We start from the raw sequence: 288,358 nt of genomic DNA, 5'->3' as shown, positions 1-288,358 counted from the left end.
CACAGAGGTCCCTCTCCTAGACAGAAAGGGCTTGAGCTGCCAGGTTCTGTCCAGCGCCCCTGAGTTGTATGCCTAAGCACTAGCTTGCGATGGCCCTGGGTGAGTCTGGTAGCCAACAGATCTGATATCCACTGTGCCACAACTGTGGGTACTGTGTTCTACCTCTGAGGACAGAAAGTGGTCTCCCCTTATGCCAGCAGAGCATTTGCTGAAATAGGGGGAGGGGGTTGATCTGCCATGGCCATCTGCCAATTCCAACATCTCTGGGAAATCTCCACTCTGTACAAGATTTTCCTGAACATCTTACATGATTAAAGGTTTAATTTTCTAATTAAAAATACTTTTCAAAAGAATAGAGAATTTTTATCTATTTGGACTTGAGGATTGTGCAGGGTAATACATATTGGTCTATTTGCATTCATCCAGTGCAGGCATCCAGTTAGATCAGCACAATTTATTGAAGATGCTTTTGCTTTCCCATTGTATGGATTGTCAAGAATCTAGTGTCTGTAGGGACATGGATTTATTTCTGGGACGTTGATTCTATTTCATTTATCATCCTGTCTGTGTGTATGCTAATAACATGTGGTTTTTGTTGCTATTACTCCATAGTATATTTTGAAATTAGGGAAGGTAATACTTCCATAATGTCTTTTATTATGCAGAATAGTTTTAGCTATCCTGGGTCTTTTACTTTTTCATATGAAATTGACAATAGCTATTTTAAGAATTGTGTTAATAATTTGAGGAGGATTTCATTGCATCAGTAGACGGCTTTTGGTAAGATGGTTGTTTTACTATGTCAAATCCTGAGGGCCATAAAGAAGGAAATACAAATAGCTTTAGTATTCGTGGAATATAGTCCACCAGTTATCACACCCATGATGGGTGGGCCTCAGTTGAGGCAGAGCTCTGAGGAATATGTGTCCTGAGGCCTTCATTGTATTATGGAGTTCTGCTCTGCTTCCTGATTTCACTTACCTCGTAATCTAAAGATGGTATGAATATGCTAAGGGGGCTTCTAGCCCCTTACTGGGCAGTAAATATGTCTGACATTCAAAATAATAGTGCTTGATCTCTTTTAGTCATTGCTGCTGGAACAGATTAATGAGTCAGTCACCACTTTAGGAAAGAACTTAGAGATGTAACTTACATAGAAAACGTGGAAAATTAAAATTGTTAATGGAGATAGTTTAAGATGTTTTTGTTACTGACTCTGATACAAAAATATCTCAGGGAATAATTTGAATTTTGGAAAGACAGATTTTTATTAATAAATCTAGGGACCTTTTATGGTCAGGGAACAAAAACAATGGCAGAAGTGGATAATTTGGACACATGCTCCACTATGTTCATGACAGTCTTATTTTTATAATAGCCAGAAGCTAGAAAAACAGAGATGTCCCTCAGCAGAAGAATGGATACAGAATATGTGGTACATATACACAATGGAGTACTATGCAATAATTAAAAACAATGACTTCATGAAATTCATATGCAAATGGATGAAATTAGAAAATATTATTCTGAGTGAGGTAATCCAGACACACACACACACACACACACACACACACACACACACACACACAAAACATATATGGTATATACTCACTAATGAGTGGATATTAGATTATCAGCCCAAAATATCCATGTTATAACCCACTGAGCATATAAAGAACGGAAGACCAGGGTGTGGACGCTTCAGTCCTGTATTGAAGGGGAACAGGATGATTATAAGAGGTGGAGGAAAAGGGAGACCGGAGAGGGTGAAAAAAGGGAGGAAATAAGGGTGGTAACATCAGGATCTGGATGAGATGTGATAGAGTTACAGAGGGTCTGGGAGGCAAAATAATAATAATAATAATGATAATAATAATAATAATAATAATAATAATAATAATAAACATAATAATAGTTGTAGCAGGGATATGAGAAACCGGAGGTAGCCACCTGAGGGTCCCAGACACCAGGATAACATTAGGTCCCCAGGTTCCAACAGAGATGTATTTTGCCAAATGTACAGAAATGCCAGATAGATTCTGTAGAGACCTCCTCCAGCAAATAAGCATAGTTCCTGGCCAAGGGATGGGGATACCCACACATCCCAAAATTTTGAATACAGAAATGTTCCTGTCCAATGTAAAAACAGGGACAATAAAATGGAACACAGACTGAACAAAGGGCCAACTGGGGACTGCCCCACATGGAGATTCATCATATCTGCAGACGTCAGGGAGTGCTTGCTGATAGGATGCAGGCCCTGAGGAAGTTTGGCTGGCAACTGACTGATGCAGATTTAGATGCTTGGAGCCAACCAGTAGTCTGAGCTCAGGAAACCTGATAGGGAGCTGGCAGGAAGACTGGAAGAATAGAGGGGCATTGCATTCCTATTAAAACAAGTAGGTTGGCCAGACCACCCAGTTTTCCTAGAGTTTAGGCTATCAACCAAGGAGTGTACCTGGAGAGATACACAGTTCCAGATACATATGCAGTAGAGGATGGCCTTGCCTGACCCTTGGTCCTGGGGATGCCTGATACCTCAGTGTACAGTGATGCTAGAGTGGTGGGGCAGAGAAGTGTGGGTGGTCAGGGTAGCACTCTCGTATAGGCAATGTGTAGAGGGAGGGTTGATGTAGGATAGGGGGCTGGTAGAGGGGTAACTGGGAAGTGGGTTATCATGGTATGGGGTTTTGGTGAAGGTAGTAACAGGGAAGTGAGATATCATTTGAGATATAAATGAATAGAATGAATAATTGAAAAAAAAGAGATTACAGAAAATTATTTAACACCCCCCCAAAGAAAGTAGAAAAAAAAGAATTGCTGATGAGTTTATATGTATTCTGAAAATTTAAAGTAGATGTGATTATTTTTATATTAAAGTTAAGATTTGTGATTGAGTTATCACTCTTACAAGATTATTTTTAAAGATAAATAATAATTTAATCTTTTCATTGTATCTGGAAATTGCTGCCTTCCAGTAAGAGAAAATGACTGAGAAAACTTCCTTACTTACACTTTGTTAATCTATAGCAAGTTGCTTAGTTATGAATGTACATAGGTTCTTGGGAATAATTTGTTTTCTCTATCTGTACTATGTAACATTTTTGCTTGTAAATGAATTGTTGAAAACATTGCTTTTTCATAGTCATTCACTAGAAGAAAGCTGAAATGAAATCACATTGTAACTTTATATTTCCTAAAAGAATTTTTTGAGATACATAACCCCTAGGAGAAAGAATAAAATTGTTGGCATGCTGGTAATTTCATCCATTAACTACATGTGTATTTGTATATATGGAAAGCAAGTATAAAAATATTTTGGAACTTTGTTCCTTAGACCCTCCAAGTATGTATGCATAGATATAAATGTATGTGTAAAGTTTGTGTTAGAATGTGTTAGAACTTTGTTTCATTCATCAAATCTGTATGTATGATTTATGTGCATGTAAAGCTTATCTGAGTGTGTATGAGGACTTGCTCCATCTACCAATTGTGTGTGTGTGTGTGTGTGTGTGCGTGTGTGTGTGTGTGTTGTCTGGAGCCTACTTGCTGGAGGTTTGCACCAATAATTCAATGCATGAACTTATGTATGTCTGTTTTTAGGCCTGTATGCATGTAGGTGGTATGTATGCATGAATGTATATATTTGTATGTATGAAGTTAGTGGAGTCCACATTTTTGTTCATTTACTTACTGTTTAAGTATTTGTATGTCTTTATATGAAATTTATCTCATTTATTGTCTTTCTCACTGGCCCCAGGGGATTTTAAGAGTTCAAAGTTTTTTTTTCCTGGCAACAGGCAGTGCCATCCTTAGTAAATAAAGCTTTGTTCCCCCAGAAAAGTTTCTTTAATTTCTCTAACCTCTGGCTAGTAGGCAGCAGCAACTCTCAATATCTGGACCAACTCTAATAAGCCACTCCAAATATTTATCCCCATCAGCTGCCTTCTTTGTTTCACCCATTCCACAGATGTCAAATCTGGGTATTGGCAGTAAATATTACTGATATCTGATCATGGGATAAGAGAAAATTTAGTATAATATAAGTATTCCACTTGCTTGGTTAGAGTTATACTACAATGTTATATATTATTTGTGGCTAATGTAAAGTGTATTTTCTCCTATCTTCTTTTTTGTGACATTTGTTGCTTTTATAAAGGAGGACTACTGATTCCTTGAGTTGATTTTTTATCCAGACATTTTTTTGAAGTTGTTTATCAACTGTAGAAATTATCTGGTAGAATTTTAAGGTCACTTATGTATACTATCACATAATCTGCAGATAGTGACACTTTGACTTCTTTTCAATTTTTATCCCCTTGATCTCCTTTTGTTTTCTTAGTTGCTCTAGTTAGAACAGAGAACACAAATACAATGTTGAAATATACAATTAATAACTGGGACCTCATGAAACTGAAAAGCATTTGTAAGGCTAATTTCTCCATTAATAGGAAAAATGTCAGACTGAAGAATGGGAAAAGTTCTTAATGAACCCTACATCTGACAGAGTCTAATATCCAAAATATATAAAATTCTCAAGAAGTTAAACACCAACAAAGCCTATAACCCAATTAAAAATTGGGTATGGTTCTAAACAGAATTCTTAACTGACAAATCTTGGATGGTCAAGAAGTACTTAAAGACAGGACCAAAGTCCTTAGGCATAAGGAAAATGAAAATCAAGGCTACTAGGAGATTCTGGTTTATACCAGTCAGTATGTTTAAGATCTAAACATCAAATGATATCTTATGATGGCAAAGATTTGGAGCAATAGAATAGCAAAATCCATCCTCAACAACAACAACAACAACAAAAAAAAATCTTCAGGAATCACTATCTCTGCCCTCAAGCTATATTAAAGGCTAAAAACTGCATGGTACTGGTACAGAGATAGGCATGTGGATCTATGGAATAGAATAGAAGATCCAGAAATGAACCCTCACATATATGGTCACCTGATTTTTGACGAAGGAGCTGTAAACATTCAATGGAAAAAGGACAGCCTATTCAACAAATGGTGCTGGTCCAACTGGCACTCAGCATGCAGAAGAATGAAAATAGACCCGTTCTTATCTCCTTGTACAAAGCTCAAGTGCAAGTGGATCAAAGATCTCCACATTAAACCAGGTACACTGAAACTATTAGTAGAGAAAATAGGGAAAATTTTAGAAAACATAAGGACAGGAGAAAATTTCCTGAACAGAACACCAATGACTCGTACGCTAAGGCCAAAGATTGACAAATGGGACTTAATGAGATTGCAAAGTTTCTGTAAGGCTAAAGACACTGTCAAGAAAACAAAGCAGCAACCAACAGATTGGGAAAAGATCTTTACCAACCCCACATCAGATAGAAACCTAAAATACAAGGTATACAAAGAACTCAAAAAGCCAGACACCAGAGAACCAAACAAACCTATTAAAAATGGGGTACAGAACTAAACAAAATGTTCTCAATTGAGAAATATCAAATGGCTGAAAAACATCTAAGGAAGTGCTTGACATCAGGGAAATGCAAATCAAAACAACCCCGAGATTCCACCTCACACCAGTCAGCTTGGCCAAAATCAAAAATTCAGATGACAGCAGATGCTAGCAAGGATTCAGAGAAAAAGGAACACTTCTCCACTGTTGGTGGGGTTGTAAACTGGTACAACCACTCTGGAAATCAGTCTGGCGATTCTGGTTGTCTTTCTTGGGCAGACTGTCTTATAGTCAAACAGGACTTTCAGTGAAGGGAAAGAGAGACAGTAACCCACCCACAAAAACTTCAACCCAAAATTTCTCCAGCTTACAGGGATAAATATAGAATAGAGATTTGGGGAATGGCTAGCTTATGGGATTCTTGCTCATGGGATGGGTTTAAATTTGGGGCAGTAGTTTGGCAATTCTCTCACTCTTTGCTCTATCTCTGTCCCTGTACATCTCTTAGAGAAAAGATACTTTGAATCTAATGGTTTGTAATACATCCCGCCTTTCACTATTCTTGAGTAACTATTCTTGAAGAATAGAGAATATAATTAAGGAATATGCTCCAAATTGAGAAAAACTGTCTGCAAAATTATTAGAGAAAGAAACCAATCTTGCTAGTCTAAACACTGCCTAGTATAGAAACTAGATCTTCATAAATCTGAAAGTAGGTTATCTCACACTTCATACAGCTGGATAGACACACTCTGCCACATGCATATTCTCAAGACAACCAATACTAGAAGTCACTTATGTAGTCAACACACTCCCTGTGTCATTAATGTTCACATTCCCATTAGATTTACCACCTGGTAGTCGGGAAGGGCACATCTGTATTCTTATTGTTTTATGCACAGCTAAAATCATAAATTCATATCTTTGGGGTTATGCAATTCTGACTGTGCCAGTTCAGGTTGAATTTATACTCCCATGTCTCAAAGTAACTGAGACATCTAGATGCAATATTCATTGGTAATTAACCTTCAAAGTTTCTCTTCCTAGGTCCTTGGAAAGAGAACACTAACCTGTAAAGCTGTCAAAGAACATTATCTTGAAAAATTATTTCTATGCATTATAGACAAATAATGAAATAAAATGTTATTATAAATAAATAAATATATTAGTAGTAGTAGTAGTAATGGATATTTTTACTTACATTTCAAATGTTATCCCCTTTCCTTGTTTCCCCTCTAGAATTCCCCTATTCTTCCCCCCCCACATCTGCCTCTATGAGAGGTTTCTTCACCCTAACCTCTCCCTCCCATTGCCCCATCCTCTCATTCCCCTATACTAGTGTATTGACCCTTTACAGGGCCAAGGGCCTTTTTTCTCCTTGATGCCTCATAAGGCCATTCTCTGCTAAATATAGTGCTGGAACCATGTGTTTCACCATGTGTACTACTTGGTTGGTGGTTTAGACTCTGGGAGCTCTGGAGGGTCTGGTTGGTTGATATTGTTGTATTTCCTGTGGGTTTGCAAACCCCTTCAGCTCTTTCAGTCCTTTTTTTCTAAATCCTCCATTGGGGACTCCATTCTTGGTTGAATGGATGGTTGAGAGCATCTGACTCTGTATTTCTCAGGCTCCATCAGAGCCTCCCAGAAGACAGCTGTATCAGGTACTTGGCAGCATGCACTTCTTGGCATCTAGAATATTGTCTGGGTTTGGTGACTATATATGGAATCAGTCCCTGGGTGCTGCGGTCTCTGGATAGCACTTCCTCCTGTCTCTGCTCCACACTTTGTCTCTATATTTCCTCCTGTGAATATTTTGTTCCCTCTTTTAAGGACTGAACCACCCACTCTTTGGTCTTTCAACTTCTTGAGCTTCATGTGGTCTGTTGATTGTATCTTGGGTATTGTGAGGTTTTGTGCTAATATCTACTTATTATTGAGTGCATACTTTGTTTGTTCTTTTGTGATTGGGTTATATCACATAGACAATATTTTCTCGTTCCATTCATTTGTCTAAGAATTTTTTGAAGTCAATGTTTTTAAGCACTGAGTAATATTCCATTGTGTAAATGTACCACAGTTTTTGTATCCAATCCTCTGTTGATGAACATCTGAGTTCTTTTCAGCTTCTGCCTATTTTAATAAGGCTACTGTGAACATAGTAGCACAAATGTCCTTGTTATATGTTGGAGCATCTTTTGGGTATATGCCTAAGAGTGGTACAGCTGAGTCCTCAGGTAGTACTATGTTCAATTTTCTATAAAAAGAAGGGGACTAATTCTACTTTTCTTTGTTAATGATAGATTTAAAATATTTTTGATTTTATTTTGAAAGTCATTTTTCCACTATTGAATTCTTGGACTACAATGAACCTTTACTATATAATTTTTGGTCACCAAGTTATATGCTGTCCCCTGGGACTGGGGGCAGAAAAGGGAGGGGCACACAGATGATCTGTTGTAAAACTTGGGATAAAACAAGGGGATTTTAATTGTGGGACATGAGGTATTGAGAATCTTGTATACCTGATTTCTTGGCCAGCCAGGTGGTTTGGTCAGGGGATTTTCAGGGAGTTGCTTCAAGAGTAAGTGACTGAAAAAAGGGAATCATAGTTTGTAGGCAAAGCTTCATGTGATCCTCTCAGAGTGAGGATAAATAGGAATGTTAGGATGAAGCATGTGGTATGCTACTAAATGACCAGGAGACTGGGAGATTTAAATTCACTAGCCTAAATGAATAAAGTATAAATATGTAACATAGAAGTCTACTACTTTGTAAATCAATTTAAAAAGGCAAAATAAGAATTTGAAGGCAGACTATACAATAGCATTCTTACATGTACTATAGCATAAAACAAAAATTTCCAGTGCCAAATGTTTGAAATATATTAGGAGTTGTTGCAACCCATACAACAATTCATGGGATGTGGTATTTCCCTTGATTTAGAAAATAGTTTATAGAATACTATTGTTGATGACATAACATACCTTGGTGGTATGATGTAGAAAAAAAGTTACATTGAAACTAGAAACTTCATCCCTACTGCCTAGCTTTTTTTGATTCATATAGTGACATACAGGCCTCCAAAGCATTAATGAATGGTCTCTAAGAAGTATACTACTAGACTGGCAATGAAGGTGCTCCCATTAGTATACTTACTCAGCAGTTTCTGTAGTGATAATCAGCTACACATTCTTTGACTTGGGGTCGGCTTCATAGGAAAGAATCTGTACCTAGTATTGTAAATATGGTAAAAGAAATAAAGCTGAGGAGCTCTTGGGACCTAGAAGGGAGCCTACTGTAAATTGGTGTAGCAAAAAAAAAAAAAAAACCTCCTTCTAAATAACTGTATTTATATAAAAGGCAAAGGCTATTCTCAAACTTTGTTCTCTTTTTAGTGAACAGAAATGAGTACAGAAACCCCTTGGCTGCACAGAACACTAAGAAAATAAATAATGGTGAGTGCTCAGTCCTAAAGAAGACATTTATATTTCTCTTAAGGAACATTCATCATTTTAGAAAAAAAAGTTAAGTGATAGAAGATAGAAGAATAAAACAGCTGCAAGAAGCAATCATATAATAAAACATGAAAGCATGTCAATTAAGACTGTTGTCACTAGGCTTAAGCAAGACAAGCCAGTAAAATATTCACAATGGAAGTGGGGCTCCTTGGACCTTATCATTTACTTCTGAACTACTGGCAACAAGCATAGTATCCACTTGTGTACTCAGTGGTAAGCAAGCCATTAGTCGCCAAAATCATGATTTCACAGATGGTAGGTTTTAAACTACGGACACAAAACAAAATAAATATTGCGTGAATATGGGATATTGGGAGGAAACTTATAAGGAAGAAGCATAGATGGCAGTGACAGGAGGTAGACAAGAGTAGCAGGGGAGAGAGTAATTAGAAAGCAATTCGTGCCTCTATGAACATGTCAGATAATGTTCCTTACCATTACATTTGGGAAAGTAGATTAATTTATGGTTAAAATTTGGTAAACACAACTGTATTTCTTGTCAATCTGTATTGAGAGCTATGTACCTTTATTAGAACCCATTATAGAATATCAAGATTTTGAGCAATGAAAAAGATGACTCGTGTTATCCTTTAGAACCTGGACTTAATACAGTGTATACTAGAAAAAAGTTTAAAGAAGTTTCTGTATTTCAAATTACAACTAATATATTGTTTAATGATAATGTTCCTGATGCAAGTTTATCCCTTATTAGTGTAATCTTATGAAGCACTAAAATGTATGTATACTTCTAATGCATTGGCAAATCAAATGAAAAGAATGGATCATTGCTAATAGTTTGTGGAGTTGGTTTTTTAATACTAATTGAATTATCATTACAAATTTATGTGACAGATAATATCACATTATCTGTTTTAGAGAAGTCTTGAGCTTCAGAAACTAAGCAATGTAGTTGAGGTCACAGATCTTGTAAGAAATAATTTTAAACTGAACAGGTTTTTTTTTTTTCCCCATAGCACTCAACTAACTCATTTTAACACTTAAAATTTCCTCTTTAATTGTTTAAGGTGTACAAATTAACTATGTATTCAAATTTATGAGAATGCAGATGAATTCATCTATTAAAATTTTTCCCCTCAGGAATTTTAACTGTCATTATTTATCTGAGTATTATGATACAAAAGAAGGATATAGACGATGAAAATATAGGTCTCAATTCACAATATTTAGTGTCCACCCAGAAGACCCTTGCATGTGAACCAAATGCTCAAGCCATTTGCCACCTAGATCAGTGGAGATCCAGGGATGCAGGCCTGGTGAGACTGCACCACTAATGGCCAGGGTGCAGAGAGGTCTGGTCCGAGTGCACGGAAGCACGGGCCCCCCAAGTTGGTTCAGGGGAGCAGGAACCCTAGAATAGGGATCTCTTATCTGCCCAGAAAGCCTTCCCATGCGGACCAAACGCTCAGGACATTTGCCACCAGGAACAACAACAGAGATCCAGGGACACAGGCCTGACAAGAGTTTGGTGCACTGTGAGAAGCCTGCGTACAGAGAGGGCTAGGCCTAGAGTGCTGTTAGTGTGACCCTGCAGTTTGTCCTGGGAAGAAGGAACTCTGGCATAGGGATTCGGTGTCCACCCAGAAGGCTCTTGCATGCACACAAAATGCTCAAGCCATTTGCCACATAAAACAGCTGAGATCCAGGTACACAGGCCAGATACATGGGGGAAATGGGAACCAATCACTAACAACAAGATGGCAAGACAAAAGTGAATGAACTTACACAATGGAAACCAAGACAACCTGGCAACATCAGTACCAAGCTCTTCCATCACTGCAAGTAGCAGAGTGCAAACACTCCAAAAAAGAAAAAAAAAAAAAAAAAAAAAAAAAAAGAAGAAGAAGACTCAGACCTGAAATCATACCTCAAGATGATGATGGATATCTTCGAGAAAAGCGTGAATAACGCACTTAAACAAGAACGAGAGAAAAACCATGAGGAAATGCAAGCTTTTGAAGAGGAAACACGAAAACATTCAAAGAAATCAAAGAACTAGAGGAAAACAGAACCAAAGAGATGAAGGAATTGAAGAAGTAATTTAAAACTGAAATGGAAACAATAACGAAAACACTAAAAGAGACAACCCTGGTAATAGAAAACCTAAAAAATAAATCATCGTCACAGATGCAAGCATCTCCAACAGTCTACAAGAGATGAAAGAGAGAATCTCATGGGTCAAAGACAACATTGAAAAAATAGACAAAACAGTCAGAGAAGATGCAAAAGCCAAAAAGCTCCTAACCCAAAATGTTCAGGATTTCCAGGATACAATTAGAAGACCAAACCTAAGGATAATAGCAGTAGAAAAGAGCGAAGAATATCAACTAAGAGGCACAGTAAATATCTTCAAAGAAACCTAGAAGAAAACATCCCTACCCTTAAGAATGAAATGACCATAAGCATAAAAGAAGCCTACAGAACCACAAATAGAGTGGACCAGAAAGGAAATTCTTCCAGACACATAATAAACAAAAAGCCAAGTGCCCAATGCAAAAAAAGAGCAATAAAAGCAGTGAGGGAAAAAGGTCATGTAACATATAAAGGCAGACCAACAAGAATAACACCAGGCTTCTCAACAGAGACTATGAAAGATAGAAGAGCCTGGACAGACATCATACAGACCCTAAGAGAACACAAGTGTCAGCCCAAGCTGCTATACCTAACAAAAGTCTCAATCACCATAGTTGGAGAGACTAAGATACTCCAAGACAAAACTAAATTCACACAACATCTGACCACAAATCCAGCACTACAACAAATTATAGATGGAAAACACAAAATAAGGAGGGAAACTATATCCTAGTAAAAATGAGAAAATAACTAAGAAAGAAAACCAAAATAAGGAAGACACACAAGCACAATTCTACCTCTAGATAGAATAGCAGGAACCAGCAACCACTATCCCTTTGTATCTGATAAAATAAATGAACTCAATTCCCCAATAAAAAGACATAGGATATCAGACTGTTTACATAAACAGAATCCAGTATTTTGCTACATATAGGAAACTCATCTCAGAGGCAAAGAAAGACACTATCTCAGAGTAAAAGTTTGGGAAAAAAAAAAAAAAAAAAAAAAAAAAAAAAAAAAAAAAAAAAAAAAAAAAAAAAAACTTCCAAGTAAACTTCCCAAGAAACAAGCTGGAGTAGCCACTCTAATATTGAATAAAGTAGATTTTCAACCAAACCTTATCAAAAGAGATAAGGAAGAACACTTTTACTCATTACAGGGAAAATTTATCAGGAGAACCTCTATGTCATTGCCAATTATGCTCCAAAAACAAGAAAACCCATATTCATAGAAGGAACCCTACTAAAGCTCAAAAAATACAATGTACCCCACAAAATAATAGTGGAAGACCCCAAACCCCACTCTCATCAGTGGACAGATCATGGGAACAGAAACTGAACAAGGACACAGTGAAAGTAGCAGAGGTTATAAACCAATTGGAATTAATAGACATCTAAAGAATATTTCATCCTAAAAGAATACACCTTCTTCTCAGCACCTCATGGCACCTTCCCCAAAATTGACCATATAATAAGTCAGAAATCAAGACTCAATAGATATAAGAAGATTGACATACTCCCATGCATCTTATCAGATCAACATGGACTCAGGCTGATCTTTAATACCAACAAAGACAGCAAAAAGCCTATATACACTTGGAAACTAAACAATGCTCTATTAAACTATAGCATGGACAAAGAAGAAATAAAGAAAGAAATTAAGAATTTTTTAGAATTTAATGAAAATGAAAACACAGCATACCCAAACCTATTGGATGAAAAGAAAGCAGTACTGAGAGGAAAACTCATAACTGAGTGCTTCCAAAAAGAAACTGCAGAGAGCATACACTAACAAATTGACAGCACATTTGAAAGCTCTAGAACAAAAGAAAGCAGATTCACCCAAGAGGAGTAGATGGCAAGAAATAATCAAACTCAGAGCAGAAATTTACCAAATAGAAACAAAAAGAACCATTAAAAGAATCAGCAAAACCAAGAGCTGGTTCTTTGAGAAAATTAGCAAGATTGATAAACCCTTAGCCAGACCAACTAGAGGGCAAAGAGAGTATCAAAATTAATAAAATCAGAAATGAAAGTTGAGACATAACAACTGAAACTGCTGAAATTCAAGAAAACATCAGATCATACTACAAAACATTTACTCAACAAAGCTAGAAAATCTGGAGGAAATGTATGAATTCCTAGACAGATACCAAATCCGAATTTATACTAGGACCAGGTAAACCATCTAAATATTCTCATAACACCTAAAGAAATAGAAGCAATCATCAAAAGCCTCCCAAGCCAAAAAAAAAAAAAAAAAAAAAAAAAAACAGGTTCAGATGGGTTCAGTGCAGAATTCTATCAGACATTTATTGATGACCTAATACCAATGCTCTCCAAACTATTACTCAAAATAAAGTCAGATGCAACACTATCTAACTCATTTTGAGGCCACAATAACCCTCGTTCTTAAACCACACAAAGACCCTACAAGGAAAGAGAATTTCAGAGCAATTTCACTTATGATTATTGAGGCAAAATTAATCAACAAAATTTTTGCAAACCAAATCCATGAACTCATCAAACTGATCATTAAACATGATCAAGTAGGCTTCATTTCTGGGATGAAGTGATGGTTTAATATATGGAAATCCATCAATGTAAAACACCATGAAAACAAACTAAAACACACACACACACACACACACACACACACATGGTCATTTCGCTAGATGCTGAGAGAGCATTTGATAAAATTCAACACCCCTTCATGTTAAAAATCTTGGAAAGAACAGAATTCCAAGGCCCATACCTTAACATAATAAAAGCAATATACAACAAACCAATAGCCAACATCAAACTTTATGGTTAGAAACTTGACACAATCCCACTAAAATCAGTGACTAGACAATGCTGCCCATTCTCTCCCTACCTAGTCAATATAGTACTGGAAGTCCTGGCTGGAGCAATTAGAGATCAAAAGGCAATCAAAGGGATACATGTTGAAAAGGAAGAAGTAAGCATATCACTGTTTTCAGAGGACAGGATTGTGTATGTAAGTGACCCAAACAATTCCACCAGAGATCTTCTACAGTTGATAAACAAGTTCAGCAAAGTGTCTGGATATAAAATTAACTCAGACAAATCAGTAGCTTTCCTATACTCAAAGGACAAACATGTGGAGAAAGAAATTAGGGAAAAAATACACTTCACAATAGTCACAAACAATATGAAATACCTTGGTCTGACTCTAACTAAGCAAGTGAAGGACATATATGTCTTTAAAACTTTGAAGAAGGAATTCGAGGAAGATCACAGAAGATGGAAAGATCTCCCATGCTCATGGATTGGAAGGATCAACATTGTAAAAATGGCCATATTATGAAAAGCAATCTACAGATTCAATGCAATCCCCAACAAAATTCCAACCCAATTCTTCATAGAGTTGGAAAGAGAAATGTGAAATTTTATCTGGAATAACAAGATACATAGAATAATGAAACCACCCTCAACAATAAGAAAACATCTACAGGAATCACCATCCCTGACCTCAAGCTATATTACAAAGCAATTGTGTGAAAAAAAAATAAAAACTTCATGGTACTGGTACAGAGATTGGCACATGGATCAATGGAATGGAATAGAATATCCAGAAATGAGCCCTCACATATATGGTCAATTGAGTTTTGACAAAGGAGCTGCAAACACTCAATGGAAAAAGGACAGCCTGTTCAACAAGTGCTGTTAGTCCTACTGGCACTCAGCATGCAGAAGAATGAAAATAGACCCTTCCTTATCTCCTTGTAGAAAGCTCAAGTACAAGTGGATCAAAGATCCCCACATTAAACCAGATACACTCAAACTATTAGAAGAAAAAGTAGGGAAAATTTTAGAACACATAGGCACAGGGGAAAATTTCCTGACCAGAACACCAATGGCTGGTACTATAAGTTCAAAGATGACAAATGGGACTTGATGAAATTGCAAAGTTTCTGTAAGGCTAAGGACACTATCATGAAAACAAAATGGCAGGCGGCAGATTTGGAAATAACCTTACCAACTCCATATCAGATAGAGGCCTAATATCCAAAGTATACAAAGAACTCAAGAAGTTAGACACCAGAGAATCAAACAGTCCTATTAAAAAATGGAGTACACGTCCTCCATCAAATCCATTCTCTTGCTGTTGAATCAGCCCCTGAGCTTGTAGCCCAGGCTGTTTTTAGACTTTAAGTATGGAGTCTCTAGAGTGTTCAGTATGGCTGTTCTTGTCCTCAGGTCAGGAAATAAGAGCACTGAAAAAAAATGGAGTACAGAGCTAATAAAAAATTCACAATTGAGGAATATGGAATGGCTGAGAAGCATCTAGGGAAATGCTCGACATCCTTAGTGATCAGGTAAATGCAAATCAAGACAACTCTGAGATTCCACCTCACACCAACCAGAATTGGTAAGATCAAAAACTCAGATGACAGCAGATGCTGGTGAGGATGTGGAGAAAGAGGAACACTTCTCCACTGTTGGTGGGGTTGTAAACTGGTACAACCACTCTGGAAATCAGTCTGGCAATTCCTCATATAATTGGACATAATACTACCTGAAGAATCAGTTATTCCACTTCTGTGCATATACCCCAGAGAAGCTCCAACAAACAACAAAGGCACATACACCACAATGTTCATAGCAGCTCTATTTATAATAGCAAGAAGCTGGAAAGAACCCAGGTGTACTTCAGTAGATGAATGGATACAAAAATTGTATTATATGTACACAATTGAGTACTACTCAGTTATCAGAATCAATGACTTTATGAATTTCCTAAGAAAATGGATGCATCTATAGGATATTATTCTGAGTGAGATAACCCAGTCACAAAAGAACAGATATAATATGCAGTCACTGATAATTGAATACTAACCCCAGAAAGCTCTGAACACCCCAGAAACAACTCACAGACTATATGAAGCTCTTATTGCACCCTCTCAGAGAGTGATACACATGGACCTCAAATCATTATTAATCCAAGAGCTAAGATAATAATCTTGCTGCAAGTTTTTGTATTCACAGATCATTATGCTTATTCTATACCAACAAAAAATCTGTTTCCATGTTAATTCTGTTATATGTGTACTTTGTGCTTATCATAACCAGTGGGATTTCAATGCATGCTATCAAACCTCTGAAAGAATTATGTACTGACAAAATTATTCATATAATGTTATGAAAAATGCCTTTAAAAATCTGTACTTTTTCCTCATTGAAACTAGTAAAATCTTAATGCACCCTTTCAAACCTTTACAAAAACCAAGTACTGACAGAAATGTATTTGTATACTTTTATGCAAAATTGCTTTAAATCTGTACATTTATCTTTGTTTTTTAAAATAAAGTTGTTCAATTAAAAAAAGTTTGATAACAAAAACATCTGTTATTGTATCCCTCTTTTTTAAAAATAAAGGAATAGTAAAAAATGTAAACACAACATAAAAAAAAGAAAGAATTCTATTTTCTTAAGTCACATGATTGGTCAAGATATATGAGCCAGAACACTTGTCTACAAATGTATTATGGTGGGGTTTATGGAGTACAGATTTCATTTGCCTTTTTAAAAGTATGACATCCTTAGCCATCAGGGAAATGCAAATCAAAACAACCCTGAGATTCCACCTCACACCAGTCAGATTGGCCAAGATCAAAAACTCAGAGGACAACAGATGCTGGCGAGATTGCGGAGAAAGAGGAACACTTCTCCACTGTTGGTGGGGTTGCAAACTAATACAACCACTCTGGAATTTAGTCTGGCGATACCTCAGAAATTTGGAAATAATACTACCTGAAGACCCAGCTATTCCACTTCTGGGCATATACCTCAGAGACACCTTAGTACACAACAAAGGTATATGCACCACAATGTTTCTAGCAGCTCTATTTATAATAGCCAGAAGCTGGAAAGAACCCAGATGTCCTTCAGAAGATGAATGGATACAAAAATTGTGGTACATTTACACAATGGAATACTACTCAGCCACCAGAAACAATGACTAAACCAAATTCTTAAGAAAATGGCTGCATCTAGAGAAGATCATTCTGAGTGAGATAACCCAGTCACAAAATAACAGACATAATATGCAGTCACTGATAATGGGGTGCTAACCCCAGAGGCTTGCACTGCCCCAGAAACAACTCACAGTCTGTTTGAAGTCCAAGAAATAAAGAAAACAAAACAAAACAAAACAAAAAGATTTCTGTACAACAAGAAAACTTTGACTATTTCCATGTTACATTTTGTTTTACATGTACTTTATGCTCATTGTAACTATTAAGTTTTCAATGCATACTATCAAACCTTTAAAAATATCAAGTACTGACTAAAAATATATTTATACAGTTTTATGTAAAAATTATTTTAAAATATGAAAAAAGTACTGACAAAAATGTATTGTATAATTTTATGCAAATAATGCTTTAAATCTGTACATTTATCTTTGTTTTGTAAAATAAAGTTGTTAAAAAAAGTATGATGCGTAATATCTTTGGAATAAGCTAAGATACAGCTTGTATAGCATGCTGCTCATGAATTAGAATACTGATGCTAGGAATCAAACTAACATTTTTAAAATCAAATATGTTTACTAATATCCAACAATTTGAAAAAAAAGAGTCCACAAAAGCTTACATCTGTTTGTTCTTGGCTCCATCCCAGCAAATGAGCACTTACTGCCATTGAGCATTTTTGTTTTCTTTGCAAATGTTGAACCTTTGGAAATTTTGAACATTTGCTGCCTTCATTTTTTTTTTTTTTTTTTTTTTTTTTGCAAAATAAAGGTTTGTAGTATGCAAAAGAAACATACAAACATTTGCACACATATCTCCCACAGTACAGATTGTAGAATTTTTGGCAAAAGATACAGGAAAGTCTAAACACATGTGGGGAGAGACAAGTAAGGGGCATAGAAAAGAAAACCTAATATTGAAAACTGAATGGAGAGAAGAAGAACAGGGACCATGGGATAAGTATGAGTGGAGGGAGAGATAAAATAAAGAGATAGGAAATGAGGAGGGGAAGGGAGGGGAGAGGAACAGAATGTGAGAGTGTGCTCTTGCTTCTGGGAATACTTCACAGTAAATATTAGGCTGAGAAAATATTTTTGAGAACAGTCAATCAGTACTATTAACCCAGCAGTGACATGGTGATATGAGGCAATATAGTCTCTGTTGATGATCTAAAGCAATCAATCTCAGTTTAAATAGTTAATGTGGAAAGATGCCCATAATCATATAAACCAAATCCTTTTGTAGGCTTCCACAATATACTGGCCTCAATTTCATATATATTATATGATATGTATAAATAAGTGTTATTTATTGTCCCAGAGATTTATTAATTAAGCAAGCCAAGATTTTCAGTTAGCAAGACTTCAGTGATATCTATGTATAGAATATGAATAATTGTACATCACTTTTACATTTTTTACTTAATTAAATCTCAGCTAGATATTCTCAGCAAAATGTAAATGAAGATATTGAATTTTCTTGGGAAATAGGGTTGAAAATAACCTTATACTGGCAGAGTTTTGCACCTGAAAACTACTGTTTTCTTGGCGTATTCTCAAATATTAAAAATGATTTTTATTGTTTGATAATTTAATATGATATATCCTAATAAAGCACAATATCTGTATAGGATATAAAATATAGTATTAATTTGTTAGGACATAAACATTTTAAATTAGTATATAACCTAAATACTAGCATAAAAAATTAACTATACTCTAAAAAATAAGAATGGTGTCACATAAAAGGGATAATATTCAAACAAGAGTGTTTTAGAAAGTAGGGGAATGCCTGTTGAAATGAAGGAGTAGGTGTCTGGGAGTGGAAGCATATTCGTAGAAGCAGGGGAAAGTGTATGGAAGAGGGTGGAAGGGGGATAACTTTTGAAATGTAAATGCATAAAATATCCAATTAAGAAAACTTAAAAAGGATGAACAAACACAGAAAATAAGAAGTTATGCCTCATTGTTATATTAATATTACACTATCAAACACATTCAAACATAAATGTAACTATTTTTTAATACTATAAGATAAATGTATATAGGACTGTGATAAAATTACATAGATCTTTATTCAGTTAACTTTTTCCTATTGTAATATTTCCAAATATTATAATCTACTTATTTTAATGTACTTTAAAATAATAATTTATTAATTTTATGTCACTTTCAAATACTACATTAGCATCTGTGGATACATTCACACATGTGAAGAAGGCATATATTATGTGTTCATACTATATTAAATTATTGTGATTGTGTTTCACAAAGTTTCATTATACTTGGATATGAATTTAATATTAAATTTATAATAATTAAATTTGAGTTTGGTGACCCAAATAGCAATGTCAAGAGAGTTACAATTGTTTCAGAAACACTAAAGAGCTTTAATCTTTTGTCTTTGCTGCTTCTAAACGAGTTCCCAATCCACATGAGCCAAAACAAAGATAACTATTAATAGTTACATGTATACATGCATATATAGAAAGTCATAATACCTGCGTAGTAATATGCCATTATGTAGTTTATATGACAATATAATGGGAAATAAATAGAAAGTTTTTAGAACACATTAGACCTGATAAAGCATTTCCTGTCATGTTATGTATTATTTATTATATAATCATAAATATATTTTGTACTATAATAGAGATATGTATAAGCCCATGTATGTATGTATGTATGTATGTATGTATGCATGCATGTATGTATGTATGTATGTATGTATATAATGTATAAATATATATATATATATGCACACACACACACACACACACACACACATATATATATATATATATATATATATATATATATATATATATATATATATAATAAGGAAAGCTCTATAAGAAAAGTTCAATATGCATAGTATTCACCCTTATTCATCAGACTGTTTCTTGAATTTGGATTTTTAGCCACAGCTCAAGGAAGTCAAACCTATTCAAAGCTGATCTACAAAGAACATTTGGAGAATATTTATATAGAAACATCACTTGAGAAAAGAGCAACTCTAAAATAAATATTACTGATGAATTAGTAACTACACAAAAGTGATGAAAGGTCTAGAGATTAATAAATCTTCAATCATATACTAATCTATGTACAAATTGTTGGAAATTAAAATGAATAAATATTCCCTTTCACCATATCTGTGCTATTATCTGTATGTATGGTTGTAGTTATTGTGACTGGTGTCAGATGAAATCTCAAAGAAAGTTTGGTTTAAATTTCTTTGACTCCCAGTAAGAGATGAGAACACCAACCCACCCACAAAATATTTGACTCAAAATTTGTTCTGTCTCCAAAAATAAAGGGACAAAGATGGGGCAGAGACTGTGGAAGTAGACAAACAATAACCAGCCTACCTTGAGACCTGACCCATGTGCAAGCACTAATTCCTGGTACTACTATTGCTTCTCTGTAATGTTTGAAGACAGAAGACTAAAATAACTGTCCTTTGTGAGGTTGCATTGAGCAGCTGACTGAAACATATACCCAAACATTGGGTACTGAAACAAATTACCTATGACTTAAGACATGAAGTAGGGTTAGATTTTGTCAAAGAATTTTCCTGTATTTAATGAGATGACCAGTGTCTTTTGACATTCAGTTTGTTTTTATGGTGAGTTACATTGAAACAATTGATGAATATGTTTAATGTTCCCTGCATCTCTGAGATGAAGCCTACTTGACCATATCGATGATCTTTTAGATATGTTGCTGGATTTGGTTGCAAGTAGTTTACTGAGTTGTTTACAGCTGTGTTCATAAGGGAAAATGATCTATACTTCTCTATATTTCTCGAAGTTTTATGTTCCATAGTAACTTTGGCCATATAAAAGATTTGGGTAACATTCTTTCTGATTCTATTCTGTAGAATGATTTGAAGAGGAATTTTTTAATTTGAAAATTTGGTAAAATTATTTACTGCAATAACAACCTTAGGAAATGTTTTTCATTGGGAGACTTTAATCATTACTTCTCTTTTCTTTGGAGTATATTGAAATTCTTTATTTGATCTTGATTTAACTTTTGTAAGTGCTATCTACCAAGAATATTGTTTATTTCTTTTAGATTTTCCAATATTGTGGAGTACAATTTTTTGATTCCTTGTATTTCCTCCTGTCTGTTGTTATGTTTCTTTTTGGCTTTCATTTTCTTCATTTGGCTTTTATTCTTTGCCCTTTAATTACTTTGGATAACAATTTGTCACTTTTATTGTCTTGCTAATAAAAACAATTATTTTTAATGGATATTTTGTATTAGTAATGCTGTTTATTTCTATCTTATTAATTTCAGACATGAGTTTGATAAAATTATTTGATTGCTGCTTTATAGTGGAGTGACTCTAATTTTGCTGTTGTGGTAGTGTAGGATTGTGCATATGTGCACATTTGGGGAGTGGAAGATTTTCTTTCAGGACCTTTGATATGACTGGATTTATATATATATTGCTTACATTTGATTTATCATGGAATATATTGTATTTTTTTCTATGTAATGTGATTGGATTTTTTCTGGGCATAATAATCTGTTCTGGCATCTGTGGTCTCTTAGAATCTGTTAAACATCTCTTAAAGCCTGTTCAATTAGGTATGTTTACTCATGTGATTCTTGGTACACTGAAACTAGCAAGTATGTACTTCCATGTATGTACCTTGTCTTTACATTGTGTGTGTTTCTCTTGTAACTTCTCATTTCAGTAAGCAATTTTATTGACTCCTTTGTGTATTTTTTTCTTTGGAGTTTTATATCCAATGTTTTAAGGTTTAATTGTAATATTGTGTGTGGCTGATGCATGTGTGTGTGTGTGTGTGTGTGTGTGTGTGTGTGTGTGTGTGTGTCTGTGTGGTTTAGGGATTTGACCCATGTGTATACATAGACAGGTAAGTAAAGGATACTAGGTGCTGTATCACTTTCCATTTTGTTGCCTGTATTAGATAAATTTCTTTTAAACACACACACACACACACACACACACACACACACAAAGGTGCAGGCTGTAGTCTGGCTAGCATAATAATTGCTGTCTTGACAGAAAAGCCAATCATCTGGAAGTTTTTCAGATTACGAAATTGGATGTCTCAGGTGTTCTCCTATTTATGTTGAATTCTCAAAAATAGTATGTTCTAAGACCAGCAATGTAATTTCTCTGCAGCAAGATGGAGGGATTGACAAGATAAAGCCATATCTTTAGCCCCAGTTTGAGATTGTAAAACTGATTTGAACAGATGATTTTTTCAACGTTATAATTAGAAGTGAATAATGGCAAAAGACTTATGAAATAAAATTCAAAGCAAAAAATAACCCTAACCAAATACTCAAAAAAAATTACACAAAGGTTAAATCTCCCAAAACTCATGAACTTAAATGCTATTGCATCTATTTCAGAATTTTTAAATAGAATATCATGTACTGTCTGCTCATTGTTAAAATAAAAAAAAAAATCTTTACACACCAAGAAAACTTTGACTATTTCCAGGTTGCATCTTGTTTTACATGTACTTTTTGCTCATTGTAACTGGTGGGATCTTGATCACACTATCAAACCTTTAAAAAAAAAAACAAGTACTGACAAAAATGTATTATATACTTTTATTCAAAAAAAAATAGAATATCAAATATTTAAATTTGAATTTGGTGTAGTTAAAACCTCACTGATCCTACATTTAACTCTAGAATTTAATACAAGTAATCTCTATTATAACATATGACCTTTTAGTTCTGTTAGAATTAGAATTGTATATTTTAAATCTATATTGAGCGTCTTTATTTCCCCACCACTTCATAATATAATGTATTTGGAACATAATGTTTCTTTGTTTTGGTTGACTTTTATTTTGTTTTCCTAAAAGTTTTTCTATATGTAACCAACACAGGTTTCAAATTATTGATATTTCATGGGATTTATATTATAAAAACGTCACAAAGGAGTGAAATTTCAAGCAGAAATTGAAGTTAAACAAGGCAATTGGACTTGTAAAACTCCTATTTGACTTGCACTGTTTTGGAAAGAGACTAGGTTACATATACCTAGGCAAAGAATGTAAGACAAAGAGAAGAGGTTACTCAAGTCAAGTGGAGATGTATTTGAGCATAGTAAATCAGCTTATATTTTCTTTGGAACTTCTACCATCTGGCATTATAAAAATAGATATATGGGGTTTAATCCTCTAGGCTGGTATTTTGTTAAGACATACAGAGCAAACAATGAAAGAATATCAACTTCATTTTATTGCTTTCACATTTAAAATGAATGGATAAGGAATTTGTCAAATATTCTTGAACTTATATGTATCTAATATTTTCCTAATTATTACACAAGTGTTATGCATGTTAGGTAAAATCCTGAATAGATTTAAGTCTCCTTTCCATTACATTATAGCTGGTGTTGTATGACATCAATATTACTCCTTACAAAAGATTTTTAACTTCATTGTTTCTTTAATACAGTATTTACCAACTTTCTTTGCCATTTCCATAATATTATAATTTTCCTCTTTCTATACTGTTGCTTTTGGAATGAGTCATTCTGTCTCTTTCACTCTCTCTCTCTCTCTCTCTCTCTCTCTCTCTCTCTCTCTCTCTCTCTCTCTCTCTCTCTCTCTTTCTCTCTCTCTCTGTCTATCTATTTATCTATGTATATGTTTATGTATATATGTTCTGCATATATAACATTATATATGTATATATATGATTTTATGTATATTGTGTGATCTAAATTTTGTCATCTTAATATGTCTATTGTGATGGTGATTCCAAAAACTTCAAATTACTTGGTTTTTGTTGTAGTAGTTGTTGTTACTGGTGCACATCCTTGGAATATATTCCTGACCAGTTCCTTACCTAAAACCAGTGATGTCAGCATCATCTCTGCTATCTGAATAATAAGTCAGATTTTTCCCTTTTAGCTTTTTAGCTGTATTGGTGATTCAGAGAGTATAATTATAATAGACATTTCATTATCATCGTCATGACAACAAAGTAGTTCCAAACATAATTTTTCCTTTGGTTAAATTGTGAAAACTCTCGAATTGTTTTATCAAGCTATGATTAAATATGTTTGGAACTACAGTATTTATCAGGGTGAGGCAAGAGGATCAGAGCTACTTTAAAACCATTCTAAGGCAACATATTGATACTCTGTTGAGGGTGGAAAAGGAAACAGAGAAAAATAAAAAAAAAAAACAATTATATTGTTGCTTCTCTAATAAAACATTGTTTTTTTTTTTTTTCTTGATAGAGAATATTACCATATTCATTAGCCATTATGTGATTGTGGTTTGCTTTCTTTCTTTAAAAACATAAACTTATTGTTTTTCCTTTGTTATTATTTCCTTAATCTTAGAGAAATTTAGGATATTCAATAAGACTGTGATATTAATGTTAGACCATTATGGTTAATGTTTCAGCTTTCAGTGGTTCTTGTTTGAAAGCCTAATCTATATATTTGAGTAATATATAGTTCATTGTATATTATGCTTTGAATTTTACAATATATTCTTTAAGATTGAGGATACCATGCAATTCCTTTAGGGTCTGGATTATGTCACTTAGGACAATATTATCTCATTTTATCTGCTTGTCTGAAAATTTAATTGCTTTTAATACATGAGTAGTATTCTATTGTGCAAATGAACCACATTTTCTTCCTCCATCCTTCAGTTGAGGGACATCTAGATTATTTTAACTTCCTGGCTATTGGGAACTGCCAGAATTAATTATTACCCAGGGGATTTAGGAAGGTATATGTGAGTGGGGAACAGTGGGGTGGGAGATTGTGATCAGAATGTAAAGTAAATGAATAAATAAATTAATGGTAAAATAACTATAAATATGCCAAATTGATGCTTAAAATATATTGTTCATAGACTAATTAGATATTACTTTAAAGGGGAAACTTGTATCAGGCTGTTAATGTCAGAAGAATGATGGACTATTTTCATTATATACATAGAGATATCTGATAAAAATTAATCATTGTGTGAAGATGGGACTGAACCATTTACAAGTATATGAAAAGCTATCTGGATATTTCAGGCATACTTATAAAGATACGCAACTCTTTTCTGTGATTTGGGAAAATAAAAAAGGTTGAAAGGTTATAAATATACTTTCAGATCTGTCAGTACACTATTACAGAGAGATTTGGAAGGCTCAAAGCAATATTTCACTCTCTACTGAAATCCACATAAAGGGCACATTCCCACGCTTCTGTTTCTTACATGATCAGTCTAGCAGTTGAGTGTAGCACAATCTTTTATGGTATATTACACTGTTTCTTAATGAAAAAAAAGGCTCAGAATTTTAAATTGTTCAGAAAGTGTCCAGGTATTTCAATAAAAATTCTCATGAACTTCTAAGATGTAAGTAGCATTCTTTCCTCAGCACACTGATACTATTATATAGAATATGTAAATAAATTTTCAAAATAGTAATATTTTTATTAATTGTACATATAGCCACCATCACTTCCTCTCATTTGTCTGCATCTTGGTTGGAAATATTGATTCATTTATTCAACAAACACGTTTTTAGCGACTATCATATTTTTTAGGTTTCAGCATCAATGTCAAGAAGACTTTGGCCTAATTGATCAGAACCCTTTTGGATGTGACAGATATTACACAGTTGTAAAATGTGTATAAAATGTATTATACAATATTGTGCTATCCTGATGGTGTGTGATGATTCGATATTTTGCATAATGAACTCAACATGGTAAACATTTTGTTTCTTTCTCTATTTAGTCTTGCCTTTTACTTTCACCTAAACATTCACATTACAATCAAAAGAGAAGGGCAGAAATAAATCCTGAGCAACTCAGACCCCACATGTATTCTTACCTTTATTGTGCCTAAACAATATAATTTTGTGTGTCTGTTTTGTCATACTTTGTCAGTGAATTTGACTTCTAACACACAGACATGATAGATAATTTCCTTGAGTTCACTGAAATTCACAGGGTGGTCATATTAATATAGCAGCTCCCGGATAAACTGAAGGCTGATGCTCGTCTAAGTGAAGAAGGAATTACTATTATTTCTCATGAACCTGAAAACTATGACAATGGAATAAACTATCCGTTATGTTATTTTTTTATTGAACAAATTTATTTTAAAAAACAAAGATAAATGTAGATTTTTTTTAGCATTTTTGAATAATGGTATACAAAGACATTTTTGTCAGTGCTTGGTTTTTTTTAAAGGTTTGATAGTGTGCATTAAGATCCTACTAGTTACAATGAGCATAAACTACATGTAAAACAAGATGTAACCCGGAATTAGGCAAAGTTTTCTTGGTGTGAAAGGATAAAGCATAATGATTTGTTATTTTCTTTTCTTTTTTTTTTTTTTTTTTTCTTTTCTTGAACTTCACACAGTCTGTGAGTTTTTTCTGGGGTGTTCAGAGTTTTCTGGGGTTAGTATCCAATTATCAGTGACTGCATATTATGTCTGTTCTTTTGTGACTCACTCACAATGATATTCTCTAGATGCATCCATTTTCTTAAAAATTTCATAAAGTCATTTTTTTTCTGATAGCATTGTGGAAATGTACCAAAAATTTTTGTATCCATTCATCTACTGAAGGACATCTGTGTTTATTCAAGCTTCTGGCTTCTATAAATAGAGCTGCTATGAACATTGTGGTGCATGTATCTTTGTTGTTTGTTGGAGCGTCTCTGGGGTATATGACTAGAAGTGGAATAACCGGGTCTTGAGGTACTACTATGTCCAATTTTCTGAGGAATAGTCAGACTGATTTCAAGAGTGGTTGTACCAGTTTACATCCCCAGCAAAAGGGGAGAAGTGTCCCTCTTTCTCCACATCCTCACCAGCATCTGCTGTCATCTGAGTTTTTGATCTTGGCCAATCTGACTGGTATGAGGTGGAATCTGAGTGTTGTTTTGATTTGCATTTCTCTGATGGCTAAGGATGTCCAGCACTTCCTTAGATGCTTCTTAGCCATTCAATATTCCTCAATTGAGAAGTGCTTGTTTAGCTCTGTACCCCATTTTTAATAGGGATGTTTGATTCTCTGGTATCTAGCTTCTTGAGTTCTTTGTATATCTTGGATGTTAGGCCTATATCTGAAGTGGGGTTGGTAAAGATCTTTTCTCACTCTGTAGGGTGCCTTTTGGTTTTCTTGAGAGTGTCCTTACCCTTACAGAAACTTTGCAATCAAATTAAGTCCCATTTGTCAATCATTGACCTTAGAGCATGAACCATTGTTGTTCGTTTCAGGAAATTTTCTCCTGTCCCTATGTGTTCTAAGGTTTTCCCTAATTAATCATCTAATAGTTTCAGTGAACCTGGTTTAATGTGGATATCTTTGATCCACTTACACTTCAGCTTTGTACAAGGAGATAAGAAAGGATCTATTTTCATTCTTCTGCATGCTGAGTGCCAATTGGAACAACACCAAAAAGGCTGTCCTTTTTCCATTGAATGTTTACTGCTTCTTTGTCAAAAATCAGGTGACCATATAAGTGAGGGCTCATTTCTGAATCTTCTATTCTATTCCATTTGTCCACTTGCCTATTTCTGTACCAGTACCATGCAGTTTTTTCCTCACATTTGCCTTGTAATGTAGCTTAAGGTCAGGGATGGTGATTTCCACAGATGTTTTCTTGTTTTGAGGATGGATTTCCTATTCTAGGTTTTTTGTTATTCCAGATGAAATTGAACATTGCTCTTTCCAACTCAATAAAGAATTGGGTTGGTATTTTGATGGGGATTGCATTGAATCTCTAGATTGCATTTGGTAAGATGGCAATTTTTAAAATGTTGATCTTTCCAATCCATGAGCATGGGAGATCTTTCCATTTTCCTCAATTACCTTCTTTAGAGGTTTGATTTTCTTGTCATACAGTTCCTTCACTTGCTTAGTTAGATGTCCTAATACCAATACTCTCCAAACTATTCCACAAAGTAAAATCAGATGAAACACTTCCTAACTCATATTTTGAGGCTACAATACCCCTCATTCTTAAACCACACAAATCCCCTACAAGGAAAGAGTACTTCAGACCAATCTCACTTATGAACATTGATGCAAAAATAGTCAACAAAATCCTTGCAAACCGAATCCAAGAACACATCAAAACGATCATTCACCATGATCAAGTAGGCTTCATTCCTGGGATGCAGGATGGCTTAATATATGAAAATCCATCAATGTAATCGACCATATAAACAAACTCAAAGAAAAAACCACATGGTTATGTCACTAGATGCTAAGAAAGCATTTGACTAAATCCAACACCCTTTCATGTTAAAAGTCTTGGAAAGAACAGGAATCCAAGTCCCATACCTAAACATAGTAAAAGCAATACACAGCAAACCAACAGCCAACATCAAACTTAACAGTGGGAAACTTGAAGCAATTGCACTAAAATCAGGGACTTGACAAGGCTGCCCACTCTCCCACTACCTATTCAAAATAGTACTGGAGATCCTGGTCAGAGCAATTAGACAGCAAAAGGAAATCAAAGGGATACAAATTGGAAAGGAAGAGGTAAAAACATCACTATTTGCAGATGACATGATAGTGTACTTAAGGGACCCTACAATTTCCATAAGAGAACTTCTACAGCTGATAAACATGTTAAACAAAGTGGCTGGATATAAAATTAACTCAAACAAATCAGTAGCCTTCCTGTACTCAAAAGACAATTGTGTGGAGAAAGAAATTAGGGAACAGACATCCTTCACAATAGTCACAGAAAATAAGAAATACCTTGGTGTGACTCTAAGGAATGCTAATTTTTGTCTTTTATTTCTCATGGATGCTAGTCCCTATTTTTCACTGGTTCTTAGAAAATCAAAAAGCAGCATGTAAATATACACAGTATTTTTTATTTCCAATATTTTCTTCTAATGGAAAACACAATCAGCAGATTAAAAAAACACATGGGATATTTTCATCAATACATTTTCTACAAGTCAGCACTTGATTGATCTATTACACACAGCTAGGCAAGTTAGAGTTATTTTATACTTTTTTTTTCATTTTAGATTGATATAATGAGTATCAGTTAAGAAGTAGTAAAATGGAGATGGGGCATTCTACAAAGAGGAAATATTCTAATTAAAATCTTTAAAGTAAATGACAAATATGCAACTGATGCATGATGATTTTGATCAAAAATGTAGAGATTAGGTATTATAGATTTGTTTGTTATTTTATGAATTACACTATGTATCTAAAGCAACTTAGAATAGCCACATATCATAGATAAAATAATATTGTATAACATTATTAAACTTATATCTTAAGAAGATGATTGTCCGTAATATGCAGAAATTATGGTTAGAAATGTATAGGTAGTAACAATTGCTTTGAAGTGATTTATTTATATTAAATATCTTTCCTCATCAGTTACATTGCCAATGAACTTAATTTTCATCTTGACTCTATAGATGTGGAAAGTGAAATAATGTATTTATTACACACAGGAAATAGGCAGTAAAACCAAGGTTTAAACTTAAGAGATACTGATTTCAGAAGTGATATCCTAAACCTAGTTTTAGTGATATATGATAATTACTTGCATTTGTGAAGGGTTATGGGGACTAATATGAGTATGTTTATTCATAAAATATCTGTAATTTTAAAATTACAATCTATAAAAACAAAAAGTATAGTAAATATGTTTACTTACACTTAGAATATGCAAATATATTTTGTTGAACTCAATCACTGATACAGAGAATATCACAAAGGAACCAGATTGTAGGCATAGACATATTTTTCTCTGGGATGTCTTATCTATAAGACAAGTGTCAGAAAAGTGATGCAATGTACAGTAACCCGATAAGCACTGTCAATCAGAGCCTGAAGGTATCCTGTGTTTATCTATTTTTGAACAATTACGGATCATGGTTACCTACCTCTGTGGCTTCAGAGTGATCTATCTTGAAAGCTCATGTCGAATAATATCAAGTTTCTAAATGAATAATATCTAGAGGTCTTATAAACTGGAGAGAGAAAAACAGAACAAAAAAGTCTTATAACTATTAGAACTGAGTAAAATGTAAAGAATTAGTAGTGAGATTGAAAAGAAAATTTTAAAAAATGTGTGCTAGATTAAAATTGCTGGGTGAAGGAATCTTATCAATGCATAACAACTAAGTTTAGAAATAAAAATTATAGGAACATAATAATGTGTAATGAACAGTGTTGAGTGTAAATGAGTCCTTGAAAGAAGGAGAGATATTGGGAGAATATAAGAATGATATGTTAGTTATCTTTGTAACAAATACCTGAGGAATCACCTTATAAAGAATAAAAGTTTGATTGTATTCCAGCTGTATTCCTTTGGTTCTGTGGCAATGCAATATTTATGGCAAGAGAATGTCAAATAAAAACTAAGGCAGGATGGATAAATATGAATACATGAAGATTTTATATATTATATATATAAACTTTATTTCAGGAAGGTTCTCCCTCCTTAGGGTCTCATGACTGTCCAATAATGCCATAAGCTTGGGACTTTGCCTTTAACAACATGGACCTCACTTAGGATTTAAACTACACTGTCAAATTAACCAATAAAACACTTGTAAAATGATTGTGCCTTAAAAAAATGTCAGAGCACAGATATCCTTAGGATAAAATGTTGTTTATTCCTCTTTAAACATTTTCAATAATAGCAGGATCAATAATTTTTACAACATCAACTATTACATCCTTAAAATTTGTTTTGTTTACATTTCCCCTTTTTTGTTTCAGTTTCTCAAGGATACTGTTAATTTTCTACATTGTTAATTTGCTATACTTCTGACTTGAAAAAAAATTCAGAAATGTTACTGTATTTAACACATGTAATATGGCCAAGTAAGCTGGAAATAAAAACTAAATCATTGTAATGATGACTTTATATCTTAATCACGTCACTCACTTGATGTTCCTTATTCTATCTCTATTCACATGTTTTTAAAGGTAGCATATTAGTTGTAGTTAAGTATTATTAATAACTGTGAAATTTCAATACATCAAAAGTCATAGAAAATACATGAACACTCCTAGATATAGGTTTGCATATAAAAATGGGAAAAGTAAACAAATATGTGAATAAAAGGAAATATCACATGTATTCAAATATATCACAAATACTGAATTAGAATGGAGTCATGTCCGAATGTCTATATTATAAATTAATAATACTATAAGTGAAAAAGCATTTAGTATCCCTTACCTTCTAAATATTATAGCTTAATGTACCATAACTTGGAAGCAACTAGGTGACTTAACATAGACTAGATAAAATTTCATCAACAGGCAACTCAAAAAGATACTCTGGCAAATTTAATTCTGCCAGGTGATATAAAAGCATAACTATTTAATTCAGCCTTCAGGTATTTCTTGTGTGTGTCTATCTGATTCTGTGATCATTGCAACAGTCAACTTACCATGTTTGAGAAAAAGAAAGAAAAAGTTCTAGTCATCATAGCAGTGTGATTCCCTATGTTCTCCTCCAATTATCCAACAAATTATCATGACTATCTGATGATTAAAATCATGTATTCTTATTTATGATGAGTATGACTATATACTTGTACAAGCCATACCCTAATATACTGCTCATCCTGTTTAATGCTAGCAACACAACAGTTAAACTATTAATCTTTACCAATTATTCTGCCTACCACCAATTATTTTGGTGATTTGGCTAGGGTGGGCCACATACACTCATGTATTTGAATATTTGGCCCACAAGAAGTTGTGCTACTAGGAGTTGTGGCCTTATAGTAAGTAGGAGGTGTGACCTTATTGGAGGAAGTGGGCCACTGTGGGTGTGGCCTTTGAGGTTTCATGTGTTTAGGCTCTGCCCAGAATGAAATGAGAACCTCCTCCTATCTGCTTTTGGATCAAGATATAGAAATCTTGGCTCTTTAGCACCATGTTTGTCTAGACACTACCATGCATCACACCATATAGCACTATGATTATAATGGACTGAATCCCTAAAAACTTAAGCCAGCTACAATTACCTGTTTTATGTATAAGACTTGCCTTTGTCATCATGTCTCTTCATAACAACAAAACCCTAAGACAGAAGTTGGTACCAGGAATAAGGGCTATGTTATCGTAGGCCTGACCATGTCTCTCTTTGGAAGAATATAGACTTCGGATTTTGGATTATGAAAGCAGTAGAATGCTTTAACTGGAGCTTCATGAGCCATAATGGTAGAAGCACTGAAGACAATGGTGCTGAGGGTGATTTTAACTATGTAGGCCTAGTTCAAGATACTTCAGAGGAGAAGAATTTTGTAAGTGATTGAGAGACTTTTATTGTGACAATTTATTAGAGAATTCAGTTGTTTTTTGCTCTCATCCAAGGAGTCTGTCTGAGGCTAAATAAAGATATTTAGATTAATTAATTGTCAAAGAAAATCTCAAGACAACCTAGTTGATACTTTTTTGTAATTTACTTTTAGGAGTGTTTTGATTTGTGTAGCAAACTTAAAAAGCAATAAAGACGTACCAGGAAATGGGAAGAAGCAAAATCCAGTGTTCAAAGATATTAAATCAAATTAAGGGAATGGTGATTTTGGGGTAAGATCTCACCTGATTAAGATTATTATTATTTATGTATTTGAAAAGGGTATAGTTATATCATATAATACCTTTTTTATTTCTTGGTTATTGTTTTTATTTGGATGTTTAATCTGGAAGACACTACAATCCACAAATGGAGTCATTGATTTATATATTAAAATTGGAAGACCAAGGGTCTTGATTCAGATCTTGCTATGGGTTATCACACCTTATTGACCCAAATTTGGAGTCACAGTGGCCAAGAAATAAACCTACACACCTATGGTCACTTGATCTTTGACCAAGGAGCTAAAATCATTCAGTGGAAAAAGGACAGCTTCTTCAACAAATAGTGTTGGTCCAACTGGCACTCAGTATGCAGAAGAATGAAAATAGACCCTTTCTTATCTCCTTGTACGAAGCTCAAGTGCAAGTGGATCAAAGACCTCCACATAAAACCAGGTATACTTAAACTATTAGAAGAGAAATTGGGGGAAGCACTTTTACTTCCAATTACGCATATTATGACATGGTGTATTTTAGACATTACATGGATGATTCAGCAAGAAACATCAGTATAAATAAGACTTACATCTTGTAAATATCCATTAACATGCTAATATACAAGTAAACCTTCACAAGACCCCAAGACCAGATGAAGAATTACAGTGAATTTAGAGCCAGTGAGAGAGGAGAAATCAGGTTTTGCTTCCATTGACATGCACATTAATGAGTTTTCCAGTCACAATTGGGGACTTCTAAACATATCTACAGAACAATAATTATAATTGTACTTAGCAGGACACACACACACACACACACACACACACACACACACACACACACACAGACCTATAATGTATTATATGTGTAATATGTAATTATTATTTAAAAAGATGTCATGAATTCAAAAGTATTTTCTTGAAACATGGGCAGAATTGGAATGGAGAGGAGGGAATAAAACTGATGTGAATACAATGTACCCATGCATGGAATTCTGAAAAACATTTTAAAAGTTCAGCAATCTCTCTCTCTCTCTCTCTCTCTCTCTCTCTCTCTCTCTCTCTCTTTCTCTCTTTCTCTCTCTCTCTCTCTACCCCCTCCCCCCCATGTGTATGTGTCTTTGTGTGTCTATGTTTCTGTCTCTGCCTCTGTCTCTGTCTCTCTGTCTCTTTGTCTCTGTCTCTCTGTCTCTTTGTCTCTGTCTCTCTGTCTCTTTGTCTCTGTCTCTCTGTATCTCTGTCTGTCTCTGTCTCTGTCTCTGTCTCTCTCTCTCTCTCTCTCTCTCTCTCTCTCTCTGCGTGTGTGTGCTTTTTGTCTACCATTTCATCAACTGATGAACATATGATGTTATGAAACCATTTATGATGCCAGTGGTGCTAGAACAGAAATAAATATGGAAATGGAGATATTTTATGAGGTGGTGTGTCGGGAGCCATAACAGACAAGCTAATAACTAGCTGGTGATCACCCTGTGATGGCCAGCCTCGGATTATTTTATAGTCTGCAACTGGTTCCCTTCATTCAGCAAGGCTGTAAGGGATTCAGTTTAGAAAATATCCCTCTATTATTATGCTTTACCCGTTATTATTAAGCATATATAACAGTCATTAAGTAATAGCACATCCTTTTTAGAGCAGATCTCTGCAGATATATGAAGATGTACTATCTTGTAGTGATGCTATATAGACAGACAACTTCTTAAGTTTTAATTAGGATCCTATAAGAATTCCTAAAATTATAACTGATTGCTAAGCTCTTTTATAGTGGGACTGCTATTGGGTCATTTCTGATAGCCAAAACTGCAATGGAAACTTTGTCAGTCTCCCAAGTCACACTAGTTAATTACTCTTAGATAGTAACCAGACTTTATCCTATTCAGAGCACATTCCAAGAGGTTGTAAAACAATTAACCAAAGGTCATAAAAAGGGAACTAATGATTTATTATAGGTGTTAGGAAGGAAGATAAAATATTGACTGGGTTTATCGATGCAAAACTTCACTAGTAAGTTAGTTGTAGTTTTAAACCTTTAGTGAACCTGTGGAACTGAGACAGGTGATGGATGTTTACCCAGATAATTACTCCTAATGGATATGTACCGAAACATTCTCTGCTGTAAACTTCTATCTCAGTTTATGATTTGATTTTTTTTTTTGTTGTGATGAACTTTGTAACAAGGGATCAGGTACTATGAAAGATGTATGAGTACTGAGGACAAAGAGAGGAATATCCCTCCCATCACCCCCATTTTCTGAAATTCCATTCCTATTCAGGATCTCTTTCCCTTTCCACACCACCTTGTCCTTTTTTCCCTTGGAAAAACTTGTTCTTTTAGAAACCTTTTTTCCTTTTCCCCATTTAGGATCTTTCTGCTTTCCCTTTAGATGACTTTCATAGGACACTTTCACTATGTGCAAACAGACTAAAAGCCCAGCAGTTTCAGCTGAGATAGTACAATTTCTATTCAGTTAATCTTTTGTTGTTTTAGGAAGAGGTGCTAAGTGCCAGAGACTGCAGTCTATGGCCTCAGAAGATCACAGAACGCAGGTCAGCTACAGTAGCATAGTAACTTAGATAGCAACCCTAAATATTTTGTAAGACCAAGTCTTACCCTCCACTGACTCAAGAAGAACCAACAAGAAAGAAGAATCCCAAAGCTGAGGCTGGATCCTGACCGTGGTGATCTCTCATGGGTATGTATCTATAAAAGTAAATAAAAAGCCATATGTTACTTCAATTTAATATAATTTAGAAGCACCTATACTGTTTTACATGTGTGTGTACAGTCTATACTTTCAGTAACATTTTAAATGGTTTACTTCTCTCTGATCTTTGGCCTACATTTAGTCTTTACCATAGATATAATGCTTCATAATTTATATTTGGTGGATGGTCAATAATAAGAACCTTTTCTATTTGTCACTTTATTTCACCCTTACCAAAATGTACACTCAGTTACTAAATGCCTATACATTTGCTGGATTACATGTTTCCTACTGAGTATCACTATTCAAATATTAACCCTTTATCAAGCATGTGCCATCTGTGATCACTTGTAGCAATAGAGAAGGAAACCAGTCAAGACAGTTTGCCAAGAGAAGCAACATCCTGTGGTGTAAAAGCAAGTATGAACTGAGAAAAGATAACTCTAAACCAAACATCTGATCTTTTTAAATCTAGAAAATATTAAATTTGACACTACTACTTCTGCTTTATATTTATTCTGTTTTTAAAGCTTATCAATATCTATTTTAATAATGGTTTTCTATTGACAACTGCCTCTGAACTACTCCATCCTTTGGTTTATCTCACCCCTCAGCTACTATAATTGCTTTATTTTTTAATAGTGCTAACATTAATTTATTTTAATTGAAACAGTCTAGAAGACTTTCCATACTAATCTATAGTGTTCTCTATTACAATTTTAATTTTACATTTACACTCACGATTTTATTTCCCTCCATGTCTGACTCCCTACTGTTCCACAACCCATACCTCCTCCCTGACCCCCTGTCTCCACAAGGATGTTCCCACCCAATCCTGCCTGCCAGACCTCTAAACTCCCTGGGGCCTACAGTCTCCGGAGGGTTGCGTGCATTTTCTCTGACTGAATCCAGACCCATTTTTAAACGTTTACATTTGTTTTTTCACATTGGATCCTAATATCAGCTGCCCCTCCTCAAAGAATCCTCTCATGCAGAACCTCCCTCTATTCCTCCTCTCCTTGTTCTTTGAAAAGGGAGAGCACCCCTTAATCTTCATCCCCCTGATTTCTGCTCCCTAACCCCCAGCCTATCAGTTTGCTGAAGGACTTGACACATCCTCTCTTATTGAGGTCAGACACCCCATTTCATTTAGGGGAACAGCACATCCACAGGAAAATAGGCAATAGATTCAGGATAGATTCAGGGAGAGCCCAACTCCTGTGGTTGAGGACCATGCTGCTCATTTTCTGTTTGTGCAGTTCCTAAATTCAGCGCTTTCTTGTTCTTTGGTTGGTAATTCAGTCCCTGGGGCCCCCAACGGTCCATATTTGTTGACCCTATTCGTCTTCCTGTGGAGGCCCTGTCCTCTTTGGTTCCTGTAATCAGTTTCCCAACTCTTTGGTAAGACTCCTGGAGCTTCATTTAATGTTTGACTCTGGATCTTTACATCTCTTTTTGCACTGGTATTAACTGATATAATGATGTCTTTAGATGTATCTTCTATGCCTGATATTTTTTTCTTTTATCTTTTATATTCTGATTGTGATCCTTAAGTCTGTAGTCTCTGTTTTTTCTTCTAGGTTTTCCATCTCCTGGATTGCTTCAGTTTGTCGTTTCTTTATTGCTTCTATTTCCCTTTTCAAATCTTATACAGACTTATTCATACCCTTCACCAATTTGTTTTTTTTTCTGTATTTGTTTATATTTATTTGTCTCCTCTTTAAATGTCTCTACATGTTTGAGTAAATTCTCCTGTATTACTTTTAGAAATTTATGTATGTCCTCCTTAATGGCCTCTATCATCTTTATAAAGACCAAGATCATTGTCTTATGCTTCAATTTTATGAGGATATCCAGGGTCTACTGTAGCAGGATAGCTGGGCTCCAGTGGTGCCATATTTTCCAGGTTCTTATTCACTATGTTTGTATACTTTCTTTAGGTATCTGGTTTTCCCTGGTGCTGGTTGGATAATCCTGATAGCAGCCTTACTTCTCAGAAAGGTATAAGAAGCTGAATCAGAAATTAGCAGCAAGAGTACCTGACTCTGCTGGCTGTGCCTAAAGCAGAATCCATTGGTAAGGTATTTGTGGGGCAGAGATCAATGGTAATCTGCTTTGGGGAACCTGAAGAATTCCATGTGTGAGCAGGACACTGCAAAGTGAGCCCAGAGCTATACAATGTAGTCCAGAGGACTGCAGGCAACTAACCCTTCCATTGTTCGCCTTATTAACATAATTTCTTTATAAATATTTTAGGAAATCCATGTAGATAAAATGAGCAAGAGAAATGGAATGACTTAGCCTGTAGAAATGCTAGCCTTTAAGTCTTATGGCAAGTTTGATATCTGAGATTTATTCAGCTTATCTTGTAGGCTAAAGAAACTTCTACCCCATCGAAGCTGCTCATCTTATTTGTCATCAGATGGCATTGGCATCTCCAACAATGCAGAGGAGTAAACTTCAATGTGATAAATAACTTTGGCAGAACTAATGACTAATGACTTATTACTGTAAAATGGAACTTTCTAGCAAGAATTTTAGGCATTACAAAGAAGATTTGTCATATTATATTTTGCATTTTTTATTTAAGGGCATAATGAATAACTTAGAGATTAATTATAAACTATCATATACTTTCATCTTAAACTGTGCTTATTTATTATGTATATTTGCCTATTTTGCACATGTGAAGGAAAAGATGACAGTAGTCAAATGATAATATTTTAAGTTTTCTATTTATTAGCTTCAAAATATATCTACTGTATAAACATATTATAAGTTAAGACTCAACCACACTGAGCAATATATCTTTATTAAGCAATTATAAAATAATTTTATATAGGTACAAATAAGTAAGCATGTTATAGTTTTGAATCCCATGAAATCAGTATAATAATCATTTAGTTCTAGTTACTCAAAATGCAACCAATAGATGACATGAAATTCAAGAAATTGAAAGACCAAATAATGGATGCTTCAGTCCTTCATAAAAAGGGGAACAAAATATTGACAGGAGAAAATACAGAGCAATGTTTGGAGCAGAGAATAAAAAGAGACCATCCAGAGACTGTCCAACCTGTGGATCCATCCCATATGGAGTCAACAAACCCAGACAATATTGTGGATGCCAAGAAGTGCATGCTGAAAGGTGCCTGATGTGGCTGTCCCCTGAGAGGCTCTGCCAGAGTCTGAGAAATACAGAGCTGGTTTCTATCAACCAATCATTGGACTAAGAATGGGGTCCCCAATAGCAAAGTTAGAAAAAGAACTGAAGGAGTTGAAGGGATTTGCAACCTCACAAGAAATATAACAATATCAACAACCAGACTGCCCCAGAGCTCCGAGAGACTAAACCACCAACCAGACAGCACACAAGGAAGGACACATGGCTCCAGCCACACATGTAGCATAGGATGGCCTTATGAGGCATCAAAGAGAGTAACGGTTTTTGGCCCTGGGATGGCTCAATACCCCAGTGTAGGAGAATGTCAGGGCAAAGAAGTAGAAGGGAGTTGATGGATGGGGGAGCAACTCTTATAGAGGAAGCGGGAAGGGGGATGAGATAGGGGAATTCCAGAAGGGAAATATGGAAACAGGATGATATGTGAAATGTAAGTAAAGAATATATCCAATAAAAATAAATAAATAAATAAATAAATTGCCATAATAAAGCAACATAACATAAGCAATATACAAACCATGTTCAAAAATGACATCTAAACATCAAAATGTACAGTGAAAAAGAAAATTTTCTGAAGTTAACAGAAACTAATTACTTATAATAAAACATAGTATCTATAATTTAATGTAGTATGTACACTTTGTTTAATTATTGGTGATACAATGTTATGGTGATTATAAAATTCTCTTTAATTTTCCCATAAAAGAGCAATCATTAGCCTCAGTAAACAGATCATAAGATAGTAGATTAAAAAATAAAAGATGATATTTTGTTTCTTACGTGCTTTATTAACCTAGTCTATTGGCCATCAAAAATACAGATTTTTTTATACATACACACAGATTTTTGGTTCTCTTTGTATAATGTGCCATTCTGGACACTAAGTCATGTCAGCATAATAGTTACTATTAGCCAAATAGTCTGAGTAGTTAACATTTGGTATATACACTCAACCAAAAGTTGAACGAAGTAAGTGAATCTGCAGATGATATTGTGAACTTTCAGTGATTCTTTCCAGCTAACAGTGTTTTCCTTGGTTATGCTCTAAGTTAGCACTTTTCTGGCAATTTAACTTGGTCAGTGTTTTTTATTTCAGGATATTCAAACTATCAGAGCTTGTATAACCTTCAAGTATGTAACAAAATTATAGTAATACACATGCTTATAAAAAGAAGTTTTATATGTATATGAACATATCTTCATAAAATTTCAGCAGCAAAATATTGCTTTTTTAAATTAGATACTCTGTATTTGAGATGGTATCCCGTTACACTGCCCCACTCCCATCCCCCCTCCTCCTCATTTGCCTTCACAAAGGTACACTACTTTCTGATCCCCCTCTCCATCCCATTGCCTTGTCATTCCCCTACATTAAGAAAACATGCCCTATCTGGAACAAAAGTCTCTTCTCACATTGATGACAGACACTGCTATCTTCAGTTACATAAGCAGTGGGAATAATAGGTCTCTCAAAGTTCGCACAAGGTTGCTGTTTTACTCAATGGGAGTATTTTATTAAAATTATTTACAAAACTTTTAATAACTTTCATGACAAGAAATTATTAACTATCTACCAACTTGTATTTTCTTCTGTTGATCAGAACTAGAATCAACAAAGTAGAAAGAAAAAGAACTATATAAAGAATCAACAAAACCAGGAGCTGGTTCTTTAAGAAAATCAAGATTGAAAAACCCTTAGCCATACTAACTAGAGGGCACAGAGAGAGTACCCAAATTAACAAAATTAGAAATGAAAGGGAAGACATAACAACAGAAACTGAGGAAATTCAAAAAAATCATAGATTCTACTAAAAAAGGCTATACTCAAAAAACAAAAACAAAAACAAAAAACAAAACAAAAAAAACTGAAAACAACAACTTGAAAATCTAGAGGAAATGGCATATTTTCTAAACAGATACCAGATAACAAAGTTAAATGAGGATAAGATAAACCATTTAAACACTTCCATATTCCCTAAAAAAAAATAGAAGCAGTCATCAAAAGCATCCAAACCAAAAAAAAAAAAAAAAAAAAAAAGTCAATGGCCAGATTGGTTTAGTGCAAAATTCTATCAGACCTTCATAGAAGACCTAATACTAATACTCTCCAAACTATTACATAAAATAGAAACAGAAGGAACACTACCCAATTCATTCTTTGAAGCCACAAGTATGTTCACACCTAAACCACAAAAAGACCCTACAAAAAAGCAAGAACTTCAGAGAAATTTCACACAAAAACATTGATGAAAAATACTCAATAAAATTCTTGCAAACTTAATCCAAGAACACATCAAAACAAACATATATTTTCCTAAGGAATATCCTTTAATTTCACCCACCAACATAATTTGACAGAGTGCAACTGATTTTGCCATTACTCCTATTTTAAGCTTGTCTTCCACTTTTAGCCATACAAACAGAATATTGTTCATTTTAAATTAATCTTTCCCCATTTGTCTATCATACTCAAGAATAAAACTGAATTCTCCTGTAAGGTACCATATGACCATATAACAAGCCAGATCTCTGATGACATAGCACATTTCATTCCTTTCTTGAGTAAACTGACACTCAATTCTCTGGTTGAGTTTAAGCTCTTGCTCTTTCTTGTGCCCTAAATTATCTGTATCATATTGGATAATTGTATTTACAAAAGATAAAGATAAACCATCCATGAAGTGTTCTACCTTTAAAAGAAAATAGTGAAGAATACTTTTTAATAAAACCAGAAGTAGTGGTGGTATTGGCTTGCTATCCTACAGTTGAAAACTTTGTTCCAGGATTGTTCTTGACTAAAATAACTACAGGGCAAAATTGAGAATAGACTGAGAAAAAGGAGGTCTAGTGACCAGCCCAACTTGGGATCCATCTCAAGGGGAGGCTCCAAGGCCTAACACTATTACCAATGCTATGGTGTGCTTAAAGACAGGAACCCAATATGGCTGTCCTCCAAGAAGCCAAAAAAGTAGCTGACTGAGACAGAGTCAGATACTTGACACACAACCAACAAACTAATGTTGAGCACTCCTGTGGCTGGAATAGTGTTAAGGCTGGAAAAATGAGGAAGAAAACCCCATAGGAAGACAAGCAGTCTCAAATAACCCAGACACCTGATTTATCAGACACTAAACCACCAACCAGGAAGCACCAGCTGGACTGAGGCCCCCTGACATATATACAGCAGAGGACTGCCTAGACTGGCCTCAGTGAAAGAATCCATTCCTTAACTTTGAGAGACTTGAAGCACCAGAGAGTGGAATGGGTGACCTTGCAAGGGGCATCTCTGAGGTATGGGATGAAGTGGGATAGTAAGGACATCTTGGAGACTGAAGGGAGGAGGAACTGGATGAGAAACTGTAGGTGGATAAATTTGGAGCAAGGAAATGCCTGAATTAAATAATAATAATAATAACAACAACAATAAAGATAATAATAATAATAATAATAATAGACTGGGGCACCTAGATAAAAACTAAATGTCTGAAAAATATTACAAGAGGTTGTTTGGCTTTCCATCTAAAGACTTAGAAAGTGCAATGGTACGATGTTTAACATGATGATACATGTAATTACATATTGTGTATGAATTCCATAAAAGTATAGACATATTCATAATAACAGAAAAAACATGATTCACCATATATTACTACACAGGAATGCCAGTGCCATATAATATGGGAATTGTAAGTTTACCTTTCAAGTGTTTTTATGTTTCATATATCAATTTGTATTTCATATTATGTTCTGAGATATGTTACCCTTATAATGGTGAAAAGTAGCAGAAATATTTTTAAAAGCAAAATTGTAGAATTATGTTGTATTATTCTTCTGTAACTAGATTGTAAGTGTACCAAATTTTCTAGGAGAATTTATCAATTTTTAATTTATTTAAAATTTATATCTCAATACATTTTAAACAAATTTGTAGAAGCTAGGAAAGGAAATGTTTTAAAGAAAGAATATTTTTTATCTTACCAGAGTAAGGAAAACTGAACAGCATTATATGAAAGGAAGAAGTGAATATTACACTTATTTCTACAGTACCTGTTCAATTATCTGTAAGCTTTTTGAATAGCATTGTGAAACAGAAAACATGACAATTTTATGGACACCTTATCTACTCCAACAAAACAAAATCACACATGAATATGAGGAATTGTTCTGAGTGATATCCTTTACCTCATTTTTCTTCTTTGGGAAACTTATAAACAGGCAATCTTTAGGCAATTTCATGGTTTAAACAGAGAAAAAAAAAACATATTTCTAGAGTGTTTGGGCCATTTAGTAGTTATTTTATCCAGTTACATCAATGGCTGAGAAGTACCTAAAGAATGTTCCACATCATTAGTTGTCCTGGAAATGCAAATCAAAACAATCCCTAGATTCCACCTCACACAAGTCAGAATGTCTAAGGTCAAATCTCAGGACAGCAGATGCTGGTGAGGATGTGGAGAAAGAGGAACACTCTTCCATTGTTGGTATGATTATAAGCTTGTATCTCTGGAAATCAGTCTGGTGGATCCTTAAAAAATTGTATATAATACTATCTGAGGCCCCAGCTATATTATTCCTGGGCATATTCCCAAAAGATGCTCCAACATATAATAAAGACATTGCTCCGCTATGTTCATTGCCACCTTGTTTGTCATAGCCAGAATCAGGAAAGAACCCAGATGCTGTAATTAACTTCCATCTATGTCAATTAAGCTGCTATGTCAGCTCCTTCTTGTAGCCTGAGAAAAGGGTATAGATATTTGTACATAGTATGTAAGATGTGTAAGAAGATGTCAACATGAAATAAACAAAATGATGAAGGATTTTGAGCAATAAGAAAACTTTGCTGAAATCAAATAGCCCTTATGTAGTGTGGGTGCTGTAAGGCTTCCAGAGGAATTAATGATGTTTGACACATAATGTTTTGCAATGGCTTTCATATACATACAGTTATCCATTCAGCTTACACAAAAATAATGCTCAAGTAAAACTCCTTTTGTCATAATATTTTAAAGTCTTCATAGAACAATAAAGAAAAATTCAACATAAAAAACTAAAAGCAAGTAATAGAACACATTTAAGAATACACTTCAAAGGGGAAAGAAAAACCTTTTTCATAGATTTAACCATTCACTATTATTTTATAATGCACTTCTTAAAAAGTATAGTCATGAGGGCTGGGTCTCTGTCATCAGGACTCGGGATATGCCCAGGAAAAGCCATGCTCAAAGATCAGCTACACAGCCTCTTTTCCACCTGGACCAGCAGAGATCCTGGGGCACAAGCTTGAGGAGGTCACACAAGGAGTTCTCTAGATGCTGAAAGAACTGTGCTCTCTGGAAAAGGGTCCTTTTTAGCCTAGAAAAAGACCCGGGTCTCCCCCAGTAGGACTAAGGACCTGTGGGCAGAGGGCTGAGCACCCGGAAGAGTCTCACAAGATCTCCCATACTTCAGCCCAGAAAGACAGAACTGAGTCACAGCTAGCAGAACTGACTGCTTGCACACAAAAAGCTGAACACTCAGAAGCAATTTTCTTCCTGAGCTAACAGGCACTCAGATTCATAAAAGAGACAGACACCATTCAGTGACAACAAGATAACCTATAATCATGGATAACACAATGGCTAGAGGAAAGCGAAAGAACTTAAGCAATGAAAACGAAGAGAACCTGGCAACATCAGAATCCAGCTCTCCCAAAACATCAGGTAGTGGAATGCCAAACACACCAGCAAAACAAGATCTAGACGTCAAATACTTCACAATGATGATGGAAATCATCGCAAAGCAAGTGAATAACTCCCTTAAACAATTACAGGAGAACCAAGAGTGCAGGAAAACACAACCAAACATATGATTGAATTGAAAACAGAAATAGAAAAAATAAAGAAAACACAAAAAGAGACAACCCTGGAGATGGAAAACCTAAAAATGAAATCATGAGTCACAGATGCAAGCATTTCTAATAGACTAGAAGAGATGGAAAAGAAGATTTCAGGGGCTGAAGACAACATTAAAAACATAGACAAAAGAGTCAGAGAAGATGCAAAAACCAAAAAGTTCCAAACCCCAGATGTCCAGGAGATCCAGGACACAATGAGAAGACGAACCTAAGGATAATAGGAGAGGGCAAAGAATATCAACTAAAAACACAGTAAATATCTTCAACAAGATCATAGACGAAAATGTCCTTACCCTTAAGAACAAGATGACCATGACCATAAAAGAAGCCTACAGAACACTAAATAGATTGGACCAGAAAAGAAATTTTTCCTGACACATAATATTCAAAACACAAAATGTTCAAAATAATGAATACTAAAAGCAGGAAGGGAAAAAGGATATGTAACATATAAAGGCAGACCAATCAGAATTACACCCGACTTCTTAACAGAGACTGTACTACTCAGCTATCAGAAACAATGGCTTAATGAAATTCTTAAGAAAATTGATGCATCTAGAGAATATCATCCTGAGTGAGGTAACCCAGTCACAAAAGAACAAACATAATATGCAGTCACTGATAGTGGGATACTAACCCAAGAAAGGTCTGAACACCCTAGAAACAGCTCACAGACCTTGTGAAGTTCAAGAAAAAAAAAAAAGAATATATTTTAATTAAAATAGAACTGTATCACATCCCCCTTTCCTTCCTACAGCCCCTCCCAGTTTCTCTCCTATCCCCTGAAATTAATAACCTCTTTTCCTATATTATTGTTACATATATACATATGTGTATGTATATGTACCCACAAATACTTAATTATAACCTTAAAAATGTATTCGTATACTTTTATGCAAAAATGCTTAAAAATTTATACATTTACCTTTGTTTTTTAAAATAATGTTTTTCAATAAAAAATAAAAAAAGAAACAGAGACTGTAAAACCTAGAAGATCCTGGACAGACATCATACAGTCTCTAAGAGAACACAAATGCCAGCCTAGGTTACTATATCCAGCAAAACTCTTCTGGGTTCTTAACCCTCTGTCCACAGGTCCTGAGTAAGACTGGAGGAGACCCGGTTCTTTTTCTTTGTGGGTTTTGTTTTTGTGGGCTCAGTTGTGGGAGCTCTTGTGAGGCTGTTCTGGGAGCTCAGTCCTCTGCCCACAGGGTTTTATATGTACTTTATGCTCATTGTAGCTAGTAAGTTTTCAATACATACTATAAAACCTTTAAAAAAATCAAGTGCTGACAAAAATATATTCATATATTTTAATGCAATTTTAAAAAATCTGTAAATTTATATTTGTTTTTGCGAAACAAATTTGTTTAATAAAAAGAACATATAATCATAATGGTTGAGAATCAAAAATTAAAAGTAAACTTAAATTTGTATTTTATTTGTTCTAACACTTATTTTTAAACTGAATTATTTAAAAGGCCATTTGATTAAACTACTTTAAGAATTGGTATAAGTTTCAATAACTTATGCATTGAAACAAGTTCAATGGAAAATAAAGCAGCATATACAGTATAAGATGATATATCTCTTTCTAACATTTAATTGTAATGATCATTCCTAAAAGTATATACATTTCTAGTATTATAAGACGAATACCAATTAGGAAGATAGCTATAAATAAAAAGTAGGTAATGTTACTTATATAATTAACAATAAAACCTTGAGCTTCCAGTCTGCACCTGAGCCTGGAGCAAACCAAGGTCTATGGCTCCCCACTTCAGGAACACTAAGAGAAAGCGTGACCACAGGAGCTCTGAAATACTGGGATCTCAGGTGAGGACACAGCTTCTGCCTCAACACCAGCATAACTGGGACTCACTGTGATCCAGAGACTCAGGAAAGCCTGTTCAGGAGGAGGCACAAGCTCCTTCCGGTCTGCAACTGTGTCGGAAGTAGACCCAGGACTCTGACTCCCCAGACACTCCACCAACACCCAGAGAAAGCATGACTCCCAAGAGCTGTGATATGCCAAGGACCACAGGAGCTCTGACACACCCAGTGTCACAGGATCTCATGATCTCAGGGCAGACACAGGGCTTTGTCTCCCTAATCATTGCCACAACATCATAAGGAAGCTTTACACTCAGAACCTCTGACAAACCCAGAACCACAGGATCACAGGAGTTACTACAGACCAGAATTTCAGGATCTCAGCATCTCAGAGGCAGATTGATGCACAGGAGCTCTGCCATACCCAGGATCTCAGGATCACAGGATTCTCAAATTTCAGTAGCACAGAGGCAGCTGTACTCCAAGGAACTCTGTCACAACCAGGCTCACAGGAAATCTAGCTCCAGTAAGAAACAGCAAGGCCAGTATGCAGTAGAGATAATGACATGAGAAGCAAGCACAAGAACATAAGCAATAGAAACCAATGCTACTTGGCAGCATGAGAACCTAATTCTCTCACCACAACAAGCTCAGATAACCCGACAAACCTGAAAAGTAGGACTCAGATTTAAAATAGACTTTCACCAAAAGTTACCAAAAACATACTCATCAAAGGGAAAAATTCAAGATAAATCCTCAGTTCTGATCATTTATGCTCCAAATGTAAGGGTAAACACATTTTAAAAAGAAACATTACTGAGGCTCAAAGCATACATTGAACTACATAAAATAATATTAGGAGGATTCAACACTCTATTCTCACAGTGCACAGACCATGAAAACAGAAGCCAAACAGAGACACATTGAAACTAAGAGAATTTATGAACCAAATGGATTGAACAGATATCTACAGAAGATTTTACTCTAAAACAAAATACCTTCTTCTTAGCATTACATTGTACCTTCTCCTAAACTGACCATATAATCGGACATAAAATGAGCTTTCACATATAAAAGAGACTGAAACAATCACATGAATCCTATCAAATCACCATGGACTAAGACTGTTCTTCACTAAGAAAAAAACAACAGGAAATCCATATAAACTCTCTACTAAATGATAACCTATTCAGGAAAGAAATTGAAATGGAGACATTTTAGAATTTAAGGAAAATGAAGGCACAATGATAACCTAGTCAGGAAAGAAATTGAAATGGAGACATTTTAGAATTTAAGGAAAATGAAGGCACAATGATAACCTAGTCAGGAAAGAAATTGAAATGGGGACATTTTAGAATTTAAGGAAAATGAAGGCACAATAGAGCCAAAAATTTGGAATAGGAAAAAGCATTGCTAAGAGGAAATCTCAAAGCTCTTAGTGTCTCCATAAATAAATTGGAGAGAAAAAACACTAGAAGCTTAACAACACATATGAAATCTCTAGAACAAAAAAGAACCAAATATAACCAAGAGGAGTAGACTGCAGGAAATAATCAAACTCAGGTCTAAAATCAACCAAGTAGAAACAAAGAGAACTATATAAAGAATCAACAAAACCAGGAGCTGGTTTTTTTGAGAAAATCAGCAGATTGATAGTTCCTTAAACAGTCTAACCAGAAGGCACAGAGACAGTATCCAAATTAACAAAATTAAAAAAGAAAATATAAGATATAACAACAGAAAACTTATACTCAACAAACCTGGAAAATATCAAATGGATGATTTTCTAGACAGGTACTTGGTACCAAAATTAAATCAGGACCATATAAATATTCTCAATAGTCTCATAACTCTGAAGTAAATCAAAGCAGTTATAAAAAGACCTCAAGCTAAAAAAATAATAACACAAAAACAAAAGAAACAAACGAACAAAAAAAAAAAAAAAAAAAAAAAAAAAAAAAAAAAAAAAAAAACAAGACCAGATGGCTATAGTGGAAAATTCTATCCGATCTTCAAAGAAGAGCTAAAACCACAATCCGTATCAATGTATTCTAGAAATCAACAATAGGAGAAATCCCTGAAAATACATCTTGAGAAGTAGAGATGACCTATAGATATTCCATTTAGATGTAAAAAATAGTTTCTTAGACACAGCAGAAAAATTTAAACCATGAGCATTAGATGCCTTTTTATTGTCTAATTTCTTCCTCTCTTTTATTTGCCTTCAGTATTTTAAAGCTTTGGTAATGTATGTGTATTTTACACTACTTTGATTATGCTCATTCCTATTTATTTGAGGTTATTATAAATAGTGCATAATATATGATCATCTATATGCCAAAATATTTTTATATTTTTCACCAATGTCATTACATTTATTTGTCACAAAATGTGAGGAAATACAAATTACCTTATTATAAAGAATAACCCAGTAAACTTAAAGGCTTCTCTGTGGTCACATATATGGTTAGTAATTGAGAACGTTTACAACACCAGGATCATGAGTTTTGTAGGTTTAGTTTTTGTTATATCTAATCCAGGGTAATTTCATTCTATATGCATATAAATTTCTTCTAGCTTTATATGTAGGGGAATAGTATTAAAAATAAACTGAGTGATGTGGTTTATTTCTATATGAAGATGAGGGCAGGCACAAGATAAGACACAGTCTGTGATGGGACAGTGAAAAAGTAAGGTGAGGACAGAGTTTTTGAAAGGTAGAGGAGTATGCCCAATTTTCTTTTTCTATTTTTTTTTACATTCTATTTTTTATAGAAAATCTTTATTTTAAAAAACAAAGATAAATGTACAACTTTTCAGCATTTTTGCATAAAAGTATACAAATACATTTTTAAGGTTGTTATCAAGTATTTGTGGGTACCTATACATACACATATGTACATATGTAACAATAATATGGGAAAAGATGCTATTAATTTGAGGGGATAGGAGAGAAACTAGAAGAGGCTGAAGGGAGGAAAGGGGGATGTGATATAGTTCTATTTTAATTAAAATATATTCTTTTTTTTCATGAAATTCACACAGGCTGTGAGTTGTTTCTGGGGTGTTCAGAGCTTTCTGGGGTTAATATCCCATTATCAGTGACTGCATATTATGTCTGTTCTTTTGTGACTGGGCTATCTCACTCAGGATGATATTCTCTAGATGCATCCATTTCTTAAGAATTTGGTTAAGCCATTGTTTCTGATAGCTGAGTAGTACTCCATTGTGTAAATGTACAACAATTTTTGTATCCATTCATCTACTGAAGGACATCTGGGTTCTTTCCAGCTTCTGGCTATTATAAATAGAGCTGCAATAAACTGAGGAACCGCCAAACTGATTTCCAGAGTGGTTGTATCAGTTTACAACTCCACCAACAGTGGAGGAATGTTGCTCTTTCTCTACATTCTTACCAGCATCTGCAGTCATCTGAGTTTTTGGTCTTAACCATACTGACTGGTGTGAGGTGGAATCCTTGTTTTGATTTGCATTTCCCTGATGACTAGGGATGTTGAGTACTTCCTTTGATGCTTCTCAGCCATTCGATATTCCTCAATTGAGAAATTTTTGTTTAGCTCTGTACCCCATTTTTAATAGGGTTGTTTGATTCTCTGGTGTCTAGCTTCTTGAGTTCTTTGTATACCTTGGATATTAGGCCTCTATCCGATGTGGGCTTGTTAAACATCTTTTCCCAATGCCGTTTTGTTTTCTTGACAGTGTCTTTAGCCTTATAGAAACTGCAATCTCATTAAGTCCCATTTCTAGATCTTTGACATTAAAGCACAAGTCATTGGTGTTCTGTTCAGGAAATTTTCCCCTGTGCCGATGTGCTTTAACGTTTTCCCCACTTTCTCTTCTAATAATTTCAGTGTACCTGGTTTAATGTGGAGATCTTTGATCCACTTACGCTTGAACTTTGTACAAGGAGATAAGATTTTCATTCTTCTGCATGCTGAGTGTCAGTTGAAACAACACCATGTGTTGAATAGGCTGTCCTTTTTCCATTGAATGTTTACAGCTTTTTTGCCAAAAATCAAGTGACCATATTGTGAGGGTTCATTTCTGGATCTTCTATACTGCTCCATTGATCAACGTGCCTATCTATGTACCAGTACCATGTGGTTTTTAACACCGTTGCCTTGTAATATAGCTTGAGGTCAGGGATGGTGATTCCTGCAGATGTTTTCTTGTTGTTGTGGATAAATTTTGATGTTCTAGGTTTTTTTTGTTATTCCAGATAAATTTGCAAATTGCTCTTTACAACTCTATGAAGAATTGAGTTGGAATTTTGATGGGTATTGCATTGATGAAAGCCTCAGTCCTTCTTAGGAAGAATATATAAATATATAGCACCCTCTCACAGTATGGTAAACCTGAACCTTAAATCATTAATAATCCAAGAGCTAAGAATATAACCTTGTTGAAATATTTTGTATTCATAGATTATTATGCTTAATCTATATTCAACAAAAAACTGACTGTTTCCATTTTACCTTCTGCCCTACATGTACTTCATGCTTATGGTAACTAGTGGGATTTCAATGCATGCTATCAAACCTCTAAAAGAATTACGTATTGACAAAAATATATTCATATAGTGTTATGCCATAATACCTTTAAAATCTGTACTTGTATCTCTCTTTTTTTAAAATAGCTTTGTGAGAGAAAAAAAAAATCAAGTACTGATGAAAATATATTCACGTCATTTATGCAAAAGTGTTTTTAAAATCTGTATCTTTATCTCTGTTTTTTATAATAAAGTTTTTGAATTTACCAAAAAAGAAACGTAGAGGAGATAGATGAAGAGAAAAAAAAAAGAGGATGAGGATGACCTGGGCCTCGGTGGCTTTAATTAGCCACAGGTAGCTATGAATATCTCATAAAGGACGGATTATTACAAGACAATCTATATTTTGGAGGTGAGCATTTTTTATTCATATCAATTGGCTCTGAGTTTATCGTATGGACATTTTCTAGAGTGAGAATTTAATGATATACATCTGTTTGATAAATTACACGTTTTGATTTTTTTTCAGGTTACTGGGAATAGTAGCAATAACCACAGGGTGTGGATACTAGGAATGCGAGCAGGGTTAGCAACATAGAGTCTCCTGCGTGCAGAGGTCACAAGAGTGATGCTGCTGCAGGGGACAGGTAATAGCAGGTATTAGCATGGCATGGTGTATGGAACCACTTACCCTTTCTAATATTTACTGCTACTGAAAACCTTCTTTAATTTTCATCTAGCTATTGCCTTCTATAGCATCACCAACTACTAATAGCTCATTTTCCTTAGTGCTTTGCCTATAAGTTTCTTCATAATTATTCTTTTATCATCCCTAATGAGTTAAAATTGACTTTCTTTTTAAGTTATCTATTTTATAGTAGTTATTCTTGATAATGGATACTATGAAAGTTCCTTTGACATAAATTTGAATATTTGACCTACTTGTTTTGTGGAGGAGAGTCCACAATGAGATAAACATATTAGTCGTCTTAGATAGTAAGTCTTTAATATGAACGATGATTCTTAAATAAATTTACATTCCATTAATTTATTTTCCACCAAAATGATTAATTATATTTTTGATCTTTAAATATTTATAATCCCTTCAACAATTATTTAAAAAAAATTAGTTTGGATAAGGTGGCACAGAAGTTCATTTACAGCCCTGGAAAGTCAGAGGCAAATCTAAGCAAAAATTTTCCATTTCAGGACAGCCTTGTCTACAGAGCACTTCCCTGGCTAGCCAGTGATACATAATGAGACACAGTTTGCAAACAAACAGACACATTAGAATAGGTAAATGTAAAAATAATGTAGTTTTTATGCCAGTGATACATATAACTAGGACTTGTTTAAGGAAAGAAAATCTTTTGGAAATGCAAATTGTCTATTCTTTTATTATTCATAAGTATGACTTGCCTTTTTCTGACTTTGTGCTACTCTGAACTATATTTTAGATCATGGGGTTTTGTACTTCAACAAAATATTCTCTAAACATCATTAGAATGCTGGAGGGAAACATCGAAGACACCAATTATAAAAGAAAACAGATCAGCATTGACACACACCTGAATCGATAGCCACAGCAAAGTCATTATAATAATTTGTCTAGTTTCATCACTTACCTCCTGTAGTTTGGAAATGTTATCTTCCTAGTTTTTCAAGTAAAAAACTTTAAAATTGTTTTATATTTCTCTATAATATCTTCTAAGTTATTTCCATACAAATTTTTCTTCAAAAACTGACCATGTTTAATAGGTATGAAAATTTTTTTTATTTATTCATATTATTTGTTTTACCAAAAGAAGTGTTAGTTGTTTCTGTTTGTTGGCTCACAGTTTAAATATATTTTTTATCATTGTCGGTAAATCACACCAGAAGGAGCTTGGGAAATTATCTGGTTACCTTGTAGCCATTGATAGGAAGCAGAAGAAAATAAAATTCACAAAGACTATGAAGGGAAGACTCTGTTATCTAGAACTATAAAGATCAAATGCAGAAGAGCATAAATCTAAAGGTTAGCTTCACAGAGGGTGGATCACATAAGGAGTAGATTCCTGAAAAGGAGTCATTAGGTTCTCCCTTATGTACAGTAATTATACAAGACTATAAATACCATAGCAACTGATGAATGTTGTCCAAAACACAAAATATTTAGAAAGAGAAGACACATCAGAAAATGAAGAAATTTTGTAATTTGGTAAACATTTGATTTTTGAGTATTTTTTCGCTATATAAAAATGTCATATAATGCTCTGCCTAGGTATGATTTTTTCAAATAATGCAACTGAATTTATATTTTACTATGCTGCATAGTCTTTATATTAGCTTGACACAAGCTGGACTTATATGGGAAGGACAATTCTCAGTTAAAATAAATGCTACCATCAGACTTGCCTGTAGGGATGTTTGTGGGCATTGCTTGAATGGTGTTTAAAGTGACTAGACCCATCTCACAGAGGATTACAGAGCTACTTCTTGGCAGGTAGTACTGATTTATATAAGAAAACAGGCAAGTAAGCAATGAGGAACACACCAGTAAGCAACATTTCTACATAGATTCTATATCAGTTCCTACCTCCATGTTGGTAGTCTGAATTTTACACTACTTTTCTTAGATGATGGATTACAAACAATAAGAAGAAATAAATTATTCTGTCCCCAAGTTGCTTTACTCATGATATTTTATCACAGAAATAGAAACCTTAAGGAAACATGAATTTATATTGTGTTGTAGAATGTTCCTATGACATATTTGACCATGTTCTATTGTGGCATTTAAATTTTTGGTTAGAAATGACATTGAATTATCGAAGTTAAGTGGAATTTCTTGTGGCAGCCTGGAAGTTAAGAATGTTGATGGGGGATGGGAGTTTCAGGATCAGGTATGGGGAAGGACAGGAAAAATGGCTATGAAAATAAATAAAAATCTACAGCCAACCAGCGAGGAGGTAGGGAGCATCTACAGGATGTGACAGAGACCTTGTATGGGGGAGGTACCCAAGAATCAATGGCTGTGAGTTTAGTTGTGACTCACATCATTGAGGATAAGGAAGGTAAACAGGAAACCTTCTGTAGCCAGACAGGAAACTTGGTGGAGCTGTAGAGACAGCAACTGTCTTAGTTAGGTTTTTACTGCTGTTAACAGACAACATAAGCAAGGCAACTTTTACAAGGAAAATATTTAATTGTGGTTGGTGTTCGAATCAGGGGTTCAGCCCATTATCATCAAAACATGATTATGGCAGTACTCAGGCAGGCCTGATGCAAGAGGAGCTGAAAATTCTATATCTTAATCTAAAAGCTATTAGCAGAATATTCTCTTTGAGTGTCTTAAAGCCCACACCTACAGTGACATGTTTACTCCAACATGCCACACCCACTCTAGCAGGAACACACATTCTAATAGTACTACTCCCTGGACTGAGCATGTATAAACCATTATATTCCATCTTCTGGCCCTCATAGGGTTGTGGAAACATATGATTCCATATCTGCCCAGAGCCACAGGAAGATCAGGCACATTGACTTCTGGACTGGTGGCCTGCCTGAAGAGAAAGGAGCCCCTAGGGGAGACACAGAAGCACTCTCCCCACTGAACCAATGGGGGAGCCCAAGCTCTCTCTCCACTGATTGTCTGAGGAGGACCTCTGAGATCTCTCTGGTAACAGGGATCCCAGTGAAGTCTGGGATCAGAGAGGTCTGGCCTCTATCAAGATGCACTATCTATGCTCCAAATTCAAGGGCAACTATATTCACAAAAGCAAACAAACAAACAAAACAAATCTACTAAAGCTCAAACCATATATTGCCCCCCCCCCCCCGCCACACACACAGTAATAGTGAGAAACTTCAACACCACAATTTCATCAAATGTACAGATCATGGAAACAGAAACTGAACAAAGTCAAAATGAAACTAACAGAAGTTATGAAGCAAATGGATTTGACAAACATCTATACAATATTTCATCCTAAAACCAAATAATATACCTGCTTCTCAGCATGTCACAGCACCTTCTCCAAAATTGGCCATATAGTTGGTCACAAAACAGGCCTCAACAGATACAAAAACGTGGAAATAATCCCATGAATCCTGTCAGATCATCATGGACTAAGCTCTTCAATAACAACAAGAATATCAAAAAGCCTACATATATATGGATGATTAACAATGCTCTACTCCATAATAGCTTGATCAAGGAAGAAATAAAGAACAAAATCAGATTTGTTTTGAAATGTAAAGAAAATGAGCACACAACACACCAAAACTTATGGGATGGATGCAATGAAAGCAGTGCTAAGATGAAAACTCATAGCTCTGATCACTGCCAAAAAGAAATTTGAAAGAGCATTCACTTACACCTTAAATCCCTCCTGAAAGCTATAGAACAGAGAGAATGAGATACACCCAAGAGGAGTAGACAGCAGGAAATAATAAATTCAGAGCTGTCTGAATAAATTAACCAAATGAAAACACAAAGAACAATGCAGAGAATCACCAAAAAAAAAAAAAAAAAAAAAAAAAAAAAAAACAAGAGCTGGTTATTTGAGAAAAATCAACAGGATCAATAAATCCTTAGACAGACTAACTGGAGGGCACAGAGAGACTATCCAAATTTACAAAACCAGAAAATAGAGAGAGAAAAATAAAAACTGAGAAAATTCAAGAATTCATCAACTCCTACTACAAAAGCTTGTACTCAACAAAGCTGGAAAATCTAGAGGAAATTGACGATTTTTTAGAAAGTTATCAGATACCAAACTTAAATCAGGATCAGATAAACTATCTAAACAGTCCCTTAAACCCCAAAGATAGAGAAGTGGTTCTCAAAAGTTCCCCAATCATAAAATGCCCAGGGCCTGATGGGTGTAGTGCAGAATTCCATCAGACCTTCATAGAAGACCTAATACCGATACTCTCCAAAGTATTACACAACATGGGAAGAGTGGGAATACTACCCAACTCATTCTTCGAAGCCAGAATTACCATCATCCCTAAACCCAAAAAGACCCTACAAATAGAGAATTTTGGACTAATTTCCCTCATGAATATTGGTGCAAAAATACCCAATAAAATTCTGGCGAAACATATCCAAGAGCACATCAAAACAATAATTCACCATGATCAAGTAAGCTTCATCCCAGGGATGCAAGGCTTGTTAAATATAAGGAAATCCAACAATACCATGCACTATATAAACAAACTCAAAAGAAAAACAAACAAACAAACACATAATCATCTCTCTACATGCTGAGAAAGCAGCTGACAAAATTCAATACCGCTTCATGTTAAAAGTACTGGAAAGGTCAGAAATTCAATGATCAAACTTAGCCATAGTAAAAGCAATATAAAACAAACCAGTAGTCAACATTAAACTAAATGTTTAGAAGCTTGAAGCAATCACACTAAAATCAGGAACTAGACAATTCTGCCCACTCTCTCCTTACCTATTTAATATAGCACTGGAAGTACTACCAAGAGCCATCAGAAAGCAAAAACAGGTAAAAGGAGTATAAATTGGATAGGAGGAATTCAAAATATCAATATTTGTAGATGATACGATAGTATACTTAAGTGAAATAAAAACTTCCACAATAGAGCTCCTAGAACTGATAAACAACTTCAACAAAGTGACTGGATATAGTCAAAAAAATAGTAGCCTTCCTCTACTCAAAGGACAAAAAGCTGAGAAAAAAAATAGAGAATCTATACCCTTCACAGTAGTCACAAAGTATATAAAATACCTTGGTGTGACACTAAAAGAGTAAGTGAAGGATCTGTATGACAAGCACTTCAACTCTCTGAAGAAAGAATTTGAAGAATACCTCAGAAGACGTAAAGAATCCCATGCTCATAGATTAGCATCATCAACATAGTAACAATGGCCATCTTGCCTAAGGCAATCTACAGATTCAATGCAATCCCCATCAAAATTCTAATTTAATTCTTCATAGAGTTATAAATAACGATTTACAAATTCATTTGGAATAATAAAAAACCCAGAATAGCAAAAACAATTCTCAACAGTATAAAAACTTCCACAGAATAAAAAAAAAGTATGATGTTTGTACAGAGAGAGGTGAGTAGATTAATGAAATAAAATTGAAGAGCCAGAAATGAATACACACACTTATGATCACTTGATCTTGACAAAGGACCTAAAAACATTCAATGGATAAAGGGCAACTTCTTCAACAAATGGTGCTGGTTCAGCTGGCAGTCAGCATGGAGAAGAATGCAAATTGATCCTTTCTTATCTCCTTGTACAAAGCTCGAGTCCAGGTAGATCAAAGACCAACACATAAAACCAGATACATAGAAATTATTAGAAGAGAAAGTGGTGAAGCACTTAAAACACATAAGCACAGGGGAACATTTCCTGAATGTAATACCAGTGGTTTATGCTCTAAGATCAAGTATCAATAAATGGGACCTCATGGAATTGCCAAGTTTCTGTAAGGTTAAGGAAAGATGACAAAATGGCAGCCAACAGATTGATAAAAAATCTTTACCATCATACATATAATAGAGGCCTAATATCTAATATATATATATATATATATATATATATATATATATAGAGAGAGAGAGAGAGAGAGAGAGAGAGAGAGAGAGAGAACACAAGAAGTTAGACTCCAGAGAATCAAATTATCCTATTAAAATAGGGTACTTATCTAAACAAAATTTCTTAAATGAGGAATACCTAATGTAAAGACATACTCACCATCCCTAGTCATCAGGGAAATGAAAATCAAAACAACCATGAGATTCCACCTCACGCCAGTCATAATGGCTAAGATCAAGATACAGATAAGGACCTCAGAAAAAGAGGAAGACTTCTCCATCATTGGTGGGAATGCAAGTTGGTACAACCACTTGGGAAATCAGTCTGAAGGTTCCTCAGAAAATTAAACATAGTACTCTTAGGCATATGCCCAAAAGATGCTCCAACATAAAAGAAGGACTCATGCTCTACTATGTTAATAGCAGCCTTATATCTAATACCCAGAAGCTGGAAAAAGCCCAGTTGCGTTTCAGCAGAAGATTGGATACAGAATTTTTTGTACATTACACAATGGAGTACTATTCAGCTAATAGAAACAGTGAATTCATGAAATTCCTAGGGAAAGTGATGGAACTAGAAGCTATCAACCTTAGTGTGGTATCCCAGACACAAAAGTACACACATTGTATGCAATCACTCATAAATGGATACAAACCCCCAAAGCTTGAAATACCCATGAAACGATTCACAGACCTTATGAAGCTCAAAACAATCAACGTTCAGAAGGTGGATGACTTAGTCCTTCTTAGAAGAGAAAACAAAATACTCATGGGAGGAATTACAGGGACATATAGAGGAGCAAGGATTAAGAAAAGATCACTCAGACGCTGCCTCACCTGGTGATCTCATCTCTCTGCAGCCACCAAACTCAAACACTATTGCTGATGCCAATAATTTCTGACTGGCAGGAGCCATATGTGGATGCTCCCCACAGAGGTGCTGCCAGAGTCATTCAGATTTAGTTAAGGATTCTCACAGCTAACAACTGGACTGAACACTGGGACCCTAATGAAAGAGATAGAGACAGGAGTGAAGGAGCTGCAAGAGTTTTTAACCCCATGGAAAGAACACCATTAACAACCAAACCAACCCTGTAGAACTCCCATGGACAAAACACCAACCATTGAGTACACATGGAGAGATCCATGGCTCCAGTTGCATATGTAGCAGAGCATAGCACTGTCTGGCATAAATGAGAGAAGCCTTTGGTCCAGTGAAGGTACATTTTCTCATTATAGGGGAATACCAAGGTGATGATGTGGAGAGGGTGGTTGGGATATGGAGCACCTTCATGGAAGTGAAGGGAGGGTAATGGGGGCATGGAATTGAGGGGAAAGGGGATAACATTTGAAATTTAAATACAGAGAATATCCAAAAAAAGGAAAAAAAAGAATGTGAGTCCTTATATATGAATAGACCACGAACTTCACATACAGGTTCAGATACCCCTTAGCTGTAACTTACCTGAATGCACCCATCCCTAAGGACTACCTTTTATGGCAATAGAAGGTAACACGAAGGTTTCTAAAGGAAGAATATGATGAAAATTTCTGCCTAGATATGATGCCTATTAACTACATCCATGGTCAATACAACAAAATGAACATATGTGTGTACTAAACACACAAACACACACACACATACACACAACAGAGGGGAGTAAGAAAGGAGAGGGAAGAAGTGAGAGGGAGAGAGCCAGGAAGGTTTGACAGTGGGAGCATGGAAGAAGGAAGGGAGAGAGAGACAGAGGCAGAGAGAAACAGAGACATAAAAAGAGACAGAGTCAGTGACAGACAGATACAGAGGCAGAGAGAAATGCTTGAAACTGAAAATATTTTGAAAGTTATGATTCTCTAGTTTTGGTAATATCACTACAGCTGTGGCCTGAAACCTTCAAGCAGGACTAGAAGAAAAGTAAGAGAAGATGAGGTAAATCTATAGCCCATTGTCAACTGTGAAAGAGTCTTGCTAACAATATCAAAGACAGTTGTGAAATGCCAGGATACTGTTACATGAGCAACTTCAATGAAGTTAATTTATTTGGAAAGGAGGTAAATTATGGGAGTTACCATAATTTGCCACTCAGAATTTTTAATACAGTTTGCATGGTAGAGTATTCTATAGTTGGATCTTGGTTTTTGCAAAGATTTCATGTTTCATCTAATTTGAAACCAATGGCATTACTTGTCTTTAATCCAATATTTAATTAGCAAGTTTAAGTTGGAATTACTAGAAATGATTTTTATTTTTTTATTTATGTCTTATTTCTGAATATTTAGCTTTCCATATGTTTGCTATAATTTGTTTTTATGTTTTGATACAAGCTGCAGTCAGGTAAATATCATCAAATATGTATTTTAAATTATACTTTTCACTGTTATACCTTCTTACTTTGCATTTTTCAATATTTATACATATGTGTTGATACAGTTAGCATAATATGTTTCATTAGTCTGTGTTGTTATAGAATATAATGCATTGCTCCATTTGCTTTTCCTCATTCCAAATATACTAGGCTCATCTATTGAATTTTTGTATATGTCCATGTCCATGTTTATGTGTGCATACGTATAGATGCCAGATTTTAATTTTTAGTATTTTCTTCCAACACTTTCTGTCTTAGTCTTTAAAACAAGATCAGGCATTGTACTTGGAACTCACTGGTTTAGCTAGGCTGGCTGGTAAGTAAGTCCCAGGGACCCTCCCATCCTCTTATATTTCAGCACTGGGATGATAGACCTGCTTCAACATGTTTGTTCATCATTTTAGTGGATGCTGAAAATGGTGGTTGATTCTTTATGTTTGTGTGTCAAGGACTTCACTCACTAAGACCTTTCCTTGCTCCTTCTAGTGCAGTTTCATTTGTTATGTTCCTTCCATGTTTATCTAACTAAAAGATTTGATTTCATTTTAATAATTAATATTTCCATATGAAATTTAATTCCATAAAATTATGAACCTTTTATTCCTTTATTATTATTGAAGAACATTTTCCCTTTTTTCTATCAACCTTCTTTATAACTGTTGCTGAAGTTTCTATTCAGTGCCCCATCTGTGTCTGTGAGCATTCTGCCAGTTGTTTTTCTTTCTTTGTGAATGCATAAATTTTCCTGTTTCTTTCCTTGACTCACATTTTTTTGTAATATGGACATTTTAAGTAAAAAATTATAGCCTTGACATTAATCTACAGAGTAACAGTTTGTTTTTATTGTCCCTTGTATGATTACTTGGTTACTTACAAAGGTTATTTTAGGAGTACTATTGTCTCTCTCTGCAGATAACTGTTGTTTCTTAGAAGCTGCAACCCAGTTTGTATTACTTTGGTTCAGGGATATTAATTTTAGTATAAGAAATTCTGTCAATAATTTCTTGCTCTTATCATTCAGTTACTGCAAGCAGATATTATTTAACAATAATTGCGAATGGTCTTTCATTTATTTTCAGTAATTGCTTGGGGCATAAACTCATATATAATGTAATCATATTATATATGATACCACTTTGCCAAGGCATTCCCTGGAACAAGTCTCCCTGGAAATTGAATTGACCCTAGAAGGGCATTTTACAGAATTCAATGTGGTTTATTATCTGTTATATAGTATAACCTATTACTTCATGGAAGTATCATTATTCTTCCTATGTACTTACTTCCATAGTTCTTATTTTATCAATGACCTTGCACATTTCTTTGCTCTTATAAACTTTCCATTATATAAAATGATTCAGAGACCTATTTTCTAAACATTTGTCTACTCATGCCGCTTGAAGTATTTATATTATAATTCTTGACTATAAAAAATTCAGAAAATGAAATGTTTGTAGACTATTTGTAATGTATTCTACTTCCTAAATTTTCTAATTTAATAATTTTTCTAGAATCCTCACAAAACAACCCAAACAACAAATAAAAGACTGACTTTGTTGTCTTTCAAAGACCAAATATTACAAGATAAAATATTCAGAGATAGGTAGAGGATGGGGCTTAGTGGTATGGTAACCAGAAAATAGAATAACATCTGAGATATAAATTAATGAAATGATTAATTTAAAAAATGCTGTGAAAAAGTTATATCAAATCTTACAATGTCATATTAAAAGCCAATATATATTGAAAAAAAGATAAAATATTGAATACACCTTCTAGATGCATTCTTTTGGGAGTTTGATAAATAAGTTTTCATATACAATACTAAATTTGGGATCAGGAATCTTTACTAAGGAATTTACCTATATTGTATATCTAGTTCTTGTTCCAGAAATGAATAATTCATTTTTTTCTGTGAAAAGGAGAATAATGGTACTCAGCTAGCAAAGATCACTAGTACAGATTATTTAATCGGTATTCATTTTCTCACAAATATTATATCTTTTTCATTTTGTCCAAAAGAGACACTCTGAGGTTTTTTTTTTTTTTTCTTTTTTTTAAAGTAACATAGGAGTAGTAAATAGACAATTGATATGAATTATGTGATATGGAAATTAATGGTGCAACTAAAATCTCTCATTGTCAATTCACCATTTTCCATTTTCAGGAAATAGATAGTGCACATATTTGGAAAATAATCCTCTTTTAGTTCTCATATATATCCATGTCCTCACACAACAATGAAACATAGTACCTGAGTGGTGAGCAGCTTCAATAATTTAACTCTCCCTGTCAGTACAGTATTTTCTAATCCTGGCAGATAATTTTATGTAACTATCGTTTATAATGTAAATGAGCCATTTGTAGTAAAATTTCATGAGAAATAGTGGAAATTGACTTTCAGCCCAAGAACAGAGCTGACCCAGTTTCAACACGACTGGAAACCTGCCCACAGTTTGCTGGGCACCCGGAAGAGCAACAGGACGTCTTCATTCATGAGACTAGGGCTGAGTTCATACTACCTCTCCACTGACTATCCTGGGAGAAACCACCTGGAATTCTCAGGGCACAGGTAGCAGTGCTGCCTAGGCACAGACACTTTCAGCTCAAGGACAGAGTTTGACCAGTTGCATCAGGATTGATCACTGTCATCAGAATTCACAGACTACCCAGAGAGCTGAATACCCAAGAACAAACTCATTCTGGAGACCATGGGACCACAGACCCAGTGGAGAGACAAACTCCAGTCAGAGACAAGATCACATAGCATCACCTATAACAAGATGACAAGAGGCATGTGCAAGAATCTAAGAAAGCAAAACAACCTGGCAATATCAGAACTCAGTTCTCCCACCACATCAAATAATCGATATCCCAACTCACCAGAAAAACAATATCTAGACTTAAAATCATACTTCATGATGATGATGGAGGTCTTCAAGAAGCACATGAAAAACTCCCTGAAAAAATAAAGGAGAACACAGGTAAACAATTACAGATGAAACACAAAAATCACATCAAGAGCTACTGTAAGACCTTAATGCACGCTATCAAACTTTTGGAAAAAAAATAAATAAACAAGCACTGACAAAAATGTATTAATATACATTTATGCAAAAATGCTTAAAATTTGTTCTTTTGTCTTTGTTTTTTAAAATAAAGTTGTTCAAAAAAAAAGAGTTACAGGGAAAAGAAAAGAAAAGAAAAGAAAAGAAAAAAAAAAAAAAAAAAAAAAAAAAAAAAACAGGAATTGGATAAAGCCATCCACGATCTAAAGATGGAAATAGAAACAAGAAAGAAATCACAAAAAGACACAACCCTGAAGATAGAAAACCTAGGAAAGAAACCAGGAGTCATAGAAGCAGGCATCACAAACAAAATACAAGAGATGAAAGAGAGGATATCAACGGCAGAAGATAACACAGAAAACATTGATACAACAGTCAGAGAAAATGTAAAAATCAAAAAGCTCCTAACTCAAAAAATCCAGGATATCCAGACACAATACGAAGACCAAACCTACGGATAATGGGTATAGAAGAGAGTGAAGACTCCCAACTAAAAGACTCTCAACTAAAAGGCCCAGTAAATATCTTCAAAAAATTATAGAAGAAAACTTCCACAACCTAAAGAAACAGATAACGATGAACATGCAAGAAGCCTATAGAACCCCAAATAGATTGAGCCAGAAAAGAAATTCTCCCTGACACATAATAGTCAAAACAACAAATTTTGAAAACAAAGAAGGAATACTAAAAGCAGTAAGGAAAAAAGAATAATAGATGGGTAATTCCACCACAAAGGAGGAAACTTCACCCCATGAAAAGTAAGAAAATATTCTTCTTGCAACAAACCTCAAAGTAGGAAAACACACAAACATAATTCTACCTCAAGAACAAAAATAATAGGAAACAACCATCACTCTTCCTTAATATCTTTTGACATCAATGGACTCAATTTTCCAATAAAATGACATAGACTATCAGACTGGATACATAAACAGGATCCGGTATTTTATGGCATATAGAGAAGTTGTCTCAGCAACAAAGACAGGCATTACCACAGACTAAAAGTTTAGAAAAAAAAATTTCCAAGCAAATAGTCCCAAGAAACAAGTTGGAGTAGACATCCTGATATCGAATAAAATAGGTTTTCAACCAAAACTCATCAAAAAAGTTAAGGAAGTACACTTTTTCACTCATCAAAGGAAAAATCTATCAGTATGCACTCTCAATCCTGAACACCTATTCTCCAAATACAAGTGCACCCACATTCATAAAAGAAACTCTACTAAAGCTCAAAGCATATATTATACCGTACGCACTAGTGGTTTGTCAGCACACCTGAGAGATCTAGAAGAAAAAGATGCTGATACACTAACAAGGCAGAAAATAATCAAACTCAAAGCTGGAATCATGCAAATAGAAACAATAAAACTATTCAAAGATTCAACAATTCCATAAACTGTTTCTTAGAGAAAATCAGTATGATTATTCTACCCTTAGCCAGAATAATTAAAGGTCACAGGGAGAATATCCAAATTAACAAAATCAGAAATGAAAGGGGAAAGATAAAAACAAAAACTGAGGAAATGCAAATACTGATCAGATTCTACTACAAAAGCCTATACTCAGCAACAATAAAAAATCTAAAGGAAATGGACAATTTTCTAGACAGATATCAGGTACCAAAGTTCAATTAGGATCCATCTAAATGGCTCCATGACCCCAAAAGTAATAGAAGCAGTCATCAATATTTTCTCAACCAAAAAATCTCAGAACCAGATGAGTTTACTGCAAAATTCTATCAAACCTTCATAAAAGAAGTAATACCAAAAACTCTCTAAACTATTCCACAAAATTGACACAGAGGGAATAGTACTGAACTCATTCTTTAAAGTTACAATTGTACTCATTCATAAACCACCCAAAGAAAGTGCCAAGGAAAGAGAACGTTAGACCAATTTCCCTCATGCACATTAACACAAAATTATTCTATAAAATTCATGCAAACTGAATACAAGAAAATGTCAATATGATCACTTACCATCATTAATTTGGCTTCATCCCAGTGATCTAAGGATGGTTCAATATACAAAAACGTTAAAGTAATCCACTATATAAACAAACTCAAAGGGGAAAAAAAAAAAAAAAAAAAAAAAAAAAAAAAAACATGATCATCACTTTAGATCCTGAGAAAACATTTGACAAAATTCAACACCCCTCCATGCTAAAAGACTTCAAAAGATCAGCCAATCAAGAATCATTCCTAAACATAATGAAAGCAATATACAGCAAACCAACAACCAAGAAAAAAAAACTAAATGGTGAGAAACTTGAAGCAATTCCACTAAAATAAGGGATTAGACAAGGCAATCCACTCTCTAACAATATATTAAAGACAGTACTAGAAGCAATAGCCAGAACAATCAGACAGCAAAAAAAAGTCAAAGAGATACAAAATTGACAAGAATAAGTCAAAATATCATCTTTTTCAGATGATATGATAGTAAACTTAAATGACCCACAAAAAGTACACAAGAGAAATTTTTCAACAGATAAACCACTTCAGTAAAGTAGCTGGATATAAAATTAATTCATGCAAACCAGTAGCCTTTGACTAATCAAAGGATAAGTAGGAAGAGAAAGAAGTTAGAAAATATATACACTCTTCACAATAGTCACAAAGAATATAAAATAATCTAGAGTAAACCTAACCAAACAAGTGAATGCTATTTATGCCAAGAACTTCATGTCTCTGAATAAGGAAATTGAAGAAGACCACAGAAGTTAAAAAGACCTCCCATGCTCATGGATTGGGAGGAAAAAATAGTAAAAATATCCTTCTTTCCTAAGGAAATCTACAGATTGAATGCAATCCTCATCAAAACTCCTACTCAATTCTTCATATAGTTAGGAAGAGCAATTTGCAAATTCATTTGGAATAATAAAAATCTTGAATAGCAGAAACTATTCTCAACAATAAAAAAAATATATATATTAAAAAAAAAAAACTTCTAGGGGAAGCACCATCCCTGTATTCCAGTTCTATTACCAATCAGTTGTGAGAAAAAACTTATGATATTGATACAGAGACAGGCAGGTAGATCAGTGAAATAAAATTGAAGAGTCAGAAATGAATACACACACCAATGGTCACTTGATTTTTGACAAAGGAGCTAAAAACATTCAATGGAAAAAGGACACCCTCTTCAACCAATGGTGCTGGTTCAACTGGCAGTCAACATGCAAATCAATCTTTTCTTATCTCCTTGTACAAAGCTCAAGTCCAATTGTATCAAAGACATCCACATAAAACCAGGGACACTAAAACTAATAGAAGAGATAATGGGAAACAACATAGAACACATAGGCACAGAAGAATATTTCTTGAACTGAACACCAATGGCTTATGCTCTATTATCAAGAATCAACAAACTCGCCCTCAAGAAACTGTAAAGTTTTGGTAAGGCAAAGGACTTTGTTCAAAGAATAAACCAGCAACCAACAGATTTGGAATAGATCTATACCAATCCTATATCTGATAGACATCTGGAATTCAATATATACAAAGTATTCAAGAAGTTAAACTCTAGAGAATCAAAAAATCTTATTAAAAATGGGGTGTAGCGCTAAACAAATAATTCTCAACTGAGGAATACCAAATTGCTTAAAAGCACCAAAAGAAATGCTCAACAACCCTATTCATCAGGGACATGCAAATCAAAACAACCCTGAGATTTCACCTCACACCCTTCAGAATGGCTAAGATCAAAAACTCAGTTGACAGCAGATGCTTGAGAAAATGTGGAGAAAGAGAAACTATTCCACTGTTGGTGGGGTTGTAAGCTGGTAAAACCACTCTGGAAATCAGTCTGGTGGTTCCTCAGAAAATTGGACATAGTTCTATCTGAATACCCAGTTATTCCACTTCTAGGCACATACCCCAAAAATGCTCCAACATATAATAAGGACAGATGCACCACCATGTTCTTAGTAGGTTTATTTATATTACCCAGAAGCTGGAAACTACCCAGATGATCTTCAACATAGGAATGGATACAGATACTGTGGTACATACACACAATAGAGTGTATCAGCCCTTAAAAAAAACAACTTCATAAAATTCCTAGGAAAATGGAAGTAACTTGAATTTATCATACTGATTGAGGTAACCCGGTCACAAAACAAACAAACAAACAAACAAAAAACAAAAACAAAAACAAAAAGCACTCATGGTATGCACTGTGATTGTTCTGCCTTTGTATGTTACCTGGTCTCTCCCCTTGAAGCATGTAATATTCTTTGTTATGTACAGTTTGTGTTTTGAGTATTTTTTTCTGGAAGGATTTCTTTTCTGTTTCAGTATAATTGGCATCCTAAAAGCTTCTTATATGCTTAGAGGCATCTCCTTCTTAAGGGGGAGAAAGTTTTCTTCTATGTTTTTGTTGAAAGTATTTTCTGGGCCTTGGAGGTGAGACTATTAACTTCTTCCATTCTTATTTTACTTACATTAGGTCTTTTCATGATATCCTAGATGTTCTGGGTGTTTTGTATAAGGAATTTTTAAGTTTACATTTTTTGACTCGTGTATCAGTTTCTTCTATTGTATCTTCTACACCTGAGATTCTTTCTTCCAATTTCTGTATTTTGATGATGATGCTCATATTATTGTTTCCTATTCTTTTTTCGAGCACTTACATCTCCCTGAGTTTATGTTTTCTTTATTTTTTCTATTTCCACATTCATGTCTTCTACAGTTTTTTATTTACTTTATATGTTTATTTGTACTGTCTTGCATAATTTAAGCAATTTCTTTATTACCTCTATAAAAGCCTCTACCAATTTTATTATATTTTCCTATATTTCTTCATGAGATTTATTCTTTTCTTAAAAACAAACTTCTATCATATTTATAAAATTGTATTTTAGGTCTTTTCTTTGGGTCTTAGAGTTGTGTTAGGATATTGAGGGTTTCTTGAATTATGGTAGCTCTCTTCTGGAGGTTTCAAATTTCTGTGAATTATGTTGATTGTATTTTTGAGAGACTTTAGTCCTCTGAATGAATTTGGATCTGGGTTTTTCCTATTGTAGTAGTTACTGGGATGGGAGTGAACCCATCTTGGTCATGATGTTGCAGGCCTTTGATGAGTAAGTAGTAAGTATCTTTGGGGTGCTTTTTGTTGTTGTTTTTTTTTCAAATCTATAGTTGAATATGGTTTAGAGTTTGCTGTTGGGAGGAAGGTGGGTAGAGAGTTGGCTGGAGAATGGTGGTCCAGAGAGGATACTAGTCTGTTAAGGGCAGTTGGCCTAACCCAACGGGCTTAGTGTGCAGGGCAAATGGGTAGAGAAAAAAAAAGTTACCTATATGTTTCTGTATCTACAGGTAAGATAAAGATGGGTAGAGTGGTATTAGGAGAATAAAGAGTACCCTGGACTCAATTTATCTATCTTAATTAAAATTTCATTTTATCATTATCCTATCCTTTCCTTTGTCCATTATTACCCATATCATGTCTTTTTGGACTAATGTCCTCTCAAATTCATGGAAACTTTAATTATTATTGTTACATATATAAATAAATATATAAGTACTGCCCATTAAGTGTTTTCAGTGTTATATGTATGTCTTTGGGGCTGAATATTCAGTATTTGATTAGCGGTTAGGGGGTTTCATCACTGAACAAGTCTATTTCTCATTTGCTTAGAGGTTAATCGACAAATAGGTCCTCAGGAAATTACAAAGCTTCTGGAAAGCTAAGGACACTGTCAAGAAGACAAAGTAGCCACCAACAGATTGAGAAAGGATCTTCACCAATCCTACATCTGATAGAGGGCTAATATCAATATATACAAAGAACTCAAGTAGTTAGACTCCAGAGGTTCAAATAATCCTATTTAAAAATGGGGTACGAAGCTAAACAAATAATTCTAAACTGAGGAATACCAAATGGTTGAGTAGTACCACAATGTTTATAGCAGCCTTATTTATAATGGCCAGAATCTGGAAAGAACCCAGATGTCTTTCAACAGAGGAATGGATACAGAAATTGTAGTACATTTATACAATGGAGTACTACTCAGCTATTAGAAACAATGACTTCATGAAATTCCTAGACAAATTGATGGAACTAGAAGCTGTCATCCTGAGTGAGGTAACCTAGTCACAAAAGAACACACATTGTATATACTCACTGACAAGCAGAAAATTATCACTAAATACTCTGAATACCCAAGAAACAATTGACAAACCTTAGGAAGCACAAAAAGATGTAAGTCCAGAATGTGGATATTTCAGTATTAAAAAAAAAAAAAAAAAAAAAAAAAAAAAAAAAAAAAAAAAAAAAAAAAAAAAACACTTGTGTGAGGACATACAAGGTCAAATAGAGGATTGAAGAAAAGATTAATCAGAGAATACCTCACCTTGGGATCTACAACATATGCAGTCACCAAACCCAAGCAGTATTGCTGATGCCAAGAAGTGCTTACTGGAAGGAACCAGATACAGATGCTTCCTCAGTGTCTCTGTCAGAGTCATACAGATACAGCTGAGGATGCTTGCAGCTAACCACCTGACTGAACATGGGGAGCCCAGTGAAGGTGCTAGAGAAAACCATGAAAGAGCTGAAAGGCTTTACAACCTCATGGGAAGAACAACATTACCAACAAACTAAACCCTCCACAACTCACATGGTCCAAACACCAACCATTTAGCACACATGGAGAGATCCATGGCTCCAGTTGCATATGCAGCAGAGGATAGCATTGTCTAGCTCCAATGGGCAAAGAGGCCTTTGGTCCAGTGAAGGCCAGTTTACCAGTGTAGGAGAATGCCAAGGCACTAAGGAAGACAGTGTGGTTGGGAGAGGGTACACCTTCATGTAAACAAGTGGAGGGAGAAAGGTTATGAGAGCTGGTGTGTGTGTGAAAGGGATAGCATCTGAAATGTTTATATGGAGGGTATCCAATATAATATAAAAAAGATGTTAATTGCCTGTAGATCTTTATATATGGTCACAACTCTAAACTTTTCCATATCCACACTGATTTGTGAACTCATGTTGTTATTTCTGACTTCTTATTTAGGTTACCATGCTGTTGAGGTTTTATGGGTGCACATTCTTGTCATATCTAAAGATACAATATGGCAACAGGCTTCATGATATATCCTAGTTTTTAATCCTAAAGTAAAAATTGTTTGAAAAAAGAATTTCTTCAAATAATTGCTACATATTTTTTGCATTTTATAAAACAAATATTCTTGAAATAAAAGTACTGGAGCACATGGAAGCTGCAGGAAAGAACCCAACAGAACCAACAGCACCTGTTTCTCTGCTTCTTCCAAAACTCTCTGATAAGTGTTAACACAAGTTTGCTTCAGTATTTGCTTCTCTACTATGTCTCTGTCCCGTTAAAATTCTATTATCTTGTAAAGGTGTGTCAATAGGTTTAAAGGCAACCTTAATTTCCATTATTATTTTATCTTGAGCTCTTTAAATAATTGCATCTGAAGTATCATATTAACAAAAAACTTCACAATAAGGGTTCTGGTTAGATGTGAATTTTGGAAAATACTACTGAACCGAAGATAATACAACATTACAAACATCAGTCAAATTTAGTTCTCATCTTAATCTGTTATTTTCTGATACAGAAAAAAACATAATGCTAATATAAATAAAATATGTACTACAGAAAATATAATATAAAATATTTTATAGTTTAGTAATAAGAATCTAGGCTGGTATATTTATTGTTAAATGTATTGAAATCCGTATGAACACACATATTAATTACTGTTGGTTCTTTAGTCATTTAACAAGAATAATTTTTTTTTTTTCATTATAGACTTCTGACAGGTTCCTGGCATATTGAAACATGAATAGATATATATTTTACTGGCCATTGCAATACTTTAGATCTGTTTTACCATATCAGAATCATGTTTTCTTTGTGAATTCCTGTTGATATTTTGTTATTCATTCACAAAACTTAAGTTATCACTAACTGGAGCATCAAAAGAGTTTATACACCATAAGGCTATTATTATAATTTGGTAATCATTTAGATTGAAAAGACATTCATATTTTTCTGTCTTACTTTCCAGATGTAGGTAGCTGCATAATCTTTTCATATGTGCTCTGTGCTTTAGAAGAAAGAAGGAAATGTAGATACTGAGGCATTTATCTCTAAGAAGTATGCCTAGATATCTCACATATCAGCATTCTTTGTATTTAATTGGCTTAAATTTAGTTTTCTAAGCAGTGCTTGCTCTAAATTAAGAAAATATTTCTTTAAATGAAAAAGACTGACACAACAAAGACATATTTACGAGGCATTTCTAAGGATAAAGAAATGGTTGTTTCATTAGAAATGAATCATTTCCACATTACCTGTGAAGGAACCTGAGAAAGGGAAGAAAATACTAAAAAAGGAATTGAACATCTATGTGGAAAATGACAACAGTGTTCCAATTAACATGTAATGAATCCCAGATTATTTTATCTAGGTTCATTTTATACAATTATCTACAAAATGAAAAAGCAAAATTTATTCTGATGGAAAATAATAAATTTCACATTCATAAGTTATTGACATTTTTGGATAACCTGCCATTCTTTTGCCCAGGAATTTTCTGATGACCTCAATACATTTAAACATGAGTAAAAGAGAAATGAAGAGAACAATGCTGAGTATTTATTTTGTGCATTCATTTGCTGAGTTGAGGCTTAATAATCCAATCTGTTCTCACTTTGCCCCTATGTATTCATATAATATATCAATAAGTGATGACTACTTTAAAATATACAACACTTCAAAGATAAGATATCCTAAAATACTAGAACCAACAGTTGCATGACATATCTTACTGCCACAAAAATATTTTCTTTTACTTGACTGTCTATTATTAGGATATTATACGATTTTGCTGGAGGACTTTAATAAAGCAATTCTGCACGGATATACCATCCACATTGAAAAGATACTAATGATGTATACATGTCAAGGTCTCCAAATGCTTGAGCTTGTAAAGTAGATAATGGTAAAGTTAGCTTCAAAGACTGCTTGGTATGACAGCATTTTGTTGTCTGTGCTAAAGAGCAGGGCATAGTCTTGCATGGTAGTGCATACCTCCAGTTTCAGAATTCTTGAGAGTGAATCAAGTGCATCTCAATTTCAAGGCCAGTTATGGCTCCCACCTTATAGATACATGTCTCTTTAAAAAGAAGTAACCTGTAAATGCCATATAAAATGGCACTGTTTTATGAATATTGTGCACTTGCAATTATTTTTTTCTCTAGACACCAGTGTGATATTAAATTTGTAGATCCTTTATTTTAAAAGTACATCAAGGATGCCTGTAAAAGGAAATTATCTATATTCTAGAAATTCAAAGAAATTCCCCAAAATGCTTCTGTATTAAGAAAATAGCTACCATGCTGGTTCATTATAAGTAAATTTTGTGCCTAAAAGAAAATCAAGTTGTGTGTTCCTCAAATAGCATAATTTTCAAAGAGCACTGTTAAATCTTTTGAATCCTGTGAGCTTCTTAGTCATGAAGAACCATGTCGCAGTCTGTGCCAGGTCTCCTTTTTTTTTTTTGCAGGAAGCATAATTTTCACAGCTTGCCTAGTCCAGATGCGACTTCCTCCTTCAAAATACCAACAATTTTGAGGCAATTTGTTACTTAGGCCACCTATTCACTTTGCTTTTACTAGGCTGTAACCGACTGGCATACTACATAGTCCCAGATCTAGATATTTACTCTGCAGATGCTGATCTGGGAATGAATAGTGAACTGTTAGGCTCACATATAGTACAACTCCGATCATTCTTTTTTCATTATTGCCGATAATGGTTCCTGGGATCTAATTATTGCAGTGATTTATTCTGTAAGAGGTATTGCTATCATGCATTCTAACCAGGGTTATTTGAACTTCATGGCAATAACTAAATCCAAAGGTTGTATTTCTCATTTAGTTATAACTGTTAGTCAAGATTCAATTGAACTGGGCGGGAGGTGAATACATAGCTCCAATTACTTGCTTTGTTCTAAGTTTCTTCATTTACCTCAATGACACCAAAGCTACTTCAAACTTTTAATAGTCTTTAGTGGCTGCTGTTGATTAGAAAGCTAATATGTCATACAGATAGAGGAGATAATAAACATTTCTTTATTTGCTCAGAAATCCAGTGAACTACTTCTGATACTGTCACCTTTGCTCTATGACTATCAACTCTGTAGCTCACACACTGGCACAATCTCTATGTTATGCATCCATGCTTAGCTGCTGGACCTTGTGGACTGTGTATTGTAAAGAGATGCCAGTAATTTGATTCAAAAACTACTTAGTTCTGAAATGTTTTTGCCTTGTTTCCTTGTATGAAATTAAAGGAAAAACATATATTACATTATTCTGATTATTCTCAGGTTTTATTTTACTCTTTAGTAAGCTATTTATAGTTTACCTAAGAGTTTTCCACTAATTATGATTATAGAACAATATTTTTTTTCAATCATTACTACACAGTTTATAACCAAGACATAATTTTGCCTTGGATATATGTATCAATTTCTTGACATAGTTTTCAGTAAAAATGAGATTATATTAAACAGGTGTTTGGGAGAAACTAACAATTCCAGCTTCAAACATTTAGTGTCCTCTATAAAGAATTGTGATGAATGCACAGATTTTGAAAAAAATTATTCCTCTCTTGTATGTTCAAATATCATATCCAGAAAGGTATGTTTTTCATAGAGATATGTACCTGAGAAGAAATAAAATTATGAAACACTTAAATATATACAAGAGATTGACTTGTTATTAAATATATTGTAATATTACTGATACATTATATTATACTAAAATTAATTTTGCAAATTGAGACTATTTTCAGTGCAAATATTTTGTGTATATTATTAGTTAAAAACTAAAAATGTTGAGATTTTAAAATATATTTATTACAGTTTTTACTGCCACATTAAATTTGGTACATTGGAATCTTAGGTTTTATTACTATTCATCCGGTTATAAGATGTCCCATGTGCTCCATTCCATTATTTAAACCACATATTTATTTGACTTTTTACTAATTAGAAATATGAGTCACAATGAAAACAATATTGAAAATAAAAAGCAATAGTATAATGTTCTTATAATATACTCATATTAAGATATAAATTAACAATATCTTTATTTCAAATGATATCTTTAAACTAATTGGATTCTGTAAATATTAGCTATGAAATATATGAATTATATTTTGTTTTGACTATCTTAATACAAAATGAAATAATATAGAAAAGTCATTCTACATTTATTTGCTTGAAATCTCATTAAGTCTCAAATTAGGGTTTATATTGGTCAATCTGAAGACAAAAAACTAACATATTCTCAATTGGTAAATACTCAGCTCAGCAATTTGAACATAAGACATCAAATTATCAAATAACCTGTAATCATACACATGTAAGAAGTATTCAGACAATAGTCCTTTTTCTACTATTAGAAAATTTTTATACTATTACATTGTATGTCTAACTCCATAAAATGCCCCTGTTTACACAGTCATGTGTGTAGATAAAAATGTCAGGAGACACATCTGTAATATTAAGCAAGTGTGAAGGTGAAAGGATGTTTTCAGCAGTCTAAGCTGTTTACCATCTTGATTGAGACAGTAATTTTTATACCACTGAATATGCTAGGGTACATAGCATATAATCTTCTGGAGAGTCTCCTGTATATATCTACCAGGCTTTTGCATACATTCTTAGATTCTGAGCTAAGATGCTCACACTTGTCTTTTCTCTACTCTTGTCACAAGTCCTTTCTCTACTCTGCCATCTTTCCAGGCCTATTTCTGACCATTTTAAAAATCTCAAATCAAGAATTTTTCCATCTAAATAAAAAGAGTACATAGAAGAGCTAGAAACATTTCTCAGAAAAAAAGAGGGAGAGGGAGGAAAAGATTATATGAAGCTGTGAGAATATGCTTCTACAAATTTCAATTTATTTATATTTTCCCTGATGTAAGGTAGTTTGGTATATAAGTAACAAAACCTATGTAGTAATGCTTAGTGGTACAGAAAAAATATTTGCTATTATACATAGTATTATATTTTCAAGTACAATAAGGGAATGGTAGATAACAGCATATTTTCTTATTTCACTACCTCATGGCATTTAAATAGGTGTTAAAATGAATGTGGAATTAAAGGACTGTAAATGGAATTCAGTATAGCATAGCTAAAAGATCTACTGTTATGTCAGGTCAGCATTCCATCATTTATTAGCTTTGGTCCTCCAGTGGGAGGCAAGTTGCAGATCTTCTAAACTAGTATCTCCAGGACAACCAAATTCTCTTAGAGTAGCTGTGGAGCCTTAATAACATTCTCCCAGTTTTCAGGCACCTAGAGCCTCTTACCATGTGGACCTTCACGCAGAATAATCATTATTAGCCAATCACATGTGGTACAATTATATTATTTTCTTGACCCATGTGTTAAAACAGGTTGAAAACTTGATGATGTCTAAGATTCATAGATTTTCCTGCCAAACATTTAGTTTCTATGGGACTTTAATAGTTATTATACCTAATAATACTTTTGCTACATATTGTACCTAGTAAATAGTAGCCTAATAGATATTATAAACTATTTATAGTTGCTAATAGTCAAAATCTATATCACACACACACATATATACACACACATATATATGCATACCTATCTTGTAGCAGAATTCCTGATCCTCTGATTCAAACAAACCCTCCCCCCTTTCTGGGATATTTCTTGGACATTACTTACATGGACTGTGTTAGGAATATTGTAGTAAGAATTAGATATTCAACAGTCAATTATTTTGTCTAGTTTTTGTTTGTTTAGTGTATATGAATTACACAAATGTAATGCATATAATCTGAATATTGCAAAAAAAAGATTTTTATTAATGGTGGTTTGAAGGTATTTCTTTTTGGTGTTAAGAATAGGATTTTGCATTTCTCAATGACTTAAGAATACTTAATACCTTTAATGATATCTCCTAGCAATTTTAATTTTTTTTCTTTTGAGGATTTACTTTTCAAGCTTATAGTTCTTTTTTTCAATTTAGAATTTAATATTATACATTAATTGATAATAACATGTTTTATAGATAAGTTAAAATATTCTTATGCTGTTATGTCTCTAAGGCACATAACTATCTATACATATTAACTTCAAGTTATTAACCTCATTAAACAAATTTAGTGCTAACAATGGCCCCATGACAGTAATGGTGTGAGATCTCAAGTTAAATGCATATTAAGTAAGCATAAACTTGTTGAATTGAAAATAGGTATTTTTTTACTCTATGTCAGTTGATTTTTTTAGATACTCTGCATTTACATGTGAGATATTACCTCTTTCCCATACCCTGCTCCCACCCTGCCCCCTATTTGCCTTCACAAAGATGCACTCCCTCCTAATCACCTTCTCCATCCTGTTGCCTTGACATTCCCCTACATTGGGAAAACATGCCCTACCTTACTAAAAGGCCTCTTCTCACATTGATTCCAGACACTGTTGTGTTCAGCTATATATGCAACTGGAGCCATATGTCTTTCCATGTATGCTCAATGGTTCATGTTTTATACCATGGGAGCTTTGGAGAGTTTGTTTGGTTGATAATGCTCTTCCCATGAGGTTGCAACCCTTTTCAGCTCCTTCAATCCTTTCTCTAGCACTTTCATTGGTGTCCCCATGTTCAGTCTTATGGTTAGCTGCAAGCATGTTTAGCTGTATCTGTATGAATCATGTAGAGCCCCTGAGGAGGCATCTATATCTGGTTCCTGCCAGTAAGTTCTTCGCATCAACAATACTGCTTGGATTTGGTGGCTGCTTTTGTGGTAGATCCCCAGTTAAAGCAGCCTCTGAATGATCTTTTGTTTAATCCCTATTTCTCTATTTGACCTTGTATTTCCTCCCATGAGTGTCTTGTTCTCCTTTATAAGAAGGACTTGGGCATCCCCAATTTAGCCTTCCTTCCTTTTGAGCTTCATAAGGTACATGAACTGTTTCTTGTGTATGCAGAGCTTTCTGAGGCTAGTATCATTGAGTACCATACCATGTGTGTTCTTTTTTGCCTGGGTTACTTCACCAGGATGATAGCTTCTAGTTCTAAATATTTGCCTAGAAATTTCTTTAAGTCATTGTATTTTTTCTTACAACTTTATTAAAATACAGGGATACATGTACAGATTATTAAAAGCATTTTAGCATAAAACTGTATGAATATATTTTGTCAGTACTTAATGTTTTTTAAAGGTTTGATAGTATGCATTGAAATCTTACTATTTACAATGATCATAAAGTATATGTAAAAACAAAACATAACATGGAAATAGTCAAAGTTTTCTTGGTGTGTAAAGATTAAACATAAAGATTTTTAAATAATAAAAATTGCCACAAGGTTATCTTCTCAGCTCTTTTGTTATTAATGATCTAAGTTTACCACACTCTGAGAGGGTGCTATACACTTCTGTTTTTTTTTTTTTTTTTTTCCCTAAGAAGAACTGGGGCTTCTACTTTGTCCTTTTTTTTGAACTTCATATTATCTGAGATGTTTCTTGGGTAGTCAGTGCTTTCTGGGGCTAGTATCGAATTATCAGTGACTGCATATTATATCTGTTCTTTTGCGATTGGGTTTCCTCACTCAGGATAATAGTCTCTAGATACATCCATTTTCCTAGGAATTTCATAAAGTTATTGTTTCTAATAGCCGAGTAGTACTCCATTGTGTAAATATACCATGATTTCTGTATCCATTCATCCACTGAAGGTCCCAGAGTCATAAGATGAGAGAGGCTCCCAGGACTTCATGGGGATAACCTTAGCCAAAATGCCCAGCATGGGTAGATAGAACATGAATATCCTACCTTGAGTAGATAGAAAGGGTACCACTGGAGGTATGGGTCACAGGCTCACCTTCAAATGTTTTGACCCAGAATTGTCACTGTCTTAAAGAAATGGAGGGACAAAAAAGGAAGCAGAGAATGAAGAAAAGGGTAACTTGTAACCAGCCGAACTTAGAATCCATCCCATGCGCAGACATTAGGCACTTACCTTATTGTTGATGCCACATTTTGCTTGCAGACAGGAGCCTAGCATGCCTGTCCTCTAAGAAGCTCTACAAGCTGCTCAGATTATCACCTTGATATTGAGTACTTCTAAGGAAGATAGGGGAAAGATTGAAGGAGCCTTTAGTTTTCTAAGGTGACACTTTTCAAATGTTAGCCTTAATTCCTGAGAAAATGAGTCATATTCAGAAAGTCATTTCCTGCACCTCTGTATTCTAGAGCACAACCTATGTTTTAGAGCAGGTTCAGTGTTTTGGGCTTCACATTGAGTTATTTGATCCATTTGGAATTGACTTTCATGGAGGTCATAGGCATAAGTCTAATTCCATTCATCTACATATTGATGGGTATGATCACATAAATAACAGCAGTGATCATAATCAAAATACCAGTTAACATGCCAGTGATGATAATAGAAGTTGCACTAAAGCAAACTTTCAGATAAAGAGCTATAGGCATGTAATTTATGTAATAATAAGACTTAAAAGAAAACTCAGGCATTTGAGAAGTGAAGAAAGAACACAGAAATTGTTAGAAAGGGGAGAAAAAAGAGTTAAATAGTGTAAATACATTTAATATATAAAATTCCTTAAAATATTTTGATTCCTAATTAAAAGTCTGTCAGAACTACTTTTTCAATATTTTATTTATTTATTTTTTGGTTATAATTTAATTACCTATTCTCCTTCCCTTTCTTCCCCCAAATCTTTTCATGTACCCTTCCCTACTCTTTTTCAAAATCATGTTCCCTCTTCTCTCCCTCTCCTTCGCATCACCCTCTGTGTTTCTAATGGTTATTGTAGTCATGTGCATGGATACACAAACATATTCCTAGACATAACCTGCTCATTACATATAGTAAAGTCTGAACGTGTGTTTCTAGGGCTGTCCATTTGTCATCTCTTTCTTTATTTACCTGTAGTCATTTGGGAAGTACTGAAACTATTATGGGTTCCTGCTAACCTTAGCTCAGTGGTCTCATCATTGCCCAGATCACATTTTAATAGTCATGGTGAAGAGACTTTATGGATGTACCTTCTGATACTACTAAGAACAGCATAACAGCAAATTTCCTGGTCTTCTGGCTCTTAAAAATCTTTCTGATTCCTTTTTAGTCATGTTAACTCAGTCTTATGTTGAGGACTGTTTTGTAGAGGTATCCTCTCAGACAAGAATCACAACTGTTAATTTTGATTACTTGTGTATTTCTACAGTGTTTTCTGTCTGGTATAAGAAGCTTCTTTGATGAGTATCAGGTGAAGATGACAATTATCTGTGGGTATAAAGTCAAGTGCTTAAATTTATAAATTGTTATTACGAGCTATGTTGAAGTAGTAAATTGAATTTATAGATTCTCCTCCAATAACCATGACTTCACTAGCACTGAGACAGGCTTTGATTATCAGCTAGTGTCTTTCTTTTCTTACACAAGTTTTAAAACCAATTAGAGATCTATCCATTACTTCTATGCACTGTGACATAGTTGTACACTTAGAATTATTATTCCATGCCCACTGATATAGATACTAGGCATCACATCTATTTAATAGTGTTTATTTCCTTCCTGTTTTGGAAAATTGCATGTCTTTAGTTCCAAATCTTCATATATAAGTATGTAGCTTGTAGCAAGTACAAAAATCAGGAAAGTAAAATGGGACCATTGCCAGAATAGGGACTTAGAGAGCAAATATAATGGTACAAGTGATCTGATCACTGAAGTGGAAAAGAGGAGGCACCTTATATAAGAAGTATAAAGCTAATACAGATGTTAAAAGTGGGGTTAAGGAAAATTACAAGATATAAGTAATAGGAGTGATGGAAAATAGCGATCTACATGAAAATGGTGTACATTAAATACGGAAGTCACTGTTCTAAGAATCAATTTTTATAACAGGCAAGCAACAGCACAGTTATTTTAACCATTTACAATATATTTGTTATGCATATAATGCTAGAAAAAAATTAATCAAGGATATGAGTCATTACTTTCTCCTAAGAGATTTTTCCCTTTATTTTTGTCTTCTGAGATGTTTTCTTCAGGCTTTTACATACAACATAACACTTCTTTTGAGTGAGTAGTTGTCAGGAGAGAACAGTTGATTTTGATCATAAGTAGGAAATCTTACGTTACTAACTTATCAAGCTTTCCATTATATCTAGATGTAAGTTTGAAAAATTCCTGGGTTTTATTTTGTTGTCACAACATATTTACTTGTATGAGAGTCTGGCTTTGCTTCTTAGCTTCATTCTCAATAAGGACTTTCACATTGAACGTGCTTTAACAACCTCTGTTCTCTTCATGCCTATTGGACATCCTACATTTGAGTTTATTTAATGACCCCTTTAAAAGTTTCTATACTGTGCAGATGACAACTACTGTGAAAGAAATGTTCCTTATTCTAGACAAAAGCTATAACATTACTAAAGCCCAAGGGAAATATAGACAATTTTGCTTGCATACTCAAAATACGATTGTTTAAATTAGTTTTTGTTTGTTGTTGTTCTGTTCTTTAAGTTTCAGAATTGGGGATTGAACCCAGATGCCCATGCATATTAACCCAGTGCCTTATCATTGACTATAAATCTAGCACATTGAAAGTAGAAAATTGAAGTGATTCTTTTTCTTCAATTTTATTTAATATTCTCTTTATTTCCATTTCAAAAGTTATACTGTTTTCTCTACACTTTCCTCCCTCATACCCCTCAACTTTGTTCCATGAAGGTGCTCACTCTCCCAATCACCCTCTCCACCCTAGTACCTTGGTTGGTTCATGATGTTGTTCTTCCCATGAGGTTGCAAACCTTTGAGCACCTTCAGTTCTTTCTCTAGCACTTTCATTGGGGTCCCCATGTTCATTCTGATCATTAGCTGCAAGCATCCTCATATGTATCAGTATGGCACTGGTAGAGCCTCTGAGGAGACATCCATATCTAGTTCCTGCCAGTAAATATTTCTTGGCATCAACAATAGTTTTGGATTTGGTGGATGCATATGGGGTGGTTCTCCAGATGAGGCAATCACTTCAAATTGTTTCTTCAATCCCAGCTCCTCTATTTGACCTTGTATTTCCTCCCCTGAGTATTTTGTTCTCCCTTATAAGGAGTACTGAGGCATCCACATTCTGTTCTTCCTTCTTTTTGACTTCATAAGTTCTATCAATGGTTTCTTAAGTATTCTGAATTTTTGGGCTAGTATCACCTTATAAGTGAGTACCTACCATGAGTAATCTTTTGTGACAGGGTTACACTACTCAGGATGATAGGTTCAAGTTCCATCCATTTGCCAAGGAATTTCATGAACTCGTTTGTAATAGCTGAGTAATATTCCATTGTGCATATGTACCACAATTCCTGTATCCATTCCTCTGTTGAAAGACATCTGGGTTTTATTCCAGCTTCTGCCTATTGTAAATAAGCCTTCTATGAAGATGGTTGAGCATGTGTCCTTGTTAGAGGTTGAAGCTACTTTTGGGTATATGTCCAGGGGTAGAATAGCTGAGTCCTAAGGTAGTACTATGTCTAATTTTCTGAAGAAATGCCAGACTGATTTCCAGAGTGGTTGTTCCAGTTTACATCCCCACCAAGCGTGGAGGAGTGTTTCTCTTTTTCCTCATCCATGCCAGCATCTGTTGTCACCTGAGTTTTTGATCTTAGTCATTCTGAGTTGTGTGAGGTAGAATCTTAGGGATGTTTTGATTTGCATTTTCCTAATGACTAGGTGTGTTGAGCATTTCTTTAGTTGCTTCTCAGCCAGTCAACATGTCTCAATTGAGAATTCTTTGTTTACCTAAGTACTCCATTTTTAATGGGATTATTTTATTTTCTAGAGTAATTTTCTGACTTCGTTGTATGTATTGGTTACTAGCCCTCTATCAGATATAGGATAGGTAAAGATTCTTAAAGATTAAAATATTTGGTGCGAAAATAAATCCATCCATGTTAAAATATATATATATATATATATATATATATATATATATATATATATATATATATATATATAGTGGCAGAACTGGCACTCAGGCTAACTGCTACCAGGAACAGCAGAAATCCAGGGAAACAGGCTTGGTGAGACTGTGCTGTGAGTAGCCGGGGAGCAGAGAAGTCTAGGTTGAGCACCCAGAAAGAACCCCTCCCGTTAATTTGTTCAGGGGAGCAGAAATGCTGCCATAGGGACTCAGTTTCCAGCCGGAGGACCCTTGTATGCAGAACAAATGCTCAGGTCATCTGCCAACGGGAACAGCAGTGATGCAGGGACACAGGCCAGGTACACCTGAGAGACAGGAACCAGTCACAGAAAAGACCATGTATAATCACAGAAATTTAGATGGCAAGTGGAAAGCAAAAGAACTTACCCCAGGGAAACCAAGACAACCTGGTTACACCAGAACCCAGCTCTCCCATCACAGCAAACATCAGAATGCGAAACACTCCAGAAAAAAAAGACTCAGACCCAAAATTATACATCGAGATGATAATCAAGATCCTTAAACAAGAATGGGAAAAAAGGCAAAAAGAAAAGAAGAAGAAGAAGAAGAAGAAGAAGAAGAAGAAGAAGAAGAAGAAGAAGAAGAAGAAGAAGAAGAAGAAGAAGAAGATGAAGAAGCTTTTAAAGAGGAAACGAGAAAAACACTCAAAAAAAAAAAAAAAAAAAAAAAAAAAAAAAAAAAAAAAAAAAAAAAAACAAAGAACTAGTTAAAAACAGACCCAAAGAGATGAAGAAATTGAAGAAGGAATTTAAAATGGAAATGAAACAATAAGGAAAACACTAAAACAGACAACCCTGGAGGCAGAAAACCTCAAAAAGGAGTCAGGAGTCACAGATGTAAACATCTCAAACAGACTACAAAAGATGAAAGAGAAAATCTCAGGGGCCAAAGACAAGATTGCAAACATAGACAAAACAGTCAGAGAAGATGAAAAAGCCAAGAATTTCCTAACTCAAAATGTCCAGCGGATCCAGGACACAATGAGAAGACCGAACCTAAGGATAATAGGAATAGAAGAGGGAGAAGAATATCAACTGAGAGGCACAGTAAATATCTTCAACAAAATCACAGAAGAAAACTTCCCTACCCTTAAGAATGAGATGACCATGAGCATAAAAGAAGCCTACTGAAATCCAAATAGATTGGACCAGAAAAAATAGCCCCCCCAACACATAATAGTCAAAATGCCAAGTGCCCAAAGCAAAGAAAGAATACTAAAACTAGTAAGGGAAAAAGGTCATGTAACATATAAAGACAGACCAATCAGAATCACAACTGACTTCTCAACAGAGGCTATGAAAGCTAGAATATCCTTGCAGACATGATGCAGACCCTAAAAGAACACAAGTGTCAGCCCAAGCTGCTATACTCAGCAAAATTCTTAATCACGATGGATGGAGAGACCAAGAAATTGCAAGACAAAACTAAATTTACACAATATCTGACCACAAACCAAGCAATACATATAATTACAGGTGGAAAACCCAATATGAGGAGGTAAACTACATACTAGTAAAAACAAGAAAATACCTAAGCATGAAAACCAAAAGAAGACAGCAAGGCACAATTCTAACTCTAAAAGCAAAAATAGCAGGAAACAGCAACCACTATTCCTTAATATCTGTTAATGAATGGACTCAATTCCCCAATAAAAAGACATAGGCTCTCAGACTGAATACATAAACAGAATCCAGCATTTTGCTGCATACAGGAAACTCATCACATAGACAAAGAAAGACACTATCTCAGAGTTAAAGTTTGGGAAAAAAAAAAAAAAAAAAAACTTCTAAGCAAATGGCTTCAAGAAGCAAGCTGGAGTGGCCATTCTAATAACGAATAAAGTAGATTTTCAACCAAAAGTTATCAAAAAATATAAGGAAGCACACTTTTTACTCATTACAGGGAAAATTTGTCAGGAAGAACTCTCAATCCTTAACATATATGCTCCAAATACAAGAGCACACATATAAAAGAAACTCTACTAAAGATGAAAAAACACATTGCAAGACACACAATAATAGTGGGAGACATAAACACCCCACTCTCATTGATGGGCAGATCACGGAAACAGAAATTGAACAAGGACACATTAAACTAGCAGAGGTATAAACTAATTGGAATTGATAGACATCTACAGAACATATTCTAAAACAAAAGAATACACCTTCTAATCTCAGCACCTCAAGGCACCTTCTACAAAACTTACTATATAATTTGTCACAAAACAAGCCTCAATAGATATAAGAAGACTGGAATACTCCCATGCATCCTTTCAGATCACCATGGTCTAAGGCTGGACTTTAATAACAATAAAGACAACAAAGAGCCCATATGCATGTGGAAAGTAAACAATGCTCTGTTAAATAATAGCAGGGTCAAAGAAGAAATAAAGAAAGAAATTAAGGATTTTATAGAATTTAATTAAAATGAAAACATGACATACCCAAACCTATGGGATGCAATGAAAGCAGTACTGAGAGAAAAACCCATAGCTCTGAGTGCTGGCAAAAAGAAACTAAAGAGAGCATACACTAGCAACTTGACAGCAAGTTGTAAGCTCTATAACAAAAGGAATCAGATACACCCAAAAGGGGTAGACAGCAAGAAATAATCAAACTCAGAGAAAAAATAGACTAAATAGAAACAAAAAGACCCATTAAAAGAATCAACAAAACCAAGAGTTGGTTCTTTGACAAAATTAACAAGATTGATAAACCCTTAGCCAGACTAACTAGAGGGCAAAGTGAGTATCCAAATTAATAAAATCAGAAATGAAAGTGGAGACATAATATCTGAAATTGAGGAAACTCAAGAAATCATAGGATAGAGGCTGAGCAACTGCGATTGGGAACAGAAAATTAGAACTTCTGTTTCCACCCGGAGGTGACTTCCAGACGCAGAGCGGAGCCTGGCCTACCTGCCAGGTGGAACGGCGGCTCATAGAGGCTGAGCAACTGGTGAGTGGGAGACCAAGACTGCAGGGGAGCAGAGAGATCTCTGCAGAGGGCACATGGAAAGTGCACACCATAACTTGCCCTGCCCCGCCTTGCCCGATCCAGCGATTTGGAACAGAAAATTAAAACTTCTGTTTCAACCCGGAGGCAACTTCCGGACGCAGAGCGAAGCCTGGCCCATCTGCCACCCGGAACGGAGGCTCATAGAGGCTGAGCAACTGGAGGGTGGGAGACCTGGGCTGCAGGGGAGCAGAAAGATCTCTGTGGAGTACACACGGAAAGTGCACTCCCTGCCTTGCCCTGCCCTACCGTGCCTGATCTAGCAAACAGAAACAGAACGTTGGAACTTTTGCTCACACCCGACGACTCTGAGGCATAAAACAGGGCTCGACCCATCTGACACCTCAACCAGTGGAGAACCAGGGATACAGACCAGATACAAGAGAAAGGCAAGAACATATCACTGAAAACAAAATGGCAAGAGGAAAGAGAAAGAGTATATCCCAAGGGAACCAAGACAATCTAAAACCTCCAGAGCCCAGCTCTCCCATAACAGCAAACATCGGAATTCCAAACACTCCAGAAAAAGAAGACACAGATCTGAAATCATGCCTCAAGACGCTGATAGAGTTACTTAAACAAGAAAGGGAGGAAAAGTAAAAAGATTCAGAAGCTTTTAAAGGAGAAATAATAAAAACACTCAAAGAACTCAAAGAACTAGAGGAAAACAGAACCAAAGAAATAAAGGAATGGAAGAGGGAAATTAAAACAGAGATTGACACAATAAAGAAAACACTAAAAGAGATAACCCTAGAGTCAGAACACCAAAAACGAGAAATCAGGAGTCACAGAAGCAAGCATTTCCAATAGATTACAAGAGATTGAAGAGAGAATCTCGGGGGAAGAAGACAACATTGCAAACATAGACAAAACAGCCAGAGAAGATGCAAAAAAAAAAAAAGCTCCTAATCCAAAATGTCCAGGAAATCCAAGACAAAATGAGAAGACCGAATCTAAGGATAATAGGATTAGAAGAGGGAGAAGAGTATCAACTAAGAGGCACAGTAAATATCTTCAACAAAATCATAGAAGAAAACTTTACTACCCTCAAGAATGAGATGACCATGAGCATAAAAGAAGCCTTCAGAACTCTAAATAGGTTGGACCAGAAAAGAAATACCTCCCGACACATAATAGTAAAAAGATCAAGCGCCCAAAGTAAAGAAAGAATACTAAAAGCAGTAAGGGAAAACGGTCAGGTAACATATAAAGGCAGACCAATCAGACTCACACCCGATTTCTCAACAGAGACTATGAAAGCTAGAAGAGTCTGGACAGACATCATGCACTCCTTAAGAGAGCATAAATGCCAGCCCAAGCTGCTATACCCAGCAAAACTATCAATCACCATCGATGGAGAGACGAAGACATTTCAAGACAAATCAAAACTCACACAATATCTGACCACAAACCCAGCACTACACCGAATTAGAGGTGGAAAACCCAATACAATGAGGGAAAATACAGCCTAGAAAGAACAAGAAATCTCCAAAACAAGAAAACTAAAAGAAGAAAAAAACACAGACACAACTCAACCCAAAAAAGCAATAATGGCAGGAAACAGAAAAAACTATTCCTTGATATCTATTAACATAAATGGTCTCAACTCCCCAATAAAGAGACATAGACTATCAGACTGGATACATAAACAAAATCCAGCCTTTTGCTGCTTACAGAAAAATCATCTTAGAGACAAAGACAGACACTATCTCAGAGTAAAAGGGTGGGAAAAAAACTTCCAAGAAAACAGCTCCAAGAAGCAAGCTGGAGTGGCTATTCTAATATCGAATAAAGTAAATTTCCAATCAAAAGTTATCAAAAAAGATAAGGAAGGACACTTTTTACTCATTACCGGGGAAATCTGTCAGGAGGAACTCTCAATCCTTAACATATATGCTCCAAATAAAAAATCACCCATATTCATAAAAGAAACCCTACTAAAGCTCAAAAAATACATTTCACCCCACACAATAATAGTGGGAGACTTTAATACCCCACTCTCACCAATGGACAGATCAGAAAAACAGAAACTGAACAAGGACACTGCAAAACTAGCAGAAACTTTGAACCAACTAGAATTAATGGATATATACAGAACATACTATCCAAAAGTAAAAGAATACACCTTCTTCTCACCAACCCATGGCGCCTTCTCGAAAATTGACCACATAATTGGACACAGAAAGAGCCTCCATCGATATAAGAAGATTAAAATACTCCCATGCATCCTCTCAGATCACCATGGTCTACGGCTGGTCTTTAACAACAACAAAGACAACAAAAAGCCCACATACACATGGAAACTAAACAATGCTCTGTTAAAGGATAGCAGGGTCAAAGAAGAAATATAGAAAGAAATTAAGGATTTTCTAGAATTCAACGAAAACGAAAACACAACATACTCAAACCTATGGGATGCAATGAAAGCAGTATTGAGAGGAAAACTCATAGCCCTAAGTGCTTCCAAAAAGAAACTGGAGAGAGCTCACATCAGCAACCTGACAGCACAGCTAAAAGCCCTAGAACAAAAGGAAGCAGATATACCCAAAAAGAGTAGACGGCAAGAAATAATCAAAATTAGGGCAGAAATAGACCGAATAGAAACAAAAAGAACCATTGAAAAAATCAACAAAACCAAGAGTTGGTTCTTTGAGAAAATCAACAAGATTGATAAACCCCTAGCCAGACTAACTAAAGGGCAAAGAGAGAGTATCCAAATTAACAAAATCAGAAAGGAAAGTGGGGACATAAGAACGGAAACTGAGGAAATTCAAGAAATCATCAGATCCTACTACAAAAACTTATACTTCACAAAATTGGAAAATCTGGAGGAAAAGAACGAATTCCTAGACAGATACAAGGTCCGAAAGTTAAACCAGGACCAAGTAAACCATCTAAATAACCCTATAACACCTAAAGAAATAGAAGAAGTCATCAAAAGCCTCCAAACCAAAAAAAGCCCAGGTCCAGACAGGTTCAGTGCAGAATTTTGTCATACTTTTATTGAGGATATAACACCAATACTCGCCAAACTATTACAAAAGATAGAATCAGATGGAATATTACCCAACTCATTTTTTGAGGCTACAATAACCCTCGTAACTAAACCACACAAAGACCCTACAAGGAAAGAGAACTTCAGACCAATCTCACTTATGAACATTGATGCAAAAATACTCAACAAAATCCTTGCAAACTGAATCCAAGAACACATCAAAACAATCATTCACCATGACCAAGTAGGCTTCATCCCTGGGATGCACGGATGGTTTAATATAAGGAAATCCATCAACGTAATCCACCATATAAACAAACTCAAGGACAAAAATCACATGATCATCTCACTAGACGCTGAGAAAGCATTTGACAAAATTCAACACCCCTTCATGTTAAAAGTCCTGGAAAGAACAGGAATCCAAGGTCCATACTTAAACATAATAAAAGCAATATATAGCAAACCAACAGCCAACATCAAACTTAATGGCGAGAAACTTGAAGCAATCCCACTAAAATCAGGGACTCGACAAGGCTGCCCACTCTCCCCCTACCTATTCAAGATAGTACTGGAAGTCCTGGCTGGAGCAATTAGACAGCAAAAGGAGATCAAGGGGATACAAATCGGAAAGGAAGAGATAAAAACATCACTCTTTGCCAATGACATGATAGTGTACTTAAGTGACCCCAAAAATTTTACCATAGAACTCCTACAGCTGATAAACAACTTCAGCATAGTGGCTGGATACAAAATTGACTCAAACAAATCAGTAGCCTACCTGTACTCAAAGGACAAACATGTGGAGAAAGAAATTAGGGAAAACGTACCCTTCACAATCGTTACAAAAACTATGAAATACTTTGGTGTGACTCTAACTAAGCAAGTGAAGGACCTGTATGACAAAAACTTCAAACCTCTAAAGAAAGAAATTTAGGAAAATCTCAGAAAATGGAAAGATCTCCCTTGCTCATGGATTGGAAAAATCAACATCTTAAAAATGGCCATCCTACCAAAAGCAATATACAGATTCAATGTAATCCCCATCAAAATTCCAACCCAGTTCTTCATGGAATTGGAAAGATCAATGTGCAATTTCATATGGAATAACAAAAGTCCTAGAATAGCGAAATCCATCCTCAACAACAAAAAAACATCTGCGGGAATCACTATCCCTGACCTCAAGCTATATTACAAGGCAATTGTGCTGAAAACTGCATGGTACTGGTACAGAAATAGGCTTGTGGATCAATGGAATAGAATAGAAGATCCAGAAATGAGCCCTCATGTATATGGTCACCTGATTTTTGACAAAGGAGCAGTAAACATTCAATGGAAAAAGGACAGCCTATTCAACAAATGGTCCTGGTCCAACTGGCACTCAGCATGCAAAAGAATGTAAATAAACCCGTTCTTATCTCCATGTACAAAGCTCAAGTGTAAGTGGATCAAAGACCTCCACATTAATCCAGATACACTGAAACTATTAGATGAGAAAGAAGGGAAAACCTTAGAACACATAGGTACAGTTGAAAATTTCCTGAACAAAAAACCAATGGCTCAAGCTCTAAGGTCAAAGATTAACAAATGGGACTTAATGAGATTGCAAAGTTTCTGTAAGGCTAAAGACATCCTCAAGAAAACAAAACGGCAACCAACAGAATGGGAAAAGATCTTTACCAACACCACATCAGATAGAGGCCTAATATCTAAGGTATACAAAGAACTCAAAAATCTAGACACCAGAGAATCAAATAACCCTATTAAAAATGGGGCACAGAGCTAAAGAAAACGTTCTCAGTTGAGGAATATCGAATGGCTGAGGAACATCCGAGGAAGTGCTTGACATCCTTAGCCATCAGGGAAATGCAAATCAAAACAACCCTGAGATTCCACCTCACACCAGTCAGATTGGCCAAGATCCAAAACTCAGATGACAGCAGATGCTGGCGAGGCTGCGGAGAAAGAGGAACACTTCTCCACTGTTGGTGGGGTTGCAAGCTCATACAACCACTCTGGAAATCACTCTGGCGATACCTCAGAAAATTGGATATAATACTACCTGAAGACCCAGCTATTCCACTTCTGGGCATATACCCCAGAGATATTTTAATACACAACAAAGATATATGCACCACAATGTTCATAGCAGCTCTATTTATAATAGCCAGAAGCTGGAAGGAACCCAGATGTCCTTCAGAAGATGAATGGATACAAAAATTGTGGTACATATACACAATGGAATACTACTCAGCCACCAGAAACAATGACTAAACCAAATTCTTAAGAAAATGGCTGCATCTAGAGAATATCATCCTGAGTGAGATAACCCAGCCACAAAAGAACAGACATAATATGCAGTCACTGATAGTGGGATGCTAACCCCAGAGGCTTGCATTCCTCCAGAAACAACTCACAGACTGTATGAAGTCCAAGAAATAAAGAAAACCAAAAAAAAAAAAATACATATATTTACAAAACAAGAAGACTTTGACTATTTCCATGTTGAGTTTTGTTTTGCATGTACTTTACACTTATTGTAACTATTAGGTTTTCAATGCATACTGTCAAGCCCTTTAAAAAAATCAAGTAATGACTAAAAAAATATATTCACATGGTTTTATGTAAAAATTATTTTAATGTCTGAAAAAACAGTACTGACAAAAATGTATAATTTTAAACAAAAAATATTTAAAATCTGTACATTTATCTTTGTTTTGTAAAATAAAGTCTTTTAAAAAAAAAGAAATCATAGGATCCTACTAAAAAGCCTATACTCAACAAAGCTGGAATATCTGGAGGAAATCAATCATCGCACTGACAAAATTGGATTTGTATACTTTTATGCAAAAATGAGTAAAATCTGTACATTTATTTCTGTTTCTTAAAATAATTTTGTTCATTAAAAATTTATTAATGTTAAAAATAAAAAAATACTTACCTCCAAATGTATACTAGGATATACCAAATACAAAGGAGACTAAAAGAAGTATTCTATTTGACCCTTTAGTGAAGTCACTATGTAATCCATACTTGGGTGATTTCTGATGCTAGTTAAAATATCAGTTCTGTATGTTACCTATAGTTGGTTTAGGAATTTATTTTTTTTATAAACATCACTGAGATGTATGATGTTGATGAACTTTCAGATAACCATTACAGATATATATGATATAGATAAAATATGTAGTCAATGAATTAATACTCTGAGACATTAATCAGATAAATTAAATTTACATTTTAAAATTCGAAAATTGGCATTTTGTCAATAATGACAAGGAACTTAATTGGAAAAAAGTATTTTTCATCAAATGCATGGTAGTTAGAATACATGGATAAGGTTTTGCTAGAATGTATATGAACTTGAACATGAACTTATAGAATCTGAAATAATTTCACATATCAACATTTATTTTTATTTTTTAATAAATTTTTAATATTTTCTCTTTATTAAATTTTAACTATTTTAAAAAACAAAGATAAATGTACAAATTTTAAGCATTTTTGCATAAAAGTATAAGAATACATAAATTTTTGTCAGTACTTGTTTTTTTGTTTTTTTTAAAGGTTTGATAGTGTGCATTAAGATCTTACTCATTACAATGATCATAAAGTACATGTAAAATAGGATGTAACCTGGAATTAGTCAAAGTTTTCTTGGTGAGTAAGTATTAATCATAATGGTTTTTCTTCTCTCTTTTTTTTTTATTTTCTTGAACTTCATATAGTCTGTGAGTTGTTTCGGGGGGGGACAGAGCTTTCTGGGGTTAGTATCCAATTATCAGTGACTGCATATTATGTCTATTGTATTATGACTGGGTTATCTCACTCAGGATGGTATTCTCTAGATGCATCTATTTTCTTAAGAATTTGTAAAGTCATTGTTTCTGGCAGGTGAGTAGTACTCCATTGTGTAAATGTACCACAATTTTTGTATCCATTCATCTACTGAAGTACATCTCGGTTCTTCCCAGCTTCTGGCTATTATAGAGCTGCTATGAACATTGTGGTGCATGTGTCTTCATTGTATGTTGGAGCTTCTCTGGGGTATATGCCCAGAAGTGGAATAACTGGGTCTTCAGATAGTATTATGTCCAATTTTCTGAGGAATCGCCAGAATTATTTCCAGAGTAGTTGTACCACTTTACAACCCACCAACAGTGGAGAAGTGTCCCTCTTTCTCCACATCCTTGCCAGCATCTGCTGTCATCTATCTGACTTTTTGATCTTGGCTAATCTGACTGGTGTGAGGTGGATTCTCAGGGTTGTGTTGATTTGCATTTCCTTGATGGCTAATGATGTCTAGCACTTCCTTAAATGCTTTTTAGCCATTTGATATTCTTCAATTGAGAACTTTTTGTTTAGCTCTGTACCTCATTGTTAATAGGGTTGTTTGATTCTCTGGTGTATATCTTCTTGAGTTCTTTGTGTAACTTGTATATTATGCCTTTATCTGATGTGGAGTTGGAAAAGATCTTTTCCCATTCTGTTTTCTTGACAGTGTCCTTAGCCTTACAGAAACTTTGCAATCTCATTAAGTCCTAAGTGTCAATCTTTGACCTTAGAGCATGAGCCATTGGTGTTCTGTTCACGAAATTTTCTCCTCTGCCTCTGTGTTCTAAGGTTTTCCCTACTTTCTCATCTAATAGTTTCAGTGTACCTGGTTTAATGTGGAGATCTTTTATCCACTTACACTTGAGCTTCATACAAGGAGATAATAAAGGGTCCATTATCATTCTTCTGCATGCTGATTGCCAGTTGGACCAGCACCATTTGTTGAATAGGCTGTCCTTTTTCCATTGAATGTTTAGAGCTCCTTTATCAAAATCAGGTGACCATATATGTGATGGCTCATTTCTGGATCTTTTATTCCATTCCATTGATCCACATGCCTATCTCTGTACCAATATGATGAAGTTTTTAGCACAATTGCCTTGTAATATAGCTTGAGGTCAGGGATAGTGATTCCCACAGATATTTTCTTGTTGTTGAGGATTGATTTTGCTATTCTAGGTCTTTTGTTATTCCAGATGAAATTGCACATTGCTCTTTCCAACTCTATGAAGAATTGGGTTGGAATATTGTTGCAGATTACATTGAATCTGTAGATTGCTTTTGGTAGGATGGCCATTTTTACAGTGTTGATCCTTCCAATCCATGAGCATGGGAGATCTTTCCATTTTCTGAGATTTTCCTCGATTTCCTTCTTTAGAAGTTTGAAGTTCTTTTCATACAGTTCTTCCACTTGCTTAGTTAGAGTCACACTAAGGTATTTCATACTTTTTGTGACTATTGTGAAGGTTTTCTTTTCCCTAATTTATTTCTCTGCATGTTTGTACTTTGAGTAGAGGAAGGCTACTGATTTGTGTGAGTTGATTTTGTATCCAGCCACTTTGCTGAACTTGTTTATCAGCTGTAGGATTTCTCTGGTGGAGTTTTTGGGGTCACTTAAGTACACTATCATTTAAATATGCAAAACAGTTCACTGAATAACAATTGAATGATTTAAATAAAAGGTATTTTAGTAAGATTAATGCTTTAGGAAATTTGTTTTGGCAGGAAAGCCTAAGATGAATTGGGAGCAAAAGAACTTGTGAGATTCTAAAAATCAGGCAGCAAGCTTCTGTTGTTAATTGGCCAAGTAAAAGATGATAAGTATTCAGTATCCACAGTAACAAATTAATACTTCGAAGATGTAAACAGCATACAAGAGAAAGCCCTCCTCAGGACCAGAGGAATATGGAGGATAGCAAGAGAGAGAGGGAGAGAGAGAGAGAGAGAGAGAGAGAGAGAGAGAGAGAGAGAGAGAGAGAGCAGGGAGACTCAGAAAAGTCTGGAAATTTTGGTACTGAAACCAAGGACAAATTAGAGAGACCATTGGCATATATATTAAAATTAGACTAAAGGCATAAGGTTCTACAATAAATGAAGAAAAAAAAATTTGGATTCAATTTATCAGAATTGGGAAAAGAAATAACCAAGAATTTTTCTGACAGGTTCTGCATAAATTTGTTAAAGCATGAGAAAGCAAATATAAACTCCTGCCTACCATAAATGATAAGATTGTTACAACTATATTTATATTACAGTGTGAAACAAATATTTTTCTAATGGAGAAAATAACAAAAATGCATCAGCATTTCATAGGTGGTCCTTATCAGCAAATTACATTGGAAGTTTGTCATCTTTCTAGTCAACAAAATCTGAATAGCCATTGCAATTCTCCTTTAAATTGTGTATCAAATATCATTATAGGTTTTCTTTATTTATTTATTTTAAGTATATGTTTACATTGTAACTTTCTTCAGACATGTCATGGTTTTGAGCCACCATGTGGGTGATGGTAATTGAACTCAGGATCTCGGAAGAAGTGTCAGTCCTCCTAATTGTGAGTTCATCTCTCCAGCCACCTATGTTTTCTTTGATAGAGCAGGACAATCTTTATGGAGGAGAAAATTGAGCAGGCACTGAAATTTCTGTTTTATGTAGTAGGTAATATAGAAGCTTTTCTAATAGCTATTCAGATGGAGATTTTTCCTAACAACAATGAATTGCATGAGTTTAGAATTTCTAAGAGCAACAACAGACTCTAAGGAAGCCAGTCATACTGACAACAACAGAGATTGAAAATGATTGATTTATGAGTAGAAGATCTTGTTTACTCTCAATTTTGAAATGAGAAAAAAAGGGAAAAAAGAGTACCATCCCAGATCATTGTAATTAAATAATCAAAAAAAGGACACCTGAGGAAGGCACAGTTATATTGCTTTGAATCACAATATAGCAGCAGTATATATTTCCCAGAATTTGTAAGTTATTTTATGTGATTTTTGGTTTTTCTGAAAGTTTGTGAATTTTATTTTCAGTCAACATACTTGAAAGGAAACTTTATACCAACCAACTTGAAGTCTCCAGATAACAGTAGGTATAATGTGGAACATATAATGTGGAAAATATGATAGCGAATAGGTTGGCTACCTTCAATTGACTTGAAAATTAAGACAAATGTTTCTCAAGAAGCTAATATTTTACATCACCATCAGGTCCTGGCCAAACATATGTAACTTTTACTTACTTTTGAAAAATAAAAGTTAATCATTATATTTTAGGCTCTAAAATTTAAAATTCCATGCTACAAATTGTTATAATTCTATTATTAAATAACACTTTTAATAATTGTTTGCATATTACTAAAATGGATCATAATAAAACTGAATTTTCAACTTCAGATAGCCAAATGTAAATCCGTAGTGACTTATATATAGATAAATTTAGCAGTATTTTAATTTTTGAGATTATAATAGAATTTCATAATTTCTCTCTTAACCTTCCCTCCTCTGAACTCTTTTGTATATTCCATTTTTACTTCCTTTAAATTCATGGTTTCTTTTTAAAAATCAATTGTTATTTGTATGTAAATGTATTGTTGTTTGAATAAAAATGACACCCCTATAGGCTTATAGGGAATGATACCATTAGACAGTGTGGCCTTATTAGAGGTGTAGTTTGTTGGAGAAAATTTGTCACTGGGAGTGGGAATTAAAGTTTTAGAAGCTCAAGCTAGGTGTAGTGGCTCACCATCTCTTCCTGAGTATTTGGATCCAGATGTAAAATTCTCAGTCTCCTCTTCAGCACCATGCCTTCATTCACATCACCATTATTCTGCCATGATGATAATGGACTAAATCTCTGAACTGTGTGCCAGCCCCAATAAATGTTTTCTTTTCTAGGAGTTGCTGTGTCTATGGTGACTATTCACAGCAATAAAACCCTAACTAAGGCATATATACAGATATATTCATAAATATACCAGTATACTCCTCTCATCATGTATTATTACTTATGTGTATGTTTTTAAAACTGACCATTTGGTATTGGATAAGGAATTAAGATGCTCTTATCTGGGGTAATATGTGTATTGTTGCTGTCTTTGTTCAGCTCATGTTTAGGCAGTCATACTGGGTATGGGTAGAGCTTAAGAGATATAGTGTCATAAAAATTTCCCCTAATCTTTGAATGTTACAATCTTTTTTCCTCCATTTCTATCAGTATTCCCTGAGTCTTATGTTCTGGAGGTATATTCTAGAAATATCCATTATGACTAAAACATGACTTCATTATTTATTGGAATTGTTTTTGTCTGTGGTAAAGAAAAGTTTTCTTGATAAGTGTGGAGAATACACTTATATATTGCTATAATTACAAACATTTAGTTTGTAGTTAGGAATTGCAATGGAAGACACTATGCATTTGAGACACAGGATCCAGAGGTCTGTGAGCTCAAACTTATTTAAAAGCTCCTGTTCTGATGACTAACATTCATAGTACAAGAAGGTGTCATGCAAATTTCCAAAGCATGGAAGTATTTAATAGTCCTACCCTGCTATGAACCACAACATTGACCACAACATTACAGCATAATATCTATTCAGTGTTGGAGTGTAATGACCACTAGCTCTCTAATTGGACTTAAGATCTACTCAGTGAGATAAATTATTTGTGATAACAGAAATCTAACCAACTACACAAGGCTAGTGACATCATAGATCTTTGAGGAGAAGGTTTGCTAAACCAAGAAAATTATATTGGGGATGAATTTTGCTGTTAATTGTGGTACTGTGACAGGAAAGGACTTTTCTGTTACTGAGAAGATGGCATTGTTGGCTTTTATGTTAGTTTTAGTAGATATAAATAGTCTTTGTCTAATTGACTTTAATATTTTGAATGACTTATTTATTAATAGATAAGATTAATTACAGAGAAATATTTCTATAAAATACATACTAAAAGACATTACTGAATTGACTCTTTGAAACATAGGCAGGGAAGAAATATTTAATGTTTTTCAAATAAATTGGATGTTAGAAAGACAATTACTGTATGTAAAAACAGATTTTGTTTGTAATTCATATGCAAAGTTGTGATTGCTACTCAAACTGTTTCACTGGCCTTTGCTCATTTAGGTTGGGTACACTTCACTTATCATATATGCATCTGAAGGATATATTTCTACTTCTGTCAACTCCTAAGGCTTGGTGGTTGGAGGCCATTTTTTGTATGATCTCAAGATACTAAACACTTTTTTCAATAGAAGAAATCTTGTGTCATATATGCCAATAGAGTATTTCCCACTATTCTTTAAAGGGAATCTTGAAAACTGTAGGGCATGAAATAAAAACAAAAAAATTTAAGTACCTAGTGTTACTATTAAAGCTTGTAGATAGAAAGGTACCCAACACCAAAAAGATGAATAAGGAAATGTTGGCTTATATTGGGCCTTCTAAAATATGGGAAAATAGCTACTAGACTTCTGCTGGAATTTCTCAAAACAGCTAATCTAAAATCCTAACAGTCTGAGGGCATCTAATCTTCCCTATCCAGTTATTCAAAGAAATGTATTGCTATTATGTGCTGCAGTATAATTCTACATATTAGACATAGCCTTTGGCAACATATCACTTTGTTTTATCCCTGACTTACCAACAGTATTGGGCACATTTGTTATTTTTTTTTTTGTTTGTCTTTTTTATTGGTTATTTTATTCATTTACATTTTAAATGTTACCCCCCCTTATCAGTTTCCCCTTCAAAAACCACCTATCCACTATTCCTTTCACATGTCTCTATGAGGGTGCTCCCCCACCTGCCCACCTCCTCTTGCTTTAGCACTTTCGCATTCTCCTAAGCTGGGTCATCAACCAAGGGCCTCACATATCCATCTGGAGCCATCAGTTCCCCCATGTGTACTCTTTGGTTGGTGCTTTGGTCCCTTGGGTTATTGGGGCATCTGGTTGGTTGATATTGTTGTTCTTCCTTTGGGATTGCAAAACCCTTCAGGTCCTACAGCCCTGCCTATAACTTATCCATTGGGGCCCCTGAACTCAGTCCAGTGTTTGGTTGTATGCATCTGCATCTGTACTGGTCAGGCTCTCTACGAGCCTCTCAGGGAAAAGCTATATTAGGTTCCTGTCAGTAAGTGCTTGGAATCAGCAATAGTGTCTTGGTTTGGTGTTTGTAGATGGTATAAATTCCTAGGTGTTGTAGATGGCATAAATCTCTGGATGTCTTTTCCTTCCGTCTCTGTTCCACTCTGTCCCTATATTTCCTTTTGACAGGAGGAATTCTGAATCAATATTTGTAATATGAGGGGGTAGCCCCATCCATCAACCTAGGGTTATGCCTATCCACTAGATATGGTCTCTACAGGTTCTATCTTCGCTGTGTTGTATATGTCAGCTAATGTCCTACCTTTTCTGCCCTGGAAAACTCTTGGGTCACTGGCATCTGTTACTTTCTAGTAACTACGCACAGTCCCCCCTGCCCCACTACTACACAATTCCTTTTACATTACTGATCATTTGTATTTCTTCCTCATTTACACCTGTACCTGAATCAGCCCCACTTTGGGGGGTGTGACTGACTTATCTCATGCAGGATGATATTTTCAATTTTCTTCCATTTGCCTGTGAATTTTGTGAAGACATTCTTTTTAATAGCTGAGTAGTATACTCCATTGTTTGAATGCACCACATTTTTTTTTATCTAGTCCTCTGTTGAGTGACATCTGGGTTCTTTCCATATTCTGTCTATTATAAATAAGGCTGTTATGAACATAATTAAACACATGATCGTGTTATATGTTGAAGCATCATTTGGGTATATGCTCAGGAGTGGTATTGCTGGGTCCTCAGATAGTACTATATCTAATTTTCTGAGGAACAACCAGACTTATTTTCAGAGTGGTTATACCAGCTTGTCATTCCACTAGCAATGGAAAAGTGTTCCTTTTTCTTCTCATCCTCACCAGCCTCTGCTCTGTTCTGAGATTTTGATGTTACCCATTCTAGCTGGTGTGAGGTGAAATCTCCAGGTGTGCTCTATGAAGATGACCATGGATGCTGTGCTTATTCTGCCTATAGATCTCTCCAAAGCATCTGGCAGTTAGTAAGTGTTCTAAAGTAATGAATAAATGAATTATCCTAAAAAGTCTACTTTTAGACAATTGATTTTTGCTTTTTTAAATCATCTTAGCAGAAATTAGATTTATCTAATTTATTTTAATATATATTAATAAATTAATACAATTTAATATATTTAAATTGTTGTTTAGGTTATATACTTTAATTATGAAATATATCAGTACTTTAATATACTGTGTCAAAACAATAGGGTAGATTATTTCACCTCTACAATTATAGATAATTATTTTTATGTGGTGGTTAGTCTTGTTAACCATCATGACTTGTCTGGAATTAATTAAAAGACAAGCCCTAAGTATACTTGTGAAAGATTTTCTTGACCTGGAAAGACAAATGCTAACTGTGAATGCAGCTTTCACAGGCAGACCAGAAGGAAGGAGGTAGAATAAGAAAGCATGGTGTCCTGTTTGTCTTCCATCTTTCTGACAAGTTTATCTACAATATTCCTGCATTTCCTGGTATCTCATGCCTTCTCTATCATCAAAACATACATTCTTTCCAGAGTATTTGAGCCTTCAGAACTAGATTAGGATAACTGATATGTTCTGACTCATAGGCTAAGTGACTACTGGAATTCTTCACTTATCTGAAGTAAGTAGCCATTGTTGGACGACTCAAAATATATTGTCTCAAACCAATCAACCCTTTGATGCCATATAGTAGTCCTGTGTCAAGGTAGAAAGCAAATAAGGATAATATTCAGAAGCTAAAGTGCCAACCAGTCTAATGTTTTCAACAGTGAGCTAAAAAAGGGAAGACTATTTTTATCAAGGTAAGCGGCAATAACCAACATTTGAAGTAGTAGTTGGATGTACAATAAAACACTGTGCTCTCATATAAACACACACACACAATTTGATGGGCACACATATCGCATGCTCACATGCTAAAACTAAAATTTTATGATTTAAGATTACTTTGGTATATATTTAACAAATGTATAATGCAAATAAATTCAAATTGTAATACATATCAATTTATTGAAGTTTTCCTTCAACCTTGGTGTTTTGTAAATTTCTCCATCCCATGTTAAATATTTTAGCCCTTATTTTTAACAAAATGCCCTTCCTTCTTGTATTCTTGAATTTTAAGTGAGAGTTTAAATAATAAATACATCAGAAATTTCCTGCAGTCTCTCATCTAAAATAGCTGAATCATGTGGTTGCCTGCCTCTTTTGTGTCTCTAATTTTTGCTTTTCTGTTTAACATATGGAGATGGAATTTTACTATCCTGTTATTTGAAAAAAGTAAAATTCAATATAATTAAATATTTTGGATGCACTTCATTAGAAACCATATATTCATACATATATTTAAGTTCTGTATACAATTTTATGATATGATCACGTTCACACATCAGAGAGTTTTTAAATATTTCTGCCTTTTCACATTTTCAGCTCTTTTGTAATATTTTTTCTGTATAATCAACAATATTCTATAGGTAGTTCTATTTTTATAGTCATTCACTTATTCCTTGCCATTTTTCTTAAAGATAGTGTATTGGAATGCATCTATAGGAAATCTGAGGTCCTGCAAATGAAATATTCAAGAAATTACAGTATTTTGAGCAGCCCCTAAGATGAAGATTCTGAAAGCTATTCTTTGGAACTTAATCTGGTCATAGGAGGTATTAGTATTTTTGGCTAGAAGAACTGTACACATTTGAAACAATGACTCATAAAATCTCAGAGAATTTGTAGTAGACTTTGTACTCTATAGGAGATATCACTTGAACTCTGCAGAAGTAAACATTTGTTAGATGATTACACTGACTGAATGATTATGTTTTGAAATTTGCATGATATTTTTTTCTTTTTTAAAATTTTATTGGATATTCTATGCATTTATATTTCAAATGTTACACCCTCCCCCCAACTCCCTTCCCTACTCCCTGTCAACTTGTTTCAATTAAGGTGCTCTCTCTCCCAAAACCCTCTCCACTCAATGCCTTGGCTGATGATGATGTTCATCTCACAAGGGTGCAAACCTTTCAGCTCTTTCAGTCCTTTCTCTAGCTTTTTCATTGGGGTCACCATGTTCAGTCTGATATTTAGCTGCAAGCATCCTCTTCTGTATCTGTGTGATTCTGGGAGATCCTCTGAGAAGACATCCATGTCTGGTTCCTGACAGTAAACACTTCTTGGCATCAGCAATAGTGCTTGGGTTGGTGGCTGCATATGGGATGGTTCTCTAAGTGAGGCAGTCTCTGTAGATCTTTTCTCCAGTCCCAGATTCTCTATTTGGCTTTCTATTTCCTCTCCTGTTTTGTTTTCTCTTCTAAGAAGGACTGAGACATCCACATTCTGGACTTCCTTCTTTTTGAGTTTCATAAGTTTTGTGTATGGTTTCTTGGGTATTCCCAGCTCTTTTTTTGGGGGGGTGGGGGGCATCTAATATCTGTTTATAAGTGAGTACATACCATGAGTTTTCTTTTGAGACTTGGTTACCTCACTCAGGATGATAGGTTCAAGTTCTATCCATTTTCCTAGGAATTTGATGAAGTCATTTTTTTTTCTGATAGCTGAGTAGTACTCCATTGTGTATTTGTACCACAATTTCTGAATCCATTCCTCTGTTGACAGACATCTGGGTTTTTCCTGCTTATGACTATTATAAATAAGGCAAATATGAACAGTGTTGAACATGTGTCCTTGTTAGATATTGGAGCTTCTTTTGGGTATATACACAGGAGTAGTATAGCTTTGTCCTCAGAACACCAATGACTTATACTCTAAGATCATGAATCAACAAATGGGATCTCATGAAACTGCAAAGCTTCTGTAAGGTCAAGGGCACTGTCAAAAGATAAAATGGCAATAAACAGATTTGAAAAAGATCTTTACCAATCCTACATCTGATAGAGGGCTTGTCTCCAATACATATACAAGGAACACAAAATTCTATACCCTAGAGACTCAAAGAATTCCATTAAAAATGGGGTACAGAGCTACACAGCGACTTTTCAATAGAGGAAGTTTGAATGGCTGAGAAACACCTAAAGAAATGATCAACATCCCTAGTCATCATGGAAATGCAAATCAAAACAACCCTAAGATTCCACCTCACACCAGTCTGAATGGCAAGGATCAAGAACTCAAGTGACAGCAGATGCTGATGAGGATGTGAAGAAAGAGGAACACTTCACTGTTGGTGTGATGACACACTTGAAATCCGTCTGGTGGTTCCTCAGAAAATCGGACATGATCTTTTTTGTTTAATTAAACAACTTAATTAAAAAAACAGAGATAAATATACAGATTTTAAAAACATTTTTGCATAAAACTATAAGAATATATGTTTTTGTCAGTACTTGATTTTTTAAAGGCTTGATAGTATTCATTGAAAACTTACAGAATACAATGAGAAAAGTACATATAAAACAAAATGTAAAATGGAAACAGTAAGTGGTTTTTTTTGGTATATAAAGATTAAATACAATGATTTTTAAACACCAAGGATTGTCACAACGATTCATTCTTAGCAATTGAATTATTAATGAGTTAACTTTTAGGTGTACCACACTCTGAGAGGGTACTATACACTTATTGTTTTTTTCTAAGAAGGACTGAGGATTCCATATTTTGGCCTTGCTTCTTTTATAGCTTCATATGGTCTGTGAGTTGTTTCTTGGGTATTCAGAGCTTTCTCGGGCTAGTATCCAATTATCAGTGACTGCATATTATGTCTGGTCTTTTGTGACTGTGTTACCTCAGATTGATAGTCTCAAGTTTTATCCATTTGCGTAGGAATTTCATAAAGTCATTGTTTTTAATAGCTGAGTAGTACGCCATTGTGTAAATGTACCACAATTTCTGTATCCATTCATCTACTGAAGGATGCATGTTCAAGGAAAAAATATAGAAAGAAATTAAGGATTTTTTTTTAGAATTTAATGAAAATGAAAGCAGTACTGAAATTGATAGGATGCAATGAAAGCAGTACTGAGAGGAAAACTCATAGCTCTGAATGCCTCCAAAAAGAAACTGGAGAGAGAATACACTAGCAGCTTGACAGCACAGCTGAAAGCTCTAGAACAAAAAGAAAGAGATACAACCAAAAGTAGTAGACATCAGAGAATAATCAAAAACAGAGCAGAAATCAACCAAGTATAAACCAAAAATACCATACAAAGAATTAACAAACCAGGAGCTGGTTCTTTGAGAAAATCAATAAGATCAATAAACCCTCACCCAGACTAACTGGAAGGCACAGAGAGTATATCCAAATTAACATAATCAGAAATGAAAGTGGAGACATAAACAGCAGAAACTGAGGAAATTCAATAAATCATTAGATCCTACTACAAAAGCCTATACTCAACAAAACTGGAAACTCTGGAGGAAATTGGCAAATTTCTAGACAGATACCAGATACCAAAGTTAAATCATGATGAGAAAAAAAAATCTAAACTGTCCCATAACACCTAAAGAAATAGAAGCAGTCATCAAAAGCCTCCCCCAAAAATAGCCAGGGAGAATTCTATCAGAGTTTCATAGAAGATGTAGCACCAATACTCTCCCAACTATTCAACAAAATAGAGACAAAGGGAATATTACCCAACTCATTCTTTGAAGATATAATTACTCTCATTCCTAAACCACCCAAAGATGCTACAAGGAAAGAGAATTTCAGATCAATCTTCCTCATGAACATTGATGCAAAAATACTCAATAAAAGTTTTTCAAACTGGATATAAGAACACATCAAAATGATCATTCACCATGATCAAGTAGGCTTAATCCCTGGGATGCAGGGATGGTTTAATATACGGAAGTCCATCAACGTAATTCACCATATAAACAAACTCAAAGAAATAAACCACATGATCATCTCAGTAGATGCTAAGAAGGCATTTGACAGAATTTAATTAATTTTTAAATTCCTAATTGGTGACATAAGAGTACTCAGCCTACTGTAGGTGGTGCCACCCCGGGTTAGGAGATGCTGTCTTGTACAAGAAAGGAATCTAAGTATGCAATGGCTAGCTAGCCAGAAAGCAGTACTGAAATAGCTTCTGCCTCTACTTTTGAGTTTTTGCCCCAACAACTCTTCATAATGAATTATTACCTAGAAGTGTAATAATTGATAAAAATTTTCATTTCCAAGTTCCTTTCAATTAGCTTCAGCACATCAACAGAGAAGAAAATTAACGTATGCTTGCTGTATATTTTGTAGACATTAAAAAAAAAGTTTAGTTATTTCAAAAATATTTGAAAGCTAAACACAAATGTTCTTTTATGCTGTGATTGCATTTATGTCAAAATGAAAATTGTGTACACATGAGAAGTAGAGGAAAGGAAAATTGGTGGACATCAACACACTGTTAAAATAGTTAGAGAGGGATTCTAGTTTAAAAATTCATTTGCTACTGTGATAGAATTGCTATATTTGTTATTATATTTTAAAATTTGTCTGCAACCACTTTTCTCTTAGCCAACTGCTGATTATAATAGGCTTTAATTAATATATTGTTTTAGTCCATTTATCCTTTGGTGTTTAATGCAAGCAGCATTCAAGGGCTGTTAAGTTTTGTGACTCTATAATGACAGAGCAGATTCTCAGAGCATAAGTGACCTCTGCATGGCAAGCAGATTTGCCTAGATTGTCTGCTGTTAAAGCATAAATAACACACACCATTTTCCATAAGTAATCTTATTTAGGTATCTAAAATATGCAAACAAGAATCATTTAAATTACAAACATCTGTTTTATATTTCATACACACAATGGAAACTTAATATACTACATGAGTTTGGCCAAATAAGTAGATGATTCAATAGAATGTTTTGCTTCTGTTATAAAATTCTGATTGAACTCAGCTTAGTGAAATTTAGTTCAATTGGACTTAATTTTAACCCTTTATTATATGACTTTGCAATTATTCTAAGTATAGACCATCAATAAACATTGTAATTTTCCAACAACAAGTATGTCAGACATTATAAATTACTTCATTAGCACGTTTTTTATTGAATGGGTTAGAGAGTAGCATCTGGTATGGTATAAGCAGAATAACTTCCTCAGAAAGATGGTGGCATAGGTGATAATTGGAAACCTTTCACCTTAAATGGCAAAGTTACTCGCAAATGCCATTACATTAAGGGTTCTGGATTGACAATGTAATTTTGTATTATTTGAATGCAGTGAATAATCCAAAACTCCTAATGAAGAAGGCATATCTCATAAAGACCTTGCATAGACAAGTAGGCCATAGGTGAGTGAAATTTGAAGCTTGAATGCTGTTTTCTTGGGAGGTTGAAGATATCCCTAGAGCCCCCACAGAAGGTACTGAGCCCCATGAGTCTCAGGGTTTAGTTCACTAAGGCCAATTTTCGAAGTCTCTTCTTTAGAATTGTAAGATACTCGTTCTGGATTTCTACAATCTACATTTTAGAGTTTTTCAGTACTCCAGACTTTTGTAGCTGGTGGCACTTGCTCTTATTAGTTATATGAATAAAATTGTTACTTTTCTCTTTCATAAGAAAGTCTTATTCTTTATGCACAGAGAGATGTGGTAGGGTTTGACTTCAGATCTGGAAGCTTATCTTTGACATCAAATTTCCTAAATAGCTACCAAATTCAAGTGATGGCACTCTGATAGGAATGAATCTCATTTAGGCACTCACCTGCTATCTGAATAAAAGTTAATCCTGCTCAGAGCAGACATACTGAATAGAGGGCATAGGTGGTTCTTTTTAGGCCTTAGAATAAACTTCTTTATCAAAGCAGCCTAGAGACATTTTCTACCCTCTGACCTCCCCCATTACTCTCTAAAAAAAATGAAATAAAAATTTTCCATAGCTGTAAACTTACATTACTTACTGACTCAGAGGCCAAAGCTTACTGCCACTCTAAGCAATTTTGTGAAAGAATCATTTCATATTGTATAGAAAACATTCTCCAATTTGTGTTTTAGTTGCAATATAAAAGAAAATGCAAAGAAAAAGCTTCCAGAACTTTCAGCAAATACTTTTCATAATTTTCATTTTATGACAAAAGTGCTCAGCATGTGGATTCAGGATAGAAATTAGAAAGCAGAAAATAAACTTGAGTTTATTTTTTAAGTATTTAGTTATTTCAGCAACTCTTACAGTTTACCTACAATATAGTGTTCACTAACTAGGGTACTTTAACTGCTCCTGAGTTAAAAAATAGTTACTTCCCCAATACTCTGTTATATAATATTGCAAAGGAAGTATGCCTATTTCATAATTTTAAAAAGAATTCATCAAGTTAAGTAGAAAAAGATTTAACTTTGACCACTATATGCCCAGTGAGTAGCAAATAAGAGAATCACTGAATTGCTGTACATGAAAAATGAGAGACAAAAGCTGGAGGATAAATGTGTGCAAAAGATTAAACAATTGATCTGGATGAAAAGTAAGAGTGCTGGACACTGAATAATCATGTGGTGTGATTCTTAAGGGCTACATGTGATTGTGATTTGAATATACAAGAGAAAAAAATCTGAGTTAAAAAATTGTTGTACTTTGAAATGATGCAGGTACTATAATATTCACTGTCTTTTTATTATTACTTCTTTTTCATTATTTTATTATTTATAATGGATATTTTCTTTACTTACATTTCAAATGTTATTTCCTTTCCTGGTTTCTTCTCTGGAATTCCCCTGTCCCATTGCCCATCCCACTAATCCCATGAGAGTGTCCTCCCACCCACCCATTCCTTCCCTTCTCCAACTCTGGCAATCCCTAACACTGGGGTATTAAGCCTTCACAGAGACAAAACCTCTTTTCTCCTTGATGCCTGATAAAACCTTCTTCTGTTACTTTTATGTTGCTGGAATCATGGACCTATCCATATGTATTCTTTGGTAGGTAGTTTCATCTCTGGGAGCTCTGGGAAGGTTTGTTTGATTGATATGGTTGTTCTTCCTATGGGATTGCAAGCCCCTTCAGCTCCTTCAGTATTTTTTCTAACTCATCCATTGGGGACCCCATTCTTAGTTCAATGGTTTGTTGGGAACATCCAACTCTATTTCTCAGGCATTGGGCAGAGCCTCTCAGGACACAGCTGTATCAGGAACCTGTCAGCAAGCACCTTTTCACATTTAAATTATTGTTTGGATGTGGTGGCCATCTCTGGAAGGCCCTTCCTTCAGTATCTGCTCCATATTTTTTCTCTGTATTTCCTTCTATGTATATTGTTCCCCCTTTTAAGAAGGATTAAATCACCCCTTCTTTGGTCTTCCAACATTTTTATCTTCATGTGGACTGTGAATTGTATCTTGGGAAATCCGAGGTTTTGGGCTAATATCTATTTATCAGTGATTGCATATCATGTGTGTTCTTTTGTGATTTGGTTACCCAACTCAAGATGATATTTTCTAGTTCCATCCATTTGCTGAAGGATTTCATAAAGGCCTTGTGTTTAATAGCTGAGTAGTACTGCATTGTGTAAATGTACCACAATTACTGTATAAATTTCTCTGTTGAAAGACAATTGGGTTCTTTCCAGCTTCTGGCTCTTACAAACAAAGTAGTTATAAACATAGTGGAGCATGTTGGAACATCTTTTGAGTATATGCCCAGGAGTGGAATAGCTGGATTCTCAGGTAGTACTATGTGCAGTTCTCTGAGAAACTACCAGACTGATTTTCAGAGTGGTTTTACCAGTTTACAACCCCACCAACATTAGAAGTGTGCTCCTCTTTCTCCACATCCTCTCAATCATCTCCCGTCACCTCAGTTTTTGAACTTAGCCCTTCTAAGAGGTGTGAGATAGACTCTCAGGGTTGTTTTGATTTGAATTCCTCAGATGACCAAGGATGTTGAACTTTTTTGTAGGTGTCTCTCTTCCATTCAATATTTCTCCATTGAGAATTCTTTATCAGCTCTGTCTCCATTTTTAATAGTGTCATTTCATTTTCTTGAGTTTAACTTCTTGAGTTCTTTGTATATATTGGATATTATCACTCTATCTGATGTTGGATTGGTAAAGTTCTTTTCCTAGTATATTTGCTGCCATTTTATCCTATTTACAATGTCCTTTACTTTAAAACCTTTGCCATTTCATGTGGTCCGATTTGCTAATTCTTGATTTTAAAGCATAAGGCATTGTTTTTTTCTTCAGAAAAAAATCCTCTGTGCCTATGTTTTCAAGGCTCTTCTCCACTTTTTCTTCTATTAGTTTCAGCTCATCTGGCTTTATGTCAAGGTCCTTGATCCACTTGAACTTGAGCTTTGTACAAAGTGATAAAAATTAATTGATTTGCATGCTTCTGCATGCTGACTTCCAGTTGAACCAGAATGATTTGTTGAAAACGATTTTTTTCCACTGGATGGTTTTAGCTCCTTTGTCAAAGATAAAGTGACCACAGGTGTACTGGTTCATTTCTAGGTCTTTAATTCTATTTCATTGATCTAACTGCATGTCTCTCTACAAATCTCATACAGTTTTTATCATGACTGGTCTGTAATACAGCTTAAGTTTGGGGATGGTGGTTCTCCTAAAAGTTCTTAATAATGTTGAGATTACCTTCCCCTATCACTTTTTTGTTTGTTTGTTTCTTTGATTGTCTGTGATTCCAAATAAATTTGCATTTTGTTCTTTCCAACTCCATGAAGAATTATGTTGGAATGTTGATGGGAATTGCACTGAATCTGTAGATTGCTTTTGGCAAGATGGCCATTTTTACTATATTAATCCTGACAATCCATGAGCATGGGAGGTCTTTCCATCTTATGAGATCATATTCAATTTATTTTTCTTCAGAGAAATGAAATTCTTGTCATGCATATTTTTCACTTATTTGGTTAGATTTACACCAATGTATTTTATATTATTCATGACTAATACGAAGGGTGTCAATTTCCTAATTTCTTTCTCAGCTTGTTTATCCTTTGAGTAGAGGAAGGCCACTGATTTGTTGCAGTTAATTTTATATTCAGCAACTTCTGGTGGTATTCTATATTTTCTTGCAGCTTTGATGGACTTGGTGTATTAACAGTGATGTAAGTTGCTGAGGCAAGACCCCTGGAATGCATGGGATTTCTCCAGGCAGTATAAAAAAGGAAATTACAAGTACTGGTAGCACACCTCCTCAACCAAAAAGAGCCCAGAATTCTATCAGACCTTCATAGAAGACTTAATACCAATACTGTCCAAACTATTCCACAAAAGTAGAAAGAGGCAATACTACACAACTCATTCTTCAAAGCCACAATTATACTTATCCCTAAACCACACAAATATCCTACAAGAAAGAGAACTTTAGAACAATTTTCCTAATGAACGTCGAGATAAAAATACTGAATAAAATTCTTGCAAACTGAGTCAAGAATCTGTCAAAGCAATCATTTTCCATGATTACGTGGGTTTTATCCTAGGTATGGAATTGTGGTTCAATATATTGAATTCCATCAATGTCATCCACTATATAAACAAATTCATAGAAAAAATCACATGATTATGTCTCTTGATGCTGAGAAAGCATTTGACAAAATTCAACACCTGTTTATGTTAAAAGTCTTGGAAAGATCAGGTATTCAAAGCAAATACTTAAACACAGTAAAAGCAGTATAAAGCAAGCCAGTAGAATGCATCAAAATAAATTATGAGAAAATTGAAGCAATCCTACCAAAATCAGGGACTAGACAAGGCTGTCCACTTGCTCCATATCTATTCACTGTAGTACTTGAGATACTAGCCAGAGCAATAAGACAATAAAAAGATGTACAAGGGATACAAATTGGAAAAGAAGTCAAAATATCATTATTTGCAGATAATATGAGAGTATACTTAAGTAACCCTGAAAATTCCACCAGGAAAATTTTACAGCTGGTATACACCTTCAGAATTGTAGCTGGATATAAGATTAGTTTAAGAAAATCAGTAGCTTTCCTCTACTCAAAGGAAAAACAGGCTGAGAAATTAATCAGAGAATTGAAATACTCCAAAATAGCCACACAGACTATAGAATAAATTGCTATAATTCTAACCAAGAAAGTGAAGGACTGTATGACAAGAACTTCAAATCTCTAAAAAAGGAAATTGAACAAGCACTAAGAATATAGAAAGATCTCCCATGCCCATGGATTGGAAGTATCAATATTATAAAAATGGCCATCTTTCCTAAGGCAGTCTCTGGATTCAATGGAAAACCCATCAAAATCTGAACTCAATTATACATAGAGTTAGAAAGAACAATTTGCAAATTCATTTGGTATAATGAAAACCCAGGAGAGCAAAAACCATTCTTAACTATAAAAAAATTCTGGGGGATTCACCATCCCTGACTTCAAGCAGAACAATTGTGATAAGAAACTGTCTGGTATTGGTACAGAGACAGCCAGGTAGACCAGTGGAATAAAATTGAAGCTCCAAAGGTTAAAGCCTGGTGAGAAGGAGATCTGAGCAGCCAGGGAGCAGAGAGATCTCTGCCGAATGCACACAGAAAGCACACCAATGCCCTGCTTGATCCAGGGACCAGGAACCCAGAGTTGGCACCTCTGTTCCCACCCGGCAGCTTTGGGGCACAGAACCTGGCTCAGATCATCTGCCACCTGGACCAGTGGAGATCCAGGGACACAGACCAGGTACAAGGGAAAGGCAAGAACATATCACTGACAACAAGATGGCAAGAGGAAAGCAAAAGAGCATATCCCAAGGAAACCAAGACAACCTGGCAACACCAGTACCCACTGCCATCACAGCAAAGATTGGAATGCCAAAAACTCCAGAAAAAGAAGACACAGACCTAAAATCATACCTCAAGACAATGATAGAGGTCCTTAAACAAAAACGGGAGGAAAAGCAAAAAATAATCAGAAGCTTTTAAAGAGGTAACAAGAAAAACACTCAAAGAACTCAAAGAACTAGAGGAAAACAGAACCAAAAAGATGAAGGAATGGAAGAAGGAATTTAAAACAGAAATTGACACAATAAAGAAAACACTAAAATAGATAACCCTAGATATAGAACACCTAATAAATCAGGAGTCACAGAAACAAGCATTTCAAATAGAACACAAGAGATGGAAGAGAGAATCTCAGGTACCAAAGACAACATTGTAAACAGACAAAACAGCCAGAGAAGATGCAATAACCAAAAAGCTCCTAACCCAAAATGTCCAGGAGATCTAGGACACAATGAGAAGAACAAACATAAGGATAATAGGAATAGAAGAGAAAGAAGAATATCAACTAAGAGGCACAGTAAATATTTTCAACAAAATTGTAGAAGAAAATTTCCCTACCCTTAAGAATGAGATGACCACGAGCATAAAAGAAGACTTCAGAACTCCAAATAGGTTGCACCAGAACAGAAATTCCTCCCGACATACAATAGTCAAAACACCAAGTTCCCAAAGCGAAGAAAGAATACTAAAAGCAGTAAGGGTAAAAGGTCATGTAACATATAAAGGCAGACTAATCGGAATCACACCTGATTTCTCAACAGAGACTTTGAAAGCTAGAAGAGCCTGGACAGACATCATGCAGACCCTAAGAGAGCACAAATACCAGCCCAAGCTGCTATACCCAGCAAAACTATCAATCACCATAGATGAAGAGATGAACATATTTCAAAAAAATATAAATTTACACAATATCTGACCACAAACGCAGCACTACAACGAATAATAGGTGGAAAACCCAACACAATGAGGGGAACTATATCCTAGTAAAAACAAGAAAACTTTTAAGCAAGAAAACCAAAAGAAGAAAGAGACACAGACACAACTCAACCTACAAAAGCAATAACAGCAGGAAACAGAAACCACTCTTCCTTGATATCTATTAACATAAATGGACTCAACTCCCCAATAAAGAGACATAGGCTATCTGACTGGATAAATAAACAAAATCCAGCCTTTTGCTGCATACAAGAAACTCATCTGAGAGAGAACAGCAGACACTATCTCAGAGTAAAAGGGGGGGGGGGGAACTTCCAAGCAAACCGCCCCATGAAGCAAGCTGGAGTGCCTATTCTAATATCGAATAAAGTAAATTTCCAACGAAAAGTTATCAAAAAAAGATAAGAAAGGACACTTTACTCATTACAGGGGAACTTTTTCAGGAGGAACTGTCAATCCTTAACATATATGCTCCAAATACAAAAGCACCTGCATTCATAAAAAAAAAAAAAAACCCTAATAAAGCTAAAAAATACATTTCACCCCACACAATAATTGTGGGGGACTTTAATACCCAACTCTCACCAATGAACAGATCATGGAAACAGAAACTTAACAGGGACACTGTAAAACTAGCAGAGACTTTGAACAAACTGGAATTAATAGATATCTACAGAACATATCATCCTAAAGTAAAAGAATACACCTTCTTTTCAGCACCCCATGGCACCATCTTGAAAATTGACCACATAATTGGACACAGAACGAGCCTCAATCAATATAAGAAGATTGAAATACTCCCATGCATCCTCTCAGATCACAATGGTCTACAGCTGATCTTTAACAACAACAAAGACAACAAAAAGCACACATACACATGGAAACTAAACAACACTCTGTTAAATGATATCAGGGTCAAAGAAGAAATAAAGAAAGAAATTAAGGATTTTCTAGAATTCAATGAAAATGAAAACACAACATACCCAAACCTATGGGATGCAATGAAAACAGCCCTAAGTGCTTCCAAAAAGAAACTGGAGAGAGCTTACATCAGAAACTTCACAGCACAGCTAAAACTGCTAGTACAAAAGGAAGCAGATATACCCAAGAAGAATAGACGGCAAGAAATATTCAAAATTAAGACAGAAATAGACCAAATAGAAACAAAAAGAACCATTGAAAAAAACAACAAAACCAAGAGTTGGTTCTTTGAGAAAATCAACAAGATTGATAAACCCCTATTCAGACTAACTAGAGGGCAAAGAGAGAATATACACAATAACAAAACCAGAAAGCAAAGTGGAGACATAACAACTCAAACTGAGGAAATTCAAGAAATCATCAGATCCTACTACAAAAGCCTATACTCCACAAAGTTGGAAAATCTGGAGGAAATGGATGAATTCCTAGACATATACAAAATCCTAAAGTTAAAGCAGAACTAGGTAAACCATCTAAATAATCCTATTACACCTGAAGAAATAGAAGAAGTCATCAAAAGCCTCCCAACCAAAAAAAGTCCAGGTCCAGAGGGGTTCAGTGCAGAATTTTATCAGACATTTATTGTGAATATAACACCAACACTCTCCAAACTATTCAACAAGATAGAGTTAGATGGAATACTACCTAACTCATTTTTTGAGACTACAATAACCCTCGTACCTAAACCACACAAAGACCCTACAAGGAAAGAGAACTTCAGACCAATCTCACTTATGAACATTGATGCAAAAATATTCAACAATATCCTTGCAAACCAAATCTAAGAACACATCAAAACGATCATTCATCATGACCAAGTAGGCTTCATCCCTGGGATGCAGGGATGGTTTAACATAAGGAAATCCATCAACGTAATCCACCATATAAACAAACTCAAAGACAAAAATCACATGGTCATCTCACTAGACGCTGAGAAAGCATTTGACAAAATTCAACACCCCTTCATGTTAAAAGTCCTGGAAAGAACAGGAATCTAAGGTCCATACCTAAACATAATAAAAGCAATTTACAACACACCAACAGCCAACATCATACTTAATGGTGGGAAACTTGAAACAATCCTACTAAAATCAGGGACTTAACCAGGCTGCCCACTCTCCCCCTACCTATTCAACATAGTACTGGAATCCTGGCTGGAGCAATTAGACAGCAAAAGGAAATCAAGTGGATATAAATCGGAAAGGAAGAAGTAAAAACATCACTCTTTGCAGATGACCTGATAGTGTACTTAAGGAAACCCACAAATTCCACCAGAGAACTCTTACCACTGATAAACAAGTTCAGCAAAGTGGCTGGAAACAAAATTAACACAAACAAATCAGTAGTCTTCCTATATTCAAAGGACAAACATGTGGAGAAAGAAATTAGTGAAAAGATTCCCTTCACAATAGGCCCAACAACTAGGAAATACCTTGGTGTGACTCTAACTAAGCAAGTGAAGAACCTTTATGACAAAAAATTCAAACCTCTAAAGAGGGAAATCGAGGAAGATCTCAGAAAATGGAAAGATCTCCCATGCTCATGGACTGGAAAAATCAACTTTTTAAAAATGGCCATCTTACCAAATGAAATCTACAGATTCAATGCAATCCCCATCAAAATTCCAACCCAGTTCTTCATTGAGTTGGAAAGATCAATGTGCAATTTCATCTGGAATAATAAAAGACCTAGAATAGCAAAATCCATTCTCAACAACAAGAAAACACATTCAGAAATCACTATCCCTGACCTCAAGCTATATTACAAGGCAATAGTGCTGAAAACTACATGGTGCTGGTACAGAAATAAGCACATGGATCAATGGAATAGATTAGAAGATCCAGAAATGAGCCCTCACTTATATGGTCACCTGATTTTTGACCAAGGAGTTGTAAACATTCAATGGAAAAAGGACAGCCTATTCAACAAATGGTGCTGGTCCAACTGGCACTCAGCATGCAGAAGAATGAAAATAGATCCTTTCTTATCTCCTTGTACAAAGCTCAAGTGTAAGTGGATCAAAGATCTCCACATTAAACCAGAATCACTGAAATTATTAGATGAGAAAATAGGGAAAACCTTAGAACACATAGGCACAGGAGAAAATTTCCTGAACAAAACACCAATGTCTCAAACTCTAAGGTCAAAGATTAACAAATGAAACTTAATGAGATTGCAAAGTTTCTGTAAGTCTAAGGACATTTTCAAGAATACAAAATGGCAGCCAACTGAATGGGAATGGATCTTTACCAACTCCACATCAGATAGAGGACTAATATCCAAGGTATACACAGAACTTAAAAAGCTAGACACCAGAAAATCAAACAACCCTATTAAAAATGGGTTATAGAGCTAAAAAAATTCTTCTCAATTGAGGAATATCGAATAGCTGAGAAACATCTAAGGAAATGCTCCATATCCTTAGCCATCAGGTAAAAACAAATCAAAACAACCATGTGATTCCACCTCACACCAGTCAGATTGGCCAAAATCCAAAACTCAGATGACAGCAGATGCTGGCGAGGTTTCAAGAAAGAGGAACACTTCTCCCCTGTTGTTGGGGTTGTAAACTGATACAACCACTTTGCAAATCAGTCTGGAGATTTACTGAAATTTGGACATAGTACTACCTGAAGATCCAGTTATTCCATTTCTGGGCATATATGCCAGAGACACTCCAATATACAACAAAGATACATGCACCACAATGTTCATAGCAGCTCTATTTATAATAGCCAGAAGCTAGAAAGAACCCTGATGTCCTTCAGTAGATGAATGGATACAAAAATTGTGGTACATTTACACAATGGAGTACTACTCATCCATCAGAAACAATGAGTTAACCAAATTCTTAAGAAAATGGTTGCATCTAGAGAATATCATCCTGAGTGAGATAACCCTGTCACAAAAGAACAGACATAATATGCAGTCACTGATAGTGGGATTCTAACGCCAGAGGCTCGGACTGCCCCAGAAACAACTCACAGACTGTGTGAATTTCAAGAAAAAAAGAAAACAAAACAGAGCAAAACGAAAACAAAAAACAAAAACAAAAAAAAAAAAAAAAAAAAACAAAATTAAAAAATAAACCTCATGCTCAATCCTTACACACCAAGAAAATGTTGACTAATTCCGGGTTAAACCCTGTTTTACATGTACTTTTTGCTCATTGTAACTAGTAAGACCTTAATGCAGATTATCAAACCTTAAAAAAAAAAAAAAAAAAAAAAAAAGCCAAGTATTGACACAATTGTATTTGTATACATTTATGCAAAAATGTTTAGAATTTTTTTCTTTTATGTTTGTTTTTTAAAATAATTTTAAAAATATAATAAAAAACAGAACATTTGGAATCCACAGAGTTATAGTGTGGTTTGTGAGTAGAGGTGAAATAAATACATGTTTAAAAGAAAAAAAAAATTGAAGCTCCAAAATGAACTCACATACCTTGGTCACTAGATCTTTGACAAAGGAGTTCAAAACTCTAAATGGTAAATGGACAGCCCCTTCAACAAATGGTGCTGGTTCAACTGGGAGTCAGCTTCCCGAAGAACGCAAATTGATTCCTTCCTATCTCCTTGTAGAAAACTCAAGTTCAGGTGGATCAAAGACCTCTGCAGAAAACCAGGTACACTCAAACTAACAGAACAGAAAGTGGGCAAGAGCAAAGAACACATTGGCACAGGGAAAATTTTCCTGAACAGAACACCAATGGCTTATGCTCTAAGATCAAGAATTGACAAATGGGACTTCAAGAAATTGTAAAGATTCTGTAAGGTGAAGAACATTGTCAATAGGACAAAAAGGCAACCAACAAATTAGGAAAAGATCTTTACCAATCCTACATCTGCTAGAGGGCTAGTATCCAATATATACAAGGGACTCAAGATGTTAAACTCTAGAGAATCAAATAATCCTGTTTAAAATGGGGTATAGAGGTAAAAAAAAAAAAAAAAAAAAAAAAAAAAAAAAAAAAAAAGACTTCTCAACAGAGGGATATCAAATGGCTGAGAAACACCTAAAGAAATGCTCAATATACCTATTCATCAGGGAAATGCAAATTAAAACAACTCTAAGATGATACCTCACACCAATCATAAGAGCTAAGATCAAAAACTCAGGTGACAGAAGATGCTGGCAAGGATGTGTAGAAAGAGGAACACTCCTCCACTCTTGGTGGGATTGTAAACTGGTGAAACCACTTTGGAAATCAGTCTGGCGGTTCCTCAGAAAACTGGACATACTGCTACCTGAGGATACAGCTATACCACACCTCGGCATATACCCAAGAGTAGTTCCAATATCTAACAAGGACACATGTTCAACAATGTTCATATGAGCCGTATACATAACAGCCAGGAGCTGGAAATAACCCAGATGTCTTTCAACAGAGGAATGGGTACAGGTATTGTGGTACATATACACAATGGAATACTACTCAGTTATTTAAAAAATGAGTTTATGAAATTCCTAGGCAAATGGATGGAACTTGAAGCTATCATCCTGAGTGAGGTAATCAGTCACAAAAGAAAACTCTGGTATGTAGTCACTTACAATCAGGTACTAGCATCCCCCCACTACTCCTCCCCCCAACAAAAGAGCTTGGGATACACAAGAGACAATCCTCAGAAGTTATGAAGCTCAAAAAGAAGAATGGCCGGAATTGGATGCCTCAGTCCTTCTTAGAAGGGAGAACAAACAGGGAAGGTAATACAAGTCTAAATAGAGAAACAGGGATTGAAGAAAAGATCTTCAGCAACTGCCTCACCTGGAGAACCACACCATATGCAACCACCAAATATAAGAACTATTGGTGATGCCAAGAAGTGTTTCCTGGCAGGAACCAGACATGCATGTCTCCTCAGAGGCTCTCCCAGAGTCATACTGATACAGATGAAGATGCTTGCAGCTAAACATCAGACTGACCATGGGAACCCTAATGAAAGAGCTAGAGAAAGGATTGAAATAGCTGAAAGCTTTGCACCCTCATGGGAAGAACAACATTATCATCAGTCAAGGCACTTGCTCCAACCCACAGGACAGTCAAGGGAAACCCAGGATTACCTAGGAGAGAATGGGGAATAGAGGCACAAAGAAGGATCAAGCTGACAATTTCTTTTTCTCATGCTAGTTTTATACAGGTAGTAGAAAAAAAATAAGGCATGGGAATGTAAGGTATGGCACTAAGGGAGCTTCCCATTTTAAGGATTTCTCACAATACCCTTTGTGAAGAATCACGTGAGGAGGGGGACAACCTAAGTAGAGGAGGGAATTTTCTGCCAAGCAGGATCCATTGTCTGAGTAATTGTTCTACTCGCCTATCTACCTGACCACAATGAGTTCACCTAATTTTTTGGGAAAGGAACTTTACGGTAGGAAACAGAAAACTAGGCTGAGATCTGTGTAAAATAGTGTTACTCAGGCTAAGGAAGTTTCTTAATTCTGTCAGGTGCCGGCAGCAGGCACTGAGGTGGAGAGGTTGACTGGTAGAGGGAGCACCTTCACAGAATCAAGATGAGGCAAGGACTGAGAGGATTTGGGGGGAGGGTATAACATTTGAAACGTAAAAACATAATATCCAATAAAATTGAAAAATAAAGGATATGACAAACAGTAATAGAGGCTGAGCTTGGCTTGCTTATAGAGCTATCTATGCAACATTTGTTGGTCTAGCATCTTTGTTGATCTTCACTTCATTGAGAGAGGCGCAACCAAGAACTTCTGGCATTTTTCCTGCTTCTTCCTGCTAATTCTTTCCAAGGTTGAGGTCTGGCTTTCTCTGGTAGGTAGTGTCACTGCTGTTGATTTGTATTTGTTATCCTGAATACATGTAACCGGACTGATAGTATACACATGACGTGTTTTGGGAGTGGAATGAGCTGCCACTGCTGACTGGGTAAGTGAAGCTCCAATTTCCTGACATTTCATTTTTTTTTCTCACAAATTTTTTTAAGAGAGATACATGTACAGATTTGTAAAAGCATTTTGTCATAAAATTACGAATGTATTTTTGTCAGTACTTGATTTTTTTTAAAGTTTGATAGTATGCATTGAAATCTTACTAGTTACCATAAGCATAAAGTACATGTAAAACAAATAGTAATATGGAAATAGTCAACATTTTCTTAGTGTGTATAGATTAAACATAATGATTTTTAAATACGAAGAATTGCTCCAAGGTTATCTTCTTATCTCTTGAGATATTAATTAGTTAAGTTCTAGGTGTACCCCACTCTTAGTGGGTGCTATACACTTGTTGTTGTTTCTTTTTTTTAAACAACTTTATTTTACAAAACAAAGATAAATGTACAGATTTTAAGCATTTTTTGCATAAAATTATACAATTCATCTTGTTGTTTCTAAAAGGACTGAGGCTTCTAATTTTTGGCCTGTTTTTGAGCTTCATATGGTCTGTGAGTTGTTTCTGGGGTATTCAGAGCTTTCTAGGTTTAGTATCCAATTATCAGTGACTGCATATTATGTCTGTTTTTTGTGACTGGGTTATCTCACTCAGGATGATATTCTCTAGATGCAGCCATTTTCTTAAGAATTTGGTTAAGTCATTGTTTCTGATAGCTGAGTAGTACTCCATTGTGTAAATGTACCAAAATTTTTGTATCCATTCATCTTCTGAAGGACATCTGGGTTCTTTTCAGCTTCTGGCTATTATAAATAGAGCTGTTATGAACATTGTGGTGCATATATCTTTGTTGTATATTAAAGTGTCTCTGGGGTATATGCCCAGAAGTGGAATAGCTGGGTCTTCAGGTAGTACTATATCCAATATTCTGAGGTATCGCCAGACTGATTTCCAGAGTGGTTGTATTAGTTTGCAACCCCACCAACAGTGGAGAAGTGTTTCTCTTTCTCCGCAGCCTCACCAGCATCTGCTGTCATCTGATTTTTGGATCTTGGCCAATCTGACTGGCGTGAGGTGGAATCTCAGGTTTGTTTTGATTTGCATTTCCCTGATGACTAAGGATGTCGAGAACTTCCTCAGATGTTTCATGGCCATTCAGTGTTCCTCAACTGAGAACGTTTTGTTTAGCTCTGTACCCTATTTTTTAATAGGGTTATTTGATTCTCTGGTGTCTAGCTTTTTGAGTTCCTTGTATACCTTGGATATTAGGCCTCTATCTGAAGTGGTGTTGGTAAAGATCTTTTCCCATTCTGTTGGTTGCCGTTTTGTTTTCTTGATGATGTCCTTAGCCTTACAGAAACTTTGCAATCTCATTAAGTCCCATTTGTTAATCTTTGACCTAAGAGCTTGAGCCATTGGTGATTTGCTCAGAAAATTTTCTCCTGTGCCTATGTGTTCTAAGGTTTTCCCTACTTTCTCATCTAATAGTTTCAGTGTATCTGGTTTAATGTGGAGATCTTTGATCCACTTACACTTGAGCTTTGTACAAGGTGATAAGAAAGGGTCTATTTTCATTCTTTTGCATGCTGAGTGCCAGTTGGACCAGCACCATTTGTTGAATAGGCTGTCCTTTTTCCATTGAATGTTTAGAGCTCCTTTGTCAAAAATTAGGTGACCATATACATGAGGCCTCTTCCTAGTCCAATCTAATTTGTTTTCTGTAAGCATCTTGCATGCTTATAGGCATCTCTTTTTAAGATTGGGGATATTTTCTTCTATAATTTTCTTAAAAATATTTTATGGTCCTTAGAGCTGGAAGTCTTCACCTTCTGTTCATATCATTCTTAAATTGTTTTTTTTATAGTGCCCAAGATATCCTAGATGTTTTGTGTCATGAATATGAAGATTTTTGGATTTTGTTTGACTTTTGTATCTTTTTTTTAATCCTATTTTTCTTATCTGAGATTTTCTTCCATCTCTTTTATTGTGTTTGTAATGCTTTCAACTATGATTTCTGCTCTCTTCCCTGGGTTTTTCACCTCCAGAATTCTCTCAGTTTATGTTTTCTTTATAGCCTCTATTTACATTTTCTTGTCTTTAACAGTTTTATTCATTTTATTCTCCCTCTTAATTGTATTTTCCTGACTTTCTTTAAGGTAATTATTTGCTTCCTTTTTAAATGCCTCTGTTTTGCTGTGTTTCACTATATTCCTTTAAGGGTTTATTAATTTCTTTTTAAAAGCCTGTGTCATCTTTGTAATACTGGATTTAAAGTGATTTTTTTAGTAATTTTTTTGTGTTAGGATATGCAGAGCTTGCTGAATTAGTATAGCTGTTCTCTGATGGTGTTATATTACCCTGGATCTTGTTAATTATATTCTTACCCTGGTCTTTATTCATCTGGTTGCTCCTGAATTTTTCTGGTGTTACTGTTCAATTGGAAAGCAGGTCAAACCTGTGTATTTATGGTGCAACAGAACTCCATTAGGCAGCCTTAGGCTGGACATTAGAAGCAGTATACATCTGTTGCAGTGTACATCTCAGAAAAGATTGTTGTGCCCAGGGCATGTGGAGGGCCTGTTTAGGGCAGAAGAAAGAGCCTAACATAGATGTTCATGTTATAACATGTCTGGTGAAGATGAGTAAATTTGTGGCTGGACAGTGGCAATCAGAAGGTGGGGAGAAACCATGTAGCTCAGGAAAGATTGGTGTATCAGGGGATTTGATGGTCAAGGGATTCAGAGGGGGATTCAAAATGGGATGTTGATGATGCTCTAGGCTTGGTCATCTCACTGTAAGTTGGCTATTTTGTCTTATTGTATTATAATTTTGTAGAAAACTTATAGAGTTATATCATAGTAAACATATTTTATTTATTTTGTAGATGTATTTTGATGCATTTTGATTTATATGTACAGCTATCTATGTCATACTCTTTTCCCCAAAAGCTTATAGATCTTTGTTGGCAAGATGCAAACTGCCAGAAGTCCTAGATAAGGTTTAAAAAAAACAGTATTAACTGAACAAAATGTGCCATGCCTCAAATGGGTTCACAGAGATTGTGACAGCCTCCATAAGACCTACACTATTTCTAGCCAGGGAGAATTTCAGCATGAAGATGGAGAAGTGGGCAATAAAGCTTACTCTTACCTGAAGTGCTAATAGCAACTGGAAGCTAAAAGGAAAGGGAAAGTCAGTTCCTTTTTTACTTTTTCTTTTCTTTTGTTTGTGTGTTTGTACATTATGATATTAGTATGTTTACTACATCCTGTAGCCAAGAATATTGCTTCAGAAATACAAATTGAACTCTATGAGTTTTGACAAGAGAGAAAGAAAGAGAGAGAGAGAGAGAGAGAGAGAGAGAGAGAGAGAGAGAGAGAGAAAGAGAGAGAGAGAGGCAGAATGAGAATGTTGGGTGGGTAGAGAGATGAAAGTAGACCTTTAAATAGTTTGTTATGATCAAGATATAGAGACTGAAATTCTCAAAAATTAATATAAATATTATTTTTGAAAATTAAAAAGCATTCAAAGAAATGATGTTTCACAAGTAGGCTAAGTGCCTGCCAGAACAAACTTGCCTATCATAATTCTAAAATTAGTACTATGCCTCCAACCTCCAAACACTCAAAAATAAATTTCAAGATGTTCATTTTACAATAAGACCTTACTAGACTGGTAAATCTGAATGTATAACCTATTTATATGAAAATATTCAGTAATTAAAATCAGACTGTGAAATAACCCTGCAATCTTATGTGAATCTGTGCTGCTATACAGACAAAGTAGACAAAAATATATGCTGTCAAGATGCTGTAGTCCCAATTAAAAATGCTATTTTGTATCAATTAGCTGTACAGATCGTAGAAAACATTTTATGTACTTATCTCTCTGTAGGTGTCATTTAGTTTTTAATTTTACTTGTTATCCTTTGACTTCATTATTTTTATAAAAACCATGAATCTAACATACAAAATATGTTCAAATGCTATCTTGTTTTGTAAAAAGTTCAATTCTTAGCTTTTAAATGACATTTATTACTTTGTATGTGTGTAGATGTGTGTGAAATTAGGTGAAAGCTTGTAGAGTCATTTGACTTCGGCCATGTGACCCAAACTAAAGTCATAGGCATTAATGGCAGGGGCTGTTACCCACTGATAAACCATCTATCCAGCATAAGAAGTCTATGTTAGAGGACCAATGTCTTACCACATAGCTACCTTACCTGACCAAATAAGATTATTTTAAATCCCTTGCTTGTGTTCCCTTTGGTAATGTCTGATGGTGACTTCTATTTGAATGCCATTGTTGTCAGGTGGAATTTTTCCCTGGTGTTGAGTTAACTTTGTGTCAAATTTATGGTGGTGATTTTTGTTATGTTTTTGGTTTTTTATACTTTTTATTGTTTTTTATTTTAAATTAAAATTTTATAAACTACATTTTGAACATATTTTTAGCAATTGTTAAACTCCTCCCACAACTTCCCCAAATACTTACCCATTCATGCATAGAACATTGAAAAGTTCAAACCAGAAAAAAAACATCTCAGCATTTAGAAGAGGTGCTAGACACAACATTCCAAAATTCCATGCATAACCATGAATCTATTTATCACTGACATTTGCTGGGAAAGAAACAATCAGTTTTCTCCATGTATCTACCACATTTCAGGTCAGTCTCCTACCAATTAGTACTTGTACAACATAAAAAGTACGCCATGTTTCATTTGAGTGCTTTGTGTTTTGGTAGTGGTGGTAATTTCTAAACATACACTTTATTATTTGGTGGTTATTTTTAAACATATACTATAATATATTATTATTTAAAAATTCATATGTTTGTTATATAATAATATTCAAAGTGCTTTTAAAGATGATATCACTTAATAATAAACACATTAATATCAAAAACATGGTAGATGTTAAAATCACAGGATAGTGCAGAGGTTGGGGACCATAGACCAAGGAACTGAGAATCCTGTTACAACAAAAAGTATAAAAACTTAAATCTTTTATTAAAGAATTTCTTGCAGATTCATACTCTAGTAGACAAATTTTCAACTTTTGACAATAAATTAATGTTATTTTGTTTCAGCATGCTTGTGGTAGCTGTTATAGTATGCTTTGTTTCATTTTTTTCCGTATTCTCTCCTCCCATTTTATCCTCCAGCAAGTTCTTCACAATAAGAGGTTAATTTAATAGTGGATTTTAAAAGCTTATTTCCAAATTAAGGGTGTCAGTCATTCTTGATCTATTTCCTCTATAATTGTTTCCCTCATAACATTTTTTCTATATTCTGGGTTTGTTGCTGTTTGTTTGTTTTCTGTTGTGATAAAAAAAATGCAGGGCTGAAAAACTGGGACCAGGAACAGAACTTTGGAACCTCTGTTTCCACCCGTCAGGGAATTCAGAGTGCAGAAGAGAGCCCGGCCCATCAGCCACGCGGACTGCCAGCTCCTAAGGTTGAGAGACTGGTGAGTGGGAGATCTGGGTGGCCGGGGAGCAGAGAGATCTCTGCGGAGTGCGCACGCGGGGTGCACCATCCAGCCTGCCAGATTCGGGGACCAGGAACAGAACTTTGGAATATATGTTCCTACCTGGCGACTCTGAGGCATAGAACAGGGCTCGGCCCATCTGCCACCTGGACCAGTGGAGATCCAGGGACACAGACCAGATACAAGGGAAAGGCGAAAACATATCACTGACAACAAAATGGCAAGAGGAAAGCAAAAAAGTATATCCCAAGGAAACCAAGACAACCTGGCAACACCAGAACCCAGCTCTCCGATAGTAGCAAACATCGGAATTCCAAACACTCCAGAAAAGGAAGACACAGACCTGAAATCATACCTCAAGACGCTGATAGAGATACTTAAACAAGAACAGGAGGAAAAGCAAAAAGATTCAGAAGTTTTAAAGAGGAAACAAGAAAAACACTCAAAGAACTCAAAGAACTAGAGGAAAACAAAAACAAAAAAATGAAGGAATGGAAGAGGAAAATTAAAATGGAAAATGACACAATAAAGAAAACACTAAAAGAGATAACCCTAGAGGCAGAACACCAAAAATAGAAATCAGGAGTCACAGAATCAAGCATTTCCAATAGATTACAAGAGATCGAAGAGAGAATCCCGGGGGCAAAAGAAGACATCGTAAACATTGAAAAAATAGCCAGAGAAGATGCAAAAACCAAAAGCTCCTAACCCAAAATGTCCAGGAAATCCAAGACACAATGAGAAGACCGAACCTAAGCATAATAGGAATAGAAGTGGGAGAAGAGTATCAATTAAGAGGCACAGTAAATATCTTCAACAAAATCATAGAAGAAAACTTCCCTACCCTCAAGAATGAGACGACCACGAGCATAAAAGAAGGCTTCAGAACTCCAAATAGGTTGCACCAGAAAAGAAATACCTCCCGACACATAATAGTCAAAACACCAAGTGCCCAAAGCAAAGAAAGAATACTAAAAGCAGTAAGGGAAAAAGGGCAGGTAACATATAAAGGAAGCCCAATCAGAATCACACCTGATTTCTCAACAGAGACTATAAAGCTAGAAGAGCCTGGACAGACATCATGCAGACCCCAAGAGAGCACAAGTGCCAGCCCAAACTGCTATACCCAGCAAAACTATCAATCACCATAGATGGAGAGATGAATATATTTCAAGACAAATCAAACTTTACACAATATCTGATCACAAACCCAGCACTACAACGAATTATAGGTGGAAAACCCAATACAATGAGGAAAAATACAGCCTAGTAAAAACAAGAAAATTCCTAAAGAAGAAAACCAAAAGAAGAAAAAGACACAGATACAACTCAACCCACAAAAGCAATATTACTAAGAAAGAGAAACAACTATTCCTTGATATCTATTAACATCAATGGACTCAACTCCCCAATAAAGAGACATAGGCTATCAGTCTGGATACATAAACAAAATCCAGCCTTTTCCTGCATACAGGAAACTCATCTCAGAGACAAAGACGGACAATATCTCAGAGTAAAAGGGTGGGAAAAAAACTTCCAAGCAAAGAGCCCAAGAAGCAAGCTGGAGTGACTATTCTAATATCGAATAAAGTAATTTTCCAACCAAAAGTTATCAAAAAAGATAAGGAAGGATACTTTTTATTCATTACCGGGGAAATCTGTCAGGAGGAACTCTCAATTCTTAAAATATATGCTCCAAATAAAAAAGCACCCACATTCATAAAAGAAACCCTACTAAAGCTCAAAAAATACTTTTCATCCCACACAATAATAGTGGCAGACTTTAATACCCCACTCTCACTAATGGACAGATCATGGAAACTGAAACTGAACAAGGACTCTGCAAAGCTAGCAGAGACTTTGAACCAACTAGAATTAATAGATATATACAGAACATATCATCCTAAAGTAAAAGAATACACCTTCTTCTCAGCACCCCATGGCACCTTCTCGAAAATTGACCACATAATTGGATACAGAATGAGCCTCAATCGATATAAGAAGATTGAAATACTCCCATGCATCCTCTCAGATCACCATGGTCTATGGTTGATCTTTAACAACAACAAAGAAAACAAAAAGCCTAAGTACACAGGGAAACTAAACAACACTCTGTTAAACAATAGCAAGGTTAAAGAATAAATAAAGAAAGAAATTAAGGACTTTCTAGAATTCAATGAAAACCAAAACACAGCATGCCCAAACCTATGGGATGCAATGAAAGCAGTACTGAGAGGAAAACTCATAGCCCTAAGTGCTTCCAAAAAGAAACTGGAGAGAGCTTACATCAGCAACTTCACAGCACAGTTAAAACTTCTGGAACAAAAGGAAGCAGATATATCCAAGAAGAGTAGACGGCAAGAAATAATCAAAATTAGGGCAGAAATAGACCAAATAGAAACAAAAAGAACCATTGAAAAAATCAACAAAACCAAGAGTTTGTTCTTTGAGAAAATCAACAAGATTGATAAACCCCTAGCCAGACTAACTAGAGGGCAAAGAGAATATACACATTAACAAAATCAGAAAGGAAAGTGGAGACATAACAACTGAAACTGAGGATATTCAAGAAATCATCAGATCCTACTACAAAAAATCATACTCCACAAAATTGGAAAATCTGGAGGAAATGGACGAATTCCTAGAAAGAACAAGATCCCAAAGTTAAACCAGGACCAAATAAACCATCTAAATAACCCTATAACACCTAAATAAATAGAAGTCATCAAAACCCTCCCAACCAAAAAAAAGCTCAGGTCCAGATGGGTTCAGTACAGAATTTTATCAGATATTTATTGCGGATATAAAACCAATACTCTCCAAACTATTCCAAAAGATAGAATCAGATGGAATACTATCCAACTCATTTTTTGAGGCTACAATAACCTTTGTACCTAAACTACATAAAGACCCTACAAGGAAAGAGAACTTCAGATCAATCTCACTTAAGAACAATGAAGCAAAAATACTCAACAAAATCCTTGCAAACCTAATCCAAGAACATGTCAAAGCGATCATTCATCATGACCAAGTAGGCTTCATCCCTGGGATGCAGAGATGATTTAATATAAGGAAATTTATCAACCTAATCCACCAAATAAACAAACTCAAAAAACAAAATCACATGGTCATCTCACTAGAGGCTGAGAAAGCATTTCACCAAACTCAATACCCCTTCATTTTCAAAGTCCTGGAAAGAACGGGAATCCAAGGTCCATACCTAAACATAATAAAAGCAATATAGAGCAAACCAACAGCCAACATCAAACTTAACAGTGGGAAACTTGAAGCAATCCCACTAAAAGCAGGAACTCGACAAGGCTGCCCAGTCTCCCCCTACCTATTCAACATAGTACTAGAAGTCCTGGCTGGAGCAATTAGATGGAAAAAGGAGATCAAATGAATACAAATCGGAAAGGAAGAGATAAAAACATCACTCTTTGCCAATGACATGATAGTATACTTAAGTGACCCCAAAAACTCCACCAGAGAATTCCTACAGCTGATAAACAAGTTCAGCAAAGTGGCTGGATACAAAATCAACTCAAACAAATCAGTAGCCTTCCTATACTCATAGGACAAACATGTGGAGAAAGAAATTAGGGAAAAGGTGCCCTTCACAATTGTCACAAAAACTATGAAATACCTTGGTGTGACTCTCACTAAGCAAGTGAAGGACCTGTATGACAAGAACTTCAAACCTCTAAAGAAGGAAATTTAGGAGGATCTCAGAAAATTGCAAGATCTCCCATGCTCATGGATTGGAAAGGTCAACATTTTAAAAATGGCCATCCTACCAAAAGCAATCTACAGATTCAATGCAATCCCCATCAAAATTCCAACACAGTTCTTCATGGAATTGGAAAGATCAATGTGCAATTTCATATGGAACAACAAAAGACCTAGACTAGATAAATCCATCCTCAACAACAAGAAAACATCTGTGGGAATAACTATCCCTGACCTCAAGCTATATTGCAAGGCAATTGTGCTGAAAACTGCATGGTACTGGTACAGAAATAGGCATGTGGATCAATGGAATAGAATAGAAGATCCAGAAATGGGCACTCACTTATATGGTCACCTGGTTTTTGACAAAGGAGCCGTAAACATTCAATGGAAAAAGGACAGCCTATTCCACAAATGGTGCTGGTCCAACTGGCACTCAGCATGCAAAGAATGAAAATAAACCCTTTCTTATCTCTTTGTACAATGCTCAAGTGTAAGTGGATCAAAGATCTCCACATTAACCCAGATACACTGAAACTATTAGATGAGATATAGGGAAAACTTTAGAACATATAGGCTCAGGAGAAAATTTTATGAACAAAACACCAATGGCTCAAGCTCTAAGGTCAAAGATTAACAAATGGAACTTAATGAGATTGCAAAGTTTCTGTAAGGCTAAGAACATTGTCAAGAAAACAAAAGGGTAGCCAATAGAATGGGAAAAAATATTTACCAACTCCAAATCAGATAGAGGCCTAATATCTAAGGTATACAAAGAACTCAAAAATCTAGACACCAGAGAATCAAATAACCCTATTAAAAATGGGGTACAGAGCTAAACAACAGGGAAATGCAAATCAAAACAACCTGAGATTCCACCTCACACCAGTCAGATGGGCCAAGATCCAAATCTCAGATGACAACAGATGCTGGTGAGGTTACGGAGAAAGAGGAACACTTCTCCACTGTTGGTGGGGTTGCAAACTAATACAACCACTCTGGAGATACCTCAGAAAATTGGACATAATACTACCTGAAGACCCAGCTATTCCACTTCTGGACATATACCCCCAGAGACACCTTAGTACACAACAAAGATATATGCACCACAATGTTCATAGCAGCTCTATTTATAATAGCCAGAAGCTGGAAAGAACCCAGATATCCTTCAGAAGATGAATGGATACAAAAAGTGTGGTACATTTACACAATGGAATACTACTCAGCCACCAGAAACAATGACTTGACCAAATTCTTAAGAAAATGGCTGCATCTAGAGAATATCATTCTGAGTGAGATAACTCAGTCACAAAAGAACAGACATAATATGCAGTCACTGATAATGGGATGCTAACCCCAGAGGCTCAGACTGCCCCAGAAAAAACTCACAGACTTTATGAAGTCCAAGAAATAAAGAAAACAAAACAAAACAAACAACAAATCTTTATACAACAAGATAACTTTGACTATTTCCATGTTACATTTTGTTATACATGTACTTTATGCTCATTGTAACTATTAAGTTTTCAATGCATACTATCAAACCTTTAAAAAATCAAGTACTGACTAACAAATATATTCATACAGTTTTATGTAAAAATTATTTTAAAATCTTAAAAAAAGTACTGACAAAAATGTATTGTATAATTTTTTGCAAAAATGCTTAAAATTTGTACATTTATCTTTATTTTGTAAAATAAAGTTGTTAAAAAAAACAAGACACAAAAGGCCACTTGCATTCCATTCTGAAGGTAATGTGGAGGAAAAATATACTCATCTCACAAATAAAAAAAAAATGGAGATGATGAACTGATGTCAGAATATACTAGACAATTTTCTGTTTTATTGTTATTAAAAGTAGATTTTCCTTTTTTAAACATGTCACCAGCTGAGTTTTTCTTCCTTAAGTCTTCTAGATTCCTCCCTCTTTTCCTTTCTACCATATTTAGCCTCTTTATTTTTTTTCTTCAGGAAATAGCAAGTCTCTAAGCGACAAAATGCCAAGGAGTACTTTATGCTTATGGTACTAGTAGATTTCAATGCACACTATCAAACTTCTAAAAGAATTAAGCACTGACAAAAATATATTCATATAATTTTATGCAAAAATGCCTTTAAGAATCTGTACATGTATCTCTCTCTTTGTAAAATAAAGTTGAAAGAGAGAAACAAAAACAAAAAACAAAAAACAACAAAACAAAAAAAAAAAAAAAAAAAAAAAAAAAAAAAAAAAAAAAAAAAAGGCCAAGACGACAATAGAAGATACAAAAAGATCCAACAACATCACTCATATCCAGGCTGGACAAGGCAATCCATTAGGGAAAAAAGAGTCCCAAGAGAAGGTAAAAGAGTCAGAAACATATCTGTTTCCATTGTTAGGAGTCCCACAAAAACAAAAGAAAGACAAATAAACTAACAATTAAAATATATATGTAGAGGTCTGGGGAAGACACAGGACTCAGGCTTGCAATGTCAGTCGCTATAAGACATGTGAGTCCTGTTTAGCTGATTTGGTGGGCCATGTTATCATGGTGTATTCCATACCCTATGAAATGTAGAACATTTCCTTCATCTCTTCCACTGGATTCTTTGATATCCAAGGAGCAGGACCCAGTGGAGAAATCTAATTTAGATACTTTCCAAACCATGTCTGTCTGGCTGTGGATTTCTGTACCTACTCCAATTTGCTGACAGAGGAGGCCTCTCTAATGCTGACTGGAAAAGGCACTGATCTTCAAGTGTATGATTGTAGCCAAATATCATTATAATCAACTCACTTCATTGTGCTTTATTTATTTTGCCAGTCAGGTTTTGTACTACCCTAGGTCACAGGAATATCATTAAGAATTATCTGATAGTCTCTACGCAAGTGTGGAAAGGATCTTTTGGGGTCTTTTAATAATAAAATCACCAGTGAAATTTGGTCAACAGAGAATGATTTTCTTTACCTAACAACTACCAATTGCTGATAGTTTCTAAGTAAAGGGTTGTGTTCTGTAGAAAACCTCTTCTACCTACTGCTAAATTTTGCAGACTTGATAGTGTGCATGCAAACACAATAACTCACCTGTGCCTACCTTCACTGTAACTGCATAACTAGCAATCTAAAATATTGTTGGTTTTTGCTTTTGTTTTCCTTCTCTTGATGGAGAAATTGGTGATTACGGCCAAGAAAACCCATTATCTCCTTTCAAAATATATTTAAATATCACAGTCATTAAAAAATAAAATAAAATGCTCAATAGTAGGGAGAAGGATCTAGTAGAGCCCTATAAAGACAGGACATTAAGTGGAGGGATGGACCTGCCATCCCACAACCAAAAATCCTGACCCAGAATTGTTCCTGTCAAAAATAATTGAAGGGCAGGGGAATGCATAAGAGGCTGGGAGAAAGGAAGTTTAGTGACAGGCGCAAATGAGAATCCATCTGATGTGGAGGCTCCAAGGCTTGACACTATTGCTGATGTCATGGTGTGCTTACGGACAGGAACCTAGCGTAGCTTCCCTCTGAGAGGCCCAGCCAGCAGCTGAAATAGTCTGTTGCAGATACTTACAGCCAACCAATGGATAGAAGCCAGGGACCACTGTTGTTGAATTTGAGAAATAGCTGGAAGAACATTTGGAGGAGTGTAACATCAATAGGAAGACTAGCAGTTTTAACTAACTTGAACCCCCAAGATCTCTTGAACACTGAGGTACCAGCCAGGCAGCATACAGTATGCTATATGAGGTCCTGGCACCTATACAACAAAGGACTGCCTGTCCTAACCTAATTAAGAGAAGATGCTTATAACTCTCAAGAGACTTGAGGCCTCAGAGAGTAGGGAGTTCTAGTTGGGAGGGATAGGATTGAAATATCTTCTTGGAGATGAAAGGGAAGGAGGAATGTTATGAGGAATGGTTTGAGAGCAGACCAGGAGGGTGATGTCTACTGTACTGTTGAAAAAAAAAGATTAAAGTATAAAAATAAATAAAATATATTATACCCAATTACTATAAAAACTAAGATGGTACAGAAGTCCTAGGTCATGCCACATAAATTGTTTCACAGATGTCATTCAGAAATTATGTGGCTAATTACATATAATTCTTTGGATTTTTTTGTGACTCTTTCCAATGTTAAATGAAAAAGCAACAACATATAGTGGCTACAAGCTTGAAATGAAGCTCCTTGGTTGTCTCATTATACCTTAGTATTTTGGCATTTTCTAATTATGCATATATTAATTAGTCAGAATATATCAAATGTAACTATAAAATATTATCTTTATAAAAACACACAAAGTAACTTAAATAAGAAATATGATTTTCAGGTAAAATGGAAGGGTTAGAATATTACAAATATTTTACATATTATATTCTGTTGTATCATTTCTGTGCAACCATTATTTATTTGCAGTTGGAAGAAAATGGTTGTCCAATCTCTAATTAATAGTCATGTCACTATAGATTAAATTCTAAAGGTAATCTCCATGTCTCTGACATAGCAATGGCTAATAATTTTGATTTGGATTGATTTATGAGTAACTTTTTAGGAAACACATCTAAGTGCTTGTCTTAGTTAGGGTTACTATATGCTGACGAAGGAAATTGTGGAGGAAAGTATTTATTCAGCAGCTTTTACTTCCATATTACATTCATCATTGTTGGAAATAAGGACTTAAACTGAAAGAGGGCAGCTCCTGGAAGCAGGAACAGAAGTAGAAGGAATGAAGGTGTGTTGCTTACTATCTTGCTCTGCATAACTTGTTCTACCATGCATTCTTATAGAACCCAGGACCATCAGCCAAGAGATGGAACTATACACAATTGGCAGACACTTGCATATAAGTTTCTAATTAAGAAAATATCTTACACCTAGATCATATAGATGTAACTTATTAATTGAGTTTCACTCCTGTCAGATAACCCATTTGTGTATCAATTTGACATAAAATAAGCCAGCAAAGTGTCTTTTGTATAGCATATGTATTCTGAAAACCCAACTTTTTTTTCACAATGACAGACTTTTGCAATATTATCCTAGAAGGATAACCTATCATTCTTTAATCTTAATGTTTCCTTGAAACTTTATTTAGTTTCAGTCAAGTTTTATTTGAAAATGTCTATACTTCCAGCCTTCCTCTTCATTTTAATTCTTTTGTAACTGAAAGTAAATTCTTCTCTTATACAATATATCTCAACCACATTGCCCCTCTTTTCACCATTCCAATCTCCCCCTCATCTCCCTTCTGTCACAGAATTACTCACCACCCCCTGGCAAGGCCATATCCAGTGGCAACAGGGAGAGTTGTGAAGCAAGTATAGCTGCTTTATACAGTTCTGCCAAAGCTGAGCCATTTGCTATGATCTTTGCCCTTCTATCTCTAACTTTTGGGTTTTGTCTCCATGTGTTGGATTCTTAAAGAATTTCTGCATTATGATTCATTTTATGTCTTTTTCTGAGAAAGTTATGTCTGAGTCTCCTTAAGAATATCTTAAAATTAACTTTATCTGATCAGTATGTTAGAGTGTTCTGTACATCCAAGGAAGTCATTAAGCACAGACAAGTACATAGTTAGGTGAGAACACTACTCCAGGAATCTTCTTGAGGTATCAGTCCCTGAGCAAGCTCAAGCAGTATAATTGGTGCTGGGTAAACAGAGAAAATTTGCAAACTATGACTGGCCAGGAGAATGGGTTACAGATTCGAGGTCTCTTTTAATTATAGGCTCAGAGCTTTATAAAATCATAGTGTAAAGATAGAGGATTCCATGCAGTAGACCTCTGGAAGTACAAAGAAATCAGTAAATAAGATAAATAGACTAAAGCAATCCTTCCTACTTTATAGCATAGATGGTGAAATGATTTAGTAAAGATGCTAGGTATTACAATTCATTATTTAGCCAAGACTAATTCAGATATTTTTGTTTGTCTGGAATGGCTTAAAACTATGAACACTGACAGACTAAATTCAGACTGGGATATGATAATTATGTTTGCTTTGAATGGGACATTTTTAGAATCTTTAAATGGGAGATGTAGTGCTAACAATAAGAATAAAATCTGTTCTGTCTATATTTTCTAATTGTAACTAAACTTGTAACCCTGAATATACAATGAAAAGTCAAGCACATAGTCTATACTAGTTGGTTGATAATTTGTCTTTCCTTTTTCTATAAAATTTGCGTAAATAAAGAAGCACCTGTTTGATAGACAGAGTCACAGGGACTGATTGCTAGTCAGACTGATTTGCTAAATTTCTCTGACCATCACTTGACTGACTACATACTCCTTGCTGAAATCTTTCCTCTTCTGCAGTTTTCCCTCTCAGCAATGATCTTAAGACCCTCAGCTGGACAGCATCCTCCCTCCCCTTCTAAAAGTCTCCTAGAAACCCTTTATTTCTTTTTCAGAAAAGAACATTTCTCAAAAAGAAGATTGACAAATAGGACAAAACACTATATAAGAACACTGAAAGTCTTTATATCAAGATTGGGCAATACAACCCAATAAGAGGAAAAGAATCTCAACAGTTATGCAAAAGAGTCAGAGATATACCTGTTCTACTTTATCTCCCTTTATACCAGTCTCTTATACCAAGTCTAATATTCCAGGGGTGTTAGGTAAGTGACAAAGTATCAAAGTATATCAGAGGAGGACCTGACACTTCTGTCCATACCTTTGTCACCTTTCTAGTTCTGGGATTACATGTGTGAATCTATTGGCATGGTTCCTTCAGATCTGAGAATCAGACCCATAGCTTCACAAATGGTAAACAACCACTCTCCCAACTAATCTTAATACTTAGTTGAAAATTAAGTGTCTTTCTCTCTGTTTGTCAAAATATAAGAAAGATATAGAACACAAAGTAGACTGGACCAGAAGAGAAATAATCTATTGCCCTGCTATGTCTTTTTTAGGGATACTCTTATGGTGATGAAAAAAATGACAAAACCATGTTGTAGAGGAAAGGGTTTATATGGCTTATACTTCTTTATCATATCTTCATTGAAGGAATCCAGGAATAGAACTCAAGCATGACTAGTTCCTGAAAACAAGAGGTTATGTTGAAGCCATAGAGGATTGATGCTTACTGGATTGCTCCCATGGCTTGTTTATATTGCTTTCTGATAGACCCAGGCACCATATATTATAAAATAGGTCTTCCCAAAACTCTCAATAGCCAATAAACACTTCTACAGGCTTGTATACAACTCAGTTTTATGACAGCATCTTCTCAGTTGAGATTGTTTCCTCTCTGAGGTAAGATTGTGACAAATTGTTATAAAATAGCCCATAAAACACATAATAATCTGTGGAGCTGACAGGCAGGGCTGGGGGCACAAACCGGTTTGAGATTAGATGAAGCCCCGAAAAATGCTTATAAAAAGTAGTCATGAAATAGTAGGTGCTTTCTGTGCCCAGATTGTAAACCCACTCTACCTGAACACTACCACAGTGGGATAGCAAAAAAAAAAAAAAAAAAAAAAAAAAAAAAAAAAAAAAAAAAAAACTCTAGCCATGTACCAAGTCCTGCCTCCGAAGACAACTTGATGTAGACTGTAGCCAGGTCAGCCACTTCTTAAGTCCCTCCCCTACACACACACACACACACACACACACACACTCACACACACACCTATGGCCAATCTTAGAGGCAAATGAATGGGACGCATGTAGTTGGATCCCGAGCTGTTTAAGAAGGACAGAACAAAGGAGAGAAGGAGCAAAAAATATAGCAAATAGCTTCAGATATCCTCGGTTTTGTCTCCTTTTGTCCTCAGTTACCACTCTGTCCTGGAGAAAAAGTGGTGAAGAGCCTTAAACTCTTGGCACAGAGGGGAAATTTTTTAAACAGAACTCCAATGGGTCATGTTCTAAGATGAAGAAATGATAAACTGGACCTCTTGAAAGTGAAAAAATTCAGTTAAGTAGAGTATATGGACAATAGGACAAATCAGGAACCTACAGACAGGAAAAAAATGTTTACTAACCCAAAATCCAATATAGGATTAATATCTAAAATATATAAAGAACTTGAGAAGCTAACCACCAGGAAAACACACACACACACACACACACACACACACACACACACACACACATCAATACACAACTCAATACAAAATGAAGTACAGAACTGAACCAAAAAATTATAATAAATGTTTAACTTCCTTAGTAATCAGAGAAATCCAAATCAAAACAACCCTGAGACTCTACCCTATACAAATCAAAAGAGCTAAGATCCAAACCTCAGGTAACAACACATGTTGGTAAGGATGTATAGAAAGATGAACATTCCTTCAATGCTGACAGAATTGCAAACTGGTAAAAAAAAAAAAAAAAAAAAAAAAAACACTCTGGGAATCAATTCGGAGGTTCCTCAGAAAATTGAAAATTGATCAACCTGAAGAGCCACTATACCACTCTTGGCAATATACCCAAATGATATCTCACCATACCACACCACAGGGACACATTTTCCACTGTGTTCATAGTGGCCTTATTTGTGATAACCAGAAGCTGGAAACAACCTAAATGTCCCAGGACAAAGGAATGGATGCAATGATTGTGATTTGTTTGCAAAATGGAAGACTACTCAACCATTAAAAACTAGGACATCCTGAGTTTTGCAGGCATGGATCAACTATAAAATATAATTCTGACTGTGGTAACTCAGAGACAAAAAGACATGCATGATATGTGCTCACTAATATGTGGATATTAACCAAAAGGGAAAAAGGGACAGAAAACCCAAGATACAGAACTCAAAAAATAAAATAAAAATAAAAAAATAAACAAGCTGAAAGGCCCAAGTGAGAAAGCCTCATTTCCAATTTGGAGGGAAAAGAAAGAAAATACAAAGGGTGGGGGGTGGCTTGGAGAGAAAGGGGATAAGGAAGAGGAGAGCATAATCTGGTACTGTGTGGAGAAAAAAGCTTAAGCCATGCGGGCCAGCAGAAAGAATGCAAACAGGCAACTCAATAAGTAGGAAGTTGGGAGGACCCTCAAGAATGTATCAGAGACCTGGGAGGTAAAAGACCTAGGATGTGAGACCCTCAGAACTCAAAGTGAGGGATCCTAAATGAAATGTCCTACTGTGGGGAGAGGGAATTTGTAGAGCCCATTTCCAGCAGAAAGTCAGAACATCAAGGAAGGATGGGGTTGCTCTCCCATAATCAAACTCTGACCCATAATGTTTTCTGTCTAAAAGAACTGCAGGGATGGAAATGGAGAAGAGCCTGAGGAAAAGAAGGTCCAGCTTTAGGCCTAAAGTGGAATCCAGGTCAAGGGGTGGCTCCAAGGCCTGACACCACTAATGAGGCTATAGAGTGCTCAGAAACAAGAACCTATTATGACTGTTCTCTGAAAGACCCACCAAGCAGCTGAAAGAGTGAGATGCAGATATTTGCATGCAACCAAGGAATAGAAGCTGCTGACCCCTGTGATTGAAGTAAGGGAAAGCTAATGTAAGCTCAGGAGGAGGGCAACTCTGTAAGAGAAACAGCAGTCTCAACCTGGATCCCTGAGATCTCTCAGCCACTGGATCACCACAAGGCAGCATATACCAGCTGATATGAGGCCACCAACACATATAGAGCAGAGGACTTTCTAGTAGGAGGTCAGTCAGAGAAGATGGACCTAACATTCAAGAGACTGGAGGCCCCAGATAGTTTAGAAGTGTAACAGGGTGGGTAGTGTGTAAACAGCCTAATGGAGACAGAGAGGTGAAGGCAGGGCAGTAGTGTATGATATGGAACAGTAGAAGGGTAGACTGAAAGGAGAACAAAATCTGGTGTGTAAAAAAAAATCTGAGTCACAAAATCCTGAAAATAAATATAAATGCATTCACATTAAAAACAACAAAAACAAACAACAACACTTGAATTTTTATTGAAGACTCTAAATGCCAGAAGGGTCTAAACAAATAATCCTGAGATCATAAAAGACTCTTACTACTCTAATAAGCAAAACTATTGATTGCAATAGATAGAAAAATTAGACCTTACATGATAAAGACAACAATTAAGAGATATTCAATCTATAAAACCAGCCCTAGAGAAGAAACTAGTAGAAAAACTTTAAACTGAAGAGGTGAAGCACATTAAAAAAAAGTCTAAAACAAATACTATCAGACCAGAAAATCAGAAAATGGGGAAAACCCTTTCAACCACAACAAAAATAATACCTAAACACTACTAATTATAAATACAAATTTTGAAGGTAAGTGTATGGTACTAGAAAATATTATCCTGTGTGAGGTAACCCAGACCCAAAGGCCATGCATGGTATTTCCCCACTGATAAGTGAATGTTAGATAAAAAGTTCAAAATACCCAGGATACAACTAACAGACCAGGAAGGTCTTAGGAAGAAGGAAGACCAGGGTGTGGATGTTTCATTCCCACTTAGATGGGGGAGCAAAATAATGATGGGAAGCAGAGGGATAAAGGGACATGGGTGGGAGAGAGAAAGGGGGGTGGAAAGAAGTACAGAGGGCAAGGAGAATTAATAGAAATATGCAGCAGTGTGCAGTGTACAATGTGGGTGTGCTACTAAAACGAACCAGATAACTGGGATATGAGAGGCTCTCAGTACCCAATGGGGACGATATTACCTGAAATTCCCAACAGTAGGGAGATAGAAACTGAAGAAACCACCAACTTCCATTGAGGGATGAGGCTATATACCAACTTTAAAATGTTTGACCCAGTATGGATCCTGTCTAAAGAGAATGCAGGGACAAAAATTGAGCAGAAACTGATGAAAAGGCCATCTAGAGACTGCCCCACCTTTGAACCAACCCCATGTGCATACACCAAACCCCTACACTATTGCTGATGCTAAAATGTGTTTGCATACAGAAAGCCTGGTATGGCTGTCCTTTCAGAGGTCTACCAGCACCTAACTGAGACGTATACTGGTACTTACAGGTAACCATTAGACTGAGCCCACAAACTCCTATGAAAGAGTTATGGAAATGACTAAAAGAGCTGAAGAGGATTGCAACCCCATAAGTAGAATTACAATATCAACTGGACACCTCATTGCTCCCAGGAATTAAACAACTGACCAGAGAGCATGCAGGTCCTTATCTTTGGCCTCTGTTCCTTTTGTAGCTGAGGACTGCCTCATCTGGCCTCAGTGAGAGGATAAGCACTTGGTTCTGTGGAGGGTTGATGCCTAAAAGAAGAGTGATGCTAGAGGGTTAAGATAAGAATGGGTGGGAGGGGAAGTATGTTCTTAGAAACAAACGGGAAGGCGGAAGGCATCAGGGCATCATGGAGCCAGAGACTGGGAAGGGGACAAGAAGAAGAGGAAGAAGAAACCTCTCAGTATCACTGATCTCAGTTCCCTCAATAAAAAAGACAAAGACTACTAGAATAGATATGAAAACATGTTCTATCTTTCTGCTCCAAGCACTCATTAAAAGAAAGGAAAAACATCACCTCAGGGTAAAAGGATTGAAAAAGCTATTCCAAGCAAATGAACATACTGACATTCTTTTTGTTTGTTTGTTTTTGTTTTCCTTCATTTAATTTCTTCAGTCCTATTATAGTATATTTATTTTTTAATCCTAGTTTATTTCATTATTATTATTTAGATGTACATGTTTCTCTAAAGAGATAGATAATTTCCTAAGAAGATATGCTTTTATTTTGCATTTAACTCTATAGAACAATTTTTGTAGAATAATTTGATACTGAATTTATATGCATGAACATGGTTTGTATTTCTACTTAGCCTTCTTGGTATATTGTGTACTATTTTAGAAGTGTGATATAAGTGACTTTTGTTTATTAATGGAATAATTCTTGGGAAGTTGCCACCTTCTGTAAATATTATAATATGTTCTTCAATTGTTTTCTAATTGTTTTTTGTAGTTGTTTTTGTTTTGTTTGTTTTTAACTGTAGTATAGTACATCAGTTGGGAAGGGTTTGTTTGGAAGTACGGATCTACAGTTCTTATTGGTGGAACAGACATTGTAGGATGAACAGAAGACAGCTGGTCTAATTGTATCTAGACTCAGAGAACAAAGAGTTGATTAGGGAATGCTGTCATGCTATAAAACCCCTGCCATCAACCATTTTCTACAGTGAGGTTGAAACTCTACATTTCAAAATACTTTCCATATATTGCAACCATCAGGGAATGAAATGTTCAGGTATATGAACCTATTAGGAAAGTTCATAGTCAAATCACAGCAAGTAGTTTAATGGAATATAGTTTGTTGCTTATGGCTATGGTCAGTAAAGGTAAACTACATTGGTATGAAGTATGGTTCTGTTAAGTTTACTTTTACACATTTTTTAAAATGTTATTTTTTCTAAATTTTCTTAGATATCAGATAGGAATGTTATGTTTTATAATTATGGAAGATACTTAGTATGACTAAAGTAGCCACATAGGCTGTTCCTGATCCATGGAAGAAAAATATAGCAATTAAATGTTACTGATTTTATATAGTTTGCCTTTTGTGAGTTGTATTCTTCATCATTTGATTTGTTTCTAATGTATAAACTAAGTCATCAGCAAATAGGGGAGTTTTGTTTTTCTTCTACTTCTGACACACAGATTTTTTTCATTTAAGTTTACTTCCTAAATTTTGTCAAACAAACCTATAAGTTAGTGATGGTAAGTCATTTTTCCTACATTATAGCCAATTTGTTTTTAAATACTACCTCATTAATGAAGACATTAGAGATTTATTTTTAATGAATTATATATTTAAGTTAAATACGTTCTCCTTAACTTATTTGGATGCTAGACAAGGGATCATTTATGGAAATTTAAACTTAGAAACGAAATGGATCAGTCCACTATGAAGATGCCTTATTTAGTATCTTTGTGAAATGCAGTGATCAGATTGAATTATTTTGAAACACCAATCTAGATAATATAGTATACATTTATTTCACTCAATTAAAGGTAATAAAAACAGGACAAACTCTTTAGCCTGTAAAAAGGGGATTAAGTTAGTGAAGGCCACAGAAGTTTTCCAGAATATTCCCCATTCAGCATGGCTATACTGTAGTATTAGAGTGTAAGAATACACTTGGAAATATTCAGTAATACTGCATTATGAATTAGTAATGTTCTCTGATGATCAAGCATTTCACCACACTTCTTTGTAAACTAACAACTCATAATAATGGCTCTGCCTGGAACTAAATGTCATGAATAGTGAAATTAAGATTGGGGAGTATAATTTTAAGGACTGTTTATACTAAGGAAATTGCTGCTGTGCTTCCTTAAAATTTTAATTATCCAATTAAATGCTGAAATTTAACAACTGTTTACCTTTAAGAAAATAACACAATTATGCTAGAGCAGTTATTTTACTAGACAATAACACTATAGGAGACTAGAAAATTCTCTCTTGTGATTCACAGGAAAAAGGATGAGAAACTACACTAAGGGGAATATGAAAGGAAATAAAATGTGCTAATGTGTTAGGGGCTTCTGAGGGGGTGAAAACATCATTAATTATCAATGGGGAATAGACTTGACTCTTTTCTTTCTAAATTACTTTTCAATTCCCATGCCAAATGTTGCATGTCAATATTTTAGCTGGTACCATTTTAAAATTCATCAAAGAACATTCATATGGCACAGACCCAGTTCATCTGGCATCTACAAAGTTCAAAGCTTTTGTATTATCATCTTTAGAAAACTGTCATGAATAAAGCAAGAACATTACCTTTTGAAAATTAGTCCTTTGTGAAAAACGCCCTTGGTTCAGCAATATTTGAAAAACTGTTCTTTGCTTACATAGCTTTAAAATCTCTCTCTCTCTCTCTCTCTCTCTCTCTCTCTCTCTCTCTCTCTCTCTGTGTGTGTGTGTGTGTGTGTGTGTGTGTATCTAACAATTGAAGACTATATTGTAATAAATATTTATTGTATAGAGAAACATTTATTTTATACCTACTATGTGTCATATATGTGGTGATTTTTTTCTCAGTTACTTCATTCAAAAATTAAAAGTAGGCCAAAAAAATGAAATTAGACAGAATTATCACAGTGTTGAACAATAGAGCATAAGAAAAATAAACCTTGAGTGTTATGAAAATATTGAAGAAGATTCTGTTATCCCTGTCTTCTCATGTCCAAAATAAAAGATAGGAAAATTTTAGAGAGGTAATGGTTTATTCATAAGATATTGAATAGAGATGTTGGATATTTAATCACTTACAGGGCTCTCTTTTTTAGTATATGCAATAATATAGGGGTCTGTAATTGTTAGGGACTTTAGCTAGGTGAATACTGACATGTCAAAATCATTAATATATGCTAAGTTCATTTCGGGTAGACTTTTGAAAAACATGTAGTTAGATCTGTACAAATGTAAGCACTTTTTTTTTTTCTCAGAGAATTATCAGCAAAATACAAAGGAAGGGTAATTGCATCGTTTTGAATAAGAAAGAAAGCAAGAAAACACAATGAGTTTAGGGCTACAAAGACATGTATAAGGGATTGAAGCAAGTCAAGAAAAAATAGAGATTTTTTTCTAAAATGAGAAGTTATAGTCGATTTAGGCCTTGGGAATATTTCTCAAATTCTAACACAGGTTAAATAAATCTTTTATGTCTACAAAAACAAAAGTTACGTGGAAAAGAAATGAAAAAAAAATATTTACTTTAGAAAATATTTTGTTTTGTTGCATTCCAGACACTATCTTTATCATGGGATAAAGCAATGTTTCTCTGATGGAGCTCACATTTTAGGAAGGAAACTTGTTCTTTTATTCTTGTTTTTATTCTCCATCATACAATCCATCCTGACCTCAGCCTTTCTTTCCTCCATTCCTCTCATCAGCCTTCAAAGCTAACATTGCCTCCAGATCATCCTCTGCCAGACAGACTGCTTCTCTGTTTCTCTTCAGAAAAAGAGCAGGCCATGGAACCTGCATATAGGTATATATGATGTTGTTGTATAGCTTGGTGTTTGGGGGACTCATATAAATTTGGATGGGGTGTCTTTGACTTTTTTTTTTCATTTCTGCTTTTGGGACTCCTACTGAATTGCCTAGCCCAGCTTTGATATTAGGGTTTGTGCTTAGGATTATTTCATCATGTTATGTAATGTTCATTTGATACCACTGTGGGGAATCTTATCAATAATCAACTGTTAAAAATAAAAAAATACTAATGATATGGATGGAAAAATATGTGATGTATATAGAAGAGCAAGGTCAAGGTCCTAAGGCAATAACAACACTAAAATCCAGAAAAACATTATGGCTAGTAGGCAGGATTTTATAAATAATGACAAAAATACAGAAAAGGGGTATGCTAAGATATGATACAATCTTATTTTAAATTTAAGAAAATTACCTACTATTAGAGACTTCAGAGAAAGGTTAGAATGCCACCAACTGTATACATTATACTATGAAATAATAACTTTGATGTTTGTATATAGATGATAGACTGTATAAAGGCAGTAGTAGCAGCAGAGAGGTAAGAAACATACTGTAGTAAGATAGTCAACACATATTCATTATGCTATTTTCTATAGTGTTTGTAGCGTTGGTGAAGTGGTACAAGAGTGGAGAATAGTGGTTAAATGTGCTTACTGTTTTTTTTCCAGGACTGGAGTTTAATTTTCAAGTCAGGTAGTATACACTCCTGTAACGTATCTCTAGAGGATTTTGATACTTCTATTTTAGTATCCTCATACACAAGTACACACACACATACACACACACACACACACACTAACACAAACACACATAAAATAGATAGATGGATAGATAGATAGATGGATGGATGGATGGATGGATGGATGGATAGATAGATAGATAGATAGATAGATAATTAAATGTTAAAAAAATTGATATACAAACATTCGATGTAGAGTACATGTTTAATGTAAATAAAACATGGTTGTTAGTGGATTAGATTATTATGTGACAGATCCATGTTTATGTATATGCAGTGGAGTTTTAATTCAGCAAAATGGCTGCTCTAGGAAGGGCTGACATTCAAAACACTTTCTAGGCCTGTGAGATCCAACTAGTATACAGAGACAGGCAAATCTCTGATTTCAAGTCCAGCCTGGTATAAACTTGGTAGATTTCAGGTGAAGAAAATGTTAAGCCCTGGCATGGGGGTAGTACATGCCTTTAATTCTAGCACTCAGGTGACAGTGACATGGAGATCTGAGTTTAAGGTATTTGAGTCAGTTGAGATTCAGTGAACAAATGCAGTTCTTGGGTCAATATGCTCAATATGCTCAGTGAGATAAAAGGCAGGGAATTGGAGTGTAATTTGTGGCAATTCGGTTCTTAGAGTTCAGAGGTAGTTTTTACAGGGACAGTTGTGCAGACAGAATAAGATAGACTCAGATAAAGGTAGAATGTTAGACGATGAGATAGAGCCAGACGATCAGATCAGATTACTAGACTTTGAGGCCAAGCAGAGCAATTCACTGAGAAACTGAGAGAAGAAGACTGAATCAGTCAGCATAGAGTTTGGAGCCAGACAGGCTGAGTTGAACCAGACCGGCAAAGTTTAGAAAAAAACTACAGAAAAAATTGAGCTTATTCAGCAATAAGCCTCTGAGACCACAATTGCATCAGGTGAATACAAGTTATATTTACTGTGAAAAGAGAAAAAATATATCTTGTTAGGTCTCATAGGTTAAGGCAACACATTTGTCTTCCCCAAGGATTTTAAAATCACAGAATAAAATATTCTGTCATTTAAATAGATTTTTGGAATTTTCTTTTTAATCTAAATGTTGTACAGTATATTTTGATAATCTTTTTTTCATCTGCCTCTAATACTGGCTATTATGGTGTAATTCCTTTGGTAATGTGGTATAAGAAACTATTCATAGACTACTTTTATAATCAATGTGCCATAATACAATAAGTATGGTGCATAGGGATTGATAGGAATCTAGGGAAGAGATTAATATGTAGAAAATATAACCAGGAAAAACAATAAAGATTTTGTGAGAGAGATTTCAGTTATAAATATGGTCTTCATTGAATGTCTGGATGAAAAAATAATAAAAATGTAAAGAAGAAAAGCGTTGTATGTAGTTGGATGGCTCATATAGTGAAATTCTTTCCTCCTTTGACTGATGACTGAACTCAATCTCCAGAATCTACTTAAAAATGGAAGGACAGTGCATAAAGTTTTTCTACTTCCAGATAGTTTGACATATAGTTTAAGCACAAACATATCACACACAAAAACACACTCACACATACATGTAAACATTATATAAACAGTTAATAAAAATTAGAGCAAAACTTAATTTCACAATGTATTCATTCATTTCTTTAATGCTCAATGTGTCCTCATATATATTTTATCTGTTTTTATTTGTTAGTTACTTTTAATTTTTATAGAAAATGTAACATACAGTAAAAACAATTCACATATTTTTATTTCTTTATTAATTTTACAAACCAATCTCAGACCTCTATCCATGTTCTCCTCCTAATAATTCCAACTCTTTTCCTCTATTACCCTCCTCCCTTCTTCTCAGAGAAGGGAAAGTCCCCATTGTGTACCAGCTTGCTCTGGGATATACAGTCTTACTGGAACTAATTACATTCTCTCCTCTTGAGGCCCCATCAAATGGGGGAAGGATATCTAATGGAAGGTAACACATTCATAAACAGCTTCTGTTCCACTTGTTAGGGGAATCACATGAAGATGTTACATCTGTTCCAGATGTGTAGGTCTAGCCTGTGCATGTTATTTGGTGGGTAGCATATCTGATAATACTTGTATTCTGATTAACAATAGAATTTTGAAATATAATCAACATTCAAATATTTTTACTTACTGTCCCAACAGACTAAATGTTACTTTTCAAATAGCAATTATAGGCACAAAAGGGTAATTGAAATGTTAGGTCGCTGTAGTGTATGATTCTAGTGAAATTAATTATTATACAGGTTAAGTTTTAGTCCAATAATAATCCGTTTTAAAATTCAATTATAATTTAAATGAAACTTTGAAATTGGCTTGGAAAATAATAAAGCCATGTCTCATTAAAGACACTTTCACTGCCAAAAGAATCCTAGAAAAATAATATTTCCATGATCACTATTCTCCACTGCAGTTTTTGTTCATTTATGTCCAGATCATATCAACAACTATTCTCTCTTCTTCTTCTTCTTCTTCTTCTTCTTCTTCTTCTTCTTCTTCTTCTTCTTCTTCTTCTTCTTCTTCTTCTTCTTCTTCTTCTTCTTCTCCTCTTCTTCATCCTCCTTCTCCTCCTCCCCTCTCTCTCCTCTTCTTCTTTCTTCCTTTTCTCCTCATCCCCCTCCTCTTCCTTCTTTTTCTTAATTTGGTGATCTTATACAGAATACAAATTCTGTGAATTCAGAGTTTTCCTCTACTGTGTTTTCTGATTATTCCAAAAGTGTAGAATAATGGCCAGGATATAAGCATGAAGGCTGTTCATGTATTTGTCTATTAAAGTCACTGGATTGAAGCAAAGAAGAAAGTAAGTTTATGAATTTTAATCCAGTAAAAACTGGTCACAGCAATGTATTCTGTTACCTGTGTTCATTCTAATCTTGCTTTGTCTATAGAAATGTGCTTTTCAAGCATGTGGCAAGGTCTAATAAACAATCTCAGTTTTCTTGAAACTAAGATTGTACTAAGGCACACACACACACACACACACACACACACACACACACACACACACACACATCTATATATAAAGTCTTTGAACCAAAAATTAAGGATAAACTTTAATGATCACTACTCTTGGTGAATAACATGTGTAACTTCTGGGGATACAAAATGTGTCTAAGCATATGACTCATACTTCTGCCCCTTTATTCATACATCCTTTCTACTCAACAGTTAAATCATAGAAAGCTACAACTGTCAATGTCTACCTTCTAGAGCATAATGATCTGAATTAACTGTTTCCTAATGGGCCTTCTAGTTATAAAAGCCCATGTTCCTTATTACTCTCTATATAATAATTGAACCCATGATGATGCATCCTACAGTGGCCTTAGTGATAAGTAATCTAACCAGTCAACTTAATCCAATCATGTACATGAAGTAAGACATATTGACCATTATAAATGACAATTATATTTTGCTTTAAATTGATTCCAGGAGATCGCTTAGCAAATATTTTGGTTTTAACAGATTAACATAATTTATATTGATATAAACTCTAATAAGTTCTCAAAATATTTTTTCTATATGCTTCTTGCTTTTAAAATGACCAAGAGTGGTTGTAGAGATGAATAATTGGTTAGAAGCACTGGATGCTCTTATAGAAAACCTTAGTTCAAATACCAGCATCATTATGGCAGCTTATAACTGCCTATAAACCATGTCTCAGTGAATATGACCTCATCTTCTGAATTTCACATGGACTAGGTACACAGATCCAAAATAGACATTCACTCGGGTAAAATATTTATTCAATAGATAGATAAATAGATAAATAGATAGATAGATAGATAGATAGATAGATAGATAGATAGATAGATAGATAGAGATAGATAGATAGATAGATAGATAGATAGATACATAGATGGATAGATAGAGATAGAATGAAAGTAAAGGGTAATTTATTATTTTAGTAGACTTGTGGAAGACACTTATCTTCCCTGAGTTATTTTCTTATTATTCCTTGGTACCTTAAGATCAGTTAACAATGAATATAGAATGTATTTGAGAAATATTTGGTTAATGGGCATTGACATTCATATTTCATCACACAAATGGAGAAAGCTGATAACAGTTTAGTCTACCATAAAAATAAAGAGCAGAAATAGCAATAGATTATAAAGATGCAAATGGAAAAAAAATAAAAAGTCTTGCCTTTGAATGACACAACACTATTAAATATAACATCACCATTTTCCCCAGTGTATCACTTTAGATTAAATATACCTAGACCCTTTTCAGTTTATGTTAGTACCCAAATTAGTCAATTAATATTTTAATAATACCAATATAATTTATCAAACTTTCATTTTTTACTCATTTCTCAGACTTATTTATTTCTTCAACACAGATGACACAGACATTTATCTGACCTACAATTCTCACAAGTTCCCCTAATGCTAATTAATTGCCAGGTTGCTCACATCAAATTTAGACTCATATAAGAATGCTATTAGTATTTGATTTTACACAGTACATAAGTACATTTTCTGAATGATAATTTTCTCTTAAGAAAAATCTTTCCATGACTTGGTTGAAAATTGGTATTTTGTTCAACTTCTTATGTGCACTGAGTAAGAATGTATTGGGCATTTCTTCTAGCATTTCATTATTCCTGGGTATTTCTTCACTGTTTCAATTAAATCTGTTTTTTCATGAATCTTCTCTTTTTTGAAATTATTTTTGCCTGACAATATCAATCATGATTGAGAAATACCAGGCTTTACATTTGATAGCTCCTTCTAGTATTTGTTTTATATCAATGATTTTGGCAATATTTTAAATATTACATTTTATTAGATAGTTTATGTGATTACACTTCAAATTTTATCCCCTTCCCAGTTCCCATTTTTGCAACCCCCTAACCCTGCTTCTATGAGGATGCTGTTCCGCTCAAACAGCCAGTCCATCTTAAACACCCTGGCATTTCTCTACAATGGAGAAACAGTACTTTTAATGAGCAGAGAAGTCTTATTCCATTGACACCAGACAATGGCATTCTCTGCTACATATGCTGCTAGAGCCATGGGTCACCCACGTGTAATCTTTGGTAGGTGATTTAGTATCTGGGGGATCTGGTTGGTTGATATTGTTGTTATTCCTATGAGGTTGCAAACCATTTAAGCTCCTGCAGTCTTTTCTCTGTATCAACAAGGCTCTAGCAGAGACTTTCAGGATTCCTGTAATCTGCATCAGGTTCCTGTCAGCAAGCATTACTGGGCATAAGCAATAGTGATTGGGTTTGGTGGCTTCATATGGGATTGAGCCTCTGAATGGCCTTTCCTCCAGTCTCTGCTTCATTATTGTCCCTGTATTTCTTCCCATGAGTATTTTGCTCCCCCTTCTAAAAAGAGCTGAAGCATCCACAATTTGGTCTTTCTTCTTCTCAAGCTTCGTATGGTCTCTGCATTATATCTTGGGTGTTTGGTGCTTTGGGGGCTAATATCCACTTATCAGTGAGTGCATACCATATGTGTTCTTTTGTGTCTAGGTTACATCACTCAAGATGATATTGACTAGTTCCATTCATTTGCCTAAGAACTTAATTAACTTATTGTCTTAATAGCTGAGTTGTATTCCATTGTGTAAATGTACCACATTTTTTTAATCCATTCATCTGTTGAAGGGCATCTGGCTAGTTTCCAGTTTCTACCTTTATAAATGAGACTGATATGAACCTAGTGGAGCACGTGTCCTTGTAATATGTTGGAGCAACATTTGGGTATATGCCTAGGAGTGGAATAGTTGGTTCCTCAGGTAGCACTATGCCCAGTCTTCTGAGGAACAGCCAGACTGATTTCCAAAGCCAATAAAAATGGAGAATGTTTCTTTCTTCTTATCCTTACCAGCATCTGCTGTCCCCTGAGGTTTTTGAACTCTGTTATTGTGACTGGTGTGAGGTGGAATCTCAGGGTTGTCTTGATTTGCATTTCCCTGATAACTAAGTTTGTTGAACATTTCTTTAGGTGTTTTGAGGCCATTCAATAATCTTCAGTTGAGAATTCTTCGTTTACTTCTGTATCCCATATAATGTGTTATTTGGTTTTGCTGCAGCATACCTTCTTGAGTTCTTTGTAGATATTAGATATTAGCCCTTTATCAGATGTAGGATTTGTAAAGACCTTTCCAAACATGGTGGTTCCCATTTTGTCCTATTGACAGTATTCTTTGCCTTACAGCAGCTGTGGAAATGAATGAGCTTCCATTTATAAATACTTTTTTAAATTGAAAAACTTTATTTTAAAAAACAAAGATAAATGTACAGATTTTAAGCATTTTTGCATAAAAGTATACAAATATATTGTTGTCAGAACTGGTTTTTTTTTTAAAGGTTTGATAGTGTGCATTAAGATCTTACTAGTTACAATGAGCATAAAGTACATGTAAAACAAGATGAAACATGGAATTAGTCAAAGTTTTCTTGGTTTGTAAAGATTGAGCATTTTGGTTTGTCATTTTCTTTTTTTCTTGAACTTAATATAGTCTGAAAGTTGTTTCTGAGATGTTCTGAGCTTTCTGGGCTTAGTATCCAATTACCAGTGACTGCCTAATATGTCTGTTCTTTTGTGATTGGGTTATCTCACTCATGATGATACTCTCTAGATGCATCTATTTTCTTAAGAATTTCTTAATTGGTTCTGATAGCTGAGTAGTACTCCATTGTTTAAATATACCACAATTTTTATATCCATTCATCTATTGAAGGATATCTGTGTTAATTCCAGCTCCTGGCTATTAAAAATAGGGCTGCTATGAACAGTGTGGTGTATGTATCTGTGTTGTATATTGTATGTGGTATATGCCAAGAAGTGGAATAACTGGGTCTTCAGAAAGTACTATGTCCAAATTTTTGAAGAATACACAGACTGATTTTCAGAATAGTTGTACCAGTTTACAACCCCACCAACAGTGGAGAAGTGTTCTTCTTTCTCCAAATCCTCACCAGCATCTGCTGTAATATGAATTTTGATTTTAGCCATTCTGACTGGTGTTAGTTGGAATCTCAGGGCTGTGTTGATTTGCATTTCTCTGATGGCTAATGATGTCCAGCACTTCTTTAGATGCTTCTCAGCCCTGATTTTAGTGGGATTGTATCTAGTTACCCAGTGTTAAGTTTTATGGTGGCTGTTGGTTTGCTGTATATTGCTATTATTATGTTTAGGTATGGGCTTTGGATTCCTATTCTTTCCAGGACTTTTAAAATGAAGGGGTGTTGAATTTTGTCAAATGCTTTCTCAGCATCTAGTGAGATGACCTGTGTTTTTTTTTTTTTTTTCTTTGAGTTTGTTTATATGGTGGATTACTTTGACTGATTTCTGTATATTAAACTATTTCTACATCCCAGGGATGAAGCCTACTTGATCATGGTGAATGATCGTTTTGATGTGTTCTTGGATTTTGTTTGCAAGGATTTTGTTGAGTATTTTTGCATCAGTGTTCATAAGTGAAATTGGTTTGAAGTTCTCTTTCCTTGTATGGTCTTTTTGTGGTTTAGGAACAAGTGTTATTGTGGCCTCAAAAATGAGTTCGGTATTGTTCCATCTGATTCTATTTTGTTCAATAGTTTGGAGAGTATTGGAATGAGGTTGTCAATAAATGGCTGATAAAATTCTGCACTGATCCCATTTGGAACTGGGTATTTTTGGTTGGGAGACTTTTGATGACTGCTTCTATTACTTTAGGTGTTATGGAGTTATTTAGATGGTTTACCTGGTCCTGGTTTAACTTTAGTATCTGCTGTCTATCTAGGAATTCATCCATCTCCTCAAGAATTTTCCAGCCTTCTTGAGTATAGGCATTTGTAGTAGAATCCGATGATTTCTTGAATTTCCTCAGTTTCATTTGTTATGTCTCCACTTTCATTTTTGATTTGGTTAACTTGGATACTCTCTCTTTGCCTTCCAGTTAGTCAGGCTAAGTTTTTATTAATCTTATTAATTTTCTCAAAGAACCATCTCTTGTCTTTTTGATTCTTTGAATGGTTCTTTTCATTTCTCTTTGGTCAATTTCTGCTCTGAGTTTGATTATTTTTCCCATCTACTCCAATTGGGTGTGTCTGCTGCCTTTTGGTCTAGAGTTTAAAACTGTGCTGTCAAGTTGCTAGGGTATGCTCTCTTCAGTTTCTTTTTTGAAGCACTCAGAGCTGTGAGTTTTCCTCTCAGTACTGCTTCCATTGCATCCTATAAATTTGGGTATTTTCTGTTTTTGTTTTCATTAAATTCTAAAAAATCCTTAATTTTTTTCTTTATTTCTTCTTTGACCATGCTATCATTGAGTAGAGCATAGTTTAGTTTCCATGTACATATGGGTTTTTGTTGTCTTTGTTGTTATTAAAGACCAACCTTAGACCATGGTGATCTGGTAGAATGCATGGGAGAATTTCAGTCATCTTATATCTCTTGAGGCTTGATTGTGACTGATTATATGGTCAATTTTGGAGAAGGTGCCATGAGGTACTGAGAAGAATGTGGATTCTTTTGTTTTAGGATAATATGTTCTGTAGATATCTATTAATTCCAATTGGTTCATAACCTCTGCTTGTTTTACTTTCTCCTTGTTCAGTTTCTGTTTCCATGATCTGTCCATTGGTGAGAGTGGGGTGTTGAGGACTCCCACCATTATTGTGTAGTGTACAATGTATTTTTTTTTAGCTTTAGTAGGGTTTCTTTTATAAATATGGGTTTTCTTGTATTTGGAACATATATGTTAAGGATTGAGAATTCCTCCTGACAAATTTTCACTGTAATGCATAAAAAGTGTCCTTCCTTATATTTTTTGATAACTTTTGATTGAAAATCTACTTTATTCGATATTAGAAAGGCCACTCCAGCTTGCTTCATTGGCCTGTTTGCTTGGAATCTTTTTTTTTTTCCCCAACTTTTACTCTGGGATAGTTTCTGTCTTTGTCTCTGTGATGAGTTTCTTGTATGCAGCAAAATTCTGGGTTTTGTTTATGTATCCAATCTGATAGCCTATATATTTAATTGGGAAATTTAGTCCATTTATGTTAACAGATATTACGGAATAGTGGTTGCTGTTTTTTGCTATTTTTGCTTTTGAAGTTAGAATTGTGCCTGTGTGCCTTTCTTCTTTTGGTTTTCTTGCTTAGGTATTTTCTTGTTTTTACTAAGATGTAGTTTCCCTCCTTGTATTGGCTTTTCCACAAATAATTTTTTTTGTAGTGCTGGGTTTGTGTTTAGATACTGTATAAATTTAGTTTTGTCTTTGAATATCTTGGTCTCTTCATCTATGGTGATTGATAGTTTTGCTGGGTATAGCAGCTTGTGTTGACACTTGTGTTCTCTTAGGGTCTGCATGATGTCTGTCCAGGCTCTTCTAGCTTTCATAGTCTCTGTTGAGAAATCGGGTGTGGTTCCGATTGGTCTGTCTTTATGTGTTGCATGACCTTTTTCCCTTTCTGCTTTTAGTATTCTTTCTTTGTTTTGGGCACTTGTCGTTTTGAATATTATGTGTCGGGAAGAATTTCTTTTCTGGTCCACTCTATTTCGAGTTCTGTAGGCTTCTTTCATGTTCATAGATATCTCATTCTTAAAGGTAGGGGAGTTTTCTTCTATGATTTTGTTGAAGATATTTCTTGTGCCTCTTAGTTGATATTCTTCGCCCTCTTCTATTCCTATTATCCTTAGGTTTGGTTTTCTCATTGTGTCCTGGATCTCCTGTACATTTTGGGTTATGAGCTTTTTAGTTTTTGCATCATCTCTGACTGTTCTGTCTATGTTTTCAATGTTGTCTTCAGACCCCGAGGTTCTCTTTTCCATCTCTTATAGTCTGTTGAAGATGCTTGGATTTGTGACACCTGATTTTTTTTTTTTTTTTTTTTTTTTAGCTTTTCCTCCTCCAGGGTTGTCTCTTTTAGTGTTTTCTTTATTGTTTTCATTTCCATTTTAAATCTCTTCTTCAATTCTTTTATCTCTTTGGTTCTGTTTTCCTCTAGTTCTTTGAGTTCTTTGAGTGTTTTTCTTGTTTTCTCTTTAAAAGCTTCCATTTCTTTATGCTTTTTATTCTGTTCTCTTTCAAGGATGTCTATCATCATTTTGAGGTAGATTATGGGTTTGAGTGCTCTTTTTCTGGAGTGTTTAGCATCCGCTGTTTGCTGTGATGGGAGAGCTGGGTTCTAGTGTTGCCAGGTTGTCTTGGTTTTCCTGTGGTATGTTCTTTCACTTTCCTCTTGCCATCTTGTTGTTTGTGATTATACATGGTCCTGTTGTCAGTGATTGGTTCCTGTCTCTCCCATGTATCTGCCCTGTGTCCCTGGATCTCTGCTGTTTCTGGTGGCAGATGGCCTGATCGCCTTTTCTGCATGCTTGGGCCATAGGGTGGATACAGATATCCTATGGCAGGGTCCCTGCTCCCTTGAAACAATGGGGGGTGCACACTTTCTGAGTGCTCTGCACAGACCTCTCTGCTCGCTGGCTACACAGAACACCATCTCACTAGGCCTGTGTCCCTGGATCTCTGCTGTGCCTGGAGGCAGATGGCCTGAGTGCCTGTTCTGCATGCACAGGTCGCTGGGTGGAAACAGAGATCCTAAGGCAGGGTTCCCGCTCCCCTGTACCAATGGGGGGTTGTCTCACTTCCGAGCGCTAGGCATAGACCTCTCTGCTCCCTGACTACTCTGAGTCTTGTCTCACCAGGCCTGTGTCCCTGGATCTACCATCTATTTTTTTCTTACAACTTTATTTTTTTAAAAAAACAGAGATACTTGTACAGATTTTTAAAGTATTTTGGCATAAAACTATATGAATACATTTTTGTGAGTACTTGATTTTTTTAAAGGTTTGATTGTATGCATTGAAATGTTACATTTTGTTTTACATGTACTTTATACTCATTTGTCAATTCTTAATCTTAGAGAATAAGCCATTAGTGTTACCCCCCTCATGATGATGTGTTCAAGGCTCTTCCTCTGTTGCTCTTCTATTTATTTCAGTGTATCTGTTTATATGTGTATGTTCTTGATCCACTTAGACTGGATCTCTGTATATAAGAATGACATTAGAATGGTTTGATTTCAATTCTTTTAAATTCTGACTACCAGTTGAACCAGAACCATTTGTTTAAAATGCTACCTAGTTTTAGTATGGGGTGGTTTTATCTCCTTTGTCATAGATTAAGTAACCATGGGTGTGTGGGTTCATTTCTGGGTTTTTATTTCTACCTGCTTGTCTCTGTACCAATACCATGCAGTTTTTATTAGGAATACTCTGTAATACAGGTTGAGGTCAGAAAAGGTGATACCACCAGAAGTTCTTTTATTGTTAAATATAGATTTTTTTCTATCTGTTTTTGTTGTTTGTTTGTTTGTTTTGTTATTTCAAATGAATGTGGAAATTTTTCTTTCTATCACTATAAAAATTGAGTTGGAATTTTGATGGAGATTGCATTAAGTCTGTAGATTGCATTCAGCAATATGGCTATTTTTACAATATTAATCCTGCCAATCCATAAGCATGTCAGTTCTTTCCATCTTCTGGATTCTTTTATTTCTTTTTTTCAGTGACTTGAATTTCTTGTCACACAGATATTTCACTTGCTTGGATAGGGTCACAGCAAGGTGTTTTATATTATTTCTGCACTATGTTTTTTTTTTTTTTTTTTTTTTTGACTAGGAGATTTTAATGACTGCTTCTATTTCTTGGGGGTAATGGGACAGTTTAAATGGTTTATCCCATTACACAATGAAAATACTGCATATTCTCACTCATAGGTGCACTCCAATAAGGCAATTTTATAACCAAAATGTAATATTTGTCAATAACAAGAGTGATATTTTCCCAGTGTTCAATTTTAATCATTTCCATGATACTTGTATCTATTAAGAACTGTAATATTTCAATACTCAAGTATATTGATATGTTGGTTTGGTCAAAATTATAGCATAATGCCAGGTTTATTTAGAATATCAGACTTCAATATTTTGTGGGTTTATAAATTGAACATATTATCATTCCATCAAATACATGTACTGAGAGTTTATTCCCAGCTGATAATGCCACTTTAGTTCTAAAAATTTTAGGAAGCTGAATTACTTTCAATAAGTACTTCATGATTGACAGGGGTATCTTTAGAGTCTATCTCTCATCACGAGATTTTCTTCATTCATTCAAATGCTTGCCCAGATTTTATTAGACATTTTAATGTTTCCTGTTTCATGATAGGATAAACTGAAAATATCATGAACAAAATAAATCATTTCTCATTTAAGTTGTTTTAGTCTTGTATTTTCTCAAAGCAATATGAAAGCTAAATATACCAGGGAAAAAACAGCTTCTGTTAGAAATGTACTGCCAGAAAGTGTTCTGTTAGCATGCCTGGGTCTTTTTTAAAATATAATTTTACAAAAAGTTATTTCTCAATAGGTAGTTCGTTATGACATTAGGTTTTCAGTTTGGTTTACGTTTACAATTAAGTAGACATTTTATTTATAATAATGTTCCTATGTCTTTGCTATTAGAGTACTTTTAACAGACCTTTTAACATTATTTCTTTGCTCATTCCACATGATGCAGAAATACTCATCATGTATTTTCCTTTTACTCATTAGAATACTTATAAAGGATGTTTTCACCAGAATAGGGTTTTTATAAAAAAAAAATTTCAGAAATTCACCTTCTGTATTTTATGTTTGAAATATTTTATTTTTTTTAACTGAGACAGCATAATCATATTGCTATGGTCACTAATGCCACAAGCGATCCACTTGAGGGAAAAATATGTATGAACAGTATGTCCTCTTGATTACTCATTTGAAATACATGTAAATTTCTTATCTTAAAAGAACATGGAGTTAAGAAACCCAGACGACTCAACAGTTTTGTTGTTGTTGTTTTATTCGAGTGTACTTATTTCCTTTCTATCTACATAGGATACATTTCCATCTTGTGTCTCCAAGACCATTTTCTCAGTCAGATCTGAACAGAATTAGAAATAGTATGGCAGTGTTTGCAGTGTTCATAACACAACATAGCACAATTTTGTTTTCCTTCTCTCAGAAAATCAAATCATTTACTTTTATACATGTTTTCAAAAATAAAATGAAAACTGACAGAAACAGTTATAGAAAAATGTCTTATGAATATTTACAAAGCTATAGAAATTTTGTTGTTGTACTTCTTTATTGGAAAATTCTGTAAATTATTTGTTCTCTATCCATTAGCTGGTTGAGAAACACACTGCATTTTGTGATATGGTTGGTAGATCCTCTCTATTTTTGTTGGTAAAAATAATGGACATTTAGCTTTTTATGCAAAATGTAACTATTATATCCTAAGAAGATTAAAGCATAATCAAAAAGTACGTGAGAAAGAAAAGGAAGAAAAATAAAAACCAAAAAAATAAGAAATGATGAATAAATACATAAATGAATAAGAGAAAGTCAGAAAGACAAAAAGACAAAGACAAAAAGAAAAAGACAAAGATCAAAATACAGCAAGACAGAAAGAGACCAAGGTAGAGAAAAAAAAAAAAAAAAAAAAAAAAAAAAAAAAAAAACCAATACAGAGGATGAAAGAGATGAAGACAGAAACAATGACATAGATTTTTAACATATGTGCTCCAAGACTACAAACAGAAATCTTCTCATCCAAAACAGCAATGCCCTTTTGTTCACAATCACCAGAAATTTAGGGACAGAAAAACTGTTTATGCATTATGACCCTTATCACCTGTGCTGCTGCTTTTCATCAGCTGACACTTTGCTGTTTGTCAGCCATTTATATGTATTTTCATAAAAGCACAACTATGCTCCATGCTTTCTAAATAATTACAATTTATTAGTATTTATGATCATTTAAAAATTATTAATCCATTAGATTACAGCACTGATATACAGAATGGCCAATTTAACTGAAAGAGTTGGGTATAAATTATTATCAAATTCAATATTAACAAAACTACTTTTCTTATTATCATTGCTATATCATTCATTTGTTTTTAATTTTATAGTTGGTAAAATTTACTGTTTTCTTTAATGAAAATCAGTTAGAAATTATAGTATTTATCAGAAAATTGAAGGTCATATTTGAAAGTACTCTGTGTAATGACCTTTAATGAAGCCAGTAACTACAGCATCAAAATTAGCCAAGGTAGAAGGGAAATTAAAGAATGAAATGTGCCAAGGTACATATTTGAGGGCTTCAGCAGTAGGCAATGCCAATCAATAAAATTTGGAAAACTAGAGACATCTCATGGAAATTTTTTTTCTCTGACCTACATTCTTCCTAATATGTTTTTATATTACTTATATGAGAAATATAGGAAGGGATATAGGGAATCCAGTTAACATCTTAAATATGCATTTGGGGTTACAATTTGAAAGGATGTTTAATGTTCAGTAGATACTATAATATTTGCTTAATATCATCTTAACTTTTGTTATATTTTATTTTCATGTGTTCAGTTTCCTATATACACATTATATTTAAATAAATATATTTCCACATTAGTTTTCATCCCTGCAACTCTTTCTCATGATTGGTGGGTAATAGTCCATAAAGGAGAATTTACTTTTGAAATTTTCCTAAACAAATAAATGGTATTTTTAAAGCCATTCACACAGTTTTTTCTTTTCCTCTAATCTTGAATACTGCCATAAAACCACATTATTAACATTTTGGTGAATTCTATTCATGCATTTAGAATTTGGGGGTAATCTGCTGTATATAAGGAACTAAACAGGCAGCAGAGATTCATCAGTGCATGGAATAAACAAAGTTGTTATCATCATGGATGTATAGTTCAGCAAATAATAAAACAAACAAATAATAAACAGGTGTATTCCTAAGTAAAGCAATTAGTATTTAATAGAAAGAACAAATATAGGTGATAAAGATGAGTGTAAAATTATGAATAAGTATGCTGAGAAGGTCTAAGATGTTGCATTATTGTGGTCTAATTGTCTAGAAGGAGCCAGTTCTATGAAAATCATAAAAAAACTGAACTCCAAGGCAAAGAAAATATAATGCAAATGAACAAGGTCAAGAAAGTAAACGAGATCATATGGAAATAATGAAAGATCAGTATTGCTGACACTTTGAGAGATAAATGAAAGATGAGTTACATGCAAATGAGTATATAACTAAGATATATATCATAACACAGGTGATCTTTATCTGACAAATGACTTCAAGCTATTGTCTTGTAGCCATCTTTTGATTCTCAAAGTTTCAAAATTCTATCTATTAATAGTGTATCTCTATAGAGACTGTAATTGTAACTTAGTATATGGTGTCCTCAGGTAAAGTTCCTGTAGTTTTGTACTTGATACAAAGCACCATGTGAAAAGGACTCTTGGTACATACCTGCAGTCACCATATGCATGAAGTAAGGCAGAAAACTTAGAAACTCAAGGTTATCCTTGGCTACACAGAGATTGAGATGGTCAAAGATATTGAACAAATGTCAGAAACACTAATAATTAAAAATAAAAGTATGATTGTAGGATAAAATTTAGAATAGGGTAGTGTTTAATAATGATATGATTAATTTAAATATAAATACATATAGGCATACATATACATACATATAGAAATATTTAGTAAATGAACTACAGTAGATCAAAATAGTAGGAGAAAAAAGGTAAAATTGATTTTAGTTTTTAATAATTCCACAATTTTGATTGGATAAATATGGAACTAGGACTCAGTAAGTGGTAATGTATTATCATATAAAACTCAGATATACTTTTGTCTGCATGTAGAAAAATGTAAAAAATTATGAGTAAATATATATATATATATGTTGAAAATATAAAAACAAAAACAAAAATACATAAAATTAGCCTTTGTTTTCAGTCTTGTTGACAAAATTGTCTCATTGTGTAAGAAAGTTAATTCAATGCTTTCTCTTCCTAAATAAGATATAATACAATATAACTACAAGCATTTCAGCTAGTTCAAATATAAATCTGTGGTTTAGGTATCAGGGTAACTGATAAAATATAGTTGAAAAAATTTCCTTCCGATTCAAATTTAAGAAATAATTTGAAAAGAATTAGCATTACTTCCTGATTTAAAAAAATGTCTTGTAGAAATTTATGTTAAAATCATCTGGGCTCAGATTATCTGAGAGAATATTAATTAATGATTCTGTTCCAGTAGTGGTTGTAGGTTTAACATAGAAAGAGAATGACAGAACAGTTTCACTTATCAACCTAGAAATAAAAATTCCCGTTAAGATATTTGCAACCATACAGAGCTAAACAAACAATTCTCAATTGTGGAATATCAAATGGCTGAGAAGCATCTAAGGAAATGCTTGACATCCCTAGTCATCAGGAAACTGCAAATCAAAACAATCCTGAGATTCCACCTCATACCAGTCAGAATGGCTAACATCAAAAATTCCGATGACAGCAGATGCTGGTGGTACACCCAGACCTTTAATCATTAACAATCCAAGAGCTAGTAATACAGCCTTGTTGCAATTTTTGGTATGAAAGATCATCATGTTTAAACTATACACACCAAGAATTTCTGACTGTTTCCATGTTACATTCTGTCCTACATGTACTTTATGGTTATGGTGTAAGATTTCAATGCATACTGTCAAACCTCTAAAAGAATTGCCAAAATGCTTTTATAAATCTGTACATATATCTCTCTTCTTTAAAGAAAGTTGTGAGAAAAAAATGCAACCCACTTTATTAACAGATTAAAACATTAAAAAACAAATTATTATCTCATTAGATGCAGAAAGACCTATGACAAAATCTAACAACCTTCAATGATAAAGCCTGTAAACACAATAAAGATAATTTTCATCATACAAATGGGCATCATTAACCCAAGTGAAGAAAAACTCAAAGCAATTCTTATAAATTCAAGAACAAGTCAAGGTTGTTCATACTTTTCATAAGTATTTAATACAGTACTTGAACTCTTGGGCAGAATAATAAGACTATTTAAAAATATGAAAGTTATACAAAAAAGAAGGGAAGACATCATAGTATCTTTATTTGCCAATGATACGTTAGTATATATAAGTGACCCTAAAAATTCCACAGGAAACCCCTATAGATGATAATTTTTTAGCATAGTAGTTTGATACAAAATTAAGTCACAAATATAAGTAGTCCTCCTAAATACAAGTGACAAATATACTAAAATATCAGGACAACAGTACCTTTGACAGTAACAGCAGAAAATAAGTGGGTGAATGAATAAATTTGTAAATAAAATGCTCAAGGATCAGTAAGTAGGATGACAATAATAAATTAACATTTTGCCATAAATAATTCATAGATTGATTACAATTCATTACAATCCCCCATAAAATTTTCAATACAGTTACACACAGATCCTGAAAGGGCAATATCCTGATTCATTTGGAAACACAAAAAATCGGGAATATCTTAAATAATTATGAATAATAAGAGGGCATCAGCAGGTAACATCAGTCCCAATCTTGAATTCTAATACAGAGCTGTATTAGTATAAACAACCTGCTATTGGTATACAAATAGACATGTTGACCAATGAAATTGAATTAAAAAACCAGATGTAAGTCTACATACCTATAAATACCAGAAGTTTTATCAAAAACAAAACACTCACACTGGAAAACATACTGTATTTCTAACTATTGGTTGCTTTGTTAAAGCTAGATGGCTTCATGAAAAAATAGATTGGTACATAAAATCAGGCACAAAACTCAACACCAAGTGGAACAAAGTCCTCAAAATAAAGCCAAATACACTGAACCTCAGAGAAAAGTGAAGTAGTCTTGAATATTTTGTCACAGGAATAGATTTTCTGAAGACTGTTAGCACAAGCACTAAGATCATCAATTCATAAATAGGACCTTATAAAACTGAAAAGCTTCTGTACTTTAAAAGCACCATTATTTGTAAAACTTATAAGGTTAAAAACAGGAAATATTTTATCAACTACATATCTCAAAGTGAGCTAAGATCTAAAATATAAAATAATTTAAAACAGTTTCAAAAAAAAAACAAGAAACACAATTAGAATATGGTATAAATAAGGAAGGCAATGTTCTGAAAAGAGGAAATACAAATTTGTCAGAAGTAACTCTTACCCAAAAGGACATGCATAGTATGTACTCCCTGATGAGTAGATAATACCAAAAAAGTTCAGAATACTCATGATACAACTCAGAGTCCATAGGAAGCTGAACAAGAAGAAAGGCACAACTGTAAATACCTGAAACTCACTTAGAAGGGAAACAAAGTAATCATGGGAGATAGAGGGAGGAAAGGAGGGAGGGAGGAACCTGGGTGGGAGAGAGAAGGAGAGAAAAAAGGGAAGAATGGGATTAGGTATTAGGAGAGACAGGTATGGGGAAAGTCATAAGGGAGGCCCAATGGGACAGGAGAATAAATGGAAATATGCAGCTGTAGGAAGTGGTTGGAAAGTGGGATGGGGAACATCAAGAATGTACTAGATACCTGATATATGAGAGACTCCCAAGAGTCAGTGGGGGTGACATTTGGTGAAATACCCAACATTGGGGAGATAGAACCAGCAGAAACTACCTCCAGTAGATAAACATGGTCCCCAGTTGAGGCAGGGGCTACCCACCCATCTTCCAAACTTTTGGCCAAAATTATTTCTATTTAAAGGATATGTAGGGACAAAATGGAGCAAACTGTAAGAAAGGCCACACAGTGATTAGCCCAAATTGAGACTCATTTCATATATGCACATAAAATCCTGACACTATTACTGAGGTCATATTGTGCTTACAGAGAGAAGCCTGGCATGGCTGGCCTCTGAGAGGTTCAAGAAGCAACTGACTGAGACAAATGCAGATACTTACAGACATCCATTGGACTGGGGTCAAGGACCAATATGGAAGAGTTAGAGGAAGGACTGAAGGAGCTAAAGTGGATTGCCACCGCATGAGAAGAACATCAATGTCAACTAACCCAGACCTCTAAAAACTCTCACAAACTAAGCCAAAAACCAAGGATCATACATGGGCTAGATTGTGGCCCTGGGCACATATATATCAAAAGTTTACCTTGTAAGGCTTCAGTGGGAGAGGATGCACTTAATCCTGTGGAAACATCTTACCCCATGAAAGAAACAGGCTGGAGGGAGCAAGGTGGGTGTGGGTAGATGACAGGTTGGTGAGCACCCTTTCAGACATAGGGGTAGAGGATTAGGGGAAGAGGTCAGAGATGGGAGACCAGGAATGTGGGCAACTTTGGAATCTAAATAAGTAAAATAATTTAATAAAAATTCTTTACAATATTTAATCATCAGAAAAATGAAAGTCAAACTGCTTTGAGTTTATTTCAGGAGAGCACTAAAAATTCTATCATCTATCTATGTATTTATTTGTTTATATTAATATATTTAATTATATGTTTATTTATTCTCCCATACACCACATCCTGACTGCATAATTTCCCCTTCCTGAATTTCTTCCAGTCCTCGTGTCCTTCTATATTCTCCCCCAAATACACTCCTTATGTTATGGAATCAGCAAGGTCAATAAAACGAATGTCAACTCATTGGCTGACAAGAATATGGAGTCATACGAATAGTCATTCATTGCTGGGTGATTGAAAATTTTTATAACCACTATGGAAATCAGCAATATCTCAGGAATCTTGAAATACATCTACTTCAAGATATATCTATATCACACTTGGGCATATGCCCAAAGAATACTTTATTATACCATAGAGACACTTTCTCTCCCATGTTTATTTCTGTTATATTTACAATAACCAGAAAATTGAAATAGCCTAGACACTAACCTATAGATGAATGGATGAAAAAATGTGCTGTATTTACAAAATAGACTATTACTGAGATACTAAAAATAATAAAATCAAAATTCAGAGGTAAACAGAGAGAAAATCATACTGAGTAATATAACACAGTCCCAAAAAAAAAGTACTCTTTTACATGTTGATTATTAGATTTTAAGTCATATTATATGGATTGTAGCTTGTGTGTCAATGACTTAAATACTTGACAGATATTTGGTAGAGAAGTAGAAAATATGGAGAGGGATGAGTATTCCTGGGATGGAGAAATTATGGGTGAATTATGGTGAAACTTATCAAGAAGGGGAATGGCAGAGTGGGGCAAAGGAGGAAATATAAGGAGAAACAGCTCAAGTTCAGGCCTCCTTGTAGAATCTTAAGAAATCTTACTATATTAGAAGCCTCCTAAATAAAATTGCCAAATTGTGGGGGTACAAAGTGCCAACGGTACATCACTTCTCTCCAGCTTCTAGTATTGTGAATGGGTTACATATACTTGAATATTTTAACAAAGGATAATTTGATCAACCCAGTTTACTTTGAAGGCTTGCTTTCCATAAGGGGATGGCAAGTTCCCATTGCTGAAACCAAAACTTACAGAACTCACTAAACACAAAGAATTTGACCTTGTGCCTACCTAAAAGTTTTACCCCTATGTTTTTACAGTGTTCATGGTACTGGAATGTACACTAACAGCTATCAAAGGAGATATGTAAATATGAACGTATCTATATTTATATGTTATATATATATATATAATGCATATAAAATTATAATAGATATAAAATATAGATCTAGATTATAATTGTAATATAAAACCTGATCTATAATTATAAATTGCCTTCTAAATGTATTATGGTAATAGCATCACCAAGCTTGTAGGAATAACCAACCCAAACCTGACTACAATTAAGGCACATTCCATGAGAAAAGACACACACTGATGGGTGACCAAGAATCTGAAACTTTATAGCCTAGAGACCTAGGGGACAATCAAATACTGCTGTACAGGTAAAAGCACAGAGAAATACAATGACACATGACAACATTCTGTTATATTAATAGATCAGTTCCTTGTTCAGTCATCATCAGAGAAGCTTCCTCGTGAAGTAGATGGAAACAATTGTACAGATCCATAGCTGCATAATGCTCAGAGAATAAAAACAAATATTTGAGCACTGATTCTTATATGGAATATTTCTATAATACTCTCTCATTTTAGAGTGCTGCAATTACATGACATGACTGAAGTTATAGAAGAATGTATCTCTGGGTTATATTTACAGAGTATTGGAAACCTTGATGATAGAGTAGGTAGCAGACAACAGGTGGGTGGAGAAGCCCCTGAGAGAATACATCTCAAATAACAAAAGGAAGCAGAGACACAACTAGGAATATGTGTGTATTTTGAGAACTCAAAACCTGTCTTCAGTAACACACTCTCAATAAAGTCATATCTCTTTTCTTAACAGCTCCAACAACTTGGAACAAAGAGTATAAACTTGTATGTATCTGGCAAAGAGCAGAATAACAGTCCTTTTCAAATCACCATACTATTCCATCTTGAAGAGTTATAAGCAATCAACAAGCCCAGATAGAATAATAGTCTTTCAACGGGGTAAAACTAAATTGTTCAAGATGGTGCTTGCTTGGCTCAAAACATAATCACTCATAATACTCTTTCTTCTTTGTTTCTAAACTCAACAGTACACCAACATTCATATATGTGACTTTATATTACTGTAACTATATAGTAATAGACCATTAGTTCATTTAAACTTACTATTTTAACCCCTGCACATGGGAGTTCTTGAGTTTTCACACTGCTGCATCATCTTAACAATTCACCCCAATACTGTAACACACATTCACACACACACACACACACACACACACACACACACACACACACACACAGACACACACAAACACATATGCACACATTCAACTTATTGATCACTTATATAGATATAATCATAATATGTTTTGGTAGATATTAGGGTGAAGAAAAGTGTTTTATAGAAAACCACTTGACCAGATCCTAACCAGTATAAGAAGAAATAGTTGATTACATCGAAAACTGAATTAAAATGTATAGGTATCCAATGAGGATAAAAAGAAACACTATTAGACAGAATTTCTGCAGTGTGTCTAGTGTAAAAACATTGCTCCTAATCATTCTTTGTTCTATCACTTTATCTCTAAAATTATTGAACCATCACAGGCTTATTGGTCCAAATGAGTGAATCATTGACTGAATAAACATGAATCATTCTTTGGAAATTGGTTTCATGATGCCATAAAATGCATTACACTTTATTCATATGACAGAAAATGGAACTTTTACCTTGGTACATATAATTTTACTAAGAGAAATTATCATGATAATAGTTTAGAACATGAATGCATGAATTATTTATAAATATATACATCTCTTGTAATGGAAGTTAGAATGCTTTCTTCTCCCTCCCTAACACTTACTCTAATCCTAGCCACTCACCCCTGACTCCTTGCAATGGGAATACCCTATACTGGGGAATTTAGCCTTCATGGGACCAAGAGCCTCTCCTCCTATTGATACAGAGATAGGCACGGTGATCAGTGGAATACAATAGAAGATCCACAATTGAGCCCTTCCATATATGGTTACCTGATTTTTGACAAAGGAGCTGTAAACATTCAATGGCAAAAGGACAGTCTCTTCAACAAATGGTTTTGGTATTACTGGCACTCAGCATGTAGAAGAATGAAAATAGACCCTTTTTTATCTCCTTGCACAAAACTCAAGTGCAAGTGGATCAAAGATCTCCACATTAAACCAGGTATACTGAAACTATTAGATGAGAAAGTAAAGAAAACCTTAAAACACCTAGGCACAGGACAAAATTTCCTGAACAGAACACCAATGGCTCGTGCTCTAAGGTCAAATATTGACAAAAGGGACTTAATGAGATTGCAAAGTTTTTGCAATGTAAGGACACTGTCAAGAAAACAAAATTGCAGCCAACAAATTGAGAAAAGATCTTTACCAATCCCACATCAGATAGAGGCCAAATATCCAAGGTATACAAAGAACTCAAGAAGCTAGACACCAGAGAATCAAACAACCCTATTAAAAATGGGGTACAGAGCTAAACAAAAAGTTCTCAATTGACTATTATCAAATGGCTGGGAAGCATCTAAGGAAGTGCTCAACATCATTAGCCATCAGGGAAATGCAAAGCAAAAGCACCCAGAGATTCCACCTCACACCAGTCAGATTGGCCAAGATCAAAATTTCAGACTATAGCAGATGCTGGCAAGGATGTGCAGAAAGAGGACCACTTCTCCACTTTCAGTCGGATTGTAAACTGGTACAACCACTCTGGAAATCAGTCTGGCGATTCCTCAGAAAATTGAACATAGTACTACCTGAAGACCTGATTATTCCACTTCTTGGCATATCCCCCAGAGAAACTGCAACACACAGCAAAGACACATGCACCACAATGTTCATAGCAGCTCTATTTATAATAGCCAGAAGCTGGAAAGAACCCAGATGTACTTCAGTAGATGAATGAATACCAAAACTATTGTACATTTATACAATGGAGTACTACTCAGCTATCAGAAACAATGACTTTATGAAATTCTTACGAAAATAGATGCATCTAGAGAATATCATCCTGAGTGAGATAACCTAGTCACCAAAGAACAGACATAATATGCAGTCACTGATAATTGGATACTAACCCCAGAAAGCTCTGAACACCCCAGAAACAACTCATAGACTATATGAAGTTCAAGAAAACAACAAAAAAAGAGAAATAAAAGAAAAAAAAAACATTATGCTTAATCCTTATACACCAAGAAAACTTTGACTAATTCCAGGTTACATCCTGTTTCACATGTACTTTATCCTCATTGTAACTAGTAAGATCTTAATGCACACTATCAAACCTTTTAAAACTCCAAGCACTGACAAAAATGCATTCATATACATTTATACAAAAATGCTTACAATCTGTACATTTATCTCTGTTTTTTAAACCAAAGTTGTTCAATAAAATAAAGATATACAGAAAAATACAGAAAAATGTAAGTGAAGAAAATAAATATTAATGTTAAAGTCCTGAAAATGCAAATAGTAACTATAAAAAATAAATAAATTGAGGAGAAACCTGGAGATAAAATACCTAGGAAAGCAAACAGAAACAACAGATTCAAACATCAGCTACAGCATACAGGAGATTGTGATTTCTTAAGGACCAGAGGAAAATTGAACTAATGATGTGTTACTGTGCTTAAAGTGATATTTTATAAATTTTTAGATAAAGTCATAAAACTTTTTATCATAACTTCTCTAAAATTCACCCCCTGTCTTCCTACTTTCTCCTATCTTAGTATCTAAACCATGAAGTCCACTTTGTTTTTCCCATATACTCCTGTGTTCTTGGGTCATCTATTAGAGCAGGGTTAAGGAACTTGACTCACACCCTTAAAGAGCACTGACACTTTATCCCCAAGAAGGTATAAAATCTAAAGATATCCTGGTGGGGGCAAATGGTGAGACACTTTCCACTATCTTCTAAATTTTCTTTCAGTGTCTTGATCTTAAGCAGTCCTTATGCAGGCAATCAGAATGTTTGAGAACATGATATTAAAATAAGGTGCTATAGAAAACTTGGGTTTTCACATGTCCTGTGCCAAAAGTAGATACTGTCTTCAATAAGTTCTTATGGTTGAATTTTGGTAGGCAATCAACACTACTGAAAATTTCCTGCATTGTTTGGAGTGTAGGTGGGGATAGTGATGGAGTGGTAGAGACAGTAAAAGATAAACAACGTAAGGATTTTTGTAATAACCACATGAAAATATATTACCTTTTAAGATTCATAAATATTTGTATATACTTATAAAATAATTTAATTGTAATTACATAACAGAAAATATATTTTCCCCAAAGAAGCTGTAAGTTGCTAAAGGAAAACTCAGTGACATGATCAGTTCACTATTTTTATTTATCAGTTCACATATATACTATATATTAGTTCTTTTCCTGGAAAAGTAGCTTTTATTCAACAAATGGTTTTTTTCATCTTGGAGAGATACTACTGATTAGGCTTACCTTTTCCATTTATTTACAAACTGTGGGTGGAAGTTTCAACTTACCTCTTCTGGCTGAAAACTCCTCTCCAGACCGACTGATCCAAACCAGCATCTCTTAGCTTCTCACTGTATTGATTTGCTTGGCCTCAAGTTAACTCAGGGGGTCTTTCTGTTCTAATCTTCTGACCCCTTCTCATTTTCTAGCTCCTTCTGTTTTCACCTGGAATCTGTCTCTGAAAATTTGGCTTGGTTAGTCTCCCTCCTTCCCTCCCTCCCTCCCCCAATGTCCCTCTCTCTCTCTCTCTCTCTCTCTCTCTCCCTCCCTCCCTCCCTCCCTCCCTCCCTCCCTCCCTCCCTCCCTCCCTCTCTCTCTCTCTCTCTCTCTCTCTCTCTCTCTCTCTCTCTCTCTCTCTGCACTGTTTTCTTAAGTTACTTCTCTTTCCTATATTGTTCTAATGAGAGTTGGGTATACCCTAGTTCTGACTTATAATATTAATCTTTCTTAATTTTATCACTTTGTTGGGACCTCAATTAGATGTCACTTTCAAACAAGGCTTCTTTCTTGTACAAACTAACTCTAACTCCTCTTAGATAAAAGGTGTATATTACAGACATAGGGATTAAAAGTGTGTGGCATGTCTGCATTCCAGCCAGATCACATAGACCTAGAAGAAGTCCTTTATATGTAGTCTCTTGACAGAAAAGTCATATTATTTAATTAAAATTTGTCTATATCTTCCCAAGTTACAGCCACTCCTTTTGTCAATATGGTGAGAGGGTTTTTTCTTTTTTTTTTTTTTTTTTTTTTTTAATGAAGCACATCCCCTAGTCTTGGAAAATGTCTTTAAATTTCCTAGCTTGCTAAAGCTAGTTTGTAATTTGTTTCTAATTACTAACAAAACCAAATCGTTGCTGTAACAGTGTTTTAAAATTTCATGTGTGAGTCCTTTTGTAATAATATTCAGTGATTAAAAATTGATGAGTAATGAGATGTATATAGTTACTTTAATGCAATATTCTCCATTGTTATCTCAATTGTCCATACTAAATTACAGTCTCACAAATTTGAGGAGGTGTAGCGCTACTAAATATTTGGTAAAACATTACATGTTTAAAATGTTTACTCTAGTACAAAACTTGGGATGAAGCTAATGGTTCAATTTACATATTTGATATGACTCATGTTATATAATCAGTTGTACATTTCAGTGAGTTCAATTATCATACTTTTTCATTTTTTACCATTCACTTCTGTATTTTTCCCATTCTGTCATCTTCAGTTTACTACTTTAACAGATATTGAAATTGAAGATGTATCGCAATCAGTTGCTTTTTACTACATTTTTTATGGTTTCTTTCTGATCAGATTTTGTTCTTGTTGAGACTTTCATATAGTATTATATCAATAGAAGATTTTCAGTACACCAAAGATATTGACATGAAACACAGTAGAAGAGATTTTAGGTTGTCAAAAAAGATTGCATTTATCTCCATCTCTATAATGAGAAACCAAAGCTCAGTGAAGTAAGACTTACTTAACATATAAAATGCTCTTTCACTAAGGGGTGGAAGAGCAAAACAACAGAAACATTTGTTAGTTTAGGAGACCTGGCAGAGATTCCTAAAATCACTGACCCTTGCTGGGAAGAGGATTAAGATGGAGTCTGCTCTGTAAGGGAAAGGGAAAATGGAAGGTTCCACCGAATTCCATCAGCTCAGTATCCAGAATCTGTTAATCTTAGCTACTAAAAAGTTCTACAGTCCTCACAAATTTATAATCCTGTTTAGAGAACCAGTGTGGAGTCTGCAGAAAATTTATGCATTATAGAAAGAACTCATTTTAATTCCCTGCCATTTGTCTCTCAGGATGCTAACTTTAGAGGGAATTTGGCATCTTAATATATCTCTCAAAAATATTTGTGTCCATCTATAAGAAAGAGATACTCTTAGAATGTGTTCTCCACAGATTTTGGGGACTAGAGTGATTGAAGTGAAACTTTGATGAATCAATCATATGTGACTACCACATTCAGAGTTCTTCAGTGGCTTGAATTACAAATGTGTTTACTTTCTACCTAGAGAGGAACGGAAGATGTGGCTTTCAATAACTGTGATATGTGAGTGCTTGTTTATTGAAAATACAAGTATAAAAATCCCATAAATAAAGATATACAACAAAGCTAAGACCAAAGTTGGACCACTGAACAGTCCAAAGATATAGGATACAATACTATTATGAATTATCATGATTTCACAGATGTAAGGCTTTCTGTGTATTACAATCTAAGTTTATAAAAATAAATTACATTATAATTAGAAATCACTGTCTATATAAAAGACATAAACAAAAAACATAACTTAATGAATAAAATATTAAATTATAATGCATATATATGACAAGGAGTGAGTTATCAGATTTTTTAAAAAACTGACAGGTATTCTTTAATTTAAAAATATTACACAGTTCAGGTCAAAAAATCATTTTTAGAAAGGTTAAGTCTAAATGTAGTTTATTAAAATAAGGTTATGACAAGTTCTTATAGCAGCAATGTTTGAGAGTTTATTTACAATAGCCTGTAAAGCACAGAATTGTCAAGCTTCTTAGCTTTTGTAAATTTAAAGAATGTAAAATGGTGTCTTATTGTGGATTACACTTTGCCTGCTCCATTTGTAGATCCTTAGTCTTAGAGCATAAGCCATTGGTGTACTGTTCATGGAGATTTCCCCTGTGCCTATGTGTTCGAGGTTCTTCCCCATTTTCTCATGTATTAATTTCAGCATTCCAGCTTTATGTGGAGAGCCTTGATACATTTTGACTTGAGCTTTGTACAGGATGACAAGAATGGGTTAATTTGTATTCTTCTACATGCTGACTGCCAGTTGGTCCAGCAACATCTGTTGAAAACGCAGTCTTATTTTCACTGGATGACTTTAACTCTTTTGTCAAAGATCATAGGTGTGTGGGTTCATTTCTGAGTGTTCAATTGATCTGCAATACAGCATGAGTTTGGGGACAATAATCATTTTGAATAGATTTTGCTGTCCTGGGATTTTTGCTATTCCAAATGAATTTGCAAATTTTTCTTTGCAACTCTATGAAGAATTGAGTTGGAATTTGTATGGGAATTACATTGAATCTGTAGATTGCTGATGGCAAGATGGCCATTTTACTATATGAATTCTGCCAATCCATGAGCATGGGAGATCTTTCTATCTTCTGAGATCTTCTTCCATTTATTTCTTCAGAGACATGAAGTTCTTGACATAAAGTTCTTTCTTATCCTTTGTTAGAGTCACAGCCAATGTATTTTATATTATTTGTGACTATTGTGAAGGGTGTGCAAACTGTACTATTGATCCTTTGAACAGAAGAAGGCTACTAATTTGTTTGAGTTAATTTTATAACCAACTACTTTGCTGAAGTTGTTTATCAGCTGTAGGAGTTCTCTTGTGGAATATTTGGTATCACATAATTATATTATCATGTCATCTTCATATAGTGATAATTTAACTTCTTGCTTTCAATTTGAATCTCTTGGACTCCTTTGGTGGCTTAATTGATTTGGCTAGGATTTCAAGTACTATATTAAATAGGGATGGATAAAGTAGGCAGCTATGGCTAGTTATTTTGGATTGCTTCAAGATCAAGAATTGATGAACATGAACAGGACCTCATAAAATTGTGAAGCTTCTGCAAAGCAAAGGGAATTGTCAATAAATCAAAAGAACAACCAACAGATTGGAAAAGAATCTTTACCAATTCTACATCTGATAGAGGGTTAATATTTAATATATACAAAGAACTCAAGAAGTTAGAGACCAGAGAAGCAAATAACCATATTTAAATGGAGGACAGAGCAAAGCAAAAGGAATTGTCAATAACTCAAAAGAACAACCAACAGATTGGAAAAGAATCTTTACCAATTCTACACCTGATAGAGGGTTAATATTTAATATATACAAAGAACTCAAGAAGTTAGAGACCAGAGAAGCAAATAACCATATTTAAATGGAGGACAGAGCATAACAAAGAATTCTCAACTAATGAATATTGAATGGCTGAGAAACACCTAAATAAATGTTCAACCTCCTTAGTCAGCAAAGAAATGCAAATCAGAACAACCCTGAGACTTCACTTCAAACCAATCAGAATGGGTAAGATCAAAAAATCAGGTGTCAGAAGATGCTGGCAAGGATTTGGAGAAAGTGGAACACCCCTTCATTGTTGATTAGGTTGGAAGCTGGTAGAACCACTCTGGAAATCAGTCTGGCAATTACTCAGAAAATTAGACATACCACTGTCTGAAGAACCAGCTATACCACTCCTGGGCATATTCCTAAAAGATGCTTCAACATGTAACAAGGACACATGCTTCACCATGTTTATAGCAGCCTTATTTATAATAGTCAGAAGCTAGAAAGGACCTAGATGTTTTTCAACAGACGAATCAATAAAGAAAATTTGGTATATTTACACAATGGAATACTACTGAACTATTAAATCAATGGCTCTATGAAATTCTTAGGCAAATGGATAAAACTAGAAAATATTATCCTAAGTGAGGAAACCCAGTAACAAAAGAATATATGGTATATACTTACTGGTAAGTGGATATTACCCTAAACATATACATTGCCTATGATAAAATCCACAAACCACATAAAGCTAAAGAATTTGGAAGACCAAAGAGTATATGTTTCAGTTCTTCCTAAAAGTGGGAAAAATATTCAAAAGATGAAACACAGGAAAAAACTATAGAGCAGAGACTGAAGAAAAAAACATCCAGAGACTTGCCCACCCAGGCATCCATAAGATATAGCGTCACCAAACCCTGACAATACTGTGGGTGCCAGGAAGTAGATGCTGAAAGGAGCCTGATACAACTGTCTTTTGAGAGGCTCTGACAGAGCCTGAGAAATACAGAATCTGGTCCTCTTAACAACCATTGGACTGAGAACGTGATCCCTAATGTAGAAGTTAGAAAAAAGTCTAAAGGAGATGTAGGGATTTTTAACCCTACAGGAAGAACCATATCAACCCAACAGATATCTGAGAGCACCTAGAGAATAATCTATTAATAAAATAGTACACATTGAAGGATCCATGGCTCCAGCTGAATATGTAGCAGAAAATGTATCTCATCAGGCATAAAGAAGAGGAGAGGCCCTTGTCCCTGTGAAGGCTCTATAACCCAGTTAAGGGGAATGCCAGGGCAGGGAGGTAGTTATGAGTGCGTGGGTGGGGAAAATGTTTCATAGAGAAAGGTGTATGGGAGATACATTAGGGGGATTCCAGAGGGTAAACCAGGAAAGAGGATAACATTTGAAATGTAAGTAAATATAATAATAATAATAATAATAATAATGATAATAATAATAATAATAATAATAATAGAATTAAAAGAGAATGCTAAAATGCATTTCACACAATTCAACTATATTAAAGTGTTCATATCTTTTTTATTTTCACCATAACTCTCTTTTAAAAAATCACTTATCTCTTTAAATTATGCTATTAGTTCCATATTGCATTATGGAAGTGCACTTTTACGTTTATCATGGTTTTATTTTTGGTAAGTGTAACTTTTTAATTCTAGCATTATTTAATCTAGCATATTTTTAAAATGCATACTCCTGCCTATGGTTTAAAAAACTTTCCTTTCCCATGGTATAAAAAGGAATTCTATGTATATCATTTAAAAATATTTGAAGTTTCACACTTAGGTATTTTATACATGTTAAATGGATTCTCTGTGCATTTTGAGGTGGAGTATGATTTGTAATTCTTGCATATGCATAACCAGTTGTTTCAACAAAATTTATTACAGTACATGTATTTTTGTCCTTTTTTGCTTATTTGAAATGTTTCTATTTTCATCTATCAAACTTTTGTATATTTGGAGATCTGTGTGTAATTTTGTCTTTTGTATATCATACATATTTATGGATGAGTTTCTTTCTTTTAAGTAAAAACCAGTACTTCTTTGGATAATTAGAATCTGTGGTGGTGGTTTGAATGAGAATGTACACCATAAGCTTATATATTTGAATGGTTGTGTTGCAGTTGGTAGAAATGTTTGAGGGATATTAGGTGTGGTCTTTAGGAAGTAATGTGTCTTCGGAATGGGTCTTGAGATTTCTAAATTCCGTGCCATTCCCAGTTACACAATGTTGTTTCTACCTAGTGCTTGTAGATTACATATACACTCTCAGCTACTGACACAGCACCATACCGACCACGGTTTGCCAAGCTCCCAACCACCATTTGCCAAGCTCCCAGCCATAATGATCATGAACTCACTCTTTGAAACTATAAGGCCCTAATAAATCATTTCTTCTATTTGTTGCCTTTGTCTTAGTATCTTATCACAGACTTTTAAAAAAGTAACTAAGATAATTTTCTTTTTGAAATTTATATTCTATAGGAAAAGTCTAGGTAAAGGAATACATTCAATATATAAAATATTGGGACAATTCTATGAAAAATACTATAGGAGTCAAGGAAGATGAAGAACACCAGAGAACATGGATCATAGATATAAGCAGGGATCACATGAGATCATCTGTATATCTATCACGACTGTTAGCTACATGCTTTTGTGTGACTCATACCAGTGGGAACAGGTGTCTCTCTGACTCTTTCCCCTGAACTTGGAACTTGTTTTCTTCTATTGGTTTGCCTAACTTCCCTTGATATAAAGGCTTTCACCCTGCCTTACTATATATTGTCTTGTTCTGTCTGCCTGTTGTGTCTTTGGGGCCTGCTCTTTTCTGAAGAAGAAGCAGAAGGGGAAATGAATCTGGGCTCGGGAAGGTGAGAGCAGTACGTGAAGGGAAAACTGTGGTTTGGATGTATTATATGAGAGAAGAGTTTATTTTCAATTAAAATTAAATATTAAACAAATATACATGACAAATGACAAAAGAGATAAAAAATAATAAATCAATGTATTAGAATAGGGAGTTCCTTTGACCTTGATAGTTATTCTTTTAGTAAGTTAGAGAACATAATGTTCAGTCTGATGACCACCATATGTTGGAGATGAAATGCTGAGTTGTATTGATTTCTAAGACAAGATCATTCTATACACATAAAACGAGGAGTCTATGAGAAGTCTCATGGGATATGAGAATAAGGAGGCCAGTATAGCCAAGAGGAGACATGCAGAAATGATCTATTGAGAAAAGCTACTGAAGAACAAACATTTTTATTTTCTAAAGCCTTATTTTCATGATCACATTTCTCCATCCTGTTCTACGGGAAATCTTTGAGAACACAATGTTCTTTTTTCTTTTTTTGTCTTTTAAAGAGCTGTATTTATTCTTTGTGAATATCATACATGAGTAGTTTTGTCTCATCCAAACTGAAATAAAAAGTGTTGGTTGGATGAGGCAAAACTATACCATCAGACCTTGTCATTACCACATCTCCATCAAAACTTCCTACAGAATTTTATTTAACTCACTAACTGAGGTTTTATGAACTCCTCCTCACAGTTTCAATCTGTTTATCAAAGAAAGCAATCACTCTATAAAATATTCAAAATGCATCCAGTTGCTCAAGAAGCCTACATAAATTTTGAAAAGCAGTCAATTTAATCTGAACATCAAAGGAGGTTAAATTTTGTGATTCCTTCTGGACTTATCTGTGACTGGAGAATACAGTATTCCTTTCACTCATTTACTCATTTACACCAGATTTATTTAGTTTTAATTTATAATGAATTACTTATATATTTTTGTTGTTATAAAATCTATAAAAATGTTATAAGAGATACTTAATTATCTTAGTGTTTTTCACTATGATCAATCTTTGTTTTTTCTGCCTTTGGAGATCAAGAAGCACAAATAACTGCATAGGTAATGCTTCAAGTATTTCTGGTTTCACTTAAAACCTTTCTATTAGTGTGACCTTGAATGAACATGAATTTTATAATTAATTTTTTATTGCATGCCTAACCTCTCCATTCTATACCATTATTTCTTAATGAAACACATTATTCATTAATGTTGACTCAAATCACAGGTTTTCTCTGTTAATGGCAAAATTTGTGCCATACTGAAAACATCTCTATAAAATACCTAAGGTGATTTGGCCTGGGAGAAGGAGAACAAAATAATTATAGTCTAAAAAATTAACTCACTTATATATCACTCCTTCAGTAACAATGCATGTAGATAATTGCTTTATTATATCTTGAGGTTGTTCAAATAAACTTGAAATTTAGGTAACAGAAAGTCGATGAGCACAAATTCTAATATTATATATTAGAATATGCTTTATGTTTATAAGTATATTGACAAGTAGACACTGATGACTTTATACTGATAAACTAAATTGATAAGAACTTACTAATATCTAGTCAGCATTTCTGTTAATAGGTATAAAGTACTGAGAAAACTAAGCTGGTGTTTGCTGGAAATGTTAGTATATTGTTCAAATGTCTATTTAAGGATTAAAAATTTTACATTTATACACAGTTTTATTTAAAGTATAATAAAAATAACGTCATTTTAATATGATCACTAAGTTGTAAACAATGTAATTATGTGACAATATCTCCAGAAAATATCTGAAGTAAATACTTAGCAGACCTACTATCCATTCATAATCATTAATATCAAATTATCTTCTTATCTCTTTTACAAAGATCAAGTCCAAGTAGATCAAAGACTTTCACATAAAACCAGATATTTTGAATCTATTAGAAAATAAATTGGGAAAGAGCTTCGAACACATGAGCACAGGTGAAAACTTCTTGAACAGGAACGCAAATATCTCAGGCTCCAAGATCAACTATTGACAAGTAGGATCACATAAAACTAAAAGGCTTCTGTAAGGCAAAGGACACTGTCAATAGGACAAAATGGCAAGCAACAAAGGATCATTACCAACTCTGCATCTAATGGAGTGTTAATATCCAACATATATATCAAGAAAGTAGACTCCAGAAAACTAAATTACCCAATAAAAAGGGTGTAAAAAGCTAGAAAGTAAATTCTCAGATAAGGAATTTCAAATGGCAAAGAAGTACGTAAAGAAATGTTAACTTCCTTAGTCATCTGGGAAATGCCTATCAAAACAACCTCCAGATTCCACATCACACCAGTGAGAATGGCTGAGTTAAAAAACTTTGGTGAGAGGAGATGCTGGCAAGGATGTATGAAAATAGAACACTTCCCCATTGCTAATGTAATTGCAAGCTAAAACAACTATTCTGGAAATCAGCCTAACAGTTCCTCAGAAATCTGGACATAGTACTATCCAAGGTGCCAGGTAATACCTTAATTGGGCTTATACCCAAGAGATGTTTCAACATATGACACTATGTTCATAGCAGCCTTATTCATAATAACCAGAAGCTGGAAACAACCCAGATGTCCCTCAAGAGAGTAATGAATACAGAATTGTCATACATTTCCACAATGAAAAAATACTCAGCAATAATAAAAATGTTTTCATGAAATTGGCATGCAAATGGATGGAACTAGAACGCATCATCCTGAGTAACATAACCTAGTCACAAAAGAACACAAAGGGTATATACTCACTGATAAGTGGATATTAGGGAAACATCTCAGAATACCCATGATAAAACTTACAGACCATGTGAAGGTAAAGAAGAAAAAAGACTAATGTGTGGATGCTTCAGTCCTACTTAGAAGGGACAACAAAATAATAATAGGAGGTAGAGGGTAGAAGGGACATTGTAGGAAGGGAGGACAGGATAATAAAAGCGGACAGGATCAGGTTTGGAAAGAGACATGGGAGATGTATGAATGGTCAGAAAATTAAACAAAAGTTGCTAGCAGTTTGGGATGGGTAATTGGGTGTAACGAATAGAAAGTCACAGATGCCAGGAAAGCAAGAGCCTACCAGGATGCAATGAAAATAACATTAGCTGAAATAACTAACCCAGGGGAGAGAGAACCTGTAGAGACCATATCCAGAGGTTAGACATGTCCCCAGGTTGAGGGATGGAGCTACCCACCCTTCTCAAAAATTTATCCCAGAGTTGGTCTTGTCTAAAGGAAATACAGGAACAACGAGTATAGCAGAGACTAAAGAAAAGACCATCCAGAGACTGTCTCATCTGGTTATACATTGTATGTGGAGCCACTAACCCCTGTCACTATAGCTGATGCCAAGAAGTATTTGCTGATATGAATTTCTCCTGAAAGTCTTTGCCAGAGCTTTACAGATACAGATGTGGATGCTTGCAGCTAACAATCAGACTGAGCATGGGATATCTATCAGTAGTAGTAGAAGAAAACTGAAGGAGTTGAAGTGGTTTGCAACCCCAAGGGAAGAACAACAATATCAACCCATCAGAACCCCTAGAGCTCCCAGGGACTAAACCACTACCCAGAGAGTACACATGGCATCAGTTGCATATATGGCAGAGGATAGCCTTATTTGTCACCAGTGGTAGGAAAGGCCCTTGGTCCTGTGACAGCTTTATGCCCTTGCAGAGGGAAATGCTAGGTTGGTGAGGTGAGAATGGGTGGGTGGGTGTGGAATATCTTCATAGAAACAGGGGATTATGGGAGTGGGAAAGGGAATTTCAGAGGGAAACCAGGAAGGGGATAGCATTTGAAATGTAAATAAAAAACTGACAAATGAAAAAAAAAATTAAAAAGGGAAGACTCACTTTAGGTTATATTTTGCAATATTTATTATGAAATGATGCAGCAATAAATGCACAAGGATCAGTATTTTCTATTTATACTGGAATGCACAATTGCCAAAATTTAATAATAGAGAGCTATTAATGAGGATAACAACATCTATCTCTTGCTGAGTGCCTACTATGTACCAGAAGTTGCTTTCAGATATCAATATTATCTCATACAAATTTCAATCAGATTTCAGAAACAGAAATGGGATATATATGTGTATATATAGATGTAATTTATAGAGGTCCCATTTTTCAATTCTTGATCTTAGACCATAAGCTACTGGTGTTCTGTTTAGGAAATTTTCCCCTATGCTATGTGTTCTAAGATTTTCTCCACTTTCCCTTCTATTTGTTTTACTGTACCTGGTGGTATGTAAAGGTCTTTCATCCACTTGAGCATGAGCTTTGTACAATGAGATATGAATGTGACAATATGCATTCTTCTACATGCTGACTGCCAGGTAAACCAGCACCATTTGTTCAAAAGGCTTTTTACATTAATTTTTTAGCTCCTTTAACAAGATTAACAAGTGTGTGAATTCATTTCTGGGCCTTCAATTCTATTCCATTGCTTTACCTGCCTGTCGCTATACCAATACCATACAGTTTTTATCAGATTGATCTATAATACAGCTTGAGGTCAGAGACAGTGATTCCCCCCCCCCCCATTTTTTATTGTTGAAAATAGGTTTTGATATCCTGGGATTTTGTTATTCCCACTCAATTTGCAAATGGCTCTTTCTAACTGTAGGAACAATTGAGTTGAAATTTTGGTGGAGATTGCACTGAATCTGTAGATTGCTTTTGGCAAGAGGGCTATTTTTACTATATTAATCTTGTCAATCCATGAGCATGGGAGATGTTTTTTTTTTTCCATTTTTTGAGATCTTCTTCAATTTTTTTCTTTAGAGAAATAAAGTTCTTGTTACACAGATCTTTCACTTAAGAAACAAAAGCAGTCATTTACAGTCCCCCAACGAAAAAAAGCCCACAACAAGATGGGTTTAGTGAATCATTTTATCAAACTATCAAACACCTAATATCAATACTCTCCAAACTATTCCACAAAATAGAAACAGGAGGAACACTAACCAGTTAATTGAATGAAGCAATAATTACACTTATACCTAATCCACACAAACACCCTTCAAAGAAAGCTCACACCAATTTCCCTCATGAATATTGATGCAAATATACTCAATAAAATTCTTGCAAACCGAATCTAAGAACACATCAAAGTGATCATTCATCATGATCAAGTAGGCTTCATCCCTGGGATGCAGGTCTAGTTCAATATATGGAAATCCATCAATATAATCTACTATATTAACAAATTAAAGTAACACTCACATGTTCATCTCCTTAGATACTGAAATAGCATTTGACATAATTCAACACCCCTTCATCATAAAAGCCTTGGAAAGATCTAGAAATCTAAGACCCATACCTAAACATATTAAAACGAATATACAACAAACCAATAACCAACATCAAAGTAAATGTTGAGAAACTTTAAGTAATCTCACTAAAATCAGGGACTAGACCAGGATGCCCACTCTAGCTCTACCTATTCAATATAGTACGGAAGTACTAGCTAGAGCAATTGGACGTCAAAAGGAAGTCAAAGTGATGTAAATATCAAAATATCACTATTTCCAGATGGTATGATAATATACTTATGTGACCCCAACATTTCCATTAGATAGCTTTTACAGCTGATAAGCAACTTCAGAAAAGTAGCTGGATATAAAATTAGCTCGAACAAATCATTAGGCTTCTTCTACTCAAAGGATCAACAGACTGAGAAAGAAATGAGAGTATTGACAACCTTCACAATAGTCAAAAATAATCTAAAATACCTTGATCTCACCCTAACCAAGGAAGTGTATTTAAATTAGTCATTTTTTTCTTTATTATAAGTCTCTTATTATTTATCTGTATTTAAAAAATGGTATCATTATATCTCTAGACATGTTTTAAATACTTTAAGAAGATGAAGTTATTTTTTACCACATTCAAACAAATCTTTAATACATATATTCAGTTCATCTTGCCATTTTTGTACAATATATATATATATATATATATATATATATATATATATATATATATATATATATATATATATATATATATAATGTAGGGCAATATCATCATTGTCAACTCTACAAAGAAATGAATCTATGAATATGAAAGGATAGAATAAATATAAGATAAACAACCAAGAGAACATTGCAATGAAAATATCAGTTGCACAATATGTTTATTATACCTTTCCTCACATTTCAAGTTATAAAAATGATATAATCTCTAACTTTATTTTTACTTCATATAGATAGTAAAGAGTTTATTTAATCACAGCACTTGTCTCTTTTATGTACTTTTCCACCTTGTATTTTCTATGAGTGAATTCTTTTCACTTTATATTAGTCATATTACAGCGTAAATTCTGCTGTATTCTTTAATATGTACTAGTATTGTCACAGAATCTTGGGTTAAGTTTCCCTTTGATTTGTTTATATTATTATTATTAGTTATTTAGTTTTTTCTGATGAAAAACTTTGGGTAATAGTAGTTAATAGTAAAATAACTATTGTTCATATTATATCTGAACTAATATAGCTTCAACATGATTTAAAATTTTCTTGGTATTTTCCTAAACTTGTAGACAACTTTTAAAAGTAATCTGTGATTAAGGAAAAGAGTTATTTATTCTTTGTTATGTTTTCAAAGAAAAAAGAAGTCATTAACTTTTTAATAGAATCACAGTAATGCAGGCTTACATCAGATATACCCATGTAGCTTTGCGCAAGTACTATACATAAGCATAAAAAAATATTTCACAGTGAGCATGATCTCTTTGTTCTAGAAATTTCTCTTATGCTGTATCATAGGCATAACATTTTCCCAAATTTTGTATATTGTTTTCATTTGTAAATTTTATTCGTCAATTTATTTCAACTTTCATAATGTGGGTGAGAACAAAATAAAAACAAGACACTGATATATCACAGAGCAAATTCCTTCACTTATGTTGAATTAAAATTAAAAAATGCAAAAAATAAAATTTTGAGCACAAGCTTACTGGTCAAAACAGTTTTATGACTGGATGTATTCAGATGTGGCACAGCCACAATTTTAACTTTAACTTAGTAGTAATTTAAGCAACCAGTTCCTAATTATGTTCTAGCCTCCTTTAACTTGAATTTTATTTAGTCTTTCTTCTCACAAGTTCTTAAACTTCAGTTCATCCCCAGGTCATGTGAGATCTAAACTGTCAACTGTGCAGACATAACGGCTATTTATTTTTTTTTAATTCTAGAATTTTTTTAATTGAACAACTTTATTTTAAAAAACAAAGATAAATGTACAGTTTTAAAAGCATTTTTGCATAAAAGTATATGAATACATTTTTGTCAGTACTTGATTTTTTAAAGTTTGATAGTATGCCTTAAAATCTTACTAGTTACAATGAGCATAAAGTACATGTAAAACAAGATGTAACCTGGAAATAGTCAAAGTTTTCTTAAGAATACATTTGAGTACATATTTTCTGTCTGTAATTAATATATTTTTCTACCCATTTTCCACATATTTGTATATTTTAGCTACTTATATATCTCAGGCTTCTGTAAGGTCCTCTGAAAGTCCCTTTAGTTCTAGTTGATATTGGGAAGAAATAGTGTGTATGAAATGACCCTGGTTAAGAGCCTCCAAATGAGACTTTCCTATCCCTTGGTGATTACAGAAATTTTGATAATAAAAATTTAGTGGACAGTGAGAGACCCTCAGTCAACCGAGACACATTATGAATACAACCACTATCTTTGAGTAGAATTGTACTATATTTTTAACCTGGGATTATAAAGTTTTGAGTTTATAACTAATATTTGGAGATTAGTACAACTTAACTACTGAATGTCAAGACAATACAGTTTTTTTTCCTGATTTAGATTAGTTATATACACAAACTAAAAAAAAAATAGAGGGCACATTTTAGAGCATTTGTCAAACCTTTTACAAGTGTGACAGAAAATGAATAAACAACTAATAATATAGGAAAACATATCAATAAAAATACTATGTTCATGAAAGGATAGAATACAAAGTAGTAGTGTGAAAAATAAATAAAAGAAAAAGTATGTTGACACTATAATGAAAACATAGACAAAGGTGAGAGTAATCTAAAGTTACATATGTGAACATGTATGGATTCATGTTAAAAAAGGAAGAAATGAGAGCACTGTGAGATACACTAAGGGGCGTTGTTAAGGAGAAAATAAGTTTGTGAAATAACAAAAATAACTGGAGAAAGAAAGAAAATACACATACACACATACACACACACACAAACACATACACAAACACACACACACACACACACACACACACACACACACACACTTAATCATACAGAAAGTCAAACTTGTACCAACTTTGAAGCTGCATTAATAGTGGCTGTATTTCATAGTACTACAAGTTGCTATGAATGCTGTTGTGACAGAAATGAGCAGTGATCACTTAATGAGCAGTGATTCCAGCAAAGAACAATAAATGACTGGCCTGGCAAGATATGGCCAGTAGTATGATAATGCAAAGGATAACATGGGCATATAAAAGTTCCTATTTAAAGCCCATTCCACAAGATGCAAATCATACCTAATTCATTATAAAGCCAAGAATCAGGCTATGAAGACCATATACACTAATACTATTATTTTTGTTCAATTGATAATGTAATTAAAGTTCCATATGTTATATTATGCATACATAAAGTTTAGTGCAATATTTAATCCTTCTCAGAGAGTTTTTTTCCAGTAGAGAACATTTAATTTTGAGGCACACATCTGATCAATATTCAGAAAATAAGATACTGTAGAGTGTTCAACTTTGAATTAAGTCATTTATACAACATTCCTCAAGGATCATGTGAAAAAAAGAGAAAGAGTATAAGTCTGTGACATACTGGTCTCCAAGTGCATAGAGCCAGTTACAATAGGGGCCGTGCTGAGCACTGTTAATGTACCAGATTATTCAGATCCAAAAGAGCTATGTAAGGTGATGTTAATCACAAAACTTAGTTTTAAATCAATTTTTCATGAAATCTCTGGACTTAGGCTTTTAGAGGCAGGAAGCATATATTACAACTTTTCTCCTTTAGTTTGCATTGATTTGTTATTCTTTGGCTAATATTAGGTCTCATGATTTGGGATCTTGTATTCTGAAGTTGAATCACATTCATTATTTTAATTAGCATATATGTAATATAACTTTATACCTATGAACACGTTTATCACTTGATCTGAAATGGGGAGCATTGTTGTCATAGTGATTTTCAAATCTTAGGTTGGCAACCAAGTGTGCTGGATGTGTGATGTGTGCAGTAGTTTATTATTTCACTTAGTTTTTGGCTGTCAGTATTCAAAAGAATGAAATTTTGTATGTTTGATATGTCAGTGATAATATTTTTTTAGAAATTTGAGATGGGTAGAAAATAAGGAATCATCTATAACTCTGTCCTGTAAAGAGTAACCATTAAATTATATTAAGTTGTTTTAAGAAGTAATAATGCTTAATAAGCAAAAGTGAAAATTTACATCCATGCTAAGTAAAACAAATAATGTTAGAATTTGAGCAAATTGTATTTCTCTTTTTAGAGAAAATGTATGAGCAAAGATTCTGTTTTCAATGAAAGGGGGAAAATCTTTAATAATACAGCAATCTTAAAAAAAATCCCAGGGACATTGCTTCTGAAACCTAGGTCTGTTTGGTGTGCTGGAAAAAATAGTTTTAAAAAAGAAACCTCTCATTAGACACTAGTTAAGATTGAATATTGTTTAATTTATTAGATTAATTTTATACTTTTCTTCTATCTGAAAGATACTATATGATAGAATGGTTTAATTTGAAAAAATAAAATATTCTTATAAAATTCAATGCATGTTAAATATAAACAAAACTAAAAAGATACATGTTATGTTGTAAATACTGTTATGAATAAATTGTTTAAATTAATAACTTTAGTTATGAAACTTTTTTAAAAAGTAAAAGTGAATTGCTTATGTCTATAATTGAGTATGTGCAAAGCTATTTTTAGGGTAGTTATTAAGGTTTTATTTAAGTTATACTTACTCATCATAATCAATTACTAAAGCAAATAAGGACAGGAACTGACTCAAGGCGGGAACCTGTATTTAGGAGCTGAGGGGTGTCCATGAAGGGGTGCTATTTACCAGCTTGCTCCCCATTACTTTTTCACCCTGCATTCTTATAGAACTATGAGATTTATTACATTTTATTTCAATGTAATATAACTACTAGAATTTATTTCTTTTTTTACTCTTTCTTTTTATAAACTTCTGGCATTTGAATTATTAAAAAGTATATGTGAATCAATATTTTTCTAAATTAACAGTAGAAAGTTTGCTCACTTCAGAATTCAAAGAGAGTAAATTATTTTTCAAATTGTACAATATCAAAATTATTTTCAAATGTTTTCTTTGTAAGTGCAATGAAATGATGTGGCAATTAGAACTGAGCCATATAAATGTGTACTCAAATTGTATACCCTAGAAAGGTGATGGTGTAATGAGATTTGACAGCATGTAGAAAGGTGAAAACTCATTAACAAGCTAGGTTCTGCATTAAAAAATTGATTAGCATTTTTGTATTATGTAACAAGATTGCTTAGCATTTCAGGAGGAGAGCAGCAGTTGTGTGGCATTTAAATCCATTCTAAATTAAAAATGATCTGTTTAAAAAATTAGAGAAAATTCTTATGCAAATGAAATGTAATCAAGCCATGCTTCAGACTCATTATGCGTGATTGATATGCTCTGTAACTTGCTTACTAATTGAAGGAGCAGAGGAATTCCAATTATCACATTGTTTATGCAGCACTGTGCCACACTGCTGGAAGTGAGATTAAATTGATTACGATAAATGGTGTAAACCAACAAGATGGGTCCTTATACAACTTGACATTTATTTTAATGTAATGATGACAATTTCTGACTATCTTGAAAATCTTAAATTTCTCAGAAATATTTCAATCTTCATGACATTCTTAAAGTTATCAACATCAAGAGAATAAAGAAAATGTAGAAAAGAAAAAAAAAAACTTTTTTTTTTACCTTTAGTACAAGGTATTTTTTTTTGTTGACTTACAATTTATATGTAGTTTGTAATTTTGTAACTCCAAATGAATTTCTTTAGTGACTTTATGTACAGATGAGAGGCTGCTAGATAATGAAATGCTATGTTGACATAACCATAGAAAATTATGTAGTCAAACCTGTCATATTCAAAGTTTCTAGAATTTCAACAATTTTAGGTGTGCCCTAATTTATAATATCTATACTGGTTTACTACAGCAATTACTGATCTATCAGATTTTCACCTGGCTCATTAATTCATGATTAAAACAAAGACACACAGAGAGAGACACACTAAAAACATATGTTTCATACTTAGGTTTTTAAGTTGCAGAAATATACATTTAAGGCCAGCTTACCTAATGCAATCTACCGATTCAGTGCAATCCCCATCAAAATTCGAACTCAATTCCTCACAGAGATAGAAAGAGCAATTTGTAAATTTATCTGGAATAACAAAAAGGTAAAAGAAAACAGGATATCACCAATCATTCTCAAAAATAAAAGAACATCTGGGGGAATCAACATTCCTGACCTCAAGCTATCCTACAGAGCAATCATGATAAGAAGTGGATGGTATTGGTACAGCGACAGGCAAGTAGACCAATGGAATAGAACTGAAGATCCACAACTAAACCTACAAACCTATGGTCACTTGATCTTTGGCAAAGGAGCAAAACCCATCCAGTTGATAGGACAGCTTTTTCAACAAATGGGGCTTGTTCTACTGGCAGCCAGCATGTAGAAAAATGCCAATTGATTCATTCTCATCTCCTCATAAAAAGTTATATTCCAAGGGGATGAAGGATGTCTACATAAAAACAGAAACTATGAATCTAATAGAAGAGAATGAAGAAAAGAATCTCAAACATGTTGGCACAGGGGAAATTTTTATGAACAAAACATCAATTGTTCATGATCAAAGATAAAGAATGGACAAATGAGACCTCATGAAACTGAAAGGCTTTTGTAAGTTGAAGGTCACTGTCAATAGAACTCAACCCACAGATTGATAAAAGATCTTTACAACCCTAAATCTGATAAAGGGCTAATATCCAATATACACAAAGAATCTTGAGAAACAAATAACCACATTAAAATTGGATACAGAGCTAAACAGAGAATTCTCAACTGTCGAATCTCAAATGGCTGAGAAGCACTTAAAGAAATGACCAACATCCTTAGACATCAAGGGAATAAAAATTAAAACAACCCTGAAATTCCATATCACAGAAGTCAGAATGGCAAAATAAAAAACTAAGGTGACATCAGATGCTGACAATCTTGTGGAGAAATATGGACACTCCTCCACTGTTGGTGGAATTTAAAGAAGCTACAACCATTCTGGAAATCAGTCTGGTGGTTCCTCAGAAAATTGAACAAAGAGTTACCTGAGAATCCAGCTATACAGCTCCTGAGATACACCCAAAAGACGTTTCAACACTTAATAAAGACACATGCTCTGCTATCTTCATAACAACTTTTTGTATTCATTTTTATTGGATATTCTCTGCATTTACATTTCAGATGTTATCCCCTTCCCCAAATCGCATACTCCTTCCCTCTCTCAGTGCCTCCATGAAGGTGCTCCCTCTCCCAACCACCCCAAAAGAGAGAATTTTAGAGCAATTTCTCTCATAAACATTGATGTAGAAATACTGAATAAAGTACTTTCAAACCGAATCCAAGAACATATCAAAATGATCATTTACAATGATCACATTAGCCTCATTCCAGAGATGCAGGAATAGTTCAGTATAAAAAAAATGCATCAATGTCATTCACTATATAAACAAACTCAGAGGAAAAAAAAAGAACATGATCATCTCTTTAGCTGCTGAGAAGTCATTTGACAAAATTCAATACCATTTTATGTTAAAAGACTTGGGAAGATCAGGAAGCCAAGGCTCATATTTAAACATAATAAAAGAAATATACCGAAAACCAGTAGCCAACATCAACCTAAATGGAGAGAAAATGGAAACAATCCCAATAAAATCAGGGAATAGACAAGGCTGCTCAGTCTTCCCCTACGAATTTAATATAGTACTGGAAGTTCTGGCCAGAGTAATCAGACAGCAAAAAGCAGTGAAAGGGATACAAATTAGGAAAAAAGAAGTCAAAATATTACTATTTACAGATGACATAGTAGTATACTTAAGTGACCCCAAAAATTTCACCAGAGAATTTTTACAGCTGATAAACAACTTCAGCGAAGTGGCTGGATATAAAATTAACTCAAACAAATGAGGAGCCTTCTTCTAATCAAAGTATAAACAGGCTGAGAAAGAAATTAGAGAATCAACACACTTCATAATAGTCACAAAGAATATAAAATACCTTGGGGTGACCATAACCAAGCAAGTGAAAGTGCTGTATGACATGAAATTCAAGTATCTGAAGAAATAAATTGAAGAAGACCTCAGAAGGTGGAAAGACCTCCCATGCTCAAGGATTTGGAAGAATCAACATAGTAAAAACAGATTTATTTATAATAGCCAGAAGCTGGAAACAACCCAAATTTCCCTCAACAGAAGAATGGAAACAGAAAATGTGGTACATTTACACAATGGAGTACTACTCAGCTTTAAAAACAAGAATTATATGAAATTCACAGGCAAATGATGGGAACATGAAAATATCATTCTGAGTGAGGTAACTTAGTCACAAAAGTATACTCATGGTATGTATTTACTGATAAGAGGATATTAGTCAAAAGAAGCTCACAATGTCCACAATACCACTCTCAGATCTTATGAATGTCATGAAGAAAAATCACACCAAAATGTGGATGTTTCAGTACTACTCAGTAGGGGAAAGAGAATAATCTCTGGGAAGTAATATTAGAGAGCCATCCGGGGGGGAAGGAAATAGGAGAAGGAAAAAGGGAGCAATTAGTATATGAGAGGAGATGGAGGAGATGTACATGGATTCAGGGATTTGAAAGGAGATATGTAGTTGTGGGGCAGGGAAGACTGTGGGTAGCCACTAGAAAGTCGCAGATACCGGGAATCCAAGTGGTTATCAGGACCCAACAGAGAGGCCAAAATACACAACAACAGGGAGGTAGAACATATAGACACCATATCCAGTTGAAGGATGGCTTGATGCACCCAATTCAAATATATCTATCCATACTATCTCTGTCAAAAATAATCAAAGAGTGAAGCAGAAACTGAAGGAAAGCCCTTCCAAAGACTGCCCCAACGAGGGTTCCATCCTATGTGCTAATATGATACTCAGACACTATTGCTGATACCAAGTGCTAACTGACAAGAGCACAGTATTGCTGTCCCCTGAGAGTCTCTGCCAGTTATTCTGAGGAACCACCAGACTGATTTCCAGAGTGGTTGTACCTATTTACCTTCCCACAAGCAGTGGAGAAGTGTTCCTCTTTCTCCACATCCTCGCCAGAATCTGCTGTCATCTGAATTTTTGACCTTAGAAATTCTGACTGGTGTGAGGTAGAATCTCAGGGTTGTTCTGATTTGCATTTTCCTGATGACTAGGGATGTTGAGCATTTCTTTAGGTGCTTCTCAGCCATGAGATATTCCTCAGTTGAGAAGGCTTTGTTTACTCTGTATCCCATTTTTAAATTGAGTTATTAGATTCTCCAGAGTCTAACTTTTTCAGTTATTTGTATATGTTAAATACTACCCTCTATCAGATGTAGGATTGCTAAAGATTCTTTCCCAATCTGTTGTTTGCTGTTTTGTCCTTTTGACAGTGTCTTTTGCCTTACAGAAGCTTTGCAATTTCATGAGGTCCCACTTGTTGATTCTTGATCTTAGAACATAAGCCACTGGTGTTTTGTTCAGGGAATTTTTTCCTGTGCCTATATATTCTAAGCTCTTGCCCACTTTCTGTTTTATTAGTTTCAGTATACCTGGTTTTATGTGAAGGTCATTGATCCATTTGGAATTGAGCATTGCATAAGGAGATAACAATGGATCGATTTGCACTCTTCTACATGCTGACTGCCAGTTGAACCAGCAATATTTGTTGAGCATATAGCCAAAAGAAGCTCCAACACCTAAGAAGGACACATGCACAACCATGTTCATAGCAGCATTATTTATAAAAACCAGACGCTGGAAAGAACCCAGATGTCTTTCAAAAGAGGAATGGATACAGAAATTATGGTACATATACGCAATGAAGTACTACTCCCCTATCAAAAACAATGACTCCATCCAATTCGAAGGCAAATAGATACGACTTGAATCTATCATCCTGAGTGAAGTAACCCAGTCACAAAAGAACACTCATAGCATGTACTCACTTATAAGTGGATACTTGCCCCAAAAGCTTGGAATACCTAGGGAACCATCCACAGAACTTATGAAGCTTAAAGAGAAGGAATGTGGATGCCTCAGTCTTTCTTAAAGGAAGAAGAAAACATTCATGGGAGGAAATAAAGGGACAAACAGAGGAACAGAGATTGGAGAAAATATCATCTAGAGACTGTTTCACCTGTGGATACACCCCATATGCTCCCAATATACCCAAGCATTATTGCTGATGCCAGGTATTGCTTCCTGGTAAGAGCCATTTTGATACAGAGGAGGATGCTTGCATATAACCAGCTAACTATCAGACTGAACACAAGGACCCCAATGAAGGAGCTAGATAAAGGACTGAAGGAGCTGAAATGGTCTGCAACTTCATAAGAAGAGCAAAATAATCAACTATCCCAAACCACCACAGCTCCCAGGGTTGAAAACATCAAACAATGAGTTCGCATGGAAAGACCCATGGCCTGGCATCGGAGGATAGCATTTTCTGATATCAATGGGAGGAGAGGCCTTTGGTCCACTGATGCCTTGTTTTCCCAGTGTAGGGTAAAGACAAATGTTCTGAGGTGGGTGAGGGTGGTTGGGAGAAGGGGCACCTTCACTGAAGCTATGTGAGGGGAAGAGAGAATGGGATTGTGGGAAAGGGATAATATCTGATATGTAAATGCAGAAAATTTCCAATAAAATAATTTAAAAATGAATCTTTGCCAGAACTAGACCAATATAGATCCTGATGTACACAACCACATATTGCACTGAGCATGGGGAATGCAGTGGAGAAGTTAGGGCCAGGACTGTAGGAACTTAAGGAGTTTTCAACCCCATAAGAAGAACAACAATATCAACCAACCACACCTCCCAAATCCATGAACTACCAGCCAAGGAGTACAAAGAGGGGACCCATAGCTTCAGCTGAATATGTAGTAGTAGATTGCGTTATCAGGCATCACTGAGAGGGAATCCTCTTGAACCTGTGGATGCCTGACGACTCAGAGTAGTGCAATGCTAGGCAGCTGAGGCAGGAGTTGGTGGTAGGAGCCACTCTCATAGAAGGAGGCATCAGGGAGACATAGTTAGGAGGCTTTTGGAGGAGAAACTAGGAAGGGGGATAACATTTGAAATGTAAATAAATACAATTACCAATTAATTAAAAGAAAGAAAATGTTTGCAACTTACATTTTTTACTTACAAGTCTGCAAGGTCAGTAAGTTTGATTTTACTTAACATTGAATGATTTCATAATTTATAGTTTAGTCATGTCATATTTTTTATTAAGGGGCAAAACTGTCTCAATACATTATCTAAAGTTGTATCAAAAGTAAAGTGTGATGTATATGTGTTTATGTTCTTGTGTGTGAGAACAAGTATATATGGTGTGTGCATATGTGTGTGTGTGTGTGTGTGTGTGTGTATGTGTGTGCATGCATTCATGCAGATGCTGGCTTAGGTTATGTTCTTTAACAGCTTATCTCTTAAGCTGTTGAGAAACGACCTCTCAATGATCCCAGAGCTAACTGGTTAAGCTGGTCTAGCTGGCCAGTAAGTTTCAGAAATCATGTTTGCTCTTTCTTATCTCCGGGATTGATCATAGATCATGGCTTTTATATGAATAAATTCATGCTACAAATATGTAACTAAAACATTTCCACATGGCAATTTTATGGCATAGTCTACAATTCTTCCTTTGATCTCCTACCAATCACAAAACACTCAATGGTTTTTCTAATCTAAAGTTCCAAAGTTCTTCCACAACTATCCCCCAAACTTGGTCAATTTTGCCACAGCAATAGCCCACTATCTTGACACTACCTTGTATCCAAATTTATCTTTGTATTATTGTGACCAAGATAATAACCAAAAGCTGGCTCTGGAGAACAAAAGAAAGTTTATTTGGCTTCCACTTCAATATCGTAATTTATCAACAAAAGAAGTGAAGACAGGAACTCTAGTAGGGTTAGAAACTCAAAGCAGGACCCAATACAGAAACCATGAAGGTGTGTTGTTTATTAACTTGTACTTAATGGTTTTCTCAGCCTGATTTCTTATAGAAGCCAGGATCATAAGAACAAGAATGGCACCACCCACAATAGAATGGTCCTTCCCCTATCAATCACTAATTAAGAAAGTTCTCTAATTTCTACAGTTGGATATAATGGAAACATTTTCTTAAATGAAGTTCCCTTCTCTCAGATGATATTATCTTATGTAAAGTTGACATAAAAATATCCAGCACAACAAGGTATGCACTTTAGCATTTCAAAATCATATGAAAAGCTAGTTTGAAAATATGGATATTTGTCATATAAATCAAAGATTTCCTGCCATGGCTTCTGATTTAGGAGTAGAGTATCCTTTAATCCCATTGATACTCATAGGTTATCATATATGTTTCTACTCCTCCATTCTTTTCCAAATAATGTTAAATATTAATTTATAATTTTATATCAAATATATATTTTCTTTATAAATGTATGCAGTAAACCTAAGATGGTTCTCATTATGAAGGTAAGTAATTGAATAGTGACACTCAAGGCAAGAACTTCGTTGTTGAGGGCTGAAGGCTGCGCCCTTACAAGATGGTGCTGGTTTCAGGTGCCATGAATCAGCTACAGTGTGGTAAACAACCACTGGGCACATGTGCAAAGAGTGGTGCGAGCCAAGTCACCGCCCATCTCGGGGCTTCACGATCAGACCACTGGCGGGCAACCAATCACACAGCGACACACCACCCTTGGGGGGTATAAATTAGGGTGCCTTTTCCTGCCCGGTGTCTTCCTCTTCAACATACAATAAAGGTTGTTCGCAGAAGAATCCTGTTGTTGCACGCCTTTTCCTGCTGGCGGGAATTGGGGCGCGCGACAAGTGGTGCCAAAACCCGGGATCAAACACTTTGTTTTGCTTAGGAATTTTTTGTTGTTTTGTTTTGTTTTTTCATTATTTTATTTACTTATTCACTTTACATGTGGATTGAGGACCCCTCTTCTTCCAGTCCTCCTTTCACAAGACTACTGCTACCTTCATTTCTCCTCTGGTATAGGGGAGGCACCTCCTGGCTACAAACTACCCTAGAACATCAAGTGACTACAGGACCAGGTATATTCTCTTCCACTGAGGTCAGACAAAGCATCCCGTTAAAGGGAACATGATCCAACAATAAACAACAGAGTCAGGGATTCTTCATGCTTCAGCTGTTGGAGAACCTGCCTGAAGACCAAGCTTCACATCAGCTACATAAATGCAAGGAGCCTGGGCTCAGTCCGCATATGAACTTTAGTTGATGGTTAAGACACTGAGTGCTCCCAAGGTGTGATTCAATCTTATTGTGGGGTCCTTATCCTCTCAGTGTTTCTCAATCTATCTGCTATCCCTTTCGTAAACCTCTGCCTAATGTCTGGTTGTGGGTCTCTACATCTGTTTATGTCAGCTGCTTATGGAGACTCTCAGAGGACAATTATGCTAGGCTCCTGTCTGCAAGCATAACAGTATTATTAATAATGTAATGGGTTAGCTCTCTCACATGGGATTGGTCTTAATTTGGGAAATTCATTGGTTGACCATTCCTGTAGTTTGTGTTGTCTTTATCTCTGCACATGTAGTAGGCAGGACATATTTTGGGTTTAAGGTTTTGTGCATGGTTTGGTGGACTTATCCCTCCACTAGAAGTCCTGCCTTACTATGGAAAGTGTCTACTTCAAGACTCATATGCCCACTTGTAAAAGTCTCTGCTAGAGTCACCCTCCTAGCTTTTCTAGAGACTGCCCCATCCCAGGTATCTGGTCCTTTGTAGAGATGTCCTGCCATCTTTGTAAAAACAAAGGCCAAATAGTGAAAGTCTCAGTAATTCTTAGGAAAAAAAGTAAGTGTATAGCACCCTCTCAGAGTGTAGTATACCTAAACCTTAAATCATTAATAATCCAAGAGCTAGGAATATAGCCTTGTGGCAACTTTTGGTATTCAAAGATCATTATGTTTAATATATACAGACCAAGAAAACTCTGAGTGTTTCCATGTTACATTCTGTTCTAAATATACTTTATGCTTATGGTAACTAGTGGGATTTCAGTATATGCTATCAAACGTCTAAAAGAATTGCCAAAATGCTTTTAAAAATCTACACATTTGTCTCTCTTCTTTAAATAAAATTGTAAGGAACAAAGCACCTTCATGGAAGCAAGTAGGAGGAGGAGGGAGGGGAGTAGGTGAGAATGAATATAATCTTTGAAATGTAAATACAGAGAATATCCAATAAAATTGAAAAAGAAAAAAAAAGAGAATATGCTCCTCACCATAACAGATTCTTTCTTTTGCATGGGTGTAACCAGCAACCTCAGCCACCATGATCATAAGTGTAGTAACTATGCCATGCCCAGAATATAATGTTTCCTATTAATTACTTCCATCAATTATTTTTTTGCATTCATTCTGTCTCCTCTTCTACAGTGTTCCCCAAGCTTTACAGTAAGTTATATAGACTTCATGTTTGAGGTTGAGCACTCAGCAGTCACTTACTCTTAGCACTTTTATCAACCATGAGATTTTGTATTAGAAATATCATTTGAACCTTAATCAAGTTTAATTAATTTATTTTTAACTAATAATAAGACTATTAAAATTATGTGTACTTATGTGGCCCTATGATAGTGTCCTGTGTATGAACCTTGCACAATGTTTAATCAAGAAAAATCAATTTCTATGTAAGCATTTAACCTTTATGATTAAAAGACATGTATCAGCATACTCATATGCATATAAACCTACAGACAGAGGTCATAGAAATGAATAAATTGGTTCTCATACCTTTGCATGTCAAGAACACTTTTTTCAGATAGGGCCTGATACTGGCCTAAGAGTTGCACACTGGGCTATGCTGTTTGTAAAATGAGCCTCATGGATCTTTCTTTTACCCAGCACTGCCATTATAAGCACATACAATAATGTCTAGCTAATATATTAGTTTTTGACCAGTTGTGTTTATTGTCAATTTTAAACTCAGTGAGACTGAGAAGATCTGGGAGATAAGTATGTGGGCATGCCTATGAAGAATTATTTTAATAATGTTTACTGATATAAGAATTTTTCACTGTGAGTGTCTTTATCCTCTGGTCTTGGATTTTGAACTACCTGAGAGAGAGAGAGAGAGAGAGAGAGAGAGAGAGAGAGAGAGAGAGAGAGAGAGAGAGAGAGAGAGAGAGAGAATGTACTATGTATCAGCATTATTCCTTTTTGAGTATGGATGCAATGTGACCAGGAGTTGAATACCCATGTCACTGTGGTTTCTCCCACAAAGCTTGACTGTAATTTAAAACCCCTTTCATGCATTTAACTGTAATCTGGTGTCCATTCAAATTTCCCCATTTTGAGAAGGGTATTTGTTTTATTAAATTTTAATTTCTCATATATTGTTGTCTCCATGTATTATTGTTATGATAAAGCAAAATATCCAAAAGCATTTGTGGGAAAAATGTTTTATTTCACTTTATAGATTATAATTGACCATTTAGGGAAGTCACATAAGGAAGTCAGGCTTTGAATCATAACGCAGGAACTGAAGCAGAAGCCATTTAGTAATCCTGTTTAGTGGCTTACTTCTTGTGGCTTTCTTAGGGCCTAATGCCACCTCCCTAGCTAGACCTGGCACCACCTTACTGAGCTAGGTACTCTCACTACAAACATTAATTAAGAAAATTTCCTGACAGGCTAGTCCACAGGCCAATGGAATAGGAGAGGGGAACTTTTGTGATGAAGTGTCCGTTTTCCTCAACAATTCTAGCTTGGATTTTGTTGCAGTTAATTAATTAACTAATTGTTTACTAACCCCAAAGCACTGTAACTTTAATTTCTTTATCAAGTGAGGAGTTTTCAATATTCTTCTGAACATTCTATAGTTTTTTTCTTCCCTTCCTTTAATGTTCTTTATGGAACAAAGAACTATAAAGTGTTACTTATTTCCATGGTCTGGTATTGCTTTTATTTTCTTTGCTTTTTAGGTTATATATAAAAATATTGACTAGTTATGGTGTTTTCCTATTATATTTTTCCAACAAGTTAATAATTCTAATTGAAACATTTAAGTATACTCCACTTTTATTTATTGACAGTGAGATGATATTTTCATTCTTTTATATATATAGATATCCACTTTTTCTAACATATTTTAAAAAGAAATCTTTCATTACCTACTATTTTCATCATTATTTATGAAATCAATATGGATTTGTTTGAAACACATCTTCTATTTTCAATTAATCTTTGCATTTCCTTTGGGTCTAGACTTTTTTTTTTAATTTGGTCAATGTACATTTGTGTCATATTTTGAAGCCAAGATGTATAATATATCTTTGCTTTGTTCATTTTGCACAATATTTCTTTGACTATTTAGACTTTCTAAGGCATGGGCATTTAATTTTTAATATTTTTTCAAGTACTATTTAATGTCTGCCTCAGAATATTTGCATATACGCGTGCTCACATAAATGTACATATATATGTATATATGTACAAATACATATTTACTATATAGTTCAAATGTTCAGCTATAAAAATAGTCTTATAATTCTGTAGCAATATACACATACATAACACACTGAAGAAATTTTAAGAGATCACCTTCATTAAGTTACACTTGTATATTAGGTTACTGCCTCATTGAATTCTAATATAATTGATAAAATATGCATGTATAAGCCTTAGTACATATTATCTCTTTTAAGATTTTATTATATGTAATCACTGAGAATCTAATTCTACAAATAATACTTCTCCATTCTCTTTTCTGAATGGGGATTAATATGAGACAATATAGTATCATTCTCCTTCTTTTGAATTGTGATCATTTGTCTTATCTATGTTACTAAACATATTTTGATTCATGATACATTTTAGACATAAAAATGGTCATATATGGCCAATAAGACACCTTCAGGTTTCGTGGTTCTTCTTGACATTGATGATACTTCTTATAAATTAATTTTTTGTGTGTATTATGTTTTCATTTCAATTTCTGGGAAGATGGGGCTGAAGCAAATAAATACTCTTGCTCCATTCTTAATTTTTCCACAGCCAATTTTTTACAAGAAAAGTAAAGTCATATTTTCCTCTGACTCATGAGGAGTTAAATAATTGTAATGCCATACTTTAAGTAATTGCTCGATTTTTAATGTAATTTATCATATTTAGCCTACTTTCCTCTTAAAGCTGAAACATTATTTTATATTGAAAAACTATAGTATGTATTGCAAGTTCTTGGACATCCAAGGCAACGCAGAGAGCTGTAACAACTCAGTATCAACAAATAAATACAACAATAAATAAACAGGCATGGATGGAGGAATATAATAGGATTAAGGAAGAAGTATCTTGGCAGAAAAGTAAAAGTTCGCTAAATTTTAGATTGTACATGAGATAATATAAATAATAGATAAAATTAAATTACATACTATTATAGGAAGCAAAGGTGCACAATTTTTTGTTAACTTTGCAAATTCTTTAGGTCCATTGCATATATCATCCTGAGTGAGGACAGAAGGACACACATGGTATACACCCAATGGAAAGTGGATATTAGCCAAACAGAAGCTTGGAATACCCATGATACAACTTAGAGACCTTATAAATCCCAAGAAGAAAGAAGGTCACATGAAAGTGGGGATGCTACAGTCCCACTCAGAAGGGGAAAGAAAATATTCTCCAAGAAATAGAGGGAGAGAGGGATCTGAGAGAAAGAGAAGCAGGGGAGGGAAAAGGGGGAATTTCAGAAATGAGAGAAGATGGGGGAAGTGCTTAGGTCAGGAATTTGAAAGTAGGTATGTAGCAATGGGGGAGGGGTAACTGGGGGCAGCCACTAGAAAGTCCAGATGCCAGGGACCCAAGAGGTTCCAAGGACACAAGGATGCGGAGAAAGAGGAACACTCCTTCACTCTTGGTGGGATTGTAAGCTGGTACAAGCACTCTGGAAATCAGTCTGGCAATTCCTCAAAGAATTGGAAATAGTACTTCCTGAGGACCCAGCTCCATGTCTCCTGGGCACATACACAAAAGATGCCCCAACATATAGCAAGGATACATGCTCACTATGTTCATAGCAGCCTTATTGATAATATCCTGAAGCAGAAAGAACCTAGATGTCCTTCAACAGAGGAATGCATAAAATTAAGACTGTTTCTCACTTATAGATGTTCAAAGTGAGTAACTGATTCATTCAGCATATAATTTCAGAAAGCATATAAAGAAATAATATTAAAAATGAAACCTGTTGGCTCAATATAATTAAGGTATAAAGTTTTTCTCCTTGTATGTAAGCCAGCTAACATAGTTATATAGAGATCATAATACAACAAAGCTTAAGACTTTACAGACAAATAACATTTGTATGAATTGAGCTTAGTTAAGTATAAGTTGAGAACACTAAGGCTAGTATAACCTAAAGTTCAACAGATTAACTCTCATGAAAAACAAAACTAATGATGTAAGTCTTGAATACAGTAAATATTTTATAAAATAGTCTCTGTTGTAGCAAGAAAACCTCATAAAATTCAAGTGGTTTTTAAAAACATTTTCTAATCATATTTAATTTAAGAAACAACTCTATATACTGTAGCATATATAATATTTAATTTTATAATTCATTATCTGATGAACGTTTTCAAGTTATATGTAATAAAATAGTATGTTTTAATTTCAAATAACAGGGAAAACTCTCTTTTGAAATTACCATATTTATACTTGCTCTGACCACAGATATTTGTATGTTTTAACTATACTTAAAGAAATAGTCTTCTCCATTGAATACATTACCATCTAAGTTCTCTTTTATTTCAGGCTTTTTTCTGCTTATATATTCATTCACTTACCCACCCCCACCCCAGTCCTCCCAAGTCATTTGCCCTTAACTATCTAGATGTTCCTGAAACAAAGAATTGATAAAAAAAAAAAAAAAACAAAAAACAAAAAAAAAAACTGTACATTTATACAATGGAGTATTACTGGGCTGTTAAAAATGAAATCAAGAAATTGACAGGTAAACGGATACAACTAGAAAAAAATACTGAATGAGGTAATCTATATATTAGCTGTTAAAAATAAATATTAAGCTATATATGATAAACAAGATACAATCCATAAGCCCAGAGAAGTTAGGTAAAGAAAAGGGCTGCAATACATTATAATAGCCAAAAGATGAGTTTATAATTTTTTGGGTGTTATATAATCAATTTAGTCATCATCTCTATATTAATTTTTGATATGTGATATTAAAAATAATAAATTATTTTCTTCCTATTAAAATTCTTACTGAAGCAAAAAAAAAAAAAAAAAAAAAAAAAAGAAGAGGGCTGCAAAGAGGCTGAATGGATCTCTATGGGAACAGAAATAGAATAGATTTTGTAGGTAGACTAGTAGATGGTGGGGGCAGGAGCAGGAGGAAGTAAAAAGAATAATTTAACAAGTCTAAAGTAATAGAATGCACTCATGAAAAAGCAGTATAACCAAGCAGAATAATCATTTTTGTTATTGTTGTTTTTGTAGTTTTTAAGACTTATAACTTGAGAAGTGGTCACATGTTATTTAAAATCACCAAATAAATCACTAATCTGGTAGGAAATTTTCCATGTCTTCTCATAAATACCCTCTGCTCACAAAAATAGTCTTACTGATATCAGTTCCCAGTAGTTTGTTGATGGATGATGAATATCAAGTACATTTTAGAGCTCTAGTCAAATGCACTGTCAAATACTTAACTTTTACTAAGTTACTTTTACTATGTCCACTCACTTCTAGATGTTGCAGTAAATTCGTAAACTGTTACAGTAGATGGCTTTGTTAATATTACATACAAGACACTTTATATAGGTCTTCGTTGAATACAGTTGGTGAGGCAAATTGTTTATGACAAGGGAATTGAAAAGTAAAGGAGCTTTTAATGAAGTTATGTGTATATATGACAGCTAGACTTTTGCAGACAATGTTACAGAGTACAAACAAGTTGATAAAAAAAAAAAAAAAAAAAAAAAAAAAAACCTCACCTATTCACAAATAAGTAAAGGATATCCCACATGAAAGTATCCGAATATATTTTTCTATTGTTGGACTTCAATGTCTGCCTGGATTACATAATGAGTTTGAAAATCACATAGAAAAATTAGCAACAACGCCTACTTCTTTCTACATTGAAACAATACAGAGAAGTTTTACATTTTTGTAAACCAAACCACCATCTTTTTTACAAAACAAACAGAAATATTTATGAATTTCATTGACAATCAAAACACTGTCTTAGTGATAATAAAAAAAAAAAACAAAACAAAACAACAATCCTGATGAATGAGTTCAAACTTTCTGGGATTTGTTACTTTACTCATGAAATTCTATATATTCAAATAATCTTTGATGCAAAACAAATTTCATACAATAGACAAAAGTACTGGCAGAAAGCAAACGCTCACCATAACTAATGATGAACGTTTTGCACTAGTGCCAGTGTTATCCCGAGCATTTGTTGTCAACATCTTCTCATGATCTGGTGATCCCCAATCATAAAATTATTTCATTGCTTCTTCATGATTAAAATTTTGCTAGTATTGTGAGTCCTATGTGAATTTCCTTTTCATATGGTCTTAGGCATCCCCTATGAAATTGTCATTCAAGCTCAAAGGAGTCATGGCACACAGATTAAAAACAACACCATTTGAATAATATAAAAAAGAAAATAATAAAAGGGAAATAATAGATAAATGACAATGGCTTCATGTAATATAATAATCTAATCTGGAAACCATGGGCCATGCAGCTCAGTAGAACCTCCATATTGGTAAAGACATAAAGCTAGGTTTTAAATCTCATTCTATTTTTCTACACTAGTTAATTTCTGCTTTCATATTTTCTTTTAAAAATTTAGCAGTAACATGTATATAAAATTGACACTTTTAAAAATTCAGTAGGTTATAGAATATTCAATACATTAATATTTCTCCCACAAACCTTTATGAGCTTAAAAACATTACTCCTCTTTAAACACAAAGTTTACATATGCTGATTTTCTTGGGGATTTGAAGCCACTAAAATATATTTGAGTAATTAAGGAAAAACTGTATTATTGCCTTTGGCCTTGATAGTTTATTAACAATTATCTAAAATCAATTATCTCAATGAAACTTATTAGATCATTTTCATTCATTTAAGTAGAAAGACCATTATCATTTAACATATTTACATATGTTTACATGTATTTTATGAAATATTATTTTAATCCAGTAGAATTAAGACTTCAAATTCAATGAGAATTCTCTTTAGTCCACAAATGCCATTTATGATTTGCAATGCTCATTATATATTTCTAGTTGTAGCAAATGTCAAGTCATGCCTTTTTTTCTTATTGTTGAATGATGATTAGATCAAAATTAAATTGAATTATCAGCTATCTGTGAACATATAGAAGTTGATTAAAGAGGGGAATTCAATTTCCTGCAAAAATCTAATACATATATAAAATACATAAGTGTGTGTGTGTGGGGGGGTACAAACCAATTCTTAAAAAACTAGGACAGAAAAATTTATGTCAATTCCAATCCTCATTTTTGTAACTGGTAACCTTAGCTGGTGTTTTTAACTATCCCTGTCTGCTGCACATGTTTTCTGTGTTTCATCCACTCTTCACAAGCACATCAGCAATCCTTGGCTCTTTTTCTGGATGAGTGACCAATACCATCTTTGTTAAAGGTAGACATGCCTGCTAACTTAACTATGAACAAATGTTAGAAAATTTGAGATCCAAAGTAGCTTCTATTGTTTGCGTCATAAAATTAGAGCGATTAAAATGTGTCTATGTGAAGTGAATATGCAAGTTAAAAATGAAAATGAAAGAAAGAAAAATGAGACATACTGCATCATTGTCCACATGTAGGCAAAAAGAGATGAGACTTAGGTAACGTGTGGGAGGAATGACTGGCATTCTATAGGATGAGATCAATTTAATCTACTCCAACTGGATCTGTTAGATATTTTCATGAACATGTACCTAAATATATAAACTAATTATGGCACTAACGCTTCTTGAATATTATACTGCATGATCTCTACTAAATTTTCTTTTGTCAGTAATTGACTAAGAAGTGTGTGGACTTCACAGAATCTAGCTGGAAGCCTAATTAAGTCCTAAGAACATACTGGGTTCATTGTATAGAGACTGCTGATTCGAATAAGCCAGAGTGTAGGTGTGAGCCCCACTACACTGTACTTTGGTCCTAGAATTTTAGTTTCTCTTGATTATTCTTGGTGCTTTTGGTAGGTGGTTATTTCAGAGCATGATTCACTTCAATTAGATATATTTGATGTGTTTAACTTAAGAATAGTCAAATAAATAAATAAATAAATAAATAAATAAATAAAGCCAGACAGTGGACAGCTAAGGCATGCGAACACACTTACTTATAAATAAAAAATAAATATTAAAGAAAAAAAGCATAGTCTCTTATACTAGTAGTGAATGAAAAATATTTCAGGCACATTTTGTATCTGTTTGTGATTAGATTTACCAAAGTGTCTTCTCATTTAATTATTCAGAAATAAAAGAATATTTATTTTAAGCATCAAATATTACATATATAAATAGCCTAAGAATAAATTCTGACATAGTAATCTTTCATAGTATAATTTAAAATTTGACAGTAATGAAATTCATAAATACTAATAGCAGCATTAAAATGTCAAAAAATATCTAAGTTATATTGACCACATATGGTAAGAAAATAGCTTTAGAATTTTATGGCTACCTTAATTGCAAGTTATTAAATCTGAGAAATCATGCTTCAATCTTTTTAACCTTTGAATTAACATTCAATTTAATTCTTACCTGCCTGGAGTCATTTATTTTTAAGAAGTCCAATTGCTTAATCACACCGAACAATCTCTGTAACTATTTTTCTTTCAAAATCCTCTTGTTAAGCTCTTTATGTAACAATGTGGTAGAAATCCAGAAATTCTATAGCTGGAAACATGGCTTGAAAAATTAGATATCCACAGAAATATTATTTGTAATAGCTCAAACAAGTCGTTCACATTTCCTCAAAAATTAATAAGAAAAATGTGTTATATATACATTGAACAATCAGTGAATGAATTCCATTATAAAGTTCCATTTTTAATCTTATTTATGTCATTATTTGCTTATATTTGAAATGAAATGTCCATAATAAACATGTCTATAATGAGAAGTACTGATGATGGTGGTAAAACTTTGAGAATAAATGATAAAAGACTAAACTGTAAACTTTACTGAACACAAACAAAAACTTGTGCTGTTTTCTGACATTTTTAATAGCAACTGACTATTGAAAGGTTGATTACAGATCAAATGGGTCTTATATTTTTAGAAATATATTTTAGCTACTTGAAATCACAGACAATGAGTGCTGATTTTACAAAGAAAGAGACACAGATGGAAATGGAAATGTGCTGTTTCATTGCCTATTTAATATATAGAAATATATCTTTAAAATTGACTGATTTGTGTTCTTTCATTGTTTTTTTTTTTTCTTTTTCACAACTAAAAAAAAACACAAGAGCTATAAAATAATTGTAGTCATGGGTAAACTCTTGTTGGTTCCTGAATATCAGAAATGTTGGTGGAATGGCATTTATTTGCTATGGACCTATACTATTTTTTATAACCAATCAATTTAAAGGTAGTAACTCTTAATGTTCTTAGCTCTGTTATAGAAATCAAGCTATGTAAAAATAAAGACATTAACTGAATATATCAATGGACATAGTAAAAGCTCAAAGGAAACTTATTTTTAAAATCAAGTAGATACTTATAATATTTAGCTTACATAACAGATATGAATTACCTTAGTCAACATCTTACTGCATCTTATTATAGGAGGACTTCACGTTCTTATCCTTATTGAATGAATGGCATAAGTGGAGAGGTTGGAATTCATTAAACACTTGCAACTAAAGAATTTCTTCCCAGAAATCCAGAAATTGAATGTTGACCTTTTTTACTTCTCTTTAGGGCTTATTCCTTGATACATTGCTATAAAAATCTGGATATCTTGTTAGCCAAGGGAGAAAAAGACACATGCTTCTGATCATCTCTGAATGATGCAATACATCTTGATAGATCACAAATGCCATACAAGTCAAAATAACTCTTAGAATAGCATTTTTCTTTACTTAGTTATTGTTTATTGCATTATATGCACTGAAGTTTTTAGGCTGTATCTTTTTGGTACATTTGTTTGATTTTATTTTCTTCATTGAAGAGGACTTTAAGTAAAACAATCAAATCTTTGATCTCTTTGGAGACAAAGAAATACAAGTTTTAGGTAAGACTTTTGCTCTTGAGAAGCTTTGCAAATATGTACTACTTACTTAAGCTTGTTGAACCTGTTGTTTCCTATATAATAAATTATAAGAAAACAAATCCATATCAAATATTGAGTTACTTAAATACACAGGAGAGATGTCATTACTATCTAAATATGGACACAAAGTCACAGGGAAACATAGAATTTCCCCATGTTGCTAGTATATTCTGTACTTTACCAAACTAAAATAATGCAAGGGAAGGTACTAATATATCACCTTGATCATAGAAAAGTTTTCATTCATAATTGTCTCTATGATTAAAATTCCTTGTTTCAACATTTCTCTGGTGGGCATCTTATATTTCCTCGAGTGTTAAATTAATTGTCATCTTCTCAAGAAGTTTGATTACCATATGCAAGGCAAAAATGTTTGTTCTTACATTTACTTAAATTGTATTAATTGTATTAAATTGTAGGTGTGAAATTTGGAATATTTACCCAATTGAAAAAATTGAGGCCTTTCACTTGATTTGTCAAATATATAGTTATAATATAACACGTACAGTGTTTATGGAACAGTGCTTATTTATGCGTTTTTTAAATCACTAATACTTATTCAGACATTTAGGCAGAAGTTCCTCCAACTCTGTCAATTACAGATTTCTATTTGTACTCTTGACCATCTCTCTATGTCTCCAGTCCCTTCCCATGCCTGATCCTGAACAAAGATCTGGCATAAAGGAGGTACTCAAGAACCAATGGGGTGACCTTAGCTGTAACTCACAGTATTGGGAACCTGAAGAGGCTACCTCTTGTAGCCAGGCAGGAAGTTTAGTAGAGTAATAGAGACAACAACCCACCTAAAATGTTTCCTTTTTGTTTTATTGGTTATTTCATTTATTTACATTTCAAATGTTATCCCACTTCCTGGTTTGTCCTCCAATACCCCTCCATTTCACCTGCTACCCCTGCCTCCACGAGGGTGTTCTTCTACATGCCCACCCACCCACATTATCTCACCCCACTGCTCTATCATTCCCCTGTCTACTTGGGCATCAAGCCTTCAGAGGGCCAAGGGCCTCTCTCCTCCCATTGATGCCAGAGAAGGCCATCCTATGCTACATGTGCTTCTGGAGCCATGGATCCCTCCATGTGTCTTTCTTGGTGGGTGGTTTGGTCCCTGGGAGCTCTGCAACCCAAAACTCATCCTGTGTACAAGAAATGAAATGACAGCAGTTGATTACAGACTGAGAGAATGACTAGAATAAGTGAATAGGTAATAATAACAATTTAAAAATTAAGTGATAAGATAAACCTATTAATGAAAAGGATGGTACTATTATGTGGTTTTACATGAGTAGCTAAAGGCAAATTAAAGAATAATGTAATATGTTTATTTGAATATTTACAGAGTAAAGATGAGAAGCTTGAAAATTTCACTTTCCTAGTGTTACTTAAATCACTTGACACAGAGTTCTCTATGATTCTGTAAATATAAGAATTGTAAGGAGAAGTGGGTATTTCCTTATCAATCTGGCTATTTCCCTATAGAAAAATAAAGGGGAAAGTACCTAAAATCTTTCTGCCATTTATCTCATTTGAAGAATTTTTCTAAATCTAAAATACACATTTGATTCCTTCAACAGTAATATGACAGGAATGATGTATTTTTGGAACAAGGGAGCTAACACACAATAAAGTTGTATTACTTCTCTATAGTTACACAGAAAATAAGTGACACATGTTACATTTCCTAATGATTTTAAGTGTTTTAAAATTTAAATCTCTCAAAACATTCACCATACCTTTTAAAGTTATTACTTGCTCAAATTTTTAGCTCTTGATCCAGTGTTGGTCTAGCTTATTTTGCAAATGTGATTGTCTATTATTGATTGGCTATGGAAATCTTTAAAACTACAAATGAAGCTATTTTATTAGAGCTATAAAAGAGGGGGCAATACCTGTGGCTGATAAGGATTTATTTTTCTTAAGTATAAAGATGTTAGTTAATCTGTTGAAGAGGCTGTCTTTTTCCATTGAATTCTTTTAACTCCTTTACCAAAATCAAGTGACCACAGGTGTCTGGGTTCATTTCTGGGTCTTTGATTCTATTCCCTTGGTCCACCTGCCTGTCTCTGTACCAATACCAGACAGTTTTTAATCACACTTGATCTGTAATACAGCTTGAGGTCAGGGATGGTGATTCCCCCAGAAGTATTTTTATTGTTGAGAATAGTGTTTGCTATCCTGGGCTTTTTATTATTCCAAATGAATTTGCAAGTTGCTCTTTCTAACTCTATGAAGAATTGAGTTGGAATTTTGATGGGGATTACATTGAATTTGTAGATTGTGTTAGGCAAAACAGTCCTTTTTACAAAATTAACCTTTTCAAACCATGGACATGGGAGATCTTTCCATCTTCTGAGGTCTTCAATTTCCTTCTTCAGAGTCTTGAAGTTCTTGCCATACAGATACTTCACTTGCTTTTTTAAGGTTACAACAAGGTATTCTTTGTGGCTATCGTGAAGGGTGTCAATTCTCTAATTTCTATCTCAGCCTCTTTGTCCTTTGAGTAGAGGAAGGCTACTGATTTGTTTGAGATAATTTTATATCCAAGCCACTTTGCTGAAGTTGTTTATCAATTATAAAAATGGTGCTGGTTCAACTGGCAGTCAGAGTATAAAAGAATGCAAATCAATCCCTTCTTATCTCCGTGTGGTTCAAAGACCTCCACAGAAAACCAGGTACACTGAAGCTAATTAAACAGAAATTGGGGAAGAGCTTATAACATATAGGCACAGGGGTAATTTTCCTGAACAGAACACCAATGGCTTATTCTCCAAAATCAAGAATCAACAAATGGGACCTCATAAAATTGCAAAGCTTCTGTAAGGCCAAGGACACTGTCAAAAGGACAAAATTGCAAACAAAAGATTGGGTAAGAATGTTTATCAATCCTATATCTCATAGAGAGCTAGTATTCAATATATACAAAGAACTCAAGAAGTTAGAGTCTAGAGAATCAAATAATCCTATTTAAAATGGGGTACAGAGGTATACAGAGACTTCTCAACTGAAGAATATCTCATGGCTGAGAAGCACCTAAAGAAATTCTCAACATTCCTAGTCATCATGGAAATGAATCAAAATAACACTGAGATTCTACTTCACACTAGTCAGAATAGCTAAGATAAAAAACTAATGTGACAGCAGATGCTGGTGAGGATGTGGAGAAAGAGAAACACTCCTCCACTGTTAAGCTCCTCCATTGTAAACTGGTAAACCCACTCTAGAAATCAGTCTGGCAGATCCTCAGAAAATTGTAAATAGTACTTACTACCTGTAGACCCAGTTATACCATGCCTGGGTATACACCCAAGAGTATCTCCAACATCTTACAAGGACAAATGCTCAACAATGTTTCTAGCAGTTTTATTTATAATAACCAGAAACTGGAAATAACCCAGATGTGCTTCAACAGAAGAATGGATACAAAAATTGTGGTACATATACACAATGGAGTGCTACTCAGCTTTTAAAGACAAAGAGTTCATGAAATTCCTCGGCAAATGTCTTGAACTCTTGAAGGTATCATACTATGTCATCTAACCCAGTCACAAAAGAGCACTCCTGCTATGCACTCTCTTATAAGTTGATACTAGCCTCCCCCTTCCAAAACAAAGCTCAGCATATCCAAGAAATCATTCACAGTACTTATGAAGCTCAAAAATAAGGAAGACGAGAATGTGGATGCCTCAGTCCTTCATAGAAAGGAGAACAAATCAGGGGAGGAAATACAAGGCCAAATAGAGGAGCAGGGATTGAAAAAAATATCTACAGAGGATGCCTCACCTGGAGAACCACCCCATATGCAGCCACCAAACCCAGGCACTACTGCTGGAGTGTTTACTAGCAGGAATCAGATATGGATGCCTCTTCAGGGTCTCTCTGAGGGTCACATAGATACAGATGATGATGCTTGTAATTAACCATCAGAATGAACAAGGGTACACCAATGAAAGATGTAGAGTAAGGACTGAAAAAGCTGAAAGTTTTGCAACCTCATAGGAAGAACATCATCAACCAGCCAAGGCACTGAGCAGGACAGAGTAATTGGTAGAGGGAGCAACTTCATGGAATCAAGTTCAGGGGAAGGAGGGAGGGGAGTTGGGGGAAGGGCATAATATTTGAAATGCAAATACAGAGAATATCCAATAAAGGTGAAAAATTACATATGGGGAAATTTATCACATTTTTAAGACAATTCTTTTCTATCCATTAGGGTTTGTAAAATGCTTTTGTACCAATATGAATATATTTAAACTTCTAAGGCTGTTTCCAAGGAATTGTTTATTTGCTTAAACAGAAATTTTGTTTGGAAAGCATCCACAGGCACAAAGACAGTTTCAATATGAATTATAGTGTTTAGAGAATTCAAAATAAGATTGATCATTGCTGTCCACAGGATTAATGCCACATTTCTTCTGCAGAAAAGATTTGCTAGGTTTAGTTATGACATTATTTGAAGCCAACTTAATCAATTGGGAATTTTAATTATGTTTTGGGCATTCAGTAAGTTTACCATATTCTGATGCCATTTTTTAGAGTAGCTATAGATATTTGGACATAAGCACATGACCACTATTTGTAGACACAAATCATGGCCAGCAGGAAGGTCCAGAAGGTGTAAAGTTGACTCAACAGTGTTTAAAGAAACTCTACTGGTGTATTGAGTTTTGCTTTTAAAGCAATAGCTAATGTTTCACTTTGTGTCTAGAAATTTATCTTATTACTTGCAACCATATCTAGCATGTAAATTTGTTTCAAAACTTACATAAATACACTGTACAATTCAAACTCACTAAAATAGATTCATTTTGTTAGGCACAATTGCAAAGTATAAATTTAGTTTTCTTCATGTGAAATTTTCTACATGAACTCCTTATCTCCTTTATAGATAATTGCCAAACTGTTTGTCTGATGGATTAAATACATTTGGTCATGCAACCATACAAAGAATAAGTGGACTCCTGATATACTATCTAGTTAAGGGCTTGTGATTTGTGGTTCATTTCAGATTTCTGATATGAAGTATGAAAATAATTATTTGAAAAAACATTTTTCTCAAACATAATTAAAAATTTATTTGGAAAAAATTAAAATCAATATACTGAAGGAAAAAATGTATCACAGACATACCTTGCTACAGAAACAGGATAACTGTGTGTACAGGAATTAAAATAGGTTTATTTCTATCACCCCACACAGAAATCATTTGCAAATAAATCAAAGCGTTCATCATAAAGACAAGATAGAATGAACCTGGTAGAACGGAAGGTAGGACACATGCTTGAATTTAGAGGACAGTAAAGAGCTTTCTAAACAGAACCTTGGTAGTTCAATCATTATTAAATGAAACCTAATAACTCCACAACAAATCTTCTATATAACAAAGAACAGTCTAATTGAAAGTGGCAACCTGCAGAATGAGAAAATATTGTTATCAGTTATTTATAAAGGATTAGTATACAGAGTATATAAGGAGCAACAACAAAACCTTGAATATCAAGAATAAAACACTCCTGAATTAAAAGTTAGACCACATAACTAAATAGAGAATTCTCAAAAGATAAAACACAAATGGCTGAGAAGTACTTTTTGACACTTAGAATGTATGTGTATCAAAAAATTGAGATTGTAATATGACCACAACTCCGGATAATAAAACTAAGGGTGCAATGGTGGTATACACACCTTTGTGGTAACCAACAGGTCTATAACTGAGCTTAACATCTGCTCCAGAAAAGGGAAACCATTTTTGGTACTGGAAACCTAGCTAATCTCTCAGGGCAAGTGACTTCTGGGTATTGGAGGAAAACCTATAGCCACTGTTGGGACCAGGGGTAAGTGAGGACATCCTTATGGAGATGATGGGAGAATGTAAGGGATGTGGAACAGGAAGAGGGTCGACTGGGAGAGGAATAAAATCCAAACCACAAAAAATATAAATAAAGAAAGAAATAAATAAATAAAGCAGATCTAAAAAGAAAAGTTTAAAAAAAGAAAGAAAAATATTATCAATGGTAAGATACTGTTGCACCCACAATTGCAAGTTTTTCACTGCTATCACTGATATACCCCATCCCTTCCTGCACCAGTCTTTTCTGGTAGCCTGGCTGATCACTGGCAAAATAGGAGGTGAATATTACATATTTTAATCAACATAATATACATTTCTATATCAGAGAATTGGCATCAAACATTTCAAGACACAGGTAACTAAGGAACACTCACCTAAGCATGAAAGTGTTCATACATTAAATATATTTATAACTAAAATTTCATCTTTATCAATTTTTATATTTCAGTTGTGCTTTGTCTTATATCTTAGAAATAGCATTCATGAATTGTAGAATAGTTATAGACTTAAAGTAAAGGAGTTTAAACTCTGTGATGACCAGTCCTGGTTGTCAACTTTGACCACATCTAGAATCAACAAAAACGCAAACAGTTGAGCATATCTGTGAGAGAATATTTTGATTGGATCATTTCAGATATAGAAACCTACGCTAATTCTAGGCTATGCATTCTTGTGGCAGCCTACTTCAAAAGACATAGAAGAAATAGGCATCTGATTTTTTTTTTTCTCCTGCTTGCCTTCAGTCTATCAGGCAAGTTCATTTGTTCATTCATCCAGATGAAGATGCATCTCTTCATTGGTACTTGAACCTTTTTGTTTGTTTGTTTGTTTGTTTTTTTGTTTTTGTTTTTTGGACTTCCAACCTACAATAAGTCCAGTTGAAGCATCCAGCTTCAAGAACTTAATTTTCAGTAATTATGAGGCAGATATACAATTTAATTATTTTAATTGACTAAGTAGACACTCTACAATGACACATTCCAAAGACTAAGTATTAATTTTATTTTTCCTCTTTCTACCAGAATACAGCTATTATTATATTAGTCAGAATCTTATATATTATAAAATATTCTAATAAATCATGTGTGTGTGTGTGTGTGTGTGTGTGTGTGTGTGTGTGTGTGTGTGTGTAAAACATACATAAATTCTGTTCCTATAGGGAACTCTGACTGACAAAACAATGGAGAGATCAATATGTCAAAATAATGTGACACTGTTATTTTTGAAATTATAACTACAACATTTTACCTTACCCATTTATCCCTCCAAATATTCCAATGTACTCTACCTCTCCCCCTCAATAAAACTGATGTTGTTAAAAAAACTAACATTTTTAATGCAATTCAGTTCATATAATGTTATAATCAGCTAAGTCCATATAATTGTACTTTTATGTATGCTTTAGGACTGATATTTGGCATAGTATTTTATTATTTCTGAATATGCATATTTATGAACAAGTCTCATCAATTTGCTGATTTTACTAGCCTCTTTGTCAATTAAACTTATATTGATATAATGTTTTATAATGTGGGCAATTTAGTGACACTTTCTTTAAAAATACAAATTATCAAAGGCTGGAGCAAGTTAGAAGAGATGACTAAGCCAGTAAAACTGTGTAAGAATTATGTTGCCAGCATCCACATGGGAGGTTCAGTGAAATCAGTTATAATCTATAATCAGGACCAAGTGAATTGAAAATCTTTTTTCTGGTCTCAGAAGATAAAAGCATGCATGTACACTATTACACTTTTACACATATGTATGGATGCACACACTCATGAAAACACATACGAATAAAAATAAAATAAAACTTTACATTAGAGAAAGGCTGTGAGTATAGCTCAGTTGTAGAACGTGTGCATAGAAAACAAGAGGCTCTTATCAATTTTAACATTCCCAGGCTTAAATTATTTTTGTTCTAAAATAAAGGGCATCAAGACATGAAAGGATTGATAGTATAAATATTTGAGGAAATGAGTCAAGTAGAAAAGAAAGGCAATATGGATTAAAGTCTTACAGAAAAACATAAAGAAATATAAATTAAGAATAAATTTTTCAACTATGGAAGTAAGTCCACAAGTGCCACCAGAAGAGGCTGAGAGTGTGAAGACAAGAAGCGCTCTATGGGTTGGTTACAAACTGTGAAACATGACCTGAAAATAATTTTTCTTTTTCTTATTTTATTTGGTCCAAGCTTAAAGACCTTTACAAAACCAAACCAAACCAAAACAAAAACCTGGAAAAGGAGTTCTGAAGACAAAGTTTATGTAACAAAAGCAGGTAAAGAGAGTCAAGTAAAACATGAAGAAATAAAGGATTCGCCACATGCAGGTAGTACTTGACTTTTATGGAAATGTGAGATAAGACAGCTCAGAAATAACAATATAAGTATTAAAAAAACAGATCAAAAATGGTTTCTAGTGAATATTATCACTTACCTAATGGCTTCTTTTGCTAGAATGCTTATATTTTAACAAATTTATGACATATTTTTAAATGATATGACATATGACAACTTTTTACAGTCTGTAATTAGAGGGGAGAATGGGTATAGAGAAGGAGCAATGGCATATTTAAGTGAATCTTTCCCATATATTAATTTCATCTTTTTATATTTAGGTATACTTCCTGCATATCACAAATCATCCAAGTAATATAATTTTTCCTAAGCATTATCTCACTAGAACATATACCAATTAAGTAGGCCTTTTTTTTCTGGTAACTACTGCTTTAGTCTTATCAAATAGTCTAGTAGCTAACAGAGTATGCTAGCCATATTAGGTAAAAGTTATTTGAGTAAATAAATGGATGAATAAAATTTATTTGGCCCTGAAAACGACAAAGGTACAGCCATTGTTCAGATGTTGTTGGGAGGCAGTTTATTCTAATTTTAGCTGCTCACACAAGACTTCTGAAGAGAGGATTTTCAAGAAATGATAAAGAACAGTTCAAGATAACATATTTTAAGAAGATAACAAATATAGAATATCCTAAAAAAGAAAATTTGGTACATAACTTAATTAAAGTAGTGTGGAATTGTAAAGACCCCCAGACATAAATAGGAAAACATAGCTTATGAAATATAAGATTTAAAAACAACTAAATTTAGATATTATTTGTACTTCTTTTCTGTCCTTTTGTGAACCAATGGATTTTGTGAAATATTTACAACAAGATGGAAGAAGGGTTCCATAAGTAATCAGTGCTTAGTACATGGCATTTCTATCACCAACACTTCTGCCACAGAACTAGTGATAACTCAGGAATTCTGTTTAATTTCTTGGCTTTGTATGCTGAATCTCCTTTCTCAATTTTATGAATCTTCTTCCTCTCTTCAGAAAGAAATGTTTAAATCCAGAAGAACTAACTATATTGCTTATAATCCTGAAGGCTGGACAGTATAGATCCAGGAACTAGAAGATTCAATACCAGGTTAGAGCTGATTTTATCATTCACAGAAAGATAACTTTATTCTAAATAGCCTAGTGAGAATGTTTGATTTACAAATGACCCTAACAAAGTGCATGCCTTAATTCATCTGTTTTGTCAGTTTCCTGAGGTAAGATTTAAATAAAAGGTAAATCATTTCTCTTTTTTTGTAAATAAACAAACCAATTTTAAAATTTATTAAAGGTAATGGAAGCAATTTTAGTTGCTTTCGTGATCTATAGAAACTCTTGAGAATGTGTTTGTCTAGTCTTATAATACAAGACATTTCTATACTCTCTTCCTTATGATAATAATATTTTTGAAAGGTTTTTAATGTTGTACATTAACTATATTTTGATTTTATTCCACTCCCCCATGTCTTTTCTTATTCTACCTAACTTCATATTCATCCAGGTTCACTTTCCTCCTGCTCTCTCTCTAAAATCTTAATAAACATAGTTATGAAGTCTTCATGCTGGCACCTATAACTCCATTATTTGTGATGTGTGGATGTTCTTGGCAATGGGACCACAACATCAATTTTCAGAAAACCAATTTATGTCGGAGAATTAGCATGGATTTTTTTTAGGGGTAATCTTGGGACTACCCCTGCCAACAACTCAATTAAATACAGCCCTCTCACACCACTGGAAGTCTTGCCTAACAATGAAAGATGTCCATTTCAGACTCAGTGCTTTCCACTACTATAAGCCCTCACTAGCATCACACTATATATAGAGTTTCCACTGAAATAGGATATTACACCACTTTTACAATGCTCCCAAATACCAGCTGCCTTTCCCCACTATCTCCCTTCATCCTTCTATATTTACTTGATCCTTCTTGCTCTGGTCCCTACCTGCAAAATTTATTCTATTTCCTCTTCCCAGAGAAGTTCATGTATACCTGCTCAAGCCCCCCTCTTTAGTAAAATTTTTGAGTCTTTAATTATAACTTGGACATCATTTAATTAACAGCTACTATTCACATATGGCACAGAGATTGTGTCAGTGCTTGGCTTGTTTTTTTTTTTTTTTTTTCTTTTTTTTAAGGTTTGATACTCTGCATTAAGGTCTTACTAGTTAAAATGAGCAAAAAGTACATGTAAAACAGGATGTAACCCAGAATTAGTCAACATTTTCTTGGTGTGTAAGAATTGAGCAGGACTTTTTTTTTTGTTTGTTTGGTTGTTTTGTTTTGTTTTGTTTTGTTTTTTTCTTGAACTTCACACAGTCTGTGAGTTGTTTCTGGGGCAGTCCGAGCTTTGGGATTACCATCCCACTATCTGTGACTGCATATTATATCTGTTCTTTTGTGACTGGGTTATCTCACTCAGGATGATATTCTCTAGATGCACCCATTTTCTTAAGAATTTGGTCAAGTCATTGTTTCTGATGGCTGAGTAGTATTCCATTGTGTAAATGTACCACAATTTTTATATCCATTCATCTACTGAAGGACATCTGGGTTCTTTCCAGCTTCTGGCTATTATAAATAGAGCTGCTATGAACATTGTGGTGCATGTATCTTTGATGTATATTGGAGTGTCTCTGGGGTATATGCCCAGAAGTGGAATAGCTGGGTCTTCAGGTACTACTATGTCCAATTTTCTGAGGAATCACCAGACTGATTTCCAAATGATTGTATCAGTTTGCAACCCCACCAACAGTGGAGAAGTGTTCCTATTTCTCCGCAGCCTTACCAGTATCTGTTGTCATCTGAGTTTTGGATTTTGGCCAATCTGACTGGTGAGAGGTGGAATCTCAGGGTTGTTTTGATTTGCATTTCCCTGATGGCTAAGGATGTCGAACACTTCCTTAGATGCTTCTCAGCCATTCCATATTCCTCAACTGAGAACATTTTGTTTAGCTCTGTACCCCATTTTTAATAGGGTTGTTTGATTCTCAGTTGTGTAGCTTTTTGAGTTCTTTGTATACCTTGAATATTAGGTCTCTATCTGATGTGGAGTTGGTAAAGATCTTTTCCCATTCTGTTGGCTGCTGTTTTGTTTTCTTGATAATATCCTTAGTCTTACAAAATTTGCAATCTCATTAAGTCCCATTTGTTAATCTTTGACCTTAGAGCTTGAGCCATTGGTGTTTTGTTAAGGAAATTTTCTCCTGTGCCTATGTGTTCTAAGGTTTTCCCTACTATCTCATCTAATAGTTTCAGTGTATCTGGTTTAATGTGGAGATCTTTGATCCACTTACACTTGAGCTTTGTACAAGGAGATAAGAATGGGTCTATTTTCATTCTTTTGCATGCTGAGTGCCAGTTGGACCAGCACCATTTGTTGAATAGGCTGTCCTTTTTCCATTGAAAGTTTACGGCTCCTTTGTCAAAAATCAGGTGACCATATACATGAGGGATCATTTCTGGATCTTCTATTCTATTCCAATGATCCACATGCCTATTTCTGTACCAGTACCATGCACTTTTCAGCACAATGGCCTTGTAATATAGCTGGAGGTCAGGGATAGTGATTCCCACAGATGTTTTCTTGTTGTTGAGGATGGATTTCACTATTCTAGGTCTTTTGTTATTCCATATGAAATTGCACATTGATCTTTCCAATTCCTTGAAGAACTGGGTTGGAATTTTGATGGGGATTACATTGAATCTGTAGATTGCTTTTGGTAGGATGGCCATTTTTAAGTTGTTGATCTTTCCAATCCATGAGCATGGGAGATATTTCTATTTTCTGAGGTCCTCCTCAATTTCTTTCTTTAGAGGTTTGAAGTTCTTGTCATACAGGTCCTTCACTTGCTTAGTTAGAGTCACACCAAGGTATTTCATAGATTTTGTGACGATTCTGAAGGGTGGCTTTTCCCTAATTTCTTTCTCCACCTGTTTGTCCTTTGAGTATAGGAATGCTACTGATTTGTTCGAGTTAATTTTGTATCCAGCCTCTTTGCTTAACTTGTTTATCACCTGTAGGAGTTCTCTGGTGGAATTTTTGGGGTCACTCAAATACACTATCATGTCATCAGCAAAGACTGATGTTTCTATCTCTTCCTTTTTGATTTGTATCCTCTTGATCTCCTTTTGCTGTCTAATTGCTCCAGCCAGTACTTCCAGTACTATGTTGAATAGGTAGTGGGAGAATGGGCAGCCTTGTCGAGTCCCCGATTTTAGTGGGATTGCTTCAAGTTTCTCGCCATTAAGTTTGATGTTGGCTGTTGGTTTGCTGTATATTGCTTTTATTATGTTTAAGTATGGACCTTGGATTCCTGTTCTTTCCAGGACATTTAACATGAAGTGGTCTTGGATTTTGTCAAATGCTTTCTCAGCATCTAGTGAGATGACAATGTGATTTTGATCTTTGAGTTTGTTTATATGGTGGATTACGTTGATGGATTTTCTTTATATTAAACCATCCCTGCATCCCAGAGATGAACCCTACTTAGTCATGATGAATGATTGTTTTGATGTGTTCTTGGACTCGGTTTGAAAGGATGTTATTGAGTATGTTTGCATCAATGTTCATAAGTGAGATTGATCTGAATTTCTTTTTCCTTGTAGGGTCTTTGTGTGGTTTAGGTATGAGCGTTATTGTGACCTCAAAAAATGAGTTAGGTAGTATACCATCTGATTCTATCTTTTGGAATAGTTTGGAGAGTATTGGTGTTATATCCCCAATTAATGTCTGATAAAATTCTGCACTGAACCCATCTGGACCTGAACATTTTTTGGTTAGGAGGCTTTTGATGACTTCTTCTATTTATTTAGGTGTTATAAAGTTATTTAGATGTTTTACTTGGTCCTGGTTTAACTTTAGGATCTTGTATCTGTCTAGAAATTTGTCCATTTCCTCCAGATTTTCCAATTTAGTGGAGTAGGATCTGATGATTTCTTGAATTTCCTCAGTTTCAGTTGTTATGTCCCCAATTTCCTTTCTGATTTTGTTAATTTGTATGCTCTCTTTTTGCCCTCTAGTTATTCTGGCTAGGGGTTTATCAATCTTGTTGATTTACTCAAAGAACCAACTCTTGGTTTTGTTGATTTTTTCAATGTTTTTTTTTTTCATTCTATTTGGTCTATTTCTGCCCTAATTTTGATTATTTCTTGCCTTCTTCTCTTTTTGGGTATATCTGCTTCCTTTTGTTCTAAGGCTTTTAGCTGTGCTGTCAGGTTGCTGATGTAAGCTCTCTCCAGTTTTTTTTTTTTTTTTTTTTTTTTTGGAAGCACTTAGGGCTATGAGTTTTTCTCTCAGTATTGCTTTCATTGCATCCCATCGGTTTGGGTATGTTGTGTTTTCGTTTTCGTTGAATTCTAGAAAATCCTTAATTTCTTTCTTTATTTCTTCTTTGACCCTGCTATCCTTTAAAAGAGAGTTGTTTAGTTTCCCTGTGTATGTGGGCTTTTTGTTGTCTTTTTTGTTGTTAAAGACCAGCCGTAGGCCATGGTGATCTGAGAGGATGCATGGGAGTATTTCAATCTTCTTATATTGATTGAGGCTCGCTCTGTGTCCAATTATGTGGTCAATTTTCGAGAAGGTACCATGGGGTGGTGAGAAGAAGGTGTATTCTTTACTTTAGGATAATATGTTCTGTATATACCTATTAATTCTAGTTGGTTCAAAGTCTCTTCTAGTTTTGCAGTGTTCTTGTTCAGTTTCTGTTTCCCTGATCTGTCCATTGGTGATAGTGGGGTATTAAAGTCTCTCACTATTATTGTGTCGAGTGAAATGCATTTTTTAAGCTTTTGTAGGGTTTCTTTTATGAATGTGGGTGCTTTTTTATTTGGAGCATATATGTTAAGGATTGAGAGATTGACAGATTTCCCTGGTAATGAGTAAAAAGTGTCCAGTCCCTGAGCCAAGCATATTTAAAGCATCACATTCCATTCTGTGGCCCCAAGAGGCTTGTCCAATATGTAAGTCTAAAAACATGCAAACAAGAGGAAGCAGATGAAAGAATTGAAAAAAAAAAAAAAAGACATCAACTATCTAAAGCCAGAAATGGATACAATATATAAAAACACCAGAGTGATAACCCTAGAGATAGAAAACCTAGAAAAGTGGTGAGGAGTCATAGACAGCAGCATCACCAACAGAATACAAGAGATGGAAGATAAAATCTCAGGGGCAGAAGACAACATAGAAAGCATTAACAGAATAGTCAGAAAAATGTAAAAATTAAAAGGCTCTTAACCAGAAACATCCAGAAAATCCAGGACACAATAAGAAAACCAAACCTAAGGATAATAGGTGTAGAAGGGAGTGAAAATTCTCAACTGAAAGACCCAGTAACTATCTTTAACAAAATTATAAAAGAAAATGTCCCTAACCCAAAGAAAGAGATAACCATGAATATTCAAGAATCCACATAACTCCAAATAGATTGGACCAGAAGAAATTCTTCCTGATACAAAGAAGTCAAAACACCAAAAGTTCAAAACTAAGAAAGTATAGTAAAAGCAATAAGGGGAAAAGAAAAAGTACCACATAAAGGTAGACCATTCAGAATTACACCAGAATTCTCAAGCAAATCTATGAAAGCTAGAAGATCCTGCAAAGATTTCATACAGACCCTAAGAGAACACAAATGCCAGTCCAGTTTACTACATCCAGAAAATTCTCAGTGACTATTGATGGAGAAACCAAGATATTCCATGTCAAGACCAAATTTACATAAATCTGTCCACAAATCCAGCCCTACCAAAGATAAAAGATAATAGATAGAAAGAAAAGTCCAACACAAGAATGGAAACTACACCCTAGGAAAAGCAAGAAAATAATACTCATGTAATAAAACCAAAAGGAGAAAGACACATGCACACACACACACACACACACACACACACACACACACACAAACATACACACACAATTCTTTATATAACAATAAAAATAACATGAAATAACAATAAGTATTCTTTAATATCAATGGAGTCAATTCACTAATAAAAAGACATAGACTATCAGACTGGATACATAAACAAAACCCAGCATTTTGCTGCATACAGGAAACTCATCTCAGCAACAAAGACTGACACAACCTCAGAATAAAAGGTTGGTAAAAAATTTACAAGCAAACAGTCCCAAGAAACCAGATGGTGTAGCCATCCTAATATTGAATAAAATTGATTTTCAATGAAAAGTCATCATAAAAGATAAGGGAGGACACTCTTATACATCAAAAAACAAATCTAGTAAAATAAACTCTCAATCCTGAATATCTCTGCTGCAAATACAAGGGAACCCACATCCATAAAAGAAACTCTAATGAAGCTCAAAGCATAAACTGCACCAAACATAATAATAGTAAGAGGTTTCAACACCCTAGTAATATCAAAATACAGATCATGGAAGCAGAAACTGGATAGAGACACAATAAAACTAACAAATCTTATGAACCAAATGGATTTAACAGACATCTACAGAACAGTTCATCCTAAAACAAAATAATATACCTTCTCTGAACCTCTTGGCACCTTCTCCAAAATTGACCATATAATTAGTCACAAAACAGGCCTCAACATATATAAGAACACTGAAATAATGTTATGCATCCTCTCCGATCACTATAGACTAAGGCTAATTTTCAATAACAACAAAAAAGCCCACATACACTTGGAAGCTGAACAGTGCTCTACTCAACAATAGCTTGATCAAGGAAGAAATAAAGAAAGAATTCAAAAACTGATCAAAAATTAATGAAAATAAAGGCACAACATACCCAAACGTATGAGATACAGTGAAAGCAGTGCTAAGAGACAAACTCATAGTTCTGAGTGTCTTCAAAAAGAAATTGGATAGAGCATACACAAATAGCTTGACAGTGCACCGGAAAGCTCTAGAACCAAAAGAAGCAAATACATACAAGAGGATTAGACAGCTAGGAATAATCAAACTCAGAACTGAAATAAACCAAATATAAATAAAAAGAACTCTACAAAGAATCAACAAGGCCTCATTGAGTTACTTACCTTGACTCTTAATTGTTGGTAATGGTCACCAGGACCCAGTGTCTGCTTCTATCACCCTCACCTTCTAACTGGGATCTGTCATGTGTGAGTGCATTTCTATCCATGTTAGCCAGGCTGCTGTCCAGATCGGCAATACCTACTGGGAGCTCTACTACCTGAGCGTGGAATCCAGCCAGCCTGATGGCCAGATGCCAAGTGACAAGACCATTGGAGGAGGAGATGTCTCCTTTACCACCTTCTTCTGTGAGACAGGAACTAGAAAGCATGTGTCCCTAATAGTGTTCATAGACCTGAAACCCACAGTTATTATTGAAGTTCACACTGCACCTACTGCCAGCTCTTCCACACTGAGCAACTCATCAGAGGCAAGGAAGATGCAGCCAATAATTATGCACATGGCCACTACACCATTGACAAAGAGATCATTGACCTTGTCTAAGAATTTAAAAGCTCGCTGACCAATGCACAGGTCTCCAGGGCTTCTTGGTTTTCGACAGCTTTGGTGGAAAGAACTAGCTCTGGGTTCACCTCCCTGCAGATGGAGTGACTCTCTGTTGATTATGGAAAAAAGTCGAATCTGGAGTTCTCCATTTACCTAGCTCCCAGGTTTCCACTGTTGTTGAGCCCTACAATTCCATCCTTACCACCCATACCACCCTGTATCACTCTGATTGTGCTTTCATGGTAGACAATGAGACCATCTATGATATCTGTCTTAGAAACCTTGACATTGAGCACCCAACCTACACTATACCTAACTGCCTTTTTAGCCAGGCTGTGTCTTCCATCACTGCTTTTCTCAGATTTAATGTGGCCCTGAATATTGATCTGATAGAATTTCAGACCAACCTAGTGCCATACCCTTACATTTAATTCCCTCTGGCCACCTATATTCCTGTCATATCTTCTGAGAAAACCTGCCATGAGCAGCTTTCAGTTGCAGAGATCACCAATACCTGTTTTGAGCCAGCCAACCAAACAGTGAAATGTGGCACTGTCCATGGTAAATGAATGTCTTGCTGCCTGCTGTACCATGGTAATGTAGTTTCTAAGTTGTCAATGCTGCCATTGCCACCATCAAGACCAAGCTCAGCATTCAGTTTGTAGACTGGTGCCCCACTGGCTTCAAGGTTGACATTAACTACCAGCCTCCCACTCTGGTACCTGGTGGTAATTTGGCCACGTTCCCGAGGGCTGCATTCATGCCGAGCAACACCACATCAATTTCTAAAACCTGGACTTGCCTAGATCACATATTTGATTTGATATTTGCCAAGTGTGCCTCTGTGCATTCATTCACATGTGGGTGAGGGTATGAAGGAGGAAGAGTTCTCTGAAGCCCATGAGGACATAGGTTCCCTAGACAGTGATTATGAGGAGGATGGTGTGGATTATGTGGAAGGCAAGGGTGAGGAAGTAGGAGAGAAATACTACTTCATTGCCACAGTCCAAGTATCATGTCAAACAAAATATTTCAGCTCCAGGATTATCTATAGGTTTTGATGCTTCTGTGCTGTGTCCATTCTGTGATCATGTGCTAATTCTCTAGATATACCTCCAAATTTTCTATGCTATGTCAAAGTAAAAGCTTTCAGAGAAAACTTTAAAAGAAAGAATTAACAAAACCAGGAGCTGTTTCTTTGAGAAAATCAAAAGATTGATAAGCCCTTAGCCACACTAACAAGAGGGCATAGAGAGAGTATCCAAATTAACAACATCAGAAATGAAAAGGAAGATGTAACAACAAAAACTGAACCAACTCAAGAAGTCATAAGATCCTACTACAAAAGACTATACTAAACAAAACTGGAAAATATAGAGGAAATGGACAGTTTTCTAGACAGATACCAGATACCAAAGTTAAATCAGGATCAGATAAACTATCTAAACAACCCCTTAACTACTTAAGAAATAGTTGCAGTCACCAAAAGCCTCCAATCTCCCCCCCCCCCCCAAAAAAAATCCCAGGACCATATGTCTTTAGTGCTTTATTCTATCAGACTTCCATAGAAGACCTAAAACCAATATTATCCAAAGTATTTCACAAAATAGAAACTTAGAGAACACTACCCAACTCATCATTCAAAGCCATGATTACTATAATTCCTAAACCACACAAAGAGACTACAAAGAAAGAGGACTTATGAACAATTTTCCTCATGAACATTGATGCAAAAATACTAAATAAAATTCTTGCAAACTGAATCAAAGAACACATCAAAACCATTAATCACCATAATCAAGTAGAGGTCATTCCAGAGATTCAAGGATGGTTCAATATATGGAAATCTATCAACTCAATCCACCCTATAAACAAACTTTAAAAAAGGCACATGATCATCCCTTTAGATGCTCTTTAGAGAAAGCATTAGACAAAATTCAATATCCATTCATGTTAAAACTCTAGGAAAGATCAGGAACTCAAAGCACACACTTCAACATAGTAAAGGAAATATACAGCAAACTAGTAGCCAACATTAAACTAAATTGTGAAATACCATGGTATGACCCTAGCCAAGCAAGTGAAGGATCTGTATTACGAGAACTTCAAGTCTCTGAAAAAGGAAGTTGAAGAAGACCTCAGAAGATGGAAAAATCTCTCATGCTCATGGATTGAAGGGATCAACATAGTACAAATGGTCTTCTTGTCTGAATCAATCTACAGATTCAATGGAATACCCATCAAAATTTCAACATAGTTCCAGATAGAGTGAGAAGGAGCAATTTTCAAACTTATTTGGAATTAAAAAAAAAAAAAAAAACTCAGGAGAGTGAAAATTATATTCAATAAGGAAAATCATTCCAGGAGAATCACCATCATGGGCCTCAAGCAGTATTACAAATAAATTTTGATAAAAACTGAATGTTATTGTTACAGAGACAAGCAGGTTGACCAATAGAATAGAATTGAACACCCAGAAATGAACCCACATACCAACAGTAACTTAATCTTTGAAAAAGGACCTAAAATATTCAGTGGAAAAATGGCAGCCTCTTCAACAAATGGTATGGATTTAACTGACAGTCAACAGGCAAAAGAATGCAAATCTGTCCTTTCTTGTGTCCTTTTACAAAGCTCAAGTCCAATTGGATCAAATACCTCCACATTATACCAGATACAGTGAAACTAATAAAACAGAAAGTGGGGAAGAGCTATGCACATGGAGGCAGAGGGGAAAGTTTCCTGAACAAAATACCAATGGCTTATATTCTAAGATAAACAATCGACAAATAAGACCTCATGAAGCTGAAAGGCATCTGTAAAGCAAAGGATACTTTCAAAAGGACAAACTGGCAACCAAAAATTTGGAAAAGATCTTGACCAATTCTGCATCTTAAAGAGGGCTAGTATTCAATATATACAAAGAACTCAAGAAGTTAGACCCTAGAGAATAAAATAATCCTATTAAAATTGGGTACAACACTAAACAAAGAATTCTCAACTGGGGAATATTGAATGGCAAAGATCAAAACTCAGGTTACAGCAGATGCTGGCAAGGATGTGGAGAAAGAGAAATACTCCTCTATTGTTCATGTGGTTGTAAGCTTGTACAACCACTCTGAGAATCAGTCTGGCAGTTTCTCAGAAAATTGGACATAGTACTACCTGAGGACCCATCTATACCACTCCTGGGCATATACCCAAAAGAAGCTCTAATATCTAAGAAGGAAACATGTTCCACCACGTTTATAGCAGCCTTATTTATAATAGCCAGAATCTGGAAAGAACCCAGATGTCCTTCAACAGAGGAATTGATACAGTAATTGTGGTACATTTATACAATGGTGTACTACTCAGGTATTAAAAACAATGACTTCATGAAATTTCTAGCAAACAGATGGAAATAGAAGCTATCATCCTGAGTGAGGTAACCCTATCACAAAAGAACCCACTTTATGTACTCACAGATACCTACCCTAAAAGCTTAGAATACCACAGAAAAACTTCACTGAAATTATAAAGCTCAAAGAGAAGGATGGTCAGAAGTTTGATGCCTCAGTCCTTCTCATAGGGAGAACAAAACACTCATGGATGGAAATAATGGAACAAATAAAGGAGCAGATGTTGGAGAAAAGTTTATCCAGAGACTGGAGATCCATCCCATATACAACCACTCAACCCACACACTATTGCTGATGCCAAATAGTGCTTACTCACAGGAATCTGAGATAGATGCCTGCTCAATGGCTTTGCCAGAGCCATACTAATAGAGAGGAGGATACTTGCAGCTAACCATCAGACTGAACATGGGGACCCTAATTAAGGAGCTCAAGAAAGGACTGAAATGAGCTGAAAATGAATGAAACCGCATGGGAAAAACAACATTATTAACTAACCAATCTCACCACAGCTCTCAGGGACTAAAACACCAACCAATGAGCTCACATGTAGAGATCCATGAACCTAGGTACATCTGCAGCAGAGGATAACATTCTCTGGCTTCAGTGAGAGGAGAGGAATTATGTCCATTGAAGGCTTATATTCCCAGGTGCTGAGGTGCAAGAGGGCAATTGGGAAAGGTTGCACATTCGTGGGCACAATGGGACTGGGAGGGGGGATAGTATTGGGGGAAAGGGGATAAATTCTGAAATGTAAATACAGAAATCATCCAATAAAAAGTAAAAGAGAGAGCTTTGATTACTCACATAATATTCATCTTACTTATTGAGTCAAGCTTTTTTGGACCCTGGATCTCACTACTTTGCCTTAGTTGGCTCTTACCACCTAGTCCTTGGGGTAAGATGACCTATTCTTAGCTAAGTAGTGTAGGATATCTCAACTCAGGTATGGCTGAGCCATCCCTTCATCTCATAAGTATTGTCAAGGTAACAAATTAATTTCTTTTCCATGCTTTTGGAGTGACTAGGTATTGAATTTGGGTAACTATTCATGCAAGGAAAACACTCTACCACCTGACTATATCTATAGACCTCAGTCCTAACAATATTTGAAAATAGCACATTCAGAATTTTTAATTACATATAGTAATATTATAAATTCTTTAATAACAATACTTGAAATTGTGCTTCTACTACAAATTTTGGAAAACATTTTCATTGTATAGTTTTAGGGACAGTATGGGAGATTCTTGGCAGTGTACGTTGTACCTCAGTAACAAATATCTCCCTGTAGAAATGCATAAAATCACCTCTATTTTTGTAAACTAATTGTTATATAGCAACACAAATAGGTCACCTTCACTTTTGTGACCACCTTGAGACGAGGTGAAATATCAGTATTTTGTATATAAATAAATGGAAGGTATAGTAAAATTAGGTAGTTTATTGTCTAAGTTTAAGTGCTTCAGTGACTTATTACTGCCAAATGAGAAAGTCACACTGTTAGATGGAAGATAGAAGATTTCAATATGATGAATATAAGTGAAAAATCTGGAAAAGTAGGTTATTTGAATTTTCAGAATCCATAATAGGTTATTCACACACACACACAAACACACACACACACACACACACACACACACACACACACAAACACACACACACACACACACACGCTATATTAAATCGCATGCTTTATAAAATACTAAAACACAAAATAAGTATGAATTTATGTCCCCTTTTATGCTGGCTGATATTCCTGGGGATATCTCCTGGAGATATGGAGACTGAACTAGTCACCTCATGTAGCTAGATGGAACTTCAGTGGAGGGAGGGAACAACAATCCACACACCATACATTAGAACTAAACTTTGCCCTGCTTCCAATATGGATAAAGAGAGATAAAGAACAGAGACTGAGGAAATGGTCAACCAATGAGGAACCAAACTTGAGATCCATCCCAATAGAGAAGAGCCAATCCCTGACATTATTAATGACAGTCTGCTATGCTTCCAGACAGTGGCCTAGGATCACTGTCTTCTGAAAGGCTTCATCTAGCATCTGAAACAGATGAAGAGAACACCAGCCAAACATTAAGCTGAGAGAGCGGATCCTGGTGGAAAAGTGGAGATCTAACCATGGGAGAATAGTAGACCTAACAGGGGACCAACTCTTAAAGAAACTTGGGTTTGTTTCATCCAGAACTATTTAACTTCTCATAGCTCCTCAGTTAAGTGTTGAGCCTTGTAAATTCCTTTATCATGCAATAATTTTGACTAGTTTGATCTTGTGAGTACTCCATAACTGCCCTCAGTTAAAGAGGGTAGGGTCCTCTACCACTCAGAAAATATTATTGGGCTTTACTATTTATCCCACAAGATATGTGTTTTATAGTGTTTCTGTTCCATCTCCCAAATGGTTCTTATACCTTGGAGGGTGAGAGGTGACACAGATGTATTATTTACAGCTGGGCATCACACAGATACTTATATTTTTGCATCTGAATAAGTTGCAAGTTTCTACTATCACAATTCAACTGCACAAAAAAAACCCATCTTTGATGAGGTATTGAGGCTTTATTAATATATGGATATAAAACAACCAAAGTAACAGTTTGATATTATGCATATTAAGAAAATAATAATATTAAGTTCACCACACAGGATTGTGAATTCCCTGAGCATGAAATTTTGGCCAGAATTACAATATTATGTTTTTTTTCCAGTAGCATATATCTTAAATCCAATTAAAATGCTACATTCTAAACAGTTGTATCACATTTTTACCTATAGGCATATCTTGCTACAACGGTCAATATAGTAACTCACAAAATTTATAATTTATTAAGTCAGTTAATGACAATTCTGCCCCAGGATATTTTGCTTTGCCTTCCAGTACTATGAAAGTTAGCAAGCAGATAAAAATATTATTTATTAGTAACATACTGTCTTCTTCATATTCTGACCAAATTTATAGTGTCTTGAGCAATTGAGTATTGTCATAATGTACTCTTCGGTGATCCATAACAATTACAACAGCTGGTACAGTTTAAGAATTTTCCCGATCAGTGACCAATATATCAAGGACACACATTTTACACCTGAAACTTGGTTCTATGTTCATAGGTTTCAGGAGGAACATTGTCTCTTATATAGCTTAACTCCAATTAAATACATTTATATAAATATGTAACAATGAAATTATAAAACATAAATTTGTAAAATATTATTTTTTTTAATTTTTTTCTCTAATTCCTTCTTCCATACTAACTGTTCATCCCTCTCTCTGATAGACTCCATCTCGCATTCATATCCTTTGCATTCTGTTATCCTCTTGTATTAGTTAGCATTTTATTGCTGTATTAACACACCATGACTTACTTGATTGATGGAAGGATTTATTTATGCTTACATTTCCAGAGAGACAAGAGTCTATCACCATCATGACCACACAGTAGTAGCAGGTGGGAATGATGACTGGAACAGTAAGCTGAGATTAGACATCTTAACATATATGCAGGAAGCATACAGCACATACTAAAAGTGATACAGAGCTTTGAAACCTCAAAATTGGCCCTGAATGATATACTTTCTTCAATGGTGTCTCACTTCCTAGATCTATACAAACAGTGCTAACAATTACTCAGTTATTTGTGCCTATATGTGTCATTCTCTCAATCCACTACACTGCCACCCACCTCTTCCCCTGAAATGCACCTCCTCACAGTGAACAGTTTGTCGTCTTGGAATCTACATGTACTCCAGATTAAAACAAAAATCTAAAGGTCCCATGTTATGAAACTATATGAGGAATAACATGAGATATTTGAATTTTTTAAACTGCGTTACCTGGCTCAGTATGTTTGCCATCTCTACTCATTTATATTAAGTTTTCATAATTTCACTTTGCTTTGTAGCTTAATAGAGTTTCATTGTTTATACATATCATGTATTCATTATCCATTCATGATCTGATGAATATCTGGGATGATTTCATGTGATCTATATTGTGAATTTGAATGATTGTTCTAAAGTGGGAAACAGAGGACTTTGGATATACGCCAAGAAAAGGTGCAGTCGAATCATACAGTAAATCTATTTCTGGTTTTCTGAGAAATTTCTGCATTGGTTCTCATAGTGGCTATACAAATATGTACTCCAACAAAAAGTGCATGAAAGATAACTTGCATCCTTCCCAGAAGTTTTTGTTTTCTAAAATCTCATAATTCTAGGTATTCTCAAAAGATTCTTACCTTGTAGTTCCCTGATGAGTAAGAATGGAAATCTATTTTTAAATTATTTCTTGACATTTTGTATTTCTCTTTCTGAGAGCTCTTTATTTTGTTTTATAGACCATGCGATTGGGGGATGAGTAGAAGTGGATCTTGAAGGAGTTACATGGAGAAGTGGGAAATAAATATAAACAAACTAACTTTTTGGATGCATGTATAAGATCCTCAGTAAGTTAAAAATATCAGATTTAAATAAAAAGTACTTGTATGTGAGTGTCAAGTAAACCCTATCTACTAGTCACTTGTAAGTGCCTTTATATTAGATTTTCATTTTGGGTGCGCTATTTGTAAGGGATTCTTTTGACCTTTTGACCATGATGAGGTTTTATGAAGATTCAAGGTCTGCCTATATTCAAGAAATTGTGAGCATATGGCCCAAGTAGGACAACTACAGAAAAGGAAACTGCTGCTTGCGAAGAGGCTATATTACATTTGTCATTGGATAAATGTCAAAATTATCTCCATACAAAAAGAGTTTCTTTAAAAAGTTTGTTCCTGCACTCCATTCCACCTTAAAATTGGATGCTCAATATTTACCTTAAATTACTGATAAATATAGAAGACCCAGAAATGAACCTGCATACCTATTGTCAAGTGATCTTTGACAAGGAGCTAAAACTCTCTATTGAAAATGATACATTTTCAGCTAATATTGCTGGTTCTACTGGAGTTCAGCTTGTAGAATACAAGCTGATCCATTCCTATCTCCTTGTAAAAAACTCAAATCCAAATTCATCAAAGACCTCCAAATAAAACCAAATACACTGAAACTAATAGAATAGATAATGAGGAAGGAACTTGAACACATCGGCATGGAAGAAAATTTTCTAAACATAACACCAATGGTTTATGCTTTAAGATCAAGAATCAACACATTGACCTAATAAAATTGGAAAGCTTCTCTAAGGCAAAGGCCACTGACAAAATGGCCACCAGCAAATTGGGAAAATATTTTTACCAATCCTACATCCAATAGAGGGCTAATATCAAATTATACAAAAAAAAAAAAAAAAAAAAAAAAAAAAAAAAAAAAAAAAAAAAAAAAAAAACTGAAGAAGTTAGACTCCAGAGAACCAAATAACCTTGTTAAAATGGGGTGCATAACTAAACAAAGAATTCTCAAATGAGAAATAACCAATGGCTCAGAAGCACCTAAAGAAATGTACACCATCCTTAGTCATCAGGTAAATCAAAATGACCCTGAGATTCCACATCACACCAGTCAGAATGGCCAAGGTCAAATACTCATGTGACAGCAGATGCTGGCAAGGATGTGGAGAAAGAGGAACACTCCTCTATTTTTGTGGGATTGCAAGCTGGTACAACCACACTGGAAATCAGTCTGGAGGTTCTTCAGATAATTAAATATAGTACTACTTGAGAACCCAGCTGTACTACTCATGGACCTATACCTAAAAGATGTTCCAACAACTAACAAAGATGCATGCTCCACTAGGTTCATAGCAGCCTTATTTGTAAGAGCCAGAAGCTAGAAAGAATATAGAAAATATGGTGAATTTACACAGTTGAGTACTACTCAGTTATTAATAACAGTGACTTTATGAAATTCTTAGGCAAATGAATGGAACTAGTAAATATTATCTTGTGTTTGGTAACCCAGTCCCAAAGAACACACATGGTATACACTCACTGATAAGTGAATATTAGTCTAAGAGCTTGGAATGCCCAAGATACAACTCACAGACCACATAAATCTCAAGAGGAAAGATCAAAGCATGGATGTTTTCGTCCTTCTTACAAGGGGTAACAAATACACAAGGGAGGAAATACTGAGACACTGTGTGGAGTAGAGACTGAAAGAAAGACCATCCACAGATAGATGCTCACAGCCAATCATAGAAATGAGAAAAGGGTCTTTAATGGAGGAGTTAGAGAAAAAATGAAGGATTTGAAAGAGTTTGCAATGCCATTAGAACAACAATACAAACCAAGTAGACCTTCCAGGCACTAAAGCACTACCCAAAGAGTACACATGGACAGAACCATTGTTCCAGTTGCCTATATAGCAGAAGATGGCATTTTTGGGCATTGATGAGAGAAGAAGTCCTTGGTCCTGCCAAGGCTTGATGCTGCAGTGTAGGAGAATGTCAGAGTGGGGAGGAGGTGGGGTGGGTGGTTAGGTGAACACACTCATATAGTCAGGGGGAGGGGTGATGAGATAGGGTACATGAAGGGACATCTGGAAAAGGAGATAACATTTGAAATGTAAATAAAATATTATTAATAAAACCAGTTAAAAAAAGAGTACATCACTAGTCATACACAATACAAATAATTTAAGCAGTACAAAAGAACAACGTTGTTATGTATTTAGAAAAATTGATGCAACTGAAATCCATCACGGTAAATGAATCAATCAACTTCAGGAATATTGTATAATCACCTAATGTACTTTGCTTGTATATATAACATTGGTTTTAAACATAAAGTTTTCTAAGGTGGCAAAAGGCACTAATGGTGGGAAATGGGGCAAAAATCGAAGAACATATCAAGGGAATGTATTTAACAAGCAATATATTTTAACTTAAATTTTAAATAAAAGTAAGATAAATTTCAAGTAAAGCTGGATTTTCATTAGCTGTGGATAATTGGTTTTGAAACAGAAACAATATTAATAGGAATGAGTAAAGTGTTATAGAGTGTACATCACCTTTTGGGATATTTGTATCACAATCAGGGCAGCAGATACAATAAAAATGTACAAACTTCTAAGACCCATTTTTTTTTCCTGTAATTTGAAGCTAACTCTTATAAATTTTAGGAGTATTTCAGGAAAGTTTAGGATAGTTGTGTTAGTGAAAAATGTGGGTACTTTAAAACAATAAAAATCTATTAAAACTGCCAACTTTGAGATGGATTAGCTAGTCCAATGTTTCCCCCTTATCACCGAATAAAAATGAGGGTCCAGTAGACTGTTTTCCTGGCTGGTCTATGATTATCTTATAAAACCTATTACTGGATAATTTTGAGAATTGTGATTAGAGAATTTAGAGTAAATTAATGGTTGCTTGCAGGAAGCTGTCTCCTCTGCTCATTTTCCCTTAGAATTAAAGTCTTTCTTAAGGAGATTTATTCAGTGATAACCATGCGATCTGAAGGATAATCACATTTACAGAATTATTAGAACTATACATCATTTTTCTAGTCAACTCTACAAACTTTTCTATCATTTATTTTTTTCCTACAGATTGAAATTTAAATAAATTTGTTGTAATTAACAAGGAAACTTTTTAAATGGCTGTGAACATCTACAAAATTATCATTTTGACTGAAAAATTCTGAAATAGTCAGCCGTCATACAATCTTATTTTTCTCTCCTTTTACAATCATAATCTTGTTTTGCTCTGTGCCAATGAATGCTATATTAATCAAGTGGAATGTTAGTTTCTTATCATATGCCTTGATTAAATAGTTTATAAATTGTTTTTGAATTATTATAATTCACATAGTGGGGGTCAAGTTCTTTTAGTGAAATTTTTTTTTCATATAATAAAGTTTGATAATCTGCAACTCCCTACTAATCCAATTCCACACTTTTGTTCTTCCTTTCTTTAGGAAACAGGGAAATAGACAAACAGCAACCAAATCAGAATAAATGAAAATAAATAAAAGGCAGAAGAAACATGTTCACATACACAAAACAAACCCCCCCAAAACAAAAAAAATTGTAAACCACAATATGCAAAAATGACTAGAAACTACAAAACACTCAGTCTAAACAATATGAAACAAAAAAAATCTAAAAAAAATTACCACAGAGAACATTTTGTGTGGGACATCTATTCCTGGCCATGGAGCCTATCCTTAAGCATGGTTTATATAGCCAGTGAGACTCTATTGGAAAAAATAACCAATTTTTACCTTTACATATTGGATGTCATTGGGAGATAGTTCTTTTAGTTAGGGATAAGATCTTGTATCCATTTACTCCCCTAATTAGTAGTACCCATATATCTTGGACCTGTTCAGAACATGTATGTATTGCCAAAGTCTCTGTGAGCTCATACATTCATCTTATCTGTTGTATTTGAAACATACCATATACCTGGTGTCATCCATCCCCTCTGACTCTTACATTCTTTCATCTTCTACTTATCTCCCTGAGCCTTGAGGAGAGATGTTTCTTAAAGGTATTACATTTAGCAATATGTTTTCTAAAGTTTCTCATGTAATATTAATATTACCAGTTATTAAAAATCTACTGTATGTTAGTCATTTGCTCTGTGAGTTTCATTGCTAAGCTTTATCATGCTTCCTCTTTCTACAGATGTGAAAAGTTGTGCTTTGAACTAATTAATATATCTTGTAAACAGGGAACAAAGAGTCCAAAGCAAATCTTATTTCACTCAAATGTCATATTATTAGCCATAATGTATTTTCCAAATATATTTATTTTTATCTTCATTCTGAAAATTTGGTGATTACTTTCTCAAAGTATGTCCAACCATTTACTAGTTTTAGCAATTACTATTTTTGCTAGTCAATTGTTCATATTTCTCACAAATTGATTCTGTTTGTTGGTGTATTCTTTCTTCAAAAGTAAAGATTATATTTTCTGCATTTCTCTTTCTCTAGTATATGAAAATTTGCTGGCCACTGACTAGATGATCAGTAAGCTATTGATTTTGATTCTACTTTTAATGATATAACAATAAAATCTCTGACCGAGTGAACAGACTAACATCTCAAGAATCATGCATATCAGAAAAAAAAAAAAAAACAACAAAAAATGACTCATTCTTCAAAGTCTTAAATTCTGCTACTCTTAAGTATAGGTGAAATGTACTTAATTTGACTGTTTGGGGTCCTTCTATAAAGAAGATAAACATCATCCTTGAGCTCCTACCAATTCATCCATGGAAATTTAGAAGAAACACAGACACATAAGCTTGATTACTTGTAACATAATTGGGGAATAAAACATGGATGTACGTGTTTTCCTGCTCTGTTTTTTAGAGTTCCTGATAAAGTTAAGTCGTTTAATTGATGTAAAATACATACACATTATCTTGGGACAAGGTATTAGCTATGGCAAACACAGAAACTATCATGTTAGAAGAATAGAGTCATTCTTGAAAGTTACAGATGCTGATATGTAGGTAAAATGTACTTAATGTGATACTTTAGGACTCAAATTTTAATGTCTATTTCTCTGCATTCCAGATCATTTTGAGGAGTCTTTGTACTATATTATATAAATTTGCTTCGTAATAATAAAATATATTTGCAGTATAGATTTAAATTAAATATTAATTATGAAGAAAAACCAATAATCTTCCTATCTAGATTCAACAATTGTTAGTGTATGAATGTCTTAATATTTAGTTGCTATTGATTTACCTACATTCAGTACCTTTAGTGAAAGACTTGTTCTCTTTCAGACATGGCAAAAAAACAAAATAATAATCTTTAACTACTTGTAGTTCTGATTCCAGTTATAGAAGAAACATACACGATGAAAATATATATAGATATAGATACAGATAGAGCAAATAATTCCTGTTAAAAAACAAAGAGCCAGAATTGATCCTTAGAGTTTCTTGTGCTTTTCTAAATAGACTGTAACTGTAGCAATGGTTTTTCATCCTAGTTATCTAATTATGATCATAAATACAAAATTATCTATATTCATTCCTACTAGTTATACTAATTCATACCATATTTTTTATAATGCTTTTATTCTAATTTCATGCAGTTTTTCATTAATCCCAATATAATTTTTCAATATTAACTATATGTGAATAATATGCAATAAGGAAATGTCCTTCTATATCTTGTTATTTAATAATCATGCTCAATGTTCAACCTCATGAATAAATAAAATGATGCAAATTAAAACAATAACAAAACACAACTTCAAAACTATCACATCAAACATTAAAATGACTGATAGAACTAATTGCTGGTATAGTTATGAGAGAAAAAAATACTCATATTTTGCCTTAATCCAATATTTCCAAAAATATAATTTTAACTTTCTTTTTAAAAACCAAATTCATTCATGTGCAAGGTTTGGTTATATTCAAACATGTTTGTAGGTTCTTATTTGTCCACTTATTACAATATGATTTTAGGACCTAAACTATCCATTTGTCTATGTTTCATATTTACTGGTAGGTTGGTTGGGCTAATGAATTAAATTACATTTCATTACACCAAATATGCCGTAAAATAAAGTACATCTGTTTTAGTAAAATAAAATGTTTGACACTTTTGTGCAGATTGTATTAGAGTTCAGCAAAATAGTCTGTGTGACACAATTGGGTAGCCAATGTAACTATATAACATTTTATGAAAATGTAGCCAGTTGTATTCAGTTATGCACTATTTTCTGTGTAAACTTTAAATGCACAGCTGTGAAGATTCTGAAAGAGTTTAAATATCTCATAGTACTTACTCCCTTACAGGAAAAAAATAGTGCTACAGGCTATGAATTGTATATTGGTCTCAATTATTTTTTACTTTTAAATAGACATTAGGGTAACATATTTGCTTCATTAAATACATGGCTATTTACTAAAATGTAACTTCCTTATTTGCTATTTTGTTGTCTTGGCTTATATGTATATATGGACTTATTACTGTTACAAATGGGGAATGTGTGCCTTAACAAATATTTTATGGATAACTCTATTAATTTTTTCACTGAGTTGAGAGCATAGGTTGTATAATTAGGGATGATTCTGTATTCTCCTAAAAGCCTTTCTAGAAACAAGGACAAGATAGCTCAAGTACAATGTCTTGAGTTCATACCTGAATTTTCTGACAATCTTACAGGAGAAGTGGGTGAATAAAAATTTCCCCTTGTAATTCAGTGTCCGTGTTTCAAAATGTTAGTCATGAGTCAACTTCTAATAATTTAGACCTATGTAAAACTTTAGATGGAAATACCTTTTCTAAAGATCATTTCCTTTAGATATTGATAAATTGTCTTTAAAAGTAAAAAAAAAAATTAGTAATATATAATTTCTATGAAAATCTATACATTATTTTTGTTGAAAATAGAGTATTCTTTTATACAATAGATCTCAAGCACAGGTTGCCTTTCCTCTACACATTCTAGCTTCTATATCTCCTATCTCCCAGACCAACTCCCCTTCCATTTACTTTTCAAAGAAGAGCATGTCTGTAAGAGAAGACAGACAAACAGGACAAAATAAGGACACAGTAATACAAGGCAGAGATTCACCCCATATGCAGCCACCAAACCGAAGTACTATTGCTGATTCCAAGAACTGTTTACTGACAGGGTCGAGATATGGATGCCACCTCAGATGCTCTGCCAGAGTCATACCAATACAGAGGAGAATGCTTGCAGCCAATCATCAGACTGAACAGGAGATCCTCAATAAAAGAGCTAGAGAAAAGCCTGAAGGAGCTAGGGAAAGGTCTGAAGGTGCTAGAGAAAAGACAGAAGGATCTGAATGGTTTTGCAACCTCATGGAAGAACAACATTATTAACAACCAAACCCTCCAGAAGTCTTAAGGACTAAAACACCAACCAATGGGCAAACAGGGAGAGACCCGTGGCTCCAGGTGAATATGTAACAAAAGGATAGCATTATTTGGCATCAATGAAAGAAGATGCCTTTTTTCCAGTGAAGGCATGTTTTTCCAGTGTAGAGGAATGCCAAGTCCCTGAAGTAGAAAGGGTGGATGAGAAAGGGAATACGCTCATGGAAACAAGTAGAGGGAGAGGGGCAATAAAAATGAACAAAAAGGGGATAACATTTGAAATTTAAATACAAAGACTATCCAATTTTTTAAAAAATAAAAATACAAGGCAAACCCCTTCCTCTAAAGTCTGGACAAGGCAACACTACAATATGGAAGAAAAAAAATGTCCTAAGAGCAGGGAAAAGCCTCAGAAACAAACTTATTCCTCCTGTTAGGGGTTCCTACCAAAAAAAAAAAGTCTAACAGACATAACATATACACAGAGGACCTGGTGCAGTACCACACAGGCCTCTATTAGCCCATGGAGAGCTGCTTATTTGATTATGCACGCCATATTCTCCCGATAATTTTTCAACACAAAGGATATTACATATATTTCCTCTATCCATTGACTACTATAAATCATAGACACAGCCAGATTTCCAATTCTACCTTCTGTAAGTCATATTCAGAGATTCAACCTGCTTTCCCACATAGTCAATATTGTCCTAACATTCTAAAAGTGCATTTTCTATTTTATACTATATGCATATTTTCAGTCTCCATGCCAATGCCAAAAAATAATAAAATAAATGAAGCATAATCATGAGATCATAAGTGTATATTTCATCAGAAAGTGATTTTTGGAAAGAGAAGTCTAATTAGTAATGTGAGTCTCTTCACAATGCATAAACTGTTATTTATAGTTTCATTGCATAGTTCTTGACATAGATTCCACTTTGATTCATCTTAATATTCTTCAAGTATTCAGGTAGACCAAATTATATTACTATAATTTCTATAAATTTTAATAAAAACAAATGACAGATAGTTGAAAATGTACTCTTCAATGATAAATAACCAAATGGGTTCATTTTTATTTCTTTTGGCTAGTTGAAAGTAATAAAATATTGAAAAATGTACAAATGTAAGAGGGGAAATGTTAACTGCCCAAATGTTAGTAGCGACTGATGAAATTGCTTGTGTAATGGTGTCTGTCAAAAAGGTGATTTTGTAAAGGACAACTAGTCTCACCACAAAACACTTATTGAAATGTATTTGTAATGGAATGAACCTGAAAGCATCATATGAATTGTATTTAAAATTAAGCTCAATTGGAAGCTGCTATTTTGAAGAATAGGCATATTGCATATGTGGACTTAACATTGTCTAGTAGTTCCTCATCATAAATTCTCTCAGGATATAAACCACCATATTTACCAAATTTAACAAATATTTAAAGAAAAAATGAGTCACTTGGAGCATTTTTTATACCATATGCACATTACGTACTAAATTCATCAGTAACATATTTCTGATTTTCAAGAAGTGTATTAACTTTCTTCCATGGTGGACTTGGTATTAAAATGGCTTAACATGACACTGCATGTATTACTCCTGAACATTAAAGTATAAACATTAATTATCAGATTTATCCATTTCCTCTTGATGTCATGAACATAAACCATCACCAGTTTCTCCATATGAATAAAAAGAAAATCCTCAAATTTAGTATAGGAATCTTAAAAGATACTCTGTTAAAAGACAATTGGGAAAATATTAAATTATAAAATTGAACTTAACATTACCAGTAATTATGGGGCTTTTTTTGTGCTTGGAGTAAGAGAAGAACATGTATTGATTAATGTTTTAAAACTTCAACTTAGTCTGGGAAAACTCTTAGAGAGATTACAGAACCTGTCCTTTTATTAATTCCTTTATTTTGTAACTATAAATATACCCATTCCCTCTTCCCTTTGCTCTTTTTTACTCTTATATATCATATCACTAGTCTAAAAACATTTCCAAAGAAGAGGCATCTTGTGAGGTCTAAATGGCAGAGGTTTTGGCATATTTAAAATATTTGAAAGTGAGATAAACCACAGTTAAAAACTACAGTGTATGTTTTCTCAGGAAGTGCATTTAAATGTCAAAAATTATACTAATGACTACAACTTTGGGGGATGCAGAGAGGGCATTTCCTGCTGTTGTGCTTGTTAAGACAAAAGATCATACACATCCCTTCCTTCTCATTTCTGAGCCTCATACCCAACCTTTATATATTTTGGACTATCTTTGCTCACATACTTTAAACTTGAGAATATGGGATTATGTTTTTTTTTTTTTTTCCCCAGTAAGCAGTTTAGTCATTTGGCAGACCCTTATCTCACACAGCCTGGTAACTAGAAACCAGAAAGATCAGGGAAAGGCTAAGTGACAATGATACACACACACACACACACACACACACACACACACACACTCACACACAAATACACACACAGAGCACATGCAACTGTCCTGCCTTTGTTCATCTAAGCCTCCTTTTGATAAGTTTCTAACACATACCAACCATCTATTCATATCTTGCATCTGTTAATATATTAATCATTTATTAAGACTATTTCCACATAATCCAATTATCTCTGCACCACAGATCACAAGTATAAACAAAAAATATGTCTTAATGACTTATACTTCTTTAATCTGACAAAGCTGAGAATAGAAATTAGGCATAATAGCTATGAATTTTGACACAAACTCACTAACACACAAATTTTAAGGCCTTAAATTTTACATAAAATTTCACAAATACTAAAATACAATACTAGATGTACAAATTAATTCAAGGAACATATTTTATTTTCCTAAAGTTGAAGGGAATAGGATTCTTCATAATGACGAAAGTATGATTGTTGAGTACAAAGGGGGCTGACCACATTTCATAGGCAGTTGCAAAGTAAATAACAAAGATTATAGGACCTCATTGGTCCTTTTCTAGCCATAGTCTTCATCACAAATAATCTTCAATTTTCCAAATCAACAAGTTTGTGGAGATGGAGAGATGGCATAGTATATACTTCCACTCTCATTGTGAGGATCTGAATTTGTTTACCCAGAACTGGATAATGTGCCATATGCCTGTAAACACAGCACTCATGCTGGCAGAGATGGAAATATCCACTCTAATCAGTCCACCTTAAAAGAATTCATGATGTTCAGGTCCAGAGAGAAAATATATTTCAAAAAATAGGTGGAGAATAATCAGGTAAATATAAACATCTGGCCCCTATATTATGAACACATTTATATGTTCACAGCTACACTAACAAGTATGTATATCCCAAGCAATGCAACACATACCTCTACAAACACACACACACAAACACACACACACACATACACACACACACACACATTTAATTCATACCTTGTCTGTTTGCTCAGGCAAAATTCACTATACAATTATTATAGCTTCTTATCTTCCTCATAATCCCCAAGACATGGCAATGTCATTTTTTAATGTTTCATTGATGTAATAGATGTTTCTCAGGTGGTGGTGTTTGGGTGGCTTTAGCTTACATTGAATATGTCTAAGTACATTATTAAAATTTGTCTATCTTAAAATTCTTCATCCCATTTGTTGTCCCCTTTCTATTAGGTTTGCATACTTTTCTAGTAATAATGAGCAAGTTACAAACACTCTTTAAATATTAATCCATTGTGAATTTTATAGGGTATAAAATATATCTTTCAATTTGTCACCAATCTGGAAAATTTGTCTTCTGTTCCTTCCATTGACCCTAGTTTTTAAATTTGGATTTAGTTATCAGTGTAATTTTTATATATTATGGTTTTTATTTTAGATATTTTAAGAATATTTTCTATAAGTTTAAATAATAAGCCTCTCTTTTGTTTATTATTATTGATTTCCTCTAACATTTGTGTCCTTAATTCTCATTATGAGCCAGTTTGCTCAGCACCATATTGCTGAAATGTCCTAAGTCAGTAAGATTAAATCACACCAACTTACTCTATTATTAAGTGTTTTAATTACGACATGAGCAACACCAACTTGGGAGTTGAGAAAAAAGTTTATTTTATCTTTATAAATGACAGTACTTAATGATGGAAGTCAGAACAATCTTTCTGAACAGGAATATAAGAGCAGAATCTGGGATCAGATTATTTCTGTTTCCAACTGTGCCCAGAACCACAGGCAGCTCAGCTCAGCTCAGCTCTTCACACAGATCAATAGATTAGGAAATAGGAACAATGTTTCAGCTGCATCCAAGAAACACACCTTCAAAGATACACACCTGAAATAAGATGACTTCATTTTAATACATTTTTATTGAATGTGTCAAATAAATTTTAAACATTAAAAAAACAAATGAACAAACATTAATGAAACAAATATTTCTACATGTGGTGTAACCATTGATTTGTTGTGTAGACGAGTTAAGTTAAAGCAACATATAAAATTATTTCTTAATTTTATGCCATATGAAATGCTATAGTTCAGCTATATATAAGTTACTTCCACAGGTAGAATAATGCCCAGAGAAATCAGGGAATGTTATAAATACAACTAAAAGATATGTCTTCAGGAAGCCACAGTATCATCAAGTTAGAAAGTCACAGAGATAAGGTCTAGTTGAAAAGTCTAAAACACGTATGCAAAGTCTATATTTTAAGACACAAGATAACCAGCAACAATTTGGGGTTACACAATTATCTTAGAATCACAACAGTAAGAACAAGATGCAAACAACTAGAATAGTCAAGATGCAAGAAAGCTAGAAAATTGTTCCACAGAATAGAAATTTGAATATTATATAATTGGTTAATTGTTTTGAATTACAGTATAAATTTGCTTGTAGCAACAAAGCCAAAGTACCTTTCTTCTGAGTGTAGCAACACTGTTTTCCAAAGCTTCCTCAAATCTGATCACATATAGAAGGTAATTTGTTGAACAACATTCACTTAAAACCATTTCCACAATGAAAATCCTGATTAATCTCTAGAAGGACAATGCTGGACTTAGTGTTAATAGTTTAAATAGTCCCCAAAATATTGCATGCAGTATATAATAATCATTCATTTTTGAAAGCTGAATTAAAGTGTACCTGTAGAAACATAGTTGTGATTCAGTTCTAGACATTTATTGTTAGTTGTAGAAAGTACTCAACACTCTTCCAAACTCTGAAAGTTGTTTCTTATCCTTGTAGTCCTAATTTCCTAGTCTGTAGATAATATCTTCACTAATGAATATAGTGCTAAGACTAAAATTAATTTTTTAGGCATTATCTTCAAGTAATAGCTAGAATAATTATTTTGACCTTACTGTTTAGTAATGCCTCATTTACACAATTAGAAGAATCAGGTCTTTTTGTCTGTTTGTTTGGTTAGTTTGTTGATCATTGTTTCTCAAAATTCAATTAAATAATATACGTGAGAGTGAAAGCATATATTTTTAATATAAATTTTTCCCTGATCATACACAGACATGTATATGAATATGTAATATATAAATAATATATAACACATATATATTATATGTATATTTGCAATTTCTAAACTTCCAACGTTGTCCTAGTTAGCCAAATTTAATTTCTAAAGCATTTCCAGTAAAGGCATCTTGGGCAATATGGCAAAGTATCTCTTAGTTAACAAGATGAACTGTTACACATCTTATATAAAAAAAAAATTCAAACATCAAACAAGTCAAGTTATATTAAGCAATGTGTTAAATAAAGGTGATTTCAGCTTCAAACAGAACTAAAACTAATATCTATATTTTTACTTTTTCTTTACTGGAAAGTAAAACCTAATGATACAGCAAGGTGGGAGCTCTCTGTTGTTTACATGTGAAGTAGAGGTATAAAGTTTGGTGAATAATTTTTAGAATAGTAGAAATTATTTATTCAGTCTATTTAATGAGAATTTCTGAGGATAGAAATTCAGGACTATTAAAAGAGAAATTTTCAATTTCATATGGAAAAATAAAATACTCAGTATAGCCAAAAATATCCTGAACAATAAAAAGCCTTTGGGAAGGATCATCCTCTTGGACCTCAAACTCTACTATAGATCAATAGTGATTAAAAACTGCATATTGTTATAAGAACAGACAGCTTGAACAGTGGAATAGAACCAAAGCCACAGAAATAATCCTCCATACCTAAAAATGTTTCATTTTTAACAAAAGTGTCAAAACAATACAATGGAAAAAAGAAAGCATCTTCAATAAATTGTGCTGATCTAACTGAATGGAGAAGAATACAAATATATCCATATTTATCACCATACACAAATTTCAATTTCAAGTGGAACAAGGACTTCAACATAAAACCAGATACACTGACTCTAACAGAAGATTCAGTGGGAAACAGCACTGAATGCATTGGTACAGAAGACAATTTCCTGAAAAGAACATCAGTGGTTCAGGCACTAATATCAAAAATTGGTTCAGGGAACCTCATGAAATTTAAAAACCAAGCTACTTTAAAGCAAAGGATATGCTCATGCACCATGCACACACACACACACACACACACACACACACAAACACACACACACACACCTATCCAATTCTTACTTTAAAGCAGTTCAAAGATCAAGTTAATTCCAAGTTCATGCTTTCCTACCTGTCCACAGAACTTGGCCTACTGACTGCCGATGTACATATCTGAAGTCCTGATTATTCAGTTGGATAATTTGGATCTCATCTACTGCATGCCTACGCTTCTATTTAATGTAAAAGGACTTCAGATTTTTTGCCTTATAGTGGCTTTTTATCAATAAGACAAAACTACATCCTACAAATTAGGATAATATCTTTCCCCAGCCCTTCATTCCAACAGAGAGTTACTAAATCTCCAAAATATATAAGTATATAAAAAACTAAACTAACAAAAAAATTTTAAAACTGGGGTACAAAGCTAGACAGAGAATTCTCAACAAAGGAATCTCAAATGGCTGAGACACAGTTAAAGAAGTAAACTGGGAATAGGTCTACCTCAAGACCCAGCTATACCACTCCTGGGCATATGACCTAAGAATGCCCCACTGTACCTAAGAGTTTGGGGAAGAATTGAAGGTTGGGGAGGGGATAGAATTCCACAGGATGACCAAGAGAGCCAACCCACCTGGATCCCTGGGAGCTCTCAAGTGACTGAGACACCACATCAATGGGCTCTAATGAGGTCCCTAGCAATATGTAGTAGATGTGTAGCTCAGTCTTTATGTAGGTCCCCCAACAATTGAAGCAGAGGCTTTCCATGAAGCTATAACCTGATAGTGTATCTGTTCCCCAACAAGGATGGTTTCTCTGGCCTCAGAGCAGGAGGATGTATCTAATCTGTCAAAGACTTGATGCTCCAGGATAGGATGATAACCAGGGGCCAACCCTCTTAGAGGAGAAAGAAAGGGGTTAGGGGGAGCAGCTCAGTGAGGGAAGGGGTAGAGAGGGGGCAGCATTTGGGATGTAAAATAAATAAATAAGTAAATTTATTTATTTAAAATTAAATAAATAAGTAAATTTATTTATTTAAAATTAAATACAGGAATATTTTATGCATAGTTTCATGGGAGTCTTGGGTTCCTGTAAAAATGTAGTTAGGATCACTTGAGGGCAAAATTAAGTGTGTTTATTCTTTAAATTTAGATTAATTTTTATTAAAATATTCTAAGATGTAGTTAGATACATTTACTTAGAAGTAGAAAAATATTTATTTTAACGTAAGTAACATATAGCTATATAGTAGCATTTTGCTTTAGCATTTTCTATGTGTGTGTGTATGTGTGTGTGTGTGTGTGTGTGTGTGTGTGTGTGTGTGTGTGCATGCACAGCCCCATGTTTTATGTAGGTTCACGTCATGTGTTTGTGTGTAATAGAGATGCTAAAGAACAATCTCATGTCTCAGTTTATAGGGATCATTCACATGGCTTTTTTTGGTTTTTTGTTTGCTTGCTGTTGTTTTTTTTTTTTTTTTTTTTTTTTTTTTTTTTTTTTTTTTTTTTTTTTTTTTTTGTCTTAAACAGTTTTTCTTCCTGGTCTAGATTCCAGCTCCTGAGATTCACCTATCTCTACCTCATCGGGGATGGAGTTATACATATGCTCCATCACAATAACATATTAAAAAATAGTACTTTCATTCATTCTTTGAAAACTTTATGTATGTATGCAATATATTTGAATTATATCAAACAGTACCCTTAACACTTTCATAACATATGTTTTTAAACATTGGTTTTGGGAATCACACATAGGTACTCTGATTTAAAAAGTAGGCACCTTATCACAGAGGTATGATGTCCGCTTTAGCTAGAATATCTTTACCAAGATTAAGTAAGGATCAAATGTGAAATTGACATATTATACTTAAAAATTAAAACAAAAAATGTTAATAAGAGGTATAAAAGTTTAACCTTTAAATTTTATAATGTATGTGCTTTATACGTAGGCATTATTTATCATACATATAAGTTATTCTACTAAATTTCCAAATTCAGTAAATATGGCCCTCATTTACAGATTATTAGAATCCATCTAGTTTGCTAATACAACCCTGTTTGAAATTAAAAGTATATTCTTGGAACAGGCTGAGCAACTGTGACCGGGAACAGATTTTAGGAACTTCTGTTCCCACCCGGAGACGACTTCAGGACACAGAGCAGAGCCTGGCCCAACAGCCAGCCGGAAAGGCGGCTCAAACAGGCTGAGCAACTAGTGAGTGGGAGACCTAGGCTGCGGGGGAGCAGAGGGATCTCTGCGGAGTGCACAAGGAAAGGGCACCCCCTGCCCTGACCTGCCCTGTCCTCCCTGATCCAGTGACCGGGAACAGATCTTAGGAACTTCTGTTTCCACCCGGAGACTACTTCAGGACACAGAGCAGAGCCTGGCCCAACAGCCAGCCAGAAAGGTGGCTCGGAGAGGCTGAGCATCTGTGACCAGGAACAGATCTTAGGAACGTCTGTTCCCACCCGGAGGCAACTTCAGTACGCAGAGCGGAGCCTGGCCCAGCTGCCACCCGGAACCTGGGCTGCCGGGGAGTAGAGAGATCTCTGCGGAGTGCACACGGAAAGTGTACCAGGGACACAGACCAGATACAAGGGAAAGGCAAGAACATATCACTGACAACAAAATGGCAAGAGGAAAGAGAAAGAGTATATCCCAAGGAAACCAAGACAATCTAGCAACACCAGAACCCAGCTCTCCGATAGTAGCAAACATCGGAATTCCAAACACTCCAGAGAAAGAAGACACAGACCTGAAATCATGCCTCAAGACGCTGATAGAGTTACTTAAACAAGAAAGGGAGGAAAAGCAAAAAGATTCAGAAGCTTTTAAAGAAGAAACAAGAAAAACACTCAAAGAACTCAAAGAACGAGACGAAAACAGAACCAAAGAAATAAAGGAATGCAAGAGGGAAATTAAAACAGAAATTGACACAATAAAGAAAGCGCTAAAAGAGATAACCCTAGAGTCAGAACACCAAAAAAAGAAATCAGGAGTCACAGAAGCAAGCATTTCTAACAGATTACAAGAGATCGAGGAGAGAATCTCGGGGGCAGAAGACAACATTGCAAACATAGACAAAACAGCCAGAGAAGATGCAAAAAACAAAAAGCTCCTAACCCAAAATGTCCAGGAAATAAAAGACACAATGAGAAGACCGAACCTAAGGATAATAGGAATAGAAGAGGGAGAAGAGTATCAACTAAGAGGCACAGTAAATATCTTCAACAAAATCATAGAAGAAAACTTCCCTACCCTCAAGAATGAGATGACCACGAGCATAAAAGAAGCATTCAGAACTCCAAATAGGTTGGACCAGAAAAGAAATACCTCCCGACACATAATAGTAAAAACATCAAGTGCCCAAAGTAAAGAAAGAATAGTAAAAGCAGTAAGGGAAAAAGGTCAGGTAACATATAAAGGCAGGCCAATCAGACTCACACCCGATTTCTCAACAGAGACTATGAAAGCTAGAAGAGCCTGGACAGACATCATGCACTCCTTAAGAGAGCACAAGTGCCAGCCCAAGCTGCTATACCCAGCAAAACTATCAATCACCATCGATGGAGAGACAAAGATATTTCAAGACAAATCAAAATTCACACAATGTCTGACCACAAACCCAGCACTACAACGAATTATAGGTGGAAAACCCAATACAAGGAGGGAAAATACAGCCTAGTAAAAACAAGAAAACTCCTAAACAAGAAAACTAAAAGAAGAAAAAAACACAGACACAACTCAACCCAAAAAAGCAAAAATGGCAGGAAACAGAAACAATTATTCCTTGATATCTATTAACATAAATGGCCTCAACTCCCCAATAAAGAGACATAGACTATCAGACTGGATACATAAACAAAATCCAGCCTTTTGCTGCATGCAGGAAACTCATCTCAGAGACAGAGACAGACACTATCTCAGAGTAAAAGGGTGGGAAAAACTTCCAAGCAAACAGCTCCAAGAAGCAAGCTGGAGTGGCTATTCTAATATCGAATAAAGTAAACTTCCAACCAAAAGTTATCAAAAAAGATAAAGAAGGACACTTTTTACTCATTAACGGGGAAATCTGTCAGGAGGAACTCTCAATCCTTAACATATATGCTCCAAATAAAAAATCACCCACATTCATAAAAGAAACTCTACTAAAGCTCAAAAAATACATTTCACCCCACACAATAATAGTGGGAGACTTTAACACCCCACTCTCACCAATGGACAGATCAGAGAAACAGAAACTGAACAAGAACACTGCAAAACTAGCAGAGACTTTGAACCAAATAGAATTAATAGATATATACAGAACATACTATCCTAAAGTAAAAGAATACACCTTCTTCTCACCACCCCATGGCACCTTCTCGAAAATTGACCACATAATTGGACACAGAACGAGCCTTCATCGATATAAGAAGATTGAAATACTCCCATGCATCCTCTCAGATCACCATGGTCTACAGCTGGTCTTTAACAACAACAAAGACAACAAAATGCCCACATACACATGGAAACTAAACAGCGCTCTGTTAAAGGATAGCAGGGTCAAAGAAGAAATAAAGAAAGAAATTAAGGACTTTCTAGAATTCAACGAAAATGATAACACAACATACCCAAGCCTATGGGATGCAATGAAAGCAGTATTGAGAGGAAAACTCATTGCCCTAAGTGCTTCCAAGAAGAAACTGGAGAGAGCTCACATCAGCAACCTGACAGCACAGCTAAAAGCCCTAAAACAAAAGGAAGCAGATATACCCAAAAAGAGTAGACGGCAAGAAATAATCAAAATTAGGGCAGAAATAGACCAAATAGAAACAAAAAAAAAAAAAAAACCATTGAAAAAATCAACAAAACAAAGAGTTGGTTCTTTGAGAAAATCAACAAGATTGATAAACCCCTAGCCAGACTAACTAAAGGGCAAAGAGAGAGTATCCAAATTAACAAAATCAGAAAGGAAAGTGGTGACATAACAACTGAAACTAAGGAAATTCAAGAAATCATCAGATCCTACTACAAAAACTTATACTCTACAAAATTGGAAAATCTGGAGGAAATGGACGAATTCCTAGACAGATACAAGGTCCCAAAGTTTAACCAGGACCAAGTGAACCATCTAAATAATCCTATAACACCTAAAGAAATAGAAGAAGTCATCAAAAGCCTCCCAACCAAAAAAAGCCCAGGTCCAGACGGGTTCAGTGCAGAATTTTATCAGACATTTATTGGGGATATAACACCAATATTCGCCAAACTATTCCAAAATATAGAATCAGATGGAATATTACCCAACTCATTTTTTGAGGCTACAATAACCCTCGTACCTAAGCCACACAAAGACCCTACAAGGAAAGAGAACTTCAGACCAATCTCACTTATGAACATTGCTGCAAAAATACTCAACAAAATCCTTGCAAACCGAATCCAAGAACACATCAAAACCATCATTCATCATGACCAAGTAGGCTTCATCCCTGGGATGCAGGGATGGTTTAACATAAGGAAATCCATCAATGTAATCCACCATATAAACAAGCTTAAAGACCAAAATCACATGGTCATCTCACTAGACGCTGAAAAAGCATTCGACAAAATCCAACACCCCTTCATGTTAAAAGCCCTAAAAAGAACAAGAATCCAAGGCCCATATTTAAACATAATAAAAGCAATATACAGCAAACCAACAGCCAACATCAAACTTAATGGCGAGAAACTTGAAGCAATCCCACTAAAATCAGGGACTCGACAAGGCTGCCCACTCTCTCCCTTCCTATTCAACGTAGTACTGGAAGTCCTGGCTGGAGCAATTAAACAGCAAAAGGAGATCAAGGGGATACAAATCGGAAAGGAAGAGATAAAAACATCACTCTTTGCCAACGACATGATAGTGTAATTGAGTGACCCCAAAAATTCCACCAGAGAACTCCTACAGCTAATAAACAAGTTCAGCAAAGTGGCCGGATACAAAATTAACTCAAACAAATCAGTAGCCTTCCTATACTCAAAGGACAAACATGTGGAGAAAGAAATTAGGGAAAAGGTACCCTTCACAATAGTTACAAAAACTGTGAAATACCTTGGTGTGACTCTAACTAAGGAAGTGAAGGACCTGTATGACAAGAACTTCAAACCTCTAAAGAAAGAAATTGAGGAGGATCTCAGAAAATGGAAAGATCTCCCATGCTCATGGATTGGAAAGATCAACATCTTAAAAATTGCCATCCTACCAAAAGCAATCTACAGATTCAATGCAATCCCCATCAAAATTCCAACCCAGTACTTCATGGAATTGGAAAGATCAATGTGCAATTTCATATGGAATAACAAAAGACCTAGAATAGCGAAATCCATCCTCAACAACATAAAAACATCTGCGGGAATCACTATCCCTGACCTCAAGCTATATTACATGGCAATTGTGCTGAAAACTGCATGGTACTGGTACAGAAATAGGCAAGTGGATCAATGGAATAGAACAGAAGATCCAGAAATGAGCCCTCATGTATATGGTCACCTGATTTTTGACAAAGGAGCAGTAAACATTCAATAAAAAAAGGACAGCCTATTCAACAAATGGTGCTGGTCCAACTGGCACTCAACATGCAAAAGAATGAAAATAGACCCATTCTTATCTCCTTGTACAAAGCTCAAGTGTAAGTGGATTAAAGATCTCCACATTAAACCAGATACACTGGAACTATTAGATGAGAAATTAGGGAAAACCTTAGAACACATAGGCACAGGAGAAAATTTCCTGAACAAAACACCAATGGCTCAAGCTCTAAGGTCAAAGATTAACAAATGGGACTTAATGAGATTGCAAAGTTTCTGTAAGGCTAAGGACATCGTCAAGAAAACAAAACGGCAACCAACAGAATGGGAAAAGATCTTTACCAATACCACATCAGATAGAGGCCTAATATCCAAGGTGTACAAGGAACTCAAAAAGCTAGACACCAGAGAATCAAATAACCCTATAAAAAAATGGAGTACAGAGCTAAACAAATCATTTTCAGTTGAGGAACACCGAATGGCCGAAAAACATCTGAGGAAGTGCTCCACATCCTTAGCCATCAGGGAAATGCAAATCAAAACAACCCTAAGGTTCCACCTCACACCAATCAGATTGGCCAAGATCCAAAACTCTGATGAATGCAGATGCTGGCGAGGCTGTGGAGAAATAGTAACACTTCTCCACTGTTGGTGGGGTTGCAAGCTAATACAACAACTCTGGAAATCTGTCTGGCGATACCTCAGAAAATTGGATATAGTACTACCTGAAGACCCAGCTATTCCACTTCTGGGCATATACCCCAGAGACACTTTAATACACAACAAAGATATATGCACCACAATGTTCATAGCGGCTCTATTTATAATAGCCAGAAGCTGGAAGGAACCCAGATGTCCTTCAGAAGACGAATGGATACAAAAATTGTGGTACATATACACAATGGAATACTACTCAGCCACCAGAAACAATGACTTAACCAAATTCTTAAGAAAATGGCTGCATTCAGAGAATATTATCCTGAGTGAGATAACCCAGTCACAAAAGAACAGACATAATATGCAGTCACTGATAGTGGGATGCTAACCCCAGAGACTTGCACTCCCCCAGAAACAACTCACAGACTGTATGAAGTCCAAGAAATAAAGAAAACAAAAAAATATACATATATTCACAAAACAAGAAGACTTTGACTATTTCCATGTTGTGTTTTGTTTTGCATGTACTTTACGCTTATTGCAACTAGTACATTTTCAATGCATACTGTCAAGCCCTTGAAAAATATCAAGTACTGACTAAAAAACATATTCACATGGTTTTATGTAAAATTTATTTTAATGTCTGAAAAAACAGTACTGACAAAAATGTATAATTTTAAGCAAAAAATGTTTAAAATCTTTAAAAAAAAAAAAAAAAGAAGTGTACACTGATACTTATCTTTGTTATTATCACCCAGGTTTGACGTATGTTAACATTTCCCTTGCTTTGTTTAGATATTTCTATTTTTTATAAAATAAAACTCTAAAAGCTGTGTTAGGTGGGCCAGATGCTCACTGTGCATGCTGGGCTTGAAAAAAAAAAAAAAAAAGTACATGTTACTCTTGTAGAGGACCCAGGATCAGTTTTCAGCACCCATACATTTGCTAACAACCATCATGTCCAGTTCTAGGTGGCTGGATGCCTTTTTCTGGCCCCTGTGGCATCGCACCAGGTGTTGCATATATATGTAATTAAAACACTAATATATGCTCATAAAATAAAAAATACATCTTTAAATGAATAAAGTAAGACCTACTACTTTCGGTGCTGTGTAAAAATATACCATAACTGACTTACAATTAATTAGCAGTGAATCCCTTTTTTGCTACTTACTCTAACAGTATCTCCTGGGAACAGTCACCCTATTCTGCTTCTGTTTGGTCAGTTACAGTGCCTTGCACAAATAAGTGAGTTGGAGTTGCACTTGTTTTTCAGTGATTACTTTATTTAGCTTAACATATTATCTTTCAGATTTCTCCATGTTGCACAGAAATGTTAATTGTTTGGTGGGGGTGGGGATTCTCTTGTATGTATACACCCTATTGTCCTTATTCATTATCAGCTTCCAGTCTTAGGCTGATCCCATAGATTGACAATTATGAGCAGTGATACAATAAAGGTGTTGTTCTTATGTGTATATTCTGTACTGGGAATGGTAGATCCTGTTGTAGTTTTATTTTTAGTTTTCTGAGAAACTCCCATGCTTTTCTGATAATATCCACAGCATTTAACATAACCAGCAGTATATACAAAAAGACCCTTCTCCACATTTTGCCAGCACTTTTTATCTTTCATTTTTTAATGTGATCTTTGCTTGTTTCATGGTGAAGAGTGTGTGAACTCATCTCCTCTTCCCCTTCTTGTTTGGAATATTTGTGACATGTCAAGCCAAGCACAACCCTGGTGTTCAGGACGGCTAATGGCATTTAGTGTTATATTGAGCTTATATTTTTTCAGCAACGTATTTTTACCATACATACCCTTAACACTGATGCACCAAGTTATTGTAAACCTCGGAGGGTGGAATAGTAGCATCTTGATTTTGGGACTGCAGGTGTTATCTCAAAGGTAAAGAAACTGCCATTTTGTCACTCACCTAATGTCAGAGTTTGCCTCTTGACTTTGTATAGAATCCCATTGCAATGCCCAGGCAGCATTTTATTGCCTTTAAGGAAGAGTAGGCTCACCAGAATAAGAGGATGACTGAGGGAGGCTTCGTAGTACATTCTTGGTTGAATAACACACAAGAAACAGCTCATGTGACACATTGTTCTTTATAGAGAAGTCTTTTTCCTGTTATTTCATGACAAGAAACAACTGCCACACCACAGACAGACAAAAAGAAAACCCAGCAATCTAAAAATTTATGATTGCCAGTTTATGATATCCACTGGTAAGTTTAAAGGCATAACTTTTGTAGAACTTAAGCTGGAGTGGCTAATGTAAATTTGAACGTGGTAGAGCAATAAATTGTAAAAGTCAAATTTTTTTTAAAAAAAGTATATTCTTATGTAAAACAAGAATTATAATTGACTCTCATGAAGTTGGTGACTATCTATGACATAGTGATATAATGTATGATGGCCAAGTTACATTATTAAGTTTGGAATGACGATTAACCAAATGTATTTTCATGGAATCTCACTAAATCACTAAATAAGAAAAAAAGGAAAAGAATTTGGAGGGGAACTGGGAGTACTTGGGGAAAAGATATATGATAACCAAAGTATATTGAATGAAGTTCTCAAAAAATACATCGAAATTTCGCAGGTACAAAATGGGTAGAAAAATAATAAAACAGGTATTAAAATTGTTGTGTTTTATGAAAACCTAGAGAAGGAATATGTTTGTGAATAACACACACACACACACACACACACACAAACACACACACATAACCCAACAACTGGCACTACCAACATAGGACCAACCTAGTTTGCTAAAGTGTACCCCCAGCTGGTGACCTACAGAGACCTACATTGGAACTCGAAGACCATGAGGGACCTCTGACTTAGTTCTAAAGTGTAGGCCTTCCTCAGATCTCTCTCTTTTTCCCCCGTTCCCCCCTCCTTTCTCTCTCCATGTGTTCCTGGCCAGCTTCTCCCCCTTTTCTCCCCCTTTTGGATTATTAACTCCACTCTCCAAATCTCATTTTGTACTTAAGCATCTGCCTGAGCTCTTTGCTGCTTCCAAACCCTAACATCAATCCTTCCCTCAAGTCAGGGCCCAACCTGAGGTTCCCTAAGGTCCCCTGAGGACCCAAACTCTAGATCTGCCCTAATCCTCTCTAATTGGTCAGCCAGCTGCTGCTGCTGGGGCTAGAAACACAGCTACTACCTCTTACTCCCTTGGCCCTGACTGTGCTACCAAGTCTCTATACCTCTGCCTTTGAGCTTTTCTTTGAAGTTGACCTTTCATCTCCTTCTGCTCTACATTTAGGATATACCAGCCAAGAAAAAAAATGGGGGACAAAGCCAACTTCTATAGCAAGCACACAGTGTCAGCTCAGCAGAACAGGACACTTCCCACCTGCACCTAGGCTGGCCAAAGACAATGGAAAAATACATGAAACCCTTAAGTTTTCAGTCTTTGTATGTTTGTTTTTCCTAACAGGAATACGTAAGACAATGTTCATGTTTCTCAACCCAATTTTTTATGCCTTTTTATTTAAATGTTTATTTATCCCTAGCATTCATGATTTATGTCCAAAACTTTTCTATTTGTTTAAATTTCCTTTAAAGTTTAAAAGTCATCTACTCTCCCACAGGTCAAACCAACCAAACTGATAACCATTATTTAATCCTTAATTAACAACCAGTTTTCTTTCACAGACAAACTGTAACTGCTTATCTCAGGTACAGTATTAACATATTTTCTTCCTGAGCTATCTAAAGCAGACTTAATGGCTGCCTTCCAGGACTAAATTCCTCAAACACCCAGCTTTTCTAGGATGATAACAATAGGCCATGATGTGCTCTCAAGCAAACCATCACAGGATTAACACATGCTACCCACCCTATACAGACATCGTCCTGCTGAGGTTCTGTTCTTCTGTAGTAATAATCCTAAAGATTTATCTACAGTGATACTTCCACAGATCCAGCTGAAAATGAACACCATCTCCTGGGACTTGCCTGGGATCACAAATCTGCCTTCCTCCAGATACCTCAACTGACTGAAGACTCCTAAGATGCACGCTGATACTCACAGAGAACAGACTTGGGACTTTCCAGCTACAGATAAACTTTCTTGCCAAGCCAAAAGGCTAACTAAACTTGAGAAAAGTTACATGACAGTAAGGAAAACATGATGTCTTGCTAAATTAATCAAATGTTTAATACTGATGTTAATAGCCTCAAACTGTACAACCCATGGAATAATTATTTGGTTCAGTGATCCTTTGTCTTCCCAACCCCCACCCTCATTCCTCCTTACCCCTCTTGCTTAATTTTACTACCCCTCTGGCCTGTGTTGTGTTTTCTTTTGATGCTTCAACCCCACTCAAATTTTTCACTGCACATGATGTCACTCCAATGACACCTCTTTTTTAAAAAAGTAAAAGAGGAAGTTGTGGGACCATGAAATGCACCCTGGTTCCTAGTTGAGGAGGCTTGAAACCCTGGTGACTCTGAAAGAAATAGTAGATGTTTCATAGAGAAACCAGGCCCATCACTAGTCACAGTCCTCCATAAATTTGTGACCATCAGTCAAGTAAGGGCAATGCCTCAAGCCACTCCACAGGTAGAGATCATGACCACAGGTCACATAGGCTCAAGAGAGATCTCCATTATAATGAAGTACCTAAAGGCCTGGAGATTTCGCCAATTAACTTTCCCTTCCAGACACTCCTTCCTGCAAAAGGTATTTCATCTTAGGACCACCCTGAGAAGTAGGGTACTGTTTTATTTTTCCACTTTCCTCTATGACAATAAATACCTTAAAGCCTTGGACTATCTCTTTTCTTCTGAATTCACCTTGGAGAGCAGAGTGTTGGAGGAGCGCTTCACCTACAGAGTTGCTATCTAATCTCCTGTAGAAGGCCTCTCTGCTCCCAGCTGCAGCTGCCACTGAGCCAAGCTCAAGCCTGCAGCCCACCACCACCAAGCCAAGAACTTCTACCTCAGGACCAGCCAGATCCCACCTCTTCCCCCATGGCCCTGGGGCTAGATCCAGCCAGTGCCCCCCCCCACTCTTAACTCTTCTGTGGCGTCCAGCAGTGCCAGTGCCTGGGTGTCCAAGAACCTGGGAACTAGATGACTTTGACCTTCTTGCAGGCCTAGGTACCCCTGAGCAAGCTCTTGTTGACCATCCCTGCACCTTAGACCATACTTCTCCACCCTGGGAATGGTGTCCTGTGGCTTCCCTACAGCCTGACACCTTCCTGTTGACAACATGGGGTAGGAGCAATCCATTTTCCTGCATTCTACCACCCAAGATGCCATGTCCTATGGCAGGGCAGACACTGGAGCAACCCCCCAACAATACTACAGATGTGTAGGCAGGTATGGAGGAGGGGTGCGTCTGCAGGCTTATGCTGAGGCATACCTTCTCTCTGAGAGACAAGCCACTCTGAGAGATGAGCCATAGGAAGATATAATATAGATTAGAGCTATTCAGGGCATGGGAGGGGTGTTGAGAGGGTGTGTGTGTATGTGTGTGTGTGTGTGTGTGTGTGAGAGAGAGAGAAGAGAGAGAGAGAGAGAGAGAGAGAGAGAGAGAGAGAGAGAGAAGAAGAAGAAGAAGAAGAAGAAGGAGGAGGAGGAGGAGGAGGAGGAGGAGAAGAGGCCTGCCATGAAAAGGTGGAGAGGGGAGCAGGGAGGGGGCGTTGAGAGAGAGAGAGAGAGGACAGAGCAGGAGCAAGTAGGCAGGGGCAAGAGAGAGCATAGTGGGTGCAAGCAGCCTCTTTTATAGTGAGTCAGTAGACAAAATGCTAAGAAAAATGTGTTAAAAGCAAATATATGGAACTCAGTTCTTTAGACTAGCTTTGTTTTTCTCAAATCTGTATGTGGAAACCTTTTCTCTTAATCTGATGTTTACCAGCCAGTGAGGGTTAATAAAGTATTTACCTCAAGAAGCTTGATGAGGTAAATAAGATTAGTGCCCTGATAAAATGGGTATTACAAGACATATTTGATTATCACACCACATGCTAATAAAATGTGAAAACTGTCAGTTAGCACATGCATATAGTGTAATCATAGCTATATAGTAAATTGAGGCATGAGAATTAAAATTCAAAGGCAGTTGGTAAAATGTGAGTTCAAAAGCAGCCTGAAAAAGTTAATGAGACCCTGTTTCAAAATAAAAAGTAAAAATATGGCTGGGGATACTAGAGACCTGTGATAGCCTGTTTGCCCTAGGTTCAGAGAGTTACAGTCTATGTATAAGGAAGTAGAATTTAACAAAATGTTGAGTTCATTGCTCCTTGGATTGGAATTTTTAGAAGAAATACACTCCAGGTGTTTAACAGTCAGCCACCTGTAGTATTTTCATACAATTGTGAGAACTCATTAAGACAAATGCAAAGTGGGTAAAGTAATGATACAAACATCAGGGAAATCCACAGAAGAGAAACACTTGCTAAATATCTGTATTTGATAACAAAATCTATATACAACTCTTCATATACTTTAACTGTAGAAATATGAGAAAACAGTGATACTTTTTTGTATCTATGCCGAAAACTAGTGTTGGAAAGTATTTAGAACAGACCTTCTTAACATATCCAAAGTGTTCATTTGTATTTTATTATGTCTTTCTTATAACTTTTATACTTTTTTCTTTTCTTCTTAATACTTACTTGGGATAATATTTTTTACAGTTCTCTAAAGAAGACAGATTACAATATTCATTTGAATTCTTCCTTTTCAATGCAGAGTTTACAGCTACCATTTTCTCCTGTAAGTGTGGGTTTGACTAACACTTCCTTTTGTGTCAATGCTTTTATGATCAACTACAAGAAGAAAACGCTGAATAAATATTTTTGTAATATATCTTTGTAATGCTTTGTAAATATTTTTGTAAAATGTACATATACCCCTTAAAGTATATAACTATCTATAGCGATGATTACTCATTGTCCATAAGAAATTACTTACTATTTTTCTGAAGAAATAAGTTTAGTATTTATTGCCAGTCATGTCAACAAAAGGGCAATTGTGTTTTTTAGTTCCTTCTCTTCTGAGCCTGTCTTTACTTTGTCTTCTTGCTTCAAAAACAACTTTGCTTGATAAAGGATTCTTACATAAGAGTTTGTTTGAGCTCTTTAAATAGGCTAATGTGCTAACCTACTCCTTTTTGTCCTCCATTGTTTCTGTTAACAACAAAAAAAAAGAAACACAGCTTTTATTTAAATGTTGTTATTCTGTATTGAATCAGGTTTTATTTTTTATCGCTTTAATAACTTTCTCTATTTTCTTTTCACAAATTTAACTATGATTTGTCTAGCTTTTGTGTGTACTCTACTTGGACTTCTTTGAATTTTTGAATATGCAAATTATCCTCTTATATGACATTTAAAAAGACATTGGTCATTATTTCTTCAAGTACTTTCCCCCCCCAAACACTTCTCCTTTTGACAAACTATTAATTCTATGCATCAATCTATATTCCTCAAATAAAGGGGGTGACAGAATGTCTTCAACCTTACTGTGTGCCATCAGGTGAAAACTCTTAAGCAAGAGTTAATGTTGCCTTTTGAAGCGGAATATTTTTCTAATGAAATCTCATATGTGACAGTAAAGTAATAGTGAAATATTCTGGAATGAATGCCATAAGCAGAAATGCAGACAAGCACACTATGTTATCTACAATTATTGAAATTTATAAAACAGAAATAAATTCACAAGATTTAATGATTTCAGTGACAATTTTTCATAGAATCCTACCCCCCTTTAGTAAGAAAAAGGCAGAAGTTTTATTCCACAATATACTATTACTATTATCCCCTGTATCACATAACACAAAGTTCACATCAAACATATCTACTTGCATATATGTTGTTTACAGAATAAAAACAAGTTATCAGTGTAGTCTTCATGGGAATTTCGGTAGAGTAAGCCCGGCTTTCAAGCCCAGAAGACTTAGGGCTGTTTTCCCCCATATGGAATGGATACATTGACACAAGAAATGTCTTACCTTGATTTAGATAAGTCATTTGACTCTTAGAGTAACCAGTTTTGTCCACTGTGTTTCTCAGTATTTATCATAACACAACCTAGGCAGACTTTTGAAGCTGTATCCATATTTTGTGAGACCTTGTGTGGCAAACTGTTAAAGGCTTTGGGAGATTCTGTCTGTCAGAAGCTTAAATATATTAGTAATTAGCAGAATTCTGACAAGATTTCGGGTCATATCAATTGCTCATATCTGAATAAAGCACACCATAATTTCAGGGCAGTAGCAAAAATCATCATCAAGACAGGGTAGGAATAAAAGTATTAAGTAACTTTGACATGTTGTGTAAGTAGCAGAGAAGTGTTTGGCTTAGAGTTGGTGTGGACCACAATAAGAGAGATAGCAGCAGTGTCATAAGATCCTCGTGACAGAAAGTGAGTTTATTCAGTGGGCAGGCCAGGAGGACAGGCAAGGGGGAGTAAGGGCTCATAAGAACACAGGCAGAGAAGATGCTCCCTGGCTGGTGGCTTGAGCACAGTCTGAAAAGCACAGATTGCTAGGAGGCACAATAATGGCATGCACTCCCGTTGGAGCCAGGGGCCAGGGTGCTTCTGAAAGGTGGTGGCAGCAGCAGCAATGGTGTGTTTACTTCGACAGCGCAGGTTGGGACTTCTTCCTAGTAGCAAGAAGCTGCAGCCCAGTGCTTTTGACTGTTAGAGTTGTGAATGGGGAAAAGGAAGCACCTGAAGCAGATGCTTGTTTCTTATTCCAACCAAGTAAACACTACTCTTGTGGGGATGCTGAACAGAATCCAAAGGGGGCGGGGCTAAAGTTGTTTTTCTCACAGCTGCAGTGGGCTGCCAAGCAGGGGCAGTGGTGGGCAAAGCACAGGAGCCCCACGTGAAAGTGCAACTGTAGAGGTGGCAGATGGTCATGCTACGTGCTGGAAAGCAAGTAGTACAAAGTCCCTGGAAGGACAGGACACAAGGGGAAGGGCCAGACTTGCACAGCTACTGGTGGCTGTAGCATCAGGCAGTAGGTGGGTAGCCAAGTGGGGCTGTCAGTGGCAGACAGGGTGCAGAATCCCCACATGGAAGAAAGTGCCAAGTGTAGGGGCAGCGGCAGATGGTCATATGCTCATGGGAAAACAAGTCTCGCAGACATTCCCTGGCAGGACACAAGGGTCGGTTTCAGCCCAACTTTTCATGTGGCATTTGAAGGGCTGCAGTGGCCACAGCAGCAGCAAACAAATAAGGGAAGGGGAGGGGGATGCCTACGGTATGAATCGCTGGTGAGAAAGTGCCCGTTCAGTGGCCATGTAGAAATACTGCTTTCTGCTTACTGGGAATTAGACCAAGACATCTCAGTAAATAGAAACAAGGTGGCAAAGACAGAGCCATAGGAGAGAATAAGGTTATTAACTGTCCTACCAGTGTCCTGGGACTGGGGGCTACACATCATCAATACCAGAGAGATTTTAGCACAGGCCAGACCACCAGGTCATCACGATACCGGCTGGGGCTATGTTCTGAGACCATGTCCCTGAGCTACAAAAAACAGTTCACCCAGGCCCAGGAATTTTTTAGCAGCAAGAAAGAAACTGTCTCAAAGAAGAGAGAAAAATCTAACCCAAGGGAAAATGTCCTAGAATGAGGGAGGGTTCATGTAAAAACTGTCTCCATCCTCAAGGAAAGCACAGGGGTAGCTCTGAGCTTAAGGACTCTCCCCTGGAACCATGAAAAATTTTATTCTGGTCAGTGGGGAAATGGGATTTATAAACTCTCTACAGTTTAGGGTAGCAAGCATGGGATCTCCATGTGATAACAGGGGAGATAAAAAGAGGGGGAATAAGTTTTATGGAGGTGTGATGAGGTGTGGGGGAATGGGATGCCTCCGTGGGCCCATGCTGAGGTATCTCTTACCCCTGATGGACCAGCTACCTGATGGTATAGAATAGAGTTTATTCAGGGAATGGGGAGGGTAGTCAAGAGGGTAGTAGAGGGAGAAAGAGGGAAAGAAAAGAAGAGAGAGTGAGGGAGAGGGAGAGAAGCATAGCCTTGAGCATGTGTTGAGGCAGGGGAGAAGGGAATGAGGAGAGAGCAGAGGCAGGAAAGCAAGAGAGTAAGAGCAGAGAGAAGGAAGGCAAGCAGCCCCTTTTATCGTTTCAGGTACACCTGGCTATTGCCAGGTAACTGTGGGGTGGAGCTTAGACAGAATGTTAACAATCAGACTTCAGCAGAGTCCAGGAGGCTGAGTAAAATTCCTCAGCTTCAAGGTTAAATTCTGTATTAATGTTTGAGAGTAGAAAACAGTGGGTTCAAGTTCAAATCTCAACAAATAAACAAATAAACAAGAAGGTAGTCATGTATGCCATCCTTGTAGGACCTTTAATCATTTTCCTCACTTTTTGGATATGCATTATCAATAAGCTTTTTTCAGTATAAAAAACAAAGGCTGGGACCTATTCAGTTGATGGTAATGAGGTCACAGTATCAACAAATTAGTACAGGCAACCCAGATCTTAGAGAGCCTAAGATTGGCCTCTAAGGATACTATGAGAGGGAGAAGAGATCCTGGTAACCTGTCCCTGTCTCTTCTCATTAAATCTTGGACTCCCTATTCGCTGCACTTAGCCAGAATGGCAGGCACTCCCTTCCCCAATCCCTAACACAGATGCCTCTGGCTTTTGAGAAAGGCAGACAAAGAAGACATCAACCTAGATTTCATGTTTAAACATCTATCCATGGTGCCAAACATTGGATGCACTTTTCAGGATAATTCTAACTACTAGTACCTCCCAGGAGCAGATGCCTTTTGTTTTTGAAGAAAGCACTATCCCTGAAATAATAAAGCCCAGTCTTGAGTTATGGGAAAGAGGCAGTTAAGTGTTCCCAGGCACTTGTAACCACTGGCCTCCAATAACAGAATGAGTTACCTCTTCCCAGGTCAAAACGGTCCTTCTACATCTGTGCAATTCTGCCTTTCTGCCTGAACAAATGTTAGCATGATTGAAGGACTGCACTCCTTTACACCCTAAGCAATTGTGTAATGCCAGGGCTCGAGAGCCTCAGCTTATTCATCTTCCTATACACATCTCAAACCACTAGACTCAAGCATCGAATTCCTAACCTGTGGAGCAGGAAAGACTGGGATCCAGACAGACTTGTGCAGTAAAAGCTATCCTGTCTGTTGCATCTATATCATAATTTCTTATAGTCTCCTAGGGTTCCCACAACTCTGGGACCTCATGATATTGCAAAGTTTCTGTCAAGCAAAGGATACTGTAAACAGGACAAAATGACAACCAACAAATTGGGGAAAGATCTTTACCAATCCTACATCTGATAGAGGGCTAATATCCAATATATACAAAGAACTTAAAAAATTAGACTCCAGAGACTAAAATAATCCTATCAAAATTGGAGTACAGAACTAAACAAAGAATTCTCAACTGAGGAATACCGAATGGTTTAGAAGCACCTAAAGAAATGCTCAACATCCCCAGTCAACAGGAAAATGGAAATCAAACAACCCTGAGATTCCATCTCACACCAGTCAGAATGGCTAAAAGATAATAAATTCAGGTAACAGTAGATTCTGTTGAGGATGCGGAGAAAGAGTAACAATCCTCCACTGTTTGTGAGATTACAAGCTGGTAAAACCATTCTGGAAATCAGTCTGGTGGTTCCTCAGAAAGTTGGATCTGAGGAGTTATACCACTCCTAGGCATATCCCGAAAAGTTGCTCCAACATATAACAAAGGCATATGTTCTATCATGTTCATATAGCCTTATTTATAATAGCCAGAATCTGGGAAGAACCCAGATGTCCTTCAACAGAGGAATGGATTAAATTGTGGTACATTTACTCAGTGGAGTACTTCTCAACTATTAAAAACATGATTTCATAAAATTTTTAGGCAAATGGATCAAACTAATAAATATCCTGTGTGAGATAACCCAGACCTAAAAGAATACATATTGTATGTACTTACTGATAAGTGAATATTAGCTTCAAGCTCACAATGCCCATACACTTCATCTGAAACATGTTTTAGTTCTATTTGTTTGCTTGTTTAATTTTCTCAGCTTCCTATTAAATTATTTAGTTAAAAATCATAAAGTTAGCTCATGCTAATCAACTTTGTGAAAGTTTAAAAACATATATGGCCCATAATCTGTTCTTTGATGTTACAAAAAATGAGAAAAGGCTGTTTTTATGATCCCTACCCAAAGATAAATTATCTTGTTAGATTTGCAATTTGTTCACCTTGAGATTTATCAGTGTAAGTAATTAAACCTAGTTTAGCAATAACATCACTTGGCTCTAACCCAAAGTCTGCATAGTCATGAAGGACTCCTTTATTCTAGATATAACATGTGGTATAGATAGGACTTACAGAGAGAGAGACATTAAATAAAGTTCTTATAGACAATTTTTTGGAGACCTAACTACTTTAAATGTTAATACTGCAATTTCATCTCAATAATTTCCACAAAGAAGCAACTCAAAGACTTTGAAGATACATTAGGATAGTCATATCTTATTGCCGTATTTTCACACTTATGAAAAGCTAACTTATTAGACCTTCAAAAATTGTGGAATAAGTTGCAATATTGCAGGTGCCAGGACAATTTAAAATTTATCTTGAGCTATCTTTAATCCTCTTTTTAGCCACTGCATTTCCACCCGTTTTTGCTCTAACTTGTAACTATCGGGGGAACTCTCTTGAAATGTTTTAGTTTAACAGAATACTAGCTTCCACGAACCAAAAGTTATGAATATGTTCAGATAGTATCTAGACCTAGAGTTGAAATTGTTTTCCTCTGCTTTGCTGTACCCAGTTTTTTGGGTTTTTTTTTTTTTTTTTTTTTTTTTTTGTATGTTTGTTTTTAAACAATGCATTGAAAAGTGTCTCAGTACAGAACCATGTTCCCTTTGTATAGAAAATACATGAAATGCTGTATCATTTGAGCATAGTATTTGGTGAAGACTAAATCTGTATACATACATATTTATATGTGACTCAACAACAAAACATCTTAAAGAGAGAGAGAGAGAGAGACAGAGACACAGAGAGAGCTGTTTCACATGATGAGAGATCAAAGACATGCACCAGCACATCCAGCTATTTAAATACATTTTTCATTCTCATCCTCTAGAAGGCATGAATATGCACACACACACACACACACACACACACAAACACACACAGTAACACTAACACAAAGAACTTTGAAATGGCTTATATTCACTGTTAAAGAATTTAAATATTTGTATCATAAATTTTAATAAAATTTTATATATAATTTTAAAAACAGATATTGATGATGACAGGACTAGAAATATACTAAAAGAAAAGATAAATAACGCACATGATAGTATACCTTAAAGTGAAGTACATGGCACATGTAATTCATTTAGTTTATAGTAGTTCTTTTTAAATTTTAAATGTAACATATGTTTATTAAAAAAGTGATTTTAAAAAACAAAGTTAAATCAGTGATATTCACAGTAGCTCCTTTTATTTCACTGCAGTCTTCTTCAGAGGGTGGTGTGCATTTGAGTGCAAAAGGGGTATCAAAGTAATACAGTTTCTATGTTCTGTCATTATTTACTAACTTCTAGATTAATTTATAATAATTACATTTATTATTAATATTATACTGTCATATTGTCTAACTTTTTCATAATAATTTACCAAAGTCATGCATGTAATATTATTCAAGATATTCACAATTAATTTGTGCATACTTAGGATTATTAAAGTAATTTCCTTTCTCAGTAATATGAATAAAAAGTTTAACATCTCTGTATATAAATGTACAGTGATGTTCCAATAAAAACTTAAACAGATCAAAGCCTTTGACTAACGAAGTCTAAATCTTCTTAAATCTTTTTTAAAAAATTCTTCCAGTAGTGTATGATACCATCTTTAGACCCATTTTGATATGTTTAGGCATTTTCATCCTAAAAATTATCATCAAATTCTACATTTCTCTTTTTCTATTATATTATTGATCTTAAAATATATTTATGTTATATTTCCCATTCTGATTTATATTTCTCATTCTGATTTCAGTTTCTACCATATGTACTATATGGCAAGACACTGAAATGGATGGTCTTCTTGTTAATTTACTGAAATCTCAGTTAAGTATATATTTCTTCATCATATATCTCTATCTCTATATCTATGTGTGTGTGAGAGAGAGACACACACTCACACAGAATCTTCTTAGTTCAACATACTCTTAAATTTGCTATGTAGCTAAATATCACTTCAAACCCCTGATTCTATAGCCTCTTTCTCCAGAAGGCTGGAGTTAAAAATGTGTGCTGTCCCATATGGCTTAATGTAGGACTGGATATTAAACCTAACGTTTTGTGTATTCTAGGCAATAAAACTACCACTGAAAATATATATATCAGCCCTTTCAGTACTGCAATGTCAACAATGTAATATTAGTATTCAGAAGGCATATTTTCAATAACTCCTTGATGTTCCATCTAATAAATTTCTCCTCAATGTACAATTTTCTCCAGGCTTCCATAACATGTCCATCTTTCATCCATTTTACTTTTTCTCTCCCATTTCACCTGTATGCCTATCAATTTACATTACCTTTAATATGTGCACTTTTTTAAGATACATTAAATAGGTTAATTCTCTTTGTTATCTATGAATTTTACCACATACCCTTTAAAATATGTACTCATCATCATTGAAAATCAAAAAAAAAAAATGTACTCAATTCTGATGGACAGAGCTTTCTAACTTTATCTCATTTTATCAAATCAACTAAAATTTCACCCTTACCAACTGTAATTTAAGTGGTAGCAGCTACATCTAGTTTAACACTCACAACATATTTCCAGTACAGTATTGTTCATCCATCATTGGTTTCTCTCATGACATAAATAATAATTTTTCATTTTTGTATTTATAAATTGTTTTTAATCATCTCAGCCCACATTGTATTTTCATTAAATACTAAGTAAATGAATATTTTCTCAAATTAAATATCATTAAATGGAAGAGAAACACAACTAAACTTTATTAGCATGATATATGTCATCAACCTATATGACAATTAATAAGAATTATAATAGTGAAATTAGAATGGATTCATGTAAACCTGGAATCTAGACAACAGTTCTCTGTATATTCTAGATGTGTTTGTCTATGTGTATTGTAATACTTTTCTGATCGATCATTTTTGCCATAATTTGCTTATTCAATTTTCACTAAAAACATAAAATACAACACAATTTACTAGAACTAAACTGTCAGCTCACATATATAAATTATTTAATATTCTGATTTCTTCATAATGACTGGCCTCATCTTTAGACCTCAACTACACTTTTCAGTAAAAATAATTTTAATAGCCTAATGAGAAATTTCTTTTCTATGTTGATAGTTATTACATTCATTTTGTCCAGAGATTGATGTTATTTCATGGTACATGTGCAAATTTGAAGTGAAGCATTATATTTGAGTTTGCACTATTTTTAAGGCCCTTGGCTTCATATTTTATTGTCTTATACATGTAAGCACAATAAAACTCTGGGGGAAAATCTCTACATGACAGTTGTGTCAACAAAGCTTTAGATATAATGACAATAAAACTCCCTTGCAAATCTAAGCAACTGTGACCTTAACAATAAATATAAGTTTGTTTGACCTATAAGCAGTGCTCTTGGCAAGGGTCTGAGGAGGAAGGCATTTTAAATAAGCTTGTTTCCCAGTGTAGGGGAATGTCAAAACACTGAGGTGGAAGATGGTGGTTGGAAGAGGGAGCACTTTCATGGAGGCAATAGGAGGGATTGGGGGAAAGGGGATGACATCTAAAGTGTAAATATAGAGAATATCCAATAAAAAAGGAAAAAAAGTTATTCTATTAATGTAGGATGCAAAGTACATGGTATTTCTTTCATTAGGATAGATTCCATTCACTGAGAACCTAAGCTCCTGATAAGGGCCTAACCAATGCTCAGGATACTGGGGGATTTATGAGGGTTTGCTCCTCAGAACAATGAAAAGATCACCAAGTTGTTATACAACATCCAATCCAGCCTTCTAGGTAATCAGGCATCAGTCATTTGCTTCCTTTGAAGAAAATGTCCCCTTGTGTTTAATGAGTCTTGTTTTTCTAATGCTTTCTGTGCTTTCTTCAACGGTGTGTGTATTATTCAAGGGTCTCTAGAGGAGTAAAGACAATAGAATTGATGTATATTCCAATTATATTGACTTATGTAGTACAAACTAGGGATTTCAAGAATGGCTAGGACTCCAATAACTACTCAAAGCACAAGGTTGCTAGCCTCAAAAGCCACACAATCTCATGCCAAAAGCCTGAATGATTTTAGAAAGACATTGGTCTTCATTTGACATTGAAAGGCAAAAATGGCAGTAGCAGCAGTAACTGTGTAAGCAGAATAGCTGGCAAAAAGATAAACTGGAAAACAGCACTGAGTTTCACTCAGACCACTCTGCGTATGGGTCATGGAAGAAAGTTTCCAAATACTCTGCTTGCAATCTTTTTTCATTTATGTAGTCCTATTCCAAAATACCCAAAATGGACTTACTAAGAGACATAAAAGTTTTGTGATTCTACATTCAGTGAAATTGCCAACCTAAGACAACTAACAGTGCAGATAATATGGTCACCATGGGAATTTGTAAATCAAGTTTCTTCAATTACTAAAATTCTTTATTTGTAACATCATTACAAGGACCACAACCTCAATTCAAATAACTGTACCTAAACCAGAGAATTATGTAATTTCATAATTCTATGTGATAGTTTCTATATATTAAATACTATAACTGTATCTAGTGATATTAGGAAGGTAAAGAATTATATTTAGAGATATAATTACCTAATTAATTTCCCTTTTACAAACATATTACCTTTATCACTACCTGAATTTAAAAAAAAACAGTTTTATTTGTATAAATTTTGATTTAAATATTGTACATCCACATGCTGAATTGACTCAGTGAGATTTTTTTTATTATTTCTTTTAGAGTTTTATATAGTAAAGTGTTTTGGTCGTGTTCATCCTTCCCCCAACTCTTTGCAGATCTAACATTTGTTACTGCTCAACCAAATTTCTGCTTTGCTTTTATTATTTTAATTAATGCTTTAAGGTCAATTTCTGCTGCCAAAATATTTTTGAGTCTGTAATATTTCACTGGAGAGCGGTCTACTTATCCGTGGCTAGACATTTATAGGACTGTTTCTCATTCCCAACAGCTTTCAATCAATTGTCCAATGATCATTGGTAGAGTTTTATACCCAACTCATCTCCCCAAGCTGAAAATTATTGATGTGAATTTGCACATGGTTTGTAAGTGGTATCACAGTTGCAATGAGTTTATATGGTGTCCTGATAATATCTTGTGGTTATCCACTGCTTCCAATTCTAATATTTCTTCTATATTTATTCTGAGGCATTGAAGAGGGTAAAGTATATATTTTCCCTTTAGTCTGAACATTTAGTTGAAATGGAAATGTAAGAGTTCTTTGGAGAAGCAGTTGTGTTGATGGTGCTTTGCTGTGTCAAACATGTGAATGGGTGTTGTCCTGAAGTAGACACAAGTGGGAGACTAAGGGACACTCATGAAGAAACGTTTCATTGAAGTAGACACAGGAGAGAGGATGTTCTGCTAAAGCAAATGTGAATGAACCTGTGATAGAGGATTATTTACTCTGTGGCATGGACTTGAGCTGATTGGATGCATGTGCTGAAGCAAGACAAGTGCTGAGGAAAGACCCATGCTGAGGCAAGGCACATGAAGGAATTGTGATACTAAGAGGGTATAAATACGACTGGACAGAGTAAAGGATGGAAAGCTTGGCTGCTATAGTTAGCTGTGCAATGCCTGTGTGCATCGTGTCATGGCTGATCTTTACTTCACTGAGAGAGAGAGAGAGAGAGAGAGAGAGAGGCAGCTGAGAACTTCTCCTGGTGTATTCTGGTTCCTCCTGCTGACTGAAGCCAAGGCTAAGGCCTGACTGTCTCTCCTAGTCACTGCTGTTGCTGCTCACCTCTACCGAATTAGATTGAGTTTTATGTTTGGAGTTGCACTTAACCCCAACTCCTGTCATGTTTGTGCAGTTATTGTATCAGTTGGCATCTTGCCAAATCATTCACTGTTGTAATTTACAAAACTTAAAGATGGCTATAATTTATGATTACTTTTCTGCTTTGGTAGCTTACATAAGCCCTTCTACCACATTGACAGTGAGCCAGTGGGGATGAACCTTCTAAGTAAGAACAAGCTTGGTTTGTCCATGTTCTATGACTCAAGTATTTGTTTTCTTCAGCAAATTCTGGAATTCAAACAATAACAATGGGCATGCTATGACATGTATTTATTTGGGGAGGGGGCATAGAGAATCTATGAGAGCTTATTGGCCAACAACTCCAAACAAAATAACCCATTCCTGGCACTGCTTTTATTTTATTTGTTAGCCTGTGATGTTGTATTAGATTTTTAAAGCAATTATGGAGGGACATAATCAAAGGGACTTGTTTCTTTTTAAGAAAATCCAAATTTTGTTCCTAGAATCTACATTGTTTGACTCCCAGCTGACTATAAGTCTAGTTCCTAAAGAACAAATACCACCAAGTCACTAAAATCACTGCAAATACATTTATAAACCTCTTTACCACCCCCACAAATGGAATAATAAGAAAGAATAATTTAAAAAATCAGTTAAGCTGCATTTCGGGGGGGGCAGTAAGAAAGGAAGCCTGAGCTTATACAGAAGCAGATTTGTTCCCAGAAAGTACAACTATGAGGAGACAAAACTACTATAGCAAAAAGGGCATGCATGTTTTTACTTTGTGTGGATATTTCACGTCAAAATAAAATCATGAATGCCGTTCAAATAAATGTGGGGATTTAAATTGTAATATTACATTTAGGGTGCATGTTTGTGCTAACATCTTTGGTGCTGAAGCTTATTTTTAATAAAAATACCCTTACAAGAATCAGGTTTATAAGGATTAAACAGATGACAAAAATAAAACAGCAACAGCAATGCCATATATATATTTGTGTGTGTGTGTGTGTGTGTGTGTGTCTATATATATATATATATATATATATATATATATATATATATATATATATATATATATATATATATATATATATATAATGTAAATTTCATTATTTGTTAAAAGAATAAGTCTATTTCTGGGAATTTACCATAACAACTTTATGTGACAGTATGAGTTTTCTGTCTTCACCTTTATATAAACACACACACACACACACACACACACACACACACACACATTTTCCATAGTTTTTAGATAATGATAAATAGGAAAGAAATGATTTATACATTTTAATATACTAAATGTGGCATAATAGTGTATAATAATTGATAGTCATGAATATTTATTTCAGTTGACACAATATACCATAAAAAAACATTTCATAGACCACCAAAATCCAGATATGCTGAGCCAAGTTCAGGTACTCATGAGTCAGAAGCTTTTTGTAACCTGCTTTGGTGACCGTCCTGCAGCACTTCAAGATGACAAGATAGAAGTCACTTGTATATGATTTACTGAGCATGATAGCTTCTAAAAAACAGGATCAGGATAAGTGACAACAAGAAATGAGAGAAACAGAAGATCATCAAAGGTTTTTTTTTTTTTTTTTTTTTTTTTTTTTCCTAGAGTATGAAAAGATGATGATAATGAAAGTTTATTGAAAACTGCCACTTGATGACTTGATGATTACCACTCAACTTACATTCTGAAAACAAAATCCACATTGAGAAGCACAAAGTAAAACTAAGGAGAAAGTTAAGATAACAAAATTAAGAAATTACAAGAACTAAACACTAACACACACATACACACACACATACACACACACACACACACACACACACACACACACACACACACACATGCACACACACATACATACAAACAAGAAACAGAATGTAAAAGTACAGATCCCATAGCCAATGTACTAAAGTAGATATATTTAGAGAAACAAATTTCAACAAAAATGTGAAAAAAATGAAAGAGTTGTTTTGTTGTTTCAAGCCATTAAGAATTTTGTAAATATATTATGCATAATTAAGACGAGGCAAAGTTTGAAGCAGTGTGAAAGGTGCACAATAAAGTAGAAAGAAAAGAAATACAATAGAAACTTAAATTTCCTTGATAAAGATGAAAACAATTATTAAACCTTCTTGAGGTAAGGCTGAAAATGACTCAAGAAGTCATTTGTGATCCCAACAATTCTGGCTGAGCTACAGTCCACACTGGTGAATTGTGCAAGGTCCCCTGATCTCCACTGTTAAGCTCTTGGCTTACTTTTCAGGCCACAAGTCCCTATAGGACTGCATGGAAGCCTTCAGTGACCCCAAGACTAACCATTTTGGAACTCTGCCAGTTCCATCCCAGTCAATATGCGTATAACCACAGTTGGGTCTGCCTGGGACACAGCCTGCAAGTGTCAGTTGTGCAACATCCCCCTGAGCTCCATTGTCTATCACTGTACCTTCTCTCAAGAGACACAAGTGCCTCCCACTACACAGTGAAGACTCCAGAACCCCCAGGAACTAACAGCTTATAACATTGTCCCACCAATCTCTTACCAGTGGGGTCTGCTTGAGGCCAGCACAGTTGGGTACCCTGACCTCCACAGTCCCCCACATCTTCCCAAGAAGTCCTGCTCCCAACAGAACATCCAGCATGCATCATGGAAAAACAGATGCCTACAGGATCACATAAGAACACAATCAACAAGGTCCAGGGAAAATTAGCACCACCAGAGCCCAGATCTCCTGCAACAACAAACCCTGGTTACTCTAATATAACTGAAGCATGAGAAGAGAAACTTGAATCCAATCTTTAAAAGATCATACAGGCCTCAATCTTTAAAAGATAATACAGGCCTTTAAAGAGTACATAAATAAATTCCTTAAGGAGATATAGGAAAATGTATTTAGACAGGTAGAGGCATTAAAAGTGGAAGTAAAGAAATACAAAGAGATACAGGAAAATAAAAGCAAGATATTAATAAAGTAGTCAAAGACCTGAAAAGAGAAATAGTAGCAATGAAAAAACACAAACAGACAATCATGAAGATGCAAAACCTCAGAAAGAGAACAGAAACTATAGGTATAATGATAATCAATATAATATAGGAGATGAAAATGAGAATTTCAGGAATAAAATTATAATAGAAAAAAATCAGTATATCAGTCAAAGAAAATGTGAAATATGAAAGGTTCATGATGCAAAACATCTAGAATGTTTGGGGCATATTGAAAAGACCAAACCTGAAAATAATAGGAATAGAAGGAGAAGACTCTCAGCTCAATGGCCCACAAATCATCTCCAACAAAATCAGAAGAAAATTTCCCTAGCCTAAAGAAAGAGATGCCCATGAATGTATCATATCCTAAGAACACCAAAAAGATTGAACCAGAAATTCAAAGGGCAGACTCCTGGGCCAGGGATCCTCTGACCTCAAAGTGCAGGTTCTCTGCACCTCCAGGAAAGGCAACACTCCATATCACTCACGAGAAATGGTCACAATGCAAACTGCAAGTGGATTTTTATTCCAAGCATGCTTGGGACCCACAACCTGTACACCATGCTGGAGTAGAGGGCTGTGGACTATGAGGGCAGAATCATGACAGATTTCATATGGCTCACAACAAAGCCCGCCAATCATGGCAAAGCCCGAGGATCACAAACCAATCATTTCATAACAAGAGCCTGTGAGTTACAACCAATTATTGCAAAACCTGTGAATCACAAACCAATCATTTCCCTATAGTCTCAGAGGTCTGTATTTGCGTGGTCTCTTGGGTGGGCGTGGCAATGGCGGTCAGAAGTCACTAGTGCAGGGGGTTAAGGCTCCTTTAGCTTGGGGTCCTTGGAGGGATTAGGCTATATTTTTTATCGTTTCAAAATGGAAAATCTTCAAAATAGAAAACATACAGAACAAAGAAAGACTATTAAAAGTTGTAATTGAAGAAGTCAATGCAATTAATATACATAGGCAAACCTATCAGAATCACTCCAAATTTCTCAATTAGTCTGTAAAAGGTAGAAAGTCCTGGGAATAGGTTTTGCAGAATATCCAATAAAATTGAAAAATATACCTTTCCACTAATCTAGTCATACAAATTATACTAGAAGGAAAAGTACAACCCAATGAGACTAACTACATTCAAGAAAACAGAAGAAATCTGTAGCTTCACTCCATTGAAACTAATAAAAGAGAAAATGCCAACATATACAACCACCACCAATATCAAAACAATAGGAAGTAAGAGTCATTGGTCATTAATACCTTTCTGCAACAATGAACTCAATTCCATACAAAGAAGACACAGGATAACACATGATTCCTGAACAGAATCCAACATTCTGATATATATATATATATATATATATATATATATATATATATATATATATATATATGAAAGCTATCTCAGCAACAAAGATTGTCATTATCTGTTGCCAATCTCCATCCCCTTAGGGTTGTCTACACTGTGTGTCTGGACCCTAGAGAGATACATGACCCTTTTTTACTATGCTAATTGGCCCACTCACAAGCCTACTTCCAAGCCTGGCCTTCCTGTCTCCAGCTGGCTCAGCTTACAAACTTCACCCTAAGGGGGGACTTACACACACAGCAGCTACAGAATTTGCATATCTCCCCTGTAATTACCTGAGTGTATAATACTGGGACCTCAGTCTGTGTGTGTGTATTACTTCAAGCTGTCCTAAGATGCTGGAGTTCAATATGGAGTAAACTTTCTGGTAATATGAATAATGGACTTGTGTCTTTCTTTCAAACCCTTAGGCCTTCACCTGGTTTGGAGTAGCTGTTTTTCCCCGAAATGATCTCAGTACAAAGGGCTGTAAAAAGTTAAAAGGAACCCATGAAATGAGCTGGAGTAGCCATTCTAATATCTAATAAAATAGACTAAAGAAATGTTTAAATTCCTTAATCATCAAGTACATGCAACCCAAAATATTGTGTAGAATGGCTAAGATTAAGAATTCAAAGGTCAAAACATGCTGGTAAGTTTGTAGAGCAAAGTAAACACTCCTCCACTCTTGGTGGGAGTCCAAAATTGTGTAAACATGCTGCAAAGCAATATTTCTGTTTCTCAGAAACTGAAAATATTTGTAACTCAAGACCTAGCTATAACACTCCTGGACATATACTCAAAAGGCCATCCCAGATAGACACTTGCCAAACTATGTTTATAGCAGCTTTGTTCATTATAGCCAGAAACAAGAAATCATTTAGATATCCCTCAACTGAAGAACAGATACAGAAAATGTGGTTCATTTACACAATGGAATACTACTCAGCTATTAAATACAAGAGCATGATGAATTTTATGTTAGAACTAGAAAATATGAATTTGAGTGAAGCAACCGAGATCTGAAAGGAAATGTATGTTATGTATTGACTTATATGTGGATACTAACCATAAAGCACAGGACAATCGTGCTTTAACAAACAGACCCAAAGATGTCAAATAACAAGGAGGGCCCAAGGGAGGATGATGGAATCTTTCTCAGAAGGAAAAATTAAAATAGATATTAGATGTCTATGGAAGGAGGGAACTGGATGGAAGAGGATAGGGATGAAACTGGGGATTATATATAAAAAGAGAAGGGAAGAGAGAAGGGAAATTGGCAGTGTTGGAAATGTCTAGGATATGCCAGAGCCATGTGATGGAGGAAAACCCAGAGGGTCAATGGTTGTAGCTCTAGCTAAGACTTACAGATGAGGGGGATGAGGATCCTGACAAAGCCACCTCCTGCAGCCAGGGAGGACTTGCAGTGGAGGGGTAAGGACAGGAACCCACCCATAAAAACTGATTCAAAATATGTCATGCCTATAAGATGTACAGGGACAGAGAAAGTAGAAAATGAGGGAATGACTAACTATTGAGTTAGTCTCAAACTGAGACCCATTCCATGGGCAAGAAACAATCCCTGATAATAGTAAAGATATTCTGTTATGCTTGTAGACAGGCACCTAGTATAACTGTCCTCTGAGCTGCCCCACCTAACAGCCAATGGGAAGAGATACAGAAACTCACACCTAAACAGTAGATAATGCTCAGGGAATTTTATGGAAGAATTGGGAGAAGGATAGAGGAAATGAAGAAAACAGGGACTCTACAGGAAAAACAACAAAGTTAACTAGCCTGAACCTTTGGGGGCTCCCAGACATTGAATTACCAACCAAATGGCAAGTACAGGCTTGACCTAGATCCCTTGCTCATAGCAGATGAGGAAGGATCTTGGTCTTCTTGTAGATCCCCCAGCAACTAGAGTGGGAGTAGCAATGGGAATATCACTGATGGTATTGCTGGTATGCCTGAGGATCCTGCACCTTTAAACAAACTGTCTTGTCAGGTCTCAATGGGAGAAAATGTGCAGTGACATTATGTGTGTGTTGTTGGGGGTGGGGTACATTGAAACTATTAGATGAGAAAGTAGGGGAAACCTTAGAACATATAGGCACAGGAGAAAATTTCCTGAACAAAACACCAATTTCTCGTGCTCTAAGGTCAAAGATTGACAAATGGGATGTAATGAGATTGCAAAGTTTCTGTAAGGCTAAGGACACTGTCAAGAAAACAAAATAATCCAATGGACCACAAAGATTAACCACAGCACCCATTATTTAAAGGTTAAATTTAATGTGGACTCACATTTTTTAAATAATTATTTTTCATATTTTTCTGCCAAAGATTCATTTATAAACAACAGATGAGAATTTGAGTAAGAATAATAATGCATGTCACTGGGATAACTTTTTTTTCTGAACGATAAACATTGCAAAGTTCAGCATTTGAAATTATTGTGCAAGAAAATATGGGATTAAAATAATCTCAAAATATTATTAGAGAATTACATAAACATTTAGAATCATTCCTGGGATATAAAATGTATTTAATAAAATACATGTAAAATTATTTTTACAATTAGGGTAAAGAAATAGAAATTTACTTCTGTTTTGATGGAAGGATTTGCAATTATTTTAATAATTTATTCTGCTTTGGTGGCATGTGGATTGAAAACAACAACATGGAAGTTGACTCTCTCAACAAATTCATTGCAAGAAGCTTTGTGCCTTCAAATACCCCATTCTGAGGAGGGCATTGGCAAAATTTCTGTTACATGAGCTCATACGTGAACTAATTTTTTTTTTTAATCATGCCCTTAGATAATTATAAATTTTAGTAAGTCTCACTTGAAAATTGTGAACGTCAACAAAAAGTAGATAAGCAATGAAGGGAAAAATGAAAACACTCAAGTTACAAGATATATATTCATTATATTATCTTTCAAGTCATTCCTTATCACTGTTTTGATTACAGTTACTTTTCACTATGATTAATGTGTGTGTTTGTTTCTTTTGTATGTTCACTTAAATACAATAAAAATCCCCTTGATCTGGAGTTACAATCAATTCTGAGCTGTTCTGCGTAGCTGTTAGAAACAGATTATGAGTCCTCTGCAAGAATAAATAGTGCACACTAACCACTGAGCCATCTCTACTGCCCAATTAATAAAATTACTTCACAGAGAAATGTGATCTTTACCTGTTTGAAGGACTTTGTTTGTGCCTAATGTTGACTTAGAAAAGTAGATAAAAATTCTATCTCGATTTAAATAAATTCTATAAAACTTCAAGCATAGGAACATGAAGGCTAAAAGAGCACACACAGTTCATTGAGGAGTCTGCTTTTGCTTCAGGTTCCTGAGCACCATACTATGAATGTTTACATTATCGAGAAGTGAGACTCAGTAGTAGGTTATATGATTAAAGGGCAGGAAACCCTGGGCTACTGTCTCAGAACCAACACACACCAAACCAAACCTAAATCAAACCAAACCAAACCAAAACATCACAAACCAAAACAAAACAAATAAAAACAAAGGAAAACTTATGCCAGAACATGGCACAAGTTAATGAAACCCTTTTTTGTTGGTTTCTAATAAATTAAAACAATGCATTTTTAGACTATTTTAAGTACTTAATGAAACAATATTCAAAAAAAGAAGATAATCCTTGGCATAAAAGAGATGACTATTCCGTGTTAGTAGACTTTTTCATTTATGATACTAAAAATCAAATCTAGACCGAATTTTTCTATATATTTTATAGGACATAAAAATAAACACCAAGAAAAGATTCCTAGAGACAACTTTACCTATACCTTTGATTATAGCCAATAAAATAATACACTTCCAATACATGCTTATATGTACAAGTAAAAATCAGTTATAGACATGAAATGTTTGGACTATATGATACATTGCTATATAAAGAATAAAAGACAAAAGTTTTTTAACACTTAGATCTTAGATATATACTGTGATACTTGGAATATAAGTAAGTTGCTAGAATATTGCATGGTAATTTTAGGCCATGTAAACTGCTAAAAACAAAATTATAGATTTTTATGACAAATGTGTCTATGAAAAATCACAGATAACCATAAAGATAAATTTCACAAGAAATTAAGAATGAAAGGACATTTGCAAATTGAGTCTGGGTAGTGAGCTGTAGTAGAAAAGTCTCTAGGGTTGACAAAAGGAAAATTAAATTCTGGAGCATTCTGCAAGCAGAGAAACAGGGACCATCCAAGAAGGTGAAGAATACAGCACTTTCAACTGTGGGTGTGAGTGGGTAGGTGAGTGGGGGAGCACCCTCATAAAAGCAGGGGGAGGGGGGAATGGATGGGGGTTGTGAAGGAGAAACCCAGAAATGGAATAACATTTGAAATATAATATATGTATGTGTATGTGTGTATTTGTATGTGTGTGTGTCTCTGTCTGTGTCTGTATCTGTATCTGTATCTGTATGTGTATTTGTATGTGTATGTATATGTATGTATATGTATTTATCCAATGAAATAAAAAAGAGAGTCACTGTAAAAAGGGGACACCAAGTTCACCATACACTTCTCCAAATATTCAGCTTTAGAAACTTTCTGGAAGATACTCTAATGAAGATCAATCTTGATTTATTTTGTATGATATAAAACATAATGAACTCAAATAAATCTGAATTTTATTTTTCACTGAAACATTGTAAGGTCCAACCAAAAGCATTTAATGTTAGACAATAAAAAAAAAAAAAAAAGAAAAAAAAAGAAAAAAAAAAAACTTTACTACAGTTCAGACCATGGAACTACAGGGCTTGAATTGGTAGCAATGAATACTAAAAAATGACCATTTGTTGCTACTCACTAATTAGTTCTGGGAGTTGCATCTTCACTTTTTATTGTTTGCTGATGACAAACTTGTTACGATTATCCGTAAAAAATGTGCTATAATTCGCACTATACTTTCTCATTTTCATCTCTGACTGTATATTTTCCATTCAATGGCTCATGGAGAATTTTTTACAAATACACTGAAGACCATTGAGGAGATACGAGACCCTTGAAAGGTTTTGAAGTAGATTCAAGCTAAAAATAGAATCAGAATTCCTGTCTTCCAAGTTTCCAATCTTGCCTGATATGTTGATTAAAAAAAAAAAAAAAAAAAAAAAAAAACAGCACAATTGACGTTATATGGTAAACTTTGAAAGTTATAAAAAAGCGGTTCTCACAGGATGACTTTAAATAAAATACCACTACAGAATTTTTTGGTGCATAAAATTATTGTATATACTTGCATGCATTAAACAGGATTACATTTTTTGCATTTGAATATTAGTTTTACAAAACAGAATAAATTGATGATATGCTACTACCATATTTATCATCCAGACATTCCTGTGTAATTTTGCCATATCTAAAAACATAAGCTCCTAATATTAGTACCAATGCAGTATCAGAAAATGATTTCAAACCTCTTTTTCATACCTCTTGTATTTCGTCAAGCAGTTTCTGTTAAGTTTGTTTTTATTATCTTTATACATCTTTGCTAACCAGCCTATTTTAAAATGATAATGTAGCTAAAGTGAGTTTCCACTCTGAAAACTGAGCAAAGTATTACTATGAAATGGTGCTATGAAAATGACCTTTATTGCTAATGACAGAATTCCTAATAACATATGTCTCATATCTCAGACACACATTCTACCAAGATGGCCGAAATTTGGAGTAAACACTTGGGCATTCATCTTTTGCTAGAAGTATGGTACAAGAAAAAATAAAATTAAATATCTAGAATGTGAAGTTTGCTTTGTGATGCCAGTGTTCTTTATTCTAATATCTGTATTTGTAAAATAAAGAATTCACAAGTTTAAGAGTATTCAGTTATTATTCTTTATTCAAGTTCCATATATATTTTGACATATGCTTGCCTACCCACTGATTCATAATTCAAAGGTCCCTGTACTCACACCCTTAAGTTTCACATCCCTTCCCCTTTAATAGTCCTTACAAAGTTTTGTTTCCATTTTCATACCATGTAAACACACATGAATTTATATATCTCCATAAAAGTCATGATCCCCAAATCAAGGAACCATATTATCTTTTCATGTATAAGCATGTATTCTTTAAATATGATTATGTTTAGTCATATATTTTTCTATGCAGAGAATGCATTGATTCTTCTATGTTGCTTAAAAAATCCTCATGTGTATATCTACTCCATTGTATCTATTTATCCCTCTGTCAATGAATATGTAGGTGAGATTTATAACCTAGTTATAGTGAATATTGACACAATAAACACTGTTGTTAGTCCTTTTGTAAAATATCAAGAGTTAATTCTTCAATTTTTTTGTAGTTTGTCCTAATAGAAAAGTCATCACATAAATTACAGGAAGTTATTGGATTTCTTGCAATAACAGTGATATTTGTCTTTATTATTCCATTCTATAGGCAATACATTTTTGTGGATATTGACATTTACATATAAATAAACAGAAATAAGTACATTTGCCAAAAGACAATTTTAGTTGTTAATGAAACACTTTTCATGATTTTTCTTCCCAAGAAACCAAACCTTTTCAAATTTTCATGGGGCCCAAGACCTCTATTCTTGGAGATTAGGCATCAGTTGACCTCTAAAGATCTCTATCACCTGTATTTGTAATGTATTATTGTTGAAAAACATTTCATATAATACATTTTAATCATATTTCCCCACATGATTTGTTTACACATTCTCCAAGATCCTTTCCACTTCGATAAAAGTACAAAAGTATATTCCGTTTTCCCCATTTTTAAATAAACTAACATAAACAAAACACATACATGCAAACCCACAAAAAATAGAAACCAAAATATGCAAATAAAACACCAATAAAATTATTTAAATGTGTAAATAAAAAAAAATAAAATGTTTATTTAAAAAGTGCCATTGAACTTTTTTTCTATTGGTCAACTACTCCTGGGTCTACCATGACATATGGCTATAATATCTAGTATGACACTAAAAAGAATTGAATTTTTTATTTATCAGTGGGTATTAATTGCAAGTAGCTTCTTAGTGGTAGAATACCATATCCACCTCTGCCTCTCAGTCCTGGGACACTGTCTAGCTTTAACCTGAGTAGGCCTTATACATATCATCAGTGTACAAGTTCATATTTGCATCAGCCTTTTCTGTGTTTTGGAATACCTTGCTTCCTTGGAGTAATCTATCACATCTGGTCTTAAAATATTTACTCATTTTTTGCATAAGTTCCTGAACCTTGAATTGAGAAAATTAACTAAGACATCCTTTTAGCACCAAGTCTTTCAAAAAATTCTCACTCTGCATTCATTTTCTAGTCATGGATCTCAGTACTAGTTCCTATGTCCTATAAGAAGAAGCTGCGTGGGTGATGCTGAGTAAGGCACTGATCTATGGAGGGATTGTTATTAGTAATTTTACTGCTATGTTTCTTTAAGAGAATAATAGTATTTGGTTTTCCCCTAGACTCACTACTTATCTATTCTTTGGTTCTTGTCGAATTTAGATTGTCAAGTATGTGCTTCATTTCCTAGAATGGGTCTTAACTCCAATTTAGAAAATAGTTGGTTATGTTTGTGTGAATATTGTGTCAGTATATCTAGCAGGTATCCCACTGATGCAGGCTGCAGCATTTGTAATTAGGTTGATGGTAAACTCTCTCTACTGATAGTGTAGAGTGAGTACCTTCCAGTACCATGACTTAGTAGGTGTGAAGCTTATAATTACACATCAGCTTGACTTCTCTGTGTTCAATAAGATATGTAAGTATTGTATTCTGTAATATATCTTTACCAGCATTTTGTAGAGATTAATCAATAGAGTCACCATTAGCCACTGGTGTTTGAGGATTTCAACATTGAATGCCATTGAATGGCATCCAACTTGTTTCAATTTCTGGCTATCATGAGTACAGCAAAATTGAAATTGAATGTGGAAATACTTATGCAGTAGAATATAGAGTTGTATATATAAGCTGGAACAATCTAGAAGTAGATGTTTTTTCAGCTTCCCTATATTTCCATAGTATCTGTAGAGGTTTTCCCTTCTACTACCATTACATAAGTATCCCTCTTACTATATAACTTTCCCAACAAATGCAGTCATTTATTTTATTTATTTTGGACATCATGACTGATTTATGGTGAAATATCATAGTAGTTTTTATGCCCATGTCACACCAGTTTTTATTACTGCAGCTCTGTAGTACACTTGGATTCTGGGATGCCAGTTACCCCAGCCAGTATTTTACTTGTTAGGATATTTTTAGATATTTTAGGAAACTGTGTTTCCAGACTAAACTTACAATTAATGTTTTCTTTGCTTGGTTGGTTGGTTGGTTAGTTATTATGTTTTGATATTTGTTTCCAATATATATGAGGAATTGTGTTAAAATTTTTATAGAGATTACATTGAATCTGCAGATTGCCTTTGGAAAGATGGCCATTTGCACAAAATTAGTACTACCAACCCATGGGCATGGGATATCTTTCCATCTTTTCTTGTCTATTTCAATATTATAAATGTTTAATTATGTAATATTTCACATGCTGGGCTGCTCTTCAGATTCTGCTTTCCAACACATGATCACCCTGCAATTACAACTGGTGGATCCTGAGTCAGGGAGCACGGCAGAAACAAATAGCATGAAGTGAGTGGCTCCGCGAGGCAGGACATACAGTGAGAACAAACTTTTGGGAGGCAGCTTCACCAAGGCAGCTCATTTTAATGCGGAGAACATTGGTTATTTAAACCTTTGCGGGGTAATTAGGATCCTAAATGTTAGCTGTACATTATTGGCCGAATGCAGTGTGCTGAGGCTGCCTCATTTGCATAAGGATGAATTTCAGGTGCTGGTGTACATGCCCTTATAAAGCTAGAGGAAGTTTTCACCTGGCTACCTAGCTATGCCACCAGTGTGGCAAAGGTGTGGGCACAGAGCTCTAAGCTCTGGGGCATGCAGACCTGGAACAGAGAGGGAGCAATCCTAAAGCCTATTGTAAGATGCGATTTTCAGGGTTTAAACATGCTTCAACTCTACCCTTGCCCTGGGTCTGCTTCCTGGTCCTACAGCTTCATGGCCTCATGATTGGCTAGAGTTATTCCAGTTTATTTTATTTTATTGATGATACTGTGAACTGTACTGTTTCCTTTAAATTTTTCACTTTTTTTCATTTATATATAGGCAGACTAATGATCTCTGTGTGTTATCTACACTGACAGTTTACTAAAAGTTTTATCAGCTTTTGAAATTTCTGATTCATCGGCTTCTTTGATGTATAAGTCATATCATCTGCAAATGAAGATATTTTTACTTCTCTTTACATTTGTATCCACTTCAGCTCCTTCTTCTGTCTTATTTCTTTCAAACTGCATGCTATGTGGCATATGCATGGGGAGAATAGCCGTTATTGTCTTCTGATTTTATTAAAATGTTTTGAGTTTCTCTTTATTTAGGTTGATGCCAGCTGTGGGGTTACTGTAAATTACCTTTATTATTTAGGGTTTGTAGCTTGCTTTTCTAGAATTACTATCGTGAAGGAATGTTGGATTTTTCACAGGAATTTTCTGCCACTAATCATATGAATTCTATACAAAAGCCATCTAGCCATGGCTCTTTTGATAGGGATACTTGTAAGTACATATTCTGTTTACAAGCGATTATTGTTCTATTTACATGTTCTTTTTTTTTAATCTAGGATTAACTTTGGAAGTTGGTATATAAGTTGGTATATATATATATATATATATATATATATTCTCTTCATTTTCCCATTAATTTGGCTGTTTATTAGTTTTATTCAGTTTTCAAATGCCAAATAACTCTAAGTCATTGATTCTGTATATTTGCTCCTTTAATTTTATTGATTTTTAGCCTCACATTTGATTATTTCTTGGCGGGTGCTCTTTTGGGATTGTTATTTATTTTTAGTTATTTATTTTTAGTTCTAGAACATTTTGGTGGATATCTCTCCAGTTTAGTGTTATAAATGTTCCTGTAAAAAAAATGTTTTCAATGTGATCCATAGATTTGGATATAAGTTTTTCTAGTTTCATTAAATTGTAAAAGGCTTTTAATTTCCTTCTTAGTTTCTGTCCTGGACCATTTTGTACAGAATTCTTTGAGTTTCGTTATGTTCTCTTGTTGTTGATACTCAATTTTAATCCATGGTGGACATATAAAAATACAGGCTATTATCTATTTTTTTCATTAATCAACTTATTTACTTTATATCCACTGCTGTCCCCACCTTTCTCCCAGTCTGTCCTTCTTACTGCCACTTCCTCCCTTATATCCCCTCCAGTGGAAATCAAGCCACCTAGCCATATCAAGTTGCATTAGGACTAGGTGCATCTTCTATTGAGGCAAGACAAGGCAGCTCATGTATGGAAAAGGGAACAAAAGCAGGCAACAGTTGATCCTGCTGTTAGGGATCCCACATGAATACCAAAATGTACATCAGTTACATATGTGTAGGGGGCCAAGATCTGTCACATAAATACTCTCTGGTTCAGGCTCAGTGTGCCCTTATGATTAGTTTTAGGTTGTTTGAAGTACATATTTCCAGATACTAAAGTGCTATACCTGCTTTTTTCCTGAATATAATTGCTTGAAGTTCTTTTCAACCTTTTGCCATGAACTGATGTTTATCTTTGATGTTATAGCATATTGTGTGTGTATGTGTGTGTGTTTACACCAAAATATTGATTCTGTTTTCTTTAATTCTTGCTCTCTATTTGTCCTTTTATTTCCTCCCATGAGGACATAAAGTCCCTTCTAAGAACAGTTCAGGCATCCACTTTCTGGCCTTCCTTCTCTTTCAGCTTCATAAGTTCTGTGAATTGTTTCTTGGATATTCTAATCTTTTTGGGCGAGTATCCACTTATAAGTGAGTATATACCATGAGTGTTCTTTTTTGACTCAGGATGATAGTACCAAGTTCCATCCATTTGCCTAGGAATATCATGAAGCCATTGTTTTTAATATCTGAGTAGTATTCCATTGTGTCCTTTACCTTACAGAAACTTTGCAATTTTATGAGGTCCCATATGTTGATTCTTGATCTTAGAGCATAAGACATTGTTGTTCTGTTCAGGAAAAATTCCCTTGTTCCTATGTTTTCTAAGCTCTTCCCCACATTCTCCTTTATTAGTTTCATTGTACCTGGTATATGTCTTTGAGCCACTTGGACATAAGCTTTGTACAAGAAGATATGTTAGGACCAGTTTACATTCTTCTGCATGCTGACTGTCAGATAAAACAGCACCATTGGTTGAAGAGGCTGTTCTTTTTCCATTGAATATTTTAGCTCCTTAGTCAAAGATCAAGTGACTATAGGTGTGTGAGTTCATTTTTGGGTATTTTATTCTATTCCATTGATCTACCTGACTGTCTATTTACCAATACCATGCAGTTTTTATCACAATTGATCTGTAATAGAACTTGGGGTCAGGAACAGTGATTTTCCTGGAATTGTTTTTGAGAATATTTTTTGCTATCTTGGGTTTTTGATTATTCCAAATGAATTTGCAAATTGCTCTTTCTAACTATATGAAGAATTTAGTTGGAATTTTGATGGGCATATCATGAATCTGTAAATTGCCTTAGTCAAGAAGGCCATTTTTAATATGTTGACCATTCCAATACATGAGCATGGGATATTTTTTTCACCTTCTGAGATTTTCCTGATTTTTTTTTCTTGAGAGACGTGAAGTTATAGTCATATACATGCTTCACTTGCTTTGTTAGGCTCACCCCGAGTATCTTATATTCTTTGTGACTATTGTGAATGGTGTCAATTCTCTAATTTCTTTCTTAGCCTGTTTATTCTTTAGTAGAGGAAGGCTACAGATTTTTTGAGATAATTTGATATTTAGAAACTTTGCTGAAGGTGTTTATCAGCTGTAGAAGTTCTCTGGTGGAACTCTTGGGGTCACTTAAGTATACTATCATATCATATCTCTTTGAAATCTTTTTGCTGCCTGACTGCTCTAGCTAGTACTTTAAGTACTATATTGAGTGGGTAGGAGAAGATTGGGAAGCCTTTTCTAGTTTCTGATTTTAGTGGGAATGTTTCAATTTTCTCACCTTTTAGTATGATATTGGCTACTGATTTGGTGTTTATTGCTTTTACTCTGTTTATATATGAGGATTAAATTCTTGATCTTTTCAAGACTTATAACATTAAGGGGTGGTGAATTTTGTCAAATGATTTTTCAGCATGTAAAGAGATGATCATGTTGTTTTTTTTATTTCTTTGAGTTTGTTTATATAATGGATTACATTAAGAATTTTTTATATATTGAAACATCCTTGCATCCCTTGGATAAAGCATACTTGTTTATGGTGGATGATTACTTGATGTGTTCTTGTATTCTATTTGCAATTATTTTATTGAGTATTTTTCTCAATGTTTATGAGGAAAATTGTTCTAAAGTTCTTTTTCTTTGTAGGGTCTTACTGTGGTTAAAGAATGAGCATATTTGTGGCTTTGAAGAATGAGTTGGGTAGTGGTCCCTTTGTTTCTATGTTGCACAATAGTTTGGAGTGAATTGGTATTAGGTCTTTTATGAAGGTCTAATAGAATTCTGCACAAAACCAATCAGGTTCTGAGCTTTTTTTTGGGGGGGGTTTGATGACTACTTCTATTTTTTAGGGGTTATGGGGCTATTTAGTTCCTATATGATCTATATGAGGCTATATGATCCTAATTTAATTTTGGTACCTGGTATCTGTCTAGAAATTTGTCCATTTTCTCTAGATTTTCCAGTTTTGTTGAGTATAGGTTTTTTTAGTAGGATCTGATGATTTCTCGAATTTCCTCAATTTCTGTTGTTATGTCTCTGCTTTCATTTCTGATTTTGATAATTTTGAATTCTCTAGTTAGCAGGGCAAAAGATTTATTGATCTCATTGATTTTCTCAAAGAACCAGTTTTTTGTTCTGTTAATTCTTTGTAAAGATTTTTTTTCTATTTGGTTAATTTCAGCTGAGTTTGATTATTTCCTGCCTTTTGTCTACTCCTCGTGGGTGTATCTGCTTCTTTTTTGTTCTGGAGCTTTCAGCTGTGCTGTCAATATGTTAGTGCATGCTCTCTCCAGGATTTATTATCCTCAGGTTTGGTTTTCTCATTGTTTTCTGGATTTCCTGGATATTTTGGGTTATAGCCTTTTTGGTTTTTGCATTTTCTCTGATTTTGTGCCAATGTTTTCTATGGTATTTTCTGCACTTGAGATTCTCTCTTCCATCTCTTATATTTTTTTTGGTGATGCTTGTGTCTATGACTCCCAATGCTTTACCTAGGTTTTACAACTTCAGGGTTGACTCTTTTGTGATTTCTTCATTGCTTCTACTTCCGTTTTCAATTCTTTTACGTGTATGGTTGTGCTTTCCTGTAGCTCTTTAAGTAACTTTTGTGTTTTTCTGTTTCCCTTCTTTAAGAGCTTCGACTTGTTTGCCTGTGTTCTCCTGGCTTTCCTGTACTTCTTTAAGTGTGTTATTTATGTGCTTCTGGAGGACCTCCATCATTATCACGAAGTATGATTTTAAGTCTAAATCTTGTTTTTCTGGTGAGTTGGAATATACACTATTTGCTCTGATGGGAGAATTGGGTTCGTCTGTTGCCAGTTTATCTTGATTTCTGTTTCATAGGTTCTTCTGTTTGCCTCCTGTCATCTTGTTATTGGTGATGCTAGGTGATATTTTTTCCTTGACTGGAGCTTGTCTGTCTTGTAGGTCTGTGTGTCCTGGTCTCTGGAGGGAGATTGCTCCTGGGTCTTCGGCTCTCTGGGTAAGCTGAGAGTTCTGATGGCAGTGCCCAATACTGATGAAACTGCGCTGGCTTTGTCTTTGAGCCAGAAGTGTCTATTTCCAGGCAACGTAGCTACCTGTGCCCTGAGAGTTCCCAGTGTCCTCTCCCAGGATAGGCAGTGGAGAGCCGGTGAGGACTAACCCCTGGGCTCAGGAGTGAGAACACTCCTGTGGCTTTTCCAGGCTCCCAGTTACCTACAGGTAGGTTTTCATTCCTGATGAAACTGGGGATGTCTAGCAGTCTTTAATATCATCTTTCCATCTATTTAGCTTTGGTTATACTTTGTCATAGGTGATTTTTTTCTGCTCGTGAAAACTTGGGACACAAAATATTTCTTGTATCATCCTTCTCTAGGCTATGGCAATTTTCTTCACATCATTAAAAAATATATTCCTATGCATTTTACTTTTGTTTCTTTTCCTTCCCTTATCCATATTTGTATACTTTGTGTTTTCACTGTGTCCTAAATGTCCTGAAAGTTTATGCCTAGATCTTTGGCTTTAACATTTTCTCTGATGGTGCTATTTTTGGTCTTTTATCTTCTTTTCAACACCTAAGATTCTTTCTTCTATTCTTTGTAATCTAATGATTTGTCTTAACTTTGAGGTTTTTGTTTAACATGCTATATTTTTATTTTAAGATTTATTTCAGTTTTCATTATTTTAGTTATTTTAGTTCTTTGTTATATTATATTTCCATGTCTTGAATTATTTTCATTATTTCATTCTGTTTATTTGTGTTTTCACAGAATTCATTAAGGTATTTAATCATATAACGTTTAAAATATTTGAAATAATTTATAATTGCTATTTTCTTGTCCTTGTCTTATGCTTCAGTTGTGTTTCATTTCTCAGGATCAGGGCCTACTATAATACTGCCTTCTAGTAGGAAACATACTGTTTGAGTCCCATGCTTTTAATTTTGTGTTGAGGTCTAGTCATTAGACCAATATTAAACAATTCATTGAAAATATTAATTTGCATAATGTTATGAATAAGTTCATTTCAAGAAAAAATTAGGGCTTATACAGGCAATCTACTACAAAGTGGTAAATATATTTCTCTGTATGGACACTAAGGAGAAAAAGTTAGCCACTGAAAATATGCCTTAAGAGTGATTTGAAGAATAAAAGGCCAGGATTCTCAGATTTAAGTGAACAAAGAACATCACAGTAGTAATTTCTCCTTTGGGGTTGGGGGGATGGGAAAACATGCTGCACGGGAATTAGACACCCAGAAAGCAACAGACTTCCATGCACCTCAGAGAGAATTCTTTAGGCAGCATTCAGAAAGAAAGTTGTCCTTCTAGGGAATCATATAACATTGCCTCTGGGACAGTTGCATTGGGCTTTAATTTGAATTCAAAAGCAGCTGCAAAGACATTTGCAGAACTGAAAAAGTCACATCTCCAGCGTTTACACAGATTGTATAATTAGCAATTAAGAACTGAGACAGTTAAGGCACAAGTAATATCTACACTTTAAATGGTGAGTTTTCTGCAGTTGCTGACACAGAAACTGAAAACTCTTTGAAATGCCAACATTACCTCAGATCAAGTCAGCCTACACTGTTACACTGTTATGTGGACAGAAATCTACATATGCAAGAAGAATTTAGAGATGTAGGTCAGCTGTATTTCTCAGTGCACAAAGCCCAACCAGAGTCATTCCTGACAATCATTTTGTTTATTCCATGGTAGTTTTGCATTCCACTCTTTGAATTTTCCACTTCATTTTAATACCAAATAAAACATGCACCAATGAAACAGCACCGTCTTTCTGGGTCCTAGGAGAGATGGCTCTGTGGTAAATGTGCTTGCAGTGCAGACATAAATGTTCTCTCTCTCTTTCTGTCTCTGTCTCTCTGTCTCTGTCTCTGTCTCTCTCTCTTTTTCCCTTCCCTAAGATCATCTTGCTGCAGTCAGAAGTCCTAACTTATTGTTTTCTGGCTAGCTAATTGGCTGGTCCACTATATATTGACCAATGAGAATGTGATGGAGAACAATATTTACAAAACATTGAGACAGGTAATGGTTCATAAAATAACTATACTAATGTCCAACCTGTATTCAACCCTTTTTGGTATAAAAATCAACATTTGAATAATACAAAGGATCTTTACATAGTATACAAATGACTATTGCTACACAAGAAAATCTCAGAAGATGCTTTCCAAGTATGTCCTGTAATCTACAGGCTTCAGACTTAGTGAAATACCTTACACCAATCA

Source organism: Micromys minutus, assembly GCF_963924665.1.
Source record: "Micromys minutus genome assembly, chromosome: X".
In the NCBI taxonomy this organism is placed as follows: domain Eukaryota; kingdom Metazoa; phylum Chordata; class Mammalia; order Rodentia; family Muridae; genus Micromys; species Micromys minutus.
This window is presented reverse-complemented; position numbering follows the sequence as displayed.